The 288358-nt window shown below is 41.6% G+C and overlaps 1 protein-coding gene and 1 long non-coding RNA gene across 3 annotated transcripts; one reads left to right on the forward strand and one right to left on the reverse strand.

The window, feature by feature from the left end:
- Nucleotides 1-24625: 24625 nt before the first annotated feature.
- Nucleotides 24626-141123, reverse strand: LOC140739613 (uncharacterized). The gene is made up of 3 exons (XR_012101690.1): nucleotides 140972-141123; nucleotides 26610-26671; nucleotides 24626-24921 (listed from the first exon to the last, which is right to left on the reverse strand). It is a non-coding gene; the product is annotated as an uncharacterized lncRNA (long non-coding RNA).
- A 1159-nt stretch (nucleotides 141124-142282) lies between these two features.
- On the forward strand, nucleotides 142283-158220 carry LOC140739462 (uncharacterized). Of its 2 annotated transcripts, none has more exons than XM_073067782.1 (4): nucleotides 142283-142790; nucleotides 152944-153157; nucleotides 155748-155796; nucleotides 157583-158220. In XM_073067782.1, exons 1-4 carry the CDS (start codon nucleotides 142447-142449, stop codon nucleotides 158074-158076), a joined length of 1101 nt encoding a protein of 366 aa, XP_072923883.1. In that variant the 5' UTR covers nucleotides 142283-142446; the 3' UTR covers nucleotides 158077-158220. The 2 variants fall into 2 exon arrangements, with proteins under 2 accessions (XP_072923883.1, XP_072923885.1); XM_073067784.1 differs by having other exon boundaries at nucleotides 142283-142670.
- Nucleotides 158221-288358: the final 130138 nt, after the last annotated feature.

The raw sequence follows: 288358 nt of genomic DNA on the forward strand, positions 1-288358 counted from the left end.
AACCGTAACAAGAACATCAACCCCCCCACACAAAACAAATTACACAAACCATAACAAGAACATCAACCCCCCCACACAAAACAAATCACACAAACCGTAACCAGAACATCAACCCCCCCACAAAGCAAATCACACAAACCGTAACCAGAATATCAACCCCCCCACACTAAACAAATCACACAAACCATAACAAGAACATCAACCCCCCCACACAAAACAAATTACACAAACCATAACAAGAACATCAACCCCCCCACACAAAACAAATCACACAAACCATAACAAGAACATCAACCCCCCCACACAAAACAAATTACACAAACCATAACAAGAACATCAACCCCCCCACACAAAACAAATTACACAAACCGTAACAACAAAGCATGAGTGAAAACACAGAACATTAAACACAAAATCAAAGGAGTCCATATTCAGTTCAGCTCCTGGTTCATTATCTGCAGGTTGCCCCAACTCAAAATCACCCAGCATAACAACCGATAAAGGATTGACCAGAACAATCCACAAGCTGCAGACCCAGAACTTCGGTAGCATCCTCCGACAACATTGAGGAAGAGGGAGACCACTCGAATGAGGGGATGTTCCCTCGAGAGCTGTGAGTGAGCTGGAGAGAGACTGTCACTCGCAGCCACCTTCCTCCAGCAGCAGTGAGTGATGGCACTGAACACTCGCTTACCTTCTGCACTTGCATCGATGTTTCAATCTTCGACACTTTAATCAGTGAGGTCGGAAAGAAATAGAGTCAATCATGGGCTTGCACCTCACCTCTAAGCTTCTTGCCCTCAAGGCCACTCGCCTTCCTGAACCTTCCGAGAGACAGCCAAGCACCAGGTTGCTCAATTTGCTTGAAAACATACCATGGAACTGCAGATCACAGGCTCCAAGGATACCAGAACCACATTTGAAAGAAACAGCACGTAGCTCCTCCAACACTTTAGCTCTCAGCTTGAATGGTACAACAATTTTCAATCCCCACATAAGGCAACCCCCATCAAGGGCAAATTCAATCTGGCACTGGTAAAAATGAGGGAAGAGGGATTTCTGTTGCATATTCCAACCATTTTGAGTTGCCATGGAGACCTGAGATAGTGTGGGGTCTTTGTTGCTTTCCTTTTGGATCATCTCTGCCATAATAGTGTGATATTCAATTTGCATTAGAGAGAATACGTCAAGAGGAGTGTCCTCTTTTGTAAATTTGTCAGGTATTTCCTTTTCCAGGGGATAATCCATCTGCATTTCCACGAATGCTGTTGCCCTCTTGACTTGGATCTTGTAATTGTATCTTCCAAGAAATGGAACCCATCTCTGCATTCATGTTGCTGCTGGCAGTGGAACACCCTTCCGTGGATTGAAAATGGACACTAGTGGCTGATGATTAGTAATGAGGGAAAACTCTCTCCCGTGGTTGAAAAGTTTTACACCCCAAACCAGACTGGAGGCCCCTCTGTCAAACTGTGCATAACTTTTCTCTGCAGCGGTAAGGGAACAAGATGCAAAGGCTGTGGGACATTCACTTCCATCACTCATAACATGTAACATGACTGGACCCCTACCATAAGGTGAGGCGTCACAGGCAAGCTTCACTGAACGAAGTGGATCATAATGTGTGGGTACAGTGTCTGATGTCACCATTTCCTTGTCTTTTGGAAAGCCACCTCACACTGCTTTGTTCATTGTCATTTCATCCCGATATGTAGTAATGAGTTTAAGGGGTGAAGCACAGTAACCAGGTTTGGCAGGAGACTGATATAGTAATTAATAAATCCTAAAAAGGACAACAACTATGACTCATCAATTGGCCTTGGGGCATCCACCACTGCTTTAATCTCTTTCAGCACACTTGTGTAATTCTTGTGCGTCAACACTGTGACCATGGTAAGTGATGCTTGGTTTAAAGAATTCACTTTTGTTGTGTGCTCTGAGCCCATAATCTTCAAATGTTTTGGCACTGCCTTGAGATTTTAGAGATGTTCCTTGTCATCCGCACTGGTAACCATGATGTCATCCAGGTAATACTGAGGTCCTGAGGAGCCTTGCAGCACCTGGTCTATAGTTTTCTGCCAGAGTGTAGGTGCAGATGCTACTCCAATAAAGCCCTTTGTGAGTATTTATGGTGAGAAACACTGTGGACTCTTCTTCCACCTCCATCTGTAGGTAGGCCTCTGTTAAGTACATTTTGTTGAAGTGTATCCCTCAAGGAAGGTTTGCAAAGATATCCTCTATCGTGGGCAGAGGGTATTGATTTACTTACAGTACTGGGTTGATGGTGAACTTAAAATCAGATTTATGATTTATATGTACAATGTCTGAAATACATCTGACGGAAATGTTTGTTTGATGATGAACTTTAATTAAAAAAAATTACCAAAAAAATCACCACAGATTCTGACCGACTACAGGACTACAGCATTGCTCAAGGGCTTCACTCAAACTTGAAAAGAATTCCTTTAGCCTTGATGAATTATGTAACCACAATGAATGAAACAATATATTTACAACACCACGTTACCTATTGCTCGCAGCTTCAGTGCACCATTTCATCAGGGTGGACTGATTTTTATAACAGCCGGTTTTCTGTTTATAGTTGTTCTGCGTACCCTCAAAATACTGTATATTTGTGTTGGAGAAGTAGCTTGGAAAAAAGCACTGGCCTGGAAATTAGTTGGTATAAATCAAAGAAAACACAAATAACCAAGCTGCACAGTTGAAAATTAGCTAGGATATTTGCTGTTTATAATAAATAGCAGAGGTATTACAGTACAAGATGTGACCACTTGGCCTATCGGGACCACATTGGCTCTCAGCAGAGTAACTCAATCAATCCCATTTCCCGATAACCCAACAATTTATTCTCGCTCACAGCAGATGATCAGAAGTGAACTGTGTTTGGGAGGTAATAAAAACTTGAAGGTCTCATTATGGCAGAAAAAAGCAGTTTGAAAGTTAGAAACTTTATACTAAATTTAAGCATGACATCATACTGTTTAATCATAAAGTACTGATAAAGAATGTTACATAATTTCCACAGTAACAGTGAGATAAGACAATATTTTCTGATTCTTTCCAACTTAACATTTTGTTTTGCACTTTCCGTTGAAACTTGTGGACCAAAGAAAACTTCCACTTCACTACAAATATTACCAACTTCCTGTTATACAAAAACCCATATTTTCCATTTTTATAAATAAACATATCTGCCTTACAGAGAGAAAAAGACCAATCTCAAATTTCAAAGCAAGTTTATTATCAAAGTACATATATGTCACCTTACACAACCCTGAAATTCATTTTCTTGCAGCCATACTCGATAAATCCACAACGGAGTACAGGCGTCCCCCCGCCTTTACAAAGGTAGAGCGTTCCTATGAAACCTTCCTTAAGCTGAAATGGCGTAAAGCAAAGAACCATTAATTTATATGGGAAAAATTTTCATAAAAGCGAAAATCCTCTTTGTAATGCGTAAACAGGTTACTAATGTAGGTCTTTTGCAAAAGTGAGTGGCGTAAACATTCATAAAGCAGGGTACACCTGTTATAACCATAATAGAATCAATGAAAGACTGCACCAACTTGGGCATTCAACCAGCATGCAAAAGACAAGAAATTGTAAATACAAAATGAAAGAAACATTAACGATAAATAAAAAAGCCATCGAGAACTTGAGATGAAGAGTCCTTGAAAGTGAGTCCATAGGTTGTGGGAACATTTCAATGATGAAGTGAAGTTGGGTGAAGTTATCCCCTTTAGTTCAAGAGCCTGATGATTGAGGGCTTCCTGAACCTGGTGGAGCAAGTCCTGAGGCTCCTCTCCCTTCTTCCTGATGGTAGCAGTGAGAGGAGCGCATGTCTTGGGTGGTGGGGTTCCTGATGGCGGATGCTGCTCTCCTGTTACAGCACTCTGTGGAGTTGTGCTCAATGGTGGAAAAGGTTTTACCCGTGATAAACTGGTTGTATCCACTTCTTTCTGTAGGATTTTGCATTCAAGGGCATTGGTGTTTCCATACCAGGCAGTGATGCAGCCAGCCAATATACTCTCCACCACATACCTGTAGAAGTTTGCCAGCATCTTAGATGTCGCGCCAAATCTTTGCAAACTCCTAAGGAAGTAGAGCTGCTGTCATGCCATCTTTGTAATTTCACTTAAGTGCTGAGCCTAGGTAAAGGTAACTGAAAGTAGGAACAAAGAACAAAGTTTTAATGTGTTTTCATATTTCGAGGTAGCTATGGTACTTGTCAATGCAGTTAATTTCTGTATTCAGACCACAGAGTCCTGACTAACTCAACTTTAAGACAACTTCACTAAGGAAGTTTTTAGAAACAGTCACCAAAACATTTCTAACAGGCTTCCACACACAAAAGGAGATTTTTAAATGAGATTTTAAGAACAACCCTTACACCTTTTCCACTTGGTAATCTCTTCCTATGAGAAAGCACAACAATATTAGAAATTCCTCACAAAAGCCCAGGCCCTTGTGGTTCACACAAATAAATCAGCCTGCTAGGGTGTCTTGGGCAGACTTTGCAGGCTCCTTGTGCAAACACTTAAATGATTACATTCAGATTGGGAAGAAGTGTCACGGCTAGTATCTCAGGGATGGGAAGATGAGGAGTAAATTTCACACTGGGAGCTGTTGTTACAAATAGTAGTCTTATAACTTGCTTGCTTCAGAAGTGAGGTCAAGTATTCACATAGCATTTAATTGTCAGACTGTTAATTTTTCCGATTAGATAGGTATTAATAAACTTCATAGGTTAGATCACCTGACGCTTCATTCACTCTTTGTTCATCTTGTACCTTTGGTTACAGCATCTGTGGTCCTGCCAAACACTCTCATCTGGAAATTTGGCAAGCTGACCTGTTGTTGGACTCACATTGGTTCACCGGGACGGTTACATAATGACGAAGATCGTCTGGTCTGTGATGATGCAATCCCTTTTGTTTCATAGATTGGTGGTTGGTAAATTCGTTGTTTTTCATACCCATTTTGAGAAAGGATGCAGCTGAGAAGTGCTTCTGCATTCCCCATTCTACCTGGATGGAAGGAGCTTGATTTTTGTCTTTCAAAAATATTGAAAATAGTAGGACAGACATCTAGTTTCATTTATTCCAATTACTTCTGCTGTACTGATGATATCTTGTGTAAACAATTATATAGGTTCACAATATTTACAGATTTGATCTCCCTATCTCCTCCCCCATATTGGGAGCTCAGACTGAACTCGAGTCCCTGGAAATGACAGAACCTTATTCATTCTTCCAAGGCTCAGCAATCATGTTACACTAAAAAGCCTAGTGGAGCTGGATTAATGAATGGTAGATGCCTGCTGTGCACAGGGTGGAAGATTTTAATTCCCAACAGTATGGTGAGGGACTGCCTTGGCCCATGAGCAAGGGACGGGAAGGTGGCCAACTGGCAAAGCCCCCTACTGATCTAGCCACTTACTGACTGGGAGCAGGGTACTGCCATTCAGTGAGTTCAATATGCAGCCCATTTAAGCGGCATGTGTTGCAGTTATAAAGAGCTCCAACAACCTTTATTTTTAGGCCCAGCCAGACACTATCCATCGCCACCCCCACTTTGCTAATTTTACTTCCCATCTCCTTGCTGGCTCTACTTGTGGGGATAGTGAAGGAATGCAAAGCAGATGATAATGGCAGTAACAATTCAAATTACTTCAGGGAGCACTGACTGTGGAAGTTTCAATATAGTTGTGAGCTGACTTTTCAAAAGTATACTCTAACTTTGGCTTCCGTAATCACTGTGTTGATGAACTATGAGAATGATGAGAATTCTCAGCACTTTTGCTAAGTTAGATACCACCAGAAAGAGAGTTTTCATTCATTTGAATAAAAAAAACTATAAGGGACAAATTTTTATTTGATTTACACTTAATGGTTTTATTTTATTTAAATGTTTAAATGCGTTAGTGCTTAAGAATTTTACAAACTCTACTGCCACCTTTATTGAGAGCTGCTGCCTCACATTCCACATACCTGGTTTCGATTCTGACCTCAGGTGCTCTCTGTGGGAGATAGCGCATTCTATCTGTGACTGTCGGGTTTCTTCTGGATATAGTAGTTATACCTAATAATCAGAGAACGTGCTGGTAGATTACAAACAAGAGAAACTCTGCAGATGCTGGAAATCCAAAGCAACACACATAAAATGCTGGAGGAACTCAGCAGGCCTATAGAAATGAGAACAGCCGACGTTTCGGCTGAGACCCTTCAGCAGGACCCAGGGTCTTGATCTGAAATGTCGACTGTACTCTCTTCCATGGATGCTGCCTGGCCTGCTGAGTTCCTCCAGCATTTTGTGTGTGCTGCTGGTAGATTAATTGGCTTTTGTCCATTGTCCCTTAGTGTAGTAAGTAGAAAAAGAACCAAAAGGGCAGTTTGTGGGTATATGAGGAAGAACAACCTACAGAGACACAGGGGATTAAGTCTAGAGCAGGGGTTCCCAACCTGGGTTCCATGGACCCTTTGCTTAATGGTAAAGGTCCATGGCATAATAAAGTGGGGAATGCGTGGTCTAGAGGAAATTGGATTGATGCTGCAAGGAACTGAAATGGACAATGAGTCAAAGAGCCTCCCTTTCTCACTTATTAATTCAAAAGTTTTAATAATGTGGAAAATTAACATTTCTGAATGTCAAGGGTATTTAGGATACTCTCACTGTTTTTGACTGCTTTGCTGATTGGCTCAATCAGGGTCATGGCTTAGACAGCTGTCAAATATTTCTCAGCAGTTCTCACTCCTTAGTCCCCTGAAAGCATTGCACGTGCCATTGCACAATTGAGGATGGAGCTGACATGGAACCACAAGGTGATAAATGTAGATCTACTGTACACACGTAACTGCAGGACTTTTGTTGGAATATGGAATAAAGGAGAGCTGGCACTGAATTAGCAGAGACAACTAGCTTTCTATTGAAATACTAGATATCTCTTATAAAAGAAGGGCCATAGTTGAACACAGGGACAGACCCCCACCCCTGCCCACAGTGTCTGTGCTGTACATGATGCTGAATTAAACTAAATCTTTGGAGTGTGTACATTATGTATATCCCACCATTTCCCGCATATTCATGTATCTATTTAACAGCCTTTAAATATTGGCTTCCACCGCTACTCGTGGTAGCCCATCCCAGGCAATTACCACTCTCAGTTTAAAAACATCCCTGCACATCTCCTTTAAACTTTACCACCAACACCTTAAAAGCATGACCTCTAGTACTAGACATTTCTAGCCCTGGATAAACATTCTGACTGACCACTCTATCTACGCCTCTCATAATTTTATAAACTCCAAGCAGGACTCCCCTCAGCCTCTGATGTTCCAGAGAAAGTTGTTATGTTTTGTACCTTCAAAACATTAAATTAATTCAAAGGAAAGGGGCAAGAATCCAGGAATGTGGGTGTAACTTTAGTTTAAAGCTAGGATGCACATATGACATGGTGGAACAATTGAAGTATTTTTACATATAGCTCATAATTAATTATTTAAGTAAACAATGCTTAATCAAACTATATATATAAAATTACTCCAATATCATTGAAATATTAAATACAGAATAAAAATAAGCCAAATTTGTCTAATCCCTATTTATAGCACATCAACCTCTAATCCAGGCAGCATCCTGGTAAACCTCTTATGCATCCTCTGCCAAGTGTAGCCTTGCCAGTTTTACATAACTGCAACATGACTTCCTGACTCATTGCGCCAACCAATGAAGACAAGTATGCTGCATATCTTCTTTACTACCCTATCGATTTGTAATATCTATTCTGATTGTTATACCCCATTACACTTCCTTAGATCTAACCTGGCCAATATCTTTTGTATCAACAAACTAAGCTGTTGTGTATGTGATGTTTGAGCAAGTGTGTGTGTGTGTGTGTGTGTGTGTGTGTGTGTGTGTGTGTGTGTGTGTGTGTGTGTGTGTGTGTGTGTGTGTGTGTGTGTGTGTGTGTGTGTGTGTGTGTGTGTGTGTGTGTGATAAAGCATTCTTGTTTGTTTAAATAATTCATTACAAATTATGTGTATGAATACAGGAGTTACATATGCATTACGCTATCACATGATACATGCGCGCCTTGCTTAAAGTAAACATGAAGTTGGAGTCACATTTCGAGTTTCTGTGTCTTCCTTTGAATTAGTTTAATGCTTTGAAGCTGCAAGACATAAGTCAATAAAGTTCCACTAGTTGGTGCAGATAGACATTGTCCTAAAGAATAAGATTTATATACCAAGTAGTAAATAACAGCATTGGAAATGAGTTCCTCCAGTATCAAGATTTTCATTATCTGCAGAATAATTTGTGCTACCAAGTTGAACTTAAAATAGGCAGCGCGGTAGCATAGTGGTCAGCACGATGCTTTACAGTACGGGTGACTCGGGTTCAATTCCCACCAATGCCTGTGAGAAGCTTGAACGTTCTTCCCATAACCACGTGGGTTTCCTCCGGATGCTCCAGTTTCCTCCCACAGTCCAAAAATGTACCAGTTGCTAGGTCGTTGTAAATTGTTCCATGATCAGGCTAGGGTTAAATCGGGAGGATTGTTGGGCGGTGTCACTCAAAGGGCCAGAAGGGCCTATTCCGCGCTGTATCTCAATAGGTAAGCATTCTGCTCTCCTGAATTCTTCCCTCTTCACACACTATAATTCCATGTCATAATATCTGGTTCCTAATTATTTGTCTGTTTCTGTCAGGCTCATTCTTTACCACTTTATATCACCTATTTACCACTTCAAGTGAAAGCTGTAAGTTAAAACAAACTTTTGAAATAAAGTGTGCAATTCACTTCAACAGTAAATTCAGAAATTTTTCAGATTAATAGATGGCGTAATTAGCTGTCTCTACATTGCACTCAACAAGCATGGATTAATTGGTCATAGTCATCTTCAATTATTGTCAAAGGCAATCCTTTTTCTTTCTCATTATCTCTAACAGCATAGTTATCTGCACTTATGTAAATATGAAACTGGAGGTAAATAAGATTACAGATAAACATTGGCTGTCTGCTGCAACATTTACATAGCATTAGAAACCATACATAAATCCCAGCACTGAAACAAAGCAGTACGGCTAGAGGGCAGCAAAGACTAATGTTATATAGTACGTAGGGCACTAGGCAGTTGAGCAGCAGCTAAATTAAAGGCAGAAGTTGGACGTTGGAAGGATATGATACCTTACCACTCTTGATATCTTACTACTATTGTAGCTTCTAAATTTCAGCCAATCTGGAACACCGGAGATGTAGAGATAAAAAGGGAACTGATGTCAGTGGTAGGCATTAATAATCCAAAGTCAATAATAATTTGCTTTCATTTATATTTCCAATTGTCATTCAGCCATGGTTGATGGAAATGCATATGATAGGACAGGATCACAATTGCCTACAATTTATTCTATGGCTGAACATTTTAGTGGCCATTATCAAGTCCCACAAATGCATTGTCACCACTCAAAAGTGTCTACTGAACTACCCTTAAGTACGGCACATTGGGCAGAAAAACAAGTTCTGACTTCAGAGAATTGGAATATACAAGTTAATTGATTTGTTGAAATTATTGAGAAGATGGCAAGTCATTTTGCTCAAATTATTTTGCTGCAATTATTTTCTATCTCGATTCGATCAAAAGTTTGAAATGCTGGAGCTGATAGATTACAGCGGTTCAAAAAATTAGTTTATTAAAGCATTTTGCCATATATTGAGATCATAACCACTATTGCAGGATTTTTTCCAAATGAAAGTCAATGTTGCAAGCTGATGCTAATGTACAGGAAGCCTAGCCGTACTGCAATACCAATGACTTGTATAATTATTTGCTCTCCAGTACTGAGCAGCAGCTGCAAAATGTACTATGTATAAAATGCATCAAACCATGGTTTTTTCAGCAGCATTTCTCAGAATTGTACCTTCTTGGAGATGCTTCTTGTCATCCTCACTGGTAACAATAATGTCATCCAAGTAACAGTGAGTGTCCGGGCAGCTTTGTGGCTTTCTGCCACAGTGCAGGTACAGATGCTACTCCAAAATAAGCTTATTACTGTATAGCGATAAAGCCCTCTGTGAGTGCTTTTGGTGAGAAACACTCTGGACTCTAATCACATCCCCATTTGTAGGTAAGGCCTCAGCTAAGTCCATGTTACTTCAGAAAGGTATGTAAAAATATCCTCTATCCTAGGCAGAGGGTATTGATCTACTTTCAATACAGTGTTAAATCACCACAGATCCTGACAGACCCATTCTTCTTGGCTGCTGGGACCACCGGCATCGTCCATGGGCTCCACTAAACCTCGGAAAGAACTCCTTCAGCCTCCGTACAATCCAGCTCACTCTTTACTTTATCACAGATGGTCTAACGAACTGGATGGGCTTTGTAAAACTTGAGTGTGGCATTTTCATTTAACATTATTTTACCCTTGATATGTTTGAGTTTTCCAATGCCATCCTTGAATACTGCTGTGGCATCATCCAGCACTGAATTGACTTTATTACTACATCCTTCATATACATGAGGAGTAAAAATCTTTACGTTACGTCTCCATCTAAATGTGCAATTAATAGTAATTTATAATAAATAGTATGTACAGGAGGACAGACAATATAGCATAGAAATACAATTGTATTAGTATGAACTAATCCGTCTGATGGCCTGGTTGAAGAAGCTGTTCCGGAGCCTTTTGGCTCCTTCTTATTTCGCTTCGGTTGATCCTTTTGCAGGGATGTTGCATGCAAATTGTGGATGGATCTCCAATAAAACTCAGCTAATCACAGCCCACAATTCTGGCCCTCCTGGTTTTACCACATAAAAGCCCAATGTGGCTTGTTGGTTGTTGTATTTCACTATTTTGAATGTCATTCCCCCAGGGGTTATCTTTTCTCCAGTATAAGGTTTTAGTTGGATATCTTAACACAAGAAATTCTGCAGACACTGGAAATCCAAAGCAACATATTGAGATTATCTGTTATATCCAGTGCTCCCGACACAACTTCCTCTACATTTGCAAGACCTGTTGTAAATTGCGGGACTGCTTTGTCAAAACAGCTCCACTACATCTCCCAGAAGTGGAACTACCCAGTGACCCAACATTTTGATTCCATTCCCATTCACACTCCATCGTGCTGGTCCATAGTCTCATCTTGTGTCACAACGAGGTCACCCTCAGTGTGGAGGAGCAACACCTTATATTCCGTTTGGGTGCCCTCCAACTTGAATATCGATTTCTCCTCTTCTTCTATTCCCCATTCTAGCCTCTTACCTCTTCGCATCTGCCCATCATCTCCCCCTGAGTCCCCTCTTCTTATCCTTTCCCCTATGGTCCATTCTTGTCTCCTATCAGATTCCTTTATTTCCAGCCCTTTGCCTTTCACACCCACCTGGCTTCACCTATCACCTTCTAGCTATCCTTTCCTGCACCTTTTTTTCTGGCATCTTCCCTTCTTCCTTTCCAGTCCTGAAGAAGTGTCTTAGCCTTAAACATTGCCTGTTTGTTCATTCCATAGATGCTGCCTGACTTGCTGAGTTCCTCCAGCATTTCCTGTATTTTAGTTGGATATCTGTAGGCTTCAGTTTAGTATCTTCGAAATGCATTTCAGATTCATTTTGTGGAATGATTAAAAGAGCCAAGCCAGTGTCCAATTCTATTTTAATTAATTTGCTCTTCACTTCTGGTCTATTGTCTATTGTTAGTTTTCATATTGTAAATATCAAGGTGATCATCATTACCAGGTTTTTCATTAACAGCATGCAGATTTTAAACTTTTTCTCTTCCCTGAGCAGACTATTTATTTTTGACTGCCTAACGTGCTCTTTTTCTGTATTCTACTTTGTTACATTTTCTGCAAGTTTCACCTTTAAATCTGCATTGGTCTGGTGTATGTGAGCCCCTAGCACAACAGTAACACAATTTGTTTCGCCAGGCAGTTTTCTCTTTAGATGTTACAATTTTGTTCACGTTCACTTTCATTCCTGACTGGAACTCAATTGCATCTGTTTGCTGTTTCACTGATACAGCAATTTCAACTGCTCTTTTAAATGTAAGTTGTGCTTCAATTAGGATCTGTTTCTGAATGCTTTCCTGTAAGATTCACAATCTCCCAATGCATCATTCAGCCCATCACTGAACTCACGATGCTTGGACAATTTCTTCAATTCAGTGAAGTAAACTGAAGTGGACTCCTCTTCATTTTGATTCTGCTTATGAAACCTGAAGTGTTCTGCAATTAACAATGGCTTCAGTTCTTTCACGATATCAGCACAACTCAATTTGGTTGGCTTGGTTGGAGCAGTCAAACTTCTAAACAAACAGTTTGCTTATAAACCCAATGCACTCACCAAAACTGGCACTGCTTTTCACTTCTATTTCATTTGCTTCAAAATACTGTTCAATTCGCTCAGAATACAATATCCAGTTACCTCTTGTGTAATTGAATGTATTTATCTTTCCAATGTAGTCAGCTATTTCTGCTATTTTTAAAAATTATGATTATTATTACCCAGTACTCACTGTTTATAAACCCATAAATTTGTCCGTTTTCTGCCTTTTTAAAAAAAACTCCAATATCTTCTTCTCTTGCAATGAAAGCATAGTGCACTTTTTTAAAAATTCAAATATCTCGCTATAATTCAACAGGTAGGTAGTCATCTTGGGTTTGTCTTAAAGCTGACTCATCGCCACTTATGTATTGTAACTCCAAAGCACAAAACTAAGTGGAAAAGATATTAAGTAGGTAGAATGGGAGAACAGAAGTTGCTCTTTGTAACGAGCTAGTGATAACTGCCTTTTTAACCCAACGGAGAAAACCAAGAGAAGGGCAATTATATTTTTTAACAACAAAATGTCAAGTTTGATGCACCAGCAGAAAAAGTGAATTAATAAAGGGATTTGGAAGTACAGGGTAGCCAAAAGGACAGTAAGATGAAAGGAGACATGTTCATCTCCAACGGGAGAAAAGGTAGAGCAAAACATATTAAAATAGGAAGAAAATTAATTGTATGAGAAGATCCTTATAAACTGCCACACAGCCAAAGTTTGCACATCTGAATCCTTTCAAAATGTCTAGAAAAAATAGTTAAGCATAATCACAGCAAATATTAGAAAAGTAATGAGAAGGAAAAGTAATATAAAACAAGTGGATGTGATAGATATAATTCAATAGATCCATTTGTTCTATTTTTAAAACAGCTCCTGGTGACAATATATTTTACTTAAAATGCGCTCCCAAGCTCTACTGGTGTGTGTTCAATTTTACTTTTTACTGGTGAATCATTTGTATGATTTCCCTATGCCTTGCACCTACATAGCACATAGCTTTAAAAGACAAATTCATTAAGGTAGGTCCCTTAATCACTTTTTAATTGGAAACTGGGCTGTTATGTCAGAAGCTGTAATTTGTACTCTCTGCATGCAGGCTATAGTTTCTTAAACTCCACTCTCTCCTTAAATGTACCATGAAATTCACAGCGACAGACTCCGAGAAGACTTAAAGACTTATGCATGTGAGAAGAACACATGTTGCTGCTCAAAATTAGTTTTTAAAGGTTTAGGTAGGCTTAAAGAGAACAAAGATTTAATTTAGATTCCTACAGAAATTATCCTTTTCTCTCACACTGTGCCATTTAAGTAAGTACGGCCCAGTCCATTTTAATAATTAATATCATTTGCAAGATGGACAGCCTTACATAATCAGAGCTGAGCTACTTGATAAACATAAAAGCAAACTACAACCTCAAGAAAAAAAATTGACATTCTGAATAAAACTGACTCTTTAAGAGCCATTAGGAGCTGACAGTTATTTAAATCACAAATCCTCCTGATTTCCCAGAAGCACGAGTTTACATTTCACCAATAGTTTGACTCTTCTGTTGGAATGAAGGATGTCCTTTAGTTTGGAGCAAGCTCCGCTTAATCGACAAGACAGAAAACACATCATGCTATGCTGCTGTATTGTGGATTATAAATTTATAGAATTATATTTTTGTATCTATCGACGACTCCATTCATAACTTTTATTGAGTGTCATCACAAAAGTAAGAAGCAGATATGGGGTGGTGGATGGATAGAGGTGGGAAGATGAAGAGTACAAAGTGGTTGAGTAGCAAGTAGAAAAATCATTCATTTTGGGCAAGTGAAAGCTCTGTCTAATCTCAACAGAAGGGCCTCATTTAAATAAAATTGTTTGAATACTTCCACCTAACACTCAAGCAGTAACTTTCTGTGACTGACTGGTTGGCAAGTTGGGTAGAATAGTCATGGGAATGCAAACAGGGACATATGGGAATCAGGAAGGTTGAGAATTCCTTTAATGTTGAATTTAGTGGCTTTGTTCTTTCTTCTAGATCCAATCAGTGAAATTCTAGGGCTGAGAATTCCTCAAAAGTTAGAATGAATACCAAGGCAGGAGAAGCCAAAGACTCCTTGTAGACCTGATGGAAGGGAAAACAGTTGTTGTTGGGGCCAGACTACATTTTGCCTTCTTATTACAAAAAATGAAAAGAGTGATGAATTTTGAAAGTGTACCTGGGCCTCTTCTCAATGGTCAGCCTCTTTAACGTTACTTATGTTACTGAGCAATAAAAGAAATACTGATCGGAAGTTAAACTATAGTTTGTGAACCCTGTAGAATTTCCTCTACTTCTGCTCAAAAATGACTTAAAATGTGATCAAATCTTCACGTAAGTCCTAAAACTAGATAAAGAGAACCAATCAAATAAATAACACAAAAACATTATACTTGTTCATTTATTTATTGAGAAAATAATCCAATATTACATGTATTTGTTGGAAAAAGTATGTAAACCTCTGGTATAATGCCTTCCATAAAAGCTATTTGGAATCTGGTGTTCCAATCAATGAGATGAGGTTGGAGGTGTGGGTTGTAGAGGTACCCTGTCCTATAAAAAAGACACACAAAGTCAGGTTACTGACAGAGCCTAGTCTTCTCAAGAAAGATCTGTTTATGTGCACCTTGCCTTGGTCAAAACAACTTTCAGAGGACCTTAGAAGAATTGGAGAGACACATGAAGCTGAAAAAGGCTACAAAAACATTTCTAAAGAACTGAGTGTTCATCAGCCCACAGTAAGAGAAATTGTCTACAAAAGGAGGAAACTCAGTACTGTTGCTACTCTCCCTAGGAGTGGGCATCCTGCAAAAGTCACACCAAGAGCACAATGTGCAATGCTGAAGGAGGTGAAAAGGAACTCAAGGGTAACAGCAAAAGACCTGCAGAGATCACTAGAACTTGCTAAATTCTCTGTTCATGTGTCCACTACAAGAAAAACACTGAACAAGAATGGTGTTCATGGAAGGACATCACGGAAGAAATCACTGCTCTCCAAAAAAAAAAACATTGCTGTACGTCTCAAGTTTGCAAAAGACCACCTGGATGTTCTACAATGTTCTGTGGACAGATGAGACAAAAATTGAATTTTATGGAAGAAATACATATTGCTATGTTTGGAGGGAAAAGGGTACTGCAGACCAACACCAAAATCTCATCCTAACTGTGAAGCATGGTGGAAGGAGCATCATGGTTTGGGGTTGCTTTGCTGCCTCAGGGCCTGGACAGCTTGCAATCGTTGAGGGAACAATGAATCCAAAATTGTATCAAGACATTTTACAGGAGAGTGTCAGGGTAGCAGACCATTACTTGATGCTTAACATAAATTGGATAACGCAACAAGACAATGATCTGAAAGATAAGAATAAATCAACAATGGAATGCTTTAAAAAGAAGAAAATTTGTGTTTTGGAATGGCCAAGTCAAAGTCCTTACCTTAATCCTACAGAAATGTTGTGGAAGGACCAGAAGCAAGCAGTTCCTGCAAGAAAGCCCACCAACATCCCAGAGCTGACGCAGTTTTGTAAAGAGGAATGGCCTAAAATTCCTCCAAGTCGATGTGCAGGACTGATCAACAGTTACTGGAAATGCTTAGTTGAAGTTATTGTTGTATGGGGGGTGGGGGGGGGGGGTGGTCACACCAGTTACTGAAAACAAAGGTTCACATACTTTTTCCAACAAATACATGTAATATTAGATCATTTTTCTCAATAAATAAATGATCTAGTATAATGTTTTTTGTGTTATTTTTAAAATTGCGTTCTCTTTATCTAGTTTTAGTACTACATGAAGATCTGATCAAAATTTAGATGATATTTAAGCAGAAAAAGAGAAAATTCTACAGGGTTCACAAACTTTCTAGCACCACTGTATATCATAATGCCTATCATGCCATGACTTTGTAATGTTATGAAAAGGACATAAAAGGTATTAAGTTAATTTAAGTCTTCATTTTAATCCCAAGCTCCTGGAAGCATGCAAGAGAGCAAGCTTGGAATCAGGCATGAAAGCTCTTATAATTGTACATCCACTCATTGTCAAGGCTTGCAGAAGAGTAACAACTAATTAGGTAAAGTACTGGAATTATGTCAAGCAAAAAAATCAATAGCTCTTTTAGAAAGACAGGAAGTATTGACTGAAATACACACAGAATCAAAAAGTACATGTATAAAGTGGACGTATGTATACAGCATTTTGCAAATTCTAATTTTATTTCACTGCTACAGCAATTCAAAGGAGGTAACAGAGTAAAAGTCGCTCCAACTGGTCACAAGCCGGTACCTGGAGGGAAGAGAAGGGTAGAAGTCCGGATAAATTAGTCATGAAATAGTTGCACAGTAAATAGTGTCCTAGGTTTCATAAGGAACAGAAACAATGTATACTTTGTCAATTAAATTCCGTCTGATACTATCGTTGAGTGTCGGTCGGTGATGTTCCCGTTGGACTTCGAGGTGAGTAGTCCCAGGTTCGAATCCGCTGGCGCCTTTCCTGCTTTCCATTCATCGAGCTAGCAGCTCAGCCTCGTAAACAGACAAGTGCTAAAGAAATGGCAGAGTTGCTGCCCGATGTGCCACAAAGCGCAGAGAGAAACAACAAATATCATTGAGTAATCATTATCAGGTAAGCATGAACTTTCCTTAAAACAAGCTACCTCAGTCTACCTCAGTTTTCAGGTAAATTGCAATTGAAAAAAAATGGGAACTAAAGTACAAAATATCCATTTCTCCTTCAAGAACTTGAGTTTTATAGAGTTGTTAAAATAGTAAAATGTGTTGTAAAGATGAAGATCCACACAAAAGCCTTAGAGAATCTCACAAGACTATAAGACATAGGAGCAGAATTAGACCATTCAGCCCATCGATTCTCTTCCACCGTTCCATCACGGCTGATCCTGTATCTGACTCAACCCCTCACCTGCCTTCTCGCCATATCCTTTGATGCCCTGACTGATCAGGAAATGATCAACTTCCACCTTAAATATACACACGGACTTGGCCTCCACTGCAGTCTGTGGCAGAGAATTCCAAGGATATACTACACTCTGGCTAAAAAGATTCCTCCTTATCTCTGTTCTAAAAGTTCACCCCACAATTCTGAGGCTGTGCCCTCTAGTTCGGAATACCCCCACCACAGGAAACATCCTCTCCACATCCACCCTATCTAGTCCTTTCAACATTTGGTAGGTTTCAATGAGATCCCCCCACACTCTTCTAAATTCCAGTAAGTACAGGCCCAAAGCTGCCAAACACTCTTTATATGTTAACCCCTTCATTCCTGGAATCATCCTTGTGAATCTCCTCTGTACTCTCTCTAATGTCTACACATCCTTTCTGAGATATGGGGCTCAAAACTGTTGACAGTCCTCCAAGTGCAGCCTGACTAGTGTCTTATAAAGGCTCAGTATTATCTCCTCACTTTTATATTCTATCCCCCTTGAAATAAATGCCAACATCGCATTTTCCTTCTCTACCACAGACTCAACCTGTAAACTAAACATTCTGGGAGTCTTCCACAAGGAGTCCTAAATCCCTCTGCACCTCTGATCTTTGAAACTTCTCCCCATTTATATAATAGTCCGCACTATTGTTCCTTTTACCGAAAAGCAATATCATACATTTCCCAACAGTGTGTTTCATCTGCCACCTTTTTGCCCATTCTTCCAATTTGTCTAAGCCCTGCTGGAATCTCATTGCTCCCTCAGCACTACCAACCCCTCTGCCTTGGTATCATCCACAAAACCATCAATTCCATTATCCAAATCATTGGCAAACAACATGAAAAGTAGAGGTCCCAATACTGACCCCCGTGGAACACCACTAGTCACCAGCAGCCAACCAGAAAAGATCCCCTTTAATCCCACACGCTGCCTCCTGCCTGTCAGCCATTCTTCTATACATGCCAGTATCTTTCCTGTAAAACCACTGGATTTTATCTTGTTAAGTTGCTTCATGTGTGGCACCTTATCAAATGCCTTCTGAAAATCCAAGTGAATGACATCCACTGCCTCTCCTTTGTCCACCTGCTTGTTACTTCAGCAAAGAACTCTAACAGATTTGTCCGGCAAGATTTACCATCATAGAAACCATGCTGACTTTGATTTATTTTATCATTAGTCTCCAAGTAACTCAAAACCCCATCCTTAATAATAGACTCCGACACTTTCCCAACCACTAAGCTTAGGCTAACTGGCCTACAATTTCCTTTCTTCTGCCTTCCTTCCTTCTTATGAGTGGAGTGACATTTGTAATCTTCCAGTCCTCTGGGACCATACCAGAATCAAGTGATTCTTGAAAGACCAAGACTAAAACATCCGTTATCTCTTTGGGATGTGGTCCATCTGGCCCAGGGTGACTTATCCACCTTAAGACACTTTGAGTCTGCCTAGCACTTTTTCCTTTGTAATAGCAATGGCAGTCACTCCTGCTCTCTGACACTCACGGACCTCTGGCACACTGCTATGCTAGTGTCTTCCACAGTGAAGACAGATGCAAAGTACCCATTAAGTTCATCTGCCATTTCTTTGACCCCATTACTACCTCACCAGCATCATTTTTCAGTGGTCCAATATCAACTCTCACCTCACTTTTATTCTTTATATAACTGAAGAAACTTTTGGTATCCTGCTTTATATTATTGGCTAGTTTGCCCTCATAATACATTTTTTTCCCTTCTTATGACTATTTTAGTTGCCTTTTGTTGATTTTAAAAGCTCCCCAATCATCCAACTTCCCATTCACTTTTACTACCTTATATGCCCATTTATGCAGTACTTAACTTCCTTTGTCAGCCACGGTTGCCTACTCCTGCCATTTAAGAACTTCTTTCTCTGTCGGCATATCTATCTTGCACCCTGTGAACTATTCCCAGAAACTTCAGCCATCTCCATTCTGCCATCATCACCATGAGTATCTCTCTCCAATCCATCTAGGCAAGCTCCCCTCTCATCCCTCTGTAATTCCCTTTATTCTATTGTGAGATTGATACATGTGAGTTATGCTTCTCCCTCTCAAATTGGAGCATGAATTCAATTATAGTATGATCATTGGCTCCTAAGGGTTCCTTTACGTTGTTGTTGTTCATTTGTTTAGTCGAGTCCGACTCTTCATGACCTCATGGACCATGGGAAGATACGTGGCAAGATAGGGAGTAGATTGCCAGGCCTTTCTTACTGCGGCTGCCCAGGTTAGGACCCAGCTGGGTTTGAACTCAGGACCATCTGTTTTGAAGTCCAGTGCTGATGCCACTATACCACCAGCCGGCTGCTTCTTTACGTTAAGCTCCCTAATAAGATCTGGGTTATTACACAACACCCAGTCTAAGACAGCCTTTCCCCGAGTAGGCTGAAGCAGAATCTGCTCTAAACGGCCATCTCATAGGCACTCAACAAGTTCCCTCTCTTGCGATCCAACACCAACCTGACTTTCCCAATCCCCTTGTATATTAAATTCCCCCATTACAGTTGTGTCATTACCCTTATAAGATGACTTTTGCTCCCTTTGCAATCTCAACCCCACACCTTGGCTACTATTTGGAGGCTTGTGTATGATTCCCATAATATTTTTTTTACCCTTGCAGTTTCTTATCTCCACCAGAAAGATTCAATATTCTCTGATCCGATGTCACCACTTTCTAAAGGTGTAATTCCATTGCCTATGCCTTCCTGCCCATCCTTTAGATACAGTGTATATCTTTTGATGTTAAGCTCCTAACTACGGCCTTCTTTCATCCATGACTCAGTGATGCCCACAATGTCATACCAACCAATTGCGCCACGAGTTTGTCTGCCTTATTTTGAATGCTTCACATGTTTAAATACAGCACCTTCAGTCCTGCATTTTCTGCCCTTTTGAATTTTGCCTCATACACTACTTCAGCTGATACCCAGTAAGGAAAAAACACAACAATCAAAACTGTATTTACAGATGCTACAAACTTGAAGAAGGGCCTTGGCCCAAAACAGCGGCTGTTTATTCATTTCCATTGATGTTGCCGGGCCTGCTGAGTTCCTCCAGCTGGGAACCAGGTACAGAGGAGATGTCAGGGGTGAGTTTTTTACTCAGAGAGTGGTGAGTGCGTGAAATGGGCTGCCGGCAACGGTGGTGGAGGCGGATACGATAGAGTCTGTTAAGAGACTTTTGGATAGGTACATGGAGCTTAGAAAGATAGATGGCTATGGGTAACCCTAGCAATTTCTAAGGTAGGGATGTGTTCGGCACAACTTTGTGGGCTGAAAGGCCTGTATTGTGCTGTAGGCTTTCTATGTTTCTATGTTTATGTGTGTGCTTTGGATTTCCAGCATCTGCATATTTTCTCATGTTTATGAATCCAGTTATGCTACTTCCATGTTAGACAACATCATTAATTTTCCAATATTTTGCATGTGGCTAGAAAATGTGCTTTGGTAATAACGTGGAGAATTGATGTTTCCTAATTTGAATGCTTTTCAACTCAAACTTCCAAGTACATACACAACACACGTGAATGAATTTGATGATTGAACTGACATCCTTTTCGAGTCAAAAATACTTTGGTAGGTAAAATTATTCAGATACAAAGGGTCTATATCTTAATGAAAAAAGATGATACCTTGCCTCAAGGCTCCAAAATCTTGTGTTCAGACTTCAATAAGTGATAGATTTTTAAAAATTGCCTTTGGTTCAATCATTCATCATGATATCCTTTGATATAGAGACAAATTTTGACTGTAAAGCAGTCAAAGGCTTTAAAACTGTCCTGTGAATCTTTGTGATCATTAGTGTCTACAAGTTTTCATCATATTGGCCCTAGGGATGAGAAAAGGTTTGAAATGCTCGTCATTATTGGGCGAGTATGAACTTACTTTAAAACCAGTTTTCTTTTCCAACACTTTCAAGCCCAATTTTCTGATGCACTTTAATTGGGGAAAAAAAAGCCAGCACTAAAAAGTGAAAAATATATCTAACTCATTTCAAAACTCGAGCTTTAAAAAGAGTTGTTAATCAGGTATCTAACTATTTACTGCGTGTTACGCCGCTGGCATTTCAGGCGACATTGAAGGTCCCCCATCTCTGGCAGTGTTCAGGGCTTCCTTCGTTATGTCAGCATCTCGGCTTTCACTGCTGTCAGTCATGCAAGTCTCAAGTAGAGACTCAGGAATACCATCACACTTAGGTGTGGAAGGGTACTTTTTTTGCTGTCTCCATAACAGTTTTACTTTACCAGTCAGAGTTGTTAGCCTGGAGCCGAACCCCCAAACCAGAAGGACTGGTGGACCACTCTTAGCCTGACCTCAAGCCTTTTTCCTGTTTCGCAAGAACCGAAACATAAAGCCCTGATTCCAGCTAACATAGCTCTCAAGGTTCAAGCCTCCAAACCCTATGGCATGGAGATATGGTCCTCTTGCAGGTTATCAGGTATAATGGTTTAAAAAGGCAAAGATCCTGTCCTTAGAGGACCTCATACACATAAGTGAATTTATATTTCTCACAAGAAGGATGTTTCTGCATTGGATATCATGTTTGAGTTTCCCATTATTCTATATAGCACCAGCATTACCTAATAGACTTGTCATACATTACAAAATAAAGCTCTTTTTCTCTTATTAGGGAGAGAGAGCCTGTGGGATGTCGAATTACTGGTGAACGAGTAGTCTTTGGGGTACTGCAAGTCTGTACCTTTATTGATCCTTTTCTCCTCAAACTTCTGACATCCATTTGCAATCTAAGCATAGATGTAAGAGGAGCCATGGTGTTTCCTGCAGTGTGAGTCAGCAGGCTTTAGGCAATACTTTATCTGCCTGGAATGCTTTGCGGTACCTTGCTGTGTAGCATAGAATGGACCTCCCAATGTTTGTTGCATCCTTCAAATCCGAGCAATTACGCAGTCTCAGCTCTTGACAACAACTGTCTACCAGGAGATGTGAGAGCAGCAAAAGGAAGAGATGAGAAAAATGAGGAGATAACGATTTTGGGAGTCCCTTCAGCTATCAAGGACACACTGACAGCATATTGCTATGAAGAGAAAAAGTTTCAAACGGTAAGGGAGCTGTGCTCCCAATCCCCAAGACCCAAGACCATCTGGGTATTATCTGGGAAGTGGCAGAAAGTATAAACCTCTACCCAAGTTAAAGGCAAGGACCAACTCAAACAAGAGAATAGAAATTACTCCCTTTTAACATTCAAGGGCATTAACTTTACCAATTTTTCCATCATTACCTTGCTGGTGCAGTGTAAGGAGGGGAGAGCTTGGAGCTGGTTATGTTGACAGATCACTGGAATATCCAAATGAATATTATGGTGTCAAGAAAAGTCACATGTCACAGAAATTGCCCAACAAGTGTATGCTAACCTATTCACCCAACAACATTAATTCCATCTGCCAACATTAGGTCCATGTTCTTCTTTAACTTGTCTGTTCCATTGCTGTTGAAATGCCCCTTAAATATTGTGATCACATCTAATTTCACCACCTCCATATCAACCAGTTTGATGTAAGGTACTTCCCCCTCATATCCTCTTTATAACTCCTTCCTCTATTAAACTTAAGCCTTCTTATTTTTGATATCAAAGTACAAAGTAAATTCTTCTTTCCCACAGACAGCCATGAAGCCAACAAGAAACATGGAACACACTCAAAGAAAAAAAAATCAACACCCCCCACACACAAAACAAATGACACAAACGGCAACAAAAAGTAAGAGCAAAATATAAAACACAGAATCAAAAGGCATATTTCAGTTCAGCTCAGTGTTCGTTATCTGTAGGCCGTCCTGATTCAAAATCGCACAAATTAGCAGCAAAAAAAGGAGGAATCAGAAACTAGAACAGGTCATAAATGTGAATTAGAGTCCGGAATCCACAAACCGCGTCGATTAAACCTTGCTCTGACAGCATCGAGAGAGAGAGAGATCATTCGAATACAAGGACCTTCCCTCGGGAGCAGCAAGCAGAGAGAGAGATGGGGAGAGGGGGAGACTGCCACTCTGGGAGGCTGGTAGACAGCGCAGAACTCTGCACCTGCCTTGATGGTTTCAATCTTCCTTGGTGCTTTAATCGGCAAGACTGGCAAAAGATGGAGTTGATCATGGGCTTGCTGGAAAAATGAACCAAGAACTCATCATCATTAACATTTTCCCTATGTTTACTGTTTATTTTAATCCTTTTCCCATAATCTCTTTGCCTGTCTTCTGCATGCCTTTGCCTATCCTGTATTTCCAGCAGTGCTCTCTCTTAGTGGTCCTGGTGGAGAAGACTGCAGATGAACCCGGAACATGGCTTTGAACTAGATGCCTTTCCCACTTCTATTTTTCTTATCTTGCACTTTGTACTTTTAAGCTTCCATGTATTGCAAATGTTTATCCCAAAATGTAATGTTCATTGATTAGGAGAAAACTTTTGATTTCCTGTTTAAAAAAAAGAAGATACTGAAGAGTAATTTTGATTGTTTGCTGTTTCGTAATCAATGAGTTATGAACCTAGGAGCATGCCAGTGCTGCCATTATTTAACAAGTATTTGATTTTCATTTTGGTATGTTTTCAGAGACTTGAAACAGCATTCTCAATGGCTTCCTTGACATTAAAACAAATATGAAAAGCCTGCAAGAACTGGCTGAATTTTATTTTTAATGGCAATCAATTTCAAATCAATACAGGTTATGCACCTCTTATCTGAAATGCTTCGGGCCAGAACTGATTCAGATTTCAGATTTTTTTAGATTTTGTAATATTTGCATCTATATAATGAGATAACTTGGGGAAAGGACCGAAGTCCATTTACATTACATACACAGCTGATACATGTACCCTGGCGGTAATTTTATAACATTTAAAATAATTTAATAATTTAGCATATAATATGTAATATTTAACATCAATAAAAATAAAATTTATTTTAATATTTAACAAATTAATATTTTAATAGATTTGTGTATGAAACAATAATGTATACGTTGAACCATCAGAAATGTAAGCTATCACTGCCTTGGCTGCCCAGGTGGACAGTCAGCGGCTGTTTGGCATCACATCATTCCCGACTCTGAATTGACATGCTACCGGTTAGCGGTCTTTTTCTTACACTTATTCATCACACATATGTACCGATGCAGCCCTTCAGAGTGTTAGATTCTCATCAGTGACAATTTTGGCAAACTCATCAATCAATTTCTCGACTGCTTCGTGATCAGCAGATGCTTTATCACCACAAATCTTAAAAAATTAAATGCTGTGCCTTTTTAAAAAATTCTGCAACCAGCCTACTGAATATTCACAATTACCTTCAATTTTCAGTTCACCGTGATAGATCTTGGCTTGTTTCATGATCAGCAATGTCCTCTCGACGCTGCCAAATCCACTCTTTCAATTCAGCCTCGGGATCTTTCTTTTTCACTTTATCCACTGTTCTTTTCTGTTTTTCATTAACTTCTGTTCATTACTTATGTGAGATCACTTCTCAGAATTGTCTGCGGCGCACATTTCCTGGGAAGCTTCCCAGCGTCTTGTGGAATTTTCTATTTGTGACCTCATGTCGGGTTTCAGAGGTTTTCAGATGTTGGGATTTCCAGTAAGGGATGCTCAACCTGTACAAGTGAAATTGGCCATTAAAACAGTCACCTAATCCGCAAAACTAGTTTCATGCCAGGACACAAGTTGATAACTTTTCTTCCTTGATATGACCTATGAACATTACATAGGATTTACACCCAAAATAGACCAAAAGTAGACCCAATTAGTCCTAAATTAATGGATTACCTGAACTTCTGTTGTTACATTTCCAATGTACATCACCCAAACTATCAGCATTGCCCTCTATTTCTTCTTTCCACATACACTTTTCCACCTGCCCCTTAAAAGTATCCGTGTCATTGATTTCATCTACATCACAAATTCTAGCGATACTCTCCGTAAAGAGTTTCTTCCTTAATTTCTTATTGTATTTACTAGTGACTACAAGCAACCACTACATCACAGAAATTTGCCTTTACTGAATTCACCAATTACTGCCCAAAATGAGATATGTAATAAAAATCATTCTCATGGAATTTGTATGAAAGAAAATCAAGTTTCATTTCAATGCACATTTCTTGACACGTTTGCAGATGACACAGCTTTACTCTTATTTCCCCCCCCCCACCCTATTATCTTGGGGGACACCTATATTTTATAATTACAACTATTAATTTAGGACTTATTCACCACTATAAATATTTTCTCTGATTTATCACAACAGTTGTTTATAATTTTAAAGGCTTCACTTAGATCACTGCTCAGCTTTACATTTTCTACAAAAATTAACCCTGTTCTATGTTTGCAGACTTTTATATTCCCAGTTACCTTGTATTCACTCTATTGTATTCCGAACAGCACTATCCTGGTCGATCTTTCATCTCCAGGTCAGAAGTTTGAGGCATCAAATCTCACTTCTGAAATCTTGCACATAAACCATTTGCTCCCACAGTGTGGCACTGAGAAGATGTGACTTTAAACTGAGCACAATGTTCCTCTTTTACGAACGTAGAAATGACAAATGTATAAACAAAACAGAGAATTATCCTACTGTCCTGGCCAATATTTATAATTTCTCTGTTTCCCTGATTAATTTCTTTCTTTTTCTGATGAAGATCTTTCTTAAACAATTAATGCCATCTTCCTCAAGCATATTTTTTCTGATAATGTTCCTCCTTTCTAACAATATTATCTAAACTGTTTCTTCATTCCTTCTTTCCTGTGCAGGTACAAACCTTGATTTCCAGATGCATGGATTAACAAACTATTTCCATTGTTGTAGGCTAATTGAATAAGACTAAAATTAGTACACCAAAATTGGTCACTACTGCAGGTAATTTAGGTAACTAAGTTTAGTCAACATTATAAGGCCAATGTGTGTTGGCTCAAATTGAGAGTGTGTAAACATGGTGAGTAGCTTGTAAATGTAATCGAGGACAAAAGGCAGGCACTTAATGGGAATATTTTAGCTTTAAGTCTCCAGTTTAAAGATTTAATTTAATCAAGGACCAAAGATTATTTCATGTTACAATTCAGGTGGTAGAATAAATGAGTTCTCATGTACTCACTTAAGTGGAACTGGCTCTGGTAACTAGTACTGATTTCTATGGGGCACTGACAATGGACTGAACACTTCATCTGCCTTATTCAGCATGTCAAAGGTTATGTGTTAAGCACATGGTAAACAAGAGGAGACTGCTGGTGACTGAACAGCTGAAGAGCCCCCTTACTGGTGAGAACCAGATAATCCAATCGCACTCACCCTTCCATTTCCTTCAGAACACAGGCCTTGGTGCTGGATGAAGAATCCTCTTCATTGGACCTCTTTGATAAAGGAATTAAGAAGACATAGACAATCAGTGTCAGGGCTTTTCACAGCATTTCAGCCCTATCCTTTAATTAGATAAAGAGATCCGACCGCACGTATTAGATGCCTCTTAATGGTCCCATTATTAAGACCTGGGCGGAAGGTCCTGACCTGGTGATTATCACCTGCTACTGTTATTTAATTACATCCTGCTGGCAGTGAAGGCCTTGTTGAACTTACATTTCAGATCTTTGATTTAGCTGAAACAGATGGTTCAGAGACAGGAACGGACAAAAACCCCTCCATCTTCATGACAACACACCTGAACACCACTGGGTTTCTATGAGTAATGTCTGCACTTTAATAATCCACTGCTAATTGCTGTTACATTTTTCTTAATTCCCTGTTCACTTAGTTCTGTATTTACTAGATAAAGCATTATTCTGCCTGTTGGTAGGCACGGTAGTCAGAATGTATAAACATATGGATTAGAATAAGAAGTAGGCCACTCAGCCCCTCAAAAGTACTCTGCTATTTCACAAGTGCATGGCCAAAACAATTGTAACCTTGCCTCTGCACTCCTGCCTAGCTGATTACTCAATGAGAGTTGTTCAAAAATATTCAAAGTCTCTGCTTCCACTGCCTTTTAACCTCTGTGATAATGGGGTAATCAGCCAGATGTCAGCTATTCAGTCCAGATGAATGGGTTTCAACCCAAATCATTGACTGCCCACTACCTTCCATAGATACTGACTTACCCACTGAGTTCCTTGAGTTTAATGTTGACTTTCCCTGAAAATCTTGAATTTTTTGAACTACCTTACTATAATGTCTTTAATATCTTATTTTCTCATTAACACCTGTTTAAGTAACAGGCCTATAATTACTGGTTTCCATCTTACTTCTTTTATTTGAAAAAGCTGACGGAGGGTCCTGACGAAGGGTCTCGGCCCGAAACATCGACTGTACTTCTTCCTATAGGTGCTGCCTGGCCTACTGTGTTCCACCAGCATTTTGTGTGTGTTGCTTGAACTTCCAGCATCTGCAGATTTCCTCGTGTTTGCATTAATGAAACCTTTCCCAAATCTAACAAATATTAGAAAATTAAAACCAATATGAAAATTACTTCTCTGGCTCCTTCCTTTAAAACCTAATGACAAGGTTGATCAATACCTACAGCATGCAACCGCTCAGTTTTCTTTTCCTCCTGCCCTTCTATTGATTGATTTCAAAGGTTCATTTTATTATCGAAGTATGTATGCAACTCTGAGATTTGTCTTCTCCAGACAGCCATGAGATACAGAAACCCGTAGTAGTTGATAGAAAGACATCAATCACCCTCCTGTATGAAAAGAAAAAGAAACAAAAACTCACAAACCCCCAAGCCCCTCAACTCTCCCTCCCTCACTCTCCCTCTCCTTCCTAACAAGAACACCAAACCTCAGACTCCCAATCTGCCAATCTGAATGGGCAAGAACATGAAAAAAATACAGAACTGAAAGAGGCCAATATGAGTCACAGTTAGTATGAACTCCAGTCCAATCCATAGATCCCAGAATTTTGATAATATCTCAGGGCTTCGGGACCCAGTGGCCCTTCCAAGAACAGCGACTCGAAACTGAGAGAAGCTATTTTGCTATTTGTATCTTCTGTAGTGAATACTGATATTAAATACCTGCTTAATTCATCCACAGTATCCACATTTTCATTACTAATTCCCTAAGTTCACTTGTTATAGGTCAGTATTTGACAGTACGTTATTTTTTAAGTATCTTTGTAAAATCTGACATTTTTTCTCTGAGCTTGTTTTATTTCATACTTGAATTTTACCTTCTTTTAGTCATTAATTGTTATGTTTGATATTTTCTGAACTGTTACCTCTTTGTACAATTATAAGACTTACCTTTAAGATTTATACCAGCTTAAACTTTTTAGTTCAGCCTGCCTGCTGAGTCCTCTGCCATATCTTATTGAAAAGTATCTACTGCAGATTACCGGTAATTGACAGATGCAACAGTTTTGCACAGGACATCATCAAGCACTCTACCAGTCACTATTGTTCTATAATGTGTTACAATATCTGAGTATGTATTACCTCTATGAAAGTCTGCTCAACATACAGCCCCATCATGAAGTCAGTGTACAAGAAAGATTGCATAATAGGTAAATGGTAAGTGAATGAGAGAGAGAATAGGGGGTGGGGGGAGAGAAAGGGGGAGGGAAGGGGAGAGGGAGAGGGAGGGAGAAAGAGAGAGAGAGAGAGAGAGAGAGAGAGAGAGAGAGAGGGAGAGAGAGAGGAAAGAGAGGAGAGAGAGAGAGAGAGGGAGAAAGAGAGGGAGAGGGCTATGTAGCCAGTTTACTCTCCGTAAGTCTAGGATGGCAAGCAGAAATAGCTTTTTATTCCCCACAAACTCCTTCTGTGTGCTAATAGCAAAATAAAAGTAACTGAGTCACCTGTATGCTTCAGTTTGAATGCATAGATCTAGTAGTACTTCTACTTCCTGTAGAAGTAGTAGAGGCCAGTTCAGTTGAGTCATTTAAGGTAAAATTGGATAGGTATATGGACAGGAAAGGAGTGGAGGGTTATGGGCTGAGTGCGGGTAGGTGGGACTAGGTGAGATTAAGAGTTCGGCACGGACTAGGAGGGCCGGAATGGCCTGTTTCCGTGCTGTGATTGTTATATGGTTATATGGTTAAAATAGCACAAGAGGCTTTCTGCAGCATTTCCCTTTCAATTGACAGCAAATTCACAATTTTGCTATTCTAAATTGAAGGAGTAGATTGCAAAATTTTAAGAATTGAACATAAAGCTAAAATGCCATTTTCCCCACACAGAAATTATTTGATGCTTAATTCCTAGAGAAGCAACAGATGGAATTTGAAAAACATGCTGAAGAGTGGAACCGGGATTAGTTGTGAGTAGATCTATTGTTTGTGCTGATTGTCGTCTAACTGTAAGTGAGCAGGAACCTAAAAATACTGACAGCTGTGCTGAGGTGAGCACATGTACCACAAAGAACAGTTGTCCTTGCCGCCTTCTTTTGTGTCAGAGCAGCAATAGACTTTCATTATAAGCCATAATGCTCCTTCTCAATAATTGGAACTCAGATGCTGCCTAGAAATATGGAAAATATTATTTTGTTCTCTTGTTGAAGAAATAGCTGACCATTGAAAATACTTGAGCATACAATCAAGAGGCAGAGTCAGGTTTAATATCACCGGTATATGTCATGAAGTCTGGTGTTTTGCGGCAGCAGTACATTATAATACACTAAAAAACTGTTAATTACAATAAGAAATATATATTAAAAATAAATTAAATAAGTAGTGCAACAAGTGAGCAAGAATAGTGACGTAGTGTTCATGGGTTGGTTCATTGTCCATTAAGATATCAGATGGCAGAGGGAAAGAAGCTGTTCCTAAAATGTTGAGGGTGTGTCTTCAGGCTCCTGTACCTCCTACCTGATGGTAACTATGAGCAGAGGGCATGTCCCAGGTAGTGGGGGCTCTTAATGATTGAAGCTGCCTTTTTGAGGCATCGCTTTTTGAAGATGTCCTCGATGCTGAGGAGGCTAGCGCCCATGATGGAGCTGGCTGAGTTTACACCTTCTGCAGCTATTTCTGATCCTGTTCAGTGGCTTGTCCGTACCAGTCAGTGATGCAACAAGTTAGAATGCTCTATATCTCTATAAATATGCTGGAGCATTTGGTAACATGCCAAATCTCCTCAAACTCCTAATGAAATATAATTGCTGTTGTGCCTTCTTTGCAATTGCATCAAGGTGGATCTTCAGAGGTGTTGACACCCAGGAACTTGAAACTGCTCACATTTTCCACTGCTGATCCCTCAATGAGGACTAGTGTATGTTCCCTTGATTTCACCTTCCTGAAGTCCACAATCAATCCCTTAGTCTTACCAAGATTGATTGCAAAGTTGTTGTTGTGACACTCAACTCAACCAGCTGATCTATCTCACTCCTGTATGTCTCTTCGTTACCATCTGAGATTCTGCAAACAACAGATGTGTTGTCAGCCAGTTTATAGGTGTTTGAGCTGTGCCTAGCCACACGGTCATAGGTGTAGAGAGAACAGAGTGGCAGGCTATGCATGCATCCTTGAGGTGTGCCAGTGTTGATTGTCAGCAAGAAGATGTTATTTCCGATCAGCCAGGAGACCAGTTTCTCAAATAGAGACATTTTTTCTGGCTTCCTAAGCAAGAATGACTTGTCAACCACAGAAATCAGACTTACAATGTACTTTTGACCAATGTGTTCCATCATCAATAGATACTCTATAAGCAGTAAAATCTATCACAATGCTTTATGGGGTGTTATCGAACAAAAGTGGCATTGAGCTATAAGGAAATAATGAGTATTATCTTACCAGAAATGACCAACAATCAGTGCCAAATTACTAGTAACAAATGATGTGCTGGAAGAACTCAGTGGGTCATTCAGCATCCGTGAGAGAAAAAAATTGTCGACAGTCTGTGTTATGTTTTGTAACTTCAAAACATTAAACTAATTCAAAGCTAGACATGGCAGTCGGAAAATGCATGACTAACTTTGGGCTTACTTTAAGAGAGGCATGCACGTATCATGTGATAGCGTAATGACATATACAATTTATGCACTTACACATAAAACCCATAAAGAATTATTGAAACAAACAAGAATGCTTAATCAACAACATTTACAAAATTACTCGAACATTACTGAAATATTAACTACAAAACACACCTCCCTGCTTAGCTATAAACTCCAACTGAATAGAGAATGCATCTCAACTATATACACAGTATATTATATAATACAACTACTATATTGACATCCACAGCTTAGTAAATTTTAAATTGTCCCACTCAGGCCAAAAGATTTAACTGCTGTGGAGGCTTCGTTAGTCTTGTAGGGTAGTGTCTTTCTGCTTGGTTGGTGAGACTTGTGACTGTGAAACAATCTGGGCCCTCCTCTGTGGTTGTGGTAGGAGTTCACTCTGAAACTGCAGGAAGTGGTTCTGACAGATCCGTATATCTTTCTTCTTCCTTTTTCTTCTTCTATTTTGTGGATCTTGATCGTGGGAAAGTCCACTTTGTTCACTGAGTATTCTCTTATTCATCCATCTATTGCTTTCTCCACGATCTTTTCTCTCTTCTTGTTTCCTCATCCACAACAACATCTGACGACTCCTCTCTTTTCATATCTCCATTGACTTCTTTCTTTTAGGCCTTCCATTCATCCAGCTGGTCTTTAGTCTCTGCATCTACTTTTACAAGCAGCTTTTTGTCTCCCCCTTGAAGTTCATACAATAACCAGAATAGATTCTGGTTCTTTATACTCATAAAAGCTGAATTCTTGCAATACTCCATGAAGCTCCTTGAACTCTCTTCCAGCTTAAAACCAAACCACATTTCGCAAGTAACTGCCTGAATAGCACATCAGAAGTTTTTTCAGGTTTGTTGCGACAAAAACTGTTCTGGTCGGACCACTGCTTTTGTCACTTTCTCAATTCCTCTGAGCAGCATGATTCTTCCTTGAATTGATATACTTTCCAACCGGAGGCACAGAGGTTGGCAATAATACCTGTTTTTCCCTTGAACTGCTTCAGTTTTCCTTTAATAATGTTGTAGCCCCATCCAGTATCTTTCTTAATTTGCTTTCAGATGATGCTATTACAGGGGATGTGGCATGTAAATGGTGGATGGATCTCCAATCAAGTTGTATTCATCTCAGCTAATCACATCCCTAAAATGCTGGTCCTCCTGTTTTGATCACATACAAGTTCAACATGACTTGTTAGTTGTTGTACTTCACTGTTACGAATGTCATTCCCATGGGAGTTATCTTTTCTCCAGTATAAGTTCCTAGGTGGCTATCCGCAGGTTTCAGTTCAGTATCTTATTTTGTGGAATAACTGAAACAGCCGAGCTTGTGTCTAATTCCATTTTAATTAATTTCCCATTCACTTCTGGTGTAAACCATTTACTTGTCTATTGTTAGCTTTCACATTGTAAATCTTAAGGCTACACAGTCCTGTGTCACTCTCATCATTATCAGATTTTTCATTAATAACATGCAGGTTAGTGTTCTTTTTGAAACTGCACCTTGACTTTTTATCTTTTTCTCTTCTCTGTGCAGTCCATTTATTTTTGTCTGCCTGACATACTCTTTATATGTGTCCTACTTTGCTGTATTTTCTGTAAGTTTTGCCTCTAAACCTGCATTGGTCTGGTATATGTCACTTCCTGCCACAAAGGTAACACATTTTGTTCAGCCAGGCAGGTTTCTGTTGGGACATTGCAGTTTGGTTCATGCCCACTTTTATTCTTGCCTGCAACTCAGTTGTGTCTCTGCTGTTTCCATTTATACAACAATTTCAATTGCTCTTTTAAATATAAGCTGTGCTTCAGTAGGAACCATTTTTGAATGCTTTCTGGTAAGATTTCTCAAACTAAACAATCTCTCAGTGTATCATTAAGCCCATTACTGAACTGACAATGCTAAAACAATCTCTTCAATTCAGCCACATACACTGAAGAGGTCTTCCTTTCCTTTTGGTTATGCTCATGAAACCTAAAGCATTCTGCAATCAATAATGACTTTGGTTCTAAATATTCCTGCATTACTTATACAATAGCAGCAAAGGTAGTTTCTGCTGATTTGGTTAGAGCAGTTAAACTTCAAAGCAACCTAAACCTTTAAACCCAACGCACTCTGCAAAATCGGTAGTTGTTCAGTAATGGTTATTTTGCTGGCTTAAAAATACTGTTCAATTAGCTCAGTATAGATGAACCAATTATCTCTTGTGGAATCAACTATGCCAATCATTTCAATGTAGCCAGAAAGTTCTGTTCTTTTTAAAATAATTATTATCTTCTTATGAACTCGTGAATCTTCCTTTTTCTGATTTTTCATAATACTTACTGCGCTGCTCCATTTTAAAAAAACTCAACCATTCCTCACTGCGCTTCAGCAGGTTATTTGCTGTCTCTGGTTTATTTTAAACATACATTGTAGTCACAGTTATGTTTTGTAACATCAAAACATTAAACCAATTCAAAGAAAGACACAGGAGTCTGAAAATGCAAGTCTAACTTCATGTTAACTTTAAGCAAGGCAGGCATTTATCATGTGGTTGCATGATGATGTATGCAGTTCACATATTTATACATATAACTCAATGAATTTAAACAAAAATGCTTAATCAACAACATATTTACAAGCTTACTCAAATATTACAGAAATATTAAATACACAACAATTTACAACTAATTTCTTTTCTCCCACAGCTGCTGCATGACCCACTGATTTCCTTCAGCAGATTGTTTGCTTCTCCAGTTCCAAAATGTTTTGTGTCTCCAAATTGCCAGCAATTCTTTTTCTTTGGCAGTCCCTTGGAATTACATGCTTCTGCTAGTTATGTGGCTTATAAAGTATCCAATGTCCCAATGAGAAACTGCAGACTTTTCCATATATAGGGCTGCTTGGGAGTTAATGTATTACTGTCTGCTTTCTGCTGTTTATCAGGCCTTCAGAGTGTTCCTCATTCATCGATGTTCCCAATGCCATCCCTAATTCGCTACTTTGAGAAGTCATGGGACAGGGATTCTCAAGATTAAGAAGACTGATTTTTTATTTTCAAGAAGGCTTTGAGTACTGCACATCCTTCAAATTTCTCCTCTGTCTACTAGTAATCTCTTCTCCTAACAGAGTCTGGAATAGAATCTGCCATCAGACATAGACACAATGTGGACTGCCCAATGGAGATGACTGAGTGTCATTGTTCCAACACTTATTCTTAATCTTTATCCCCAGCAATTACCCATGTAAATGTCAGCAAATTCAGAATGTCCACACATGCATATATGTGCTTGATAATAAACTCTAACTGGTGAATCAATTGCTTGATTCCACTACTGGACTGCACGTATTGTCCACCAGCACTATATACTTCACTGTGATTTCTGATTCAATACCTCCAAACCCATTCAGATTAATGGGGATCTTACAGCTGCTAGGAAGTAAGGTAAGAGTAAATTATTTTGTAGTTATTTGTATTTTTAGCAATTCTTCGATACTTTAAAAACGTTTTAATAGTTTGCAATCTTTGAAGGTTTCTAAATCCAGGGACAACTTTAACAAACGGTAAAGAGGACTTGGTTTAGCTGAGTATCAAGCTCAAGTTCAAGTTTATTGCTGTTATAGGCATTTATATACAGGAGAAAAGGCCATAAAAATAACTTTTTTGCAGCAACAGTACATTGCAAGACAAGGTCAAATGTAAATGAACAAAATTAACATAAATTTCCTGCAAGTTACATGTGTAAAAAAACACAAAATAACAGACACCACTAGCGTAAGATACAGAGGGAGAAGGAAAATACAGTCTGAGGTGGTTAATATTTTCCAGGTTGCTCGGGTATCTGATAATAGTGGGGATGAAGGTGTTGTTCAACCATGAGGTATGAGTTTTAGGCTCCTGTACCTCTTACCTGATGGCAGATCAGGAACAGGGCAGGGTATGGATGGTGCGAGCCCTTGATGATGGATAACAGTGGGGTGGAAGCGAGTGTTGAATCATGAGATGTGGGTTTTAAGCTCCTGTACCTCTTAGCTGATGGATCATCAAGAACAGGGCAGGGTGCAGATGGTGTAGGTCCATGATGATGGGATGACACCTTCATCTCATGCTTTTTTAGCAGGTTCATGGGCAGATTTTGGCCAGATGTTATTTATCTTTCCATATTTAGATGTCTTCCAAATATCTATGGTCATGGTCACTCAGCTGGCAACCACCATGTGTATTTCCACCTCATCACAGACCTTCCTTTTCATTCCTTCTACCTTGCCTCCATTTCTCTGTAATTGAAAACTTGCCTTACCTCTAGCATATATTTTAGCTTTGATGGAAGGTCATTGGGATGAAACTTCAACTCTGTTTCTCTTTAACAACTTACTGCCAGACCTGTTGAGAGTTTCCAGCATTTTTTGATTTACTTATTCTTCAAAAGGTTGCCTGTTGAGACGAAATTTTCTATCCCATCCAAACCACAATTTTCACACAATCACTTTTAGTGATTGGTTCATACCTTCTTGATCAGCATGAGAATAAATGGAAAATAAGGGGGGAAATTTTGATGCTTCCATCTTTAAAATATTTTATGCTATACAAACTTCCACATGTGTTTTAATTTTTGAATACTTACCAACTATGGAGATTATTACATTGGTAAGAATGAGAAGCCAAACCACTGTGAAAAACAGACTGACAGAGCTGTCTTCCAGTGAGTGTAATACTGCAGAATCCTAAAACATACTATTAGTATTATGATAGTAAGTACTACAGTAACTACACTCTGTAAAAGTTCATCAAATTAATAGCTTTAGCCTGTTTTAATTGGTGAATGAATAGATGACCTAATGTATCTCCTTGTTAACAGAATACTCTTGAATGTAATTAATGACAGTTGGATTTTCTTGATTGAGGATTTGCTCTTCTAGCATAGAGTGCAATCATTGGTATACAAAATACAAGGAGATTTACTGCTTAATCTTATTCAGTTTCTCTGTAATATCCTGATAAGTCAGAATTGGAATTGGAATTAGAATCAGAATCAGGTATCAGTGCCATTAACACCACGTGAAATTTGTTCTTTTGTGGCAGTGGAACAATGCCAAGACATAAAATTACAAAATAAATAAGTGCAGAAGATATGGGACAATGAAGCAGTGTTCATGGGTTCTTGGACTGTTTCAGAAACCTGATGTAGTTTGTGGAATAAACCTCAAAACGTGCAATTTTACCATCTATGCTTGCAGGTGAAACCCTCCTTTCACCAACATCTCTGCTTCCTCAGCTAAAGAAATTTGTTATGACTCTATGTACCCTTACTAGTTTTTATCGATGCACTATAGGAAGCATTCTATATGGATGTATCATGGTTTAGTATCACAACTGCTCTCCTTATGACCTCAAGAATCTGCAGAGAGATGTGGACACAGCTCATCACAGAAACCAGTTTCTGCTCCATGACTCTGTCTATACTTCAAATTGGCTGAGTAAAACAGCTAGAATAGTCAAAGACCACACTCATCCTGAACATCCCCCCTTTCCTCTCCAGACAAAAAAGACAAAAGCCTGAAAGCATGTACTACCAAACTCGAGGACAGCATCTACCCCGCTGTTGTAAGACTATTAAATAGTTCCCTAGTATGTTTAGTTGGAGGCTTGATCTCACAATTTACCTCATTATGATTTTGCACCTTATTGTCTACCTGGACTCCACTTTCTCTGCAGAGATTGTGATTGTTTTTACTTTCTTCTACCGTAATACACTGTAATCTGATCTGTATCAACAGTAGGCAAGACAAGCTTTTAATTATATCTCAGAATATGTGACAATAATAAATCTGTTCCAATTCCAATTCCTGCAAAGACTCCTCCTGCCTCTATCTGTATTTCCTCTGAAGATAAGCAGGTAAAAATTGATTCTGGAATCACTATGTAATCAAAGAGGACTTGTTTGTTCCTTTACAAAGTCTCTGAGGAGAATCTTGAGCTTTGCTTACTCTTACTAATACGTGACCTTCATTGTGGCACTGTAAAGAGTACAGTTGGAACCCATGTAAAAGCACATATTGTTCAGACTGACCCTGCAGGCCATTAGCTGATAGTTGAGCAATAATTAATATTTGGAAACATATTAGGATTTGCAATATTTACTGATTATAAAATGCCTCTTGATTGCACAATGAAAGTTGGGAAAAATACCTAGAATATTAAGACCACAGAAATACTAAATTAGAATCATAAATTAATACTGTGCAGAAGACACCACAATTTCACTTACAAGGCTTCTGTTAGCTTTTTGAAACAGCTCTGAATTTAATTTCATTCCCTCATTTTATCCCCATTAACCCAGCAAACTTTTGTCCTTCAAGAACTCAACCAATGGTCTTTTGAAAAATGTTAAATTGATTTCCATCATGTTTCTGGTAAGATTATTTTTTTTCAATCCTCACGTTACTTGTGTTTTTTCTGTCAATTACTACCAACCTATGTTCTCTGGTTACTGATCTTTAACACTTTAAGATTCTAACACAATAGAATTATCCTTTAACCTTTATTCCTCTGAGAAAACAATCCCAGTTTCCTAAAACTCTCCATTTCATTCTTGCTGTATTTCTAGTAAAGATTCTGTGCTGGCTCGCTAAGCCCTTGATATCGTACCCAAAATGTGTGGGCAGAATTGGCCACAATACACCAGCTGAAACCTGACTACTGCTTTATAAATACTTAACACATCAAACATATCCATGTCATCTTCAAATGCTTGTTTGCATGCACCTGCCAGCCTCTCTGTTTCAGCAGCTCTTGCAGTCACTTAAATACCCACAGACCCTGAGTGGAAGCAAGTCATCATTGATCCCCTGGGATCACCTAAGGTGATAGTAGTCATAATATGTATTAATGTGTCGTGGTCTAACACTACTCAGTGTACTTTCCTCCAATCTGAAATATAACCACCCACAAAGCCAGTTTCATATTCATTCCCATTCCAATCCAATTTCTCCTTAATTCCAGGTTTTAATTTTGTCAGTACGTGTAATTTGGCATTTCATTAATACAGTGGATTCCAGTTAATTGGTCTGTTGGTTAATAGAGAGAATAGTCAGGACTCTCTTCATTTATTTGGGATACTATGCTGCAAAATTAGGGCAGGAGACTAATGCCAAACAGTTTCTAACTAGTGTCAGTCACACACACTTATGTAGTTGTTAGACAGAAAACCATGCTTGAGAGTGAACAGATTTTAAATAGCATCAGTTTTATGTGTTTTTGCTCAAAAAGCAGTGACTTTTGCCACTGATAGTTGGTGAGAAACAAATAGTAAGACAATTCTGAATTGTTTTGCTCACTGCAGTTTCAAGTATTCAGGTTTGGAGATGCCTGAAACGGCCATGGGTAAAAATGAAACAAAATCACCATTTCAACAAGTAAGGAGGTATGAAGAATTTGAAGGTATCTACAATCATCTTGAATGTTAAAATTAAAATGAAGATTTGAGGGATGTATGAAGGCAGTCCATTACTTGCACCAGGTGACTGCGCTGATTATGTTCATTTACAGTCAATCAAAAGAACACAACAGCATACATTGGATTAATTCCTCTGTTAATAATAATTAGGAACTAGTACACAGTTTTATAGTACCATAGTAGTATTGATACTGTTCTAACTTGTTCTATTTTTTCATTGAAATACATAATTATACATAATTTGTATTACTCAGTTATACAGTAGTTTGGCTTATTTATACCATTTTAACTATTTCCATGAAACTTTGACTAAATTGGGGCAGCTGCTTACTTGGACCAAAATGTACTGGTGCCCAAGGGGTCCCAACTAACTAGAATCTACTGTAACAACAACTTGGTATTTTTTCAAATACCCTTTGAAAGTCCAAACACACAAAATCAGTTGTACTAACTTCACCCACTTTCTATGTTGTTCTGTCAAATAACTCAATCAGCCAAACATAATTTGGCTTTATTAAATCTGTGCTGCCTTTAATTTACTAAAACACATTTTTCTTAATGTCAATTAATTTTGTTCTAGACTGCAGGACCACATTTGAACTCATGTGTGATGTACGTTTTGGAGCAGCTGAAGAAGTCGTCAGTATAACTCACTTGCTTCTACACTTAATTTCATAGAGTTAGAATCAAGTTATGTATTTGCAACCCCTTGGTGAGAATCAGCATGCTAATTTCATTATTTTAATTGCTTAATTAGAATAATACTAAATAAGGTTTGGAAGTTTGACTGAATGTCAACAGATTTCAATCACAGAAGAAAGCTAGTAGATTTGGCATAAATAACTACAAACTCTAACCAACCTTCAAGAGAAATGAGACAAAAGTGATGGTCAGTCTTTCTTCGTCTTTCTCTTCATCTGCATTGAGCCTTCAATGCATTGTGCATTCAGCTCCTAAATCGTCAAATGTGATTTTGCACTCTCTCATTGAATAGTAAAGTTGAAATTGATTCACACATATTGTCATATCCACTGAACTTAATTTGTCAAAAATAAAACAGAATTAATACTAAATCCAAGGTCACGTAAAAAATAATGATGGATGCACACCAGAAACTTGAGGGTTACAGCGTGATGTGAACCTCTGGCAGCAAACCTACTGCAGGTTCCAACTGATTTGATAATTAAAATTCAATTGCCTGTTTCTTCACCATCAATGCTGGCATGATTAATTTGGTTCTTCATCCTCCAGTTTAAAAATGGATAAAAAGAATTTTCAACCTTTCAGTACTCTGGCCATTTACAATGGATTTTTGGATGACAGTGGCCTTCAGCAATTATTTCCTCCCTTATTTCCCTCAACAATGTAGAACACACTTGGATAGGAGCTTTTTAATTTGGTGATTTTCACGCATTTTAAGGAGCTCCATTAACTTTCATCTTGTCTGATTTCTCTACTGCTGCCTTTTAGGTTCTTCTGAATTCACGATGACTTGCTTCCATGACAGTTTTGTGGATCTTCGGTCAACTGATGGGACCAATATAGGAACTGCACTCTTCCACATGTGAAGCAGGAAGTCATTGCTTGTGAGGTGGTGTACTCCTTCTGCCTCACTGGGCTCCTCATTTTTCACAAAACCATCCTCAATGCGCTTGGAGTAGTGATGGTTTGAGATCTCCAAGACTTAATGAGTATATTGCATTATTTTTCAAGCAGGCTTTGAACAAATGGTTAAATCTTTTACTCCATCTGCCTGGAATCTCGACCTATGACAGAACTCAAGAACAGAGTGCCTGTTTTGGGATGCTAGCGACATACCTGCCAGTAGACTCAGTGAGTGCAATTAGGGCCTCAAGGCTGGGATGCCAAATTGGAAGAGGACATTGATGCTAGTTTTAAATTTTTTAAAGTTTTATTGGAGCCTCAAGTGTCTGCTGTTGGTAGTCCAGATCTCAGAAGCAGAGATCTGGTAAACCAAGAAGTTTATTCATTATCAAATATCCCTTAGCCTAATCAACCAAAGGGTGTACTGGAAGATTGAAGATAATGGTGAATCTAGGTCTGCCTTCACCAAGCTGTGATATGTAAAGTGGTTCCCATTTTCCAGGGACTTGCCATGAAGTTGACAGGCTACACTATGCAGAGGCACTGATTGGAAGAGGGATGGGTCTGGTGGATGTTGAGTAAAGGGCATTTCAGAGAAGGAGTCAATACCGGCTTGGAGTTCACTGAGTGTGTCATTAAAATATCCTCTGCAAACTGCGGCTTCACTACTGAAGTTCAGATAACTTTGAGTCTGTGATTGACTCAGGTTGGATAGTTTCCCATTAGTACAAAGATCAGTCCCAATCCCAAAGTGATGTCCAACATTCTGCAAAAAAAGTTTGAGGAGTTTCTACAGAAGCAACAATTTTGTAAGTGTTAATACTTCTGCTTCTTCATTTTATACTCTCCCTACCTATTCTTTGGTTATCTCCTCCTTTTGATTGTTTTATCTTTGATCATATGTCTGATTCTTCACTTTTTTTCCCTTTTCATTGCTGTCTATTAACCATTGGTATTTTACCTATATTGCCATGGGAGGGTTGATTCCATTTACCTAGCTTCAATTGCTCTGCCACCCCTCTACTCTCCACATAATGCAATCTGTTTTTGTTTCACATTTCCTGCAAGCTTCTCCTCTTCCTAACTTTTATATAATAAAGGTCAACTCAAAAATTAATGAAAAGAAAAAGGGTGTGATTATTAGGGAGGGCAACCAAGTTCAGTTCCTGGACATGTGGCTTAGCTACTAAGCCCCGCGGAACCATTTCTACTGATAGGAAAAGGGGCAAAGCTGAGTTTCTGGCACTTTAAAACAGTTTGTTTGGGCAGATGGGGCTCATCAGCTGTGGTTGGCATCTCATCTAGGACAAGGAAGGCTCTGTTCTCAAACCTCTGCTGCCTTGCGGGTATACCTGCTCATGGAGAAGGCTTCAGGAGTTAACCCCAAGGAAAAATCCAGAGCTGGATTCCCTGAGGCATCATCGCTGACTGGAGACTCCTGCAATGTTGCTGGTGCCAAACTAAAGTAGTCTCTGCCATTTCTTTGGGTTCATCAGGTACGTGGAGAGGGGGAGCTTGCTACATGAATAACAGCTTGCTCTCCATATCGTATTGGCCAGAGTTGCATATCTAGACAGCTGGGACGCAACATCCGTGGTCAACCCTGACCAATGGAGGCCTCACTCACTTGAGGATAACTATTATAATTAAAACAAGGCAGCAATACTATTACTCATTCCTCAAAATTAAGCTTTCAGTTGAATATTTCTTACATTCTTATTAAGTATGAGATCTTTTGTAGCAAGCTCTGCTAACAATAGGCTAGTCACAATTCAATCAGAGTATGATATTGTAGCAATCAGCTGTCCATTACATCGCAGTTTCAGTTTTATAATAACAGTTTCTCCTTTTGAATCATTTTATGGAGATTTTTAATACCATGTCTTTATTTGCTCCTTTCATTTTTATCTAAAACCTTGGTGTTGTTTTCCAAACAGTATAAAAAGGAGTTTTCTAACATTATATAAATATAATTTATGTTAGCTAGTTTATGTAGCAAGTTTATCAGCACTGTCTGTAATCTCCCACTTATTCACATTTTATACTGAATGGATATTAAATACAAATCCTTAAATGAGTATACCATTTTGAATTGATTTCCAGTGTCTCTTTGTAAGTTCACTTAAATATCCACAACTCTGGCCTCTATGGGCAATTATATTTTCAACATAATGAAATTCTGATGACTCCTACTGCTTTCTCTGTAGTTAAACAGTTGGTGTTTTCCAATTTTATCTTGAACCTCAGATCAGAGTTTAATTGTTCCCAGAGGGTTGGAACTGTGCTTCAGAGCTTATTAAATGTGGACAGGATGGAAAAGAAGGCTGAGTTATATCATTTCAAACAAGATCAAAGCATCGCTTACCATTGACTAGTTCTCCATTATCAGCCCTGACCTGACTACATAGAGTTAGGAAAATGGTACATTATAGACTAGCTTCTAACCTCCAGAAATGTTATTCAAAGGTACGGAATAAAAAGAAGCTAAAAACTGTTCTGGTCACAAGGAGGAACGGAGGAAATTTACAAGAATGGTTTCTATTGCTGTACAGAATGATAACAGAAATAAATGCAATGGACAATCTTACCATTTATGGATTAGAAACATGCAAGAAATTAACTGTCTATTTAGTATAGCTTATCTTAACTAATTCCTTTCCTCAATTTAATTTTCATTCACTGGCATGACATTGACAACTAACTCCAGTTAGTATCTGAACCCAGATCAACTTCAATGTGTTTATTTCATGAACCAGATTTCAACTATTTGAACACCGAGCAGCTGAGGCAACGAAGACTGTTCAGTACATAAGTAAGACACTTCACTTTTTCAAGCATTTGATATTAAAAGAATTCTCTTTCTGAAGCTATCTATGCAATTCTATTGGAGCACTTAGAACTCAGAAAGGAGGACTGAGTATTTATCAATAAAGGGGACACAGAAAATGAGATAATTGGCAAGGGTCAACAAAATAGATTTAAGGGCTTCTAGAGGTATGTAACCTCCAGGAGGACCATAACCTTGTTATGTTTTGAGGGTTGTGTGTCTCAATGACCCAGAGAGCTATGTTGGCTGGAGTCAGGGCTCTTGGTACTTGAATGACATACAGTGGTGAAAACCGAGAGGAAGCTACTGACATGATGAAGGAAGCCCTGAACACTGCCAGAGATGGAGGACCCTCATTGCTGCCCTAAATGCCGGTGGCATAACAGGCAGTAGAGATAGAGATAGATATGTAAAAAGGAAAACAGAAGGAAAGTAGTTTTATTAAAACTATAGCACAGAGAGGCTGGTGTAACTGGTAGCTGTTAAATTTCAAAGATCGAATGATCCAATGAAAGCGGAAGCCACAGAGTTAGTGGATTTCTTTTAATTTCAAAAACACACTTCATTCATAATAATAAAAAAACATACAAAGGAAAGAACAATGTAAAACCTTTTACAACCCAGGGTCATTACAATCAGTCATGAAAAACAAGCATATCACGATGCCAGTCACATTCCCCTGGGGTGATATGCCCATTTCATTGTTCATTGTTCCCGCAGCTTCTCCACCCAACTCAGCTCTTCAAAGTATAGTTACAGAAGGAGTCTATGCTACGATCTTTTCCCACAGAGCTCTAGCACTGGCTGCGGCATGTTGAGCACCTCTACACAACCTAGAAGTTAGCATATTGGAAAATTCTATTGATCTGCAGATTGCAAGGTATTAACTGTGAGTCCACTATTTAGCAAGGATGGAGAGAAAAAGTAGGGAACTACTGACCTGTTGGCTAAACATTTGTAGTATGGAAATTGCTGAAATCTATAATGAGTGTAATAATAGAGCATTCAGAATACAATTCAGAATAAGCAGATTTTGGTAAAGCTGTAGAGATGCCAGGCAAGATAGTTGAATGCTCCTCTTGCGGGCTGTGGGAAGGCAGTGAGGCCTCCAGTGTACCCTGACGACTACATCTGAAAGAAGTGCATCCAGCTGCAGCTTCTAACACTCCGCATTGAGGAGCTGGAGCTGGAACTGGATGAACTCCAGATCGTTTGTGAGATTGAGAGGGTGATAGAGACGTAGTTACACCCAAGGTGCAGGACACAGGAAACTGGGTGACAGTCAGAAGGATGAAAGGAGTTAAACAGCCAGCCCCCTCAACAACAGGTATACCACTTTGGATACTGTTGGGCTGGAGGACTTAGCAGAGGAAAGTCACAGCGCCAGCAGTCTCTGGCACTGAACTTGGCTCTGTGGCTCAGAAAGGAAGAAGGAAAAAGAAAGAGGCAACATGTGATGATCCAGGATTCGTTAATTAGGGGATCAGAAAGGAGATTCTATGGATAAGAATGAGATTCTTGGGTGGTATGTTGCCTCCGAGGATCCGGGACATCTCGGATCAAGTCCTCAGTATTCTTGTGAGAGGCTGAGCAGCCAGTGGCCATTGTCCATATAGGTACCGATGACGTAGGCAGGAAGAGGGACGAGGTTCTGCAAAGTGAGTTCAGGGGGTTAGGTCCCAAGTTAAAGGACAGGACCTCCAGGGTTGTAACCTCAGGAAAGCACAGGCCAGAAATAGGAAAATTGTACAGTTTAACACGTGGGTAAGGAGTTGGTTTAGGAGGGAGAGTATAAGATTTTTGCGTCAGTGGGCTCTCTTCTAGGGAAGGAGGGAACCGTACAGAAGAGACAGTTTGCACCTAAACTAAAGGAAGATTATATCCTAGCGGCAAGACTTGCTAGTACTGCACGGGGTAGGAGGTGGGTGGGGGTGGGGTTGTGTTGTAACCTATAATTGCAGGGGGCTGGGCACCAGAGTACCAGAACAGACAGTGGATTGGCTGTGGAGACAGATGTTGTTAAAACCTCAGACAATGTCTGGAATCAAAGAGTTGAGCATGGTGAGACTAGTGTTCTGAATTGTGTGTATTTCAATGCAAGAAGTATCGAAGGAAAAGCAGATGAACTCAGGGCATGGATCAATACCTGGAATAATGATATTGTAACCATTAGTGAGACTTGGTTTCAGGAGGGGCAGCACTGGGAGCTCAATAACCCAGAGTTCCGTTGTTTTAGACATGATAGAGCTGGTGGGATTAAAGGGGAAAGTGTGGTTTTACTAGTCAGGGAAAATGTCATGGCAGTGCTTAGTCAGAACAGACAAGAAAACTCGTCTAGTGAGGTTTCATAGGTGGAGCAAAGGAATAAGAAAGGTATGAACAGGTTAATGGGATTATATTAAACCCAAGGATTTAGAGGAACAAATTTGTGGAGAGATCGAAGACTGTTGCAAGAAACATAAGTGATTTTGAACTTTCCACATATTGACTGGGGCTCCCGTACTTTAAGGGGGCTGGATGGGAAAGAGTTCATCAAATGTGCTCAGGAAAGTTTCCTTAATTAGTATGTAGAAGTGCCAACAAGGAGGTGTGCGGTACTTTATCTGCTATGAGACAGAGGTTTGTGTAGGGAACACTTTGCACCTAGTGATCATAATGCAATTAGCTTTAAGGTAATAATGGAAGAGGATAGGTCTGGTCCTCAGGTTGAGATTCTAAATTGAAGAAAACTAGTTTTGATGGTATCAGAAAGCATCTGGCAAGTGTGGATTGGGATAGGTTGTTTTCTGGCAAAGGTGTAGTTGGTAAGTGGGGGGTTATCAAAAGTGAAATTTTGAGTGTACGAAGCTTGTATTGGCCTACTGGAATAAAAGGCAGGTTTAGGGAACCTTGCTTTTCAAGAGATCTTGAGACCCTGGTTATGAGCAAAAAAGGAAGTGCAGAGCAGATACAGGCAGGTAGGAACAAAGGAAGTACTTGAGGAGTTTTAGAACTGCAAGAGAACTCTTAAAAAATAAGGAGGGCTAAAAACAGCCTTGAGGTTGTTCTGGCAGACAAGGTGAAGGAGAATCCTAAGGGCTTCTACAGATATAATGAGCAAAGGATTACAAGGGACAAAATTGGTCCTCTGGAAGATCAGAATGGTAATCGTTGCAGGGAGCCAAAAGAGATGGGGGAGATATTAAATGGATCTTTTGCATCTGTATTTACTTGGGAGACAGACACAGAGTCTATAGCAGTGAGGTAATACACAGCGAAGTCATGGACCCTATACAGATTACAGAAGAGGAGGCGTTTGCTGTCTTGAGGCAAATTAGGATGGATAAATCCCCAGGATCTGACAACATGTTCCCTTGGACCCTGTGGGAGGCAAATGCAAAAAATGCTGGGGCTCTAGCAGAGATATTTAAATCTTCCTTAGCGTCGGGGAGGTCCAAAGAATTGGAGGATATCTTGTTCTGCAGTTTAAGAAGGTCTCTAAGAATAAACCAGGAAATTATAGATCAGTGAGCCTGACATCAGTAGTGGGAAAGTTATTGAAGGTATTCTAAGGGACCGGATATACAAGTATTTGGATAGACATGGACTGATTATAGATTGTCAACATGGATTTCTGAGTGGTAGGTCATGTCTAACCAATCTTATAAAGTTTTTCAAGGAAGTTACCAAGAAAAGTTGATGAAGGCAAGGCAGTGGATGCTGTCTACATGGACCTTAGCAAGGCATTTGACAAGGTCCCACATGGGCAGTTGATGAAGAAGGTTCAGTCACTTCGCATTCAAGATGAAGTAGACATTGGCTTTGCAGGAGAGGCCAGAGAGTGGTAGTAGATGGTTGTCTCTCTGACTGGTGACCTGTGACTAGTGGAGTACTGCAGGGATCAGTGCTGTGTCCATTGTTGTTTGTCATCGGTGCTGGGTCCATGACATCAACGACCTGAATGATAACGTGTTTAACTGGATCAACAAATTTGCGGATGACACCAAGAATAGGGGTGTAGTGGACAGTGAGGAAGACTATCAAAGCTTACAGTAGGATATGGACCAGATGGAAAAATAGGCCAGAAAGCTTGTTTCTGTGCTGTAGTTTTCTATTACTCTTCTATGACACACTTCTTTAAGGATATGACAAGTCAAATAAACAAGCAGGAAGCAGTGTAGGGGAAGGTCTTAAATTTTCACAAGAAGTTTCACTAAGTTCCCACATGAGTAGTTGGTCAATACAGTAACAGCAGTCAAGGTGATATTATACTATATGACCCCTCAGGCATGGGTCAGCAGCAGCAACGATGAGCATCTTCAATTCCCTGGACATCAACATTTTAGAGGCTCTATCCTGGGCCCAACATATTGATGCAATCACGAAGGCACTTCAGCGGCTATACTTTGTTAGGAGCTTGGTATGTCAACAATGATTCTAACCAATTTCTACGAATGGACGATGGAGAGCATTGCGACTGGTTGCATCACCTTCTGGTATGGAGGTTCCAATGCACAGGATCAAAAAAAACTGCGAAGGGTTGTAGATGCAACCAGCTCCATCATGGGCAAATGTCTCCCCAGCAGTGATGACATCTTCAAAAGGAGGTGGCATCCTTCATTAAGGACCTTCACCTTCCAGGCCATGTCCTCTTCTCAATATTAGCATCAGGGAGAAGGTATAAGAGCTTGAGGAAACATAATCAACCTTTTAGTATTTTAGCTCCTTCTCCTCCGCCATCATATTTCTGAATGGCTCATGAACCCATAAACACTACCTCACTATTTTGCTCTCTAAGGTACTGGATAGATAAGTATTTGGATAGAAATGGACTGATTAGAGACAGTCAGCGTGGATTTCTTAGTAGTAGATCATATCTAACCAATCTTATAGAGTTTTTTGAGGAAGTTATCAGGAAAAGTTGATGAAGGCAAGGCAGTGGATGTTGTCTGCATGGACTTTAGCAAGGCATTTGACAATGTCCCACATGGGTAGTTGGTGAAGAAGGTTCATTCGCTATAACACTATTTCACTATTCAATATAACAGTGTTATATTTTGTAACTTCAAAATGGTTAAATTAATTCAAAGGAAAAGACAAGAGTCTGAAATGTGAGTCTAACTTAGCTTTTCACTTTAAGTGAGGCACGCACGTATCACATGGTAGCATGATGACATATGCAATTCACGTATTTTTACATATAAACAATCAATTAGATGAACAACAAAGAATGCTTAATCAAACAATATATTCATAAGATTAAATATTACAGAAATATTAAATACACAGCACTCCTCCCCACTTACAAATAAACTCCATCTCAATATAGAATGAGTCTCAACCTTACACACAGTATACTATATAATACAACTACTATAGAGACACTTTTAGATAGCCCCATTCAAGTCTAAATATTTAACTGTTGTGGAGAATTTCTTACTCTTGTGGGATAACATCTTTCCTGACAAGGGAGGTCACTCTGATTGGCAGGTGCGATTTTTGGCTGTGAAAAGATCTCAGGTTCTTTGGCCTTCTCTGTGGTGGTTGTAGGAGCTGATTCTGGGACTGCAGGAAGTGGTTCTGACAGTAGTAGCTACCTTTCTTCTCTAACAATGGACTCCGCTCTCCACGACTGATGAATGTGTTTTCACCAGATGATATCAGATGCAATCTCCACTGTGGTCCTGTTCTGTCCGTCTTCCTTCCCAGTGCCCACTTTTGATCACCTCTGTAGTCCCTCATCAGAACTGCTTGTCCAGGAGTGAAACATTGAGCCTCCTTGTTTGAGGAGCCCTCAGGCTATCTCAGCTGTTTGTCCTGCTTACTGCCTCTGAGATTGGGTTTGAGCAGATCTAAGCGTAAACAGCAAGGACCACCAAGGAACAGCATAATTGGTGAGTTGTTGGTTGTGGAGTGTGCTGCATTGTGAAATGCAAGCAAGAAATTGGTGAGCTTCTGATTCAGAGTCTGTGTAGTGCGTTCTGCTGTCATTCCTCACAACGTGTTCTTTCGACCCTGGTCAAACCTTTCCACCAAGCTATTTTTAGCTGGGTGGTGTGGTGCAGCTGTATTATGTCTTATTCCATTCATTCTTAGGAATTACTGAAACTGTTCTGCCACAAACTATGGTCCATTGTCACTGACTGGAACACCAGTCCTTGCTAAGAGGCTTCTCAAACCTTCAGCAGTGTGTGAAGCTGTAATGGAGGCTCCTGGGAGCATTTCTGGCCACTTCAATGCTACATCCGCTACTACCAACAGATTTATGCCCACAAATGGTCTGGCAAAATCCACATGAATCCTTTGCCAGGGGAATGCAGACCTTTCCCAGGGACAGAGAGCCACAGCTCTTGGCAAATCCTGGATCTGTTGGCATCCTGAACAGTGCATGGCAAGCTGCCCGATCTGCTGATCTGAGACAAAGCTTCAAGCCAAGGCTTTCATTTTGACCACATCTTCATGACCGGCATGTAGCTCCTCCACCACCTCAGTTCTTAGCTTGGATGGTACAACTCTCAATCCGCACATAAGGCAACCTGTGTCAAGAGCAAGTGCGTCTCAGCCCTGGTAAAAATGGGGAAACTGGAGTTTCTGGTGTACATTTCAGCCATTTTGGGTGGCCATGTAGACCTGAGACAGTGTGGGGTCTTTTCTGGTTTCCCTTTGAACCATTCCTGCCCTAATAGGGAGACTTTCGATTTGCATTAGGGAGAATACGTCAAGAGGAATGTCTTTTCTTGTAAATTTTTCAGGTATTTCTTTTCCAAGGGTAAACGGGACAATCCATCAGCATTTCCTCTTGAATTCAATCTTGTAATTGTGTCCTCCAAGAAAGAGGACTGAGGGTAAAAAAGAGGTCTGTGGGTAAGAAAGAGGTCTGTGCATTCATGCTGATGCTGTTAGTGGAACATCCTTTAGCGGATTGAAAATCAGCACTAATGAGTAATGAGGGTAAACTCTCTTCCATACAAGTACTGCTTACAATGTGTTACACCCCAAACCCGGCTCAGGGCCTCTGTCAATCTGTGCATAATTTTTCTCTACAGTGGTAAGGAAACATGATGCAAAGACTATAGGGCGTTCACTTTCATCACTCATACCATGAGATGCTTGAACCTATGCCATAAGGTGAGGCAACACAAACAAGCTTTACTGAACAGTGTGGATCATTATGTGTGAGGCAACGTCTGATGTCACCCTTTCCTTTACCTTTTTGAAAGCCACCTCACACTGCTTTGTCCACTGCCATTTCCTCCTGATCTAGAAGCATAGAAAACCTACAGCACAAAACAGGCCCTTCGGCCCACAATGCTGTGCCGAACATTTATCTGTAGTAATGAATTCAAGGGGTCAAGCTCAGTAGCCAAATTTAATAGGAACCTGTAATAGTGGTTGACAAATCCTAAAAAGGATTGCAACTTTGACACATTCTTGTGGCATCCACCACTGCTTGAATTTTCTCAGCATACTTGTGTAATCTTCCTGCGTCAAGCTCTGAACCTATAATCTACTCATCTTTTAACAGGTTTTGGAGCTGTTCTTTGTCATCCTTAATGGTTACAATGATGTCATCTAGGAAACACGGAGTGCCTGGACAGCTTTGCAACACCTGGTCTGTAGCTTTCTGCCAGAGTGCAGATGCATACGCTACTCCAAAAATAAGCCTTTTATAGCGATAAAGCCGATTGTGAGTGTTTCGAACTCTTCTTCCTCTGCCTCAGCTAAGTCCACTTTGCTGAAGTGTTTCCCTTCAGAAAGGTTTTCAAAGATATCTTCTACCCTGGGCAGAGGGCATTGATCTACTTTCAGAACTGTGGTGACGTTAAAATCACCACAGATCTTGACAGACCCATTTTTCTTGACTACTGACACCACTTGTGTTGCCCATGGGCTCCACTCAACCTTGGAATGAATTCTTTCAGCCTCTATGAAATCTAGCTCACTGGAGACTTTTTTGCCAGATGGTATAATGAACTGGATGAGCTTTTAAAGCCATGGTGTCACATTCTGATTTAACTCTATTTTCCCCTTGATATGCTTGAGGTTTCCGATGCTGTCCTTGAACGCTGCTGTGGCATCATTCAGTTCCTTCCTTAATGTGCTTTCAGTTGACTTCACATCAGGATGTGGCATGCAAATAGTGGATGGATCTCCAATTAAGTAGTAGTTGTCTCAGCCAATCACACCCTGCAATGCTGGTCCTCCTTTTTTTTTACCACATACAAGCTTAATGTGGCTTGTTGATTATTGTAATTCATTGACACAAACATCATTCCCACAGGAGTTATCTTTTCTCCAGTACGAGTTCTTCACTGGCTATCTACACACTTCAGTTCAGTATCTTTAAAATGCCATTCAAACTCATTTTGTGCAATGACTGAAACAAATGAACCAGTGTCTAATACTGAGTGTACATCATTTGTATTCACTTGCCTGAATATTGCCACACAATATATTGCAGTTTGGTAGATTAAACAGCCACTATCGTGTAGGCGAGTAGTAGAATCTGTGGAAAGTTATTGGCAATGTGCAGAGAATAAAATGAGGTAAATTATGATTATTGTTAGTGTGAAAGGCCGGATTCTGTGTTAAATCGCTCTAAGACTCAATGACTATCTGTAGTTTAGGACCTTCATGCAAGAGGGGCACAATGCATGCAGATTAGGCAACTTGACCGTTAGGGACAAATTAGGCCAATAGTCCAGTTACTGTACTGCATAGGTCTATGACTCTGTCTCTCCATGACTCTAACCAGAGTGTCTGATTTAAGGATTGGCATGATTTTGCAAGACAGTGTTTACTTATGTGCTTTATTCCAGGTAAAACCTATTTTGGCTTTTGTGACAAAGAATGTAGCATTAGAACACAATCCAACCTCCAAGCTACGGTGCTAGCAATTGGCTTTGAGCTGTGAGTCATGTGGGAATTAAGAAGATTAAAGTCATCATTTCAGAGGCATTTTATTAGATTCCAGACTTAGAAACATAGAAACATAGAACATAGAAAACCTACAGAATAATACAGGTCCTTTGGCCCACAAACCTGTGCCGAACATGTCCTGACCTTAGAAATTACCTAGGGTTACCTATAGCCCTCTATTTTTCTAAGCTCCATGTATCCATCCAGGAGTCTCTTAAAAGACCCTATGTTCTCGCCTCCACCACCGTTGCCAGCAGCCCATTCCATGGTTTCACCACTCTCTGCGTAAAAAACTTACCCCTGACATCTCCTCTGTATCTGCTTCCAAGAACCTTAAAACTGTGCTCTCTCATGCTAGCCATATTAGCCCTGGGAAAAAGCCTCTGACTATCCACACGATCAATGCCTCTCATTATCTTGTACACCTCTGTCAGGTCACCTCTCATTCACCGTCGCTCCAACAAGAAAAGGAGAAAAATCCATTCTCATAAGGCATGCTCCCCAAACCATGCAACATCCTTGTGAATCTTCTCTGCACCCTTTCTGTGGTTTCCACATCCTTCCTGTAGCGAGGTGACCAGAACTGAGCACAGTACTCCAAGTGGGGTCTGACCAGGGTCCCATATAGCTGCAACATTATCTCTCAACTCTTAAACTCAATCCCTCGATTGATGAAGGCCAATGCACCGTATGCCTTCTTAACTACAGAGTCAACCTGTGCAACAGCTTTGAGTGTCCTATGGACTCAGACCCCAAGATCCCCCTGCCAAAAGTCTTATCATTAGTACTATATTCTGCCATCATATTTGACCTACCAAAATGATCTTATCTGGGTTGAACTCCATCTGTCACTTCTCAGCCCAGTTTTGCATCCCGTTGTCCCGCTGTAACCTCTGACAGCCCTCCACACTATCTACAACACACCCAACCTTTGTGTCATCAGCAAATTTATTAACCCATCCCTCCACTTCCTCATTCAGGTGCTTTATAAAAATCATTAAGAGCAGGGATTCCAGAACAGATCCCTGAGGCACACCACTGGTCACCAACCTCCATGCAGAATATGAACCATCTACAACCACTCTTTGCCTTCTGTGGGCAAGCCAATTCTGGATCCACAAAGCAAAGTCCCCTTGGATCCCATGCCTTCTTACTTTCTCAATAAGCCTTGCATGGGGTACCTTATCAAATGCCTTGCTGAAATCCATATACACTACATCTACTGCTCTTCCTTCATCAATGTGTTTAGTCACATCCTCAAAAAATTCAATCAGGCTCGTAAGGCATGACCTGCCTTTCACAAAGCCATGCTGACTATTCCTAATCATATTATACCTCTCCAAATGTTCATAAATCCTGCCTCTCAGGATCTTCTCCATCAACTTACCAACCACTGAAGTAATGTAAGTTATTGTTTAGTTAGGAGACATTTTTGAATGCTTTCTTGTAAGATTCTGCAAACTAAATGACCTCTCAGTCCATCTGACAATATTCAGACAATCTTTTCAATTCAGTTAAATACATTGAGATGTACTCCCTTTCCTTTTGATTCCACTTATCACATCCAAAGCATTCTGCAATCAACAAAAGCTTCAGTTCTAAATGTTCCTGCATTACTATAACAGTATCTTTTTTTTTCATTGTTTTCCATAAGTTATAGATGCAGAATTAGGCCATTTGGCCCATCAAATCTGCTCCGCATTTCATCATAGCCGATCCTGTCTCCCCCTCTGCCTCAGTCTCCTTCCTTCTCCCTCTTTTCTTTCATGCCTGACTAATCAAGAATTTACTAATCTTTGCCTTAAGTATACCTAATGACTTGGCCTCCACATTTGCCTGTGGCAGTGAATTCACAGATTCACCACTCTCTGGCTAACAAAATTCCTCCTCATCTTTGTTCCCTCTTTTCTGAGGCTGTGTCTTCTGACCTAACACTCCCCCAACATAGGAAACATCCTCTCCACATTAGTTCTATTGAGAAGTACAAACAAGCTGGATGAGCTCAGCAGGTCGGGCAGCATCCATCGAAACGAGCAGTCAACGTTTCGGGCCGAGACCCTTCATCAGGACTGAAGAAGGAGGGGGCAGGGGCCCTATAAAGAAGGTGGGGGGAGGGTGGAAGGTGCCAGGTGAAAAACCCATCAGAGGAAAGATCAACGGGTGGGGGAGGGGAAGCAGGGAGAGGATAGGCAGGAGAGGTGAAGAAGGAATGTAAGGGGAAAGCACTATGGGTAGTGAAGAAGGCAGAATCATGAGAGAGGTGATAGGCAGCTAGAAGAGGAGACAGAGTGAAGGTGGGATGGTGGAAGGGAGAGGGAGGGAATTACTGGAAGTTGGAGAATTCGATGATCATACCAAGGGGCTGGAGACTACCCAGACGGTATATGAGGTGTTGCTCCTACAACCTGAGTTTGGCATCATCATGGCAGTAGAGGAGGCCATATATGGACATATCCGGATGGGAATGTGAAGCAGAGTTGAAGTGGGTGGCAACCGGGAGATCCTGTCTGTTGTGGAGGACGGAACGGAGGTTCTCAACGAAGCGGTCCCCCAATCTGCGTTGGGTCTCGCCGATGCAATAGATGACCCCAACAGACTCACAAGTGAAGTGTTGCCTCACCTGGAAGGACTGTTTGAGGCCCTGAATGGTGGTAAGAGAGGAGATGTAGGGACAAGTGTAGCACTTACGCTTGCAGGGATAAGTACCAGGTGGGAGATCTGTGGGGAGGGACGTGTGGACCAGGCAGTCGCGGAGGGAACGATCCCTGCGAAAAGCGGAGAGGGGTAGAGAGGGAAAGATGTGCTTAGTGGTGGGGTCTTGTTGAAGGTGGCGGAAGTTGCGGAGGATAATATGCTGGATCCGGAGGCTGGTGGGGTGGTAGTTGAGGACAAGGGGAACTCGGTCCATGTTGTGGTGATGGGAGGATGGGGTGAGGGCCGAAGTGCGGGAAATGGAGGAAATGCGGGTGAGGGCATCACTGATGACGGCAGAAGGGAAACCATGATTCTTAAAGAAAGAAGACATTTGGGATGTCCTGGAACGGAAAGCCTCATCACGGGAGCAGATGCAGTGGAGACAGAGGAACTGGGAATAGGGAACAGCATTTTTACATTTGGCAGGGTGGGAAGATGTATAATCAAGGTAGTTATGGGGAGTCGGTGGGTTTATAGAAGATGTCAGTGGACAGTCTATCTCCAGGGATGGAGACTGAGAGATCGAGAAAGGGGAGAGAAGTGTCCGAGATGGAGCAAGTGAATTTGAGGGCTGGGTGAAAGTTAGAGGCAAAGTCAATGAAATTGACGAGCTCAACATGGGTGCAGGAAGCAGCACCAATGTAGTTGTCAATGTAGCGAAGGAAAAGTTGGGGAGCAGTACCAGTATAGATTTGGAGCACAGACTGTTCCACATAACCCACCAAGAGGCAGGCGTAGCTGGGGCCCATGTGAGTGCCCATAGCTACACCATTGGTCTGAAGAAAGCGGGAAGAGCCGAAAGAGAAGTTATTAAATGTGAGTACCAGTTCCGTTGAGGCCTTTCAATATTTGATGTTTCAGTGAAGTCACCCCTATTTCTTCTGAATTCCAGTGAGTAGAGGCCCAGAGCCATCAAGTGCACCTCAGATGACCAGCCTTTCAAACCCAGAATCATTTCTGTATACTTTATTTGAACCCTCTCCAATGTCAGCACATCCTTTCTTAGATAAGGGGCCCAAAGCTGCTCACAATACTCCAAGAAAAGCCTCATCAGTGCTTTATAAATCCTCATCATTGCATCCTTGCTTTTATATTCTAGTCCTCTTGAAATGAATGCCAACGTTACATTTGATTTCCTCACCACCAAATGAACCTGTAAATTAACCTTTATGGAATCCTGCATAACGACTCTCAAGTCCTTTTCCACCTCAATTTTTAAAATTTTCTTTCCATGTAGAAAATCACCCAGAGTTTTATTTATTCTACCAAAATCCATGACCAGACACTTCCCAACACTCTGCCAATTCTTTGCCCACTCTCTTAATCTGTCTAAGTCCTTCTGTAGCTGATGCACCATCAATAACTCACGCTGAGACTTAGGAAGTGAGATATCGGCTTTTATTGACTGGAAGAATAAACAGCACTACATCCTGGGGAAAATGAGGGAGAGCAGCAGCCCACAGTCGCCTTTATACAGGGGTCTGTGGGAGGAGCCACAGGAGCAGTCAGCAGGGTTTGTGGGAGGAGCCACAGGAGCAGTCAGACAGGTATATCTAGTTCACCACAGTAGCCTCTCTGCTTCCTCAAAACTATCTGCCCCTCCACCTTTCTTCATATCATCTGCAAACTTGGCCACAATGCCATCAATTCCATCATCCAATTCATTGACATACTGTATAATGTAAAAAGACATGGTCCCAACACAGACTCCTGTGGAACACCATTAGTCACCGGCAGCCAACTAGAAAAGGCTCCCTTTATTCCCTCTCTTTGCTTCCTGCCAATCAATCAATGCTCTATCCATGTTAGCATCTTTCCTGTAATACCATGGGCTTTTAACTTGTTAAGCAGCTTCATGTGTGGCACCTTTGCAAAGGCTTTGTTATTTCTTCAAAGTATTCCAACAGATATGTCAAGCAAGATTTTCCCTTAAGGAAACGATGACTATGGCCTATTTTATCATGTGCCTCCAAGTAACCCAAAAGCACATTCTTAACAATCGACTCCAACATCTTCCCAACCACTGAGGTCAGACTAACTGGTCTGTAATTTCCTTTCTTCTGCCTCTCTCCCTTCTTGAAGATGGAGTGAAATTTGTAATTTTCTAGTTCTCCAGAACCATGCCAGAATCTGTTGATCCTTGAAAGGTCATTACTAATACCTCCACAATCTCTTCAGCCACCTCTTTCAGAACTCTGGGGTATCTACCACTTGGTCCGGGTGACTTATCTATCTTTATACCTTTCAGCTTCTGAAGAACCTTCTCCCTGGTGATGGTATCCTCACTCACTTCTGCCCCCTGACACTCTTCAACCTTTGACATATTGCTAGTGTCTTCCACAGTGAAGACCGATGCAAAATACTTATTCAGTTCTTTTGACATTTCCTTGTCCCCCAATACTAGCTCTACAGCATTATTTTCCATATGTTCAATATCTACTCATGCCTCTCTTTTTCACTTCATATACCTGAATAAACTTTTGATATCCTCTTTAATATTATTGGCTAGCTTACATTTGTATTCCATCTTTTCCTTCTTTATGACTTTTTTAGTTGCCTTTTGTTGGTTTTTAAAAGTTTTCCAATCCTCTAACTTCCCACTAATTTTTGGCTTTTATGTTGGCTTTGACTTCTCATGCCAGCCATGGTTTGTCATCCTGCCTTTAGAATACTTCTTCTTCTTCTTTGGGATGTATATAGCCTGTGCCTTATGAATTGCTTCCAGAAATCCCTGACATTACTACTCTTCTATCATCTCTGTTAGTGTTCTTTTCCAACCAATTTGACCAGCTCCTCTTTCATGTGTTTGCAATTCCTTTTAGTCCACTGTAACATAGAAACATAGAAACCCTACAGCACAATAAAGGCTCTTCGGCCCACAATGCTGTGCCGAACATGTCCCTTCCTTAGAAATTACTGGGCTTACCTGTAACCCTCTATTTTTCTAAGCTCCATGTACATATCCAAAAGTCTCTTAAAAGACCCTATCGTATCCACCCCCACCACTGTTGCTGGCAGCCCTGGAAAAAAGCCTCTGACTATCCACACGATCAGTGCCTCTCATCATCTTATACACCTCTATCAGGTCACTTCCATCGCTCCAAGGAGAAAAGGCCAACTTTACTCAAACTATTCTCATAAAGCATGCTCCCCAATCCAGGCAACATCCTTGTAAATCTTCTCTGCACCCTTTCTATGGCTGCCACATCTTTTCTGTAGTGAGGCGACCAGAACTCAGCACAGTACTTCATGTAGGGTCTGACCAGGGTCCTATATAGCTGCAACATTACCTCTCGGCTCCTAAATTCAATTCCACGATTGATGAAGGCCAAGCTGCTTTGAGTGTCCTATGGACTCGGACATCAAGATCCCTCTGATCCTCCACACTACCATTAAAACTATATTCTGCTATCATATTTGACCCACCAAAATGAGCCACTTCACACTTATCTGAGTTGAACTCCATCTGCCACTTCTCAGCCCCATTTTGCATCTTATCAATATCCCACTGTAACCTCCCATCCCCCTGCCAAATTAGTTTATACCCTCTCGAACAGTTTTAGCAAACCTGCCCGCAGGGATATTTGTCTCCCTTGGGCTCAGGTGTAACCTATCCTTTTTGTACAAGCCGTGCCTTCCCCAGGAGAGATCCCAGTGATCCATAAATCTGAAATCTTGCCTCCAGCACCAGTTCTTCAGCCATGCATTCATCTGCCAATTCATTCTATTCTTGGCCTCGCTAGCGTGTGGCACAGGCAGCAGTCCAGAAGTTCCTACCCAGGAGGTCCTATTTTTCGTCTTTCTATCTAGCTCCCTAAAATCTCTCTTCAGGATCTCCTCAACCTTTCCTACTTATGATATTGGTGCCAATATGTACCAAGAATTCTGGCCGCACACCCTCTCCCTTTAGAATGCCGTGGACCCGTTCTGAGACGTCCCTGACCCTGGCACCAGGGATGTAACATACTATCTGGGTGCCTCTATCACGCCCACACAATCTCGCCTCTATTCCTTTGACTATGGAATCTCCCATCAGCACTGCAGTCTTCTTCACCTCTGTTCTCTTCTGAGCCACAGCACCAGACTTGGTGATAGAGACCTGATTGCAGCAGATTGCTGCCTCCCAACTGTATCCAATGTGGTATAATTACTATTGAGGGGAACGGGCACGGACTCCATTTCCAATCTGCACTGACTCTCCATTTCCCTTCCTTCTCCTGACAGTCATCCAGTCGCCTGCTCCTGCAACCTAGGGGTGAGTACCTCCATGTAGCTCCTATCCATCACCTACTCAGTCTCCTGTACGAGCTGCAGCTAAAGTTCCTTAACACGTTCCCTGAGGAGCTTCGGCTTGATACACCTGCTGCAGATGTGGTTATCCAGGAGGCTGGATGTCTCCCAGAATTCCCACATCTCACACACACAGAACAAAACACTGTCCCCGGAGCCGTTCTCACTGCACTAATTGTGTTTTACAGACGAAGAATGAAGAATAAAGAAAACGATGAAGGAACTTATCAGATACTTACCTCCCCTAAGCCCGATGAGCCAAAGCCACTCCAACACTGGCCAACTAACACAATGGCTGCTCTATTTTCCCCTGCCTTACTTTTATTCACTCTTCCTAATGAATCCCATTCACTGATTGGGCATAGTTGAATTCCGATAAACTGTCACAAATCACTGCCTTTTTCATCTTCAGCTGCGAACCTTAATGAAAACATATCTTCTTCTTGTGTTCCCGCTCAGTGATTGGGCGCAGTCCAACTCCCATAAACTTCCACGAGCACTGCCATTTTAATCTTCAACCACGAACCGAAGTGAAAACATCTTCTTGTGCTCCCATTTGCTGATTTGGTTGGAGCAGTCAAACTTCAAAGCAAAGTGTATGTCTTTAAACCCAATGCACTCAGCAAAATTGGTGCATTTTACTCACTGACTATTTAATTTTTTTGAAAATACTGTTCAATTAGCTCAGTACACTTGAGCCTGTTGAACAATTGAACACATCAATCTTTTCAATGTAGCCAAACATTTCTGATTTTTTTTTATGATGAGCCCTGAATTCTTCAGTTTTCTAATTTTTAAAAAAATTTGACTGTCTTTGCACGTGCTGGGCGGTCTTTTTTTTAACTTGCCATTCCTCACTGCAATTTTTTTTAACTTGAACATCTCAATGCACTTCAACAAATCAGTAGCCATCTTGGGTTTGTTTTAAAAATACTTCACCACCTGAGTTATGTTTTGGAACTTCAAAACATTAAACTAATTCAAAAGGAAAGACCCGGAGTCTGAAATGTGAGTCTAACTTCGTTTTTTACTTTAAGCAAGGCATGTACCTGTCACATGGATGTGTCATGATGAATGCAATTCATGTATCTTTACATAGATATATCCAAATGAATTATATAAACAACAAGGAATGCTTAATCAAACAATATATTTACAAGATTACTCGAATATTAAATACACATTTATTTTGCATATTTCTTAGAATAACTTATAATACGTTTTTATGTACTGCGCTGAGCTGCTGCCACAAAACATATTTCATGACATATGTTAGTGATAATAAACTTGATTCTGATGGGGTTAGAATTGTTTAAGACAGAAAGCAAAGAATGGAAATACATAGATCCTTCTTGAGCTGGCTAGCTATGATTGGTGTTTTTTTTCTGATCAGCTATTCACGATCAAAATAGAAATGAGCAAACTCTGGGAATCAAGTGTCATATTTCCAGGCTTGCTGTTAACGTAAAACTAGGTGTGATTGTGAGAAAGGCAAATTATGTAAGGATGCTGAAAGGGGATATCAACGAGCTGGCTGAGTGGGCAAGAATTGTATCCCATGAGGGATACAATTGTCCCATTCCAGGAAGGATGTAGAGGCTTTGGAGAGGGTGCAGAAGGAGTTTACCAGGATGCTGCCTGGTTTAGAGGACACGTACTTTAAGGTGAGGTTGGGCAAACTTGCATTGTTTTCTCTGGAGCAATGGAGACTGAGGGGTGACCTGATAGAAGTTTATAAAATTATGAAAGGCTTAGGTAGACAGCCGGTGTCTTTTATCCCAGGTTTGAAATGTCTAATACCAGAGGGCATGCATCAAAAGTGAGAGGGATTAAGTTCAAAGGAGATGTACAGACAATTTATTTTACACAGTAAGTGGTGGGTGCTTGGAATGTGCTGCCAGGGGCAGTAGTGGGGGACAATATGATAAAGGCATTAAAATGCCCTTAGATGAACAGAGAATGGATTAATTTAAAATAGTAATCAATAGATATCTGGACATGAGGGGCGTCAAGGGATATGGAGGCAAATCAAGAAAATGGATTTGAGGTAGATGAACTATCATGCTGAAAAATGCTGAGATGGCCAAAAGGCTCACTCCTGCGAATTGTGTTTTCTAATGATTCCCATTGTTCTGCAGTTCTCTATACTTCTCAGTCTAATTTAATAAAGCATATCAAAATCATTCCTTAATATACTGGCCCAATAAGTATTAATAACTTATATTGATAATTTTGTTTTGGAAGTCTTGAACAGAATAGAGTTTAATAATTTTGAATATTCAGTTTCCCTCAGATGCAGTACTACTTCATCACTCTTCTCATCATGACCATACCCTCTCAAATGCAGATTGTGCCACTGGAACTATGGCATGATTGGGTCAGAACGTTCTCACCCATCTCTTTTGAGATCCTCCATTTAAGTAAAGTTTGGTTGAGATCCCAGGAACTAGCCAGACTAACAGCTGCTGATGTTCAGTTAACTATCAATACCACTGAGACATTAAACCACCAGGAACTAGTTATAAAAATCAGCATGTTAACAACATCTGTTCAACAAGCTTGATATCTCATTCCTTACAGATGGAACCATTGTCAGTGGTAGCCCCTTATTAGAGAGGTTTGCACTGTATGAATTCCACACAGTGACCTCTCTCCCATATTTTACTGTACACCCCTTTCCTTATTTAACTTGGTCTCAGCTGTTGGAAACTAAGGTGTTTCTTCCAAATGCAGCACCAGTAATTTGTGCGCAGGCAAATCATTAGACCAGCCAGCCAACCTCAGGGGGCCGTGAACGCTGAGTGGATCACTGATGCTGATAAATTTAGTCGTGAAATGACGACAAATTAGCTCACGGAGTGTGCTACAAGATTCAGCCATCCAAGCATCTTGTTAACCTACCAGACAGCTGGCTACTTGACAAATAATTGTACAACCAGTTAATGGTTATTCCAAAGAGATGCTCCCCACCCCCACCAACACCACCCCTCCACATCCCCAGAGATGTCGGAAGAATCACTCTGATTTAGACTGGCAGCTTCCATTCTCATTGGATTTCTCTTGGTTATACAGCAATCCCGAGAAACGGAAAGGTCATTTCTTAACTAAACTGCTACTAACAGATTAAGCTGTTGCTTTCAGGACTGAAATCAAAGGTTTAACATCTGGTGGTTGAAATTCATATTTCTCTATGTAATTCTCTCCACTGAAATTCAGCGGTAAGTGACATAGCATTGCAGTAATTAACTGCTTGACTGCTTAAAGGAGAGGAAGTTCTATTAGTGCCATTGATGATGTTTATGTACATTCCATCTGTTCTACTTCTATACCAATTCCCATAAGTGCAAAATTTTGGGCAATTATCAGAATGAAATAATTTATATTACAGACAAAATACTACATTGTCGCTATTTTACATTTGGCATCACTAGAATGATATAACCATCTAGGGTCGATTGTGAATGTAGAAGCTTTCCATAACATTCAAGATTAGAGACATGGAGTCAATGACATACAACACCAAGTTCACAACAACCACCCATTTACTCTAGTTCTGCATCATTCTGATTCTTATAAAGTTCTCTCTATATTATCACCAACTGGAACCAGTTATTGTCCTCGTCTCTATAACAATATGCCTTTCATCAAGTCTGAGAGGTTTAACAGAATTGCATTGTTTTCTTGGATGTGTTGAAAACTCAAGGGTGACCCAACGGAAATATACTGTATAAAATTTTTCAAAGTATGCAGAGGACAGATAGTCAGAGTCTATCTCCCAAAGTGGAAATGTCAACTTCTAGAGAACAAAGGTTTAAGGTAAGAGAGTTAGTTTAAAGGATAAGTTTGTTTTTATATAGTGAATATAGGTACTTAGAATGCACTGCCAATGAAATGGTGAAAGCAGATATCCTGCTAAAATGATATTCAGACAGACACACGAGGAAGCAGGGAATTGAGGGTTATAGACCTCATGTGCAGCTCAAATTGGCATTGTGGTTGGCACAGACATCATGGGTCGCAGCAGCAACTCCTGTGATGAACTGTTCTATGTTTTAATTTCCAGACCCCCCAACCCAAGACCCCAGATTCTACCACAAGGGGAAATTTATAATGGTCAATTAATCAACACACGTCTTTGCATTGTGGGTTGAAGCCAGAGCACCCTATGCAGCGGATGGGTAGCTGGAGTTGTGGTTCAATAGCTCTACTAGCCTAATTAACAAATTCCTTTCAACACTGCACCAAGATGGTGGAATTTTTTTTGAAGATCTAAACGTATAAAGAAACGCTCAAGTTATCATGGTGGCAGCACAACAGGTCTATTTCTATTTGGTAATAGTATAGAGATGAAGTCAAAGAGATTTTTTTTTGCTGTGGTATAACTTAGTGTCAGCAACAAACAAAGCAAACCTGGTAGGCCATTCTATCCATTCCACCTATCATGGGTTTGGTGTTCAGCTACTGAGGAAGCATCTCATTGAACAATTGTAGGGGCTTAGCCTCCTTTATTATACCCAGAAGCCCATCTGAGTGAAGTGCAACTAGGACATTGATCTTAAATGTACCTTGGTTTGATAGGAGTCTCAGCCTTCTCATTTTGAAATTTACCTTCTTATTGTACGATATCACACTCTGTATACCTGTGCTAGGTCCTCTCTCATGATGTCACAAAGTAATAAGAATAGTCACTTTCGACTACTCATTGTTAGGCATCATAATATTGGAAAGAGAGGTAGATTAATTCTGAAGATTTCACTCATACGCTTTCGCTTTTCACTTCTGAGGATTGTGGGTAAAGAGAATTATCCTTTTAAATGTAATTCTTCTTACAGTAATGACATGAAAACAATCACATAAGTCACTCTCTTAAACTGTGATTCTCTTTTACAGTTCCTCAAAATTCTATAGGAGAATCAAAGCAGGCAGATTACAGCACGCTTGTGACAGCTGGGGAAGTGTGCAGTATCCCAGTGGGCTTTGCTGTCTGTCTTCGCCACGTTAGCACCACAGCTGCGGATCCTGTAGTCTCAGAAAAGGTGTGGGTGAGATTCGATAATTAATGTGCAGCCTTGGTCGTCAGCACAGATTGTTGCTGGCCTTCTGAATCACCGCATCTTGTTTTCACTGAAACAGCGACGACACGTTGCAAAGCCAAACTTTCAGGGATAGAGGGGAGATTTTACTTGGGGGGGGAAACATCAGTTCACATTGTTAGAATCCCTCAGGGCCCTTAAAATTATACGAATAAGGTAAAATATGTTCTGTTCATAAAACTGCACTCATTACCCAAGCTCACTCTGAAGGTTCAGAGGTTGCAACAAAGGGAAGATTAATCTCATTGCACCCTCTTTCAAACATGTTCTGCATATAAATTACTGGAAGAAAAAATGTAATTATCATTATAATGTTATGATTCTTACTTCCTCTAATTATTTTTTCCAGGCTGTCTGTAGTATGAGGTGATCCTCCCATGCAGTCATCTTCCTAACCCACAACAATATAGGGCAGACTGCAGTCAGATGGTTGGGCACTGTCACTTCCCTCACAAGGTTTAGTTAAGTACACCCTGGTTAAGACTGGTGCACAGACCAGTGGAACGTGACTGGGAACAAGAACCATTCTTGGTATTTTCATTGTTTTCTCTACACTAAAAATCAGAACTCTATTTTCTAACACTAAAACAGATTCATTCCAATGATTAATTTCTTCATTTGATTCTTCCTATGAAGTAGTTAGATTTTCAAATTCAAATGTTACCATTCTTACTGTTAACACCTTTCTTTTTTTTGGCAGGAGATAAGGAAGACTTGCTTCCACTCTCTTTCTGTGGGTTCTGAGGTGCTTCATGAGGCTGAAACCAGATAGGTAAATTCTGACAGAGATGGGGCAGGGGGTGCTTGAGAGAGCAGATAGGCAATTAATGTGGGAAATGGTGTACTCTTCCTACCAATTTTTCCTTGGATTCCGTATCTGTTTGACAAAGAGAAGTAAGGCTCTCTGTGCCAGTCCACATGTATCTTCTCCAATTTGATGTGACTTTGTGGGGAAGTTATGTTTTATCAAGCAGGCTTCCAGAAAATTCTTGACACATTTCCAGTCCTCTTTATAAATCTTCTACTCAGAATACAGTGTCTGTTTTTGGAGTCAGCAATCAATTACACAAATTATGTGGCTTGTCCATTGGAGCTAACAGTGTAATTAGAGCATCAGCGTTGAAAATGTTGTTCAGGAAGAAGAAACCTGAAGTTAGTTCGCTTTTCCTGCTGTGCATGGAAAACTTTGAACAGGTAACATCAATATACTCTCCTAACACATTGAGTAACTTGCTGCAAGAAGTTGTGTGTCTGCAGTGTAGAGGATGGCAGGGATTACTGGTGCCAGCAGATCATTAAATTGGTATCAAAGTTAAGATCTTCATGCTCTCTTTCCTTCAAATGGTCAAAAGCAGTTCCAGCACACTAACAGTGATAATGAATTTCATCATAGATACCTGCCTTCACAAGAATGTGTCTCCTGAATATAGAATGTAGTCATGTTTTCCAGGATCTATTTGTGAATGTTCATTGTTGGAGGCATGAGGGGAAAAAAATCAGCAGTATTGTGCAACAGAGCCAAGTTGGCAGAGGACCTTTCTTTTGCAAATGTTTAGTGATAACATTGATATAATGTTAAAACCTCATTCCCCATCGTTAAGGCACTTATTCCTTTCCTTTACAGAGCTTGTATGTTGTTCACATTGTATAGGCTCAGTTAAATTCGTAAAATAACAACTACTTTTTAAAATTTCAGGAGAAATCAGCAAATTGTTGATTTAATGGAATGAGACAACAAATTGAGGTAATACAAAAGGACCTACGGAGTAAGCACAAACAGTTGGCTTGCAGGCACAATAATTAATTAGGAAAAGTCATGGAATGTTATCCTTTATTACAAGGCATATAGCGTATAAAAGCAGAGAAATAATAGTTAAATATACAAAGCATTGGTGAGGTTGTTCCTGCCATACAGTATACGTTCTTAACTCCATATTTAAGGAAGGACTTGCCCTGGAGGACATACAGGAGTGAGATATACCAGCTAGTTGAGTGGTGTCATAGCAGCAACCTGGCACTCAATGTTAGTAAGACCAAAGAGCTGACTGTGGACTTCAGAAAGGGTAGAATGAGGGAACACAAACCAATTCTCACAGAGGGATCAGAAGTGGAGAGAGTGAACAATTTCAGATTCCTGGGTATCAATATCTCTGAGGATCTAACCTGGTCGCAACATATTGATGCAGTTATAAAGAAGGCAAGACAGCAACTGTATTTCATTAGGAGTTTGAGGAGATTTGGTTTGTCACCTAAAACATTCAAAAACTTCTACAGAAGTACCGAGGATAACATTCTGACTGGCTGCATCTCCAGCTGGTATGGTGGTGGGGGTGGGTTGGGGGGGGGGTTTGCTACTGCACAGGATCGAAGTAAGTTGCAGAGAGTTGTAAAATTGGTCAGCTCCATCATGAGTGCCATCCTCTGCAGTATCCAAGACATCTTCAAGGAGCAATGCCTCAGGAAGGCAACGCCCATCATTAAGGACCCCCACCACCCAGGACATGCCCTTTTCTCATTGTTAACATGATGAAGGAGGTACAGAAGCCTGAAGGCACACACTCAGCAATTCAGGGATAGGTTCATCCCCTTTGCCAACCAAATTCTAAATGGACATTGAACCCATGAACATTACCTCATGACTTTGTATTTCTGTATTTTTGTACTACTTATTTTAACTTTAACTATTTAATAGACAAATATATACTTACTGTAATTCAGGTTTTTTCTATTTCTTTATCATGGATTTCATTGTACTGCTGCAGTTAACAAATTTCACAACATATACCGATGATATTAAACCTGATTCTGAGGCAGTGCAAGGTTGATTTCTGGGACATAGAGCTTGATAAATGAAGAGAACTTGAGCAGGCTGTCCTATATTGATTAGTGGTCAGATTTGCTGCTGATTGTAAGTCCGAAGTTGTCACAGGCTCGTGAGAGGCAGTCCATTTCTCACTGCATCTTCTGCTCTGTGCTGGCGTTGAGGGCGCGATCATCAGCGAATAAGAGGTCTCTGACGACAGTCTCCTTTACCTTTGTAACAGCCTGTAGACGCCGGAGGTTGAATAGCCCACCGCCAGTCCTGTATCTGACACGTATACCATCCTGACAATCGCGGAAGGCGTCATTCAGCATAGCAGAAAAGACCATGCTAAAGAGTGTAGGGGCGAGAATTTTGGACTTACAGTCAGCACCAAAAAGACCGAAGTTATGTACCAGCCCGTACACGGAAAGCCCTACCAGGAACCACACAACACAGTAAAGGGGCAGAAGCTACTGGCAGTCAACAGCTTTACTTATCTGGGCAGTACTCTATCACGAGCGGTGAACATAGATGCAGAGATCAGCAACAGAATTGCCAAAGCCAGTGCTGCCTTTGGGAGACTCCGTGAGAATGTATGGGAGCGGAGAGGACTCAGCCTTACCACCAAGCTGAAGGTCTACCGAGCAGTGGTTCTCACCACCCTCCTCTATGCCAGCGAGACCTGGACTGTCTACAGCAGACACGCTAAACAGCTCAACCACTTCCACTTGAGCTGCCTCCACAGACTTCTCCATGTACGATGGCAGGACAAAGTCCCAGACATGGAGGTCCTGGAGCGGGCTAGCACCCACAGCGTCTACACCCTCCTACAGAAAGCCCAAGCCAGATGGGCTGGCCATGTCGTCAGGGTGTCTGACAGTCGACTACCAAACAGCTGCTGTATGGAGAGCTGAGCCAGGGCAAGCGCTCAGTTGGAGGGCAGAAGAAACGTTTCAAAGACTACCTCAAAGTGTCCCTCAAATACCTCAACATCAATCCCAGTAGCTGGGAATCGCTTGCTCTGGACCGCCCAACCTGGTGGAGCAGGACCACTAAAGGAGCGTGTGCAGCAGAAATCAGATGCACCGCAGAGGCTCAGAGGAAACGCACCACGCGCAAGGCTCGAGCTACCTCCACTTCCACTGCAGCACCTACCCTCATGTGTCCCACATGTGGGCAAGCTTTCAGGGCCCAGTCACCTCCGGACCCACAGGCACAAACCCTCCACCTGACAGAAGTCGTGGTCGTCTTCGACTCCAAAGGACGAACAACAGCAACATGTTCAGAAGAATGAAAGATGATGTCATTGAAACATAATATTCTGAGGGGATTGACAGGGTGTTGCTGAAAGGTTCTTTCCACTAGTGAGGTCATCTAGGACTTGGGGAGGGGCACAAATGCAGAATATGCCATATCCACTTAGGATGGAGATGAGGATGAATTCATTCTCTCAGACAGTTATCACACTTTGGAGTTCTCTACCCACCAAGGATGTAGAGGTAGAGTTGTTAAATATATTCAAGGTGCATATTTGAACCAGTAGAGTATTAAGCGGCCTGGGGAAAGGGATTGAAAGTAATGCTGAAACAAGGATTTAACCAGCAATGAACTAAATGACAGAACAGACTCAGGAGCCTGAGTCGCCATTTCTGCCCATGTTCTGCACATTTGCAAGAATTTTAAATGGGACAAATCCATTCTCAAGCACTGACCTGCATTCTTTACACTTTATTTTCCATTTGGCTCAGAAGAGCCTGGGTCCACGCTCCGTTTCCCCTCATGTACTCTAAAGCCCACATCTTCTAACCCATATCTTCATGATTCTGCTGAATGAAGTTTTGTTGACATTCTGGCTTCTCAAGTTGAAAGTAAAAGCCAGCAGCCACCAAAACTAAAAAATGTTCCAGAGAATGGATATCTAAATCACAGACAGCTTTGACTGTCACCAGTAAAGCTCGTTACAGCTTTGAGCCTGGTTTTTTTGGGCACAATAAATTCATGTGTCTACGTGAAAGTCTAAAAAGATGACTCAGCTGGCATCTTGGGTATCGGTATCACTATTGCCCCAGTAAGCAGACAAAGAGGATGTTAGGGGAAAGAGGCAGTTTTGGCAACAGAATGCCTTACCCAATATACTGATTTACATGGGACAACACACACAAAGTGCTTGAAGAACTCAGCAGCTCAGACTGCATCTATTGAAAGGAACAAACAGTCGACGTTTTGAACTGAGACCCTTCATCCCAACTGGGAAAAAAAGATGAGAAGTGATTTTTCCAGTCCTGATAAAGGGTCTTGGCCTAAAATGTAGACTGTTTATTCATTTCCATAGATACTGCCTGGCCTGCTGAGTTCCTCCAGCACATTGTGTGTGTAGCCTCAGGTTTCCAGCTTCTGCATATTTTCTCATGCTTGTAATACTAATGTGTTTGCTTACATTTAAAGTACATTTATTATCAAAGTATGTATACTGTATACGACCATGAGAAACATCTTCTTGCAGGTAGACACAAAACTAACAAACTCCATAGAAGCTGTTTAAAGAAAAACACCACACGACAAGACCATCAAACGTGCAAAGATAGAACAAATCACGCAAACAACAAAAAGTGAACAAATGACACACAGAACATTAAACATTAAACCACGGATTCCCAGAAAGTGAGTCCACAGCCACGAGCTGCCAAGGGGAGATAAGCCAGTCCAGGAGATGATGGGCATGGCCACTGAGTCACTCAGTTCGGCACTGAGGGCATAGCCACAGATCTGAACACTGGCTCACTTCTCACTCTCATCCTCGTCAGTTTTAATCTTGTTCAACACTTCAATCAGTGCGCAGTAGTGGGGCCGACCATGGGTTCACGGTCCACTATTAGGAATCAACACAGCCAACCCCAGGGATGGCTGTAGTTGCACTCTGCACCTAATCAGAGATCACAGAAGCACCAGTTGTTCAGCCGGCCAAAAAATACATTTTAAAAGGGAAATTACAGGCTGCAATCAATCGCAATTCAAAGGGAGATGAAGAAGAAGAAGAAGAGGTATATCCAGAAGAAGGAGAGTATCCAGTACTTTTGTAAGCTGTCTCCAAGATGTGGTTCTTGGTTGTACTTCAGCATTTAATATTAGCATCCACTAACTCCATATTATTTCCCATCATGCACCTTATGTACAGCCTAGATTCACTATGGGCATACAATCACACACACACACACACACGTGTATATACATACATACACACACACACATATATATACACTATCTTATGTATTAGTATTTATTGTGTGTTTTTTTAATTATTATTGTGTTATTTATATTTGTGGGTTCTTTTTGTGCCCTATCAGATCCGGAGTAACAATTATTTTCTTGTCTTTACAATTATGCATAGAGAATAACATTAAACATTCTGGAATCTTGAAAATAAAACTGTCACTTTTAAGAATATCCTGCAAGTACGCCAAGCATTCAACACTATCTGCTGCACTTAGTGAGTTTCAACAACTTCTGTTCTATTCAGCAGAAATGAAGGACACCACCCTGAAGGACAATACATCTCCTTGCATTCAATATTCCATCTGGTACTCAAAAAAACAAAACTCTCATCGAAATGAGCAATATACTCAATCCTCTGGTTTTGTCAACTGCAATTAACTCAATCACTCAAAGTTATCAAAGTTCACAGTTCGAAGTTCAAAGTAAATTTATTAACTGTATGTATAAGTCATTTTATGCCACCTTGAGCTTCATTTTCATGCAGACATTCACATTGGAGCAAATACAATAGAATCAATGAAAAACTACACAGAAAGACTGACGGGCAACCAGTGTGCAAGTACAAAAGAACCAATAATAATAATAAACACAGGCACAACAAGTGACAAACATCATTAGCACCTCTTCTTTCTTATCAGTTTGCACAGATTCAGCATGAATCAAAAACTTATATAGAAGCACAGTGGAGAACATCCTGACTGGTTGCATCATGACCTGGTATGGAAACACTAATGCCCCAAAACAGAAGGTAAGGATAAAATCTAAAAATGATCACACATAAATAACACACTGAAGTGCATTAATATTCAAAATTGTAAGGTATGGAACAGGTTAACCAGCAACACTTCAAATACGATACGGCAGGGAGTTCAGAAGCCTAATGGCCTGGGGGAGTATAAATCTGGAATAAGATTTATTCTTTGTTATAAGATATAACACATAAATCTGGAAATACTCATCATGTGAAGCTTCATCTGTGGACAGAGTAACATAGTCAATGTGCCTTACTGTAAAGCAACCCTGGTCCAGTTATAGAGTCAGAACGCTACAAATTATGTTACGACCGGTCCGTTATAAATAGGACAATTCATATTTCCTGTCCGGATATAATATGCTGTGCCTCCCTGAACAAGAATACACAGCAGCCCCTCCACGTCCTAAGAAGTTTGAGGCAAGCAAGTCTCTTCAGCTGCACATCCCCAACTCCATCTGGTATGGGGGCAGTCGAGCATCGGACCAGAAGTCCCTACAAAGGACTGTGAGAACAGCTGAGAGCCATCCATGCAGCCTCCTCTTTGACTTTCTACCGTCAGGCGGGAGACTACAAGTCATAAAAGCAAAACCAGTCAGGATGAGAAACAGTTTCTTCCCCCAGGCCATTAGGCTTCTGAACTCCCTGCCGTATCGTATTTGAAGTGTTGCTGGTTAACCTGTTCCATACCTTACAATTTTGAATATTAATGCACTTCAGTGTGTTATTTATGTGTGATCATTTTTAGATTTTATCCTTACCTTCTGTTTTGGGGCATTAGTGTTTCCATACCAGGTCATGATGCAACCAGTCAGGATGTTCTCCACTGTGCTTCTATATAAGTTTTTGATTCATGCTGAATCTGTGCAAACTGATAAGAAAGAAGAGGTGCTACTGTGGCTTCTTTGGAATGGCACTTATGTGCTGGTTTAAGGACAGATCCTCTGATAGGATAACACCAAAGAAATCAAAGTTACTGACCCTCTCTCTCCATCTCCAAACCCCCCCAACCAGGACTGGCTCATAGACTGCGATTTCTTCCTCCTACAGTCAATAACGAGCCCTTTGATTTTGCTGACGTTGAGTGGGAGGTTGTTGTCGTCACTCCACTCAAACAGATTTTCTATCTCCCTCCTATATGCCAATTCATCACCACGTTTGGTTTAGCCAACAACAGTGGTGTTGCCAGCAAATTTACAATAAGTATGGCGTTGCCGGAGCATTTTGCCTCTCAGTCATAAGTCCAACATGAGTGGAGCAGGGGGCAAAGTACACAGCCTTGTGGTGCTCCTGTGCTGATGGTGGTCAATATTATCAAAGCTTGAGATTGGCATTATCAAAGGTGTACTCCCAGCAATGGCAATCATAATTTCAAATGCTCCTACACCAAATTCACCGACTGCATTCAGCAGTCGCCTGTATTCAATGTTGCTCCTTTCAAAGCCATAGCGAATCACATGCACCTACTTCCAATGGACTGATCTATATGATAAGGGTTGCACACACAAGATGTGCAAAGTAACAGTGACTACATTCGACTGCCATTCAACGAAATAATTCAATTCTGTGGATGTTGTAAATCCAAAATAAAAGCAGAAAATGCTGGAAATACTCATCATGTGAAGCTTCATCTGTGGACAGAGTAACATAGTCAACACCTCAGGTCATAAACATTGCCTGACCTGTTAAATATTTTAGCATTTATTATGAAAAATTATACAACTTCTGTTGACAGCATTCAATTATTTAAGCGCAAGAGGTACGGCAGATGCTGGAAATCTAGAGCAATGCACACAATGTGCTGGAGGAGCTCAGCAGGTCAGGCAGCATCTATGGATGGGAATAAATAGTCAATGTTTTGGACTGAGACCCTTCATCAGGACTTTTGAAATATTTTTTAAGTTTATTGACTGGCTCCATAAAAGTTAACTCAAAGTAACTTCTATGTATCTCATTGTAGAAGTCATATTAACTTTTCGGGCCAACCATGTCCCTGGCTCAATGTTAACCAGTTCAAAAGTCGACACTTCTTTATTATTACAAGGTTGGCGATCAATATAATTGTTCTCAGTTGTTTCTGTGGATGTAGCTCAACGTGAGCATGCAAGTTTGCAGAAACAATGCTTATACTTATAAAATGCCTTTGCATCCCAAAGTATGATGAAATACCAAAGTGTGTAATTAACTGTTGTAATATAGTGAAGCATGATGGCTACTTTGCGCACAAGATCCCACACACATTAGAGGAACCATTTCAGCACAGTTAATGATGTTTACAGACATTTTTAATCTCTCCCTCTCCCAGTGTAGAGTGCCCTCCTGCTTCAAATTATCCACCATTGTCCCTGTACCGAAAAAGACCAAAGTAACATGCCTGAATGACTGGCGTCCTGTTGCACTCACCTCAGTAATAAGCAAATGCTTTGAGAGGCTGGTCAAGGATTGCATCTGCAGCATGCTACCACCCAAACTTGATCCCCTACAATTCGCCTACCGACACAACTGATCGACAGACGACGCAATAGCCACAGCTCTACACACCGTCCTTACACATCTGGAGAAGAAGCATGCTTATGTGAGAATGCTGTTCTTGGACTACAGTTCAGCATTCAACACCATAATTCAATTCAGGCTTGACAAGAAGCTCAGAGACGTCGGTTTTGACCCTGCCTTGTGCAGCTGGATCCTGGACTTCCTGTCAGATCACCAGCAAGTTGTTAGAGTGGGCTCCCTCATCTCCAACCCTCTGACTCTCAATACAGGAGCCCCTCAGGGCTGTGTACTGAGTCCCCTCCTTTACTCCTTGTATACCCACCCCAGATGTATCACAACCGCAGCTCCAATCTGCTAATTAAATTTGTCGACGATACTACATTGATTGGCCTTATCTCAAACAATAACGAGGTAGCCTACAGGGAAGAAGTCATCACCCTGACACAGTGGTGTCAAGAAAACAACCTCTCCCTCAATGTTGCAAAAACAAAGGAGCTGGTTGTGGATTACAGGAGGAATGGAGATGGGCTAACCCCTATTGACATCGATGAATCTCGGATTGAGAGGGTAAACAGCTTTGAGTTCCTGGGTGTCCACATCACCGAGGACCTCACATGGTCTGTGCACACCAGCTGTGTGGTGAAAAATGCACAACAGGGCCTCTTTCACCTCAGAAGGTCGAGGAAATTTGGTATGGGCCCCAAAATCCTAAAAACTTTCTCCAGGGGCACAACTGAGAGCATCCTGAATGGCTGCATTACTGCCTGGTATGGGAACTGTACCTCGCTTAATCACAGGACTCTGCAGAGGGTGGTGCGGACAGCCAGGCACATCTGTAGTTGTGAACTCCCCACTACTCAGGACATTTACAAGGACAGGGGTATAAAAAAGGCCCGGAGGATCACTGAGGACCCAAGCCATCCCAACCACAATCTATTCCAGCTGCTACCATCCAGGAAGCGGTACCGCAGCATAAAAGCCAGGACCAACAGGCTCCTGGACAGCTTCTTCCACCGGGCCATCAGACTGATGGACTCCTGCTGATTTGAGTGTACTCTATATCACATTGACTGACCTACTTATTCCAAATTATTATAAATTACTATGATTGCACATTTAGATGGAATCATAACGTAAAGATCCTCATCTATGTGAGGGATATAAGAAATAAAGTCAGTTCAATTCAATTCAATGTAGATGTGAACATACTCATCAAATCCCAGAATGCAAATCCTCACGCAGTATGTTTATAATTCTGAGAGTCTGAGCATGTGTAATCAAACAAAGTTTTCATCTGCAGTTTTGGGCCTTCTGCAATGCAAAAGGTCCTACAGCATCGTTACAAATGCAAACCATGTGAGTAGTTAGTCTATCACTTACGTAATTTTCTTTAACAAAGCATTGGCATTTTGCAACAATATAGTGGATCAATGAATGCAAGAATAATGGGTTACATTTACAATTAAACTTGTGATTTAACAAGAATTAGGTATGTATTGATAACATTGTGTCAGCCAATGTGTCATGGCTACTGGGACTGGCGCCACGGCAAGTAGTCTATTGTATATTAAACGCAGTTAATTTATTGAGAAAGTAGAAGTCTGTGTAAAGCACTGAAAGTTCAGAATTCATGACAGAAGCTACAAAAACTTCAGCTGATAGCAGCAGTTGCAAATACAGAGGGTGCAGAAATCTTACATCCAAGTTGTGTGTCTAAAATCATTCTCGATCAGTTTCAGCAGTGTGGTCATCGGGCATGATTGGGTGTTCACCAATCCCTCCATTCTAGTTGAAGGTAGCAGTGTGGATTAAAAAATAATGCATCCAAATGAGGAAGAGAATATAATAGATCCAGAGTTTATATTTTACACAGGAGGAGAAAATAAAGAGCCTGTTTATCATTAAATCTAGATTGCACATGTTGAATGTCGCTGGCAAGAATTGTGTGCAGGTTTATTTTGGGGACACCCTGCTCATGGTAGATTACACCTAACATTGATACTGAGAAACAGAAAACGGAAGACATAAATAAAAGATACAATAAATAAATTGGTAAGAATCCAAGCAGGCTTTGATGGTGTCAATCTTTGACCTACAGGGTTATTGCAGTACATTTGTTACTGATCATCAAGTAATGCAATGTAAAACATGTAACACAAACATTAAGGTAACAAACAGATGTTAACAAAGCTGTCAGACTTAACAATGAATAATGATGTCTTCACACAAATAAATTCCATCTCATTGTGAGAGACTACATTAGAAGGATTATGTCAATTGACTGCCAACCTTAAGCAAGCACTTTGAAGCAGGAACGTCTTCAAAACACCCATCAAATCTAAGTGTTGATTGTTCAGTGATGACCAAGAAAGTGGAGTCTGCCCCGAAGCTCCACAGGTGTAGGGATGGACTGTGAGGCCTAGCTTCAGGGACAAAAATGCATTTGTGGCTTTTTCAAATACTTTGCATAGTTTTCAATGAAAAAATGAGTGAACATCCCTTTGCACCAAGAGGATCATTTTGATGGTTCAGGAGTGTCCAGAGATTTATCCACTAATACCTTTAAAAAATCAGGCAATCAAGATAAAACCAAGGCAAAAGTATTGGTAGCAAGCAACAACACTGTGCCACAAGATGTTGGCATTCAGACTTGTATCCATAATCCCACACAAGTTTTTCTTAGACTTCATATTGGAAAGTGGCAGATACTGATTACTTCACAGGACAGTGGAGAAGATCAGTGTAAGGTATTCATAAAGTCAGTTTTGAATCATATTTTATTGGCGATTGCAATACAGGCAGAGCTTATATAAATACTCTGCAGACTAAAAAGTGGGTGATAAAAATACAAAGTTATTAAATATATAAATTGGACCATATTTTCATAAACTTATTTGGGCATTGTCATTCCAGAATGAGGAGAATGAAAGAACGTCAATTCCAATTTAGGACATCAATGTTAATGCAATGTTGCTGCACTAGTGAAGCATGTAGGGTAACCCAGTGACCTCACATCCTGCCATTGCATATTGCTGAAGCTTTTTAAAGCAGTTTGAACGACTGAGCAGTGACTCATTGTTTTCACACGTTATCACCATTTCAAGGTTGTAAAATACTATTAGCAAATGATGAAGAATTACTTACAATTTTTATAAAACACTTTGCCAATGATATCATTCTGACAGCTCCCTCACATTAAAAAATTATGACTGTTTAAGGAAAAGGGCTTGTAAGAATCAGAATAATCTGCATTGTGTGGTACATGAAACAACAGCAATTCAGTTTTATGCTCTGAGTAATTTAGCATGAATGGTGTTTGCAATGAAATTAACATTGAAGGAAGCCTAGTCAAAATAAGCCAAATTGTTATTGCTATAGTTTCAACCTTTAACAGTGAATGCCTAAATAAACCAGTAGAGCTACTGGTCTGCAGAAAGAAACTGAGTATTGACAGGCGCTAACATTTTGTGCTAGTTCTTGTGTTAAGGCATTTCCTCATTGTCAAGGATTATTAAGACAGAATTTGTAATTTTTGATGAAATATTATTGATCTGTATTTCTCACTCTGCAGTTGCTGCTTCGCCATTTTCTGTTTTAAAATCTATCATGCAAAAACACGGAAAGGAGTATAAACACAAGAGATTCTGCAGCTGCTGGAAATCCAATGTAACACACACAAAATGATGGACAAACTCAAAACTTTCCCATTTCTCGCAAGAGGCTGTGAGGAACTAGGAAAGCATTTACCACTCTGGAGATGATATTGTCTTTCCAAGCACGTTTCTAGCAACAAACCTGTTCCACGGGAATGAATGGGTCAGGTATCTGCTTTCATGGAAGCTCAATTCCATGTTTTGTGTATCTGTCAGGACTCTGACGGACCACCTTATAGATACGTCATCTTCCAAGCCTAGACAGAGTAATAGAATCCACTCACAAAGTGCTGGAATCAGCATATTTGACAATCAATAATAGAAATAATATGCTAAATTTCCTTTTGATTTTCAAATCAAGTCAAGTCAAGTCACTTTTATTGTCATTTCGACCATAACTGCTGGTACAGTACATAGTAAAAATGAGACAACGTTTTTTCAGGACCATGGTGTTACATGACACAGTACAAAAACTAGACTGAACTACGTAAAGAACAACACAGAAAAAATTACACTAGACTACAGACCTACCCAGGACTGCATAAAGTGCACAAAACAGTGCATGCATTACAATAAATAATAAACAAGACAATAGGGCAGTAAGGTGTCAGTCCAGGTTTCGGGTATTGAGGAGTCTGATAGCTTGGGGGAAGAAACTGTTACATAGTCTGGTCGTAGGAGCCCGAATGCTTTGGTGCCTTTTCCCAGATGACAGGAGGGAGAAGAGTTTGTATGAGGGGCACGCGGGGTCCTTCATAATGCTGTTTGCTTTGCAGATGCAGCATGTAGTGTAAATGTCTGTAATGGCGGGAAGAGAGACCCCAATGATCTTTTCAGCTGACCTCACTATCCGCTGCAGGGTTTTGAAATCCGAGATGGTGCAATTTCCGAACCAGGCAGTGATGCAGCTGCTCAGGATACTCTCAATACAACCCCTGTAGAATGTGATGAGGATGAGGGGTGGGAGATGGACTTTCCTCAGCCTTCGCAGAAAGTAGAGACACTGCTGGGCTTTCTTTGCTATGGAGCTGGTGTTGAGGGACCAGGTGAGATTCTCCGCCAGGTGAACACCAAGAAATTTGGTACTGTTAATGATCTCTACCAAGGAGCCCATATTTATTAGCATTTTGACTAAATTAAGTTCTGAATTCGAATACATTTTAGCTAGGGTATGAGTTAATGTTCAGCTGTAAAACACAATAGAACGTCAACAATAAATTCTTGACTCATTCAGGTATTTGCTTACAAATAAAGATTTTAAATTCAGAGATATTAACTTAAAAACTAAGACACAGTTGTCAGTGTACTATCTTTCTTTCTCAAAATAATAGATCAATGTAGCAGCATTAACGAAAGAACCCCAACATCGCTAATTGTAGTACCCATAGGGAAGTACCAAAGTTGGTCATAACTTTGTTATGTCATGACCTGAAGCACGTGTGAGAAGTGATGATTCATTTCAGACTCACGCCCTTCATCATGCTCGCAAGAAAATAGGAAATACGCTGAGGTTGATGAAAGTGGTTCCCATCACTACAGAAACAATCAATATTAATGAGTTAAACGAATGTGCATATTCCTTTTTGTTGACAATACAAATCTAGGTTGAAACAATTATAATTCTATGGTTCCTTCCAGGATTGATGCTAAGAAGTTGTTTTCCCTAGCCTGAGACTCTCAATTCAAGGAAAGAGATATCAGGGTCATCCATTTAGGACAGAAATAAGAAGAGATTTTGTCACATACTTCATTGAAATTCAGAGAACTGTGAATGATCAGTCTTTGAATATATATATGGCCTTTAGTAGATTTTGGATCCCATGGCACAGAAGATTCTTGGCTTACTTTTTTTTATTCTTGCATTGTCCTTGTGTCACTTCATTCTCTTTGCATATAAAAATTAATTAATTTTCATTTTAAATATTTTTGGAACTGTGATGATGGGCAAATAAAATTACAAGGTTGGGCAGGGAAAGGCAGGTAATAATTTTTTGAATTGGTCAACTCTTCTATGTATAACATTGGAAGATCATCAAACAAACAAATTAACATTTATTTTGTGTTTCCATGCTTCTAATACATGTTTGCAGCCAATTAATTATTTTCAAAGTGTTTTGTAAACAGTGCAGCTAATTTGCAGCATGTAAGTTAAATAATGAAAAGATATAGATTTAAGGTTATTGCCAAAAGAACCAAAGACAACAGGAAGATGTTTTTAAATGCAGGATGGTATGATCTGGAGTGTAGTGGTTGAAAATTAATGAAGGCAAAATCAAAGGTAACTTTTAAAAAGGAATGATATATTCTTTTAAAAAGTAACATTTATTCAATTAAAAGGAAAGAGAAGTGGAATGAAAATAATCAGATAGCTCCTTGAAAGGACATACACAGAAATGATGGCCCAAATGATCTCCAAGACATCTACTCCATCTGTCTCCCTGGCAACTAAGGCAAACCAGATTGCTTGCAACTTTGGCGTCAAATAAGTCCTCAATATGAGCTCTCATCACATGTTGTATCATCATTAAGTTCCACTATGTCTATCTACTTAACACTGTTAAACTCAGTCCTCACTACTGAAAACTCATTCATATTACTTCTAGACTTGGTGACTGAAATGCACACCCTGGCCTGAGTCCACCTTTCGGTCCTCCTTAAACTGTTCATCCAAAACTTTGTTGCCGTCCTTCTACTCCTACTCCTTCCCGTTCCCAAACCATCACCGTACATATTGACTTACATAGGTTTCCAGTTAAAGCAAGAATTTAACAATTCTCACCCTTCTATTCAAATTCAGCCACCCTAACTCTGTAATCTTATCCAGTCCTACAACTCTTCAAGAGTTCTTCACTCCTCCAGTTCTTGCCTCGTGATCATTCATGATTTTTATCACTGAACCACTGGCAACCATATCTTCAACTGGCAAAAAGGTCTTAATCTTCATCATTCCTTTCCATAAACCATCTCTCTCTCTCTCTCTCTAGAGAAATACACACACAATTTTACTGGAGGAACTCAGCAAATCAGGCAGTATCTATGGATGGGAATAAACAGTCGATGCTTTGGGCCAAGCCCCCTCATTAGGTTAGGAAAGGAAGGGGGAAGAGCCTAGAATAAGAAGGTGAGGGGAAGAGATACAAACCAGAAGATGATTGGTGAAACCAGCTGAGGGGGAAGGTAGGTAGGTGGGGAGGGGAGGAAATGAGAAGCTGGGAGGTAATAGGTGGAAGAGGTAAAGGGTTGAAGATGAAAAGGTACCATCTCTCCACCTCTCTTTCCTCTTTTAAGATGCATTTTACCATCTAATTACCAAACTTTTGGTCATGAATCATAACATCTCTTTCTGCAGTTCAGTGTTAAATTTAATTTGTTACTTCTTGGCAAACCACACTATGTTAAAGGTACTAATATAAATATGACATCAGCTTGTTGCTGAGTAATAACATTCTATGATTTTAAAGCTACATACACAGTGGTGGATAGAAGAATGAAAAGGCATTTTGTAGTTTATTCTTGTAAATAATTTATTATGAATAAAGCTTACTTTGATATAAAAATTTATTGAATCTAATTTATGATGGAATATTTGACAAACAGAAGCTGGAAAGGACACAAGGAGAAATACCCTGCTCTTCTTCAAATAGCACAGGATTCTTTACATTCTGCCCGTGGAGCGCATAAATGCGACCAAGAAGAAAGCGCACTAGTGTTTCAACTTTCTTAGAAGTTTCAGGAAAATTGGCATGTTGTTGAAGACTTTGACAAACAAACAGATTCTGATTGGTTGTATCAGAGGATAGATTGGAAGCTGCAATGCACAGGATCGCAACAAGCTATGGAGAGCAGAATGCTCAGCCAGTTCCTTCATTAACATAGCTCTCCCTACCATCGAGGACATCTACAGGAGGTGATTTCTCAGGAAGGTAGCATACATCATCACCATCTGTGCCATGCCCTCCTCTTGATGCTGCCATCAGGCAGGAAGTACAAGAACATAAGACTCATCTCAAGCTTCGACAGAAGCTTCTTACCCACTGCCATTAGGTTCTAGAACCAACCTCAGAAACCCAACACTACCTCAGACTAAATATTTCTCTTTCTCAATGTGCACTAGTGTTGTTATGTTTAATTTTCCATTAACTTATGTACCTGGAGGTACCTAATAAAGTGGTCACTGAGAGTATGTTGATGGCCTTCTGCTGCTGTAGCCCATCCGTTGTGTACTGAATGTTTAAGCGATATTTGAGTAATTTTCTATATATAATGGTTGATTAAGCATTCCTGTTTATTTAAATAATTCCTTACGAGTTACATGTATAAATATGAGAACTGCATACATTGTCATGCTACTATGTAATACATGTGCACCTCACTTGAAGTAAACTTGAAGTTAGACCCGCATTCCCGACTCCCATGTCTTCCTTTAAATTAGTTTGATGGTTTGGTTACAAAACATATCACTGGTGAAGAGGCATTTTTAAAATTAACTCCAGATAGCTAGCAACCTGTTGAAGCACAGCAGGATGTTCAAACTAAAAAAAAAAACAGCAGCCCAGCATGTGCAGAGACTGTTGGGTTAAAAAATAAAAGCAGTCCAGCATGTGTTCTTCGGAAGGGAAGACAGAACCGATTTTTTTAAAAGAAAGTAAGAAAATGTTAGAATTCATGGATTCATAAAGAGTGAGTACTGGGTGATAATAAAAAAAGAACAGAAATGGCTGGCTACATCAGAAAGATTGACTCGTTTGATTCCGCAAAAGATAACTGGCTCATGTACACTGAGTTAATTGAACAATATTTTGAAGCAAATGAACTAGCCAATGAGAAACGAGTAGCAATTTTGCTGAGTGCATTGTGTTTAAAGGCATACAATTTGCTTTGAATTTTAACTGCTCCAATCAAACCAGCAGAAATGATCTTTGCTGATATTGTCTAAGCAATGCAGGAATATTTAGAACCAAAGCCATTGTTGAATGTAGAATGCTTTAGGCTTCATAAGCACAATCAAAAAGAAGCAGAGTTCATTTCAGCATATGTGGCTGAATTGAAGAGATTGTCTGAGCATTGTCACTTCAGTCATGGGCTTAATGATACACCAAGAGATCATTTAGCTTATGGAATCTTAAAAGAAAGTTTTCAAAAATGATTCCTAACTGAATTGCTGTTTCAAAGGAAACTGCAGACAGAGATGCAATTGAGTTGCAGTCAGGAATGAAAGTGAGTGTGAACAAAATTGCAACATCTAAACAGAAACCGGCCTGGCAAAACAAATTATGGTATCATTGTGGCAGGGGCTCACATACACCAAATCAAGGCAGCTTTAGAGGGAATACTTGTAGAAAATGTAACAAGTAGGACACATACAGAAACATGTCAGGCAGACAAAAATAAATAGAATGCGCATGGAAGAGAAAAAGATCAGAAGTCAAGGCTGCAGTTTCCAAAAGAGCACTAACCTACATGCTGTGATGAAAAACCTGATAAGGGTGTGAGTGACACAGGATTGGCTAGCCTTTTTACAATTTGAAAACTAACTGGTGACAAGAAATATGGCTTACACCAGAAGTGAAAGTCAAATTAATTAAAATGAAATTAGACACTGGTTCAACTGCTTCAGTCATTCCACAGAATTAGTTTGAATGGCATATCAAAGATACTGAACTGAAGCCTGCAAATATCCAGCTAAGGAATTATACTGGAGAAAGGATAACTCCTGTGGGAATGGTATTTGTGACAGTGACATACCACAACCAAAAGCCACATTGATCTTGTAAGTGGTAAAAACATGAGGACCAGCATTGTGGGTATATGATTGGCTGAGACAATGACAACTTGAATAGAGATCCATCCAGCACTTATATGCCATAAACCCTGGAATGCAGTCAACTGAAAGTGAATTAGGAAAGGTACTGGATGATGCCACAATTGTCTCCATGTCAAATTGCATGAACTATTGCCCAAAAGAGGACAAACAGACATTGGTGCCAACCTCTGTGCCTCTGATTGGGAAGCATATTAGACCAAGGAAGGGTCATGCTGCTCAGAGGAATCATGAAAGTGATGAAAGTGGTGGTCCGACTACAACACTTTTTGTAGGCAACATATCTGAGAGAGTTTCTGATATGTTAAACAGGCTTGATTTTATTCAGGAAGAGAGTTCAAGAAACTTCAGGAATGTGGTAAGCATTAGGATTTTGTGAGTATAAAAAACAAGAATTTTCTCTGCATGCATTAAGGTTTTGCATGAATGTCAAGCAGGAGACAAAAATCTGCTTGTAAAAGTAGATGCAAAGACCAAATGAATGGAAGACCAAACAGAAAGGAGTCAATTCAGATACAAAAACAAAGGATTTGTCTGAAGATGTAGTGGATGAGGAAACCAAGAGGAGAGAGAAGATCATAAAGGGAGCTATAGAAGGATTAATAAGGGAATACTCCAGAGAACTGAATGGAACTTCCCAAGATCAACGTGCTCAAGCCAGAAGAAGAAAGGTGTCAGGACCACTTCCAGCAGCCTCAGAGTTAACTCCTACAACCACCATTGTTACACAGCCACAAGTCTCACCTGCCAAGAAGTGTGATTCCCCCTTGTCAGGAAAGACATTATCCCACAAGGGTAAGAACTCCTCCACAGCAATTAAATCTTTATGCCAGAATGGGACAATTTAATATTTACTGTGCTGTGGATGTAGCAGTATCACATAATATACTGTGTCTTCAGCAAATAACACAACTGGCTGGACTGAAACGTTGACCTGAGAAATGTTAATGGCATCAAGTTGGTGCCAATGAACAATGTGACTATCAGTGATGTCATGCAGACAATTCACAAATCTACTTCTTTTCCTTCTTCTTTCAAACATGATTCTACTGCTAAGCTGTGTGCAAATGGAACCTGTGATTGTGTGTTGTTGGGCTGATTGAGCGATCTGGTTTGCTGCCTCCGAGGGATTTCAGTGAGTTTGGGAATAGAGTGTGCAGCCTGGAGGCCTGGAGTCAGGGTGCGGGCCTATGATTGACTACATTACCTCCCTCCGATTGAGGCGTCGAGGAAGGCTGAAGTTGATGAAGATGAGAGCGGAGCATTGGCAGGTGTTTGGTGCTGGTTGCCTGAGTTTGGCTGGTCTTCCTCTCCCTCTCGCTAGCTGCTGTCAGAGGAAAGTGCAGGAGTGTTGGATCCACATTGCAAAGATTGATCTGCGAGGCTCATTTTGGGGGACTTTGCCGATCATGTTATATGTGTTACTGGATTCTGGTTGCTCTTTTTTTGCTGTTTTTGAGCAGTTCGATTGGGATGATCAGTGAGGACTGAGGTGCTTCAGTGAAGACTAGCTCTGCGGCCTACGGTCAGTTAGTGGTGCTGAACTAAACTGAATACTCCTGTACGCCTGGTTTGATGTTCAAAATTGTATGCGTTGTTCGCTCGCTTGTTACCGTTTGTGCAATTTGGGGTTTTTTCCCGCGCATTTTGTTTAATTTTTTTCTAGCAACGAGTTCCACAGTGTTTCTTTGTTTCATGGCTGCCTGCAGGAAGACAAATCTCAGAGATGTATTCTATATACATACTTTGATAATAAATGTACTTTGAACTTTGAAAGTTTTTTCAAAATTATGAATTATGGACGCAATTTAGAACCGTATCTCTTAGTAGAAATTCGTTAACTTGTTTTCTTCTATACTCTTCCTTGCAAAACATTCCACAGATCCTGACAAGTGTTTGGTATATCATGGTCTAGCATCAATCTTCCACCTGTCAGCCCACACCCTATGTGTCACCAAACTGTTAGACAATGGAGAAAGTAATACTCAGTACTGACTCTCACCTTGCATTGTCCATGCATAATTGCAATTTCACAACAGGAATCAAAATTCAAAGTAAACCTATTATAATATATGGTGAGTGAAATTATCTACTCTAGTTCAAGATCCTGATGGTATCTGGTCCTGAGCCCATTGGTATGGGACATAAGGGCTGGGAATCTCCTTCCTCATGGCAGTAGCGAGAAGAGAGCATGACCTGGATGGCTCAATGGTGGGAAGGACTTTACCTATGATAGACTTCGAGCAAGGGTCACCAGTGCTGATGTGATGGTTAAGGAGATGTTGTTGACAATTTGGACTGACTGGGGTCTGCAAGTGAGGAAATTAAGGATCCATTTGCACAAGGAAGTATTGAGCCTAGGTCTTGGAGTTTGTTGATTATTTTCAAGGGGGTGATAGTGTTGAATGCAGAGCTGTAGTCAATGAAGAACATTCTGATGTATACATCTTCACTGTCCAAATGTTCCAAGTTTGACTGAGGAGCAATAAAATGGCATCTGCTGTTGACCAGTTATGGCGGTGGGCAAATTGGAATTGATCCTAGTGGCGCCTCAGGCAGGAGTTGATATGTTTCATCACCAACCTCTCAAAGCACTTCATCACAGTGGATGTAAGCACAAATGGATAATAGTCATTAAGGCAGGCTACTACATTCTTTTTGAGCACTAGTATAATGGAAGCCTGCTTGAAGCAAGTGGGTACCTTAGATTGCCAAAGATATCAATAAACTCTCTAGCCAGTTGATTGGCACAGGACTTCAGTCCTCGACCAGGTACAGTGTCTGGGCCAGATGCTTTTCATGGGTTCACCCTCCCGAAGGATGCTTCACATTGCCCTTCGAGACTGAAATCACAGAGTTGTCAGTAGTGTTGATCAAAGTGCAGCATAAACGGCATTAAGCTCATCTGAGAGTGAAATCTTGCTTGGTTTTACTCCATAGGAGCTGATAGCATTCTTTGGCAATCAGGAAGAGAATTCCTCCAAGGCAGAGATATGAAGGTAAACATGATTCCTCATTCCCTGTTCACTTCGAAACCATTAAAGTTCGAAGTTCAAAGTAAATCTATTATTAAAATACATATATGTCAACATATACAACCCTGGGATCCATCTTCTTGTGAGGCATTTGCAATAAACATAAGAAACATAATAGAATCAATGAAAGACTGGCCCCAACAGGGCGGAAAACAAACAATGTGCAAAGAACAATAAATTGTGCAAATGCAAAAAGAATAAATAAGCTATAAATATTGAGAACACAAGATCAGGAGTCCTCAAAAGTGGGTTATGGGAACAGTTCAGTTACTAGGTGCATGAAGTTCAGTGAATTTATCCCCTCTGGTTCAAGAGCCTGATAGTTGAGGGGTAATAACTGTTCCTGAACCTGGTGGTGTGAGTCCTGAGACCTCTATACTTTTTTCCTGATGGCAGCAGCAAGAAGAGATCTGACCCTCTCCACCACAGCATTCCCAATGAGAACTGGCTCATGGACCTGCAGTTTCCTCCTCCTGAAGTTAAGAACCAGCTGCCTGGTCTTGCTGACATTGAGCAAGAGGAGTTGTTGAGGCACCACTCAGTCAGATTTTCAATCTCCCTCCTATATGCTGATCTGTCACCACCTGATTCAGGCAACAATAGTGTTGTCATCAGCAAATTTAAACATGGCATTGGAGCTGTGCTTAGCCCCAAGTATAAAGTGAGTAGAGCAGAGGGCGAAGCGCACAGCATTATAGTGCATCTGTACTGATGGAGATCATGGAGGAGATGTAGCTGCCAATCCCAACTGACTAGGGTCTGCAAGTGAGGAAATCAACGACCCCGTTGCATAATGACATATTGAGGCCAAGACCTTGAAGCTTATCGTTTAGCTTTGAGGGGATGATAGCACTGAATGCCGATCTGTAGTCGATGAAGAACAGTCCGATGTTCGAAGGTTGAATGAAGAGCCAATGAAATGGCCCCTGCTGTGGACCCGTTGCACCGGCAGGCAAATTGGAGTGGATCAAGGTTGCTCCTCAGGCAGGAGTTGATAAGTTTTATCACCAACCTCTCAACACAGTGGATGCAAATGCTACTGGATGACAGTCATTGAGGCAGGTTGCAACAGTCTTCTTAGGCACTGGTATAAGTAAAGAGTGCTTGAAGCAGATGGGTACCTGAGACTGCAGAAGTGGGAGTTCAATGATCTCAGTGGACACTCCAGCCAGTTGATCAATACTAGTCTTCAGTACTCTGCCAGGTACCCCATCTGGGCTGGAGGATTTCCTGAAGGAGGCTGTCACATCAGCCTCAGAGACAGAAATCAAAGGTTCATTAGAAGTTGTAGGAGTTCATCAACATACTTCCATGTTTTGATGGTCAAAGCGACCATAGGTGGCATTGACCTCATCTGGGAATGAAGCCTTGTTGTCACCTATGTTGCTTGGTTTCATTTTGTAGGAAGTGATAACATTCAAGCCCTGCCATAGCTGTGGAGCATCCTACAGCGATTCAAGTTTGGTCTGGAATTGCCATTTCACACGTGAGATGCTTTCCAGAGATCGTACCTGGATGCCTTGTATTTTACCTGGTCACAGGACCTGAATGCCAGTGATTCCCCTTCAGCAGCTTGCAGATCTCATGGCTCACTCAGCTTGGGGAAGACTGAATGATATTGTAGGGATGCACTTGTCCATGACGTTTTCCATTAAATCCATAATGTCAGAAAATCATGCAAGGAACCTTTGTGGAAGGAATGGATCAACATTTGCATTTAGACTAGAAAATATAAATTCTTACCAAAATAATGTCGGTGCAAAGCATTGTTAAGGAACTGGTTCAGTAAAACGGTGTGTTGCTTTGGGAAGAAATATTATATAGGCTTTATACTAGGAGCAGTTTTCTCTCCCTTGATTTAAGTCTGCTTAATTTATGTTATGGGTTAACTAATTTCATGATTGCCGACACATTATTTCCTTATTTACAACAGCAACAGCACTGGCTCATACTGATTGCTGACATCAGTATCGGTGCAAGCGCTAATTTCCCAGTCAAAATATTTGCTGCAAATTGGTGTTTGGAAATGAGCATCAGTAAGATTTTTCTGGACCAGATGACAGCAATTATGCACAACTTCAACCCAGAATAGGAGGAATACAAGATCACTATTGCCAATATATGTCAGTTAAGACAATGGAACAATCCAATTCACAGCAGGTGTAACTATGACAGGACAGACAAAAGAACACAAGTTTAGATTTTTCTTTCAGAGGCCTAAGTTTGAGTTCTTTGCTTAAGCAGATGCTTTATGGGTTTTAGATGCCAGGATACTGTGGTAACATGACTTGCACAAGGCATGGGCCAACAACTATGATTCATCATCCATTTAATCTAGTTCTCAGCTGCACTGGTGTGGAGAGGCACTGAACTGTGATAGAAGTGAAAATTTGTAATAATATCTGTACATTTGTCTGTTATTAGTCAATTGTCCACATTTAAGAATTTGCCAGATGATAGTGAGATCTGGATAGGTGGGGCCTGGAATGGTCAAAAAATGTAAGAGCTTCGTTCAATTATCGATTTCTTGTAAATGAGAACACAATAGACCAACCAGTGAAATTCCCGAGCTTGTACATACACGTGCATGCACAGCGTATTCAACACATCAGTTTAACAAAGGCTGTAGAACAAGGTTGCATCTTCAGTCTGCTGCTTTACTCTCCATAGACTCATTACTACGTGACCAGATTCCACTCTAACTTCATCTACAAAGTTTGCAGATCATACCACCATAGTGGGCCATATCTCAAATAACAATGAGCCAGAGTACAGGAAGGAGCTTCTTACATGGTGTCAAGGCAATAACCTTTCCCTCAATGCCAGCAAAACAAAGAACTGGTCATTGACTTCAGGAAGGGAGTAGTGCATATGCTCCTAACTACATCACGTGTTGAGGTTGAGTGCTTCATGTTAATAGGAATGAACATCACCAATTGCATATCCTGGTCCAACCATGGCCAAGAAAGCTCATCTGTGCTTTTACTTCCTCAGGAGGCAAAAGAAATTTGGCATGTCCCCATCAACTTTTACCACTTTTTAATCGGGATGCATCATGGCTTGGTATGGCATCTGCTCTGCATGTAACCACAAGAAACCGCAGAGAGTTGTGGACACATCTCATAACATCACAGAAACCAGTCTCCCTTCCATGGACTCTGTCTATACTTTTCAGTGCCTCAGTAAAGCAGACAGTGTAATCAAAGACCCTACCTACCCTGGACTTTCTCACTTAACCCCAGTTCCATCAGGCAGGAGATAAAAGCCTGAAAACATGTACCACCAAGTTCAAGGACACTTTATATCCTCTATTACAAAACTATTAATGAGTTCCCTAATACAATAAGGTCAAGGTATATTTATTATCAAAGTATGTGTACATTACACTGCCTTGAAATTCGTCTCCTTACAGGCAGCCAGAAAGCAAGAAACCCAAAATAACCTATAAAAAATGACAGCCAAATACCCAATGTGCAGAAAGAGGAAAACAAACATGTCATGAAAATAATAGGGGTAAGCAAGTAGCATCTCGAACGAACTTGACACAATAGCAGTCGGAGTAGGCTAACAGCCTCAACTTCAGTTGGCACATAGCAGAGTAAATGTCACGGAGCCCGTAGACACTGAGCCCAGACCAGCCAGAGCAGGCCTCACAGTCTACCTGATATGTCATGCAGCTTGTGTTTATCTGCACTGTACTTTCCGTAGCTGTTACACTGAATTCTGCATTGTTATTGTTTTATTTTGTTCTACCTTAGGGCACGGTGTAACGATCGGACCTGTATGAAAATCTTCAAGACAAGCTTTTCACTGTTTCTCGATACATGTGACAATAATAAACCAACTCCAATTCCAATTCCAAACAGGGAAATTCCTAAAACAGGACTGTACTTCATTTTTCTTCTGAGCATTAATTTCAATCCCTGCCCAGCCAAGATTAAAGAATTATGGATTGCTTAACTTCCTAAATTCAATCTCAATCCCAGAATCAGAAATTTCATCAGTGTCTGAGCACCTCCAAATTTATTTAGTACCTCTTTTTTGAAAGCAATTATTGTGATGCACTTCATGGCAGTCATGTTCCCACACCACACCCTCCTCCCACAACCCCACTTATTTGAAAAACAATCCTAAAATGAACACCCTGGCTAACACATAGTCAACCATTATCCATTAGATATACGTACTTAATGGTCATTATCATACTTCGGTTTCTGAGAATTATTTAGCAGTAAAATTGACTGCCTCATTTTTCCACTGCTACAGTCACGACACATCGATAATATTTCATTGGCTGCCAAATGCTTTATCGGAAATTCCTGAGTTTATGAAGGACCCTGCATAAAGAGTTTTTTACTATAACAAATTAAGTTGAAGATTTCCCATGTGGAGCAAGAATTTCCAGCTCATTTTTCATAAAGTCTGTTGAAAAGAAAAAAAAAGTCATAAGAGCTGCATTCTGCTCATGCAAGTACTAAACCTCAAGTCTCTCAACCATCAGGCAGAAAAATAAGAACATAAGAAATAGGAGCAGGAGTGGCCATCCAGCCCATCGAGCCTGTCCCGCCATTCAATAAGATCATGGATGATTTGTCCGTAAACTCATCTCCCTCTACCTGCCTTTTCTCCATAACCCTTAATTCCCTTACTATGTAAAAACCTATCTAACTGTTACTTAAATATATTTAGTGAAGAAGCCTGAACTGCTTCCCTGGGCAGAGAATTTCACAGATTCATCACTCTCTGGGAAAAACAGTTTCTCCTCATCTCCATCCTAAATCTTCTCCCTTGAATCTTGAGGCAATGTCCCCTAGTTCCAGTCTCACCTACCAATGGAAACAACTTTCCTACTTCCATCTTATCTATCCCTTTCAAAATTTTGTATGTTTCTATAAAATTCCCTCTCATTCTTCTGAACTCCAGAGAGTTTAGTCCCAGGCGACTCAATCTCTCCTCATAGGTTAACCCCTTCATCCCTGGAATCAACCTGGTGAACCTCCTCTGCACTGCCTCCAAAGCCAGTATATGATAAACATAGTGATAAAGCAGAAATGATACATCATTTGAATCATTACAGATTCTCCAGAATCACTTGTGGAAAGCTCATTTACAAGAAAATAATTAAAGGACACAAAAAAAGTTCATCACACCAAGTCAAAATCAAAGTCAAGTTTATTGTCATATCATACTGTATGTGGGACGAAAAACTTACTTTGCAACAGTATCACAAGCACATAGCATCATTAATAGCAGCACTGACAAGAAAAAAACCATAAACTCAACATGAATTATACACAATTTTTACAAAAAACACAATTAGAATGAAAAACAGCTAAAGTTTATTTCAATGCAAAGTGACTAGAGCAGTCAAAATGCTGCTAAATTGTAGTGATGATCAGGGTTTTGCTGGTTGGTTCAAGAACTGAATAGTTTAAGGAAGTAGCTGTACTTGAACATGGTGATGTGGGACTTCAGGCTTCTCTACCCCCTGCCAAAAGTAGCTGCAAAAAAATGGCATGACCCAAATGGTGGAGATCTTTTATGATAGACAGATATTCTCTTCTCGAGGTGGTGCTTTCAGTAGATACTATCAATTGTGGAGAGGGATCATTTCTAGCTGCTCAACACATCCATGCTTAGGTAATTCATTCTTTGAGGCACTCTTCTGTTTTTGTGGATGTCTGTGAAGAAAAAGAATTTCAGGATGTATATTGTATACATTTCTCTGACATTAAATGGAACTATTGAACTACATGGTTTGAGTCAACATGCCCCCCCCCCCCCCTCAGAGATGCATTCAATACCAGAAGCTGTGTAAAAGTGGTGGAGAGTATGATTATAGCAATTGTGGAGAAAACATGGGGCTAAATTGAACAACTGTGGAGGAGATCATAGCGCTGTTTATGTAGGGTGCTTGGGTGAAAATGGGCATATCACAGGCTCTGCAAAAAGTACAGAAGATAGTGTCAATGAGATCTATTCATATCCAGCATACAGGTACAGTGTGTAAAGTGCATCATTGTATAACAAAGGATTCTCTTTTTGTTGATAAACTAAAGTTTATCACTTTTATATATGTCCATTGCCAGCTGAACACACTGCACTTCCACAGCTTTCTTTCAAACAGAACATCCTGCATCAGCAGAGCTATGTTCTCCTCTACAGTTGCAGATAGAGCTTGCACTGTACAATTTACCATAAGCAAGATGGAAAAAAAATATTAAAAGCTGCTGAAAAACATCTAGAGATAAAAGACTTAACTCTCATAGTTATTAATGATGTCTTACAAGTAGGAGTAAATAATGCTCAGACTTCAAAGGAGGGTTGCTAATGGTTTCTCTAATCTTACAATGGAATGCTGGAAGCCTGGAAGCTAATGGCCGAGAGTTTAAGAAATTTATTGAAGATTTACCAAATAAACCTGATGTCATATGTGTACAGGAAACCTGGTTGAATTCCTCTCTAAGTTTTAAAATACAAGTTTATGTTGATGAGACGTGATCAGAAAATAGGCAATGGAGGAGCAGTGGCTACCTTTGTCAAAATGGGCTAGCACACAGAGTTTTGGAGACTGAGGTTGTTTATGAGTCAATTGTAGTTGAAATTTGGGGAAAGAATAGAAAAGTACAGATAATATATGTTTAGAACCCTTGTGAAAGGTTAACACCTGATATATTGGAAAGTGTGGGAAGAATTGGGAAAAGTAAGGTTATAGGGTGTGGGGGATTTTAATACTCATATGTTTTTGACACAGGGATTGCTGCTTAAACTGGAAAAGATGGGAATAGGTAATAGAATGCTTCCAGTTTAAGATGCTGCTACCAAAACCATGTGACAACTTGCTGATAGTTCGAAAGCAAAGAAATTCAACTGAAAATATGACCAATAAAACTGTTTTTTGAAGTAAATTGTGGCCAACTATCACCGCAAACAATGAAGAGGCAAGTGAAAGTGAAGTGTATTCGAGAAATGAACTGTGTTGCTGTGCTGCAGAATCGACACAGATGGAGCTGGAGCCATACTGGTGAGGGGAGGTTGAGGCAGAGAAGATTCGATGCCTGTCAACTAACCCAGATATGAGGTTGTATCGCTCTAGGCACCAATCTGACTGGGAGAGGTCGAGATTGGCTTCTTCGGTAATGAAATCTAGGCCCAAAGTGAATCGCTGAGTGGCATTTTCTGGTCCTGGAGCAATTCACCACGATGGAGCCTGGGTCCTAATGCGAGGTACAATCTGCTGTTTAGACAATTTAAACGCTGGCCCCGACAGACTGGAAAGGCAGGGTGTTGAGTCGGGCCAATTTCACTCCTTCTCTTGTGATGCACACCATTCTCTTCGTGATGCTGAGGCTGTGAGACTGTTCCTGGCAGCCGTGCTTCATGTCTGTGAACTTTGCAGCAATTCACCCCACTAATAACTGAGGCTTTGGGCGTACTCTTGTCTGCTCCGGGGATTTGGTTCTGAAGGCTCAATTTGGTTCGGAATGCTGTTGTTGTTGCTCACTTCTATTGTTTGCATGATTTCCGGTTTTTTCCCTCTTTCTCTGTGCATTGAGAGTTGGTCTTTATTTTTTTTAAATTGGGTTCTTCGAGGTTTCTTGCTTTGAGGCTGCCTGTAAGCAGAAAGATCTCAAGGTTGTATAATTTATACAGTCTTTGATAATAAATGTACTTTGAATCTTGAATTGGTTTCAAAATTTTTTATGCAATAGAAAAATACAAGTTAAGAAGGAGCAACATTCTCTAAGGAGTATGAGATAGAGAATGGGACCACAGCAATTGTGCATAGCCCACTCCTTTTTAAAATAAATGTACTTTGAATCTTGAATTGGTTTCAAAATTTTTTATGCAATAGAAAAATACAAGTTAGGAAGGAGCAACATTCTCTAAGGAGGATGAGAGAGAATGGGACCACAGCAATTGTACATCCTTTTTAATACTATGATTAATTATATTCTCCTAAATGTTGGTTCAGACATTTCCTAATCATTATACGCGGATGATGGCACAGTGTGGAAGAGAGGATGGAATATAAATTATATATTTAGGAAAATGCAGGCAGCTGTTAATGAAGTAAAGGAATAGGGACGTTGCTGGGGGATTAAAGTTTCTGTTGCAAAGACTCAAGTTATTTGTTTTTCAAAAAGGAACTTCACACTCACAATTGATCTCAAGTTATATGGTAAATCTCTTAAACAAGATTCAGTGGCAAAGTGTCTAGGTATGTGGATGGACACAAGACTAACATGGAAGATGCATGTAAATAAAATTCCAGAGAAGTGTTTAAAAAAAGGCCCTTAGTGTGCCCAGGTGCTAAGTGGGTGTGATTGAAATGTAAGTAGGAGATCACTTAAGCAAATACACTTTACTTTAATCAGATCTGTCTTTGATTATGAATATGGTGTCTATGGGTCAGCCTCACCAGCAGTCTTAAGCCCCTAGATAAAGTTCAAGCATTGATATTATGTTATGGTGCTATTGAATCACCCCCCAATTTTGGCATTACTGGTTGGTATGGGTGAAGTACCTTTCCCTCACTCAGGTTACAATTAGCATTGGGTTAATGCAAGATGACATAAAGTTGGTCATCCAATACTGGCAACATCAGTAGAGTGTCGGTAACACTACTCGTAAGGTCTTCAGTTTCAGGTGGATGGGAAATGAATGGGCACAGAATCTTGGGTTGTTTAATATGGATTATGCTCCCAGTGTACCCTTTCATCTCCCCTGTTAGTTTTTCCCCCCTTTGCCTATGGTTGATTTTGGCCTTCAGGAATAGGTGGAGATGAGGAGTGATCATTTATCCGGGGCACAGGAAGTTCACCAATGTGTACAAGGCAGATATTATGGATTCTTGCATATCTACACAAATCTACGTATTTACACAGACATTTTTAACAAGCAATCACTTACAATTAAGGATATAAATGTAATTGTGCCATTGCATAAAGGGAAGATGAAAGCCATAATCAGAAAGTCTATTCAATCAGCGTGGCAACAAAGTTGGGATAAGGAAAAAAAGGACAGCATTTATATCAAATTCAGAGGATAGCAAAACTCAGCTCGTAGACAAGTGTAAAAGGAGAAAAGATTTGAATAATTCACTGTTCAGAATTAATATGCATGATACTGGCATCTGTGAGGAGTGTACTTGTCAAAAAACACAGCAGCATATATTGTATGCATGCAGTTCCCATGAGGTACAAAAGAAACATCTAATTGCCAAAATAATGTATCTATTGGGTATATATGCCAATTCATCATCTTTGATCTAGCCAACAATAGTGGTGTCATCAAACTTAAATATGGTATTGGAGCAGTTCTTAACATCAGCCATATGTATAAAGCGGGTAGAGCGGGTGGTCAAGCACAAACTTGTGGTTCAGCTGAGCTGATGGTGATTGTTTCAACGGTTTCAAAGGTGCATCTAATGTCAGAGAAATATATACAATATATATCCTGAAATTCTTTTTCTTTGCAAACATCCAAAAAAACAGAGGAGTGCCCCAAAGAATGAATGACAGTTAAATTTTAGAACCCCAAAGCCCCCCCAGCTCCCCTCCCTCCCGCGCATAAGCAGCAGCAAAGCAATGATCCCCCCACCAGCAAAAATACACATCGGTGCCCCCCCCCAACGAGCACTCAAGCCTGCAGCAAAGCATCAATAAAGACACAAACTTGCTGTACCCCAAAGACTACTCATTCACCCGGTAATTCGGCACACCACAGGCTCTCTCTCCCAGTAAGGGAGAAAGAGGTATCCGCATTTCACAGCAAGAGGGGAGACACAACAAACAACTCACTGATTTACGATGTTAAATTCTCTTGTGTCATTTTTTCCGAGCTCTGTGCCCAAAGAACTCGGGTCCCTGGGCACACAGCCAGCAGCCGGCTCGTTGCTTTCGAACATCCATCTCCCACGACACACCAATTTCCTGTGGAGGCACCAACCTCAAGTCCGCCTCCTCGATTGTGGAGGAAATGGTGCCAAACCATACTGTCTGCAGTCTACAAGTGAGGAAATTGAGGCCACAGTTGCACAAAGAGGCACCAAGGCCAAGGACTTGGAGCTCATTGATTTGTTTCAATGGGATGATAGTGTTGAATACTGAGCTGTTATTAATGAAGAGCATCCTGACATATGCATCCTCACTATGCAGATGTTCCAGAACTGAGTGGAGAGCCAATGAAATGGCATCTGCTGTTGTTCTGTTGTGATGGTGGACAAATTGGAGTGGACCCAAGTCACTCCTCCTGCAGGAGCTGACATTTTTCATGAACAATCTCTCAGGTAACTTCATCACAATAGATGATGAAGTGCTACTGGTTGATGGCAAGGTAAGTGTTGTGTATTTAATATTTCAATAATATTAGAGTAATATTGTAACTATGGTTTGATTAAGCATTCTTTGTTGTTAACATAATTCATTATGGGTTGCATGTAAAAGTACGTAATTGGCATACGTCATTATGCCATCACGTTTTATGTCCATGCCTCACTTAAAGGAAAGAATGAAGAGTACACATTAATCCCAGTTTCCCCATGTTTTTCTTTTAATTAGTTTTAAGTTTGGAGTTACAAAACATTAAGAGTAATGACAAGTAAGTTTTAAATGAACCAGAGATGACTACCTACCTGTAGAAGCACAGTGAGATGCTCAGGTTTTTAAAATAAAACACAGCATGTGTTTCTTTGGGGAGGGGCAGAAACAGTCAAGTTTATAAAATGGCTGAAGGTGGACAAAATTCACAAGTTCTTTAACTGAGAATCCCGGTAATAATAATCATTAAAAGAAAGGCAGAAATGGCTGGCTACATCAGAAAAGATAACTGACATCATTCAATGCCACAAAAGATAACTGCATATTGTATACAGAGTGAATTGAGCAGTATTTGAATTAAATGAAATAGCTAATGAAAAGGGAGTGCAGTTTTGCTGAGTGTATTGTGTAGAAAGATATAAAACTTGCTTATAAATTTGACTGCTCCAATCAAACTAGCTGAAATGAGCTTTACTTTTGTGGAAAAAGAGCTTTGACCAGCAGCCAAGCCGGACATCAGAAGTTTTGAAAGAAGGGGACTTCAATCAGGTCCACTGCCCAAGTACGAAAGGCAGCAGCGGGCTGCTACAGCGACAAAGAGCTTTGACCAGTGACCAATCGGCAATTGGGATTGATTATTAAGAACAAATTAAAGGCAAGCAGGGGGAAGAGAGTGGCCATCAACAGAGGACAGAGTCAGAGTGGTGATCTTGAGGCTTCAGTCAGAGAAAGCAAAGGAAAGAAAAACCTAAGGTTAAGTTTTGTCTCCTCCCCTTCTTTATATCTGCTTAGCTAGGACAGTAGAGATGGCAGGCAGGATAGTGAAATGATCCTCGTGCAGGAAGGGAGACCTCCAGTGTCTCCTGACAACCACAACTGCGAGCAGTGCATCCAGCTGCAGCTTCTAAGGATCTATGTTAAGGAGTTGGAGCCGGGATTGGATGAACTCCGAATCACTCGGGAGGCTGAGGGGATGATAGATAGGCTATATAGAGAAGCAGTTTCACCCAAGGTGCAGACAGAGAAAAATGGGTGCCAGTCAAGAAGGGGAGAGAGGTCAAGGAGCCAGAGCAGAGTACCTCTGTGGCCATCCACCTGAATAACAGGTACATTAACCTGGATACTGTGGGATGCGGGATGGGGGGAGGGGGGAAATGACCTAACAAGGTGGATGAGTCTCTGGCACTAAGTCTACTTCTGTGACTCAGAAGGGAAGGGTGATAAAAAGCCATGCTGTGGTGATCGGCAATTTGTTAGTTAGGGGAACAAACAGGAGGTTTTATGATGGTACGTTGCTCCCTGGTTCCAGATATCTCAGATCGAGTCCTTAGCATTCTCAAGTGGGAGGGTGAACATTCAGAAGTTGTGGTTCATGTAATGGAGTCTATTATTAAGGCTGAAGTCTCAGGGTACTTGGAGGCACATGATAAAATATGCAGCAGTTAGCATGTTTTCTTCAAGGGAAAATCGTGCCTGACAAATCTGTTGGAATTCTTTGAAGAAATAATAAGTAGGATAGACAAAAGAGTTGCTGTTATGTACTTGGATTTTCAGAAGGCCTTTGACAAGGTGCCACTCACAAGGCTATTTAAGAAGCTATGAGCCCATGGTATTACAAGAAAGATTCTAGCATGAATGAAGCAGTGGCTGATTGGCAGAGAGAGGGAATAAAGGGAGACTTTTCTGATTGGCTGCCGGTGATTAATGGTGTTCCTCAGGGGTTCGTGTTGGAACCAATCAAATGTCAATGATTTGGATTATGTAATTGCTAGCTTGGTTGCAAAGTTTGCAGATGATATGAAGATAGGTGGAGGGCAGTTAGTTTTGAGGAAGTAGAAAGGCTACAGAAAGAATTAGACAGATTAGGAGAATAGGCAAAGAGATGGCAAATGGAATATAGTGTCAAGAAGCCTATGGTCATGCACTTTGGTAGAAGAAACACCTTCCAGTCAAGCTGGTCCCTGCATACAATGCTCCTTCAGTGGATATCTTCCAGATAGATCTTGAAACCAGATATTTCACTTCTTGTCGTTTACATTTGTTTTTCATCTTGGATGTGATTCTGGAACTGATGGAGCTTATGATTTGATTTACTGTTTGGAGATTGTTGGGGTGTTCCAGCACTCTGCAAGTGCAGAGGGCGCATGGCATCTGCCTGTTGTTTGATCACTCTGCTACTGGACAGGTTAGAGTCTGGAGAGTGTTGCCCAGGTTTTCTGTGTTTTGGATGTGGACTTGGACAATAGACCTTTTATTTCAGTCTTATAATTTTTTAATATTCTATTTTTTGGCCAATATTTCTTTTTTTGTGCAGGGAGGGGGATTTGGGGGTCACTGTGCCTGTTCCATTTTGTCCATTTCTTGTGCGGGAGGAAGGATTTGGGCGGATGTGCCTTTCAATTTTGTTCATTTTTTTGTGGGAGGAGGGCTTTGGGGATTGAAGTGCCTGTTCTGCTTTTGTTCCTTTTTTTGTGGGGGAGGGATTTGGGGGTTGGTGTGCCTGGTCCACCTTTATTCATTCTTTTTGTGTGGGGACGGGGGATTTGGGGGGAATTGATGATCGTGCTGCCTTTTTTTTTTCATTCTTGGTTTCATGGATACCCAGAGATGAAGAATTTCAGAGCTGTATACTTTGATAATAGAAGAACCTTTGAACCGGTGAAATGAACAGGTTGACTATTTTCTAAATGGAGAGAAAATACAAAAAACTGAGGTGCAAAGGGACTTGGGAGTCCTTTTGCAGGATTCCCTAAGGGTTAGTTTGCAGGTTGAGTCTGTGGTGAGGAAGGTAAATGCAATGTCAGCATTCATTTCTTTTTGTAATTTATTTTTTTTATTGAAGTTCATCATCAAACAAACATTTCCATAAGATGTATTTCAGACATTATGCATATATATCATATAATCATATATATCACAAAATCTCCACAAAGTATTTATCTGGGGTATACTCTTATAGAAAAGAGTGGAAAGAAAAAACAAGCAAAAGGAAAGAACTATGTACAAGTAGGGAGTGATCTTTTTTTTTTACAACAGATTCATTTATTTGTGAGAATAAAATCAGGCCTATGAGGCATTATGTAGTTAAACCATTTTTCTCAGTATGAATCAAATTGTTCCAGCTTATGATTAACAGATGCTGTTATCTTCTCCATTTTGTAATTGTCCATTGTAATTTCCATCCATGTATTTAAAGCTGGGCTCTCCTGTGATAACCATTTCCTAGTAAGAGTCTTTTTACCAGCCACCAACAGTATATTCATTAAATATTCATCTCTTTTCAACCATTCTTGAGGTATATATCCAAAATATATGGTCTTACTCTCCAAGGGTATTTCACATTTAAAGATGTCTTGTAGGGCATTGTGTATCCCCCTCCAATAGTTTTTGATAACAGGGCAGTCCCAAAAAATATGATAATGATTTGCATTTTGATTTCCACAATTTCTCCAGCAAACAGGGAGGTTACTATCATAATGGGATTTCTGAGAAGGTGTAATAAAATATCTTATCAAGTTTTGCCATCTAAACTCACTCCATTTCTGTGAATTGGTACACTCCCATTGATATCTCCATATTGTTGTCCATTCTTCCTCAGATATAATTATCCCTCCTTCCTTCTCCCATTTTGTTTTAATGTATGAAGTCGAATGTGTTTTAAGATTTGACAATCCCTTATACATGCTTGAAATGACTCTACTACCTTTATCTGAATTATATGCTTTTCTAAAGAGCTCTATCAAGCACGTATTTGCCCTGGTTACATTTTTAAGCATCTTTTTAACATATTGTCGCATCTGTAAATACCGATAAAAATCTTGTTTTTCTAATAAGTGTTTCTCTTTAAGCATTTCAAAACTGAACAGTCTTCCTTCTTTCATTATGTTGCAAAGAACTGTTATTCCTTTAGTTGTCCAGTCCTTAAATCTAGCATCCAATTTATTTGGTGTAAAATCAGAGTCATATGCACACCATTTAAGAATTGCAATATCTCCCTCTAGATTATATTCTTTTATAATAGTTGTCCATATTTTAAGAGTCAATTTCACCCATGGGTTATCAATAGTATTTATGTACCTTTGCAGGTTGTTATCAGCCAAAATTGCTTGTATGGGGATGGGAAGTATCCGCTCCTCAATGTTTTTCCATTGAGCGTCATATGATGGGTTGCACCAACATATCACAGCTCTCAACTGTGCTACAAAATAATAATCTCTAAGAGAAGGCAAGGCCCATCCCCCCCTTTTCCTTTGCTAATTGCAAAGTTTTGAGACAAACTCTAGGCCTTTTACCCTGTCAAATATACCTTGATAGCATCTTGTTCCATTCATTGAATTGATTTTGATTAATTTCTATTGGTAGGGTCTGAAAGAGTTATAACAGTCTGGGCAGTATATTCATTTTAATAGACTCAATCCTTGAACTGAGACTGAAAAAAGGAATCAGGCTCCATCTTGCCACATTTTCCTTAATTTTTTTATATAAAGGCTGATAATTACATTCTGATAATTTTGCCAAATCTTTTGGCATAATGATGCCCAAATATTTGAAAGACTCTGTGTGCCATGCCCAGGGGTATCGACTTTCAATTTCTCTTGGTGGGCTATAGTAATATGAAAGTAATTGGGTTTTATCTATGTTGATCTTGTATCCTGATAATTGACCATATTGTTCAAAGGATTGCATCAATTTAGGTAAGGAGTATGTTGGTTGCCCTAGATAGATCAAAATGTCATCCACATAACAAGCCAATTTATGTTCTGTCCCTTTAATAGTAATTCCCCTGAAATCTTCATTTTGTCTGATGTATTGAGCTAATGGTTCCAGATATAACGCGAAGAGTAGTGGTGACCATGCACAACTCGGTCTCGTGCCCCTTTCTAGGGTAAGACTACTTGATAAATATCCATTGGTTTTAATCCTAGCAGTAGGATTGTCATATAGTGTCTGTATAGTTTTAATAATTGTGTCTTGGAAACCAAATCTATGTAAAACTCTGTAAAGAAAATTCCAATTAACCGAATCAAGTGCTTTTTCAGCATCCAACGCTTATCACTATTGCTTTGATTTTATTTTTTTGTATATGATCCATAATATGAAGTGTCCTTCGTATATTGTCTTGAGTCTGGCGTTGTTGTATAAAACCTATCTGATCATTACGTATCAGTATGGGTAGAAACTCCTCTAATCGTTTGGCCATGATGGAGGTAAATAACCTATAATCTACATTAAGAACGGATATTGGTCTAAATGACCTGCATTCCATTTTATCCTTGCCTTCTTTTGGTATAGCTGAGATTATCGCTTCCTTCCAACTGGGTGGCATTTGTGCCTTTTTTAGAACCCAGTTCAGTGTGGGGAGTAAAACTGGAATTAACTCATTTTTAAATTCTTTGTACCACTCTGCCATATACCCATCTGATCCTGGTGACTTGCTTAATTTAAACCTACTAATTGCAGCTTTTAATTCAACTTCAGTTAGGTCAGCAGTCATTTTTCTATTTTGTTCTTCACTTAAAGTGACTAACTCTAGAAAATTCAAGAAGGTATCAATTTGGGTTATGCTTCCCCCTGGAACTTTGGAATATAGCGTTTTGTAAAACACTTCAAAAGCTTCTTGAATTTCACTTGGCTTATTTTTTATCATTTTTGTTCTTGGGTCCCTAATTCTATGAATTGTATTTTCTGCTATCTTTTTTTTCAGTTTCCACGCCAGTATTTTCATAGATTTCGATCCACTTTCAATAATGTCTCTGTTTCAGAAACATTAAGTTTTTCCTGATTTATTGCGTAGCCAAAGTATTTATTTCATTCCTAATTCTTTTAATTTCCCCTAATGTATCCTGTGCCAAATTGAATTTGTGTTTTTTCTCTAGTTCCTTCAGCCTATTTTGTAATTCCTCTAATGTTTTATTCCTTTTTTTTCTTATATATCGCTATAATTTTCCCTCTTAAGACCGCCTTCAGAGTTTCCCATAAAATGGGAGGTGAAACCTCTCCATTATCATTAAATTCCAAGTAGAGACCAATTTCTTTTTTAATTTGTTCCTTAAAGTACGGATCATTGAGTAGACTTGAATTTAGTTTCCAAATAGTATTCTTTGGTTGTAGGTCAAAATCAACAGATAAATATATAGGTGCATGGTCACTTACATCTATTGTCCCAATTCCACAGGTGTTTATTTTGTCTTCGTCTTTTCCAAATGTTATGAAATAGTCTATTCTTGTATATACAGAATGTGGAGCAGAATAATGAGTGTAATCCCTTCTGTCAGGGAAACGGTCCCTCCATATATCAATTAAACTAACATCCTCAAAAAGTGTATTAACTTTCTTATGTAAAGATTTTGTTTCATAGGTTTTTCTATTGGAAGATTCTAAGTTTGGTTGTAATTGTAAATTTAAGTCTCCCCAACATATCTGGAGACCTTTTGTTTCCATTGCCATAATATCAGTAATTTTCTGAAAGAAACCAATATCACTTCCCAGGGGTGCATATATATTCCATAGAGTAACTGAATTGCCATCTATATTCCCCTTATCAGAATATATCTGCCTTCTTTATCTCCCATTTCGAATATTTTTTCAAAATTTAGCTTACTTGAGATAAGAATAGCAACTCCTCTCCTATGTCCTGATTTATATGAGGAGAAAAACAGATTAGTGAAGCTCATTCTCTAGTTTTTTATGCTCATTATCACTTAAATGAGTTTCCTGTAAATATACTACATGGGCTTGTTCTTTTTTCATTTTGGATAAAATTCTCTTACGTTTGATTGGATTTAATAGCTCATTTACATTAAAAGAAATGAATTTTACATTGTCCTTAGCCATCTGTATTTATCAGTCAATGTATCATTGAAATTAGAATAAAACTTAATCAATCTACTCCCTGAACAAATCAGAACCAAGAAACTCAAATAATAACAAAAATGGCAACGAACGTGTGATTCCAAGGCTGAGGTCTCTATTAAATGACCCTACATTGAACTAGAGGAAATGTCTAGCTGTGGGGGATAACCCCTCCTACTTGTGAGTTGAGGGCCCCCATTGCAGTATTCATAAGTCAGTGAACAAATCCATTACACAGAAAAGATTTCCCTGTGTACTCCTCCTATATATACATATATATACACACACACACACACACACACACATATATATATATACACACATACACATATTTATATACACACACACACATTACACTCATACACATATATGCCCCCACACACACACACACACACACATATATATATATATATTCTCATTTTGGTGGGGAAAAAGGAGTAAGTGAGCGAATAAAGAATAACAACTAAGTAATATAAAATCCACATTATAATAAGTATTTCTCGAGATAGGGAGATAGGTATATCACCGTGTACTTTTGCTTCTGTTTAGCTTCTCAACATTTTTAAAGTTAGCCAAACCTTATGGCTCTTCTGAAGGGGGTGAGGACTGTCTTTGGGAAACTCCCGGTCGCTTCCTGATATGTTTCTCTTGGCTTCCTCCCGTCTCCTGCCTTCTCGTTTCTCGCACTATTTCCCAAGCGGAGCGGGATAATTCCTCAGCCAGGCTTTCTTTCGTTTTGGTCATGCTGACGGGCAACCCTCTGGTCTTCATATCTGTAGTCGCCTCTTCCACTGTCTGTTACAACTGCGTCCCGTTGTCATAAAACACTTGAAGTTTAGCAGGGTATGGAGTTTGAAATCTAATCTTATTTTGCTTTAATACTCGCTTTACTTCAGAGTATTCTTTGCATTTCTGGAGGACTGCGGGGGGTAATCTTGGTCGAAATATAGTAACTTATCCTCTAAAAACACTCCCTTTTTACCCCAGGCCCTTCATAGAATCTCTGCCTTGGTGCTGTACTGAAGGAATTTAATTATTATTGAGTGTGGCTTTCTATCCTGGGTAGGTTTTGGGACGAGTGCGCGTTGGGCTCTTTCATAGGACTTCCAGCTTCATAGCCGGGGGAAGATCCAGCGCATTCCACAGTAATTTTCCGACAAACTCCGTCATAGACGAGCCCTCCGCTCCTTCGGGAACGTTGTAGATTCTGATATTTTTCCGCCGTGATCTTCCCTCCAGGTCAAGCAGTTTACCTTCTTGGTGATGTATTATTTTTATTGTCTTGCTCAGTATCCGTTCCATGTTTTGAACGCGATCTTCCACCTTCTCAATGCGAGTCTCTGCCACTGCTATTTTTTGATTAACGCTGGCGATCTCTGCCTTAATATCATGGAGCTGCTGCTCTATTTCTTTCCGGAACTCCCTTAACTCTTTCAGGATTTCGAAGACATTTTCCGCTTCGCCTGAATGAGGCCCAGCAGCCGCCTCGCTAGCACGCGGTCGGGTCGGAGAGCCACTCACTGCACTCCTCTCAGCCGCAGGCTCTGCAGTGTCGCTTTTTTAATTTCCATTTCTTCCCCCCATTCTTGCCCCTCTTTTCAGTTCAAATATTTTTTGAAAAATATTATATCTGACGGGTTAATGGGGCTTAATACGCATTTTTCCGGAGGAGCTAGTGACTTAATCTGCCATTCTCGACAATGACATCACGGGAAACCGTCAGCATTCATTTCAAGGACCAGAATATAAAAGTAAGGATGTAATGTTAAGGCTTTATAAAGCATTGATGAGGCCTTACTTGGAGTATTGTTTGCAGTTTTGGGCCCATTATCTTAGAAATGATGTGCTGAAACTGGAGAGAGTTCAAAGGACTTTTCCATAGAACCATAGAACACCACAGCACAGTACAGGCCCTTCAGCACTCCATGTTGTGCCGACCCATATAATCCTTTAAAAAAAAGTACTAAACCCACACTACTCCATAACCCTCCATTTTTCTTTCATCCATGTGCCTGTCCAAGAGGCTCTTAAATACTCCTAATGTTTTAGTCTCCATCACCATCCCTGGCAAGTCATTGCAGGCACTCACACCCTCTGTGTAAAAAAACTTACCCTTGATGTCTCCCCTAAACTTCCCTCCCTTAATTTTGTACATATGCCCTCTGGTGTTTGCTATTGGTGCCCTGGGAAACAGGTACTGACTATCCACCCTATCTATGCCTCTCATAATCTTGTAGACCTCTATCAAGTCCCCTCTCATTCTTCTATGCTCCAAAGAGAAAAGTCCCAGCTCTGCTAACCTTGCTTCGTATGACTTGTTCTCCAAACCAGGCAACATCCTGGTAAATCTCCTCTGCACCCTCTCCATAGCTCCCACATCCTTCCTATAATGAGGTGACCAGAATTGAACACAATTCTCGAAGTACAGTCTCACCAGAGATTTGTAGAGTTGCAACATGACCTCTCTACTCTTGAACTCAATCCCCCTGTTAATGAAGCCTAGCATCCCATAGGCCTTCTTAACTACCCTATCAACCTGTGCAGTGACTTTGAGGGATGTATGGATTTGAACCCCAAGGTCCCTTTGTTCATCCACACTCTTAAGTAACTGACCATTAATCCTGTACTCAGTCTTCTGGTTTGTCCTTCCAAAATGCATCACTTCACACTTGTCCAGATTGAACTCCATCTGCCATTTTTCTGCCCAACTCTACAGCCTGTCTATATCCTCTTGTAACCTTCGACAACCTACAGCTCTATCCACAACTCCTCCAATCTTTGTGTCATCTGCAAACTTACTCACTCACCCATCCTTCCGCCTCTACACCCAGGTCATTTATAAAAATCACAAATAGCAGGGGTCCCAGGACAGATCTCTGCAGCACTCCACTCGTCACCAACCTCCAGGCAGAATACTTCCTTTCCACAACTACCCTCTGCTTTCTTCCTTTAAGCCAATTTTTTATCCAAACAGCCAAGGTTCCTCTTATCCCATGCCTCATGACTTTCTGGATGAGTCTCTCATGAGGGACCTTGCTAAAGTCCATGTAGACCACATCCACTGCCCTACCCTCATCAATTTCTTTTTTTACCTCTTCAAAAAACTCAATCAGGCTCGTGAGGCACGATCTTCCCTTCACAAAGCCGTGTTGACTATCCATGACTGTACTTCTCCAAATGCTCATAGATCCTATCCTTAAGAATCCTTTCCAGTAGTTTTCAGACCACCGACATAAGACTCACCGGTCTATAGTTCCCAGGTTTCTCCCTAAAACCTTTTTTAAACAAGGGAACTACATTTGCCATTCTCCAGTCCTCCAGCACTTCCCCTGCAGACAAAGAGGATTCAAAGATCATAGCTAATGCTCCTGCGATCTCTTCTCTCAATTCCCACAACAACCTGGGGTGTATCATATCCAGCCCTGGGGATTTATCAATCTTAATGTTTTTAAGAAGATCCAGCACTTCTTCTTCCTTAATCTCCACATTGCCCAGCACACAGGCCCGCTCTACTTCAACCTCATCCTGATCAAGATCCTTTCACTTGTGAATACTGAAGCAAAGTATTCATTTAGGACCTCCCCAACCTCCTCCGCTTCCAGGCACATGTTGCCCTCTTTATCCTTTAGCGGTCCCACCTTCATTCTCATCATCTTCCTATTCTTCACATACGCATAGAATGCCTTGGGGTTCTCCTTAATCCTACATGCCAAGGCCTTCTTATGCCCTCTTTGAGCTCTCCTAAGTCCTTTCTTTAGCTCTTTCCTGGCTACCCTATATTTTTCATAAGCCCCTCCTACTTCCTGCTTCTTATATCTAACATATGCTTCCTTTTCCCTCTTGACGAGTTGCCTCACATGTTTCGTCAGCCACGGTTCCCTTTTCCTATCATTTTTTCCTTGCCTCAGTGGGACAAACCTATCCTGAACCCAGCTCAAGTGGTCCCTAAACTTCACCCACATTACTTCTGTGCTTTCCCCTTTGAAAATCTGTTTCCAATTTACTCTTGCTAGTTCCTGCCTCATCCCTTCAAAGTTAGCCCTTCTCCAGTTAAGCACTTTACCATTTTGTCTGATTTTATCCCTTTCCATAGCTATGCTGAAGCTAAGGGAGTTGTGGTCACTCTCACCAAAATGTCCCCCCACCAAGAGGTCTGTCACCTGACCAGGTTCATTACCCAGAACTAGATCCAGTATAGCCTCTCCTCTCGTCGGCCGATCCACATACTGTGTCAGGAATCCTTCTTGAACACACCTAACAAATTCAGCCCCATCTATCCCCCTTGCACTCAGGAGGTGCCAGTCAATATGAGGGAAGTTGAAATCACCCATAACTACTACCCTGTCTTTCCTGCATCATTCTAAAATCTGCCTGCTTATCTGTTCCTCAGTGTTCCGAGGGCTAGTTGGGGGCCTATAGACTGCTCCCAGCACAGTGATTGATCCCTTCCTATTTCTGACTTCCACCCAGACTGACTCTGTGGACACTCCTTCTGCAGCGTCCTCCCTTTCTATCGCCATGATACTATCCCTGACCAGCAATGTCACTCCCCCCCCTTTTCTACCTCCCATCCTATTCCTTTTAAAACACCTGAACCCCGGGACCTGCATCATCCAATCCTGCCCTTGCTCCAACCAAGCTTCAGTAACGGCCACAACATCGTAGTTCCATGTACTAATCCATGCTCTAAGTTCATCCTCCTTGTTCCTAATACTCCTAGCATTGAAATAGACACATTTCAACCCCTTTAACTGGCTACAATTATGTTCTGTCCCCTGCCTGTCCTTCCTCATCAACTCAGAACTCTTAGCATCATGCCCTTGTCCTTCTACCTTAATCCCTGCAGAATCACATTATGATTCCCACCTCCCTGCCAAACTAGTTTAAACCCTCACCAACAGCTCTATCAAACCTCCCCACCAGGATATTGGTCCCTCTGGGATTCAAGTGCAACCCGTCCTTTTTGGACAGGTCACACCCACCCCAAAAGAGGTCCCAATGATCCAGAAATCTGAATCCCTGCCCCCTGCTCCAATCCCTCAGCCACACATTTATCCTCCACCTCATTCTATTCCTATTCTCACTGTCACGTGGCACAGGCAGTAATCCCGAGATTACTACCTTTGAGGTCCTGCTTTTCAACTTTCTTCCTAATTCCCTGTAATCTTCTTTCAGGACCTCTTCCCTTTTCCTATCTATGTCATTGGTACCAATATGTACCACGACCTCTGGCTGTTCTCCCTCCCACCGCAGGATATCTTGGACGCGATCAGAAACATCCCGGACTCTGGCACCTGGGAGGCAAACTACCATCCGAGTTTCTTTCCTGCATCCACAGAATTGCCTGTCTGAACCCCTGACTATAGAGTCCCCTATCACTACTGCTTTCCTCTTCCTTTCGCTACCCTTTTGAGCCACAGGGCCAGACTCTGTGCCAGAGGCACGACCACTGTCGCTTCCCCCAGGTAGGCTGTCCCCTCCAACAGTACTCAAACAGGAGTACTTATTGTCAAGGGGTACAGCCACAGGGGTACTCTCTAGTACCTGACTCTTCCCCTTCCCTCTCCTGACTGTGACCCATTTCTCTGTCCCCCATGGCCCCAGTGGGACCACCTGTCTGTAACTCCTCTCTATCACCTCCTCACTCTCCCTGACCAGACGAAGGTCATCGAGCTGCAGCTCCAGTTCCCTAACACGGTCCCTTAGGAGATGCATCTCGATGCACTGGGTGCAGATGTGGCCGTCCGGGACGCCGGGAGACTCCAGGACCTCCCACATCTGACACCGACCGCAGAAAACTGGCCTCATACACATACTCTCTCCTTTTGCAATCAACAACTGCCTCACCTCGACCCGTTACTGCTGAAGCCCGTGGAGCCAAAGCCCTTTCACTCTGCTGCCTCTCACTCCACTGCCTGCTCCCAACGCTGCCCACTGGATATGGCTGCCTTCTTTTTAAACTGTTCGTGCTCAACAGGTGGACGTCACGCGCCTGCACATTCTGGCCTCTCTCTTCCCCCAAGAACTCAAAAAGTCTTTTTGCTGGAAATCCTTAGGTTCTCTCCCGCTGCCTTCTTGTTCCGAATCAAAAACTTCTGCAGACCCCTTGCGCTTTTTAAACTGTTCTCACTCAACGGGTGGACGTCATGCGCCTGTGCAGTCTGGCTTCTCTCTTCCCCCGAGAACTCAAAATGTCTTCCCACTGGAAATCCTTAGGTGCTCTCCCGCTGCCTTCTTGTTCCGAATCTTGTTTCCGAAAATTATTCCAGGATTGAATGGCTTGACATATGAAGAGCATTTGACAGCACAGGGCCTATAATCACTAGAGTTCAAAAGAATGAGGGGTGACCTTATTGAAACCTATTGACCAATGAAAGACATTGATAGGGTGGATATGGAGAGGATGTTTCCAATGGTGGGAGAATCCAAGAACAGAGGACACAGCCTCGGAAAGAGGGCATCCTTTTTAGAATGGAGATAAGGAGGAATCTCTTTAGCCAGAGACTGATGAATCTGAGAAATTCTTTGCCACAGGCAGCTGTGGATGCCAAGTCTTAATGTATCTTTAAGGATAGAGTTTTGATTGGTCAGGGCATGAAGGGATATGGATGGAAGGCAGGAGATTGGGGCTGAGAGGAAAATTGAATCAGTCATGATTCAATTGCCCTAATTCAACTCCTATATCTTACATTCTTATCAATATTGTGAATATGATGTGGAATATTACTATTGTTGATAGCAGAATACTCCAAGTTAATAAGTGGAACCAAAAGGGAGGGGAGTCCATTTCAGCTTACATGGTTGAATTCAAGATGTTGACTGAGCAATGTCAGTTCAATGGTGGGCTTAATGATGCACTGAAAGATTATTAAGTTTACAGAATCTCAAGAAAGCGTGCAAAAATGGCTCCCAATTGAAGCACAGTTCATATTTAAAAGAGCAATTGAAATAGCTGTATCAATGGAAACAGCAGAGACACAAATGAGTTGTACTTGGGAATGAAAGTGAGTATGAATAACATTGCAAGGTCTATGCAGAAACTGACCTGGTTCAGCAAATTTATTTACCATTGTGGCAGGGTCTGACATACACCAGATCAAACAGGATTAAAGGCAAAACCTGCAGAAAATGCAACAAAGACTATGCTGGGCAGACAAAAATAAATAGACTGCACAGGGAAGCAATAAATATTAAAAAAGTTAAACTGCAGTTTAAAAAAAAGCACTAATATGCATGCTGTTGATGAAATTCTGACAACGATAAGAATGACACTGAAGGGTCTCAGCCCGAAACATCGACTATACTCTTTTCCATAGATACTGCTTGGCTCCAGCATTTTGTGTGTGTAGCCTTGAGATTTACAATGTGAAAACTAACAAAAGTCAAGCACTATGGTTTGCCCCAGAAGTGAATGGCATATTAATTAAAATGGAATTGTACACTGGCTTGGCTATTGCAGCCATTCCACAAAATGATTCTGAGCTGCATTTCAAAAATATACTGAACTGAAGCCTGGTAGTATCCAATGAAGAACTTATACTGGAAAAAAGATCATCCCTTTGGGAATGACATTTGTAACAGTGAATTACCAACAAGCCACATAGAGCTTGCTTGAGGTAAAAACAGGAGGAACAGTTTGTGGAGCCGTGATTGGTTCAGACAACTAAAACTTGATTGGAGATCTATCCACCAATTGCATGCCATATCCCCTGCAACAGTTAAAAAAAGCAGTGTTCAATAATGGCATTGGAAAACACAAACATATCAAGGGCAAAATTGTGTTAAATGAAAAAGCCAAATAAAAATTCTAAAAACCCTGTCTGCTTCCTTATACAATCCATGATAAAGTAGCCAGTGAGCTAGATCGCATGGAGGCTGAAGGAATTCTTTTCAAGGTTGTGGAGCCCATGGGCAATGCCAGTGGTCCCAGTCGCCAAGATGAATGGGTGTCAGGATCTGTGGTGATTTTAAAGTCATTATCAACCCAATATTGAAAGTAAATTAGCACCCTCTGCTCAGAATAAAGGTTATCTTTGCAAAACTTTCTGGAGGGAAACACTTCAGCAAAGTGGACTTAACTGAGGCCTACTTACAGATGGAAATGGAAGAGTCCAGTGTGTTTTTCACCATAAACACTCACAAGGGGCTTTATCACTATAACAGGCTTATTTCTGGAGTGGCACCTACACCTACACCTGCACTCTGGTATAAAGCTATGGACCAGGTGCTAAAAGGCTACCCAGGAACTCAGTGTTACCTGGATGACATCATTGTTAATAGTAAGGATGACAAAGAACATCTCCAAAATCTCAAGACAGTGTTAAAAAATTGTTAGATTGTGGGCGCAAAGCACGATATAAAAATGTGAATTCTTTAAACCAAGCATCACTTGACACAAAAGTGTGCTGAGAAAATTCAAGTGGCTGCCTCAAGGCCAAAGAGCTTGTCACTGTTGTGATCTCCTTTAGGATTTGACAATTACTATAACAGGTTCATCCAAACCTGGTTACTGTGCTCCACCCCTTGAACTCATTATTACAGAGTGGGCAGAAATGGCAATAGACAAAGCAGTGTGAGGTGGTTTTCCAAAAGACAAAGAAAATGATGAGATCAAACACTGTATTCACACATTCTGATCCACATCATCCAGTGAAGCTTGCCTGTGATGTGGGTGAAATCATTTCACATGTTATGAGTGATGGAAGTGAATGCCCCATAGCCTTTGCATCACGTTCTTTACCGCTGCAGAGAAAAGTTACTCACAGATTGCCAGAGAGGGCTTGAGTTTGTTTTGGGGTGTAAAACGTTTCAACAGTACTTGTATGGGAGAGAGTTTACCCTCATTACTGATAATCAACCTCTAGTGTCCACTTTCAATCCACAGAAGTGTGTTCTACTCACAGCAGAACACAAAGGCAGAGATGGGCTCTGCTTCTTGGAGGACAATTGCAAGAACAAATTCAAAAGAATGACTAACGATGGGAATGATGGGCATTTGAATTTGGAAAAGGAAACACTTGAGAAATTTACAAAAGAGGACCCTCCTCTTGATGTAGTCTCTCTAATGCAAATCAAAAGTCTCCCTATTACGGCAGAGATGATCCAAAGGGAAACCAGAAAATACTCCACACTGCTTCAGGTCTGTAGGATTACGCAATTAGTAGAAATGTAAATAATTCACAACCTCTGACATTGAGTTGGGGTTTTGCTTGGAGTTCAATAAAATGCGTTATGGGTTTTATTAAACATAAAATGGCTAACTTTGTTTTATTTGCGAAAACCTACGCTGGTGACCCGGACACTCTAGTACAATTCCAGAGTTACTGAACGTGTCAGCCAGTCATTTGAAACTGCCAGAGCCTCGGGAGCAAAAAGCTGAGGCCCAGTTCGTTCTGCGAGGAATCACCGCTGACAACACCAAATTCTGCGAAGTCATAGTGTCGCTCAGCAATTCCATGGTGAGTCTGCTTGAACACCCGCCTGAATACAATAAATACTAATCGCTGAAAACTCACCTTTTGCAGACTTTTGGACTATCGGAGTTTGAGTGCAGCAAGCAGTTGCTCTCCTTATCCAGTCTTGCTGATACTAGGCATTTGGAGCTAATGGGCCACATGCTGTCTCTCCTGGGAAATCACCACCCTTGTTTTATTTTTTAAAGAACTCTTCATGCCCAGTCAAGTTCCTATAGCCCTCGCTAATGCACCCGTGATGGACTAGGTAGCTTGCTAAAATGGCTGATAGTCTACAGCAGCCAGGCAGCAGTGCATCATTCCTCCTTTCTCTACCTCAATAAGCCCAGACACAAGGCCCTCAGAAAAAAACCTTGCAGCTTCGACAGTGCTAGCACATTGAGTCATCAGAGGGGTGTGATCAGCATGGCTTCCAGGTGCCAGTGGATGTCTACTGTTCATTACGGACACCCTTTCAATGCGATGCTTCTTATGTGACACAGGTCCTCAAGTGAGTGTGCTGACCGCATTGCATATTGATGAGAGGGCAAAGAACGTTAAAACCTCCCTTGAGTCCACCAATGGCACAATCCAGACCTATGGGACTCGATGGATGATGCTATGCTTCAGTGGGTGACATTACACATGGGATTTCATCCTAGCTAAAGTGGCTAGACCAGTGCTTGGCCAAATTTCCTGTGTGCCCAAGGAACTGCTGGTTTAGTGATGTCAAGAACTTTGAGTTGTTAACATCCCCCAGTAAGTCCCCCAAAATGACTCTGTCAAGCACATACGCTACTCCATCTGAGTTTACTTGATTGCTGGGCAAATTTCCAGACCTCACTAAGTCCACATTCTCCACTACAGTCACAGAATATGGGGTTGAGCACCACATTCCCACAACTGGCCTACAAGTCCATGCCCATACACATAGACTGGACCTAGAAAAGCTGGCAATTGCGAAGGCTGAGTTTACCAACATGGAAAAACTTGGCATTGTACGCTGGTCAAATAGCCCCCCAGCTTCACACCTCCATATGGTCCCACAGTCCAGTGGTTGTTGCTGCCCATGTGGTGATTACCGATGCCTTAACAAGGCCACCACCCCTGAACATTACCTGGTCGCATACATCTAAGATTATTCAGCACATTTGGCCAGAAAGTTCATCCCCCCCCCCCCCAAAGTTGATTGAGTTAGGGGCTACTATCAGGTGTCAGTGTGCTCAGAGGACATTCCCAAAGAGCTGTGACAACCTTGTTCGGCCTTTGTGTTTCTGTACATGGAATTTGGACTGAAAAATGCAGCAGAGACTTTCCAGTGGCTGATGGACTCTGTATTAAAATACATAGATTTTCTTTTTGTTTGCCCTGGTGGCATACTTTGAGTGCTTAAGCCAACACGAGTTGATTATTAACCCTGCTAAATGCCAGTTTGGGTAGTCAACTACTGATTTTCTTGGCCATCGCATCTCTGTAGAAGATGCAAAGCCCTCCCATCAAAAGTAGATTGCCACCACCCCACACTACAAAAAAATTATAGGAGTTTTTAGATATGGTAAATTTCTAACACCACTTCATTCTGTGAGCTGCTGAATTAATACTCCCCCTGTATAATGCAATTAAAGGCAATACCCCTAATCAAGTGCTTGACTGATCAGCAGACATTTGATGATACCAAACGAGCTCTTCCTAATGTAATCCTACTGGCACAGCTGCTCCCCAATGCATCCATAGCCATTACTACTGATGCATCATACTGTGGGTGCTATGCTTGAACTTCCGGTTGAAGGTGTGTGGCAGCTGCTCACCTTCTTCAGCATGTTTGACCATGAGCTTCTCCATCTCTATCTGGCTGTCTGTCATTTTCTTCTAGAGGATCACCATTTCACAACATTTGTTGACCATAAACCCCTCGTGCATGCAGTGGCCAAAATATCAGGCCCTTGGTCTGCACGGCAGCAACGCCACCTGGCCTACGTACCTGAGCTCGCAACGGACATACAAAATATCAAGGGGAAAAATAATGCAATGGCCAGCCATAGAGGCCATACACATAGGGGCTGACTATACTGGCATGGCAGCCAACCAAGTTATTGACCCAGAGGTCCAGGCTTACTGAACAATAGTCACGGGCCTGTGGTTAGCTGACATTACGTTTGGGGAAGCTGGGGTTTCTCTCCTGTGCCATGTCTCAACCGGTCGCTGTTTCCTATAATGCCTGCAAACTGGAGAGAGACTGCTTTTGACTCCAAACATGGTCTTTCACATCTGGGCCAGGTGGCCTCACCGAAACTGGTTGCTCCAAAGTTTGGCCTCAGAAAGGATTGCATGATTGGACTGCAGTTTGTGTGGAGTGCCAGCGGGCAAAAGTTAACCATCATGTTCAGGCACCACTGGCACAGTTTGAGTTCCCTAAGCAATAGTTTAAACATGTCAATGTGAACCTTGTGGGTCCTCTTCCCTCCTCCTGTGGTTTCACGCACCTCCTTACCATGATGGACCGTACCACCAGGTGGTCAGAGGTTGTCCCTTTAGCATCAACAATGGCCGCAGATGTAGCTTGGTTGTTCATCAGCAGCTGGGTTGCTCGGTTTGGCACCTCATCTGATATTTCCTCTGACCATGGTCCCCAATTCATTTCAGACCTCTGGGGTCCGATGGCCCAGAACCTCGGCGTCAGGCGATATCACACCATGGCATACCACCCGCAATCCAATGGGCTTTGAAAGTGGTTTCACCCTCCTCAGTAAATTCAATTCCTACCTCCCATCATGGTGTACAGCACTATTGGGTTCCTGTTGACATACATTCCACCTCATTTGTTTTCGTCCTCCATGACGCACAAGAACAACCCTTAGGTCCCCTTACGAAGGTTCGTTCCGCACTTCAGAATGGGGGGGAATAGACTTTTATCATACAAACCCCATTTCCAGAAAAGTTGGGATATTTTCCAAAATGCAATAAAAACAAAAATCTGTGATAAAGTTCACGTGAATTAACATATTACAGATTATGTTTTTATTGCATTTTGGAAAACATCCCAACTTTTCTGGAAATGGGATTTGTAGATAAGAGGGGGAACCTTAACATATTTCAGTAGATCCCCTTAAACCAGCGCATCAATATTTAGTGTATTCCACTGCCATGTTCCTAGCGTCACACCATGACCATGAGAGTGGCAATGCACCTCTGGGCAAACTAGAAGCATCTGCGGTTCCTCCTCCCATGGAACAAAGGACCTGAGCCATGTGGCTCGTCCAGGCTCCAGACGGGCTCACAGTTTTAGTGAATTATGAGGGGGATGCCTGCGTAGGGTAACATAATTGTGAGAAAAGTACATAATTCACAATCTCCAATATTGAGTTGGGGTTTTGCTTTAAGAGGCTGGTCCAATGTGATGGTGTTGTTACATAAGGATTTTTAGTGTACTTTTGTGTTTAAGTTTTGGAGTTCAATAAAATTTTTCGGGTTTCATTAAACACAAACAGCTTAACTTATTGGCAAAAATCTACAGGTTTACATGGCCACCCAAAATGGCTGGAATGTGCAGCAAAAATTCTAGTTCCCCCATTTTTACCAGTGCCAGAATGAACTTACCCTTGAAGGGGGTTGCTTTACGTGGGGATTGAGAGTTGTTGTACCATCCAAGCTGAGAGCTAAAGCGTTGGAGGAATTACATGCCGGTCATCAAGGCGTGGTCAAAATGAAAGCCTTGGCTCGAAGCTTTGGTGACCTGGAATAGATCAGCTTGCCATGCACTGTGTGGGATATCAACAAGTTGAGAAGACACAAAAGCAGTGCCTCGCCATCCCTGGGAATGGCCTGCGTTGCCCTGGAAGAGGATTCATATGGATTTTGTTGGACCATTCATGGGCACGAGTTTCATGGTAATAGTGGATGCAGCTACAAAGTGGCCAGAAGTGCTCCCAATAGTCTCCAGTATAGCCGCGCACACTGATGTGTTGCAAAGCCTCTTCTCAAGGACAGGTGATCCAGAGCACTTAATAACAATGGGCCACAGTTTCAGTCATGCCTGAAAATGAATGGAATAAGACAAACTACATTCTCACCGTACCACCCAGCTACAAATAACTTGGTGGAAAGGTTTGTCTATAGTCTGAAGAATGCATACAAGCAATGTCAGCTGAACACACTACACTGACAATTTCTTTTTTGCAATATTGCAATGCAGCACAGTCCACAACCAACAACACACCAGCTATGTATTTTGTTCCTGGATTGTCCCTTGCACTTAGATCTCTTCAAATCCAATCATAGGAGTATGCAGGAGAAACAGCTGAGACAGTTCTCAATTGAGGACTCAAAGAAGAAGGTTTGATATTCAGCTCTTGGACAAGCAGTCCTAGCAAGGGTCTGCAGATATGATCAAGAATGGATACTTTGAAAGTTTAAGGACAGAACTGGACCATTCTCCTACACATTGCATAATCTCCTGATGACATCAGATGCATCGATCATTTGAGGAGAGTAGAATCAACTGTTGGAGAAGAACAGTGTCCAAAGCTGTCAGAAACATTTCTTGTAATACCAGAGTCAACTCCTGCTAACACATTGGAGCAGTCCATAGAAACTGAGATTGTTTCACAGCTACAGGACTCTCCGACCAAACAGAGTGATACCCACCTCCCCAGTCAGGAAAGACATTATCTAACAAGAGGAAAAAGTCCTCCACAGCAATTAAATCTTCAGGCATGAGTATATCAAAAGGAAGTATCTTATAGAGTAGATGAGGAGGCAGAAGTGAAAAGATAAATCATCTTCAAAGGCATTGCCTTGGGCTGGAGAAGTGTCTGAATGCTGTATGCCATGTCGGACCGAGCCCTGGAAGTCAGGTCAGAATGTGGTGTATTGATTATGTTTCATGATGGTCAAGCAAAACTATGCTTAGCATAGCTGCCAAATGTGCCCACACGGGAGCTGAAGTGGCAAATATGAAAGCAGTGTATGCTAAGCATGAAACTGAAATGTTAATTGATAAAGTTTGTGTAAATATAGAGAAAGCATGTACAGACATGGAGAAAACTCATGTAGAAGCTACATTGAACACGTTCAAGGAGGAGCACGAAGCTGAGACTGCCTTAGCAGAAACAAAGAGGTATGAAGCAGCAGCTGACTTAGACAGTAGGGGTTGTCTCTCTAGGAATGTGACTGAAAAATCGACCATTGCTACCTCTAAAATGTCATGGTTGCTCAACCGAGGATGAAATCAAAGCAGTGGACAAAGATAGGAACCAGTTTCCTATTATGCTCTACACCACATTTACCCAGTCCTCCTCCTGATCTTGCATCCTCTGCTTTGGATTCAAACCCAAAGAAAGATGGATCCTCATTTAAGGTAGAAATTGAGGATCCAACGTTTATCAACTTGGAAACACATGGGTGGTCACCACTCAGTAAGAAAACACCAGGGCTGAACAGTGCACCAAGTGCATCAGTGACTCACCTTTCAACAGAAACTACCACAGAACCAACTGCACAGCCCTCACCCACCGCAACAGGCTGGCTGATTGATATATCACCATTAGACAATAGCTTGAGTGAGATTCTGATTCTGACCAGAGAAACCCTGAGGCAGAGTCAGTCCGAATGTGGACAAGACAGTCATCTGGATAGCGACGGAGAATCTGGGAGGATAGCAAGGAGAAATGGAGAAGCAGTAACAATTTATTGCAGAACGTGCGTGGACACATGGTGCAGCAAGCACCAGTGGTCTCCAGAAAACTGAGACAAGAACCTATTGACACTTCAGAAGAATTAGACCCAGATATAGCTGTAAATTCAGGGACAGGAACTTGGGCTACTGGTTCCAGCATACCTGCAAAAGAGCATGGATGGGAGCCAGCTGAGCACCCACCAGATGTATTTACCCGTACATTCGAAAGACATGTTCTGGAACATCAGAAATTACTGGAAGCAGAGTCAATAGGAGGTAAGGTGTGCTTACCCCTGCCAACTCTCATTGACTGTGACCATTTTCCCAACAACAGGGCTGAAATCCCAACACCTGAAGCTGCACACAGTCATTCACATATTAAGGACATAGCTGACAAGATCCCCCCACTAGACTCTTCTGCTGAGACACCATCTGTGCACATAAGGTATGTGAACAGCACAATGCACCTTATGCACAATGACTGGACCTGGCTTGGGTCATAGTGGGTGAAGTCTGCCTCAATGGTGCTCATCGGCCCACTGTGAGTGCATTTAAGATTCATATCCTGAAGAATGGACACCCAAGTCATTTCAGACCATATGAGAGTCGTATATATATGAAAGGGAAGATTATAGTAGCCAAATACAGCCTCTGCAGTGATTGGCACATTTGTAAGCAACCTTCCAGTGTGGGGCTATTGAATTGGTTAAAGCCTTCTTGTTGTCAAAGACAGGTGTATGCAGAGGATGTGCAGTGCAGCACAAGGCTGGAACCTCTCCCAATCCAAAGTTACCTCAGTGAATTCTGTGCCTTTCTGGATTCTGAGGGGTTACAGCGAGTGGGAGGACGTATTAAGAGAGCAGAACTCGCTTCACCCAATCATCATTCTGGATGAGCACTGTGTCACTGGTCTGCTCATCAGATATGACCAGGTACATCATCAATGACAACAATTTGAAGCAAGAAGGGTTAAAGACTGTGCAGTAAGACTGTTTCAAGACTAGTCTCTGAGACTGTCCATTCTTTTGCCAAAGAGGTAATGAAATGATAATTTGACTTCTAGTTTCAGTAATTAAGCACGACATTGTTGATATCAGAGAGAGAATGTACTGTTTCTAGAGATGCTGTTCATTTTGTATGCAGTCCTTTAGTACAAAACTATTTCATAAGTTTTTGGGGTTTTTTTTACATTACTTCCTGCGCAGGCTAATTTGGATTTTGACTTGAAGTGCACAGGCTAGAAAGGTATCCATCTCCATTCATTCTTTATTTGCCCTTGAAACAGGAATATCTGTGAGTCTTAAGTTTTCTTAGTATTGGTAAACATTTAGTAGAAGTATTTTGAAGGAAGTATTATGTTTATTTCTCATTGCTATTAATTTACCATTGTACCACGAGTTTGCTCTCGTCCAGGGCACAGCTATAGAATGTTGCATGTGTGTATTATCTTGTTTAATGTTCATCATCAGAACAATCGATAATATTAGTTTATTCAGGCATGCAACGATTCTGTATTGAATCTAATACTCGTTTTACTTTAACTTTTTGCAGTTTCACAAAGTTTTCTCATTAAAAGTCCTGAAGAAAGATTCTGGCTTGGGTGATTTTTGAGAAGGTGTTTAACTCCCTGCCTAGTTTTGTATCAAATGCACTGTGAGGACAGGAGAATAATTCTATCCCACGACAGATGAGAACAAATTGTATGTACAATTTATAAAGATTTAGAGGTCGGTTAGTATTTCCTCAGAATGTAACAAATTATTTCATATTATCCAAAACTGCTGATTTCAATTAATAATACCATCTATAATTTAAATCAAAGATCATTAAACTTAATATTTGCAATATATTCAAATTCTCTGAATGTAAATTTTTCGATATTTCTAATAGCAATTCTATCTGCTTCAGTCATCCAGGGACTGCAGTTGCTTATTGCCCGAGAAACAAATTGTCTTCACCTTTCCAGTGATGATCCTCACCTTGTGAGCACCACAGGAGAGTCACAGGAGCAAACTTCCATCCTCCATGCTGTGGCAGTGAGTGCTGGCAAAGTAACCTGCTATGCTGCAGAGATGCCAACAACAATTAGTTGTGGTACTAATCTCACAATCTGCAGAGCATGCTGTGCAGCTTGACGGGCCAGAGTGTGAGAAGCACATAAATATCACATGACTCTAAATTATCAATGTCACAGCTTTGTGTGCTCAACATAGAGAAATACTCACAGGGATTGGAAGAACAACAACACTGCAAGGCATTTCATCCTGAATGGACAGACATTGCATATTGAGGATTTAGAACTATACACACTCCCTATTGAACCATACAAATAGACACATAAATCTTTGTATTTGCCACAATGTATTTGAATATACAATGTAATTGGCACACAATGCACTCATGAGAAATTATAACTCATGGAAATGTTACCGATAATTTAAATATCTTTTACAAATAGATAACTTTTATCACAAACACAATCCAATGTTTGAAGAAAAGTTGAGATACATGCAACTCAAATTAGGCTGCATGGATATACACTATAGAGCAGTACAGCTCAGTACAGGCCCTTTGGACCACAATGTTGGGCTGACCTTTTAACTTACTCCAAGATCAATCTAATGCTTTCTTCCCACATAGCTGTCTATTTTTCTTTCATCCTTGTGCCTAAGAGTCTCTTAAATGACCCTAACATATCAGCTTCTAGCACCACCCTTGGCAGTGCGTTCCACACACCCACCAAAAGAACCTACCTCTGACATCCCTTCTGTACTTCCTTCCAAACACCTTGAAAATTATGCCCACTCATATTAGCCATTTCTGTCCTGGGAAAAAGGCACTGGCTCTCCACTTTATCTATATCTCTTATTATCATCTTATGTACCTCCAAGTCACCTCGCTTTCCTTCACTACAAAGAAAAAAAGCCCTAGCTTGCTTAACCTTTCCTCATAGGACATTCTCTCTAATCCTGACAGCATCCTGGTAAATCTCCTCTGCACCCTCTCTAAAGCTTCCACATCCTTCCTATAATGAGGCGACCAAATGAACACAATATTCCGAATATGATCTAAGTAGAGTTTTATTCCCCCAACTAATGAAGGCCAAAAACACCATGATATGCACAGGAATTCAAAATCTGCCAGTCGAAAGAGGGTTATGACTGGGTTTTGCACATGCCCTTGCACTAAAGCTAGTCCTTAGTCATCTGAAAACGATGAGTCTACGAACCAGTCTTACCTGCATATCAGATCGGATGAGGGTAATTTAGTAAACCAGTTGGTCTTTTTACCCACTGCCAATTCATCATTGAGATCGCTCTCCTATCTAATCAAGGTGGGATTTGATGTTGATCTCAGAATTGCTGGTCCAGTATTATACCCTATCAATGCCAATGTTGTGACTTTGAGGACACATTTTTCCAAGTGCCAGTCACAACACACATTGTGTAACCCATACACAATTGTTTGTTCAGCAAACTGAGAGTAAATTGGTATCCCTTGGGATAATGCAATTACACTGTTCGTTATGAATTGCTAAGAATAGTTGGATGCAGGATTGTTCTTGAAACCCTTAAAAGTGGGACGTCAGTCTGGGCCACAAAGCTATTAGGAAATGGTTTCCCAACTGGAAATAATGTGGAAAAATGTTGATAGGAAAGCAAAATGAACTTTCAACCCATAAGCAAATTCAACTTAATAAAAATATGCTACTCTACAAATATAGCGGAGTAGGGGTTACCAATTGTGTAACTATGCAATTTCTGTTAATTCAGGAGGAGCATAGTTAAATGCATCACTCTAAATGTTGCAAAGCATTTGGCACAAATGTGGTGTCATATATCTTGTTTGTGAAGCTTCCTTGCTGTAATGACTTGCCACTATCCTTCAATTTCAGGACAGTTATACAATGATTCTTCTGCTTCTCAGCCAGGATTGGAGCAATAGTTTAGCTCCTTTACAAAACCCTGACTAATTAAGTTGTGTTGTGTCTCTGCGTCTGCAATCAAAAAGCACATAATTATTCATCGGATCCAATTTCATGTCCCTTCAATACATCTTACTCATAACAGAACCATAATTAGCAGATCATGGGCATATGGGATAGAAGAGTGTCGAAGCCACAAACCCTCACTTGAAATTATACACCATCTGTCTGCAATATAGCGCAAAATGTAATTGCTAATCCATCTCTGAACTAATGTTCTCATTATCCCACCACGAGACAGTGCAATCATCACAACAAGTGTAAAATTTGTACTAAAATGTTAGCTGGAGTTGTAATGGACTAGAAAATCTGTCTACTGTGAAAGGCAATTCACACTCTTGAGTTAAACACTTACTTTTGTTCAGTTTCTGTTCTATAGACTCTGTCCTCGTATGATTTTCTGTTCAATAACTTGAGCTATTAACTCCAAAATTGCTTATAATTATGGTTAGGGTTAAGGTAAAGGTCCTGGCTGAAATTGAGATTAGTGTCAGATATGGGAGTGCAAACACCATGGTAAGTAAGTACTAGCTGCTTAATAATGTGTCCCTATAGGCAGCTTTATCTTTCATGTTCTTGGTGATTTCTCAATTCACATCCTTGTACCTCATCATGGTTTCAGAATATAATGATCGCTGCTATCTCGAAATGGAATGCAAAGCAGCATTATGGCTACAGACACACAGAAATGAACCACATTTTGATTTTGATTACTCTCCAAAACAATAATCAACATAATTTTGACCACAGTAAATAATGCCAGTTGAGCCAGGCAGGTTCATCATTACCAGCCCTTTCACCACCAAAAAGCCCAACATCTGTACAATACCCAATATAACAAAAGCTGTAGAAATAAAGCAATGGAAAGCCTGTAGGGTATCACAACATTTAGTAACTCATTCACTATTTGTTCAGATATATGGAGCTATTTTGGAGGAAAAATGATTCACCAATTAGTATTCCAGAAAACCAATTCATTTTCTTTTTGTTTTACGGATTGTGACTGATAGCAGTAAAACTACAGCAATCACTTAAATCTTCTCATGATATGCATTGAGGATTCAAATCAGTTCAGTCTCAAGGTCACTCTGAATGTTGGAGCACAATAAGTGTGGCACACACTTCTACAGCCTACCCGCCATGCTGTGCTTGGTTAGCTTTGTGGATCCTATGAGTTGAAGCTTCATTTGATCCTGGATGTTGTTTATGTAACTCTTCCTTGTTTGCCCTCTTTTCCTCCATTGTATCCTGCATTTTTATGCTTGCAAAGGGAGCTGGCTGTCTCATCTGTCCAAACCATTACTACTTCCTATAATCACATAATTCTAACTATTTGTAATTTCTAAATCTTTCAAAAATGTCCCTAGATTTTCTTTACTAAGTTATCATTTGACACCTCTCACATATTTTACCCATTAAATGATTTGCCAAGGTTAACTTTCCTCATTCAGACACTGGGTCTTTGTCATAAAACATTAATTCTATTTTTTTTCCCCACAGATTCAGTCTGCTAGGTTGAATGTTTCCAACACTTCCTGTTTTATTTCAGGTTTTTAAACACCCACAGTTTTATTTTCATTAACACGGGCAATCACTATCCTGTCAGGTTGAAGTCAGTCTTCCCTAAAGTTACAAAGGTAGTGTTGGCTTTATACTATTTTCCTTTTGAGATTACATTTAACTACGATTGCTACTGCGAGAAGCGCATCCAGCTGCAGCTTTTAACACTTCGCATTAAGGAGTTGGAGCAGGAACTGGATGAAATCCGGATCATTTGGGAGGCTGAGGGGGATATAGATAGGGCATAGAAAGGTAGTTACTTCCAAGGTGCAGGACAGGAGACTGGGTGACAGTCAGGAAGGTGAAAGGGGTTAAATAGCCAGTGCAGAATACCCCTGTGGCCATCCCACTCAACAAGAGGTATATCAAGCAACACACACAAAATGCTGGTGGAATGCAGCAGGCCAGGCAGCATCTATAGGAAGAAGCACTGTCGCTGTTTCGGGCCGAGACCCTTCGTCAGAACTAACTGAAAGGAAAGATAGTAAGAGATTTGAAAGTGGGAGGGGGGAGGGGGAAATCTGAAATGTTAGGAGAAGACCAGAGGGGGTGGGATGAAGCTAAGAGCTGGAAAGGTGATTGGCAAAAGGGATACAGAGCTGGAGAAGGGAAAGGATCATGGGACAGGAGGCCTAGGGAGAAAGAAAGGGGAGGGGAGCACCAGAAGGAAATGGAGAACAGGCAGAGTGATGGGCAGAGAGAGAAAAAAAGGGGGGAGGGGGGAAAAGATAAATAAATCAGGGATGGGGTAAGAAGGGGAGGAGGGGCATTAACGGAAGTTGGAGAAATCAATGTTCATGCCATCAGGTTGGAGGCTACCCAGCCGGTATATAAGGTATTGTTCCTCCAACGTGAGTGTGGCTTCATCTTGACAGTAGAGGAGGCCATGGATAGACATATCAGAATGGGAATGGGACGTGGAATTAAAATGTGTGGCCACTGGGAGATCCTGCTTTCTCTGGCAGACAGAGCGTAGGTGTTCAGCGAAACGATCTCCCGGTCTACGTCAGGCCTCACCAATGTATAAAAGGCCACACTGGGAGCACCGGACGCAGTATACCACACCAGCCGACTCACAGGTGAAGTGTCGCCTCACCTGGAAGGACTGCCTGGGGTCCTGAATGGTGGTGAGGGAGGAAGTGTAAGGGCAGGTGTAGCACTTGTTCCGCTTGCAAGGCTAAGTGCCAGAAGGGAGATCGGTGGGAAGGGATGGGGATGGGGGAACAAATGGACAAGGGAGTCATGTAGGGAGCGATCCCTGTGGAAAGCAGAAAGGGGGGAGGAGAAGATGTGCTTGGTGGTGGGATCCCGTTGGAGGTGGCAGAAATTGCAGAGAATTATATGTTGGACCTGGAGGCTGGTGGGGTGGTAGGTGAGGACAAGGGGAACCCTATCCTGAGTGGGGTGGTGGGCTGATGGGGTGAGGGCAGATGTGCAGGAAATGGGAGAGATGCGTTTGAGAGCAGAGTTGACGGTGGAGGAAGGGAAGCCCCTTTGTTTAAAAAAGGAAGACATCTCCTTCCTTCTGGAATGAAAAGCCTCATCCTGAGAGCAGATGCGGCGGAGACGGAGGAATTGTGAGAAGGGGATAGCATTTTTGCAAGAGACAGGGTGGGAAGAGGAATAGTCCAGGTAGCTGTGAGAGTCTGTAGGCTTATAGTAGATATCAGTAGATAAGCTGTCTCCAGAGATGGAGACAGAAAGATCAAGAATCTTTCTCTCTTTTTTTTCTTTCTTTAAATAAGGGTTAAGGGCGGGGAGGGTTAAGGGGAGGGGGGAGGGTTAATATTATTTTTCTCACTATTTTATCATCACATTTATTCTTTGTAATTTTCTAAAATTTAATAAATAAATAAATATATTTTTTTTAAAAGAAAGGGGAGGGAGGTGTTGGAAATGGACCAGGTAAGTTTGAGGGCAGGGTGAAAGTTGGAGGCAAAGTTAATGAAGTCAACGAGCTCAGCATGCGTGCAGGAGGCAGCGCCAATGCAGTCATTGATGTAGCGAAGGAAAAGAGGGGGACGGATACCTGTATCGCCTTGGAACATGGAATGTTCCACAAATGTTCCAGGCATAGCTGGGACCCATACGGGTGCCCATGGCTACACCTTTGGTTTGGAGGAAGTGGGAGCAGCCAAAAGAGAAATTATTGAGAGTAAGAACTAATTCCACTAGACGGAGGAGAGTGGTGGTAGAGGGGAACTGGTTAGGTCTGGAATCCAAAAAGAAGCGGAGAGCTTTGAGACCATCTCGGTGGGGGATGGAGGTATATAGGGACTGGACGTCCATGGTGAAAAAAAGGCGGTGAGGGCCAGGAAACTTAAAATCATTGAAAAAATTCAAAGCGTGAGAAGTGTCATGAACATAGGTGGGAAGGGATTGAACAAGGGGGATAAAACAGTATCAAGGTATGCAGAAATGAGTTCGGTGGGGCAGGAGCATGCTGACACAATCGGTCTACCTGGACAGGCAGGTTTGTAGATCTTGGATAGCAGGTAGAAACAGAAAGTTTCTGCATTGGCGCTGCCTCCTGCATGCATGCTGAGCTTGTTGACTTTAATAACTTTGTCTCCAACTTTCACCCTGCCCTCAAATTTACTTGGTCCATTTCTGACACCTCCCTCCCCTTTCTTGATCTTTCTGTCTCCATCTCTGGAGACAGCTTATCTACTGATATCTACTATAAGCCTACTGACTCTCACAGCTACCTGAGCTATTCCTCTTCCCACCCTGTCTCTTGCAAAAATGCCATCCCCTTTTCGCAATTCCTCCATCTCTGCTGCATCTGCTTTCAGGATGAGGTTTTTCATTCCAGGATGAAGTAGATGTCTTCTTTTTTAAACGAAGGGGCTTCCCTTCCTCCACCATCAACTCTGCTCTTAAACGCATTTCTCCCATTTCCCGCACATCTGCTCTCACCCCATCCGCCTGCTACCCCACTTGGGATAGGGTTCCCCTTGTCCTCACCTACCACCCCACCAACCTCCAGGTCCAATGTATAATTCTCCGCAACTTCCGCCACCTCCAACGGGATCGCACTACCAAGCACATTTTTCCCTCCCCCTCTTTCTGCTTTCCACAGGGATCGCTCCCTACACGACTCCCTTGTCCATTCGTTTCGCCCCCCCCCCATCCATTCCCACCGATCTCCCTCCCGGCACTTATCCTTGTAAACGGAACAAGTGCTACACCTGCCCTTACACTTCCTCCCTCACCACCAATCAGGGCCCCAGGCAGTCCTTCCAGGTGAGGCGACACTTCACCTGTGAGTCGGCTGGTGTGGTATACTGCATCCGGTGCTCCCGGTGCGGCCTTTTATATATTGGTGAGACCCGACGCAGACTGGGAGATCATTTTGCTGAACACCTACGTTCTGTCTGCCAGAGAAAGCAGGATCTCCCAGTGGCCACACATTTTAATTCCACGTCCCATTCCCATTCTGATATGTCTATCCATGGCCTCCTCTACTGTCAAGATGAAGCCACACTCACGTTGGAGGAACAATACCTTATATACCGGCTGGGTAGCCTCCAACCTGATGGCATGAACATTGATTTCTCCAACTTCCGTTAATGCCCCTCCTCCCCTTCTTACCCCATCCCTGATTTATTTATCTTTTCCCCCCTCCACCCTTTTTTTCTCTCTCTGCCCATCACTCTGCCTGTTCTCCATTTCCTTCTGGTGCTCCCCTCCCCTTTCTTTCTCCCTAGGCCTCCCGTCCCATGATCCTTTCCCTGCTCCAGCTCTGTATCCCTTTTGCCAATCACCTTTCCAGCTCTTAGCTTCACCTCACCCCCTCTGGTCTTCTCGTATCGTTTCGCAATTCTCCCTCCTCCTCTGAGTTTCAAATCTCTTACCATCTTTTCCTTCAGTTAGTCCTGACGAAGGGTCTCGGCCCGAAATGTCGACAGTGCTTCTTTCTATAGATGCTGCCTGGCCTGCTGCGTTCCACCAGCATTTTGTGTGTGTTGCTTGAATTTCCAGCATCTGCAGATTTCCTTGTGTTTGCCTTTTAAACAGGTATATCACTGTGGATAGTGTTGTGGATGACCTAGCAGAGCAAAGTCACAGTGGTCAAGTCTCTGACACTGCATCTGGCTCTGTAACTCAGAAGGGAAAGAGGCAAGTTGTGGCGATGGAGATTCATTAGTTAGGGGAACAGAAAGGAGATTCTGCTGATGAGAACGAGGTTCCCAGTTAGTGCAGTATGTCACTTCCTGGTTGCCAGAGTCCAGGACATCTCAGATCGAGTCCTCAATGTTCTTAAGTAGGACGGTAAGCAGCCAGAGGTTGTGGTCCATGTAGGTACCAATGCCTTGGGAAGGAAGAGTGACAAGGTTCTGCAAAGTTAGTTCAGGGAGTACGATGCTAAGTTAAAGCACAGGACCTCCAGGGTTGAGATCTCATGATCACTACTCGTGCCACGTGCTATTGAGGACAGAAATAGGAAGAGAGTACAATTTAACTTGCCTAAGGAGTTGGTGTAGGAGGGAGGGCATCAAATTTTAATATCACTTGGCTCTTTTCCAGGGAAGGTGGGTCCTATACAGAAGAGATGGTTTGCACCTAAACTGGAGGAGGACTAGTATCACAGCGGGAAGGTTTGCTGGTACTGCATGGAATTGGGGGGGGGGGGGGAGGGGAGGTTAACCTAAAGTTGCAGGGGGATGGGATCCATAGCCAGAACAGACAGTGGAGAGGTTATGGAGACAGATGCTATTAAGACCTCAAAGTCAGGAATCAAAAGGTTGAGTATGGCACAACTGATGTTCTGCACTGTGTATATTTCAATGCAAGAAGTATTGTAAGAAAGACAGGTCAGCTCAGGCCATGGATCAACACATGGAATTATGATACTGCAGCCTTTAGTGAGACTTGGTTGCAGGAGGGGGCAGGACTGGCATCTCAACATTCTGTGGTTCCGTTGTTTTAGACACGACAGAGTGGGAGGGATTAAAAGGAGGAGGGGTGGTGATACTAGCTGTGGAAAGAGTCACGGCAGTGCTCAGTCAGGACAGACTAGAGAACTCGTCGGGTGAGGCTTTGGGGTGGAACTGAGGAATAAGGAAGGTGTGACCACATTAATGGGGCTATATTATAGACCCACCATACAGTCCACAGGATTTAAAGGAACTAATTTGTAGAGAGATCACTGACTGTTGCAAGAAACACAAGGTTGATGTTGTAGGTGATTTTAACATGCCACATATTGACTGGGACTCCCATACTGTGAAAAGGCTAAATGGGATAGAGTTTGTCAGATGTGTTCAGGAAAGTTTCCTTAATCAGTACATAGCAATCCCAACGGGAGTGTCTGTAGTACTTGATCTCCTATTACGGAATGAGACAGGGCAGGTGACAGAAGTTTGTGTAGGAGAACACTTTGCATCTAGTGATCATAGTGTCATTATAATGCAGGTAAATATGGAAAAATATAGGTCTGGTCCACAGGTTGAGATTCTAAATTGGAGAAAGACCAGTTTTGGTGGGATCAGAAAGGAGCTAGCAAGTGTGGATTGGGACAAGGTGTTTTCTAGCAAAGGTGTACTTGGCAAGTAGCAGGCCTTCAAAAGTGAAATTTTGAGAGTACAAAGCTTCTATGAGCCAATCAGAATAAAAGGTAAAGATAACAGGTTTAGAGAACATTGGTTTTCAAGAAATATTGAGGCCCTGGTTAAGAAAAAAAGGGAGCTGCATACAAGGTATAGACAGGTAGGAACAAATGAGGTACTTGAGGAATATAAGAAATGCAAGAAAAAACTTAAGAAATAAACCAGGAGGGGTAAAAAAAAAGGCATGAGGTTTCACTAGCGGGCAAAGTGAAGGAGAATCCTAAGGGATTCTTCAGATATGTTAAGATTAAAAGAATTGAAAGGATCAAAATTGGTCCTCTGGAAGATCAGAATGGTAATCTATGCATGGAGCCAAAAGAGATGTGGAGATCTTAAATGGATTTTTTGCATCTGTATTTACTCAGGAGATGGACACTGAATCTATAAAAGTGAGGCAGATTCTTCTTACTGCCTGTTACACCACTGCATTTAGGGCAGCAGTGAAGGTCCTCCATCTCTGGTAGTGTTCAGAGCTATTCAGAGCTTCCTTCATCATATCAGTAGCTTCCCTTGAGGCAAATTAGAGTGGATGAATCTACAGGGTCTGACAGGATGTTCCCTCAGAACCTGTGGGAGGCCAAGTGCAGAAATTGCAGAGGCCCTAGCAAAGGTATTTAAATCATTCTTAGCCACAGATGAGGTACCAGAGGATTGGAGGATAGCTAATGTTATTCCACTGTTTAAGAACGGCTCTAAATTTAAACCAGGAAGTTCTAGGCTGGTGAGCCAGGCATCAGTGGAAAAATTATTGGAAGGTGTTCTAAGGGATGGATATATGAGTACTTGGATAGACACGGACTGATAAGGGAGAGCAGCATGGCTTTGTGCGTGGTAGGTTGTGTCTAACCAATCTTATAGTTTTTTTTGAGGAAGTTACCAGAAAAGTTGATGAAAGCAAGGCAGTGGATGTTGTCGGAATGGACTTTAGCCAGGCAATTGAAAAGTCCTGCTGGGAAGTTGTTAAAGTTTCAGTCCCTTCAAGATAAGGTAGTAAATTGGATTAGACATCCACTCTGCGAGAGACGCCAGAGTGGTAGCAGATGGTTGCCTTTTTGACTGGAGGCCTTTGACTAGTGAAGTGCTGCAGGGATCAGTGCTGGGTCCATTGTTGCTTGTAATCAACATCAATGATCTGGATGATAATGTGATTAACTAGATCAGCAAATATGCAGATGACACCAAGATTGGTGGTTTAGTGTACAGTGAGGATAATGATCAGAGTTTGCAGTAACAGCTGAACCAACTGGAGAATAATAAAGGGCTGAGAAATGGCAGATGGAATTTAATGCAGGCAAGTGTGAAGTGTTGCATTTTGGTAGGACCAACCAGGGTAGGTCTTACACAGTAGGACACTGAGGAGTGCGGCAGAACAAAGGGATTTAGGAATACAGGTTCATAATTCATTGAAAGCGGCAGCGTAGGTAAATAGGGTTGTAAAGAAAGCTTTTGGCACCTTGGCTTTCATAGATCAAAGTATTGAGTACAGCCAATGGGGTGTTATTTTGAAATTGTACAAGATGTTGGTGAGGTCTAATTTGGAGTATTGTGTGCAGTTTTAGTCACCAACCTACAGGAAAGATGTAAATAAGGTTGAAATAGTACAGAGAAAATTTACAAGGATGTTGCCAGGAGCGCAGGATCTGAGTTACAAGGAAATATTGAATAGGTTTGGACTTTATGCCTTGAAATGTAGAAGACTGAGGGGAGATTTGATAAAGGTATACAAAATTATGAAGGGTATTGATAGGATAAATGCAAGCAGGCTTTTTCCACTGAGGTTGGGTGGGACGATAACTAAAGGTCATGGGTTAAGTGTGAAAGGTGAAATGTTTAAGGAGAACATGAGGGAAACCTCTTTACTCAGAGGGCTGTGAGAGTGTGGAATGAGCTGCCAGTGCAAGTGATGCATGAGAGCTTGATTTCAACATTTAAGAGAAGTTTGGATAGATGTATAGATGGCAGGCATATGGAGGGCAGGTGGATGGGAGTAGGCAATTTAAATGGTTCAGCACAAACTACCTGGGCCAGAAGGCCTGTTTTTGTGCTGTACTTTTCTATGACTCTACTTGGCAGATGTTCTTGCCCCATTTGGCTGTTAACTAAAGCATAAATTACAAAATCTTCACTCACTTCACATTGGCTAAGGGGCACAATTTCACAACAAAAAAATCTTGAATACACTCAAAAAATTTAGTCTGCCTTTAAAGTAATCTGATCATCTTAATACTTCTTGAAAGTAAATTCCAGCAATATAACCTGCTCAGCTAATTGCTACAAGAATATCTTACACCAACTCACATCTACCTACTCCAAATTCTTTATTCTAAGCACATGTTTCCATTTCTTTTATGTGTCGCACACAGAAATGATTTCATCTGTAATTTCTAATGCTACTCCTTCCTCTCCACCTTTCATTCCTGTAGAGTGTAGACTTACTATATTTTGATCCTGGCCCTGAGCATTTTCCAATAATGTTTCACGATGTAACAACCTCCAAATTTACTTTGTTCTTTCTATTCTATGTGTACATTCCAAATGTTAAGTGAAAACAACAATAGAATAAATCAGACTCCATGAACTTAAAGCTGCAGCTTCACTATGATTATTAACAACTAATAATTGCATCACATGGGGGCTATTTTCTGTATTTATAAAATGTTATTGCTGAATACATTAAAATAATAATGATACGGGTTATAGCTGAAATAATTGATTTTACACCTTCTCATTCTCAGACTAAAAAAGTCACACAAGGTTGCTTGTGCTAAATGTGCAATGTCCTAGGAACTGAATGGTGCAGTGCACTTTCAAAATTCATTTCCACTGAAGAATTTAATTCAGGCAATCAATAACAAAATTCTACCTAAACAGTGTACATGTTGCCGAACAGTACATGGTGCAGTCACTCAGGCTAACGTGTGTGCGAGAGCTGCTTACTAAATTATTCACTGCAGCCTCCTCATTGATTGCCCTATGGTTATCTTAATGTAGATTTTTAAAAATTTTCATACATATCAATGCATACATAATTTACATGGAAACTTATGTGTGATGATTAATGGGTTGGACTTCCACTAAGTATAATACACATGTATTTTTATGTGAGACAAATGTTGAGTCTTTAATGCTTATTGCATCTTAGTGTGAAGTCTATTCTCTTCCATTAACTTAACATTTAATTCAGTAAACTTTGGTGGCTCAGTGAAGGAAATTTAACCATGTTGTTTTCAATTCTTTGTTATAAAGCTACATATACTAAAAACAGATTGTAGTGTCTTAACAATTACAGAATTATACACGCACAAAGAATTACAGATCAGATCAAATGTGAATTCACTAAACCAGTACTTATTTAATGTGATCTGAAAACTTGTAATTGGCAGGTGATAGGGAAAAGAAAATTAAATTTGTACCACACAGAAAACATTAGCTGACCTGAGTTGGCAAATTTGCTTAAATTTATTTTAATTGGAATACTGTAATGGGGCAACATGTTCTTTAATAAACTTGAAGAAAGAAAGTAATGTTGTGAAACATTGCCTGAAGCATTCATATTCACAAGGCTCCCTTACTGCTTTGATGAACACTCAGTTATGATTTTGGTATCCAGGACTGGTTTCCTAATTTAAAACTGAACTTATCTGATTCATGGTTATATTGAACCCTATCCCACAATCCACCTGAAGACAAGAAAGCAGATTCTAACCAGATTGTGAAAATTGCCTACTATACTTATTAACAGAAAAAAAACTGATTAATTTTGGTCACGATTTATCCTTTCCATCTCTGGTTTGGGATTAAACCGCAAACATGTTCCTTTTTGCAATTATACATTGCATCACTGAGAAGGCATTGTGCATGCCTTTTTAATTTTCTTCAGGTAAAGATAAGGATCTGAGATATAAACAAGTTGTTACATGCTCATGCAGTCAAAGCACAGGAGTAAGAGCTGGAGGGCAGAAGGGGCCTCAAAACAACTAACACTTTGAATATATCCCAAACTCCTTGTTCCATCAGTAAGGCTAAACTAATCTACTCAGTTCATGCACAATGCATCCAAGGGAAGGGGTGAAGAGCTGGAAGGAGTGCATAAGGGAGAAAACAGTAGTTTCAGGTGTCCTTGATATCACCTTCAGACACCATGAAGCCCTACTGCTTCAGATCATACTGCATACTACATCATACCTTTTGATGAACATTGCTCACCATTGTCCCTAAGATAATGAACCAATAAGCTGTCGTGTTGTAAGTCACTAGACGAAACTTAAGAATGGATATGATATAGATTATATTATAGGTACTGGATTTAAATATCTATCACCAGCTAAAGATTTGTAATACTGCCATAGACTAAGTCAGCCAAGACCAAAAGACCATGCTGTCAGGATTTCAACCCTAGTTGCAATCAAATAGGAGAAAAATCCATTCATTAGTGCTATGGCCCAGATATTATGATCCCGTTCTTTCCCTGTCTAATAACCAATTCTTAATCTACATCAATATATTACTCCCAATTCCTGTTGACCAACCTCCGATTTGGGATTGTAATCCAAAGTTTTCAAAATTCACTACAACCAGCAGTCCCCTTTGTCAGTTCTATGTGTCACAGTGTCAATGAACACCTATTGATTAAACAAACATGATTTCACTTTTATAAATCAATGCTGCCCCTCCTCAGTCCTTTTGCTCTTTTCAAGATGTTTTGTTCCTAACATTCTTCATCATTGACTCGCGTTTTCCATACTGCTTATGTTAAGTGCATCAAGCAGTAATTTCCTGCTTTCTTTATCCCTCCAACATCTCATTAAATTCTGTCATATTACGGTCACTCTTCCCAAAGGCCCTTTTCCAACAAAAATGTCAATTAATCCTGTTATTGTGATTTAAACATATTGACCTAGAAAACTTTAGAGTGCCATCAACTTGTTCTCAGCTTTATTAGCTGCAGTTGCAATCTGACCTGTCCATACAATGGTTAGTTAATTAGGGTTACAGACAGGAGATTCTGTGGCTGTGAAAGAGGTGCCACGATGGTGTGTTGCCCCCTGGGTCCTGGGGTTGATGACATCTTAACATGGCTGCAGAACATTCTCAAGGAGGAGAGTGAGTAGTTAAAGGTCGTGGTGCGCATTTGAACAATGTCACAGGAAGGAGATGGAGGTCCTGCGTAGTGAGTAGAAGCAGTTAAGAAAGAGGCTAAAAAGCAGGACGTCGAAGGTAGTAAGCTCTGAATATAACCCTGGTGCTGCATGCTACTCGGGGCAAGAATAGAAAAATAGAACAAATTAATAAGTAGCTGAGGAACTAGTGCAGGAAGGCAGCTTTTCAGATTCTTGGATCACTTGAACCACTCCTGGGGCAGGAATGACCTGTACAAGAGAGACAAGGTACAACTTACTGGAGGGCGACCAATATCCTGGCAGGGTGGTTCACCAGTATTATTCGGAAGGGTTTAAGCTCATTTGGCAGGGGAATGGGAACCAGAGCACCACATGAGAAAGTGGAAGGATTGGAAGGAAGGTAGATGTCATGACCAGTAAGGACAGGCAGGAGCAATGTAATAGACACAGTAGGATTAAAATGTGTGTATTTTCGTTATAGGAGTATTATGGGCAAGGGTAATGTAATTAGAGCATGGACCTCTGATGGTGTGGCAATAACACTTGATTCAGAGAGGGACAGAAATGGCTGCTTAACGTTCTGAAAAAGATGCCAGGATGGTGTGTTTCAAGTCTTACAAAAGATGGGGGGGGGGGGGGGGAGAGAGAATGTTGCACTATTACTCAGGAACAATATCACAGCTGCACTCAGAGAGAACATAATGGAGGACTCATCCAGTCTATATGGATAGAATCAAAAATAAGAAATGTCCAATCACTCTGAGTGGATGATAGTGCAGGCTCCTGGTAGGGGCCAAGACACTGAGGAATGGGTATGCAAGGCAGATTAGGGAAAGGAGTTAAAACAGCAGAGTGTTTGTAGTGGGTGACCTAAAATAGACAAACCTCCTTAACACAGGGGGTTTAGATGGGGCAGAATTTGTTAGATGCATCCAGGAGGGTTTCTGAAATCAATACATTGATAGCCCAACAAGACAAGGGGCCCCTAAATCTGGAATTGGGTAATGAGCCTGGCCAGGTGACAACCTTTTATTAGAAAAACAGTTTGGGAGCAGTGACAACAACTCAAATTGTAAGATAGTTATAGATAAGCATTAGCTTTGACCTTTTGGGAGAGCATTAATTTGGAGCTGAGCAAATAATGAGAGCATTAGGCAGGAAATAAGGAGAGTTGATTGGGAACTTTGGATGTCAAGAGAGGTAGTGAATTTAGTCAAGATGATAAAGGAAATGTATGCAAAATTTGGGAAGCTAAAATCAAACAGAGTCCTTAAGGGTTATAAAGAAGCTATTAAAAGAACTCAAGAGAATTAGGAAAACTGGTAAGGACCATGAAAAGTCCATGGTAAATTGGATTACAGAAAATCCCAAAGCATTCTGATTGTACATTAAGAGCAAGAGCATAAATAGGAAGTAGATAGAACCACTCAAGGATAAAGGAAGGAACATGCTTAGAAATGGAGGATGTGGATGAGGTCCTAAAAAAGTACTTTGCATCACTATTTACTAGGGAGAAGAATGTGGAGGATAGTGAGATCAATCTGCAGTGTGCTAATTTGCTGTGATATTTCTACGTCTTTTAAAATAACATTAATGTGAACAAGTCCCCAGGGCCTGATAGGATACATCCTAGGTTACTGAGAGAGGCAGGAGATGAGAACTAGGGCCTTGACCAGTATCATCATGTTCTTACAAACCACAGGTAAGCTTCTGGAGGACTGGCGAGTAGCTAAAAGTTGTTTCTTTATTCAAGAAGGGAAATAATTATAATCCTGGAAACTACGAACCAGCAAGTCTCATGTCAGTGGCAGGGAAGTTATTACAGAGAATTTGTTAGGGATAGGACTTATGAGCAATTTGAAAAGCAGAGCCAAAGTAGGGACAGCAAGCATAGCTTTGTGAGGGGCAGGTCATGTCTTGACAAAGGTGATTGATGAACGTAAAGCTGTGGATGTTGGCAAAATGCAAGGCTTTTGACAAAATCCCTCATAGGAGGCTCATCCAGAAGATTAAGATGCATGAGGTTCATGAGTGAATTAGCCATTTGGATTCAGAAATGGCTTGCTCATCAAAGACAGGGAAAGGGTCTATGGGACTTACTCTAGCTGGAGTGCTATGACTAGTTCTGTTCTGTAGGTAATTTTTCTAAGACCTCTGCTGTTCGTGATAAATATACGGTAAATGACTTGGATGAAACTGTAAAAGGGCGAGTTAGTATGTTAATAGATGATACAAAGATTGGTGATGGTGTTGCTAGTGTTGAGGATTGTTACAGGATAGGTGGAATATGGATCAGTTGTAGATATTTGGCAGAGGTACGGAAGGAGTTTAATCCTGGACAAACATGAAGTGTTGCACTTTGGGAGATACATGTGAAGAGACAGTGTTGATGTGCAGAATGATCTTCAGGGCCAAGTCTATAGTTCCCTGAAAATGGCTACACAGGTTGACCAAATGGTAATGATGGCACATGGCATGCTTGCCTTTATTAATCAAGGAACTGAGTTCAATAATTCAGAAATTATGTTGCAACTTTATAAAACTCTCCTTTGGCACATCTGGAGCATTGCGTTTATTTCTGGTCATCCCATTATAGGAAGGATGTTGAGGCTTTGGAGAGGGTTCACAAAAGGTTTACCAGGATGCTGCCCAGTTTAGAAGGCATTGAATTGATTTGACTTTATTACTTACATCCTTCATGTACATGAGGAGTAAAAATCTTTTAAGTTACATCTCCATTTAAATGTGCAATGTACTATTTATAGTAATTTATAATAAATAGTATGTACAACAGGATAGTCAATATAACATAGAAATACACTGTACTATAAGGAGAAGTTGGGCCAACATGGGTTGTCCTCTATGGAACTGGAGAGGCTGAGAGGCGATCTGTGAGAGGTAAGATTATGAGAGGTATAGACAGAACCGACAGCCAGCATCATTTTCCAGGTTTGAAATGTGTAATACCAAAAGGCATTTATTTAAGGTGAGGGGGTTGATTTCAAAGGAGATGTGCAGAGCAAGTTTTCTTTTTACAGAGTGTGGTGAATGCCTGGAATGTGCTGCTAGGGGTGGTGGGTAGATACAAATACTACAGAAGCTGTCAAAGATCCGTATTACCCTTCTTACAGGCAACTCTGATTACTTGTTTTAAGCCTAGGTGAACATTGCAGCTACAGTTTAGTGGCCTATAAATAAATAATAATTTATTCCAGATACTAATTCTATATGATTGCCAAACGAGGTTAACATTCCCATCTGTACTGATCACTTCTCTTACTTTCAGCACTGCTGCATCTCCTTTTCAGACAGACATACTTTATTGATCCCAAGGGAAATTGGGTTTCATTACAGTCATACCAACCAAGGATAGTGTAGAAATATAGCAATATAAAACCATAAATAATAATAAGTAAATTATTCCAAGTGGAAATAAGTCCAGGACCAGCCTATTGGCTTAGGGTGTCTGACACTCCGAGGGAGGAGTTGTAAAGTTTGTTGGCCACAGGCAGGAATGACTTCCTATGACGCTCAGTGTTACATCTCGGTGGAATGGGTCTCTGGCTGAACGTACTCCTGTGCCTAACCAGTACATTATGGAGTAGATGGGAGACATTGTCCAAGATGGCATGCAACTTGGACAGCATCCTCTTTTCAGACACCACCGTCAGAGAGTCCAGTTCCACCCCCACAACATCACTGGCCTTACGAATGAGTTTGTTGATTCTGTTAGTGTCTGCTACCCTCAGGCTGTTGCCCCAGCACACAACAGCAAACATGATAGCACTGGCCACCACAGACTTGTAGAACATCCTCTGCATCGACCGGCAGATGTTAAAGGACCTCAGTCTCCTCAGAAAGTAGAGACGGCTCCGACCCTTCTTGTAGACAGCCTCAGTGTTCTTTGACCAGTCCAGTTTATTGTCAATTCGTATCCCCAGGTATTGGTAATCCTCCACCATGTCCACACCGACCCCTTGGATGGAAACAGGGGTCACCGGTGCCTTAGCCCTCCTCAGGTCCACCACCAGCTCCTTAGTCTTTTTCACATTAAACTGCAGATGATTCTGTTCACACCATGTGACAAAGTTTCCCACCGTAACCCTGTACTCAGCCTCATCTCCCTTGCTGATGCATCCAACTATGGCAGAGTCATCAGAAAACTTCTGAAGATGGCAAGACTCTGTGCAGTAGTTGAAGTCTGAGGTGTAGATGGTGAAGAGAAAGGGAGACAGGACAGTCCCCTGTGGAGCCCCAGTGCTGCTGACCACTCTGTCTGACACACAGTGTTGCAAGCACACGTACTGTGGTCTGCCAGTCAGGTAATCAATAATCCATGGCACCAGGGAAGCATCCACCTGCATCACTGTCAGTTTCTCACCCAGCAGAGCAGGGCGGATGGTGTTGAACACACTGGAGAAGTCAAAAAAACATGACCCTCACAGTGTTCGCCGGCTTGTCCAGGTGGGCGTATACATGGTTCAGCAGGTAGACGATGGCATCCTCAACCCTTAGTTGGGGCTGATAGGCGAACTGGAGGGGGTCTAAGTGTGGCCTAACCATAGGCCAGAGCTGCTCTAGAACAAGTCTCTCCAGGGTCTTCATGATGTGGGAGGTCAATGCCACCGGTCTGTAGTCATTGGAGCCACTGGAGCACGGCGTCTTCGGTACAGGGACGAGGCAGGACGTCTTCCACAGCACAGGAACCCTCTGGAGACCCAGGCTCAGGTAGAAGACATGGTGAAGTACTTCACATAGCTGGGGGGCACAGGCTTTGAGCACCCTGGGGCTGACACCATCTGGGCCTGCAGCCTTTTGCTCATCCTTGCGCATCAAGCATCACAAACACCTAGCTTGCAGGTTTCTTCACTCTGAAAGCATAGGTTCATTATGACAATAACTCATACCTATTTACTTCAATCTGTGCAATTAATTCATTTATCTTGCTCCTAACATTATTTATTTAAATAAGTTTGATTTCACCTGTGCTTTGCTTTACCTTTTCCCCAATTTCCATTTGCAGTTTTGATTCTCTCCTTTCAGATTACGACCCTCCTTCCAAACTAGTTTAAACACACTCCAAACACTGGAAAAACAAATGAACTTACAGCTCACTTTGAGCATAGGAATTGCAGTACATTGATCAGCCGCCACAGAGTTGTACAAACTGTAGTCTGTAATGTCATGGACTAGCGTATTCTTCATCCCTTTCCATTAAACCTGTTAATGAACCCCAAAATATGTATTGTGCAAAAGTAAACTCCAGAAGTATACCTGACAGCCCAGTAGATGAGATAGCAAGATTGTGATGCTTCAATACAAATCCATTTGAAAAATAGTCAGTGAATTTAGCATTCTGTAGAGAGTTTACTATTTCCCACAATGATTGGGTCAAAGATCCATTGTACAGAAAAATTAAATGGATTAAGAAACTAACAAGACTTAAAGACTCCATGAACATCTTTACCTTTTACAAAAACAGAGCCTAGTTCTTGGGTGTAAATGCTAAGACAGGGACATCTGCAACCACTTTCAGTCAATTGAACTAAGTAAGCAATTCTTCTCAATCTCAAAGGAGTTCCAGTATCAGTGATGGCAGTGATTGCTCTTCAGTCATTTCTATTCATACCAGGGACATCGAAGAACAGCTGAGCATACTTACTTTTTTAAGCAAAGGCTATGGACGAACAAAACTTCTCAACTTCAGTATTAAAGAATCACTTGCACACTGTTTTGCCCTTAGCTACGCCATACCAATACAATTGATTCCGTACGGACACTTACTCAGCAAATTGAAAAGTCTGCCAAGCATATCCTGTTCACAAATTCAAACTACCCAATTATTGTCTGTCTGCCATCTCTTAATCATTAACAAAGTCCAAGAGTGCTATCAAGCAACACTTGATCTGAAATAATCCATTCCCAGAGGTAAAAGAAGAATGGCTGTTTTTATGTTCCAGAAAAAAAATTAGCTCTCGTAAAACTGTGAAAGACCTGCTACTGGTTGAAAACGTGCATGACAAAATGGTTAGAGATAAATTATCGCAGAACCAGAACATTACTGATAGAATATCTCAGAACAACATGTCATTACCCCATTTATTTAAAACAGATGTTTATAATAAAACAAAACTCTGCATTTTTCTCGGTTCTCCTCTTCATTCCATTTTATTTGTGTTATAAAGTTTAAGTTGTATTTTCAATATTTCCTTTGCACTTGAACTTCCGATACAAAGAAACCTTTCTCTTACCCAGTGCCTCACAATCAAAATTCACTTCCAGCTGAAAGAAGTACCGTAGGTCTTATCCCAACATGAGTTCTTTTAACAGAGGATTGCCATTGCACACCAGCTGCACAGCCTCTTCACAGAATGAAGTCTTGGTTCGTTGGTGAGAAGGTCCAAGATAATTGGCAGCCAGGCTTTTCTATTTAAACTCAGTACACATAAATACCAGTAATTACTAAACTTAAACATACTCCATTAACTCGAAATGAATATCTACCAACTAACCTCAACTCTGTTTTAGTCTGGAGCTTGATAGTACTAAGGCCTGTAATCATGCTATATCTCCAAATTTAAAAGAAGTGTGTTACACATAAGATGTACGATGGTAATATACATAGTGGTTGTGCGGGGCTTAAGTCACATTATAAGTCTCAGACGCTTATAATGTTTATCCTAGTTTTCAAACCTCAGATTTTGTTTTCTTTTTCCTGTAAACTTGCCCCAGTCTATGCTCTTGGCAACAAACTATCAAATTTTTGGCAAAATTAGCTTCCGTGTTGAAATAAAAGGCTTGTAATGAAATATTATTCACTGTTTGCACCCTAAGATCTTTATTGGAATCTGGGCAGAAAGTATTAGATTCTTTTTCAATAGACTCCCGCCTGAAATTAATTTCTGCAGCCCCAAGCATGTTTTTTTTTAAAAATTGGGCATAGAACTTGCACTATACCTTCCATTATTTTAATTGACATTAAACAGGCAGCTGGACATCAAAACATCACGTCTCGGATGTTCTTAGCCAGTCTCTGCGAACGAGGATATAGAGTTAACATTTCAGTTCGACCTTGATTATCGAAAGTGCGCATCGCAACTCTTTTGATAGGGCGTTTAGGAAAGTAAGCGGTTAGGGCGGCATTGTAGCAGGCCAAATTGCTTATTTCGATGTTTCATATCCATCGAGGTGGGTCATAATTCTTTAATGAAAGTACTTGCTATTTTTGTTCCAGGGAGCAATGATCCCACGCCTATCAGTCACTGTGAAGACACGAACAATATTGAGCCATTAGAAACCATTCTTTTTTTCTGTTATTATGGATTTTTGGTACTAAACACGATGGAGTTCCACACAAATGAAATAACCGAATACACAACCAGTCCGCATCTCATCCGTCGAATGAGGAGGAAAACGGCCGAGCGCGCTTGCGCGAAACCAAGGACCAGCTCCGGGGAGACGGCACGCGCAGCAGCGGCGCGTGAAGTCACGCATGACGTCAGCTGGGGTGGGGGGAGGGAACGGGGAATGAATGCGCGCGACGCGGCTGGGTGACGTGTGACGTCACAAGCAGCGAGGAGCCGCGCGGCGCAGGCGTGAAGGCAGCAGGCCGAAGCTAACGTGGCGGGCCCAGTAGGCCATGTTTCGTTGAAAGGTCTCCGTTAGTAGACGGCCGGCGCCCGTGCCCGTGTTAATTACATCCCCGCTCTGTCTTCCTCCGATTCCCATGTCTTCCATCGAGCGGGACTGGTTCCCGACGCACCTGCGAGTGACGGTTATCGGCGCGAGGAACCTGAAGGCAAAGGGCAGGAGAGGCCTGAACAACTGCTACACGGTGATCCGCCTGGGCCCGGAGAAGTACATGACCTCGGTGCAGGGAGGCACGCTGAACCCCGAGTGGAAGGAGGAGTGCACCTTACAGCTGCCCCTCGTCCTTGACAACTCCGACAGGTGGACACTACACCTGACCGTCAAACACAATAACCCGCGGCTACCTGTCGATAGCTTTCTGGGTCACATCAGCGTGCCCATCGCTGAGCTTTACCAGAACAAGAGCAGGAGGAAGAACGAGTAAGCCCCGCTCTTGAATGAAAATTCCCGCATTTTCTCCAGCTCCATTGTCACCCGTGTCTCCAATTCCTTCATTTCCCCTAACCTTCTGTAGATGGTTATAACTCGCCGACATAGATTTTGAGAGTGAACTAACCGGGGAGGGGGGCTCGTAGGAGTAGTTTTTGCAACTGGGTTATGGTTGGGGTGATACACCCGTCGCCTAAAAATGTAGACCTCAGTGATATGCAGACGTGTTATGTAACTGCCTACTGTATGTAAAAAAAACTTAAATTGTTTTGCTTATTCAGTGGTTCTATTTTTATAATATGCATAACAATGCAAAAGGCATGAGAAACCAGAACTAATAGGCTATTCTGCCTATTGAATGCGTTATTCAAAAACATTTAATCATAACCACTTTGTACCTCTTTATTCTTACAGATTGAATATTTGTCAACCTCTACTATGAATTTATTCAGTAATTCATGATTTGGGATCCTCAGGGAAAAGAGTCCTCTTCACCTGTCAGAAATTAACAGCTCTTTATTCTGAAATGATATGCCCTAATTCTAGATAACCTCACTTGGGGAAACAATTCTAAGCCTCCACACTTTCAAGCCTGTCAGTATATTTATTTCAAAGAAGATCACTTTTGATACTCCCATGAGTGCAAGTATATAATTTCTTAGTTCTGGATGGACCAAAGTGGTTTGACGTGCAGAGGATGCTGTGGTCAGTTGCATATGGCTAGAGTCAGTGATCAGAATATGGTTTGTCGTGCAGCCAGAGCCAGGGACAAGAATGTGGTTTTTAAAGGTTAGCTTTATTTGGCACATGTACATCAGGACATCTAGTGAAATGTGTTCTCTAACCAGTTCATCTTTAGAATGTGTAAGGATACTGGAGCATCTGGAGGAAATCTTGCATTGACAGGGAGAACATACTCCTTACAGACAGCAGTGGAATTGAACCTAGGTCATTGGCGCTATAATAGCGTTGCGCTAATCACTGCACTGCCATGCCGCCCACATAATGTTTAACGTGCAGTAAAGCCAGGGAAAAGAACATAGATTAATTGTGGCCGGATTCAGTGATCAAACTGGTTACAGGCATGAATTCCTGGGATCAGAATGTGGCTAGTGTGTGGACAGATTCTGGGTTTGCTGTGGTTAAGTGTGGAAGCTGAACTGTGTGTCCAGAACAAGGGCTGTTCGGTGTGAGGCCAGATCCTTGACTGAAGCCTGGTATGAACTCGGGCACGAGTGTGGGCAAGAAAGGAATGAGTAGCCAGGAGGGAGATGATGGGCAAATGCTTCAGTGTGCACAAGTAGTAGTGTGCTGGGCAGCATCTACACATGTCCACCAAAGCATGTGCAGTAATTTAAATGCTGTCGAGCTTGGTCTCCTGTTTCCTTTGTCACTGCATCAAGATCGTGCTCTGTAAATGCCTTGTAAATTCTGGTGTACAACAGTTACTTTACTTTTTTAAAAAAATCACATACAGGAAACGAACTCCTGAATTGGAAGTTTCCAATCTGAATGTCAGGACCCTCGTGAATAATTCTAATAAGAATAGACATGAATGTCACTCTTATCATCATAATGCAGGAATAGTGTATATTGACATTGGCATACTGAGTGAGGCATAATGAGGAGATGGCCAGTACATAGTGCGTATCCCTCTTCTATGTATGTGGGGAGGGGGGGGGGGGGGGGGGGGAAGATGCACAGAATTGAAAAACAGTGTCATCTACAACGGACATGATTTTCACTTCCAATTCCAAGAAAAATGACGGAGCAACATAGCCTGTTTCAAATTCACCAAACCCTTTGACCCTTTCAAATGGGATGGATTGGGGGACCCTCTTCAATGTCTGCAGCCTTCAGAAATTCAGCATTATCTTATGCTGTTCCTTGGTAGCACGCAATCTTTGTTATTAACCATGGGGTCCATAACAAACATTCACAGTAAAACAAACCTGCTGTACAATTTTTCACAAACACATTGCGCATCTCATTTCTGATCCATATAGTTATTTGAAAGTCTTTATTGTGCCTGCCCAAATATTTTCTCTGGCATTTTGCTCTGTATATTCATTACCCTCTGTATGAATAAGTTGCCCCTCAGGTTCATTTTAAATAGTTTTAAGGGGAGGGTCCAGTAGTTTTCAGTTTCTCCCAGAGAAATAGACTGTGCATTCACCATATTTATGCCCGTTCTTATACACCTATCTAAGATCACCTTCCTATACGACAAGGAATGAAGCCCTAGTCTGCCTACAACTCAAACTCTTGAGTCCTGTCAACATTCTCATATATTTTCTTCGCACATTTTTCAGCTTAATTACACCTTTCTTAAAAGAGTGACCAAACTGTACACAATTCTCCAAGTGCGATCTCATCAACATTTTGCACTACTGCAACTTAACATCCCCACTCTTACACTCAGTGCTCTGACTGATGAAGGGCAGCATGCCAAAAACTATTATTACCTCAAATCTGATCAAGATCTTGCCCCCAATACCTGCTTGAACAACTGGATCCTTGATTTCCTCATTTCAAGTCAGGTCACTTTTATTTGTCATTTTGACCATAACTGCTGGTACAGTACACAGTAAAAACGAGACAACATTTTTCAGGACCATGGTGCTATGTAAAACAATACAAAAACTACACTGAATTACGTAAAAACAACACAGAAAAAAAAAAACTACACTAGACTACAGGCCTACCCAGGGCTGCATGAAGTGCACAAAACAGTGCAAGCATTAGAATAAGTAATAATACAATAGGCACAGTAGAGAGCAGTAAGTTGGTGTCAATCCAGGCTCTGGGTATTGAGGAGTCTGATGGCTCGGGGGAAGAAACTTACATAGTCTGGCCGTGGGAGCCCAAATGCTTTGGTGCCTTTTCCCAGATGGCAGGAGGGAGAAGAGTTGGTATGAGGAGTGCATGGAGCCCTTCATAATGCTGTTTGCTTTGCAGATGCAGCGTGTAGTGTAAATGTCTGTAATGGCAGGAAGAGAGACCCTGATGATCTTTTCAGCTGACCTCACTTATCTGCTGCAGGGTTTTGTGATCCGAGATGGTGCAATTTCTGAACCAGGCAGTAATGCAGCTGCTCAGGATGCTCTCAATACATCCTCTGTAGAATGTGATGAGGATGGGGGGTGGGAGATGGACTTTCCTCAGCCTTTGCAGAAAGTAGAGACGCTGCTGGGCTTTCTTTGCTATGGAGCTGGTGTTGAGGGACCAGGTGAGATTCTCCACCAGGTGAACACCAAGAAATTTGGTGCTCCTAATGATCTCTATCAAGGAGCCGTCGATGTTCAGCGGAGAGCGGTCGCTCTGTGCCCTCCTGAAGTCAACAACCATCTCTTTTGTTCACATTCAGAGACAGTTTGTTGGCTGTGTGCCAGTCTGTTAGCTGCTGCACCTCCTCTCTGTATGCTGACTCCAGTCAGTTTGGATTGGTGACAACATCTCCACAGCATAGGTACAGCAGAAGATACTGTGCTTAGCCTCCTGATCTACTCTATTTACACTTGTGACTGAGTGGTGCCACAACAACAACCTCTCACTCAATGTTCGCAAGACTGAGAAGCTGATTATTGTCTTGGAGGAGGAAGTCGGAGGTTCATGAGCCAGTCCTCATTGGAGGATCAAAGGTGGAGAGGGTCAGCAGCTTTAAATTCCTCAATGTTATCATTTCAGAGAACCTGTCCTGGGCTCAGCACATAAGTGCAATTACAGTGAAGGCACTTCAGCACCTTCATAAGAAATTTGTGAAAATTCAGCATGTCATCTGAAAATTTGACATGATTCTTTATATGTGTGGTAGAGAGTATACTGACTGGTTGCTTCGTGGCCTGTAATGGAAACATCAATGCCCTTGAATGCAAAAGCCTCCCAAAAGAAGTAGATACAGCCCAGTCCATCACAGGTAAAGCTCCCCCCTCCCCACTATTGAGCACATCTACAAAGAGCGCTATTGCAGGAAAGCAGCATCCATCATCAATAATCCTCACCACCCAGACCATGCTCTCTTCTCACTACAGCCATCAGGAAGGATGTACAAGGGCCTCAACTCCTGCACCATCAGGTTCAGCAACAGTTATTTTGCTTCAGCCATCAGGCTCTTGAACCAGAGGGAACACTTCACTCACTCCATCCCTGAACTGATTCCACAACCTATGGACTTTCAAGGATTCTAAACAATCATGTTTCAGATATTTATTATTATTTTGTTTTCTTTTTGTACTTGCGCAGTTTGTTGTCTTTTGCACATTGGTTGATTGTCCATTTTTGTGTGTTTTTTCATTGATTCTATCGTGTTTCTTTGTATTTACTGTGAATGCCCACAAGAAAATGAATCTCAGGTGACATATATGTACTTTGCTGATAAATTAACTTTGAACCTACTTTACCACCCCTATGCCCCAACTGACGAAGGGCAGCATGCCAAACAGCTACTGTAATCTTATCTGTAATGACACTTTCAGCTGGCTGTGAAGCTGTACTCCTAGTTCCTCTGTTTTACACCACTTCCCAGGGCACTAAGATTTACTCTTAAGTCCTATGCTAGTTGGACTTTCAAAAATGCAACACCTTTCATTCATCTGGATTGAACTGTATTTGCCAGTTCGCGGCTTACTTAGCACAGTGGTCCCCAACCACCAGACCGCAAAGCATGTGCCACGAAGAAACGATATGATTTAGCTGCATCTTTCCTCATTCCCTGTCACGCCCACTGTTGAACTTGAATGCGCGGGAGGTCATTACGCATGGGAAGTCATTACCCACGCGAGGTAATCAGTTGTCTAAACACAGTGATAACCTAGCGCCAAGGATCACTGGTTGGCATCAGGTAACTGGCCGGCGAGAAGTACCGTTGCTACTGGTCTGGAGCACGGACAGATGGGCGCCACCTAAACCTGTTTAGCACACCAAATGTTCGTGGGGAACCCGGTGCTAAAATATTTGCTGATGACCTAATTCAGGCTCAGGGTTTCGTAAGTAGCAGAGCAGCTACTTTGCTGTGATCTACTGAAAATCATCCCTCGAGCCAAACTTTTGTCAGCCGATAGGGGGGGTGGGCATGTGCCCTGTCGCACTCCGCTTGGTCGGTCGGTCGCTCTCTCCGGACTGCAACCACCGCAGCCCCGGCACAGGGACCTCTGGCCCTTACCTTGTCCTCTCACTGGTGTGTTGCAATAATTTTATATGTTAATACGAGGAAAATATGCGCTGTGTGTTTAATATCCAAACGTTACTTAAAATGTTATGCTATTGACTCATAAGTGAGTTATAATTGACTTATCACTATATTCATGTGAGGAAAATATGTGCTGTGTGTTTAATATTAAATTCATTAGATAAACCCTTTCAGAAATTAAATTGAGTGTATTAACCATTTATAAGTGATTTATAGTTGACTTATCACCTATATTCCAGTCAATATTAACACCCACGCCGCCCCCCGCCGGTCCGCAAGAATATTGTCAATATTAAACCAGTCCACGGTGCAAAAAAGTTTGGTGACCCCTGAATTAGCAAGATCCCCCTGTAATTTTTGGTAATTCTGACCTTAATAATTGTAACTTCTGTTAACTAATTTTTAGGTCCCCACTGCCAGTTTGGAACCCACAGCTTGAAAAGAAAGGTTCAAACACAAGCTTTTGCTGTCTCCTGGTTTATCCCAACATAAAGAGAAGTCCTTATTTGTTGGATTATATGGGTGGATACTCCTGAAACACGTGCACAGGCATGAGCCACTTGTTCCCAAAATTTTATTCCCACCTTGCTTGTCACAGTAGACTGGGAAGCTTCTTTTGTTTCTAGAAGACTCCAGAATCTTAGAACGCATTGTTTGTAGCTGTCATTTCAATTTCAGATTTTAATGAAATGGACTGCTACAATATATTTTCACAGCTTGACAATTTAAAAATATTGATCATTCTTACAGACTAAACTGTAGAACTTAACGATATTCTCACTTAATACCTATGTGTGCACAGTTGCCAATAAAAGTCATTGAAATTTGATCTGGATTCAAAGTAATTTAATATCTTGTATTTCTGTTGTTAATATAAAATTTTATCAGTTCTGGTTAACTTAATATTTTGTAGTAAAGACGTGGATTTCCTGCTTATTTAATAGGGCAAAGCTATGATCTATTGTAATTCATAAATCATCAGCCAGGGCGAATATTGGTCTCAATAACATAACATTTTTTATCAATTTATAGTTTCTTGGTAAGGTTACCAATTGGAAGCCCAGTATATTTGTCAGGGCATTGAGTAGTAAGGAGCTGATTTTTTATTAAATATAATTAAGTTTATACAGTATTGTTTCAGATTTTTATTTAGTAAGGTAGGTGTTAAATTCAGCAAATTAGGACCTTTATATCACTCACATTTTTTGATGGAGTCTGATAATTAATTTTATAGTGGCAACTTTTTCATTTAATAGGGTACAAACCAGATTTTTTGACTGATCAGGATTACTGCTATCTGACTGAAGCTATGGAGAATGCCCTTGATGATTTATTGAGTAATACATTATTTGTAATGAACTGATTGTTTATGTAGAAATATAATTGCTTAATTGGATTTGTATAATTAATGATGAGTAGAGAGCAAAAGTCGCCATATCTCAGTATATAAATTGCTTAATCCACTGTACAAACCCAATCATGTATTTTAATATATAATTATATATGTACTGCTTTCTACTAATAATGCTTCATACAAGGCTGGGATGTATTAAGAGTTAACTTCAATATTTAGTTGCAAAGAAACAATCATCCAAAGTTACAGTTGATATCTTTTCACTTTGTATGTAATAACTCAGCCAATTTTGATCAGATTCGTCATAAATTATATTAACCTAATTATGCAATTATTCTTCTACATAAACAATCAGTTCATTACAAGCAACATTACTTAATAAACCATCAAAGGCATTCTCCACCGCTTCAGTCATATCTAAAATCATAAATTACTTCTCTTTATAAGTCTTGATTGAATATGCTGTATTTTAACAAATATTTTTATTTCTAATTTACCTAACTTATGGCATTTCAAACTATCTAATTAATTGACTCAATTTGAAACTATCTGTTTTGGACTCCATTTGTTCCTTTATGGAAGCTTGTTTTGATTCATACCACACTCTTTCAGCTGTTGAATCTAGGTTACATATGGTATTGATATGTTCCAATATGTTAATATTAATTTTTTACTAAACCCAGTGTAGTTTGATGTTGTGTGAGTAGAACACAAGAGGAAATGTTCTGAATTGGTTTATTCCTTGCACACTATTATAGTCATGACTTATTCATTCACACAGTCTTTTGGAAAAAAAAGCAGAATGATCTCATAATTGTGAAATTCCAGAAGGCTATTTCTTTATAGAGCTAATTCACTTGTTAAAAGACTGGTGGAAACAATGTCAATCAGTACCTTCAAAGGAATTTGATGGGCAGGTAAGAGAGAATATTATTTAAGGTTATGGAGAAAGAATGGACTTGACAGAATTGCTCTACTGGGAATTGTACACTTAGCTGAATGATCTCTTGTGACATAGCAATTCTAGCTCATTCTTTGTCAATACATCTGTCTCAGAAGAAAAATGAGTGCTGGTTTAAAGTCTGTTCCAAAAAGTGCCACTTTTTATAGTATAGCCCATGTCAGCTGTGAATCTGTGCTCAAGTACCTGGAACTAAGTTTGACCCCTCGTCTTTTCTGATTGAAAGGCAAGAGGGTACCCACTATTCTGGGAAAAACACCTTGAATAAATGCAATAATAATTTTACACAAAATATTTGTTAAGCTTCAGTGTACAATTTTGAAAGCTGTCTCTGAACAAAGGTGATTAAAGACAGTATACAGAGACAAGACTTCTTAAATTTGTGGGAAGATGCCAGGGATAGATAGAAGTAAGAACTTGTACTGGGAAAAGTTCTACTGTACATTTAATGGAGGTCTTTAAAGCTATGAAGCTTTGTGTATTGATTTGCTATTCTCTCCTACTATGCCTATCCATCTGTTACTCACAATGCTTGCTAAAGTTAGTACTTATCGTGACATTTTCATAAAAGGCATTTTATTATCACAGTGCCATGGTAGTGTGGCAGTTAGTATAACACTTACAGCTCGGGGAACTGGAGTTCGAAGTTCACTTCCAGTGTCATTTGTAAGGAGTCTATATATCCTCACATTGCAATTTGTGGGTTTTCTCTGGGCGCTCCTGTTTCCTCCCACAATCCAAAGGCATACCAGTTAGTGGACATTGTAAATTGTCCTGTGACTAGACTGGGATTAAATTTGTGGTTGCTGGGCAGCGAGGCTGGAAGTGCCTATTCCATGCTGTATTTCAATTAATCAATTAATTAAAACAATATCAAGGGAGGGACTGGAGTCACCCCATCCTAATCTCCCCCCCCCCAAAAAAAGTCATTTGAATATCACTTCATCCATTGTTCAATATTTTTTGGTCATTTTTCAGGACTTTTATCCGGTTAGGTCTTTAGAAAAATTAAAAATTGTCTGTTCCACCCCCCCCCCCCCCAAACAGATTTTTAAAATTAGCCGTTTTCTCAGATAAAAAGCTACAAGAGCTACATTTCAGGGAAAAAAATCTGTCTCTTCTCCCAGCCCTATTCAAAGCAACACATACAAAAGCTGGATGAACTCAGCAGGCTGGGCAGCATCTGTTGAAATGAGCAGGACAAAGGGTCTCAGCCGGAAACGTTGACTGCTCATTTCAACGGATGCTGCCCGACCTGCTGAGTTCATCCAGCTTTTGTACGTGTTGATTTGACCACAGCATCTGCAGTGTACTTTGTGTTTCCTATTCAAAGCATGGAGTTCCTGGCAGAGTAAAGTCTGATGATAAATGGTTTTTAATGAGAGTCTGTTACTTAGATATTGAATTTTCCCCCTTTTTTTGCGTGTGACACTTGGAGCAAATTGGACGGTGCCATTAGGGTTAGTTGTAATACTACCTTAAATTTTTATATTGACAGATTGTGGTTGCCCACTAAGCAAGCAGTTGTCATGTCACATACTGCATTGGAATTAGCCCAGAGTCCGCCAGTGCAAAAGAGGGAAATTGAAACCGTGTTGGGCGGGAATGGGTCGTACTGCGGTTAGGAGGTGAGGTCTGAGCATCAGAATAGAGAAAACAAGAATGAAGATGAAAGGAAAAATACCAGCGTAGTCTCCTGAAGGAGATTTTTGCCCTGCATAGCCCATTTCCCCCACCCAACCACCACCACATGTACTAGAATGCAGGTGACCAGAAGAAAAGGTAAATGAAATCACAATTAAGGCCACACTTAAAAGCATAAAGCATTATACAGGTGCTGTGATCTGTGTTCAATGCTATCAGCTATAACATTTTAAATTAAAATAACATTGGGGAGAGGGAGATTTTTAAACCAGAAGCAGTGCGTTTTGAAGAAAAATAATTCAATCTAGTTGCCAGGTTTCTGCATGATTTGCTCCTTATTTTATTGTGAATATTAAAATGGTCTCATGATATCAGAATGCATACAAAATATGGTGCAAGGGAGAAGTGACAGAAGTATTAGCAAGAATTCATCATGGGAAGTATCCAATTCAATGTTCCAGTGGACAAGACCTCTTCATACAACCAAAAAAAAAATACATTTGCACCTAATCTTTTTAAATCCAGTTTCTAGGCAAAGGTGTCATATTTGTACTTGTGTATTTATTTATGCATCTAATTTCTCAACTGTTGGAAATAGCATACAGCTGTACATTTGCTTAAGCATAAACTTGAAATAAATCATCTGTAAATTTTGCGGAAGCTCAGTACCAAACCAGCACAAGGATTTAAAAAATAATATGTTTAATGTTATTTTCTTTACATGTGAGTCAATAAAATGTTAAAGTCATATTTTTAAGTGAAAAACATTTGGGGGTGGAGGGACTTGTCATCTGGAGATTGTAAAACATTTTGTTGGCAAGTTTCTGAGTAAACAGTAAATGATAAACAGCAGAGTTTTTCTTGAGAATAGCATTTGCTATGATGTTAAGGACTGCATCTGGCATGGGATTTTCATATAGAATTGATATTTATGTGGAAATTGTGCTTGCTCTGTTTAAAAAAATAAAGTCATTGTTTGTTTACATGTTTCTTACAGATGGTATGATCTTCAGTCAAAGCCAAACAAAGTGGCAAAAGATAGAGGCCAGCTCCAGCTTGCTTTTCAGTTCCTACGTGACAACATGACAGCAAGTGCATATGAGCTGTCCACAGCTAGACCTCAGTCTGTGTTCAATAAGTTTAAGGATAAAGTTGCTTCCTTAAAGTATGGAATGTCTCATGAGATTTTACCAAATGAAGGGCCCAGCACTGTGAGTAAATAACTTGTAATTCTTTTCTTTCCCCTGCATTGCATCTTCAAGTTGTGCAGAATAGAGTTGGTATTTTGGTGTAATTGGCTTTGAGAAGAAGAATAACACTATATAGAATATTAAGTATTGGATTTAACAAATTGGGAGTACGGTAAAACTTGGGTAGTCTATCGTATTGTTCCTAAGACCCCCCCCCCCCCAAGTAGGTCAGTGACTGGCTCAGCAGGTGTTATTTCCTGCACTCCCTTGAAAGTCAATGGTACCCTGGCTTTGATACTGCCATGAAGTTCATTGGGAAGCCAGTTCTCATGCTCCTTTGAAACTCACCAAGACCACAGCTCATGAATTTTTGAAACTTACTAGAACGTAGTTCCTTCTCGCCCTTGAAACTCAGTCAGACCCAGGGTTAGTATGAGAATGAGGTTTATTAATGTCAACAAATGTTGTGAACTTTGTTGGTTTGCAGAAGCAGTACTGTCCACTACCAAAAATTGTTCTAGGCTACAATAAGAAATATATAAATAATAAAATGTGCAAAAAGATAACAAAATAGTGGGGTAGTGTTGATAGGATTATAGACCATTCTATGAACCCTTGAACACAAGGGGAAAAGAAGCTGCTCCTAAAACATTGAGAGTGCGTCATTAGGTTCCTGTGCTACCTTCTGATAGCAATAATGAGAAATGGGCATGTCTTGTATGGTGAAGGTCCTTAGTGATGGATCCTGTGCTCTTTAGAAACTCAGTAGAGCCCCCATTCTCACATTCGCTTGAAATTCATCAGGGCTCCGGTTCCCACATTCTCTGTAATATCAGATTGGCTGGAAAATTATTGTATTATTATGTAACATCTTAAAAGCCAGTAAATTTCTCCTGTTAATAAGAGTTACATTGAATGTCCACATAATCTACCCATCCAGCATCAGCAAAGTTCCAACCATGCAGAACTGATAGATTATCTGGACCATTGATGTCAATCCTGTTAATGAATAATCAACACTTTTTAGTTATTACCCAATAGTGTAACAAAAATTCTAGGTAATTTTATCTGGATTTTTACTGTAATGCACAATGTGAAGCTATGAAAATATCCTGTTATTATTTTCTGCTTTTTGATTTTATTAATTTTCACTAAAATTTTATTTGTAAGGGCAAAAGTCGTGCTGCTCCCTTCTATGGAGCTAATGCTGGTCCCTGCCAAAATATTCTTTTAACCTTGATAGTTCAAGCAAGATTTTTTTCTCTTCCGAACTGGATGTGGGAATTAAGGGAGGAGCATATCCAGGTGTACCCATTTTTTGGAATTGAATATTGCTTATGTATTCTTCTGGGCAGAAAATATGAATTGTGCTTCTTCCTGCCATGAGGGGAATACATCAGTATTTTCACTTTTAGCAGGGGGAGTCTATAGTATATGATTAGTTGGCAAAACTCCCAAGGCATAAAATGCCACTATAGGTGTTTTTGAATCCACAGTCATCAGTTCAGGATGAATGAGAGATATCGAAAATGGCATTGCTCATAGTAAACACTAATAAATTAGTGTTCCTTTATGAGTTCCTGTCCAACTTAAAGCTTAATTCTAGAAATTGTTCCTTTTTGAAGTGTTGAAGTTGAAACAGGTGGTGCTGCAGTGCCTCTGGGGCCCTGAGAAAGTTGGATACTGTGGGAGTAGAGATGTTGGTCCAGTTTGTGTGGGATTGCTGTTGAATTGGATGTCTAAAAAAGTACCAATATATTAAAAATCTTCACTGTTAAGGGAAAATTGCTATTATCACTTGGTGTAAGAGATCTCAGGTTGGGTGCAAACACCCTGCAATAGTTTGAACTTTAGACTGTTTCTAATTTGAGTCCTGCTGAATGAACTTAGCAAACTGGTATGTCTACAATACTTTGAAATGAACTTCATCAGTCACTCGTTGAAGTGTGTGTCTGCTTTCAATTCAATTCAAGTTTAATTGCTATTCAACCATACAGCCAATGAGAAAGCATTGTCATGGGGTCAAGATGCCAAAATACAATCCCAGCAGTCACACGCAAGAACACATTCACAGAGTAAGAATCCTGACTTGCCCTCCCACCCCCACAACAGTACGGCTTGATGCGCAATCCTTGCACATCCAAGTCAACAAACCTGCAGAGTATTAATAACATTATTACGTATAGTATAGGGTCTATGATTATTTCTGATTGGTATTCTGGTTAGATGACAAGGGGAACACTATTATTTTCCATTTACATAGCCCAATTTTTTAATATGGAATGCTGGATAGCCATCAAGAAAGTGTACCCTAATCATATTTACTCCTTCTAAGAGGGCAAACCTAAAAATGAATTATGGGTTTTCTAAACCTGCATCCCATCTATAAAGTGCTAATCCTACTTACCCTCTGGGGATGAGGGCAAACCAGAGCATTATTCTTCAAAACCCTTTTTTAGACTCAGTTGAGATGCAAAATTTAATGCAATGAGGGAGATAATGCAGTTAGCATAATAGAAAGTCACATTGAAACATACAAGATGTTAAAGTATCCTTTGCCTGTTTGGCAGATCCTAAAACTTTTAAACTAATTTTGTGCTTTATTGAATAGAGCTTGAAACATCACAGAAATGGGAGAATGTCGAAATCACATAGTTATGGTAAGAAACCTGAGAAATTTACAGTTCCCTCCAAGCTTCTTACTTCAGCTGAGTCAAGTGGTGTCTACCAGGATGGGTTGTTTATCAGGTGGTTCATTCCTTCCATCATTTACAAACAAGAGAAACTCTGCAAATGCTGGAAATCAGAGCAACATACCCAAAATGCTGGAGGAACAGCAGGCCAGGAAAAGTGTACGTTTGAAAGTTGGGAGTGGAGAGAGAAACACCCGGCAATAAGTGAAACTTTGAGGGGGAGGGATAAAGCAAAGAGCTAGGAAGTTGATTGGTGAAAGAGACTGAAGGCCATGGAAGAAAGAAAAAAAGGAGGGGAGGAGCACCAGAAGGAGGTGATGGGCAGGCAAGGAGATAACATGAGAGAGGGACGGGGGATGGGAAATGGTGAAGGTGGGGGGTGGGAGTGTAAGCATTACTGGAAGTTTGAGAAATCTATGTTCATGCCATCAAGTTGCAGGCTACCCGGACGGAATATAAGGTGTTGTTCCTCCAACCTAAGTGTGGCCCTATCCCATCCGTCCTCCAGAACAAATGGCATCTCCCAGTGGCTACATGTTTTAATTCCACTTCCCATTCCCATTCTGTTATTTCCTTCCATGGTCTCCTCCACTGTCAGGATAAGGACTCTGCTGCTTCTCCACCCTGCTTTTCTTTCTTCTGTAGCCTTCTGCCTTTTTCATCAATCAACTTCCTAGCTCTTTGCTTCATCCCTCCCTCTCTAAGTTTCACTCATCACCTGGTGCTTCTCTGTCCCCTACACCTACCTTTCAAATCTACTCCTCAGCTTATTTTCTCCAGTCTTGCCAAAGGGTTTCAGCCCAAAACCTCGACTGTATTTTTATCCATAGATGCTGCCTGGCCTGCTGAGTTCCCCTAGCATTTTGTGTGTGTTGCTTCATCATTTACATTGGGTTTCCAATGCACAAACTGATGATTCTCATTACCATGCTGAATTCTTCTTCTCCACTTTAAGCATATATGGGCCACAAATTCCCAAGAATCAGTGAGGATGTTTCATTTCTCCAGAGAGCATTTGAGCCCATCCTTGAATCTTTTTTTCTGTTTGCCTTGTTATTCCTTTCATGCTGAACTTTGAATTACAGTGACTATTTCAGGAATCAGGTGTGCAGACACTGTGGCCTGCCCAAAGGAGTTGATTGAGTATAATTAGGGAAGTTGGCCTGGGAGAAGATGCTGGCATTCTACAAATTCAGATCTATAAGCACCTATCTCTGTTTCCATTTCCATCTCTTTCAATGCCTTTATTACCCAGATCTAAATAGCAGGAGTTCATCCTGAATAAATGAGGATGAAATACCCCAATAGCCATTCTAACGAGAAGTGAAATTGGACTGCCCACCAGAAACCTTTCCCTAAGGTACCCCTGTTTTATCTAGAAAGTAGTGATTGACATTGCCGCTGCCCGGAGAACAAGTTTGTCCTCTATAGAAAACAAAACACAAAGATCAGCTATCCTAATCTCTAGTTAATATCACTGGAGGACTGGGAATATATTTGTAATACTTCTAGCCAGCTGCTTAAGAAGCTAAATGGCATGGGATGTGTATGGTTAAAATAAACAAATCATTCCTCATAAGAAAATGATAAATTGGAATGCCTTATGCTGTTTTGAACTTAGTAAAGTTGTAATTAGTAAACAGAGAAGTTCAGATTTTGGTTTGGGAAGGAACTGTTAACATTTGTAAATAATAGTTTTATAAAGCTCCAGAAAAAGAGCTACTTCATTTCATATATTTTTTTCATTACACAGTTGCTCACATGGACTCCAGAGATGAAATAAATGCAACATTTAATTCAGCAGAAGCAAACAATCAAACTGAGCCTGAGGTTCATCCTTATCCTTTTCACAGTTTCCATAAAAACTCTGGAGATGATGTGCACACTAAGGTGAAGTTGAGGAAAGAAAACTCCTCCTTTGTAGAAGATAAATCTGAGCCATCTGCTATGAACCTGGAGGAAACAACAGCTGTGAAGCTGGAAACTAAAGACACTGACCATAACAAAACATTAGAAACTGCTGTTGCACCTGAGCTACCCAAAATAGAAACAAACCCAGGCAATATTTTAACATCTTATAACCATCCAGTAGAGTTCTTAAAACCCTCTAGGTTTGATGATAAGTTGATCTTAACATCTTTCATGTTAGCTGGTGAAGGTCAGGATAGTGCAATTGAGAGATTGAGAATAAAGCCACCAACCTGTTGTGCCCAGTGCTTTCGGAATGCTGAGTTAAGAAGCAGGTAATAGCTTTAGATTGTCCATATGCACTCAAAACACCACAGTCTGTTGAAATTACCAAAAAAAGGGTAATAAATCATGGCAGATTGTGACAGAACACCCAGATGATCCTGTCTTTACATGTGTTAAATAAAGTGAAACCATGCACCAGTTCTATCTTTTTTCTTGTCTTTTCATTAATATGCAACCATATTAACAGCAGAGGCTTGGAGCAAGAAACAGATTTTTAAAGAGGTGTGTCTTGGGTCTTGTTCAATTTCACCTAGAGCACTTTTGCATACTGTTAGTTGATACCTGATTGGATAATTAGCTGATTGACACCAGTCCATAATAACTGTCAATGCAGAATGGCCTTTGTTGGAGTTGGTCAGTATTAGAGGTAAAGATATGACCTGTTCAAAAGGAAAGAAGGACCAATGACCTTGCTAGAGCTAGTGGGGCGGATTTAAGTTAGGTTGGCGAAGGGGGGGGGGGGGGTGGTGGTGAGAACCAGAGTGTTAGGTCAGATGATAGAACAGTGAGTGTAAAGGTAAATTCAGTGGACAGAGAGACTGAGGGAGTCAATCACCTGGATGGGTTAAATGCAGTCACTTTGATGAGTTATAAAATGTTTAATGCTAATATTAAAAAAGGTGATGAACTTAGAGAAATTCCATGTTGGATCTGTATGTGGAATTATGATGTGGCCAGTACAGATTTGTCTATCACAAGGGCAATATTGGCTGCGTTACGTTCCAGGGTTAATCTGCCCCAAAATGGAAAGGGGGAGGTGGGAAAAAAAGGCTGGGATTTGGTTTTGCTAATCATGGAAAGTATCACAACTGTAGAAAGGGAGGGCATCGGGAAAGCGTGAGTAGAAATCAGAAACAGGAAGAGTAGTCACGTTATTGGAAGCACTCTATAGGCCTTCCTAATAACCACTGATGAGCAGATAAGTAGGCATATTTTTGGAAGGTGCAGACAATGAGAGGAATTGTCATGAGTGACTAACTTCCTCAATATTGATTGGTACATCAGTACAGAAGTTTTAGAGGAAGTTTATTAGGTGTGTCCTGACACTATATGTAACTGGAGGTGAGGCCTTACTGGATCTGGCATTAGGCAATTGTGATTGCTGTCTCCAAAACACTTGCCCACAAAGAGGTCTGTCACCTAGCCAAATTGGTCAGATGACTAACTTCTCCATGGGTAAGCATTTCAGAAATAGTGATCGCAACTACCTGACTATATCCCTGATCAAGATAGCTGCAGATGGTATAGGAAAGTATTGGAGGAGGACTAATTACTATGGTATTAGGCAGGAGATTGGGAGGGTAATGGGAACAGATGTTCTTGGAAATGCACGACAGATATGTTGGAGGTTTAGGGATCGCCTACATGGGATCCTGGATAAATTTGTCCCATTGTGGGTGAGGAAATGGAAGGTGGGGGAAGAGGCTCAGTAAGTTTTCGGATTACATGAATGTTGGAAATTTTGTGCATCGTGTAGGTGGTTTAGATAGAATGTGGAGTTGGGTCAAGAAGTGGTAGGTGGAATTTAATCTCAAAATGTGTGAAGTGATGTATTTTGGAAGATTGAACTTGGAGGTGGAGTACAAAGTCATTAGCACCATTTCTAGCAGTTTGGAGGAACAGAGAGATCTTGGGTTTGAAATCCAAAGATCCCTCAAATGTGGTTAAGAAGTCATGTGGTGTATTAAGGTTATTCATTTAACCTGGATATTGAGTTCAAGAACCACAAGGTTGTATTTGCAGCACAAGAGAAATCTGGTTAGACCACACTTACAGTATTGTGTTCATCTCTGGTTGCTTAATTATAGTGTAACTATTGGTTCGGCTAGCAGCTTAATACAGTGGATGATAGCTCCCGGCCCGGCCAAACTTAAGAAATCTTGCTTGGGTGGAGCTGCGCAATGTGTCCCCTATTACAAATCAGTACCACAAAATAACAAACACTATGCAATATGTGATTAATAGATTGAGCTTCATAATTCTTAATTTCACTATATGGTTAGTAAAGAAACAAAAAAAGAAAAGGGCCCATTCTCATGAAACAGTCTAATACGCATCATTGGAGCTCACTGATAAGGCCATTCATCCTCCATCGACCTCCTCTGATTGTTGCTGACCTCAGACCTTTGCTCCAAATCCACTCCGTCCAGCAGTCTACCAAATCTCTCCATTCGTGTTTTCTCTCCTCATCTCTCCCTGACAAAAGACCGCAAATTCCCGGCTCCCAGACACACAAGAAAGAACAACATCCTGCTCATTGGTTAACACGCCCCATTATCTCTAGTCATTACCCAAACATTGCTGCTACAGAGAAACCATTACCTTAGCAGTGGAACATTACAGCATGTTACACTCTCCCCCACCAAATTTTGTCATGTCCTCATGACATTGAGATAATTTGCCAACCCTTCCTGCAAAACACCAAGTCCAATCCAGGTGTACAAGGCAGTGACATAGCTCCCCAAAATGGTAGGGGTCACACTCTGCTGCTCTGGTGCTACGTAGGCCAGCCTATCCAGTGGTCTCCTAATTCTCAGACCTCCGCACTCCCTTACATAATTTCAGGTTCAGACACTACTGGGGATACTTATGGTTTACCTGGCAAGGCCTCCCTTGGCCTATCACTTGGGCCCACCTGCAACTCAGACCCCTCTGTCCCATGGCCAAGCCACACTTACTCCCCCGCACAGTCCCACTGCAACCCAGGTTGACCACAGATAGGCCCCCACCCAACTTCACCTGACTCAGCGGGAGAAGGGCCGGGAGTTTCTTCCTCAATCAATGGGGAGTTAGCGAAAGGTGGTATATACCACACATCCAGGTCCTCATCCTTCAAATCGGTATCCCTCTCCGGGGTGGAGGCTGGCCTAAGCTCGCCTGCTGTGGGCTCTGCAGTCGCCCTGTGTTTCTGCAGAGTGTTTTTATTAGGTGTAGGTGCCAAGTTGGGCTCCGGGTCTACCTGCACCTCTTCTCCCAGGGGCAGCAGGTGGTTCTGATGGAGAATCTTGACAGGGCCATTCCCCTCCTCTGGTTTCACCTGGAAAACTGTTAGGTTTGACATCTGACTCTCCACCACATAGGGTGTAGCTGTCCAGTGGTCAGCCAACTTGTGTTTCCAGGTGGCCCCAAATTCCTTATGAGGACTCTGTCTCCTGGGGGGAGTTGGGAGAACCTCACCTTTCCTTGATTCTGCTTGACAACCGCGACCCCAGTTAATTCATAGGCCTTTTCAGCTCTCTTCTCATATCAGACACATACTTAAGATAAGTCTTCGGGGGTAAGTCACCTTCGTCAGTCCCAAAACAAAGGTCAATGGGCAACCTTGCCTCGCACCCAAATATCAAATAATATGGTGAGCACCCAGTAGCTTCATTTCATGTACAGTTGTAACTGTGAACCAGATGCCCAATATGTTGACTACACTTGCTCTTCTTGCTGATCTCCAGGGTTTTGAACATGTCTAGCAAGGTCTGGTTAAACCTCTCTGGCTGGGGATCACTCTGTGGGTGATAGGGCGTAGTTCTCGACTTCTCAACTCCAAGCATGCTCAGTAACTCATGGATGAGTCTGCTCTCAAAATCCTGTCCCTGCTCACTACGTATTCACCTGGGAAGGCCATCCATAATAGATGAAATACTTCTCCCATAACACTTTTGCCACCGTAGATGCCCTCTGGTCTTTGGTAGGTAAAGCCTGAGCATATCTGTTATAGTGGTTCGTGATGACTAAAACATGCTGACATCGGGTTCTATTGACCCATACACATCAGGTCCAGAGGCCCGCACTCTGCAAGTGGGACAAGGGAGCTGCCCACGTAGGCAGTGTCTTCCGCCGTATGCGTGGAATGTATGACTTGCAGTATTCTTCGACATCCAATTTCATCTGGGGCCAGTAAAACCAGTCTCTGAGAAATCCATAGGTCTTTTCCACCCCCAAATGTCCCCAGAATCATCGTGAAGTGACTTCAACACAATCCTCTGATACTTATCAGGCAGAATCAGTTGGCAACCCCAAGGTCAGTCTGGGGGTGACATGACCCAGTATAAGATCTGGTTCTTCAACTCCAACCAAGGCCATTCTTGCAGTAATGGAGACACTGACACATGTTTCATCTTCTCTGCCTGAGCCATGTCTCCCTTTTTGACCGTTGCCCAAATGGTACTAATGCCCAGATCATCTTGTTGAGCAGCTGGCACTTCCCCAGAACGTAATTCCAGCAGCTGACTTGTCTTCAGAGCAATCAGGTTACAATAAACTTGGGGAATTGCATCATCAGAAGCCCCCAATTGATCCACCACTCGATCCTGCCCCTCCTTTCCCCCTGCCTTCATGGTGATGGCAAACTGACACATGGCCTTCACCCCTGGGGCAGGAACACTCTCCTACTCCTCGTCCCTGACCAGTCCCCTCATGCACCCTTTGGGACAAAGCATCAGTATCAATGTTCCCGGCCGGTACTTCAGTCTGAAATCATAGGCAGACAATACCACCAACCACCAATGGCCTGTGGCATCCGCTTTTGCCAAGGTCAGGATATAAGTTAGGGGGTTGTTGTCCATCCTCACCTCAAACTTGTTCCCATAGAGGTAGTCACTCAGCTTATCCACCACCACCCATTTCAATGCCAGAAATTCCAACTTGTGCGTGGGATAGTTTTTCTCGGAGGACGACAGATCTCCGGCTAATAAATGCAACAGGCCTCAACCCAGTGCCCTGATCCTGATACAGGACGCCCCCAAACCCTCTCGGCTGCCATCTGTGTGCAGTACTGGATCCGGCAGTCCTGATACCGGCAATCAGGACTGCAAAAGCCAGCACTGGCGCCTGAGTCAGCAGCTCCTTCAGCGACCGAAAGGCCTCCTCACATTTTACATCCCACCTCCGTCCAAAGGGCTCCAACGGGCTAAGATACTCTCACCCTCCTGTCCTTTCTTCCCCAAGGGAGGGCAACCTCACAGAAGCTGATTTAACGGATGACTCACTTTCGCGTAGCCTTTCATGAACCTCCGATAGTAACCACAGAACCCGAGGAACGAGCGCAGAGTGCTCACAGTATGGGATCTTGGCCAAGTGGTAACCACCTCTATCTTAGCTGGATTTGTAGCTACTCCATCCCATAAGAATATGTGCCCAACATAGTTAACAGATGTTTGGCAGAACTGGCACGTGTCCAGGGAAAGTTTTAACCCTGCAGCTTTCAGGCAGCCCAGCTCCTTCAGTCGCCTCGCTCCATGTTCCTCCAAGGTGGATCCAAATACTATGAGGTCATCCAGATATACCAATACCTCAAGCAAGTTCATATCCCCCACCGTCCTCTCCATGACTCGCTGGAAGGTTGCAGGAACTCCTGAGATGCCCTGGGACATCCTTTCGAACTGGAAAAATCCCAGAGGACATATAAATGCCATTTTCTCTTTGTCAACCTCATTCTTGGGGATCTAGTAATATCCACTCCTCAAGTCCAGCACACTGAACCACTTTGCACCACTCAGGCAGGCCAGCGTGTCTTCAATCCTCGGGACAGTATACTGGTCAGGGATGGTGCGCCTGTTCAGAGTCCTATAGTCCACACACATCCATACCTTCCCATTCTTCTTTCGGGCCACTACTATTGGGGATGCATAGGGGCTTCGGGACTCGGTGACGATCCCAGCTTCCTTCAACTTACACAAATGCTGCCGAACATCCTCCACCTCTGCAGGGGCCAGTTGCCGCTACCTTTCTCTGTACAGGGTATTCTTGGTCACCCGGATAGTGTGATGCGTGCTCTTGGAACAACCCACATCAAACTCGTCAGTAGAAAAGACACCTTCCAGCTTCAACATCTTCTCTACCAACCTCCTCTTCCAACCCACAGGAACCGGGGTGTCCCTGAAGTTGAATGACTCAGCAGTCAACTCTCCCCCTTTTTCCAATAGTTTCTCCCCGGCTTGTCTCACAGGGGCACTAGATATTACCGTCACTGGGAACAAATGCACCAGGGGCATCCCCCATCTGAAGGTGACCTCCCTCTTCATGGTGTTCCTGACAATCACTGCCATCCTGTTTCCCTGTACAAACGAGGGCTTCTGCTATTTGGGCCTCACCAGTACCCCAGCAGGGTCTGTATTGTGCTATAGGTTTTCTATGTTTCTAAATGGTTTGTAAAGAAACAAAAAAAAGGGCCCATTCTCATGAAACAGTCTAAGACGCATCATTGGAGCTCACTGATAATGCCGTTCATCCTCCATCGACCTCCTCTGATTGTCGCTGACCTCAGACTTTCGCTCTAAATCCGCTCCGTCCAGTGGTCTACCAACTCTCTCCATTCGCTTCTTCTCTCCTCATCTCTCCCTGGCAAAAGACCGCAAATTCCTGGCTCCCAGACACACAAGAAAGAACAACATCCTGCTCATTGGTTAACATGCCCCACTATCTCTAGTCATAACCCAAACATTGCTGCTACAGAGAAACCATTCCCTCAGCAGTGGAACATTACAGAGAAGCCATTACATTAGCAGTGAAACCTTATGGCGTGTTACACTAGGAAGAATGTGAAAGCTTTTGAGAGGATGCAGAGGAGATTTACCAGGTTTCTACCTGGATTCGAAAACATTTCTTATGGGGTATGTTGACTAAGCTAGGGCTTCTCTCTTTGGATCAATAGAGGATGAGAGGTGTATAAGATTATGAGAGGCATAGATAGAGTGGTTAGTAGCATCTTTTTCCAAGGGTGAGGAGTGGAGGAAATCTAGAGGACAGATACGAGGAAGTTTTTCTTACACAGTGTGGTGGATGCCTGGAACCCCGTTGTATCATCTCTATCACTGGAATGGTGGTAGAGGCTGATAAAACAAGGACATTTGAGAGAATTAGGCACATGGGTGTTAGAAAAATGGAAGGTTATGGAAGGGATCATGCAATACATTTACAGTTTGCCAATAGAATATCATGGGCTGAAGGGCCCATACTGCATTTGCAGTGCTATGTTGAAAATTTGAATCAAATACTAAATACAATGCAACCCTACTAAAACACACAATCGAAGCTCTGAAATCAATCCAAACTTGGCACTGTTTAGACTCTGATCTAAGTTAATTTGGAATTGCTAGATTTTCTTAAAGGGGATCCTCAGAACCATCTGCTGTCTTAGAATGTGAAAAATATTATTTGCTTACTCACAAAATCTTCTGCCAAATGCTCTAAACTGCATGCTGTTGAATCTTTGGAGAAAGCCAACTCTCAGCTTTGCATATTTTTGCAATTAGGAGGGAGTGAAATTGCTGCTTCTTGCAATGCATTCTGGTAAACATTGCATCAATGTCACTCATCAAAAATGTATTTTTTTTCTGTGAACCACCAGTCTGAAAAATCAGACAATGCTGGCATCCCACCCGTGATATTCTACAGGGAAGACCAGCAACTGGCTCTGAAGGTTCAAAATTGAATTTCGAAGGAAGTACAAAAGCATTTTTGGGTATAAACTCATGTTAGGAATATGAATAATAATCCTCTCGCCTAACCATCTTACCTCAGAACCAGTGTCCTAATTACCCCGGTACTTTTCCATATACTTGCCACTTAACTAGGCCACTAATGTGAAAGTAGATTTGTAAAAGACAGGGCTTAGGTGTAAAGGAGGATTGATGGCACACAGCCAATCAGACTCATGTAACTGTCTCAGTATAAGGCAATGTTCAGCATGGAGTTTTTCTGTAATGAGTGGGAATCCTCCCAACAAATGACAGGTTTCTGCAAGCCAAGCTGTTTACCCAATCATTAGCAACGTACTGGAGTAATGGGTAATTGTATAACAGTTTGTCACTGAGGATTAATTCTGTTCCAATTGACCATTACAAGGCCTTCAAGACAATACTTAGCAAGCGGCTCTAGCCTCCCTCAAAAGATGAACATGAGTGGATGAGTTTTTAATAAGCTAAAAATTAAGCAGTGATTAATAGTCTTTCTCAAAGTTAAAAGTAAATTTATTATCCTATCACTAATGTTAACATACTTCTCTAAGATTAATTTTCTTATAGGAAAGAATACAAGAGAATTTAATGAAAAACTGTACATAAACAGATAAAGTCTGACACACAACCAACTAGCAAAATAAGACAAATGGCAATAAAAATAATACCAAGAGCATGAGTTGTAAAAAAATCCTTGAGTCTGTAGGTTGTAGAATCGGTTCAGAGTAGTGGTTCAGGAGCCTGATGGTTGCGGAGCATTAACTGTTCCTGGACCTAGTGGCGTGAGACCCAAGGCTTCAGGGATTCATACTGGAACCTCTGCTACATACAGTATATCTACATGCATATAAATGGCCTGGATGAAAACAGATGCCGGGTTAGTAAGCTTGCAGCTGACACAAATATTGCTGGTGTTTTACACAGTGTAGAAGTTGGCCAAAGATACAGTGAGATATACAGTAGATCGGTTGCAGACATGGGCAGAGAATGGTGAATGTAGCTTCACTTGGCCAAATGTGAAGTATTGCACTTTGGAGGACCAGATGTAAAGGGGAAAGTGCACAGTTAATGATAGGACCCTTACCAACGTTAATGTGCAGAGGTCCCTGAGTGCGGCTGCGTGAGATGATAGGATGGTAAAGGAGGTGTGTGATATGCTTCCCTTTACTAATTGATACACTAAGTTCAAGAGTCAGGAAGTTATGGTGCAGCTTTATAGACCCGGTTAGGGCATATCTGGAGTATTGTATTCAACTCTGGTCACTATAGGAAGGATGTGGTGGCTCTGGAGAGGGTTCAGAAGAGTTTTACCAAGATGCTTCTTGGTTTAAAGGACATGTGCTGTAGGGTGAGCTTGAACAAACCTGCATTGTTTTCTCTGGAGTGTTCCAGGTTGAGGTGGGAGAGCCGATAGAAATGTATAAACTTATAAACGGCATTGACAACTGGTTTCTTTTTCACAGGACAAACAGTCTAATACTAGAGAGCATGGATTTATGGTGGGGGGGGGGGGGGGTGGGATAAGTTATCTTGCACAGAACAGTGGGTGCCTGGAATGTGCTGCCTGGGATGGTGGTGGAGGTTGATACAATAGGGGTGTTTTGGAGGCCTTTGATGCAGGCACATGATTATGCAGAGAATGGAGCATGTGCAGACAGAAGAGATTCGGTGTCATTAGCTTACTTAGCTCAGCACAATGCCATGGGCTGAAGGGTCTGTTACTGTGCTGTATTAATCCATGTATTAATCAAGCTCTTCTTTATCTGACAGCTCAACATATTATGCTGAGAACCAGTAAATGGGTTTTATTAATAAAATGTTTTTAAAAAATGAATTTAGCTTTCCCACTCCGAGAGTAAATCAAATAAATATACAGAATACTTGTGCAACAAATATGCTATAATTGGTAAATTGGAGAATTACTGGCCCATGTATTGAAGTGTAATGAAAAACTTGCTTAGCATGTCACTCACACAGATCATTCCATTAAAACAGTGCATTGAGGTAGTACACGGGAAACCAACAACAGAATGCAGAATGAAGTGTAACAGATATAGAGAAAGGGCAGTGCTGACTGACAAGAAGGGACAAGGCCATAATGAGGATTGTGAGGTCATTTTTTTTCAAACTAGGTGACCATTTAGCAGTTTCATATTAACAGGATAGGAGCTATCCTTCAGTTTGGTGGTCGGTAGAACATAGAAATCTACAGCACATTACAGGCCCTTCGCCCACAATGTTGTGCTAACCATGTAACCTACTCTAGAAACTGCCTAGAATTTCCCTACCACATGGCCCTCTATTTTTTTTAACCTCCATGTACCTACCAAAGAGTCTCTTAAAAGACCCTATTGTATCCACCTCTACCACTGTCGCTGGTAATGCATTCCACGCATCCACCTCTCTGTGTAATTAACTAACCTCTCACATTCCTCTCGTATCTACTTCCAAGCACCTTAAAACTATGCCCCCTTGTGTTAGCCATCTGGGAAGAAGATTCTGGGTATTCACAAGATCAATGCCTCTCATCATTTTAGATACCTCTATCAGGTATCCTCTCTTCCTCCATCACTCCAAGGAGAAAAGACCGAGCTCACTCAACCTATTCTCATAAGGCATGCTCCCCAATCCAGGCAACATCCTTGTAAATCTCCTCTGCACTCTCTCTATAGTATCCACATCCTTCCTGTAGTGAGGTGACCAGAACTGTGCACAATACTGCAAGTGGGGTTTAACTAAGGTCTTATAAAGCTTTAGTATTACCTCATGGCTCTTGAACTCAATCCCACGGTTGATCCCACAGTGGACACAGACCCCAAGATCTCTGATCCTCCACACTGCCAAGAGTCTTACCATTAGTAATATATTCTGTCTTCAAATTTGATCTACCGAATTGAACCACTTCATACTTATCTGAGTTGAACTCCACCTGCCACTTCTCAGCCCATTTTTGCATCCTATCGATGTCCTGCTGACAACCCTCCAGACTATCCAGAATACCCCCAACTTTTGTGTCATCAGCAAGCTTACTAATGCATACTTTTACTTCCTCATCCAGGTCATAAAAATCATAAAGAGGAGGTTGTCCCAGAGCCATCCCCCATGCAGAATACAAACCATCTACACCATCCCCCATGCAGAATACCAACCATCTACACCATCCCCCATGCAGAATACGAACCATCTACACCATCCCCCATGCAGAATACGAACCATCTACACCATCCTCCATGCAGAATACGAACCACCTACACCATCCCCCATGCAGAATACGAACCATCTACACCATCCCCCATGCAGAATACGAACCATCTACACCATCCCCCGTGCAGAATACGAACCATCTACACCATCCCCCATGCAGAATACGAACCATCTACACCATCCCCCATGCAGAATACGAACCATCTACACCATCCCCCATGCAGAATACGAACCATCTACACCATCCCCCATGCAGAATACGAACCATCTACACCATCCCCCATGCAGAATACGAACCATCTACACCATCCCCCATGCAGAATACGAACCATCTACACCATCCCCCATGCAGAATACGAACCATCTACACCATCCCCCATGCAGAATACGAACCATCTACACCATCCCCCATGCAGAATACGAACCATCTACACCATCCCCCATGCAGAATACGAACCATCTACACCATCCCCCATACAGAATACGAACCACCTACACCATCCCCCATGCAGAATACGAACCATCTACACCATCCCCCATGCAGAATACAAACCATCTACACCATCCCCCATGCAGAATACCAACCATCTACACCATCCCCCATGCAGAATACCAACCATCTACACCATCCCCCATGCAGAATACGAACCATCTACACCATCCCCCATACAGAATACGAACCACCTACACCATCCCCCATGCAGAATACGAACCATCTACACCATCCTCCGTACAGAATACGAACCATCTACACCATCCCCCATGCAGAATACGAACCATCTACACCATCCCCCATGCAGAATACGAACCATCTACACCATCCTCCGTACAGAATACGAACCATCTACACCATCCCCCATACAGAATACGAACCACCTACACCATCCCCCATGCAGAATACGAACCATCTACACCATCCTCCGTACAGAATACGAACCATCTACACCATCCCCCATGCAGAATACGAACCATCTACACCATCCTCCATGCAGAATACGAACCATCTACACCATCCCCCATGCAGAATACGAACCATCTACACCATCCTCCATGCAGAATACGAACCATCTACACCATCCCCCATGCAGAATACGAACCATCTACACCATCCTCCGTACAGAATACGAACCATCTACACCATCCCCCATGCAGAATACGAACCATCTACACCATCCCCCATGCAGAATACGAACCATCTACACCATCCTCCGTACAGAATACGAACCATCTACACCATCCCCCATGCAGAATACGAACCATCTACACCATCCCCCATGCAGAATACGAACCATCTACACCATCCTCCATGCAGAATACGAACCATCTACACCATCCCCCATGCAGAATACGAACCATCTACACCATCCTCCATGCAGAATACGAACCATCTACACCATCCCCCATGCAGAATACGAACCATCTACACCATCCTCCGTACAGAATACGAACCATCTACACCATCCCCCATGCAGAATACGAACCATCTACACCATCCCCCATGCAGAATACGAACCATCTACACCATCCTCCGTACAGAATACGAACCATCTACACCATCCCCCATGCAGAATACGAACCATCTACACCATCCCCCATGCAGAATACGAACCATCTACACCATCCTCCGTACAGAATACGAACCATCTACACCATCCTCCGTACAGAATACGAACCATCTACACCATCCTCCGTACAGAATACGAACCATCTACACCATCCCCCATGCAGAATACCAACCATCTACACCATCCCCCATGCAGAATACGAACCATCTACACCATCCCCCATGCAGAATACGAACCATCTACACCATCCCCCATGCAGAATACGAACCATCTACACCATCCCCCATGCAGAATACAAATCATCTACACCATCCCCCATGCAGAATACGAACCATCTACACCATCCTCCGTGCAGAATACGAACCATCTACACCATCCCCCATGCAGAATACGAACCATCTACACCATCCCCCGTACAGAATACGAACCATCTACACCATCCTCCATGCAGAATACGAACCATCTACACCATCCCCCATGCAGAATACGAACCATCTACACCATCCCCCATGCAGAATACGAACCATCTACACCATCCCCCATGCAGAATACGAACCATCTACACCATCCCCCATGCAGAATACGAACCATCTACACCATCCTCCATGCAGAATACGAACCATCTACACCATCCCCCATGCAGAATACCAACCATCTACACCATCCCCCATGCAGAATACCAACCATCTACACCATCCCCCATGCAGAATACGAACCATCTACACCATCCCCCATGCAGAATACCAACCATCTACACCATCCCCCATGCAGAATACGAACCATCTACACCATCCTCCGTGCAGAATACGAACCATCTACACCATCCCCCATGCAGAATACGAACCATCTACACCATCCTCCGTGCAGAATACGAACCATCTACACCATCCCCCGTACAGAATACGAACCATCTACACCATCCTCCATGCAGAATACGAACCATCTACACCATCCCCCATGCAGAATACGAACCATCTACACCATCCCCCATGCAGAATACGAACCATCTACACCATCCTCCATGCAGAATACGAACCATCTACACCATCCCCCATGCAGAATACGAACCATCTACACCATCCCCCATGCAGAATACGAACCATCTACACCATCCCCCATGCAGAATACGAACCATCTACACCATCCTCCATGCAGAATACGAACCATCTACACCATCCCCCATGCAGAATACCAACCATCTACACCATCCCCCATGCAGAATACGAACCATCTACACCATCCCCCATGCAGAATACGAACCATCTACACCATCCCCCATGCAGAATACGAACCATCTACACCATCCCCCATGCAGAATACCAACCATCTACACCATCCCCCATGCAGAATACCAACCATCTACACCATCCCCCATACAGAATACAAACCATCTACACCATCCCCCATGCAGAATACGAACCATCTACACCATCCCCCATGCAGAATACAAACCATCTACACCATCCCCCATGCAGAATACGAACCATCTACACCATCCCCCATGCAGAATACGAACCATCTACACCATCCTCCATGCAGAATACGAACTATCTACACCATCCCCCATGCAGAATACGAACTATCTACACCATCCCCCATGCAGAATACCAACCATCTACACCATCCCCCATGCAGAACACAAACCATCTACACCATCCCCCATGCAGAATACGAACCATCTACACCATCCCCCATGCAGAATACGAACCATCTACACCATCCTCCATGCAGAATACGAACCATCTACACCATCCCCCATGCAGAATACGAACCATCTACACCATCCCCCATGCAGAATACGAACCATCTACACCATCCTCCGTACAGAATACGAACCATCTACACCATCCCCCATGCAGAATACGAACCATCTACACCATCCCCCATGCAGAATACCAACCATCTACACCATCCCCCATGCAGAATACGAACCATCTACACCATCCTCCATGCAGAATACGAACCATCTACACCATCCCCCATGCAGAATACAAACCATCTACACCATCCCCCATGCAGAATATGAACCATCTACACCATCCCCCATGCAGAATATGAACCATCTACACCATCCTCCGTACAGAATACGAACCATCTACACCATCCTCCGTACAGAATACGAACCATCTACACCATCCTCCGTACAGAATACGAACCATCTACACCATCCCCCATGCAGAATACGAACCATCTACACCATCCTCCGTACAGAATACGAACCATCTACACCATCCTCCGTACAGAATACGAACCATCTACACCATCCTCCGTACAGAATACGAACCATCTACACCATCCCCCATGCAGAATACGAACCATCTACACCATCCTCCATGCAGAATACGAACCATCTACACCATCCTCCGTACAGAATACGAACCATCTACACCATCCTCCGTACAGAATACGAACCATCTACACCATCCCCCATGCAGAATACGAACCATCTACACCATCCCCCATGCAGAATACGAACCATCTACACCATCCCCCATACAGAATACGAACCATCTACACCATCCCCCATGCAGAATATGAACCATCTACACCATCCCCCGTACAGAATACGAACCATCTACACCATCCCCCATGCAGAATATGAACCATCTACACCATCCCCCGTACAGAATATGAACCATCTACACCATCCCCCATGCAGAATATGAACCATCTACACCATCCTCCATGCAGAATACGAACCATCTACACCATCCCCCATGCAGAATACGAACCATCTACACCATCCCCCATGCAGAATACGAACCATCTACACCATCCTCCGTACAGAATACGAACCATCTACACCATCCCCCATGCAGAATACGAACCATCTACACCATCCCCCATGCAGAATACCAACCATCTACACCATCCCCCATGCAGAATACGAACCATCTACACCATCCTCCATGCAGAATACGAACCATCTACACCATCCCCCATGCAGAATACAAACCATCTACACCATCCCCCATGCAGAATATGAACCATCTACACCATCCCCCATGCAGAATATGAACCATCTACACCATCCTCCGTACAGAATACGAACCATCTACACCATCCTCCGTACAGAATACGAACCATCTACACCATCCTCCGTACAGAATACGAACCATCTACACCATCCCCCATGCAGAATACGAACCATCTACACCATCCTCCGTACAGAATACGAACCATCTACACCATCCTCCGTACAGAATACGAACCATCTACACCATCCTCCGTACAGAATACGAACCATCTACACCATCCCCCATGCAGAATACGAACCATCTACACCATCCTCCATGCAGAATACGAACCATCTACACCATCCTCCGTACAGAATACGAACCATCTACACCATCCTCCGTACAGAATACGAACCATCTACACCATCCCCCATGCAGAATACGAACCATCTACACCATCCCCCATGCAGAATACGAACCATCTACACCATCCCCCATACAGAATACGAACCATCTACACCATCCCCCATGCAGAATACGAACCATCTACACCATCCTCCATGCAGAATACGAACCATCTACACCATCCCCCATACAGAATACGAACCATCTACACCATCCCCCATGCAGAATACGAACCATCTACACCATCCCCCATACAGAATACGAACCATCTACACCATCCCCCATGCAGAATACGAACCATCTACACCATCCCCCATGCAGAATACGAACCATCTACACCATCCTCCGTGCAGAATACGAACCATCTACACCATCCCCCATGCAGAATACAAACCATCTACACCATCCCCCATGCAGAATACGAACCATCTACACCATCCCCCATGCAGAATACAAACCATCTACACCATCCCCCATGCAGAATACGAACCATCTACACCATCCCCCATGCAGAATACGAACCATCTACACCATCCTCCATGCAGAATACGAACCATCTACACCATCCTCCATGCAGAATACCAACCATCTACACCATCCTCCATGCAGAATACGAACCATCTACACCATCCTCCGTGCAGAATACGAACCATCTACACCATCCCCCATACAGAATACGAACCATCTACACCATCCCCCATGCAGAATACAAACCATCTACACCATCCCCCATGCAGAATACGAACCATCTACACCATCCTCCGTACAGAATACAAACCATCTACACCATCCTCCATGCAGAATACGAACCATCTACACCATCCCCCATGCAGAATACGAACCATCTACACCATCCTCCATGCAGAATACGAACCATCTACACCATCCCCCATGCAGAATACAAACCATCTACACCATCCCCCATGCAGAATACGAACCATCTACACCATCCTCCATGCAGAATACGAACCATCTACACCATCCCCCATGCAGAATACGAACCATCTACACCATCCTCCAAGCAGAATACGAACCATCTACACCATCCCCCATGCAGAATACGAACCATCTACACCATCCCCCATGCAGAATACGAACCATCTACACCATCCCCCATGCAGAATACGAACCATCTACACCATCCTCCGTACAGAATACAAACCATCTACACCATCCTCCGTACAGAATACAAACCATCTACACCATCCCCCATGCAGAATACGAACCATCTACACCATCCCCCATGCAGAATACGAACCATCTACACCATCCTCCGTACAGAATACAAACCATCTACACCATCCTCCGTACAGAATACGAACCATCTACACCATCCTCCAAGCAGAATACGAACCATCTACACCATCCTCCGTACAGAATACAAACCATCTACACCATCCTCCGTACAGAATACAAACCATCTACACCATCCCCCATGCAGAATACGAACCATCTACAACCACCCTTTGCCTTCTGTGAGCAAGCAAATTCTGGATCCACAAAGCAAGATCTCCTTGGATCCCATGCCTCATTACTTTCTAAATGAGCCTTGCATGGGGAACCTTATCAAATGCCTTGCTGAAATCCATATACACTACATCTACTGCTCCAACTTCATCAATGTGTTTTGTTACATCCTCAAAGAATTTAATTTGGCTCGTGAGGCACAACCTGACCTTGACATAGCCATGCTGACCATTGCTAATCAGATTATGTCTCTCCAAATGCTCATAAATCCTGCGTCTCGGGATCTTATTCAACAGCTTGCCCACTGCTGAAGTAAGACTATATAATTTCCTGGGTTATCTCGATTCCCTTTCTTGAACAAGGGACAACATTTGCAACCTTCCAATTCTCTGGTACTTCTCCTGTCCCTACTGATGATGCAAAGATCATTGCCAGAGGCTCAACAGTCTGCTCCCTCACTTCCCACAGCAGCCTGGGGTATATCTCGTCTGGTTCTGGTGACCTATCTAACCTAAAACCTTTCAACAGTTCCATCACCTCTTCTTTCTTAATGTCTATACACTCAAGCGTTGCAGTCTGCTGTAAGTCATCCCCACAACTGCCAAGGTCCTATTCACTGGTGAATACTGAAGCAAAGTATTCATTAAGAACCTCTGCTACCTCCTTGGGCTCCATGCATATTTCCACTATCGCACTAGATTGGTCCTTTTCTCACACAGCTCATCCTCTTGCTCTTCACACACTTGTAGAATGTCTTGTCTTGGGATTTTCCTTAATCCTCCTCGCCAAGGCCTTCTCATGGCCCCTTCTAGCTCTCCTAATTTCATTCTTAAGCTCCTTCCTGGCACCTTTGTAATTTTCTAGAGCTCTAACAGTACCTAGCTTCTTGAACCTTTTGTAAGCTTTTCTTTTCTTCTTAACTTGATTTTCTACATCCTTTGTACACCATGGTTCTTTAGGATTCATTAACCCTACATTCCTTTGGAACCTTAATGGAACATACCTATGCAGAACTCCATGCAAATGTTCCCTGAACATTTGCCACATTTCTGCTGTGCATTTCCCTGAGAACATCTGCTCCCAATTTATGCTTCCAAGTTCCTGTCTAATAGCATCATATTTCCCCCTACCTCAATTAAATGTTTTCACAAGTTGGCTGCTTCTGTCCTTCTCCAATGCTATGGTAAAGGAGATAGAGCTGTGAACACTACATCCAAAATGCTCTCCCACTGAGAGACCTGACACCTGACCAGGTTCATTTCCCAGTACCAGATAAAGTACAGCCACTCTTCTAGTTGGCTTATCTACATATTGCATCAGGATACCTTCCTGAACACACCTAACAAACTCCACTCCATCCAATCCCTTTGCTCTAAGGAGATGCCAGTCAATATTAGGAAAGTTAAAATCACTCATCACAACAACCCTATTATTATTGCGCCATTCCGGAATATGCCTCTCTATATGCTCCTCAATGTCTCTGTTACAGGGCTATGATGGGAAACTTTGTCACATGGTGTGAGCAGAATCATCTGCAGCTTAATGTGAAAAAGACTAAGGAGCTGATGGTGGACCTGAGGAGGGCTAAGGCACCAGTGACCACTGTTTCCATCCAAGGGGTCAGTGTGGACATGATGGAGGATTACAAATACCTGGGGATACGAACTGACAATAATCTGGACTGGTCAAAGAACATTGAGGCTGTCTACAAGAAAGGTCAGAGCCGTCTCTACTTCCTGAGGAGACTGAGGTCCTTTAACATCTGCTAGACGATGCTGAGGATGTTCTATGAGTCTGTGGTGGTCAGTGCTATCATGTTTGCTGTTGTGTGCTGGGGCAGCAGGCTGAGGGTAGCAGACACCAACAGAATCAACAAACTCATTCGTAAAGCCAGTGATGTTGTGGGGGTGGAACTGGACTCTCTGACGGTGGTGTCTGAAAAGAGGATGCTGTCCAAGTTGCATGCCATCTTGGACAATGTCTCCCATCCACTCCATAATGTACTGGTTAGGCACAGGAGTACGTTCAGCCAGAGACTCATTCCACCGAGATGCAACACTGAGCATCATAGGAAGTCATTCCTGCCTGTGGCCATCAAACTTTACAACTCCTCCCTCGGAGTGTCAGACACCCTGAGCCAATAGGCTGGTCCTGGACTTATTTCCACTTGGAATAATTTACTTATCATTATTTAATTATTTATGGTTTTATATTGCTATATTTCTACACTATTCTTGGTTGGTGCGACTGTAACGAAACCCAATTTCCCTCGGGATCAATAAAGTATGTCTGTCTGTACTATTGGGATTGTTTATAAAAACACCCAGTGGCGTTATTACCCACTTCCTGTTCCTGACTTCCACCACAATAACTCAGTAGACAATCCCTCTATGACTTGCTCCTTTTCTGCAGCCATGACTACTATCCCTGATCAGTAGTGTCACTCCCCCACCTCTTTTTTTCCCTCTCTGTCCTTTTTGAAACATCTAAAGCCTGGCACATTCAGCAGCCATTCCCGCCCCTGAGACATCCAAGTCTCTGTTATGGCCACAACATCACAGTTCCATGTATTGATCCACACTCCAAGTTCATCTGCCTTGTTTATGATACTCCTTGCTTTAAAATAGTCACATCTCAAACCATCTGGCTCAGTGCATCTTTGCTCTATCATCTGCTTATCCTTCCTCACAAGCTCCTTACAAGCTGTCTCTACTTGTGCACAAACCACCCCATCCTGTGCCTCTTCACTTCAATTCCCACCCCCCTGCAAATCTAGTTTAAACCCTCCCCAATAGCATTAGCAAACCTCCCTCCCAAGATATTGGTTCCCCGGTAGTTCAGGTGCAACCTGTCCCACTTGTACAGGTCACTACTTCCCCTGAAAAGGTTCCGATAATGCAAGAACTTGAAACCTTGCCTCCTGCACCACCTCCTCAGCCACTCGTTCATCTGTGCTATCTTCCTGTTCTGACCTTCCCTAGCTCGTGGCACCAGGAGTAATCCGGAGATTCCCACCTTGGAGGTCGCGCTCTTCATCCTCTCACCTAACTCCCTAAACTTACTGTGCAAGACCTCTACCCCTATTATTGCACTGTACTGCTGCCACACAAAAAAACAAATTTCACATGAGTGATGATATATCTGGTTATGATATTTTGTGGATTGAAAGTGGGAAGGGGGCAGGAAGAGGGGAATTATGGTTGGGAAAAGGGGGAGGAAACAGGAAGTACCTGAGAAACGTACTGTAAGGTACCCCATAGTAATTCAATTAGTCTTTTGGCCAAAGGACACTACTTGGAAATTCAAAAGTGCACAAAATACATCAAGGGTAAAGTTTTTCTGATGCATATGGAGACATGTTGGTATATCCAGGGCTGAATCCGGGCAGTCAGAGAGAGAAAGGAATTGGAGTGACTACAAATAACCAGTATTGTTGAAGTGTACAGTCAATAGAGGATGGGGAATTACTAAATCAGGATCACTAGTCAAGGGAGAGTGCCAATGTCTAATGACAATTATTAGTCAGAGGAGCACACTGGAACAAATACTGATTCTGACAGCAATGTTGATACGGTTCAGGAAAGTTTGGGGGGAAAGGGGTATTTTCAACATTTTCTTATCTATTTGAAATTGGCCTTAATACCAGATCATTAATTACTACTTTGTTAAGGCACAAAACTATCAACCCCTACAACGAGAAAACGTGCAGATGTTGGAAATCCAAGCAACACACACAAAATGCTGGAGGAATTCAGCAGGCCAGGCAGCATCTATGGAAAAGAGTAAACAGTTGACATTTCAGGCCGAGAACCTACATCAGGACTTGTCAACCTCTTTAGCCTGCACCTCTTATTGGAACTCAATTCCTCCTTCCCCCACCAATGCCTGTAACCTATCAACCTCCTCCCCGCAACAGAAAAATCTACGCTAAGGGTGATGTAATTTTCACTCAGAGTCTGTGCATTCTGACTCTGGTTGGTGATCAAGAGCGAGAACTCAGTTTCCTTTTGATCTCCTCAACTTATGCTATGCACATACACAGCTGAAATTCTGGGCATGAAGACAACTGATTACGTTTCTCACTATTTTCAAAAAGTTCAGTGATCAATCAGAAATTGATCTGCACATCAATAATACTGCACATAGGGAATGACATTACAGGACAAAGAAACCTGATTAGAACTGAAAATTTAACCTTTATGTATGACATCCAAATTATGAGAAAACTCCATGGGGAAGTGTTAACTCAATATGTTGCTGATCTCAGTCTTATGGTTAAGCAACCTTCAATTCTCGGTATCTGACTGTATCCACTTCAAACAGAGATATTACCATCATGCTATTTGTATTTTAGTCATTGTAGACTTTCATATGGAAATGTTGATTTTGACATTGATTATTATCACCTCCGATGTGGCCTATTGCATCTGGTGCTCAGGATGTGGGATTAGAATCAAATTTATTATCAATAGCCTATGACATGAAATTTGTTTTTATTATATTCAATTATTTATTTTAGCTTGGCTGCTTTATACACATACAAGATCTTGACACATGCTCAAGAGTTTCAAAACTAAACTATCAAGAAATCCATACAAGCTAATTCATTAAAGTGAGATGCACGTGCTGCCTCCAAAGGAATGTATCCAATCTGCCGAGTGTCCAGAGCACTTTTCACTTAGATTGGCAGAAAAAATGGAACTTGTCCTCAGAGAGAGATCAAAAGTGGAGAGAGTGAGCAACTTCACGTTCCTGGGTGCCAATATCTCTGAGGACCCAGCACATCGATGCAGTCGTAAAGAAAGCAAGACAGTGGCTATGCCTCATTAGGACTTTGAGCAGATTTGGGAGGCCACCAAAATCACTGGCAAATTTCTACAGATGTACTGTGGAGAGCATTCTAACTGGCTGCATCATCGTCTGATATAGGGTGGGGGGGGGGTGCTACTGCACAGGGTCAAAGTAAGCTGCAGAGAGTTGTAAAATTAGTCAGCTCCATCATGACTAGCCTCCATAGTATCCAGGACATCTTGAAGGAACAGTGCCTGAAAAAGGCGGCATCCATCCTTAAGGACACCCATCTCCGAGGACATGCCCTCTTCTCATTGCTACCATTAGGAAGAAGGTACAGAAGCCTGAAGGCACACACTAAATGACATAGGATTGAGTATTGAACCCATAATCATGACTTCACTACTTTTTTTTGCACTACTGATTTAATTTTACTATTTAATGTAGACCATAAGACATAGGAGCAGAATTAGGACATCTGGCCCATCGAATCTGCTCCGCCATTCAATCATGGCTGATCTTTTTTTTCTCCTCCTCATCCCCAGGTCCTGGCCTTCTCCCCATAACCTTTGATGTTATATTCAATCAAGAACCTATCAATCTCTGCCTTAACTACACTCAACGACCTGGCCTCCACAACTACAAGTGGCAACAAGTTCCACAAATTCACTACCCTTTGGCTAAAGAAATTTCTCCGCATCTCTGTTTTGTCTTTATCCTGTTCACATCCGTTCACGTCCACAGAATGTCCTGTCTGTTCCCCTCACTATTGAGTCCCCTATCACTACCTCTCCCTTCTTTACTCTCTTTCCCTTCTGCACCACAGACCCATGCTCAGTGCCTATAACCCGGTTGCCGTGGCATTCTCCCAGGAGATCATCCCCCACAAAAGTACCCAAAGCAGTATACTTGTTTTTGAGGGGAATGGCCACAGGTGTGCTCTGTTCTAACTGCCTATTTCCATTTCTCCTGACAGTCACACAGCTACTCGCCTCCTGCAACTTCAGGGTGACTACCTCCCTGTAACGTTAATCAATTATATCCTCGCTCTCCCGTACAAGCTGAAGGTCATCCAGTTGCTTCTCCAAATCCCTAACACGGTCTTCAAGGAACTGCGACCAGATGCACTTCATGCAGATGTAGTTCCCCAGGAGACTCTGGGTTTCCCAGTTCTCCAACATCCAGCACGAAGAAGATACACCACAGCCATTTAAATGGTACGGTAAGAGAGGGGAAAAAAAAGAAACCTTAACAGACGCTTTACACAGAGCTGACGCCTCTTCCGAGCCGAACCCTCTTGAGCCAAAGCCCATCGCTTCCACTCTCGCCACTGGCCTACTCCCAACAATGGCTGCTCTGCTTATTCCTTCTGTACTTTTATTTAGTTCGGAGAGTTCCGTTGACACTGTTGATAGGCCCCATACAATGGACAAACGCCCGCAAAGCTCCCTTTTTATACTTAGTGTAATTCCATTTTTAAAAATTTTTTTTCCAAACATTTTGGTGTGAGTCTCAGGGTGTGCTGGATCTTGGCTGCCGCAAAGTTAACACATTTTGCGACATATACCTGTGATATTAAACCTTACATCTGATTCCAATTTGCCAATTGTGCACAGAAATACCGCTGGAGCTGAATCAGTTAACAATCATTCAGCATACCAACACAGAGCAATGGCAAGCATTCTGCTGCTTGTCCAACTAAGCTCATGACATCTGTTAGGCTAGATACATGTGGCTTATCTGGAGCCAAGTGGGAAGAATTACAATCCTCAATGGCAGATCTACTCCTCCAGTTCCCATAATGAGCCAGATTGGCTAATCAATGATCAGCTATGCCTTCGAATGCTGGCAACCCTGCCTGCCTGGTGGATTGTATTATCACAGAGACTCTTTACTTGTCGCATGTCAACTTGGAAACTTCTTTGACCACCCCCTCCCAATAGATTTTCTTACCTTCCCTGTCTCCAAAGCAGGGTAGACACTTTGATTACTAGACAACAAAAGTGAGAGACTCTACTTTTAGATGTTAGAAACCAGGTACTTCTCAAAAAGTTACAATGCAACATTATTTTTTTTCTTGACGTAGTGGTGTCCAATGTTTCATCTAGTCCAGGACGGTCTTTATATTAGCAATGAAAGGAAAATAATAAGTAATAAAAGCATAGTGCTGGAGATACTCAGCAGCATAGGTTGTGTTTCTGGTGAGTGGAATGAAGTTAATGTTTCAAGTTGATCAGCTATCATCAGTGAAATCCAAGAACCTGTACACCACTTTTTGCATACTCTTTGACATTGCTGGGCTGCAGTTTGCATTTCCTGCCTCTGGAAACAGTGACATCCTATTCTGATGTGAAAAGTGACCATGTACACATGCAATCTTCAGCAGCATTCTACACTGGAAGACCCAATATTGATAATTGAATTGATGATATTCCAGTAGCCGTTGAGTTTTACCTCAATATGCTTGCCCCGGAAATAAGACACAAATCCCAGAGTGCTGTTATGTAGCTGCTTGGGTGAACCTTGATAGTGACCGTTATGTCCTTTTCCAGATCTTAGCAAATGTACAATCCAAGAGGACCTGGGTGATCAACTCATCCATACTGCAGCCATTTTTGGGAGCTGTGTGTGTGTGGGAGTAAGACTCTGACTGTGCAAGAAGGGTCTGCTGGGACAGATTCCTCTCACTGCCAGCTAAACAAAGCCTTGATGCTTGTTTGTGTCTCAACCAAAACTCTGGGTCTTTAGCAGAGATGTTGCCTCCCTATGTTGTAAAATGTTGTTGGGTATGTGCAAATAGATTGTGAGTCAGCAAATAATTCTGATTTATTGTGCGTGACTCAAAAAGCAGTGTTTCAACAACTATAAAGAAGGCTCATAAAGCATAATGTCAACGATTATAAAAGTAGCGTGCCTTCTTCATTGCAAAAATGGATTTCCGAGCAAAGCAACACACAGAAAATGCTGGAGGAACTCAGCAGGCCAGGCAGCATCTGTGGAAAAGAGTACAGTTGACTGCAGTCAACCATAGATGCTGCCTGGCCTATGGAGTTTCTCCAGCATTTTGTGTGTATTACTTAGATTTCCTGCATCTGCAGATTTTCTCTTGTATATGGTTCAGAGCAAAGCTTGGGGTTTAATAGAATTCTGAGATTGCAAACTGGTTTGACTTAATTGGTAAAATAATTAAATCAGTGGCAAAGGATTGGGGTTTATGATTGGATTGCAAGAAAATAACTAACTTCTCAAGTATTTATCAATAAAAATTGTGTCACTTATTAGCTTGAAGAAGAAGTAGAGATGTTGATCTGGGTGTTGTCAGCAGTGCAGACATTATGTTGAAGATCATGTTGCCAAGGTTTAGCATGTACAATATACAAAGCAAATTGGTTCCAAGAATCATAACTCAGAAAAATAAGCTGGGCCAGATCCTCCTTGCCCTGCTATTGACAGATTGTACAAGTAGATAAAACTTAATGTCCTTGGGCAAATTGAGAAATCACTCATGTAACTATTAAAGAGCTGGGATGCCAAAACACCAGCATTTGTGTTTTTGTCTGAATTTGTCATAATAGTACAAGGTTCCCACAGATACTTAGATCATGTGGAACAACTGATAGCGTCTTGCATTCTGGTTCTTCCAAAGCAGCATTCAACAAACGATAGGGTCATATCAAGACTAACTTACTACAATACAGAAGGGAGTGCTTCAGCCAGTTGGGCCAATACCAGCTTTCAGCAGATCAGTCCCATCAGTATTATTTCCTCATTTTTATTTTCCTGTAAACAACCAACTTATCCTTACTCTCATACCTATTAATTTCTCTGTATCTGTTGTCACCTAGCTACACTGAGGGATAATTTACAGTAGCCAATTAAACTTCTGCTGGTGAGATGTTGATAAAATCAACACCAGTGATTAGTTTTTTCTCAAAGCCATCTTTGATGCATTGGGTAAGATTCAGCACCTGGCCTGTGCACAACGTGGCTGGCTGGAAGCCAGTTTATTTGGAGATGAGTTGCTTTTTCTGGAATAGGTGTAAGTCATTTCAGGGTAAAGTTTCAGATATTATAAAGCAAAGGAGCTGGCTATAAGTTCTTTGGATCTGAGGGGTTGTTGTTAAAATAGTAGAGTTATAGAAAACTTATGCCATAGAAGGAGACTATTCTGCTCATTGTGTTTATCCTTGTAAATGAAAAACTATCCAGCCAATTCCAATCCAAATCCTTAGGTTTGTTCATATGTATATCAAAGACTTATTTAACTGTGATGAGTGTCTTTGCCTCCACCAGCATCTACATCAATGAGCTCCAGATTAATGGTGCTCCTGCATGGAAAGATTTTTCTTCATCTCCCCTCTAGTGCCAATTACTTTCTGCTCTTTGATTTTTCCCCCAGAGATCCTTGTATTTATTCTACCTAGGCCATTCATAATTTTGTACACCATCGTTCTGAAGAAAACAATCCTAATTTAGAGAACTATCCCTCATAGCTAAAATTCTTCAGTCCAAATAAAAGCCTCATCAATCTTTGTTGTATCCTGGCCAGTGCCATCAAGTCTTTCCTGTATTGTGGTGGCCTTGTCCAGGACTCTAGTTGAGTTGCACATATCAACTTCCTACTTTTATACTCCATATTTTGTATTCCTTTTTAATCACCTAATCTACCTTCCTGTATTTTCAATGTCCTCCTTAGCTGCAATGTCAGAAACATCCCTCCTCAACTTTTTGTCCATTTGGTATCTACCTTTCATTAGCCATCTTCTTGCGCCCTTCCAGCCCTCCAGCCGCACTGTCCAGCAACCCCCAATTTAACCCTAGCCTAATCACAGGGCAAAAATCCACACATTCCTCGGGGAGGACACACAGACTCCTTATAGATGATGTTGAAAATGAACTCCCAACTCTGTCAAGTAGCTGTTCCAAGACCACTTTTATTAAATCACTTCCCAGCCTAGTAAAATTGCCCTTTTCTGAGTTTAGACCCTTTGCTTCTACTTCACTTCTGCCCTTTTCCCTTACTATGCTAAACCTGACTGAATTATGATCCTTACCACAAAAATGCCAGAGACACTCTTACAACTGCCCAGCTTCATTCACTAATGTGAACACAGTGTTACACAACCAACTCCACAAGCACAACTTGATGGCCAGTTACGCATGGTTAAAAAAGTAATTTAGCAATTCTTATCTGGATTCGGAATTGCAACAACATGTACAATTTTCCACATTATCAGTAAAAACATTCAGGTCTTGCACAGGTGTTGATCAGCAATCAGCCCCATGTTACTGATTCAAACGTCTTTATCCATTCTCTGTGTAATACATTACACTATAGCATATGCAACTATAAAAAGTATTCACAGCTGAATAAACATTTAGCACTTCTATTTGCCTGTAAACTACAAAAACCTAAAACATACCTGCTGCTTTCCAGCATGTACTGTCTATGTTTAACACAACCATCTGTAAGAGTTCCCTATTTTTCCTCACCTGCATGGACTCACCTTGAGGAAGGAATGATAGAAGCAGTTTCTCCATAGAGATATTTCTAATGCTACAATAAAAATAGAATTAGGTTATTTGGTCCAATAAGTCTGCTCCACTATTTGCTCACGGCTGATTTATTTTCCTTCTCAACCGCATTCTTCTACAGTGAGAAAGTTTAGGACCAGAGAGCTAGTAAGACACACTTACTAATCAAGAACCTATTAACCTCCACTTTAACTATACCCAATGACTTAGCCTCCAATGCTTCCCTGGCAATGAATTCCACGGATTCACCACCATCTGGTTAAAGAAATTCTTCCTTATGTCTGTTCTAAAGGGACTTCCTTTTATTCTGAGTTTGTGCCCTCTGGTCCCAGATTTTCCCACTATTGGAAACATCCTCTCCATGACCACTCTATCCAGACCTTTCAATATTAAGTCGGTTTCAATAAAATCTCTCTCAGTCTTCTAAATTCCAGTGAATACAGGCAAAGAGTTATCAAATGCTCCCTACATGTCAAACCTTTCATTCCCCTCCATTTAAGGTGGGAAAATTCTACTGGCCTAGCTGCTCACTTTGCTGAGGTCTCCAATTCTCTGATCCTCCCTCCAAGACCCTTGTGCTGATAACAAGACCCAGATTCCAAGATGAGAGAACTGTGCCTCCAATTAGTAAAACAGCATCCACATCTATAAACCAACATTTTGGACTGCTCTATCAATATCCCTGGGTATGTTCTGTCTTTAGAGAGTTTGAGGAAAATGTGGAACATATCACTGGATTGGACTAGTCCTTTAACTCCAGAACATTATTCTAGATCTGTGAAATCTCTTTAATTCCAGTCAAATAAAGTTATGGAAAACTTCTAGTTGATCATGACCTATTGCCTCTGTCGAGTTAAAAATGAGTATATTTCCTTAGTTAATGTTGCATAAGAGATATAGTTTGAATATGGTTTGCTTTCTCTGAAGCATTTTAGGCTGGAGGGAGACGATATGGAAGTTATAAAATTACAAGATGTATGGAACCAAAAGAAATGGGGGAGATTTTAAATGGGTTTTTTGCATCTGTATTTACTAAGGAAATTGGCAAGGAGTCTATGGAAATAAGGCAAACAAGTAGTGAGGTCATGGAACCTATACAGATTAAACAGGGGGAGGTGCTTGCTGTCTTGAGGCAAATCAGAGTAGATAAATCCCCAGGACCTGACAGAATATTCCCTTGGACCTTGTAGGAGACTAGTGTTGAAATTGCAGGGGCCCTGGTAGATATATTTAAAATGTTGGTATCCACGGGTGAGGTGCCGGAGGTTTGGAGGATAGCTCATGTTGTTCCGTTGTTTAAAAAAGGCTCTAAAAGTAATCCAGGAAACTATAGGCCGGTAAATTTGATGTCAGTAGTAGGTAAATTATTGGAAGGAGTACTAAGAGATAGGATCTACAAGTATTTGGATAGACAGGGACTTATTAAGGAGAGTCAAGATGGCTTTGTGCGTGGTAGGTCATGTTTAACCAATTTATTAGAGTTTTTCAAGGAGGTTACCAGGAAAGTGGATGAAGGGAAGGCAATGGATGTTGTCTACATGGACTTCAGTAAGGCCTTTGACAAGGTCCTGCATGGGAGGTTAGTTAGGAAGATTCAGTCACAAGGTATACATGGTGAGGTAGTAAATTGGATTAGACATTGGCTCAATGGGAGAAGCCAGAGAGTGGTAGTGGAGGATTGCTTCTCTGAGTGGAGGCCTGTGACTAGTGGTGTGCCATAGAGATCAGTGCTGGGTCCATTGTTATTTGTCATCTATATCAATGATCTGGATGATAATGTGGTAAATTGGATCAGCAAATTTGCTGATGATACAAAGATTGGAGGTGTAGTGGACAGTGAGGAAGGTTTTCAAAGCTTGCAGAGGGATTTGGACCAGCTGGAAAAATGGGCTGAAAAATGGCAGATGGAGTTTAATGCAGATTAGTGTGAGGTATTGCACTTTGGAAAGACAAGCCAAGGTAGAAGATACAAGGTAAATGGTAGGGCACTGAGGAGTGCAGTAGAACAGAGGGATCTGGGAGTACAGATACATAATTCCCTAAAAGTGGCATCACAGGTAGATAGGGTCGTAAAGAGAGCTTTTGGCACATTGGCCTTTATAAATCAAAGTATTGGAATGTTGGAATGTTATGGTGAGGTTGTATAAGACATTGGTGAGGCCGAATTTGGAGTATTGTGCGCAGTTTTGGTCACCTAATTACAGGAAGGATATTAATAAGGTTGAAAGAGTGCAGAGAAGGTTTACAAGGATGTTGCCGGGACTTGAGAAACTGAGTTACAGAGAAAGGTTGAATAGGTTAGGACTTTATTCCCTGGAGCGTAGAAGAATGAGGGGAGATTTGATAGAGGTGTATAAAATTACGATGGCTATAGATAGAGTGAATGCAAGCAGGCTTTTTCCACTGAGGCCAGGGGAAAAAAAGAGGTCATGGGTTAAGGGTGAAAAGGGAAAAGTTTAAAGGGAACATTACAGGGAGTTTCTTCACACAGAGAGTGGTGGGAGTGTGGAATGAGCTGCCAGTTGAAGTGGTGAATGCAGGCTCACTTTTAGCATTTAAGAAAAACTTGGACAGGTACATGGATGAGAGGGGTATGGAGGGATATGGTCTAGGTGCAGGTCAGTGGGACTAGGCAGAAAAATGGTTAGGTACAGCCAAGAAGGGCCAAAAGGCCTGTTTCTGAGCTGTAATGTTCTATGTATAGATATGGTAGACAGAATCTTTTCACCAGGATAGAAATATTGAATACTACAGGACAGCGGTTAAAGATGAGTGGGGAAAAAGTAAGTGAATAAGGGAGGTAAAGAGTGGGAATAAAGGGGGGCTTTACTGGTTGGCTGCCAGTGACCAGTGTTGTTTTGCAGCTGCCTGTGTTGGGACTGCTTCTTTTCACATTGTACGTCAGTGATTTGGATGATGGAATTGCTGGCTTTGTGGCCGAGTATGCAGATGATACAAAGACAGGTGGAGAAGTGAGTCATGTTGAGGAAGCAGGGAGTCTGTAGAGTCTTACTTCAATGGTTGGTAAGTTGATGGAGAAGATCCTGAAAGGCAGGATTTATGAACATTTGGAGAAGCATAATATGATTAGGAGTAGTCAGCATGGCTTTGTCAAGGGCAGGTCATGCCATATGAGCTTGATTGAATTTTTTGAGGATGTGACTAAACACATTGATGAAAGAAGAGCAGTAGATGTAGTGTATATGGATTTCAGCAAGGCATTTGATAAGGTACCCCATGCAAGGCTTATTGAGAAAGTAAGGAAGCATGGGATGCAAGGGGACATTACTTTGTGGATCCAGAACTGGCTTGCCCACAGAAGGCAAAGAGTGGTTGTAGATGGGTCATATTCTGCATGGAGGTTGGTCACCAGTGGAGTGCCTCAGGGATCTGTTCTGGGACCCTTACTCTTGGTGATTTTTATAAATGACCTGGATGAAGAAGTGGATGGATGTGTTAGTAAGTTTGCTGATGACACAAAGGTTGGGGTGTTGTGGATAGTGTAGAGGGCTGTCAGAGGTTACAGCGGGACATTGATAGGATGCAAAACTGGGCTGAGAAGTGGCAGATGGAGTTCAACCCAGATAAGTGTGAAGTGGTTCATTTTGGTAGGTCAAATATGATGACAGAATATAGTATTAATGGTAAGACTCTTGGCAGTGTGGAGGATCAGAGGGATCTGGGGGTCCGAGTCCGTAGGACACTCAAAGCAGCTGCGCAGGTTGACTCTGTGGTTAAGAAGGCATTATGGTGTATTGGCCTTCATCAATCGTGGAATTGAATTTAGGAGCCGAGAGGTAATGTTGCAGCTATATAGGACCCTGGTCAGACCCCACTTGCAGTACTGTGCTTAGTTCCGGTCGGCTCATTACAGGAAGGATGTGGAAACCATAGAAAGGGTGCAGAGGAGATTTACAAGGATGTTGCCTGGATTGGGGAGCATGCCTTATGAAAACAGGTTGAGTGAACTCGGCCTTTTCTACTTGGAGTGAAGGAGGATGAGAGGTGATCTGATAGAGGTGTATAAGATGATGAGAGGCATTGATCATGTGGATAGTCAGAGGCTTTTTCCCAGGGATGAAATGGTTCCCACAAGAGGACACAGCTTTAAGGTGCTGGGGAGTAGGTACAGAGGAGATGTCAGGGGTAAGCTTTTTACGCAGAGAGTGGTGAGTGCGTGGAATGGGCTGCTGGCAACGGTGGTGGAGGAAGATAGATAGATAGATAGATACTTTATTCATCCCCATGGGGAAATTCAACTTTTTTTCCAATGTCCCATACACTTGTTGTAGCAAAACTAATTACATACAATACTTAACTCAGTAAAAAAAATATGATATGCATCTAAATCACTATCTCAAAAAGCATTAATAATAGCTTTTAAAAAGTTCTTAAGTCCTGGCGGTAGAATTGTAAAGCCTAATGGCATTGGGGAGTATTGACCTCTTCATCCTGTCTGAGGAGCATTGCATCGATAGTAACCTGTCGCTGAAACTGCTTCTCTGTCTCTGGATGGTGCTATGTAGAGGATGTTCAGAGTTATCCATAATTGACCATATTTGATACAATAGGGTCTTTTAAGAGACTTTTGGATAGGCACATGGAGCTTAGAAAAATAGAGGGCTATGGGTAACCCTAGTAATTTCTAAGGTAGGGACATGTTTGGCACAACTTTGTGGGCTGAAGGGCCTGTATTATGCTGTAGGTTTTCTATGTTTCTATTAGAAGCATGGTCTAAGAAGTGGCAGATGGAAAATAGTGCAGGGAAGTGTATGGTCATGCACTTTGGTAGAAGAAATGAACCATAGACTAAGCAGGGAGAAGGTGCAAAAACTAATGGCTCAAAGGAACTTAAGAGTCCTTGTGTAGGATTCCCTAAAGGTTAACCTGCAAGTTGAGATGGTGGTAAGGAAGGCAAATGCAATGTTAGCATTCATTTTGAGGGGATTATAATATAAAAGCAAGGATGTAATGCTGAGGTTTAATAAATGATTGGTCAGGCCACACTTGGAGTATTGTGAGCAGTCTTTAGCTCCATATCTAATAAAGGATGTGCTGGCATTGGAGGGAACCAGAGGATGTTCAAAAGAAACTCAACTTATTGTTAATGCACAGACAGGAGAAGTCCTGAAAGAGTAAATTCCAGGAATGAAAGAGTTAACTATGAGGAGCATTTGATGGCTCTGGGCCTGTACTCTCGGAGTTTAGAAGAATGGTGGGGGCGGAGATCTCAGTGAAGCCTATTAAATATTGAAAGGCCTAGAGAGTGGACATGGAGAGGATGTTTCCTAAAGTAGGGGAGTCTAGGGCCAGGGAACACAGCCTCAGGATATGAGGATGTCTCTTTAGAATAGAGATGAAGAGAAATTTGTTTAGGTGGAAGGTAGTGGATCTGTGGAATTCATTGCCTCAGATGACTATCGAGGCCAAGTTATTGGGTATACTTAAAGCGGAGGTTGTTAGGTTCTTGATTAGAAGGGGAATCAAAGGCTATGGGAAGAAGGCAAGAGAAGGGGATTGAGAAGTCTAATAACCAGACATGATGGAATAACAGAGCAGATTTGATAGACCGATTGGCCTAATTCAGCTGCTGGTAGAGTGGTTCAATCTTATATGTAGAGTAGGATTATTTTGCACAGAGAATGGTGCATGGAACTTGCTGTGGAGAGTAATAGTGGAAGCAGCTACGATAGTGGCAATAAAGAGACTTTGAAAGGAATTAAGCAATGCAGATAATGTGCTGGCAGAAGGGATTGGTTTAATTTGGTATCATTCCTAGCAGAGTGTTGGCGCATGGCCAGGTGGTGAAGGCATTGGTCTAGTGATCTGAAGGTCGCTATTTCGAGCCTCAGCTAAGGCAACATGTTGTGTCCTTGAGCAAGGCACTTAACCACACATTGCTCTGCGACGACACCAGTGCCAAGCTGTATCGGCCCTTGGCCTTCCTTTGGACAACATCAGTGGCGTGGAGAGGGGAGACTTGCAGCTGCTGGTCTCCCATACAACCCTGCACAAATCCATGGTCTCTTGAGACTAACGGATACCTATTATTCTCAGCACAGACATCATGGGCCAAAGAGTCTGCTCCTGCGCTTATTGTTCTATGATAAATTGAATTTGTTAATGACCAACCTTGCAAATTCTTAAAGGAGATAATAATACACAGGAAATAATTCACTTTACCTCATCCTTACCAATATGTCTGATACGCAGACTGGCTATGATAATATTTGTAGGCGTCTTGGACAGTAATTCTATTCACAATTGGACAAAAAAATACATGCTCTTAAAATACCTTTGAGAACAAAGCACTTTACAGCCACTGAAGTGCTTAAAATTATGGTATAGTCACTATTTCCATGTAGGAATTATGGCTGCATTTTCAGCACAGCAAACAGGATTGACCAGTGTTCCTTGCTGATTTAGGTATGAGTATTGGTCAGGTCACGAGGGTTAACTCCTTCACAATAGTGTCACAGGAACTTTTATATCGAGCTGGGAAAACAAATTGATTGGTTCTGAAGGTCTGAAGAGGTGGTACCTCTTACACTGCTGCACTCTGCACTTCCGTGTTGGAGTGCCAGCTTAGGCTTTTTAACTGTCTCGAATCTGGAAGTTTACAGCTTAAGGGTTAAACCAAGACACAGCACAGGTTGCGAGGCACTAAATGGAGACAGACAAATCTGGCAATAATGGTGCACTGAGGATCACTGGCAGACACACAGCCTGTAGTTCATCAGCTGGTACATCCTTCCCGTCATCATCCACCTAAGAAAGCTACACTGATTCAATGAACTGTTGAGACCATGTCAAGAGTAAGAACATACACATATTAATAAAGGTACTAGGTTAGTGAAAGACTACACACTTTTAAGAAGCAGAAGTAGCTATGGATAGACAGACTAGAGTTCCTTACCCCAATGAAAAAGAGCAAATTATCTTGTTGTATCACATTTAATCTATGGATGGTGATGGACAACAACTGAAAGTGGAGGATCCTTGAATATCCATGTTCCTCAAACTTGGCTGATCCATTGCAAGAATACAGAAGTGGTACTGAAGAACTTTGCAATGATTTTTGACAAAATGTACCAAGACGAAAATACCATTTGATTTTTATTTAGGTTCCCATGTGTTCATTCGGATGATTTATCAGTGTTCAGTCTATGTAACATTAAGTATTACTGGACACACTGAAGACTTCAGGTGTTATCCCAGAGGTAGGGCAGAACATACATGAAGCAGAACTACCTAATCAAGTCGTTCCACTACAGCCATGACAATGATATCCATGAAAGATGGCTTAGGTCTGACCTATCTACAAATATAGAAACCTAACTAATAATGACTAATAAATACTCTGTTAGGCTTCTCCTGATCTCAAAGATGATGGAAGGAATCACCAATAATATCTTCAAAACATTTTCTATCAAAAAAATTGATGGTTCAAAATTGTGTGCACCAATTCTTGGTTCCAAGAGCTACTTTATTACAAGCTGTTCATGATTCGATGATGATAAACTCAAGCCCCACTCTGTGGACCTTTACCCCACCATCTGCATGGATACTTCTGTAAGAAGTTACTACATCTTCAGATGCCTTGGATAGAATTTCCACCAGCATTCCCAACATACATAGTAGGTAGAAGATTGTTGTGTATAAATCAGAGAAATAACCCTATTTCCCTACAGTTTCCATTGGGTTGGCTAAGATTTTATTATTTAAAAATCCCAAGGAACATCCTGGTGAACAGAAAATCTTGCTTAAAACTGTGCCTGTTTCCATTGATGTATATGCATATGTTGAAGGCGAATAAAAACACAACAAACATGATACATTTGTATCACATACAGACTTTTTAAAACTGGAACTCAAATCTTCCTTAAGTAAAAAGTGAACCTTATTTTGTATTATGTTACAAATAGATTTTAAGGGCGTTAACTGGAAAAGGGTGTAGTAAAAGACAAATGTTTGGTCACTTGTGAATTCACAGATTTAATTCTGTAGCTTTAGAATGGATCCTGTTTGTCGATTGGTATCTTTTCTGTATCAATGGATAGAATTGATTTTTTATTGACTTCCAATTAATCAGAGAAAAATTAAATATTAACTAATCCTTGAGAAGTTGAACCAATCAAAGAGGCTAAATTAAAAGAATGTGGGCATTTCACTGAGTTATTATTTTTATCCTACATGTAATTTTGAGGTGTGATGTTTAAGATATGACACCCATGAGAGGTGTGATGTTACGGATGCATATTAGGCACACGACTTTTAATTATATTGGTAAACTTAAAGTTATGCACATTTTAACAGGAAACAGGAGACATACATGATAAAGTGGCCTCCATTAGCAAAAATGAGTAAGAAGGAATTCAGTGTAAATATTTGGGTGACTGTCAAGGACACTTGACTACAATTCAAAACAAGTTATTATAAATCTGCTTCCTGGATGAGGCTGCAAATGAAGTATTTAGATTAAGCAATTTGGTTAACTGGAAATATATGCAGAAGAAAAGGGCATTGCAGAAAATTACCATATCTCAAGCTTCCTGAGATTAAAAGGAATATGTTCTCTTCATAACTGATGCAGTAATCATAAACACCTTTTGTAATGGGCATAATGGATATAGGTTAAAGCTAAGCGCACAAAGTAATGAGCAAACATTACATATGAATGCAAGGTCTAGTATCTCATAATTTGGTTAGACACTTTTCTGCTTCCTGATTTAATATTTGAATTCAGCAGTTTCAGATTACAAATCTTGCTGCCAGTTTTTCAGACTGCAAACAGTTTATACCTGCCTTTTACTCTATATTTAATTATTCCATTGCCACTCCTTTCTGCCTTAAGCTATCAAATGTTATTTACGCTCTCCTACGATTTTATTGTTTCCTCCATTCTTTGCGTTTGCTTAAAAGGTCTTAAAGTTCTAACATTATTCCATTCTGAAGGAAAATCATCACCATAAAAATGCAATTGCATTTCCCTCAATGAAAATATCATCTGATATGATGAGTATTTTCAATCTGTATTTCATATGATCAGAAATTGCAGTATTTTTCTTTGTGCTATGTAGAATTTGGTAGTTGCAAACTGATTTTGAACTGCCAATTTCACATGAAGGAAGGCAACCAGCTTAGATGAATAGTGTTGGTTACTTTTTCAGCTTAGCTGGGGAACTGGGAGTGCTGCTCGTGGTAGAGCATTGCCTTAGATGATAAAATGAGTTGGACAGGATCCACAGAACAGCAGATTGTACATTGTAAAAGCAGGCTTAATGGGCTGAATGCCTTTTCTTGAAGTGTGTTTTGGTATGTGCTTATGCTCTTGGCCTTATTCTGCTTCTTCTCCCTTTGGCTCTAGTTCTCATCTCCCACAGCTGAAAAAGTTTGGAAGTTATGAATTTGGTGTTATGCTTAACTTTAAAACAATCTGTTCAATTAATCTCAGTTATGTAAAGCTTTAATTTTTTTCTTTATACCCTATATGTAAACAAGGTTTCCATGCACAGCCTTCGTTGAAGTGATTTTCAGTATTTTAATATTACAGAAACATTGAAATAGAAAGAAATTTCATCTTCTTATGACTGGGTCACAGTAACTCCACCTCTGCTACAATTAAGTTACAATATTTTTAAACTGGTTCTCATGGGAAATAGCCATGGAGAGCATCAATTAATTAGGCAGTACGTGCCTCAAACAGTTAATCCATTTGCTTTCAATGTGGCTTGTTGAAGAATCCCACATTATAGAAAGAAAGAAACAGAGTTATAACTGAAAAAGCCAGATACTATAATCCAAATTTTTTTTTAAAAAATGTTGAAAAACAGAACATACAACAGTACAGCAGAGAAATAGACCCCTTGGCTCACTGTGCCAAGCTAAGCAAATTAGTAATCAACTACCCAACTAAAACTAATCTCTTTCACATACAGAATGTGCATATCCTTCCATTTCCTACACACTCAAGAGCCTATCAAAAAGAATAATGAATTTTTCTATTATATTTGCTTCCACCACTACATTCTCGGTACTCACTACTCTCTTCACAAAACACTGTTCTGTACATCTTCTTTAAACTTATCTCCTCTCAGTTTAAATGCATGCCTTCTGATACACAGACATTACAAATCTGGGAAAAAGATACTGGCAGCCTACTTTATCTTATAAAACTCTATTAGATCTTCCTTCAGCCTCCACCACTCCAGAGAAAACAACCCAAGTTTCTCCAACATCTCCGTATAACACATGCCTTCTAAACCAGATAGTATCCTGGAAAACCTCTTCTGCACCTTCTCCAAAGCCTCAACATTCTTCTTGTAGTGGGGCGGACAGAACTGAATACAATACTCCAGCCTTAATACAAGGCTTAGTACAGCCTTACTAGTTTTATAAAGTTGCAACATAACTTTCTGACTCTTAAACTTAATTCTTTGACTAATAAAGGCAAGCATGCCATATGCCTTCTTTGTCACAATATCAACCTGTGATGCCATTTTCAGGGAGCTATGGATTGGAATCTCAAGATCATTCTGCATATCAACACAGCTAAGGGTCTTGCCATCTCTCATTTGATGTAGGGGCACTGTCCTCTTACATTTGATATCCCAAAGCCCATCTCTTCACATTTGGTTCAACTCCACCTGCCATTTCTCTACCCATATATGCAACTGATCAATGTCCCACCATATGCTTTGTTAGTCTTTTACACTATCCATATCACCACCAATTTTTGTATCTTCTGCAAACTTACCAACACACCCATTTATGTTTCCATCCAGGTCATATATCTATAATATAGAAGAGGTCCCAATACAGATTCCTGTGGAACACCACTAATTGCAGAGCTCCATCCAGAACAAATCCAATCCACCACCACCCTCTGTCTTCTATGAGCAAGTCAATTCAAAATCTGAACAGCTAATTCACCATGGATCCCACGAATCTTAATCTCTGATTGAGCATCCCATGAGGAACCTTGTCAAATGCCTTACTAAAATCCATATAAACAACTTTGATAGCTCTACCTTCACCAATCAGCTTTGTCACCTCCTTGATAATCTCTATCAAGTTAATTAAACACATCTTGCCCTGCACAAAACCATGCTGGCTGTCCCTGATTAGGTCCTGGTTTTCCAATTTCTCTTAAATCCTATCCCAAGAATCCTCTCCTATAACTTCCCTACAACTGAGATGAGACTCATCAGTCTATAGATTCTACAATTATCCCTATCTCCCTTCTTGAATAAAGGAAAAACATCAGGTACTTGCCAGTCCTCTGAAAGCTTGCCTGTGGCTAGATAACACATGAAGATATTGGTCAAGGCTACAGCAATCCCATTTCATGCTTCTCTCAATAACCTGGGGTATGTCCCATCAGGCTCTGGAGACTGATCCACCAAAATGTCCTTCAAGAGACGGAAGACCACCTCCTTCTCTACTTCAAAATTCCCTAGCAAATTAGCATGCACCACACCGATCACGCTATTCTCTGCGTCCTTCTCCGTGGTAAGCACTAATGCAAAATACTCACACAGGACCTCACCCACATCCTCTATCTCCAAGCACACATTCCCTTTTTTTTTTATCCTTGAGTGATTCTACCTGCTCCCTAGTTATCCTCTAGCTCTTTATGTTTATGTAGAAAGCCTTGGGATTCTTTTAATTCTACTTGCCCAGGACTTTTCATGGCCCTCCAGGTTTTCCTCATTCTCTTCTTGAGCTCTCTTCTGGCTATTCAAAAATCCTCAGAAGTTCTGTTTCATTTTCGCTTTCTAAACTTTACATACATTTCCTTTTTCTTCTTGACTAAATTCACCACCTTCTTTCATCCCAGATTCTCTAACCTTGCCATCCTTGTCCTTCCTTCTTACTCAAACGCACCTGTCCTGAACTTTGTGCAGCTGGTCTTTAAACACCCTCCACATGTCAGATGTCGACTTGTCCAAACACGGCTATTCCTAATTAACTTTCCCAAGTTCCTACAGAAGATTTTTGTAATTTGCACTGCTCAAATTTAATACTCTCCCTCGAGATCCATACTTATCCTATCTACAGTTATCTTACAACTTCAGCTGTAATCACTGTTTTGTTTTCCCCAATGAGAGATCAGTCATCTGGCCAAGCTCATTACCGAATGCTAGGTCCATTATGACACCTTCTCTTGTTGGACTACCCACATAATTGGTTTAATAAACCCTCCTGGATGCACATACAAATTCTGCCCCAAGTAAACCTCTTGTACTATGGAGGTCCCAATCTGTATTAGGGAAGTTGAACTCACCCACTAAACAACCTCGTTGTTTTTACGCCTTTTCCCTAATCTGCCTGCATATCTGGCCTGAAAACTATTGGGGATCTGTGATATAATCCCATCAGGGTGATTGTCCTTTTTTCCTTTTTGATTTTTACCTGTATATACTCAATGGACAAGCCTTCCATCATATCCCCTCTGAGTGCAGCTGTGATATTGTCCCTGACTGAGAACACATTAGGCCCTTTTACCACTTCCTCTATCTTTTATATAACATTTAAACTCTGGAACATTAAGCATCTTTCCTGTCCCACTATCTATCAAGTGCCTATTATGCCACAACGTTACAGTTCCACGTACTGATCATGCTCTAATTTCATCATTCTTACACATAATATGCCTAACATTAAAACACATACACTTCAAAAATGCCCATCCCATTGTGTCTATTACCTTGCTTCTCTTTGTTCTTACTGGTCATGACATCCGCCTTCCCCTTAGCCCCTCCACTTTCTGATCAGGTGCTCTGGTTCCCATCCCCTGGCCAAACTAGTTTAAACCCTCCCAGTAGCACCAGCGAACATCCCAGCCAGGATATTGGTTCCCTTCCAGTTAAGGTTCAACTTGTTCCTCTTGTACAGGTCACCAATGCCCCACTGGAAGTTCCAATGAACCAATGACCTATAAACCTGCCCCCTTACCAGTTCCTCAGTCACTCATTCATCTGTTCTATCTTTCTATTCCTGTCCTGACAAACAAGTGGCAGGAGAAGTCATCCAGAGATTACTACCTTCAACTTCCTGCTTTTCAGTCTCCTTCCTAACTCCATATGCTCACCTCGGAGGACCTCAAACTGCTTCCTACTTCTACCATTGATGCTAATGTGTATCATGCAATACCTCTGGCTACTCGCTCACTCCTCTTGACAACGTTCTGCATGGATGCGAGATGCACCCGGGAGGGAACACACCGTCCTGGCATCCTATCGAGTCTCCTAGCGTTATTTCTCAGCCTGAATTTACCCTTGCCTGCTGAGCCTCAGAGCCGGCCACAGTGCAGACAACAATTCTGAATAGGAAAATCTATCAAAAACATCATCCAAACAGCAAGAGTTGCTGATTTTTGGTGATAATTAACACAGAAAGAAACTGGCCAACTGATTCAGTAACAATTCTCGCGTGGGTGTAGACCTGAAACACTTTGAGTGCCATTGTGTTTGGAGCATGCTCAAAGTGAAAGTTCAGCTGTTTTAATTAATACATGAACATCTGATGGAGTCTTACACTCTTTGAGTGTATTGAGGTACTTACAATTAGTGAGACATAGAAGTCTGTAGGAGACATCTGCCAGCAATTTATGAAATAATGCCCATTACAGAGAGGAAAACAAGTTACATATTCTCTACCTTGCTTCATTTGAAACTGAGCTACAATTCTTTACTAGCAGAGAATGACTCCCATGAGTTATATCAATTAGTTTATGAGTGGCCCTGTACGATTTATATTATGAATTGAATCAGTAATCAGTACAGGCCCTCCAGTTCAATTGCTTCAATTTCACTTTATTTCAATACTGAACCCTGACTTGTCCTGAGTTTGATTTCAGCTCATTTATTTTGAATTGAATTAATTCCAATCAGATAGGTGGAGCTATTTGCATACAATAAACAGAATAATAGCAAGAATCTTGGCTTGTTTAATATAGGAATATTGATAATAAAGGAAGAGAAAGTATTGAATTTTCTTTTTATTAAGTTTTTTTGAAGGAAGCTGCAAGTACAGCGAAAATAAAAGCCAAAAGAATTATGAATGGCTCTTCAAAACAAAAGTTAGTGCAAAAACTTGACTGATTTAAGGATTTGTTAAATCACAGTTATAAATTTAACATTCCCCCCTTTATGACTGCCCCAAATAAATTGTTTTGAAAATGTGTAATCAAAAATCATGGAAACATACTTCCAAAAGGCATTTGATCAAATTCCCTTGCAAGATACTGTTGGACAAATATAAACTCTGAGAAATGAAGGCAAATTATTGGCCTGATTAGGAAATTTACTGAAGAGGTGGAGTCAGATTAGTGGTAATTGGCCATTAGTTAAATTGACAGGATGTGACCAATAGTGTTCTGCAAGGAGATGCATTTGAGTTACTTACAGTCACCTGATGATTATTTGGAGAAACTAATTTCATATTTATTGATTGCACAAAGATAGATGGCAGTGTATGCTATCTAGATAGAAGTAATAAATTACAGCGATATTAATAGACTGTGAAATAGCAGAATGTCACAATCAGATTTTAGTACAAACAAGTATACCTAAAAGAATAATTCAGAATATTCTTAAATAATGAACAGCAAGAAAGACGTAGACCCAAAGGGGCCTAAGGTTCATGTACGTGAGTCATTAAATATCATGTGCAGGCATAGAAAGTAATCAACAAGAATGCAGACTTTTGAATGGATGACCAGAACAGAATGAATTAGACATTTGGCTGTGGTTATACAAAGCCCTGTTTCAGTTGCACATGCACAATGAACAGTTCCGGACATGAGATGTGAGAAAGAACCTGTTTCCTGTGGAGAGAATCCAAGGTGAATTTATCAAAATATTATCTGGTCTTTGAAGGTTAAGTTGACAAAATGGAGTTATTCTCTGAAATTACAATGTAAGGAATGATTTTCTTGAAATTTTCAAGATAGCAAAAGAAGCTACTAGGGTTCTAGAATTCTGGATCTCACAAACTTGTTCTAAAAATTAAAAGCCTCCATTGAAGAGTGAAATTAGGAAATATTTCTATACAGAAAATGTGGGACTAATTTTGAACTCTGTTCTGCAAATGATGATAAATGCTAGGTCAAATGTTCATTTTAAATTTGATACTGAGTTATTAACTAAAAACTGAGAGGAATACAGAGTGAGTGTTTACATCATGATCTCATTGAAAAGTAGAATAAACTCGAGGGGTAAATAATTACCTTCCCTTCCTACCTTCCTGGTGAATGCAGATGAATCTCTACTTGTGGGAAAGACTGAAATGTCAAAGATGACGGGGGTAATTCTCAAGTGTGAAGCAAATTCAAGAAAGGGGATGAAGCTTTTGCAAACAGAATGACAACCATCAAATCAATATACTTCATTGAGTAGATTCTCTTATATAGGTAAAATCCAATAGAAGTTCATTCTCTGTCCATAGTGAATGGATAGATTTCAGACAAATTCCAGTATACCGCTTTCTACATGAACATAGCTGCCCTGTGTACCTCTTGATTAAACTTACAACAAGATAAAGTGTTCAGCAGAAAATGGCAGTGGCTGAAAAGCAGCTGAGACTGTATCTGCATTCCCTATCACAACAGCTGCGGTGAATGGCATTTGTCCAAACTATTAGCTCGCCTCTGCTGGATTTATCTGCGTGTACCTCACACACAAGCCGTGAAGATGGTCCTACAAATATTGCAGGTACAAGGTGGCCAGAAAGGAATGGGTCATTTGGAGTTAGGTGCAAGCTGAGAGAAAAATTAATTTCCTCAGTACATACAAATTAAAATAGTGGGGATCACCAACACCCATGAGCTTAGATAGTGACTGTGGGAGTCAGAAATAGTAATCATCTTCTCACCAGCTCTGCATTTCAGCCAAAATTATTATGCCAATCAAATTAAATTAAATTTATGTAATCTTAAGACATTGATATTTTTTACATTGTTTTGGGATCATTTTCAAATAATTCCAATAAAAAGAATCGCTGATTTAACGTAGGTTTGAGGACAAGAACCTGCACGTATGCTTGAAAATACTTACTTGTCATGCACAGAATTTCATGTTACTGGAGATGCACTCTCGAGAAGAGTGGAGAGTGAATGTGTATCTTGCATACAATGGAGAATGGAGAGAAGCAACTTGTCTTTTAGAACGTGGTATCTAACCCCGGACCTATTCTAGTCATCGAGGTGTTGATGTTGCTGGGCCAACTGTAATAGTGACACCGCTCCATCCCAAATCCCGCCTCCCATCAATGGTGAGACTTGCCTTGAGTCTCACTGATTATTATTTTGGGACTCCTTGATGACACATCTGGTCAAATGAGGTATTCATTTCTAGAACATTCCCTTTCACCTCATCTCTGGAATTCGGCTCTTTCCTTTCTTTGCCTTGGCAATGCTATGATGAGATGTGGAGCGAAATGGTCCTCATGGAAACAAGTGGATTGTCAGTAGGCACTTTACTTTTGAATTTGTTTACTGCTGAAGGTGCTTCCCAAAACATTTTGATGGCTGGAAGCAGAATAATGGGAAGGTAATTTGGTAAATTGACTGCATCCTGGTCAGAACTTTCCTGGGCGATTTTACACATTGTCAGGTAGATGCTAGTTTTGGAACTGTACCAGAACAGTTTGTCTTCAGTTGCAGCTGGCTTCATAACACTAGGACTTAGTTCCACGACAGAGATTATGTCAATATTGTAAACTTTTGCCATCTCTTGTACACGCTGTCTGTTGTTGATTGAACTAAATTGGCTGAAGGCAATTGGCAGGACAGCACAGTGGTGCAAGGGACAGTGCCACTGCCTCACAGATCCTGGGAACAGAGTTCAATCCAGACTGCTGGTATTAACTATGTAGGGTTTGCACATTCTCCCTGTAACAGCGTGAGTATGACCCAGGTGCCCCTGTTTCCTTCCACATCGACAAATATGCTGGTTGAATGGCCACTGTAAATTATCCTTAGTGTTGGTGGGTGGGGGAATCATTGTCAAACTTGTGAGCAAATAAGTTATTATGAAGTAAGGTATGAGATAGAGGGGATTGCTCTAAGAGTTAACGTAGACTTGATGGGCCAAATACCCTACTTCTAGATTGTCAGAATTATTAAACGAGGACTTTCTTTGACAGTGGGAACTTCGGTGAGATGCAGAGGAGGATTAATTCCTACATCATTAAGGAGGTAGATGTTCTTGTAGCTTTCTTTTACCATTGTAGATTCCTGGCACCTGTACTGGTGTATTAGAGAGCGAAGAAAAGGCATTTTGTCTGTTTGCATAAATCATTTGTAACAGAATACTTTAATTAATGACAAAAATAGACTTAGGTCTTTGGCATTGCTAACATGGATGCGCAGTGACTAAGAGTTGGAATTAAATACATTGTAATTAAAGAAGAGGCAAAACTAAAAAGGATTGTGGTAAGAGGGGAGTGAGTGTCAGGGCTTAGAGGGGGGAGAGGGCAGAAGAATAGCCCTCTTAAAATAAATTATATTAGGGGAGCAGTGAGGAATGGATCTCAGAAACAAAAAGAGCAGAGATAAGAAATAAAAAGAGTTTTTAAAAAATCACTGGTTGCTCAGGTTTATATTTGGAGAAAAAATGACCTCAATAAGAAAAGATAGTGGTGGGGAGATTGATCCAGATAAACTAGAAAAATTAAATTAGCAAAAGTTAAATGCTAAAGGTTGATTTAATAACATTGTGAGGGACAAATTAATCAAGATGAATTAGTAGACACCTAGTTTGTGATTGTCTAGAAGAAAATTATTACAATATCATAGGTTATATAAACAATAATAGAATGACACATGTCAGACAAACTTGGACCCTTGAACTTAAACAGTCAGTTATGTAGACACTGAAGACTTACTGGCTATTAATACCCACATGTAATAAATGTTAGACAAATGTGTGTAATACCTTTTAAACATTTAAGTTGTGGAGTTAAATCATGCCTGTGAAGTAACTAGGGTATTTTTTTTTTCATCTTCACCTCCCAGTGCACCACATTTCTTTGTTTTAGTCCATGGATGCGAATACTCTTCACAAGGTAAGATCTTTGATAAGATCTACAGAAGGAGCTGAAACATGTCTGAAATTGGGTGGACTGACAGCCAGCCCTAGAAGTGAATAGAAGGAGGTAGAATCCCTGGAAGTGACCAAAATGGTATCTGGAAAATTTAGGCACAGGAAATGTCAGACAAACTGGCTCATTTTAATAAAGGCGTGATATTGCAGAATCCACCGTACTTTCAATCTCTGGCTCAAGTCTTCATGGGAGAAAATTAGTAAAAGGAATAAAGACCATTTGTAAGAACTTCTCCAACAATAGAAAAGAAAAACAGATAGCAAAACAAAATATAGATGTCCTAGTGATAAAAGTAGGAGAAATTAAAATGGGAAATGAAAGTAACAGCTTCACCATTAAACAAATGTATTTGTTTTCAATGAAAAAAAGACAATAAATATTGTGAGACTAGAAGGAAACAAAGAGATAAATGATAGTGAGTGTAATACCCTGGTAATTGATATTAGTAGTTTTCTGTGTCCCATGCTGGAAAGTGTGTTTTGGCTTTGGCTAACATAAGAAGCTATGTTGTCCAACTTGGGAATGTGTGTCAGCCCTTCAGTATTGTGGGATGTGAGAGAAGGTTCTAGAGAGCTGGGTGGGTGGGAAGAGTTTTCTGAAGGACAGTAGTCTGGTTTGGGGTCTTTTGGCGGGAGCCGCAGAGCGGGACACAAGGGAAGACACTGCAGAATGCCATTGGAAAGAGAATCCCTGTTGCAAGAAGTGCTTTGAGCAAATGAATGGTTCCAAGGAGGAAGGGCCAATACTCCTGAAAGAGAGCCAGTTTGATTGAGATGGTCCTCAAGGTGAGTTTGGAATGTGGCGAGTGTTTTTCACACAGATCGTGGGTCCAGTGTGTGAGTAAAGAGGTACATACCTGACTACTCCAGTATGAGCTCCAATGTTAGGTGCACATTGGACTGGTTTAACCGTAATGGACCCTTTTTATTTTTTTCTTCTTTTCCTGTAAACGTTTGCTAAAGTTGAAAATTTGGTGAATATACTTCTTTTATAATTGTATGCTGGTGTACTGTCTGTCATTTCTGGGCTACCGATCAATTTACTTTCAATTTACACAGCATTCACTCAAATCGAGATTCTTTTAATGGGAACATCACGACATTCCTGTTTGGTTGAACCCCTATCATTACCAACTCTGGACGTGTATTGTTTCTGAAAGGTGACCCTGCCCCACTGAGTCACCTGGCTGTTAGCAGAGTTAGCTAAAGAGCCAAGTCTATAAACGAGCTTCAGTGAGAGGGTTACACTTGTGGGGTGCTCGTCATGGGAATGCCGAGTGAATGCTGTTTAAGAATAGATGAAACGGTTTATTTGTGCGTTTAAGCCAGTGTTTAAATTAGCGTTAATGAAAAGTGAGGTGTGTCGTAATAAAGGTGCTTCATTGTGGATGCTGTGGGGATTTAGGTTTGGTGCAATTTGTAAAGGATATCCATAAGTAATGCTTGTGTCCAAATTCCCAACAAACTGCTACTTAGAGTGCTGAGTTCTGTAAAAAGGTTGGGAAAAGTTATGCTGATTGAACAGTGTTTTGACCAATCAGCTGGTAAGGATGTCGCGTTAGTCCAGGCTACCAGTGACATTGCCTGATAAGCTAGAGGTGGGGATGTGGGCACTCTAAATCTCTAGAGAAGGGGGCAATGTAGCTGATGGTGAAGACTTTAAAGGCAAGTTGTTCTCATTTCTGTAAAGCAAAAGAAAGGAGTTGTCTGATGTGAAAGGTGGGTCCTTCAGTGATTGATTTAAATTCTGATCTGGTTTCAGCTATTACATCACTGTTTGATAAATGCCAAAGTGTACCCTGCAGAGAGCCAAAGTTAGCGTTGGCTGAGAATGTTTTTCTGGAGTTAAGCCCATACTCAATGAGGAAGAAGAATACGAGGCTTGGGCTGAGCAGACCTCAGTTACTGGATGAAGGGCAGAGCTCAGATATTATGAAAAAACAGAGACGGGTAGAGAGTTTAAAGGGTCCGTAGCTGATATAGTGAGGTTCGTAAAGGCAGAAAATCCATTAGTCATGTCAGCTAATTTCTTGCAATCTCTGTAAGATGATTTTGGTATTGCTGAAAGTGTAGCCAATCTTATGATGATGTTTGGGTACATATTCCAAGAGAAAGGAGAGAAGCTGTTTGCCTACCTTTTCAGGTTGGAGAAGCTGCTGCACTGTTTATGCCACAGAGGGGGCATTCAACTGTCTGAGAGAAATTACTTGAGGATGAAGAAAGTTGTGAAGGGTGACGTGATTGCTCTAGATATTCGAATGACCCATAAGATGCGCCCTCCTCCATCTTTTACTGAGTTACTCAGAGAAGTTAGAGAGGAGGAAAGCATGATTGAAAAGCAGAACATTTCCACAAGCCTCTGCTGCTAAAGTGGCCCTGATGCCACAGAGATAGAGCTTTTGAGGAATGTGAAAAACCTACGAGCTGAGCCGACTCAATGGAGGTCTGCTAATGTTTCAGCTAAATGTGACACGTCCATTGTGAAACCTGACCCTCCTGTTGGACCTATGATGCAGAGGAATGCAGCTGAATAGGAACTCGTGACTGGAGAGGCAACCGATATTTACTGTTACAACTGGGGAGAAGATGTGAGGGACTGGGAGGGAGAGGAAAATCTTCGAAAAGTAAGTCAACAGTTAATCAAACAGAGAAGGAAAGGGGCAAAACTACGAGGGACCCAGTAAAGGAACGGATTGGCTTCTCGGTGAAGATCCGTTCCAATCAGTGTATCAAGGGAAATACTAACGTGCAAAACAGTTTTCCTGAAGGTTTAGTGGGACCAAGCTCTGATGTATCCATACGGATTGAAGCTGTTTATGCTAGAGCCACATCTGACACAGGTTCTCAAGTTACTTTGCTTTACAGATCCTTTTACAACCAGTAATTGACGCATTTACCATTGACGCCGCTCAGAGCCCTAGAGATTCGGGGGCTTAGTACTGATGAGTACTCATATGATGGTTACTTGTCATTGAAACTGGAGTTTTCAGAAGCAGGTGTTGGAGTAACTGACACTATTGACACACCAGTGTTGGTTTTCCTGGATCTGGTTGAAAAGCATACAAGGAGAGAAATGGAGAGAACTTTTTGTCCATTCACCCTGTGCGCAAAGTTGCTTTTGAGTTGGTGCAAGTTCCTCCTAAGCAGGATGATGAGCAGAAATGAGGAACTGTGTGGTACGCCCGGTCTAAACCTGTCCTGGTACATCCTGGAGGAGCAGCAAGAGTGACGGGAACCCGCAAATTTGCCGGAATGCCCAACACCTCGGCCATCCAGGTGGATGCTCATCATGATCAGGTAGAAGAGTCACGCTTACCTGCAGGAGACCAGAACTGCAGAAACCTTTGGCTGTCCATGCAAAGAGGATGACATTGTGATTGTCGGGAACACCTCAGGAAGAGATGTTACCCCACATGTGGAATACCAATTGCCCATCTTTTTCTTGTGACAGTAGTGTCTAGTTCTCCAGAGAAAATGGAAGAGAAACAATCTTCTGTATAGAGGAAGCTGACTTTGAAGTTATTCAACTTTGGTGACTCACCAAAACCCAAAAAATAGAAAAGGATATTAACTGAGAAGATGTTGGAACGTGAAGGTGTCTTTTCCACAGACAAGGTCGATGCTGGTTGCTCTGAGAGTACTTGTCATACTATTATAGTGACAGAGGACGCACCTTTCTGAGAGAGGCCTCGCCGGTCAGCACCAGCGGAGATTGAAGATGTTTAGCAGCACCTACTTAAACTGAAGGAAGCTAAATTCAATCATGGGGCAGGGAGACCTAACCCACGAGAAGGGGTGAGTGATAGACAGGGTGATGGTTCATTTGAGATGGTCAAGTAGACAGGAAAGGTGCAAATAGTGCCTGAGGTTGAAGAAGCAGACGATGAGATAGGAAGGTCTCAGAGAGTCAGGAAACCCCAGACAGGCTGGCATACTTTGCACTGGGGAAACAGAGCATGCATCCATCCCAACAGTGAGATATGTTACTGCCACACACAGATGGATTGGGGCTCCTGAAATCACAAAATTCATTTGAATACTGTGTCATTAAAAATCGTTAGTTCCAAAGTCATGAGGACATGACTATTTTTGGTGGGGGGAGCGGGTAGTGCCTTGGTTAAAATTTCCACTGCTACGCTGTGAGGTAGCTTACGTTAGTAATTTTCTGTAAAAGCATTGCGCCATGCTGGAAAGTGTGTTTTGTCTTCAACTAACATAAGAAGCTATGCTGTCCAACTTAGAAATGTGAGTCACCCCTTCAGGATTGTGGGACATGAGAGAAGATTCTAGAGAGTTGGAGGGGTGGGGAAGAGTTTTCTGGAGGGCAGTAGTCTGGTTTGGGGTCTTTTGGTGGGAGCTGCAGAGCAGGGCAGAAGGGAAGATGCCGTAGAATGCCGTTGGAAGGAGAGTCCCCGTCGCTTTGTGCAGATGAATGGCTCCAAGGAGGAAGGGCCAATACTCCGGAGAGAGAGCCAGTTAATTTGAGACGGTCTTCGAGGGGAGTTTGGAATGTGGCGAATGCTTTTCAAGTCAAGTTACTTTTATTGTCATTTCGACCATAACTGCTGGTACAGTACACAGTAAAAACGAAACGTTTTTCAGGATCGCAGACCGTGGGTCCAATGTGTGAGTTAAGAGATACAATCCTGACTACTCCGGTATGAGCTCCAATGTAATGTGTACATTGCAAACAAGAGAAAATCTGCAGATCCTGGAAATCCAGGCAATGCACACAAAATGCTGGGGAAACTCAGCAGGCCAGGTAGCATCCATGGAAAAAAAATTACAGTCAACGTTTTGGGCCAAGATCCTTCAGCAGGACCGGGGATAAAACTCATCCTTTTTTCTCCAGTCCTTTCGAAGGGTCTTGGCCCAAAACATAGACTGCACTATTTTTCCACAGATGCTGCCTGGCCTGCTGAGTTCCTCCAGCATTTTGTGTGCGTTTTGTGCAGATTGGACTGGTTTAATAGGCCCTTTTTCTTTTTTTTTCTTTTTCTGTAACTGTTAAAATTGAAACTTTGGTAAATATACTTCCTTTATAGTTTTATCCTGGTGTAGAATTTGTCATTTCTAGGCTACCGATCACTGTGTATGGGCTGTACTTACACAGCATTCGCTCAAATCGAGATTCCTTTAATCAGAACATCATGACGTTCCTGTTTGGCCGAACCCCAAATCATACCAAACCTTTACATGTATTGTTTATGAAAAGTGACCACCTCACTGCTGAGTCAGGTGGCTGTTAGCAGAGTTAGCTAACAAGCCACGTCTCTATACGAGTAACAAGGCTATAAGCTTCATTTATCAGAATCAGAATCAGGTTTAATACACCTGCATATGTGATGAAATTTATTAACTTTCCAGCAGTAGTACAATGCAATACATGATAAATATAGAAACAAACTGAACTACAGTAAGTTTGTAAATGTATATTAAATTGTTAAATTAAAATAGGTAGTGCAAAAACAGAAACTTAATTTGGTGCGGCCTCCTCTACATCGGCGAGACCCGACACAGATTGGGGGACCGCTTCGTCGAGCACCTCCGCTCCGTCTGCCACAACAGACAGGATCTCCCGGTTGCCACCCGCTTCAGCTCTGCTTCACATTCCCATTTGGATATGTCCATATATGGCCTCCTCTACTGTCATGATAAGGCCAAACTCAGGTTGGAGGAACAGCACCTCATATACTGTCTGGGTAGTCTCCAGCCCCTTGGCATGAACAACGAATTCTCCAACTTCTGGTAATTCCCTCCCTCTCCCTCTCCCTTCCCCCATCCCACTTTCACTCTGCTTCCTCTTCCAGCTGCCTATCACCTCTCTCATGGTTCTGCCTTTTCTACTACCCATAGTGCTTTCCCCTTACATTCCTTCTTTACCTCTCCTCCCCCACCCCTTGATCTTTCCTCTGATTGGTTTTTCACCTGGCACCTTCCCCCCTCCCCCACCTTCTTTATAGGGCCCCTGCCCCCTCCTTCTTCAGTCCTGACGAAGGGTCTCGGCCCAAAACGTTGACTGCTCATTTCAACAGATGCTGCCCGACCTGCTGAGTTCATCCAGCGTGTTTGTACGTGTTGATTTGACCGCAGCAACTGCAGTGTACTTTGTGTTAACTTAATAAATGTAGTGAGGTAATGTCCATAAGTTCAATGGCCATTTAGAAATTGGATGGCAGAGGGGAAGAAGCTGTACCTGAATCACCGAGTGTGAGCCTTCGGGCTTCTGTGCCTCCTTCCGGACGGTAACAATGAGAAGAGGGCATATCTCGGGTGTTGGGGTCCTTAATGATGGACGCCGCCTTTCTGAGGCACCGCTCCTCGAAGATATCTTTAATACTATGAGACTACTACCCATGATGGAGCTGGCTAATTTTACCACTCTCTGCAGTTTACTTAGATCTCTATGATAAAATGCAGGAGAAATAAACAAAACTAAACTGGATAACCCCACCCCCCCACCCCAGATCTAACATACCTCATCTTAGGGGTCCTTAAAACAGTGTCAGCAAACAATGTGAATGCATTAGTGATGATCCTTCAAATTCCTTTAATTCCTGTATATTCCCAGTCAATCTGATGGCAACAAGTGTAATATCACTTACTTATGCACATATGGAGGACAAGGTCCAAGGCATTGACTGTTCACAAAAGCATTCTGAAGGAAAGGACTTACGCTCAGCATCTACAAGGTCAAAGGCCACCACCATTCCTTGGCAAAGGCAGGCAGTGTCGATGAAAATCACCACGGTCTTCTATGTGCCAGCATGGCTGCTGATCATGTGAGTCAATTGAGAGAACCGGTATTTGAAGATCGAGAGCACGGACCTTGCAGAAAACAGAAAAATGTTATAATTACTGATTTCTCAGCTGCCATGCTGAGAATCAATTCAGTGTCTCTGGATCTTCAGTCTGAATCTCTAGATGACTAGACCTGTAACTTAATCACTGAGGCAAGCGTAACAACCCTGATGTTGGATAGCGCAGTCTTTCCCATGTGACTGTTGAGCATTGACTAGCCATCCAGTCTCTCAAAAATCTCCCACAACAACACTCTCTCGAGCAGGGATAGTTGGACAGTGATTGAGTGAGAACATTTATTGATTTTCACTCCAGGAAAGCCAATTGCTGTACTCCCATGACTGGAGTAACAGTAATTAGCAAAATCAGCACAGAGAGAGATAAATGATCTCAGACATCCCTGGCTTGCGGTATTAACCAAGTAAATGCCAATTAACTGCAAATAGCAGTGTGGGGCAATGTTCAAATAATAGCCAAAATGGCTTTTCAATGATTGGGCCATTGAATATCTGATGCAGTTGAGCATCCCTGTTTCTTCATTATATGTTTGATCATTATATGTATTTCATAGGACCGTAACATACTGATTTTTTAAAAAATCATATACATTTAAGCCTCAGGAAATTTCCATCCAACAGGCCTAAATAGAAATAGCATCAAGAAGACCCTGAGAGCTCAAAGGGTAACAGAAATTTTTCTCAAGCCACCAGCCTCCAGTTTTAGAATTCAGAATTCTCTTTGTATTCCCTTGATGTACTTATGTTTTGAAATGATCTGTATGGATCCATATATTTTTTCCCTGCGTCTTAGTACATGTGACAATAATAAATCAATTACCAATAATTGGTCAGGATTTGGAAGCCTGATCTATCTGCAGCTACATAATGGGTGTGCTAGGTATGTAATATCCAGTAATCCCGTACTTCACGAACGTTATTAGAGAAAATATCTGGTCTGTGAAGAAATAACATTAAGCAGGAATAAGCTTATCACTTCAAGGTATTAACTTATGTTGTCTTTGCCGTTGGAAGCATTTGGAGGGTGAAGCTTGTGCATAAATATGTTTGCTGGATGGGTTTAGCCTATTTGCATAGCAAAGACACTTTTCAAAGCTGTTGTTAGATTCTCTGCCTATGTTACTGTGATCTGCCTCCCCCAGTTTACAGCAGCTGGTTTGCTGGAAGCAGTCCTGTCAAACAGATGTAATGTATTTTTGCACTGGACCATGCTGTTCTCATTTAAAAAGTGTGAACTTATAATTATCAGAATTATGCTTTTAATTATGTGGCAATTAGTCTCCAGCAATGAGCTGAGTGGGAGCATATAGAGTTATTTATTTCCTTAATAAATTCCAAACAAATATCTCTGAAATAGATTTTTAACCCTAGAAGCCGCTGATTTCAGCAATGAAACAAGTTGTGGCAATATAGAAGATTGCAAATATTTTACAACAAACAAAATAGTTTTGGAGTCATTATAATAAAATATTATCCGGTTTAAGCAAATCTTGCACATAAGACCAGTTTAAGATTTGTGTATAAAAAGCCTTGAGGATTTCCACTGAAATAAGGAAACAGTGAGCCCATCCGGTTTAAAGGAGTCTTTTGGGGAAGGCCTTCAGCCAAGCTTAGTTTAGTGAGCATCTTAATTTTCTCAGCTACACCAGCACATTGTCACTGCAGTAAACAGGGAACAGATTGAGGACTGGTTAAATAAGAGTGATCAGAGAGTATGAATAAATGTGTTTATTTTTAATTGGGAGGTGTGCATTAATGGGGCATCATAGGGCCCCAGATGTTTACAATTGATGATTTGAATGGGGGCAAAATATATCTATGTTTGTGATGCGTCTGTGGTCTGTGAGGATGAGCCAGGCTTCAGAGGATAAAGGAAGGTCAAATGAACGGGTGAGGGTATTGTAGAAGGAAAATAACGTGAGAAAAGTTAGATGTGAACCAGTTTGGCTGATGAAGTAGAAACTCTGAGTACTTTTCCAGGTATTCAGAGGTACTTACACATAGACCATTGTAAATTAACATCCAGGTATAATGAGTATTTAGGAAGGCAAATTACTTTATTGCAAGAGGAAGTGTAGAGATGCCTTACTGAACTTTGATAGGTGTCTGGTCTCCCTATCAAAGGAGTAATAAACATGTGGTGAAAGTGACACAACAAAGGTTCACCCCGTTCACCAAAGTACGGGGTAGTGGTTAATAGTGTGAAGGGAGGATATCGCCTCATGTCATTTCTGGAGGTAAGAAAAATGAGAAGTGACCTTACTGAAACACAGAGACTCCCTTTAGGCCCAGCCAAGGTAGATACATAAATGATGTTTTCCCAGTTGGAGAATGTAGAGATGATTAGCCATTCAGAACTGAGATGAGAGGAAATTTCTTCACCAATTAATTCTCTAGCCTAGTAAACCATAGAGGCTCTATTGCTGAGTACATCTAAGAGAGATGTTAATACTCAGATAGTAATGGAATCAGGGGATAGGTGTTAGGACAGAAAAATAGCACAAACGTTTATTATTGATCTTACTGAATGGTGAAGTATGTATGGGGACCTGTCTCATCTATTTCTGCTTCTCTTCATGAAGCTTTATAGTTTTATATTCTAACTGCCTGCTGTGACTGATTTTGAAAGACAAAGTAACCTGAGGACGTATTTACCCATCAGCTCTTGTTGACCCTCTTTACACACGTCAGAAGTGTAACTTGCACAGATTTCAGATGTACTGGGTTAAAATGTCCATCAAAATTCTTATAACATTTTTGAAGAAGACCTTGTCAATGACCTCTAATAGAAATAAATTAATCATTCTGTGTGTGATTCCAGACTACCACTTATAATAGTGTCTTCCTCTTTTCACAACTGGTAGCATTACTCTGTTCTGTGTCCTCCCCCAGATCATAGTTGATGTCATTTGTTCACAGAAATATCTCCATCTATTTCATATACAGAATAAATAGCTATGACCTTTCATCCCCCGTATATTTTCAATGTGCACTATGATGCACCATCAACAACTCTCAGAGACGTGAGTCAAGGTAGGCTTTTATTGGCTGGAAGAAAGCACCGTCAGCAGCAAGAGACCATCACACAACATCCTGGGGACTGAGGGAGGAGCAGTGCCTCCAATCACTTTTATACAGGGGTCTGTGGGAGGAGCCACAGGAGCTGTCAGCAGGGGGGGCGTGTCCAGACAGATATATGTAGTTCACCACACACTATCTGTCAGTATTCTGTTTTCTTTACCCTCGTATTTGGTTACTACTCTTGTATCTGCAACATCACAAGCTTTTCACCTATGTGTACCGATATATTACTCTATATTTTTATGCAGGATATAGCTTCTTACCAAGCATCCTTTATTGGTGAATAAATCTCAACTAACAGCAATCGCTAATGTAGCAATGTATCAGAAGGCATTGGTACAATGGTACCATCATCTGGTACAATTGCTTTTGGCATTACACTCAGAATAAGAATGTTCTTTTTTTTATTAGATGTCCTACAGCATATTATGAGCACAATCCTCAATGTGAAAGCCAGCAGGTGTCTTCCCTGCTGGTCAAGAGTAGATTGGTCGTGTCAGTTGTTATTTCTTTCCCATATGCTTTATCTTTTTTCTATTTTTCATGGCCTGAGACAGATGAAATTCTTCAAGTGGAAGGATCCCTCATGTGGATGTCCCTTGCTGAATGGTTTCTTCCTGTGTGTGTTATCGGGGCATACAGTCTACCAGCATTTTCATAGTTAATAATTGTTGTCCTCTCAGTTTTGGTCTTAAGATACAGCTGGACATGATTGAAAAGTTCCCCAATTAATTTTCGTTTGGAGGAATATTGTTTCGTTTGGCTGTATATATGTACAGTCAGGTGACAATAGAACTTGAAATAGTAACCAGTAATCCCTGGAAGGCTGTGGTCACTACTGAGAGAATATGGAGGAAAGGATTGAGGTACAACATAGCCTACCTTCACTCCGCTGCTGACAGCAGAAGAGCCTGTCTCTGAACCATTACTTAGGAGAGTGATGTTCTTATAATTATGCAGGAGTCTCATGATAATGGTGGACTTGTGCTGAGCAGCCAAGCCTAAACAGTAATTACTGACGAGTTTATTAGTGAACAGAATCAAGTGAAAGCCACTTACAATTGTTGGTGTTGCTTTAAATACTTTTCTTGTATTAGCCTGACCACAAGATTATTTCTTCCTAACGTTGCGATAAAACTACACTGTGACTCCAGTGGGATTCCTTCAGAATGACAAGGATTGTCAAAGAGAAATTGAGCAAGAAACTTCACTGTGGTGTTGTAGTGACAGTGGTCCAATAGTTCCTATCATCAGATCTAGCCCTGTTCTTCAAGAAGCTGACCATTGCAACATTCTTCAGATAGTAGGAATTGCTTCATGGTTCTAGATCTGAACTGTGAGGTTGTGGAGGCTGTTGTGGTAAGCCTCACCTCCAGCTTTAAAGATCTCCACTGGAAAGCTATCTAGACCAGAGGCCTTGTTGTTTTTCATCCCTTTGATGGAATGATAAAACAGCAAAGAGGTCAAGTTTGGACTGATCATTTCTTTCGGATTCTGTGGGATGAATTCTATAGTGCTGTCACTTTCTGTTGGATTTTGATGGGCTTATTCCTGGGTGGGATTTGTACTCTCCAAGGATTGTGAAGGGCAAGAAATGACTTTGACAGTATTAAAGGGGCTCTTCATTCCATGTAATGCCTGCCTGCAAACTGTTGGATTTTCCTGGACTCTTCAGTCTTCTGGTTGTCATTGATGTCTTAGATAGTAATTTCTGCAAGTGCCAAACCTTTTTTTATTGTGCATTAAGAACATTTGTTAAGATTTGAGTTCTTTTGCCAATCAAAGTGCTTCCCTCTTTTCCTGAAGTAAGTTTTTGAACTGGATTTTTGAATAAGAAGCCCAAGGATACATGTGGATGACAGGTGTCAGGGTCTTCCAATCATCCTTACTGTTGGTGTCTTCATTAACATAGCGGAGGACAGAAAATTCTTTGACTATGCTTTGCTACAATCTCTTGTGTTTCATAGGATCTTAGAGAAGCAACTTGTAATTTCCTTCAGAGTTCTTTGCTAGAACACATTGTTTCAGAGCCCTCCTGAGGAGCATTGTGAAACACATAAGCCAGTGATTAGTCCAGATGTCACACACACACCCCAGCTCTTTCTCTGTGGTGCTCACTTCACATTATCTACATTTATGCAGGTGAACCTATTGCACACCACCAATATGAATCCGATGGCAGACATGTACCAAGACACTCAGATTTCAATCGTCTATTGCAGCTATCGTCTGCCATCACGGTTTTCTTCATCCTCTTGTTTAGCCATCGATGTCTTGGTTTCCCCTTTGACTTTAATAACAAGAGTGTGAAGTGCTGAACTCCAGTTGGCATCAGACTCATGTTCTTTGGGTCAAAGCAAGCCTCTCTTCTCTTTTCATAGAAAAATATATCATTGAAAGTATCAGAGTTGGAAAGAGACAAGTAACATACCCACCACACCAGGAAATTACCTTCTGCAACAAAGGAACGTCAAACACTTCCTGTTGTTATAAACTGGTATTATCATTGTCGGACATCCCACTGGCAGCATCCTATGGATGAATCTTGAGATGAATTTGAACTTTAAGCATGCAATTTATTGGAGAATACCGTATGATTCTACAGTCCCTGGCATTGTCTATTCCCTCTGAACCTGGGTGCCTGGAAGTGTAATGGTATTGGGTTTACTGTCTGCAAAGTTCTGAACTCAAGTGAAGATCTAAATCTGTATCTGATATAGATGGCTATGGGTATCTCACTAAAGGGAGGTGCTACTGGAGCTACTTATTCTTCAAAGGGTAGATCACTTCACCGTTTATCCTCCACAGCAGATTTAGCTGCCAGAAGCCATTACTTGAGCTGTGGGTGCCCCCCCGCACTACCTAAGAGGATCTATTTCAAGTTAACAAAGTCGTTTAAACACAGTTCATTTATTTTTAGTGATGCACATTTAAATTTAGATAAAATTCTTAAAAACATTTAAAACTCATAGAGTTTTGCTATCTTATTAAAGATTTCCAAATCAGAAACAATTTCTAAAGCATATTGGATTTCCAAAACACAAGTACAATTCCTATGAGCTAAGGACATGTAGCAATGAGTTACAAATGAACAAGTCATCCGTCAGAGAAGTTGAAGACAGAGCAATGGTTTCTAGCTCACCCTGTCTTTCTGTCATTTGGCTCATCATCCCTTAACCATTTGCTTACAAGCCTGACTACTCTCTTATATTTATACTGTTTTTTGCCACTTGGTAACTTCACACATGTATAATATATTTTCCGATAACTTTTCACACAGATGGTCTAAACACTTCTGGCGATAGAAATTCTAAACACCCAAAATCTATGCTGTGAAGGCTGACTCTCTGAGTACACAAAATCTCCTAACTATTGATAGATCAACCATTTGATGTGCTAAGTGATAGTGTCCGTCTGGTCTGCTGTAAGCTTCCTTGAACCAAATAACTTAGCCAGTGTTGTTTAGTTTGATACAGGCCAATTAACATAACCTCATTGTCCTATAATGCATCTCTTGAGCAGTCTGTCCGGTACTGTAGGCCAGCAGTCTGTACTCTGTAGATAGTGCTGTTTGTTTGCAAAGCCATCCTTTTAACTTCAGATTGACTATGACTTGCAATTTATATTAAGCACTGAAGACTGGCTCCAGTTTACATCAAGAATCTGAACAAACAATATTAGTTGGAAGTTTAACTTACTCAAAAACATATCTTTGATCTCCAGAAGCGTCCGCTGTTAGAAAATTGCACTTGGCGAAAAGGTCTCTCAATCCTGGACAGTGAATATCCATTACAGAAATAAGCCCAAAGTAAGCCTTTCCTGATTTATCCAACCTTACATGAGTGAAAGTGGACATTCGACCTCCCCTGTCTTACATTATCTGGTCTAATTATACTAAATTATTTAAAATATAGTAAATTATTTAAAATAAACACACACACACATATATACAACATTGTATCCAATAAGATAAAATGTACTTTTCTTGTTCCTCTTAGCCAGTGCCTTGGGGTTAAGAGTGACTTGGGAAACTAATTATAGAACATGTACTGCTGATTTTTAGCTCACCATGACTGATATGGAGTTTAATTAGTTCTGTTGAATTTACCACACCAATCCTGTTCTTTAACTCTTAATTTACACTAACCCACAATCTTAATTTCATTTTTGCCTTCTTCTGCACCCAGTCAAGATCTTTGAAATATTTGTAAATCTGTAAACACCTTTAAGAATTCTTACCAATTATCTTAGAAATCATGTGAAATGGGAGTATGTTACTGTGAAATGTTATAATGAAATTTAAGTCACAGAAATATGTTTTAAATACACGTACAAAGAGACCTTTGCTGCAGAAGTCGAAGAGTTTTACAGTGTGTTGGGGTGTGGGGGATGACATGTGAGGAGGGTCAAGGTCGTTCCCTCATTTTTCTGAACTTGACTTTAGCAGGGATTTTTTTCTGGATTCTCTGCCAAAAGTACTCAGAAAATTAACCCCAACATACCAGATAGGTTTCAGTTCATCTTTCATTTTTCAATTAAGATTCTTTTTTTGTTTAAACGCAAAATTGCATTTAATTTCAAACCGTGAACTGATCTTTTGCCGTTGGTTAGTGTGTTAACTATGAGTGCCGTGACTTCTGTAACTTCATTAATTGGCAGTTCTTGAGAGGAGCATTGCAGCTCCCAGGCTTATGGTGTGAAAGCTGGATTTAGATCTTGAGAACAGATTGACTGTGAAAATACAGTCCGTTCAGAACCACAGAAATCATGCTGAAGCATAAACATGATCTTCAAAATAAAAAAAATGAGTCACCAGCTTTAAAGAACAGCTAAGACTTGATTAGATAACAATGATTTCAGTAATGTGGTTCTGACATGAACTTCTATACAATAATGAATGTCTCCCAGGAGGTAAAAATACAATTAAAGTATCAGATGATTCTGAAAGAGGTAAATAACAAACCCAACAGTCAAAAACCAGGAAATGACCATTAAAAAACATGGAAGAATTTAATACTTACTGTTGATGTTCAGTGTTATTGACTATGTCACTGTCAACATTCTAGGGATCGATGGAGACTCAAGAGAGTAAAGATGCAGAAATCTAGATTTTAAGAAATAACTGGTGGAGGAACTCAACGAGTCAAGCAAATTCTGCTTCTAAAAAGATACTGGACTGCCCTGATTGGCTGGTTCATGGTCAGAGGTTTCATATGAGAATAAGCTGCCACCTAGCCCGCACAAGGTAGAAGTCAATTTGCCAGACCACAACAGCACCACCCTTGTCAGCAGGTTTGCTGATGAGGGTGGGACTTCTGCAGAGTAAGCAGAGACCTGTACACTTGGAGGAGGTGAGGTTGGGGTTGGGTAAGGATGGTGGAGAAGTCAAGATGGTTGATGTCACATCAACAATCGGAAATGAAAAGTTTGAGGATGGTAAAAGCCCAGAATGGAGTGCCCAAGAGGAAAAGGAAGAGGAGAACCCTTGTAATCAATTTTGAGCAGAAATAACTGGAAGAGGCAGATACAGAATGTGGCTGCAAGAACAGATCAGAGCTCAGATAATATAGAACATATGATACACCTTCTGACATTTCAAAGCTTTTCTGTCATCTACAAGGCACATGGCAGCAGTGTGATGAAATACTCCACAATTCCCCAGATGAGTACAGTTCCAATAACACTCAAGAAGATTGATGCCATCCAGAACAAAATACTCCAGTAATGATAGCCTTAGGGAAAGGTGAGTCTGTGAAGACACTGTTCAAGACAGAAATTCAGTTAGGATGAGCTGTCTGTGGAGGACTTGGGATTTAGATTCTTCTGAGGTGGGTATAACTGTACCTCCTTCTCCAAGGACCCTGTCTCTGCCTTGGATGATCAATTGTGAGAAGAATGGAGAAGTCAAGATGTTTGATATTATGTCAGCAGTTGGAAACATAATGTTTGAAGAGGGTAAGAGGCCAGAAGAGAGAGTCCAAGAGGATGAGGAGTGTTGGAAACAGAAGAATCTTCAGAATCAATTTTGGGGAGAAATAACTGGACCTGTCAGATAAAGAATGTGGCTGCGAGAATCGGTCAGAGCCTAGGTAATATGGAACATGTGACTTACGTCCTCATATCTCAAAGCCTTTCTGTCATCTACAAGGCACATGACAGGAGTGTGATGGAATACTCTCCAACAGCATTGAGAAAAGTGAGTCTGTGTAGACAGAGGCCTGATTTCGATGAAGACCCTTTTGAAGGACTTGGCACTTAGATTTTTCTGAAGTGGGTACAGTATATCTGTACCTCAGGCTCACGTGACTCTGACCCTGCTTTGGATGGTCAATTGTCACCATGGTGTCATCTCCAGTAACCACATGATATGAGTATCTCTGCAGCTAAAGGACAAGCTCCCTTGTCAGTTAGACTTTCAAAGGAGTTTGCACAACCTGTAATAAGGTCTAAAGGTGTATAGTCAAGTGTCCCAATGTCAGCACTTTAAGTCATCACAATGCAAAAAATGCAGTGCGATGTCATTGTGAATATCTGTGCACATTATAAAACAAGCACAAATTTCAAATTGTTGGCTAAGATCTTTATTCAAATAACCCTTTTTGGCAAGTTTTACATGGTAGCTCTCTTGCCAAAATTAAATCTCCATCAGTCTAGCTGTTGATCATGTCAGTTTCCCTCATTCCTTAGTTCTGTTGTACTTCTATGCTCATTCAGAACTCAAATCCCTATACCTCTGGTTATTTCTCTCTTGGCTCCAGTGTACCTAAGACGCTTTCTACACTATCATTTCTCACACATATTTTCCCCTGTTCCGGTTGCTTCACCATGATTCTGACAGACCTGCTGAGCAGCTCCAGTATTTTCTGTTTTAACTTCAGGCATTCTGTATCTGCAATAATGCACTTGCTGATATCTGTTTCATGTCCCTTGCATCCTCTCCCCATGGTTCTGACTCTTTTCACAGTACGCCAAGAGAACTAAACTTTTCATTCACTTATCTTTCACATTCCTTTGATTCCTCTGATCTCCGTCTATAGTTGAATTTCCTTCTTAGACCTGACACCAAAATAGCAACATGTAATGGATGCTGAGGGCAGTGTTCGAATCCCAAATGAGTACAGTACTTTGTATCTGTCTAGACCAGGGCAGAGGATGCTTTCAGAGTAATCGTGAAGAAGGAGATCATTAGGCATTAGAAAAGTTGTTAAGTCACCAGGGCTGGATGTGATGTAAATTAGAGTTTTGAGAATGGAATAAAGGGAAATCACGTCACCTGCAATCTTCCAATGGTCTTCAGATATGGGGTGTTTCAAGAGGAATGAAGAGTGATGCATGTTACTCCCTTGTTCTAAAGAGAGGGGAGTAAGGATAAGGCTATGACTACAGGCAAGTCAGTTTAGCCTCAGTGGTTGTAAAGTTTTCAAAACCACCGATCTTGGATAGGAAATTGATTAACTAAAGCAAGCCTGCATGACTTATGAACAGTAAATCACGTTAAAGGGATCTTTTGATGAGGATAATGCAAATTAATGTAGTGTGTATGGATTCATAGAAATCTTTTGACAACGTGTTGCATAACAGACTTATCAGAAAAATGGAAGCATGTGGTACAAATGAACAATAATAGTGTGGATACAAAGTTAGCTGAGTGACAATTGAAGGTCATAGTGAATGAGTGTATTGGGAACTGTAGGAAGGTGAATAGTGGCATTCCCTGGGAATCGTCGTAGATTCATTACGTTTTGCAATCCTTATTAGTGCTAGACGAGGGGTTGCAAGTTATAATCTATAAATTTTCAGGTGACAGTAATAGCGAAATGAAGATTTTTTTTAGACAGTGTTATTGGAATTCTGGAATACATTGCTTGTAGATGTGTTGGAAGCTGGTTCCACTGTGGTCTTTAAGAAAAAAATTGGACAAATAAAGGATAAGGAAACAATTGCAAAGCTATGGAGAAGGGCTGATGGGAGGAATTAAAGAGTTACTCTAGAGTACAGCAGACATGATGGGCTGAATTACCTGATCGTGTGCTGCAACCACTCTGTGTTTTGTCTCAGATCTTTCTGTACTTCTGGTATTTTTCACGTCTCACACATCTTGCAATCATCTTCCTTGCTTATGCAAGTTGCAATCCCTTTGCCGAAGATCTCTCTCCCAATCCACCATACTTCTGACCCTGACATGCCTCAATCTCTCGGCTACCTCCATGTGTCATTGTTATTGCTCATTATGGAAAGATCAACCTTTCTGTCTATCAACACTGCGGTGCACCTTTGAGTAGAAGTTAAGTTAGAAATGGAATACTTTACTGCTCTCTCTCAAATGTTAAATATTTATACATGCCCTGACACTCTCAACATAGTATTCCCGATGAAACTGAAATCTTTATTTATATATACAAATGTTCAGTAGCAGGTGTAATAAAACCATAAGTCAAATTCTACCTGAAATCCATAAAACTCTTCAATTATTTTATAGCTATAAGCACTTGGAAGTATAACTGAGTATAGAAAATTAAACCCTATGGTTAGCATTCAGTCAGAGCACTCAGGTAAAATTCTGAAAAAGCAAATGTGATTTATTTTGTTTTTAAAGAGAAGTTTAGGAATGTTTTGCATTAGTACAGATGTTTCTGTCCTATGTTCATCAGAGGAAATCTCAGAAACTCTTTTCGCCAGCTTTGACTAATGATAGTAGCTACTCCCTTTGAGATTGTTTGAGCAACTTCACTTGACTTCACAAAAGTCAAGTTTTGAAAAATGATATAGCCAAAGAGCAGGCTTCAGTGGTAAGTAACAAACCGTGAAGTGGCCTCTTGGAATCTGATCCAGAGGAAGGTGAGCAGACAGCCAAGAATTTAGTCAGTTAAACTTTAGGATGTGGTGACAGTTAAACTTTGTAAGAGCACTGCATACAGAAAAAATTCCACTGTGATTATCAAGCAATGATATCCAAAGATCTAAACTGATGTCCTGAGTAATTCTGGAACAATGTACAGCATGTGCCCTGCTCTAACATGCAATTAACTTTTAAGAACTGCACCCTGTTGTATATCCAGCATCAATAAGGACTGCAAGGTACACTCTGATGAGAAAAGTTTGCCTCTCCAACAGCTACGCGGTGCATTCTGGAGGTTAAAAATCTCCACACACTCGTATTCTGGGATCATTTTGTACATCAATGCTTTTCCTGGTGAAATCTGAGTTCAATAAATCCAAGGCTGTTAGCACAGAGGAATGAATGTTTTCCAACTTTATTTCACGTAATTCTCAGGTCATCCAAGTAAAATATAAACAAGGCAAGAACAAGCTTGCATTTTATGAAGCACTGAGTATTTTCTAGGGGTTTGTAAATGACTTTGTGGTATAATTACTTGTTTTGTACAAGTGTGTGTATCATAGTTACGTACAACAAACACAGCATGGTAATAATAATAATAAATGGTTGTCTCTCAGGGTCCGAGGAAGACTACCTTGTGCAGGGTGGCTGTGTTGTTTTTTACGAGGCCGAGTTGCGATCTTGACATCAACCCGGCATGGATGGAGAGCGCACTCAAGGGCAGTCTGTCACTGGATCGAACTCGGGAACCTCCATTCTCAAGCCCGGTGCTGATCTCACTGAGCCACCAGCCGACCTTTTGCACAATGTAACCAGTGCGTGAAAGATATTAAAGTGGAAAAGCCTTGCACAGATGATCCCACTCTCTCGGCCTCAGAAGTCAGGATCCAGTGGCACAAAGCATCGTTACGTCTGGCAACTTCCTCGGCTACATTGGATGGCCACGTCTTCTTAAGCGCTCTGCCATGCCCTACGCACTCCACAATGCGCTGCTGCAACGCCTTCTCAGCCGTCGAACCCCCGGGGTTTCCTCCGCCTGATCCACCGAAGCAGACTTCGCATGCTGCGATGAGCAAATTCCTATCTCACCAAGGGTTTCAGACCCATTGGCTACCCTCACCTGGTTTAGCCGGCCTGTCGAAGCCGTTGCCCAGGGTGTGGCTGCTGTCGCATGCAAACAGCTACGAGGAGCCACAGGTGAGAGCTGGGCGTTGGTGGGGACCAATAGATGATGAGCCACTCCTAGGAGTGCAACAAGCCCCCCATCTAGAGGTGATACCCCTCCCATGCACCCTACAGCATGATAAATGACCAGGCAATCTGCTAGTTACTACCAAACTGTTTGCCACACCACAGTGTCAGTGAAAGATCAACGTGTGAATGTATTCCACAATTTCACTGTGGCAGATACCTGCAGAAGTTTGCAGTCTCTTTCCCTTTGGTACTGGTTAGAGCAGTAGCAAAGTTCCCCTGTTCACCTATTAATGTTACAGAAGTATTTCCCATTCACCTCAGAACGTTGAATGTCTCATCTGTAAATAACTGCTTCCAGTAATAAGGTACTTCTTCAATACAACATTGAAATCTAACCTAGAGACACCAGGGGGGTCAGTAGGTCATTTCTCATTGCCAACTAACTTCCAATCTGCACTGCAGGTATGGTATATAGGGTATGTAGTCAAATCAAGCTAGTTCAAGTTTGCTGTCATATGCAGAAATACGATGAGGTACAGGTACAACGAAAAACATGATTACAGCAGCATCAAAGGTTCAGACAACATAGAGAATATAAGTTATACATACATTATACAAGACAATGCAGAATGTAAAGATGTTTGTTAAATAAGGAAGACAGAGACAAGTCCTGTAAGAAGGTCCCGGGGTTCGAGTGATTGTATAGCACTTCTTCCCGTATTCCTGCAAGTGGAAGAAGTGCTACAACTGCCAATTCACCTCCTCCCTCGCCTCCATTCAGGGGCCCATTGCAGGTGAGGCAACACTTCAGTTGCAAATTTGTTGGGGTCATCTACTGTGTCTGGTGCTCTTGACGTAGACATTGTTGGGAACTGATGAATATGGGGGAGCTGCTTTGTCAAGGACCTTCGCTCCATCCGCAACTAGCAGGAATTCTCAGTGGCCAGCCATCTTAATTCCAATCCCCACTCCTAGTCCAGCATGTTTGTTCATGGCTCCTCAACTGCCACAATGAGGTCGCTCTCAGGTTGGAGGAGCAACACCTCACATTCCAACTGGGTGGCCTCCAACCTAATGACATGAACACCATGTCATCTAATTTATGGCAAATTTTCCCCTTCTCCCTTCCCTCTTCTTCCATTCCCCACTCTAACCCCCTCTTACCTCTTCTCCTCACCTGCCTATCACCTCCTCCTTCCCTTTCTCCCATGGTCCACTCTCCTCTTCGGTCAGATTCCTACTTCTCTTGTCCTTTACCTTTTTTACCTACCCCATCTCAGTTTCTCACTACATCAAAGTTTCTCACTTCATCCCCCCATCCTCCACTCACCTGGCTTCACCTATCAAATTTAGCTTGTACTCTTTCCCCTCCCTCCACCTTCTTCCCCCTTGAAAGGGTCCTGACGAAGGGTCATGACCTGAAACATCTGTTTATTCCCATCCATAGATGCTGCCTGACCTGCCGAATTCCTACAGCATTTTGTATATGTTATTCCTTCCTAAACCTCTTTCTTACACTCTTCCTAAAAGATCACAATTCAAAACCTGTGTTATTTATCACTTTATCTAATACCTCCATTTAAGTTTTGGCATTTTGGCCTTTGATCAACAACGGTCATGCCATGTGCATGGGTCATTTTCAAGAACTGGGAATTAAGATGGTGGAGGGATACAAAGTGTTTAAAGCCCTTAGATTCACAGTGGGTAGAAAGTGGAATGTGTTGCACTTTATGTCATAAAGGAAGAACAAAGATTTCAGAGACATACACAAAGCCAGGAAACAGTCACATTCTGTAAGTTTTATGTTTTTAGACTCTGTGTTTTCGCCCATTCTTTCTTGTGGTTTGTGCAATTTGTTTAGTTTTGCACCTGGGGGTGGGGTTGATGTTTTTCCTTGAACAGCTTTCATGGTTTTCTTTGTTCCATGGCTGTCTGGAGAAGACAAATTTGAGACTTGTACACTGCATACATACTTTGATAATAAATGTACCTTGAACCTTGAACAATTTTGCCAAGATGGAAACAAAATAATTCACTTACAATGGAATTTAGCTACAGGGAGAAATGTACTTAATTATAAATTGCAGTCTTTAATGGAAGAAAGTTTATATGTTGACAGTTCTCAACCTAGGCTTGTACTTGTGATTGGCATGTTATTATGGGACAATTATTGCCACTGAATTCAATGTTCTATGACACAAAAGGAAATGTACAACAGTAATCATTAGATGACGACAGGCTTGACTCTGCTAAGTATTTGGGCAGTTGGCCAGAACTTATGTTAAGGATTGTGTGGGAACTTTGATCTCTTTGATCTGGTGTTCCTTGCCAATAGTTTCCCGTAACCAACAAGACCAAAATATCATCTCAAGCACAAGAGATTCTGCAGGTTTTGGAAATCCAGAGCAACACACACAAGATGCTGGAGGAACATCTCTGGAGAGGAATAAACAATCGCCATTTCAGGCCGAGACATTTCATCGGGACTGGAACAGAGCAGGGAAGAAGCTAGAATAAAAAGGTGGGGGAGGGGGAGGAGTTCAAGCTGACAGGTGGTAAGTGAAACCAGATGAAGGGTAAGGTGGGTGGGTGTGGGGGAGGGCATGAAGTGAGTAGCTGGGAGATGATGGAAAGGGAGAAAGGCATATTATCTCATTATTTCTCATGCCATCTTGTTATGTGCAAATTTGTTCCCAAATTTTCTACAACACAATGGTAACTAGACTTTATTGGCTGCATAATGCTTTAGGCCATATGGAGTTCATAAAAGTGTTGTATGAATACAAGTTCTCTATAATGAAAGCCAAACATAGAAAGAATTAGTCATAAAAACATAGAAAAGAATACTACCGGCCAGTTATCATTGTAAATAGTTATATGCTTTATTACTATGATTAAAATCTGTTGAAAGAGCAAGATAAGCAGATTCACTGAGAGGTGACTGCATTGAACACTGAGAATACTACCCAATGAGCAAGTGTAAACAAATGGCCCAATCACTCTCACAGTCTGTGCCTAACTGGACTTCATTTCAGATCGGGAAAGGAAGGGAGGGAGTTGGGGTGATGATCAAAGTCTGCCAGTTCAGCCACATCTTGCCATTTTACAAATAAATAAGGTAACAGCCAGTTGTAGACTGCAGCTGTTTCATTTATCAGCATACATTAGGTCACAAAACTCCTGAACAGTTTACTTTGCTTTCTGCATCACTGTTTAATGTACTAGTGACTGGGAAGCAATCTTTTTCATTCAAAATGTTTTGAAATAATTTCTTACACCTCCCTACTTTCATTGCACACCCATTTTCAAGCCGGTTAAACCATTTCCACCCTCATCATCCCCATGCACAAGGTTCATATCATCACCTGCAGTCTGCCTTTGGAAAACATTGCTGACAGGTTAGGTGCATGAAGATCTCTCTCTCTCTCTCACTCCCCCTCTCCCTTTCCCTCTCTCTCTCTCTCTCTCTCTCTGTCAGAGTTTTGGTTTCATTGACACAGTTTGTGGATTGGACTCTGTAGTTCATGTTATGATGTCTTTCTGGTTACTCACTTTTTAAAATTGCTATTTTGTGCAATCTTGATCGTGGCAGAGTGGCTCTGCAGCCCGCAGACAATGAATGACATAGCACTAAACAGACCTGAACTGAACTAAACTTTAGGAACATTCCCGTGCTGTTTCAATTACCTTGTGGGGTTGATGCTTTATATTCTGTGCTTTATGCTCATTTTTTGCCGTATGGGCGAGTTGTTCTCTTTCTGCACGCGCGGCGGGTGTTTGGTGTTTTCTTTGAGCGGGTTCCATGGTGTTGTTTTTGCTTCGTGGCTGTCTACAGGAAGACAAATCTCAGGGTTGAATACTGCATATGTACTCTGATAATAAACGTACTTTGAATCTTTGAAAAATCCTTCACCTTCATCTCTTGAAGTAAGGGAAAGTTAATAGATTTGTTTACAGATTCCCTCTATCTTAATCAAGCATAGTGACTGAACCTATGTACGTTAGTTGTGACCTGACTATGATTGTACAGGTGCATATTCTTAACGTACAGAAAAAACTATTTATTTGTCCGCTTGTTTACTTAAGAGCATACAGCACGGTAAAAGGCCCCTCTTGCCCAACGAGCCTAGCCGCCCAATTACACCCCTGTGACAATTTAACCTATTGACCCATATGTCTTTGGAATGTGGGAGGAAACCGGAGCCCCCAGAGGAAGCCCACACAGTCACAGGGAGAACATACAAACTCCTTACAGGCAGTGGTGGGAATTGAACCCGGGTCGCTGGCTGTAAAGCATTGTTCAGTAGATCGTGGCTGATCCTAGCCTTAGCTCACCACACAGATGAGTAAACTTCACAGAGCAGCAAGCCAAACACAGGCCCGTCCCTCATCTCCAACCCTTGACACCCTGACCTTTTCAATCTGGCCTGGTGCTTAAGTCAGCAAACCTCGGTTCCTCACTCTTAGACCTGGGTGCGGGCCCCACCGCCTCTGGCCACCTCGCCTCGGTCCCTCGTGGTTCAGATTCTGCTTTTGTGAATCACCAAGGTCCCTCTCCATTTCAGACCTCATAGTCATAGAGATGTATAGAGCGACACAGCAAAGAAACAGACCCTATGCCCACCGCATCCAGCACCCATTTCATCTTACTAATTCTATTCCAATCTATTCGGGGGATGTGGGAGAATGTGCAAGCATCCAGAAGAAACCTATCTAATCACAAAGAGCACACAAACCGCACTCTGGCACGCTGACAGTGCCAGAAGAACTGAACCTGGGTCTTTGCAGTTGTAAGGAAATGGCTTTTGCCAGCAGCTGCACAATGCTGATTTTATGTATTGTGTTTTGTTTTATTTCTTGTACTGAAATAGACAATTTCAGATATTCTCAAATTATACTTCGTATGCTTATCTATATTTATCTACCTATATCTCTTTGTGGTCTCCTTCATAACTTATTTTCCTGTTCATCTTTGCATTCTTTGGTGCCTGCATCCAAACCCCTTATATAAATGCTGATAAGCCAGGGCAACAGGACTGATCCTGTGTCATATCAGTTGTTACACTAAACAACCAGAAAAATACCCATTTCTGCCTACAGCCTTTTTCCCGTTAAGCAATCACTCCATTACCTCTTACACTTTAAGCTTTCATTCCCTGTAATAAACTTTAATAGGTCCTTGTCCAGCCTTCGGGGAAGTTTAAGTTTGCTACATCTACTGGGCCATCTTCATCTACAGCTTTTACATAGAATTAAAATAAATTGGTCAAACAGGAAGTCCCCTTTCACAAACTGCATTGATTTTGCCAGATTACCTCAATTTTTTTTTTCTACGTGCCCTACATTAATCTCTTAGATAATAGCTTATAAAGTTTTCCTCTTGTTAAGCTAACTGGGACGAGTCAGGTTACAGAGAGGAGGTGCAGCGGCTAACGGACTGGTGCAGAGCCAACAACCTGTCTCTTAATGTCAACAAAACAAAAGAGATGGATGTTGACTTCAGGAGGGCACGGAGCGACCACTCCCAGCTGAACATCGACGGCTCCTCGGTAGAGATCGTAAACAGCACCAAATTTCTTGGTGTTCACCTGACGGAGAATCTCACCTGGTCCCTCAACACCAGCTCCATAGCAAAGAAAGTCCAGCAGCGTCTCTACTTTCTGCGAAGGCTGAGGAAAGTCCATCTCCCACCCCCCATCCTCATCACATTCTACAGGGGTTGTATTGAGAGCATCCTGAGCAGCTGCATCACTGCCTGGTTCAGAAATTGCACCATCTCGGATCGCAAGACCCTGCAGTGGATAGTGAGGTCAGCTGAGAAGATCATCAGGGTCTCTCTTCTCACCATCACGGACATTTACACTACTCGCTGCATCCACAAAGGAAACAGCATTATGAAGGACCCCATGCACCCGTCATACAATCTCTTCTCCCTCCTGCTGTCTGGGAAAAGGCTCTGAAGCATTTGGGCTCTCACGACCAGACTATATAACAGTTTCTTCCCCCAAGCTATCAGACTCCTCAATACCCGAAGCCTGGACTGACACCTTGCCCTACTGTCCTGTTTATTATTTATTGTAATGCCTGCACTGTTTTTGTGCACTTTATGCAGTCCAGTGTAGGTCTGTAGTCTAGTATAGCTTTCTCTGTGGTTTTTTTTATTACGTAGTTCAGTCTAGTTTTTTGTACTGTGTCATGTAACACCATGGTCCTGAAAAATGTTGTCTCATTTTTACTAGATAGATAGATAGATAGATAGATAGATAGATAGATACTTTATTCATCCCCATGGGGAAATTCAACTTTTTTTCCAATGTCCCATACACTTGTTGTAGCAACTAATTACATACAATACTTAACTCAGTAAAAAAATATGATATGCATCTAAATCACTATCTCAAAAAGCATTAATAATAGCTTTTAAAAAGTTGTTAAGTCCTGGCGGTTGAATTGTAAAGCCTAATGGCATTGGGGAGTATTGACCTCTTCATCCTGTCTGAGGAGCATTGCATCGATAGTAACCTGTCGCTGAAACTGCTTCTCTGTCTCTGGATGGTGCTATGTAGAGGATGTTCAGAGTTTTCCAGCGCATACTGGTACTATGCGCTGTACCAGTAGTTATGGTCGAAATGACAATAAAAGTTGACTTGACTTGACTTGATTTTGTGCACTATCATTCTTTGTGAGCTTCCATATTTTGTTTGAATCCCTTCAGTGCAACCGTTCACACTGATTCATCCTGACATTGGTGAGTGACATCACTCTTTATCATTATTACTGTGGTACATTAATCCTTCTCCTCCCCTTTGGAGCTCTTAGTAAAGCTGAGGGACAGTCATGGTTAGCCACCCTGCTTAATTTCTGTTTCGAGAAGGTCTATTTCCACAGCTGGTTCATTCCAGTGTACTTAAGGTTACATCATGGCCACCTTTTAATCCTCAATAATATGGTGGCCTGCTAGCCGGTGGTGTAGTGTCATCCACACTGGACTTCGAGGCAAGTGGTCCCACGTTTGAATCCAGCCAGCTCCTTGCACGCTTTCCATCCGTGCTGGATTGAGCATCGAGCTAGCAATGCAGCCTCGTAAAAAAAACAGACAGAAAAAAGAGACAAAAGATGCACCACATGGTGCAGAGAGGAAAATAAGTAAGTATGATGGCTTTGGTGCCATTTGATCATAGGCATAGGATTGTTTTCCTTTTATATGCTAATGTGTTACATCTGTCCTTGACTCCGTACAGTGGACTGTTTGCACACTTCCTTTTGCTCACCAATAAGTAAACAGAAGTCATTTATTTGGACCCTGCCAAACTCTATATTTTAGCCCAAACTTCATTATATCCTCTTTTCTCATGTTGACTGCCAGTTTTAATCAGATAAGTTAACTGTGGTGAACTACATATACCTGTCTGGACATGCCCCCTGATGACTGCTCCTGTGGCTCCTCCCACAGACCCCTGTATAAAGGTGATGGAGGTCTGAGCCCGGCCTCTCAGTCTCCAGGATGTAGTATGGTGGTCACTCACTGCTTGTTCCTTCTTCCAGTCAATAAAAGCCGATACCTCGCATTTACGTCTCAGAGTGAGTTATTGATGGTGCATCATTAACCAAACATGCAAGTCTGTTTTATTGAAAATCAGCAAACTGGAGCTGCACAAAATCCACATTGTAAGCTGGAAATGCTAGAGACACTCTCAGTACTTTAGCTAGGATCAGCAGAGAGGGGAAAGAAGTTCAGGTCAATGAATCTTCTTTAGAAATCCTGATAATTGATAATTATTCACTCAGTTATCTTCACAGTTACGTGTGCTTGCTCTCTGTTTCACTGTAGTTATCCTTCCATATATTGTGAACTGTCTCACCTTGTTTGAGTCATTTCAGATAACCTGCTGAGCATTTCCAACATTTTTATTTTTAACACCATTGTACTGTTTGATGGTGGCAAGCCTAAAGTACTATGCTATGATTAGTCATAATAGTGTAAGGTTGTGATTTTAAACATGACAGAATCCTTGTTAGTCCATTTTCTTTTTTATTGCTACTAAGCATTATGAATTCAAGCAACCTTTGTCATTGCTCACGAATGACAAAATTAAATGGATATAGTGGTATTGTGGCAATGTTTCTAGATCTGTGATCCAGAAAGCTGAACATCATAGTAACTGAAGAATTTAAACCTTGTAAACTAAATACAAAATTTGGAGTAAAGATATACAATGGATATTGAAGGCTATGAAGTTAAAAGATTGCTATAAAAGTCTATTGGCTCAGTATTGTTCTTCAGGGAAGCAAATCCAACATTTAAACGTACTGTGGCTCTGTGTGACTCCAGGCCCAGAATATTGCGGTTGTTTCTAAATTACATGCTGAAATCATCCGTCAGCTTCAACAAGCATTCCCCACAAGACCCACATCCCATATGTGAACAAACATGTTCTTAAAGGAGAACTAGAGGGAATTAAACATGGTAAAGTTTGAGACAGTGGAAAATGTGTAGGTGACACGTCATTAATTTGGAAAATTTGAATCAATTATGGTGTGGATTGTGATTGAGCGATTTATTTCAGTAACCCACAGTCTGAAGTAATTGGTGTAATTAGACAATGGCAAACTGTTCATCCATCAAGAAACTCTTGGGAAATCAATCAGGTATAACATGCACAGAAAATGTACTTTAATTCTGAAAGTAATGTTTTACAATTTGATGTAAAATTGTATTGTGGTGCATTTAAACCCTGCTATTATCCCTAAACAAAAGTAAAATTAAAAGTTAGATTTTCCAGATGCTTCTCATTCTTAAACATTCATAATAGCTTCATTTTTGACATTCAATAGCTTACCAAGCATGTCGTAAGGCAAATCATGAACAGGTCTCCACCTCAATTCCGTAATTACCAGTTCCCCTGGATTATCTTTGACTAAAGTTGCTTCTTAACTGGCAAGTTAGTACATATCTGCACAGTTCATCCTAAAGTAAGCATTTCAGCTTTCATTTCTAAGAATCTTGAATTAATCTCTAAAACTCATGCTAGTTCTTTTCAGGATGACTTGATTTTCCTGTGAGGCAACTCTAAATAGGTGTACTCACAGTTACTAAATGCAGTCGTGTCAATTCATGTAAACGCTCCTTTCATTATTAATTCCTTTCAAAATTCATGAGAAGCAAAGATCGGGAAACTTTCAAAACCCAACAGGAAACAATAAGGAGAGAAAAGATGCTAAAGGACCTGCTGCTTTCCTGGCAAAGATAAAACCATAAAACACAGGAGCAGAATTAGGCCATTCAGCCCATCAAGTCTGCTCTGCCATTCCATCATGGCCGATTCCGGATCCCACTCAGCCCAGACACCTGCCTTCTCGCCATATGCTTTGATATCCTGATAAATCAGGAAACAATCAACTTCTGCCTTAAGTATGCCCATGGACTTGGCCTCCACCGCAGTCTGTAGCAGGGCATCCACAAATTTACTACTCTCTGACTAAAAATATTCCTACTTACCTCTGTTCTAAAAGGTCGCCCCTCAATTTTGAGGCTGTACCTCCTAGTTCTGGATACCCCCACCAAAGGAAACATCCTCTCCACATCCACCTCTCCATATCCTTTCAACATTCGGTAAGTTATACTGACATCCCCCCACGTTCTTCTAAATTCCAGGAAGTACAGGCCCAAGGCTGCCAAACGCTCCTCATATGTTAACCCCTTCATTCCTAGAATCATCCTTGTGAACCTCCCATGGACTCCCTCCAATGACACCACATCCTTTCTGAGATATGGGGCTCAAAACTATTGACTCTACTCCAAGTGTGGCCTGACCAGTGTTTTATAAAGCCTCAGCATTATCTCCTTGCTTTTATATTCTATTCCCCTTGAAGTAAATGCCAACATTACATTTGCCTTCTTTGCCACAGAGTCAAGCTGTAAATTAACCTTCTGGGAGTCTTACACGAGGACTCCTAAGTCCCTCTGCACCTCTGATGTTTGAACCTTCTCCCCGTGTAGGTAATAGTGCACACAATTGTTCCTTTTACCAAAATGATTATCATAGATTTCTCAAACTGAATACCATCTGCCGCTTTTTTGCCCATTCTTCAAATTCATCTAAGTCTTGCTGCAATCGCGTTTCTTACTCCGCACTACCTACCTATCCGTATCATCTGCAAACTTTGCCACAAAGCTATCAATTGCATTATCTAAATTACTGACAAAGAATGTGAAAAGCAATGGTCCCTATACCGACCCCTGAGGAACACCTCTAGTCACCAGCAGCGAACCAGAAAAGGCCCCTTTCATTCCCATTCACTTCCTCCTGCCTGTCAGCCATTCCGCTATCCATGCCAGTAACCTTCCTGTAATGCCATAGGATTTTATCTTGTTAAGCAGCCTCATGTGTGGCACCTTATCAAACACCTTCTGAAAATCCAAGTAAATGACATCCACTGCCTCTCCTTTGTCCACCCTGCTTGTTACTTCCTCAAAGAACTCTAACAAATTTGTCAGGAAAGATTTCCCTTTACAGAAACCATGCTGACTTTGACTTATTTTATCATTAGTCTCCAAGTACCTTGAAACCTCATCCTTAATCATAGACTCCAACACTTTCCCAGCCACTGAGGTTAGGCTAACTGGCCTATAATTGACTTTCTTTTGCCTTTCTCCATTCTTGAAGACTGGAATGACATTTGCAAGTTTCCAGTCCTCCGGGACCACGCCAGAATCAAATGATTCTAGGAAGATCATAGCCAATGCATCGGTTATCTCTTTAGCAACCTCTCTCAGAACTCTGGGATGTAGTCCATATGGCCCAGGTGACTTATGCAATTTAAGACTCTTGAGTTTGCCTAGCATTTTTTACTTTGTGATAGCAATGGCACTCACTCCTGCACCCTGACACTCACGGACCTCTGGCATACTGCCAATGTCTTCCACAGTGAAGGCAGATGCAAAGTACCCAGTTAAGTTCATCTGTTATTTCTTTGCCCCCCCCCCCATTACTACCTCACTAGCATCACTTTCCAGTGGTCCAATATCAATTCTCACCTCCTTTTTACTTTATATATGACTGATAAAACTTCTGATATCCTGCTTTATATTATTGGCGTGTCTGCCCTCACATTTCATCTTTTCCCTTCTTTTAGCTTTTTAATTGCCTTTTGTTGGATTTTAAAAGCTTCCCGATCATCCAACTTCCCACTCAATTTTGCTACCATATATGCTCTTTCCTTGGCTTTCATACAGTCCTTAACTTCCCTTGTCAGCCACTGTTGCCTACCCCTGCCATTCGCAAACTTCTTCCTCTATGGGACATATTTATTATGCGCCTTGTGAAATATTCCCAGAAACTTCAGCCATCTCTGCTCTTCCATCATCCAATCCACCTGGGCAAGCTCCTCTCTCATGCCGCCTAAATTCCCTTTATTCCATTGTAATACCGATACATGTGAGTTATGCTTCTCCCTCTCAAATTGCAGTATGAATTCAGTCACGTTATGATCACTGACTCCTAAGGGTTCCTTTAAGTTAAGCTCCCAGATAAGATCTGGGTTATTACACAATACCCAGTCTAAGGTAACCTTTCCCCAAGTAGGCTCAAGCACACAGCTGCTCTAAAAAAAACACCTATTAGTCATTCAACAAATTCCCTCTCTTGCACTCTGACCCCAACCTGATTTTCCCAATCCCTTTGCATATTGAAGTCCTCCATTACAATTGTATCATTACCCTTACTACATGCCTTTTCCAGCTCCCTTTGCAATCTTAACTTCACATCCTGGCCACTCTTTGGAGGCCTATATATCATTTCTACAAAGGTTTTTTTTACCCTTGCAATTTCTTAACCACCCACAAAGGTTCAACGTTCTCTGACCCTGTGTCTCCTCTTTCTGAAGAAGTAATTCCACCTCTAACCAACAGAGCCACACCAGCGCCCATGCCTTCCTGCCTGTCCTTTTGATGCAAAGTATATCCTTTGATGTTAAGCTCAAAACTCTGGCCTTCTTTCAGCCACAACACAGTGATGCCCTATATGACAAATAAACTCTTCTCAGGCTTCTATCTGGGTACAGGTATCAGTTACACTGATGTTTCAATGACAAACTCTGCCAGCTTCATTAGGGATGATGCCTGGGCATGTCTAGTCCAATGGTATTTATACCCCTGTATTCTGTCCCTCCTGACTGGTCAGTCCTCATCCATTCAGGTTTCCACTCTCCCACTTTGTTTATAGTTGAATTCCAGTTCTTACTTAGAGTGAGAACTTCACCTTTGTTAGAATTCTTTTCCTCTAGTTTTATTTCAATGGCTTCCTTTACCAGGCGGTCCCAAAAGCCTTTGCAATTTTGCACAGTTATTTTGTGCCGTCAAAGTCAATCCTACAGCTATTGTGAATGCAATGTTCTGCTACCGTCAATTTCTCCAGGTAACCCAAACGGATACACCTCCTGTGCTCCTTGACACTGTGTGTCCCATCGAGCTAATATACGCTGCTCTGCAGACTCAGAGAATCCTGTAAACACCAGTCAACCTGAGTTCCAGGTCACCTTTCACCAGTATAAGCTGGGATTTGAGCCTCCTTACGGGTTTGTGGATAGCATTAATCCGGTATTTCTTCAGGATCCTAGTGATCCTTCCAGAAATCATGGAAATATAAGGAAGACATGCAGTAGCGATGGTTCCTCCTCGTTATTAGGTTTACTGGTTTTTCCGTCAGCCCTTTGAAGGGCCATATTGATTTCTTTCACCTTGTATCCATTCTGTGAGAACGCTGTGCGTAATCATCTTATTTCCTCCAGGAGACTCTCAGGGTCCAAAATAGTTTTTGCATGGTCAATCTAAGTAGAAAGAACCGCTCTATGTTGGGAGGTGTGATGGTGGCTGTTACCGTTGAGGTATAAGTCCGTATGAGTGGGTTTCGAATAGTCACAATGTCCGAGGCTACCATCTGGTTTCTATCATATTAGAATGTCCAGGAGCAGGAGGCAACAATTCTTCTCCATCTCCATGGTAAATTGAATGTTTGGATGTACACTGCTCAGATGGTCATGGAACTGTTGGACTGCCTGGAGTCCATGAGGACACACTACGAAGGTGTCATTGACGTATCTGAAGAAGCGTTTAGTGCATAAGGGTGACGAACTCAGAGCCCTCCAACTTACTACCTCACTGAACCTTTAATGATCATGTAGTCGCTGTTTGTTGGGGACTGTGAGCATCACATCACAAATTTGACCGACTTTGTTAAAACGATAACCAAAGTCCAGTTGACCCTGGAGGACATTATGGCCAGTTTTGATGTGGTGTCCCTGTTCACGAAAGTTCCCATTAAGGACAGTTTGGTCCTCCTGCGGTCAAGGTTTGATAAGGTCCTCATTGACCTTTTCTGAACACCCTTTCAACGTATTTTCTCTATAAGGGGAACTACTATGATCAAACAGAGTGGCCGTGGGTTCGCCTTTGTCACTGGCTATTGCTAATTTCTACATGGAGGACTTTGAGGAGAAGGCTCTGAGTTCATCACCTTTACGCCCCAAATGCTTCTTCAGATACGTCGATGACACCTTCTTGGCGTGACCTCATGGACTCCAGGCACTCCAACAGTTCCGCAACAATCTGAGCAGTGTACATCCAAACATTCCATTTACAATGGAGATGGAGAAGAATTGTTACCTCCCATTCTTGGACATTCTAATATGATGGAAACCAGATGGTAGCCTCAGACATTGTGTCTATCGGAAACTCACTAAAACGGACTTGTACCTCAATAACAGCCATCATCATGCCTCCCAATGTAGAGCGGTTCCTTCTATTTTGATTAACTGTGCAAAAACTATTTTGGACCCAGAGACTCTCTCCAAAGAAATAAGATGATTACGCACAACATTCCTACAGAATGGATACACGGTGAAGGAAATGAATTGAGCCCTTAAAAGGGGCCAATGGATAAACCAGGAAATGTTACAAGGAGGAATAACCCCTTGCTACCACCTTTTTTCCTTATATTTCCACGGTTTCTGGAAGGATCACCAGGATCCTGAAGACTGAATCAATAGCTTGCACAAGCCCATAAGGAAGGTCAAATCACAGTTTATGTGGGTCAAAGATGACCTGGGACTCAGGTTGGCTGGCGTTTACAGGATTCCCTGTGAATGCGGAGACTTTATGTACAGTGGAAACCCGCATCAAGGAGCACAGGAGGTGTATCCATTTGGGTTACCCGGAGAAATCGCCGGTAGCAGAACATGGCATTCGCAATGGCCATTGGATTGACTTTGACAGCACAAGTCTACTGGGACCGCCTGGTAAAGGAACCCATTGAAATAAAACTAGAGGAAAAGAAATTTAACAAAGACGAAGGTCTCACTCCAAATAATAACTGGAATTCGATTGTAAACAAGATAGGAGAGAGGAAACCTGATTGGATGAGGATGAACCAATCAGGAGGAATGGACTACAGGGATTATAAATACCATTGGAGTAGACATGCCCCGGCATCATCTCTGATGAAGATGGCAGAGGTTGTCATCGAAAGATCAATTATAATCGATACCTGTACCCAGCTGGAAGCCCAAGAAGAATGAATTCATAGAAAAGATTAAATTTGAAGGAAAGCTAGCCAATGATATAAGTGAGGATATCAAAAGATTTTTCAAATATATAAGGAGTAAAATAGAGACAAGTGTGGGCTTGGGACTGTTGGAAAATGACGCTGGAAAGATAGTAATGGGGAACAAATAAATGGCGGACAAAATGAATAAGTACTTTGCATCAGTCTTCACTGTGGAAGACACCAGCAACATGTTAGAAATTCGAGAGTCAGGAGGCAGAAGTGAGCGTAGTCACTATTACTTAGGAGAAAATGCCTGAGAAGCTATAAGGTCTGAAGGTATTTAAGTCACCTCGACCAGATGGACTACACCCCATCTGTGTGAAAGAGGTAACTAAAGAGATTGCGGAGGCATTAATAATGATCTTCCAAGAACCTCTAGATGGTTGTGGAGGACTAGAAAATTGCAAATGTCACTCCCCTTAGACAGGTAATTACAGGCTAATCAGCCTGACTTCAATGGTTGAGAAGATGTTGAATTCTATTACTAAAGATGTGGTTTGGGGGTTATTTGGAGGCTCACGATAGAATAGGCCAAAGATGGCCTGTTTTTCTTAAGGGAATATCTTTGTTGGAATTCTTGGAGGAAGTAACAGGCAAGTTAGACAAAGGCGAGTCAGAGGATGGTGTTTACATGGATTTTTAAAAGGTGTTTGACAAGGTGCCACATTTGAGGCTGCTAAATAAGTTAAGAGCCCATTGTATTACAGGAATGTGGATAGAAGATTGGTTGGTTGGCGGAAGGCAAAGTGTGGGAATTTTCTGATTGTCTGCCATTGACTAGCGGTGTTCTGCAGGGGTCAGTGTTGGGTCTGTTAATAATCTGATTATATGCTCATGATCTAGATAGCAGATTTAATGGTTTTGTGGCAAGTTTGTGGATGATGCAAAGTAAAGTGGAGTGTTGAGGAAGGTGGGATTCTGCAGAAGGACTTGGGCAGACTAAGAGAATGGGCAAAGAAGTGGCAGATTGAACATAGTGTAGGTAAATGTACGGTCATGCACTTTGGAAGAAAGCATTAAGGCGTACATTATTTTCCAAAGGGGATACAAGTTCAGACTTGAAAAGGGACTTGTGAGTCCTGATGCAGAATTCCCTAAAGATAAACCATAAGGAAATCAAATGCAATGTTAGCATTCATTTCAAGAAGACTAGAACATGAAAACAAGGCTGTAGTGTTGGGGCTTTATAAGGTGCTGGTCAGAACATATTTGTATTATTGTAAACGGGTTTCAGCCCCATGTCTTAAGAAAGGATGTGCTGGCATTGGAGAGGATCCGGAGGAGGTTTAGAAGAATAACCTTGGGAATGAAAGGTTTAAGATATGATAAGCGTTTGATGGCTCTGGGCCTGAACTCACTGGAACTTAGAAGAAGGATGGGGTATCTCATTGAAAACTAGTGAATATTGAAAGGGCTGGGTAGAGTGGAGGAGGAGAAGGTGTTTTCAGTCATGGTAGAGTATAGGCCAGAGGGCACAGCCTCAGGATAGTAGGATGTCCTTTTACAACAGAGAAGGAATTTCTTTAGCCGGCAGGTGGTGAATCTGTGGAATTCATTGCTGCAGATGGCTTTGAGGGCCATGTAATTGAAAATTTTTAAAGCAGTGGTTGATAGGGGGCTAATAAGAGGATCAAAGAGGAGAAGGCGAGATAATGTAGTTGAGAAGGAATATAAATCACTCATGATTGAATGGCAGGGTATTGATGGACAGAATGGCCTAATTCTACTCCTATGTCTTCTAATTCTCAATTAGCAAATAATGTACAGTATGGCCAGGCCATGTGCAGATCATCACTGACCAGAGCTACGATAATAGTAATTCCTAAAGAGGTCAAATCCAAGGACCATGTACTCCTTGAAGCCAATTCTTCCTAAATCCAGCCAATAAACATTACGATTTAACCCTTCATTAACCTCATGATCCTAATTTGCATGCCTCATAAAATATATTGTTCTTAAGAGATTTAACGAAGATTTTCTGTGAAATAATCTAACCATTTTAAACTTGTGATTCACATCTGCAAAAACAAGGGCCTGGATGGGATATGCTCCATTTCATACATATATTTTGAAGCAGAAAATAGACTTTAGAAACGATATGAACTACATTAAGCAGAAGTTCCAGCTCAAAGATGTTAATTGCTGCATGTTTGTGATGTTTAAATGTATTGAACAATGTTTTCTTTGACCAGAAGGACAACGGTGGTGAGAATCACTGAGAACCTGTTTAGCTTCATTGCAGAATATCCACGTCCTATCCCTTGGCCCTGCTTCTTGACCTCTCAGTACATTGTTGCCAGACACCATAAATCTTTAATTGGTTCCAGTTGGCCTGTACTGTCAGTAGCAGGTTTGCAGTTTCCATCCTTCTAATGGTCTCACACTGAGAAGGGCACAGCCTGCTAATTGAGAGCTAAACTGAAAGGGAGGTGAAATGATGAGAAGTGAAAACACCCACTTACCAGTTCCTGCTTCCAAAACATGCTTACATCATGGAGCTTTTCATCTACAATCCATTCAAGTCAAGGTCATAATGCCATTCAAAATCATTCCCAGCCAACCAATCCCTTTCAGGTGAAAGGAGATAAATTTGGTTAAGACATATAGATCTAGATCATCCTGATTCAATAAGACCATAAGACACAAGAGTAAAATTAGGTCATTTGGCCCATCGAGTCTGCTGTGCCATTCCATCATGGCCTATTTATAATCCCTCGCATCCCACTTACCTGCCTCTTCTCTGTAACCTTAGACATGCTGACGAATCAAGAACCTATCAAACCCTGCTTTAAATATACACAATGAATTGGCCTCCACAGACTGACAACCCTCTGGCTAAAGAAATTCCTCCTCGTCTCTGTTCTAAATGGATGTCTCTCTATTCTGAGGCTGTGCTCTCTGGTCTTAGACTCATTCACTTTAGGAAGCATCCTCCCCACATTCACAAGATCTAGATTATTCAAAATTTGAAAGGTTTCGATGAGGTCGCCTCTCATTCTTCTAAATTCCAGCGATTACAGGCCCAAGCCATCAGACACTCCTCATGTGTTAATTCTTTCATTCCCGGAATTATTCTTGTGAGCCTCTCCCTGAACCTTGGCCAATGCTGGTTACATACTTTTGTAGATATGTGGTCCAAATATGCTCACATTTCTCCAGGTATGGTCTGACCAAAGCCCCAGAATGACGTCCTTGCTCTTATACTGTATTCCAGTCCTCTCAAAATAAATTCCGACATTGCATTGACCTTCCTTGCCACTGACAGGCTTTAGGGAATCTGGCACCCTTTGCACCTCTTAATTCTTGAATTTTCTCCGCCATTTAGAAAATAATCTACACCTTTATTCCTTCTGCCAAAGTGCATGACCATATACTTCCCTACATGACATTTTCCTTCTTCCTCTACACGGCCAACTCCTCCACGTATCTTCGTGACATCCACAGAGCCATCAATTCCATCATGCAGATCATTAACATACAATGTGAAATTAAGTGGTCCTAATCCCGCCCTCCTCAGAAAAACAATAGTCACCAGCAGCCAACTAGAAAGGGCCACCTTTATTTCCACTTTTCACCTCCTGCCAGTCAGCCGTGCTAGTATATTTCTTGTAAGACCATTGGCTCTTGTTAAGCAGCCTTGTGTACAACACCTTGTCAAAGGCCCTCTGAAAATCCAAGAATGCAAAATCTACTGACTCTCCTTTGTCTAGTTTGCCTGTTAATTCCTCAAATAATTCCCAACAGAGTTGTCAGGCAAGAATTCCCCTTAAGGAAACCATGCTGACTTTGGCCTGTTTAATCATATGTCAAGTACCCTGTAATGTCATCCTTAATAATAGATTCCAACATCTTTCCAACCACTAAAGCCTGGCTAACTGGCCTGTAATTTAAAAAATAGAATGGCATTTGCAATTGTCTAGTCCTCCAGATCCATTCCAGAATCTAGTAATTCTTGAAAGATCATTACCAATGCCTCCACAATCTCTTCAACTACTTCTCTCAGAACCCTGGGGTGTACTCCATCAGGTCCAGCTGACTTATCTACCTTCAGGCCTTTCAGCTTCCCAAGCACCTTCTACTTAATAGTAGCAACTACATTCATTTCTGTCCCCTAACACTTTCAAAGTTCTGGCAAATTGCTAGTGCCTTCCACAGTGTAAATACTTACAAGCAAAATACTTACTATGTTTGTCTGCCATTTCTTTGTCCCCCATTACTACTTCTCCAGTGTCATTTTCCAGCAGTCCAATATCCACTCTTGCTTCTCTTTTACTCTATATTAGATAAAACTTTTGGTATCCTCTTTTATATTATTGGCTAGATTACCTAAATATTTCATCTTTTCTCTCTTTATGGCTTTTTAGTTGCCTTCTGTCGGTGACCAATTCCCTAACTTTCCGCTAATTTTTGCTAATATTATATGTCCTCTCTTTTCCTTTTGTGCTGTTTTGACTTCCCTTGTCAGCCATGGTTGCCTCAACCTCCCTTTAGGATACTTCATCATCTTTGGAATGTATCAATCCTGTGCCTTTTGAATTGCCCTCAGAAACTCCAACCATTCTGTCGTCATCCTTGCTAGCATCCCCATCACTCAATTTTGACCAGCCGCTCTCTCCTGCCTCTGTAATTCCCTTTACTCCACTGTAACACTGATACTTCTGACTTTACCTTCTCCCTCTCAAACTGTATCACTATGACCATTGCCTCTTAAGAGTCTTTTTCCTTGAGCTTTCTAATCAAATCTGATCACACAGCATCCAATCCAGAATTGCTTTTCACCTAGTGGGCTCATCACAAGCTGCTCTAAAAAGCCATCTCTTAGGCTTTCTACAAATCGCCTCTCTTGGGATCCTGCGCCAACATGATTTTCCTGCATACGGAAGTCGCCCTAGAGCAGCAGAGGCTGAGGGGAGACCGCGCTATAAGATTTTAAGAGGCGATGATAGAGTAGACAGCCATCATGTTCCTCTCAAGGTTGAAATGTCTAATACCAGAGGGCTTGCACTTAAGGTGAGAGGGGGTACATTCTACAGAGATGTATGGAGAAAGATTTACACAGAGAGTGATGGATAATTAGGAGACTCTTACATGGGCACATGAGTAGCAAAGAATGGAGAACTAAGGACTCTTGTGTAGACAGAAAGAACTAGATTAGTTTGTCATGTAATTACTATCTTAATTAGTTTGGCACAACAGTTTGCTTGCTAGACATCTTCAGTGGAATGCACTGCCCTGAGGGATGTATCTGGAAGGTACAAGCTACCTTTACTTTCATGGCTTCAAATACCTGTGCACAATCCCACCAGCTCAAGCTGAGTATCAGTACAAATGGCACAGCAGGGAATGTTAATGGCTTGCTAAAGGTGATATCCTCCAGTCTACATCAGTGTCTGGGCAGACTGAAAACACAGCCAAAAGCTCACAACAACAAGAAGATGAGGACAACCTTGCAGGAATGTTCCTCTAAAACACAGGAGCTAGATCATCCCATTCAGTGACGGGAGGAGGCTGTGTTATTAGGCTACATCATCCCAGTGCCCAAGAGGGTGACAGTAACCTGCATTAATGACCACCATCCAATGGTACTGACCTCAACAATAATGAACTGCTTTGAGCAGATGTTTATTGATCAAAATAAATCCCAAATCTTTCTGCTACACTGGGCCCTTTCCAGATAGTTTATCACTCAAATTAGACCACTGACAGTGCCATAGCCTCTGACCTCCACTCTGTCCTGTCCCACCTGAAAAATTATGCCTCATATGCCAGGATGCTGTTTATCAACTTCAGCTCAGTATTTAATATGATCATTCCTCAGAAGCTGCTGAGTGAATTGTCATTGGGTCTCAACAGCTCTGTCTGTAACTAGGTCTTGTTGGCAGCATCTATAGGTCCATCACACTGAGCTTGAAGCATTCCTTCCCCTTCCCCACCCACAGCTTCTCCTGTTCACGCTGCTGATGCGTGACTGTACTGCTAGATCCAGCTCAAACCAAATCATCAAGGTCATTGATGATACAACAGTGGTTGGCCTCATCAACACTGACAATGAGATGGCATACAGAGGGGAGGGAACTTGAACTTGATATTAAGAGCTCTGTAATCTCTTTTGCCATCTCAGCACCTCTCAGCACTTCATCTCCATCCAACACCAAAACTCAGTAAATGAACAGCTGTGACCTTTCTTTCAGCCCAGCTGCACTACTTGTAAAACACACCTGGAGAATAAACTTTGGTTTACCACTTAAATCAGCTTCCAAGGGATGACACATTGTTGAAAGCATTCTGAGCTTGGCACATAATTGACTGTTCCAAGAAGAATTCACCCAATTATTATCAATGATGTTGAAAGTTTTAACTATTTGGACTGTTGACCTAGTTTGATTATCACCATTGTAGCCATTACTGCTAAGAGTATTGGACATCTTGGTTCAAGGGGGATATTAGAGGAAAGTTTTTTACTCAGAGAGTGGTTGGTGCGTGAGTCAATGGTGGAGGCAGATTACACTAGTGAAATTTACGAGACTACTAGACAGGTATCTGGAGGTATTTAAGGTGGGGGGGGGGTTATATGGGAGGCAGGATTTAAGGGTCAGCACAACATTGTGGGCCGAAGGGCCTGTACTGTGCTGTACTATTCTATGTTCTATCTTGATGTATTTGGCAAAATGGAATTCAGAGCTGTTGAAGGGTTAACATTCCACAGGACTTATCCACTCTTTATACTTAACGTAAAGACCTACAATTTAGTCACTTGGAGTCAGGATTTTCAGTGAAGCCATTGACTAAATATACAAGAACTTAATGGTAAAGTTACCAGGGAAATTGTGATACATTTCATTCTGTTTGCACAATCAAGCATGCTTAATCTATTTTCAGACACTCTTGGTCAATGAATCACATTGGACCAACATTATCTTGACTCCTGTGATTTTCAGGTTCATGCAGGAGAAAAGCTCTGAGTACAGAAGGTATTGGGATTGATACAGCATTTTACAACACTGCATCCCTTACTACTGCAGTTTTCTTTGACTCCTCACTGCTGCCTTATTTCCATCAATTATTTCTTCTGTCATCTGAACTTGCACTGGAATAAGACAACACAAACACAGATAAAGAGTGAGATTAGAATAGAAATGTCCTAGCTATGCAGTACTTTTATATCATTAGAATCTAACGGTAATGAGCTAGCTTTCTCTGCCCACTTCAAATTGCCATTACTTTCATCATTGTAACATATAAATACTTTGAGCCAAACACAAAGGCTCACAACTGCTTTCATACACAAGAGAAAACTGCAGATGCTGGAAATACAAGCAACACACACAAAATGCTGGAGGAACTCAGCAGGCCAGGCAGCATCTATGGAAAAGAGTACCGTCAATTTTCGGGCGGAGAACTTCAGCAGGACTGGAGATAAGAAGATGAGGAGTAGAGTTAAAAGGTGGGGGAGGGGAAAGAGAAACACAAAGTGATAGGTGAAACTGGGAGGGGGAGGGGTGAAGTAAAGATCTGCAAAGCTGATTGGTGAAAGAGAGACAGGGCTGGAGAATGGGGAATCTGATAGGAGAGGATAGAAGGCCATGAAGGAAGAAAAGAGGGAGGAGAAGCATCAGGCAATGGGCAGGCAAGGAGATAAGGTGAGAAAGGGAAAAGGGGATGGGGAATGGTGAAGGAGTGGGGCGTTACCAGAAGTTCCAGGAATCGATGTTCAGGTTGGAAGCTACCCAGATGGAATATAAGGTATTGGTCCTCCAACCTGAGTGTGCCCTCATCACGACATTAAAGGAGGCCATGGATAGACATATTGGAATAGGAACAGGAAGTGGAATTAAAATAGGTGGCCACTTTTCTGGCAGGCAGTGTAGGTGCTCGGCAAAGCGATCTCCCAATCTATGTCGGGTCTCACTGGTAGTGATAGTGGTGGGGACCCATTGGAGATGGCGGAAGTTGCTGAGCATTATGTGCTGGACCTGGAGTCTGGGGGGTGGTAGGTGAGAACAAGAGGGCCCTATCCCTGGTGGAATGTTGAGTGGATGGGGTGAGGGCAGACATGCGTGAAATGGAAGAGATGCAGCGTGGATGGTGGAGGAGGGGAAGTCCCTTTGTTTAAAGTGGGAGGACATCTTGTTCATTCTGGAATGAAAAGCTTCATCCTGAGAGCAGATGCCGGAGAGATGGAGGAATTGAAAGAAGGGGATGAGAAGAGGTGTAGTTCAGGTAGCTGTGAGGGTCTATGGGTTTACAATAGATATCAGAGACTTCCAGAGATCAAGAAAGGGGAGAGAGGTATCAGAAATAGACCAGGTAAATTTGGGGGCAGGGTGGAAGTTGGAGGCAAAGTGGATGAAATCAACGAGTTCCATGTGGGTTCGGGAAGTAGCAGCAGAGGACAGCCAGCAGTGGAGGCTTGGAACATAGACTGCTCCACGTAGCTGACCAAAAGGCAGAACAGCTGGGACCCATGAGAGTACCCATGGCCACATTTTTTGTTTGAAGGAGATGGGAGGGGCCAAAGGAGTACGTATTAAGAGCGAGGACAAGTTCCATAAGATAATGGGGCCAGGGAACTTGAAATCATTGAAAAGATCCAGAGCGTGTGAACTGTCATGAATGTAGGTAGGAAGGGACTGAACCGGGGAGATAAAACAGAGTTGAGGTATGCAAATATGAGTTCAGTGGGGCGGGAACAAGCTGAACCAGTGGGTCTGCCTGGACAAGTGGGTTTGTGGATCTTGGGTGGGTGGTGTGGGGTGCAGCTGCTTTCTTAAACCTCAGCAGTGTCCTACTGAGCTCGAATCCTGTGAACGTGCTCTGGGCATGGTTCCATCTGGTGAAATCTGTGCTTTCAATGGCACAAGCAATTGGAAAACTACTGTAAAGATTGTCCACAATTTGCCTACCACCACATCATGTCTATGACAGCCACCATAGCCCTCCACTCATCTCAGGAGCAGCTGGAGAACATCTTCTTTTGCAATTGGATCCTTAATATCCTGATCAATAGAATGCAACTAATAAGGATAGGCAGCAGCCCCTCCACCATGATTATTCTCAACATTGTTGCACTGATCCACAATGCTGTATCACCTACTCCCAATACACTCAGGACTCTGTGGCCAGATTGTGCTCTAACTCCATTTACAAGTTTGCAGATGATACTGCTGTGGTGGGCCATATCTCAAATATTGATAAGTCAGAGTACTGGAAGGAAACGACATGATGTCAATACAACAGATATTCCCTCAATATCAGAATAAAAACAAAATAGCTGGTCATTGAATTCAGGAAGAGCGGAGGTGCATGTGTTCCTGTTTACATCAAAGGTATTGACATCAAGAGGGTTGAGAGCTTTAAGTACCTAGAACTGAACATCATCCATAGTCCGTCTTGGTCCAACCACGTTGATGGCACAGTCGAGAAGCTCAGCAATGCTTCCTCACAAGGCTAAAAAAAATTGGCGTGTCCCTTTTGATTCTCACCATTTCCTATTGATGTTCCCTCTAAACTGCACGGATTTATAGTGTCAGTGTCTCAAGTTACAACACTGTTACAAATTGTAACAATAAACACAGAATGGAATTCAGTAACTCATTGCCAATAAACCACCAGCCAGCTGAACGCCGACGCTGTCTACAAAATAAAAACATTTAAAGTGTTGCACGGTTTTAAATTTGTGTTTTTTTAAAAGAAATTCCTGCTCAGAGCAAAGGTTGGTCCATGCAGCTGTAAAAATATTGGAACATTGGATGCAATTTAGAAACCATCCGACTCAGATGTGTCACATCTTGGTATGGCAACTGCTCTGTCCATGACCACAAGAAAATTCAGAGTTGTGAACACAGTTCAGCACATCTCAGGAACCAGTCTCTGCACCATGGGGCCCGTCCAAACTTCCTGCTTCCTCAGCAAAGCAACCAGCATAATCAAAGACCCAACTCACGCCCAACATCCTCGCTTCTCTACTCTTCCATCAGACAAAAGATAAAAAGGTCTGAAAGCACGTACCAGTAGGCTCAAGTACAGCTTCTACCCTACTGTTATCAGACTCTTGAACAGTTCCCTAATATGATAAGATAGATTAACTTTATAACCTAGCTCATTGTAACCTTGCACTTATTGTCTACCTGCACTACTCTTTCTCTGTACGTGTAAAACCTTATTCTGCACTCTGTTATTGTTCCGCCTTGTACAACCTCAATGCACTGTTGGAAGGATCTGATCAGTATGCTGAACAAGTTTTTGTTGTACCTCCGCACGTCTGGCAATAATAAACCAGTTTACCATGTTTGATGACCAATTCATTGTATACACAAAATCAAGTGGGAACGATGGTAGTGTGATGTAAAAACAGTACAGGCAGTATCCTGAAATCCGTTGGAGCAGCAGCCTATAAAATTGCCTTCTGAAGTTGGTTGACCCTGTAAAATGCCTGAACACTTCTAAATGAGTGTCTTTAGTCCCAGAAGTAGTTACATCATCTTCTCCTTTTGGGACAACATAGGGGAAATCACAAAGATGAGAAAATCTGCAGATACTGGAAATCCAAGCAACACACACAAAATACTGAAGGAACTCAACAGGCCAGGCAGCATCTATGAAAAAGAGTAAATGTTGATAGTTTTGCTCTGAAGTCCAATTTTGCAATGAGGAAGAATTATTTGCTGACTCACATTCTATTTGGACATTTTGGGACTGGAAAAAAAAAGTTACAGCAAGAAGGTGGGGCAGGGAGAAAGAAGTACAAGGTGGTAGGTGATAGGTGAACCCAGGAGAGGGGGAGGGGGGGAAGTAAAGAGATAAAGGGCTGGAGAGGGGGGAGTCTGACAGGAGAGGGTAGAAGACCATGGAAGAAAGGGAAGGGGGAGTAGCACTAGAGGAAGGTGATGGGCAGGTAAGGAGATGAGGTGAGAAAGGGAAATGGGAATGAGAATGGTGAAGGGGGGGCAATTATCAGAAGTTCGAGAAATCAGGGTTCATGCCATCAGATTCGAGGCTACCAGTCAGAAGATAATTTGTTGCTCCTCCAACCTGAGTGTAGCCTCATCTCGACAGTAGAGGAGGCCATGGACTGACATGACAGAATGGGAATGGGGAGTAGAGTTGAAATGAGTGGCCACCAGGAGATCCTGGTTTTTCTGGCAGGCAGAACATTGGTGCTTGATGAAGCAGTCTCCCAATCTACGTCGGATCTCACTGATACACAGGACGCCACGCCAGGAGCAATGGATATTGCAGATGACCCCAACAGGCTCACAGGTGAAGTGTCGCCTCACCTGAAAGGACTGTTTCGGGCCTGAATGGTAGTGAGGGAGGAGCTGTAGGGGCAGTTATGGCACTTGTTCCACTTGTAAGGATAAGCACCAGGAGGGAGATCAGTGGAGAGGGATGAATAGACAAAGGAGTCGAGTACCAGCGATCCCTGCAGTAAGTGGGAGGTAGGGAAGGATGTTCCTGTGGTGGGATCCCATTGGAGATGGTGGAAGTAATGGAGAATTATGTGCTGGATACACATAATCCAGGGGTGGTACTGGGGTGGTAGGTGAGGACAGAAAAAACCCTATCCCTGGTGGCGTGGCAGGAGGATAGGGTGAGGGCAAATGTGCACAAAACGGAAGAGATGCCAGTGAGGGCAGCATTGATGGTGGAGGAAGGAATGCCCCTTTCTTTGAAGGAGGACATCTCATTAGTTCTGCAATGAAAAGCCTCATCCTGAGGGCAGATGCGGTGAAGACAGAGGAACTGAATGAAGACATGCTATTTTTGCAAGTGACAGGTTGGGAAGAGGTATAGTCCAGGTAGCTGTGAGAAACAATGTGTTTGTAAAAGATTAAAGTAGATAATCTGTCTCCAGAGATAGAGACAGAGAGATGAGGTTGGTGTCAGAAATGGAGCAGGTAAATTTGAGGGCATGGTGGAAGTTGGAGGCAAAATTGATGAAGTTGATACGGGTACAGGAAGCAGCCCCAGCGCAGTTGTCGATGTAGCATAGGAAAAGTTGGTGAGCGATGCTGGTGTAGGTTTGGAACATAGCCAACAAAAAGGCAAGCATAGCTGGGACCCATGTGAGTGCCCATGGCCACACCATGCTTTGGAAGAGGTGTAACGAGCCAAGGAGAAATTATTGAGAGTGAGGACCAGTTCCGTTAGACAGAGGAGAGTGTGGTGGAGGGAACAGGTTTGGGTCTGTTATCTAGAAAGAAGCAGAGAGCTTTAAGGCCCTCCTGATGGTGAATGGATGTGTACAGGGACTGGACGTTCATGGGGAAATCAGATCAATTTGTTTAAAGAGTACGCTGTTGCAAGACAACTAAGGTAACGTAGAATGAAATTTTATTCTTCAATCACTGCTTATCAATTGATCTCCTTATCACACGCTCTCACCAACTATGACCCTGCCCTCTACTAGTTATCACTCATATATCCCTAGAACACTCAGCCCTTAATCCCTAAAGTCTAAAACCTTCCAATTGGCAGCTAAATCCCAAATTAATTGCCTCAAACCCAAGAATTCAGACTCATGATGAATCCCCAATCTCCACATTCCCATCTTCATCCCCCCCTCAAAAGCACAATTCAATCCTAGGCCTTTGGATCTTGTGTGCAACTACAGTTTTGTAGGCATGTCACTGCTATAACCATCTATTAGGATGCACTGGAAATTTTTAGACATATTGTTGCCTGCCCCTTTCAATCTGAATAAATATCTGTAAGCCAACAGTATCGCAGAATCCTGGCTTGTCCAGAATCAAAGATTATATTTTGTTCTTGATAAAAAGACAGCTTCTTTTTTAAAATCTTGATGTTAATCAGACATTTTATTTTCTCTCATTTTCTGTCAGTTATCAGAACAAACTATATTAAGGATTAAGATTAGAAATCAGATGCTAAACTGAAGTTACATCAACATTTTGCAACAATAATACTCAATTATTGAAGTATGAGACCAAGAAGGTGAGGGGAAAAGCCAGCTTGTGTGTACGATGATTCAGTTTGATCGATGATTTAAGAGGAGCAGATAACTCCATTGTGAAGTGGCTTGTTGGCTGATAACTCCAGAAGCTGTTTCCGTTGGAAGGAAGGAAGATTGGCCCACAGTGCTGATAAGAATGAGTTCATGTAAGTGCTATTAATGTTTATTAATGACAAACATAGACAGGCTTTCCAAGAGTGATAATTTGTCATCTGCTTAAAGGAATTGGTCTAAAAGTAATCTGCATAAGAACATAAGGCATAGAAGCAGAATTAAGCCATTCAGCCCATTGAATCTGCTCTGCCTTTCAATCATGGCTAATTTATTTTTTCTCACAACCCAATTTTCCTGCCTTCTGTTTTAATATTCGATCCCCTTATTAATCAAGAAACTATCAACTTCTGCTTTAACTATACCCATTGATTAGGCCGCCACTGCCATCCGTGGCAATAATTTCCACAGATTCACCACCCTCTGGCTAAAGATATTCCTCCTTGTCTTCTTTCAAAAGAGATGTCCTTCTAATTTGAGGCTGTGCCCATTAATCCTTGACTCTCCCACAGTTGGAAAGATATCCTCCAGGTCCACACTATCTAGTCCTATCTGCGGATTCTTGCAATACAGGTTCTCTTGCTTCCACTATCTCTTCAGCTAGCTCTTTTAGAATCCAGGGGTGTAGACCATCTGGTCGAGGTGGTTTATCTACCTTCAAGCTTTTTGGCTTCCCAAGGGCCTTCTCCTTAGTAATATTGACTACACTCACTTCCGTGCCTGGACACTCTCGTATTTCTGGCATGCTGCTGCTGTCTTCCACAGTCACTTCCACGTTCCCACAATCTTAACAATTTGTTACTGAAGACTCTGGCCAGTGTCCATTAATGGTCTGCAGTTGTAGACCTACAATGATGCACTGAATTGTATGAGCTACATATCTGTGTTAAATAATTCCATCCATGAATGATATGCACTCATTTGCTATAAATAGCTTTGCGTATGTTTTGAATGTATCTATCCAGCATTAAGTTTAAATTATGTCTGGGGAAAAAAATAGGTGGTTGGTGTTTTCTCCCTTAATGGTTTGGAAAAAAATAATCACTTAGCATCAGGAATATAACCTAACCAAGGATGTGTGTATTAACAGATGATCTGGTCATTACCACATTGCTGTTTGTGCAAATGTGCAAATTATCAGCCACACTTCCTACATCACAAAGTTTCCCCTTGGCTGTTACACACTTTTGGATATCCTCTGTGAATGAAAGTTGCTATAATAAAATCCCATTATTTATTTCTTTCTAAATTAAAAATATCTTCATTTTACTGGTGATTACAGGCTGAAAAACCCACCTCTCATCGACACACACTGCTTCCTCAAGGGAAATTGAAAGGACTTGTCATGTTATTCAGCAGCAGTGCACTTACCTTCAAAGAATCCTGAATCGGACATCTATCATACTACTTCATTCCTAAAAAGCCTTTAAAGTAAAATTGACTAGCCTTCAGAACAGACATTGGACCTTCTTGCGATGAGATGGTTATACTGTTTTACCAAAAATTAAAACTTATTTGTCAAAATTACAAATTCTTGTTTTGTTACAACAATGAAAGCAAGCACTACTGATGATAAAATAGTAGAATTTGAGACTGAGCAGAAAGCAGAGAAGTTCAGTAGCTGCAAACATGAAGAAATCTGCAGATGCTGGAAATTCAAGCAACACACACAAAATGCTGGTGGAATACAGCAGGCCAGGCAGCATCTATAGGTGTTGACGTTTCAGGCCGAGACCCTTTGTCAGGACTAACTGAAAGAAAAGATAGTCAGAGATTTGAAAGTAGGAGGGGTAGGGGGAAATCCAAAATGGTAAGAGAGGACAGGACAGGGTGGGGTGAAGCTAAGAGCTGGAAAGATGATTGGCAAAAGGGATACAGAGCTGGAGAAGGGAAAGGATCATGGGACATGAGGCCTAAGGAGAAAGAAAGGGGGAGGGGAGCACCAGAGGGAAATGGAGAACAGGCAATGAGTGATTGCGAGAGGGACAGAGAGAGAAAAAAAGGGGGATAAATAAATAAATAAGGGATGGAGTAAGAAGGGGAGGAGGGGCGTTAACAGAAGTTAGAGAAATCAATGTTCATGCCATCAGGTTGGAGGCTACCCAGCCGGTATATGAAGTGTTGTTCCTCCAACCTGAGTGTGGCTTCATCTTAACAGTAGAGGAGGCCATGGATAGACATATCAGAATGGGAATGGGACGTGGAATGAAAACGTGTGGCCACTGGGAGATCCTGCTTTCTCTGGCGGACAGAGCGTAGATGTTCAGCGAAACGGTCTCCCAGTCTGTGTCGGGTCTCACCAATATATAAAAGGCCGCACCAAGAGAACCAGACACAGTATACCACACCAACCGACTCACAGGTGAAGTGTCGCCTCACCTGGAAGGACTGTCAGGGGCCCTGAATGGTGGTGCAGGAGGAAGTGTAAGGGCAGGTGTAGCACTTGTTCCGTTTACAAGGATAAGTGCCAGGAGGGAGATCGGTGGGAAGGGATGGGGGGGAACAAGTGGACAAGGGAGTCGCGTAGGGAGTGATCCCTGCGGAAAGCAGAAAGAGTGGGGAGAGAAAGATGTGTTTGATAATGGGATCCCGTTGGAGGTGGCGGAAGTTACGGAGAATTATATGTTGGACCCGGAGGCTGGTGGTCTGGTGAGGACAAGGGAAACTCTATCCCGAGTGGGGTGGCGGGTGGATGGGGTGAGGGCAGATGTGCGGGAAATGGGAGAGATGCGTTTGAGAGCAGAGTTGATGGTGGAGGAAGGGAAGCCCCTTTGTTTAAAAAAGGAAGACATCTCCTTCGTCCTGGAATGAAAAGCCTCATCCTGAGAGCAGATGCGGCGGAGACGGAGGAATTGCGAGAAGGGGATAGCATTTTTGCAAGAGACAGGGTGGGAAGAGGAATAGTCCAGGTAGCTGTGAGAGTCTGTAGGCTTATAGTAGATATCAGTAGATAAGCTGTCTCCAGAGATGGAGAGAGAAAGATCAAGAAAGGGGAGGCAGGTGTTGGAAATGGACCAGGTAAATTTGAGGGCAGGGTGAAAGTTGGAGGCAAAGTTAATGAAGTTAACGAGCTCAGAATGCGTGCAGGAGGAAGCACCAATGCAGTCGTCGATGTAGTGAAGGAAAAGAGAGGAATGGATACCTGTATAGACTTGGAACATGGACTGTTCCACAAAGCCAACAAAAAGGCAGGCATAACTGGGACCCATACGTGTGCCCATGGCTACACCTTTGGTTTGGAGGAAGTGAGAGGAGCCAAAGGAGAAATTATTGAGAGTAAGGACTAATTCCGCTAGACGGAGGAGAGGAGTGGTAGAGGGGAACTGGTTAGGTCTGGAATCCAAAAAGAAGCGGAGAGCTTTGAGACCTTCCTGGTGGGGAATGGAGGTATCTAGGGACTGGACAACCATGATGAAAATAAGGTGGTGGGGGCCAGGGAACTTAAAATCATTTAACAAAATCAAAGCATGAGAAGGTTCACGAACATACAGTGGCATGCAAAAGTTTGGGCACCCCTGGTCAAAATTTCTGTTACTGTGAATAGTTAACCGTGTAGAAGATGAACTGATCTCCAAAAGTCATAAAGTTAAAGATGAAACATTCTTTTCAACATCTTAAGCAAGATTAATGTATTATTTTTGTTTTGTACAATTTTAGAGTGAAAAAAAAGGAAAGGAGCATCATGCAAAAGTTTGGGCACCCCAAGAGATTTGAGCTCTCAGATAACTTTTAACAAGGTCTCAGACCTTAATTAGCTTGTTAGGGCTATGGCTTGTTCACAGTCATCATTAGGAAAGGCCAGTTGATGCAAATTTCAAAGCTTTATAAATACCCTGACTCCTCAAACCTTGTCCTCCTCTAAGCAGTTAGCTAGCACTCTGAAAATTAAAATAAATGATGCCCACAAAGCAGGAGAAGGCTATAAGAAGATAGCAAAGCATTTTCAGGTAGCCGTTTCCTCAGTTCATACTATAATTAAGAAATGGCAGTTAACAGGAACGGTAGAGTTCAAGTTGAGGTCTGGAATACCAAGAAAACTTTCCGAGAGAACTGCTCATAGGATTGCGAGAAAGGCAAATCAAAACCCCCATTTGACTGCAAAAGACCTTCAGGAAGATTTAGCAGACTCTGGAGTGGTGGTGCACTATTCTACCGTGCAGCAACACCTGCACAAATATGACCTTCACAGAAGAGTCATCAGAAGAAAACCTTTCCTGTGTCTTCATCAGAAAATTCAGCATCAGAAGCTTGCAAAGGAACATCTAAACAACCCTGATGCACTTTGGAAACAAATCCTGTGGACTGATGAAGTTAAAATAGAACTTTGTGGCCGCAATGAGCAAAGGTATGTTTGGAGAAAAAACTGTGCAGAATTTCATGAAAAGAACACCTCTCCAACTGTTAAGCACGGGGGTAGTTCGATCATGCTTTGGGCTTGTGTTGCAGCCAGTGGCACGGGGAACATTTCACTGGTAGAGGTGTTACGAATGAGGAACAACTCTGATGGGCAGAAGGGTGCAAAGTCGCCCCCCTTTTGGAGAAATCGCAAATCGCTACTATTTCAAGGCTGCTACCAAGGAAATGAAAGGGACAAAAGGAAATCTGCCAAAGGCAGTTGTTATTGATAACAGCTCATACAAATTAATAAGAGAGAGGCACAGCTAAGGTGGAATGTCTCCAGCTAACAAAAGAGAACGGAACCATTGATTACTGCTATTGTCTTTTGGAGAAGGTTTGTGTACTTGGTACTGTTCTATTCATTGAAACCCCTCAGGGGGCAACCAGAGTGGGCTGGTTTGATGGGTTGCATCATCCCAACCTGATTGACACCTGAGACCCCATGAGTGGGGATAAAAGTAGGGTCTGGGGCAACACCCCCTCAGACGCACCAGGAGAAATGCTACGAGACCGGTGGGGGCTTGTGTGTGTGTCCACCCTTGCCTGGGTGACGAGTCAACCACGGAAGAACGGTTTAGCTAAAGGATGGAGGGGTCATACGTGAATGGCCACAACAACAACACATCGACGGATCAAGATCATAAAGGAAAGTTGGCAAGTCAATAGCTGTTACTGTTCTCTCTCTCTCTCTCTCTCTCTCTCTCTCTCTCCAACAGTTGAAACACCGCAACCAACAACTACCGCAGCCTGCATGAACGGAACTGAACTTTATATTTCCATCTGACAATTCATTATCCCCTAGACAACGATAGAGCTTATTTCTTATTGATTATTATTATACCCGCACTTTTAGGTTTAGTATTGATGACGTATATTATCTGTATATTTACATTGATATTATTTTTGTGTATTTTTACTAATAAATACTGTTGAAAATAGTATCACCAGACTCCAACGGACACCTCTATCTTTGCTGGTAAGACACCCAGTTACGGGGTTCGTAACAGAGGAAAGAATGAATTCAATTAAATACCAGCAAATTCTGGAAGCAAACATCTTACCATCTGTAAAAAAGCTGAAGATGAAAAGAGGATGGCTTCTACAACAGGATAATGATCCTAAACACACCTCAATCCACAATGGTCTACCTCAAGAGGCGCAAGCTGAAGGTTTTGCCATGGCCCTCACAGTCCCCCGACCTAAACATCATCGAAAATCTGTGGATAGACCTCAAAAGAGCAGTGCATGTAAGACGGCCCAAGAATCTCACAGAACTAGAAGCCTTTTGCAAGGAAGAATGGGTGAAATTCCCCCAAACAAGAATTGAAAGACTCTTAGCTGGCTATAGAAAGAGTTTACAAGCTTTGATACTTGCCAAAGGGGATGTTACTAAGTACTGACCATGCAGAGTGCCCAAACTTTTGCTTTGGGCCCTTTTTTTTGTTACTTTGAAACTGTAAAAGATGGAAATTAAAAAACAATCATACTTAAAATATTAAAGAAATGTGTCATCTTTAACTTTATGCCTTTTGGAAATCAGGTCATCTTTTACTCGTTTAGCTATTCACAGTAACACAAATTCTGACCAGGGGTGCCTAAACTTTTCCATGCCACTGCAGGTGGGAAGGGATTGAACAAGGGGGGGATAAGACAGTGTCAAGGTATGCAGAAGTGGGGCAGGAGCAAGCTGAGACAATAGGTCTACCTGGACAGGCAGGTTTGTGGATCTTGGGTAGGAGGTAGAAACGGGAAGTGTGGGGGTGTGGGAACTATGAGGTTGGTGGCAGTGGATGGGAGGTTGGTGATGGTGTGGGAGACAGTGGCCTGGTGCTCCTTAGTGGAGTCATGATTGAGGGGTAAATAAGAGGAGGTATCAGTGAGTTGTCGCTGTGCCTTGGCAAGGTAGAACATTCAGTAGTTGTAATCATTAGCTTTAGTTTAAACGAGTAAGTGAATATAAATACTTCAAGAGTGAAGCGTCAGCTCTCAGCATTGTCCTCTGAGGAAACTGCCCACTAAGCTTTAATGGTCTCAGAGCTGTGATCTTCCCCTTTCTGGTGTTGGCTTCTGTCAGCCGTTAGTCAAAGCAATCCCTGGTATATAACAGTGTCAATATTATCAAGTTTTCTCAGGAAATAATCACATCGAGGAAGTCTAAAGGGCTGAAAAATATGCAATGCAAAACATAATTTGTAAGTAAAATCTTAAAAAGCAAGATATAGGGCTCCACAGTCCACTAAGTCCACCACCAAAAGGCTGCCAGGCCAGACAATATCCCAGGATGAGAACTCGGGGAATGTGTACACCAGCTCACTGACACTTTCACAGACATCTTCGATGCTTCATTCAAGCTGCTGTCCCCACATCCTTCAAATCAGCCACCACTATCCTTCTACCAAGGAACTCTGAAGCTTCAGAACTAATGACCACCACCCTGTAATGGTGGTGCCAATCATCATGAAGTGCTTCATGATGGCAGGTAACGGCACATACAAAAACTTCATTCCTGCCACACTAGACCCTCACCAATATGCTTAACGGCAGTACTGCTCCACAATAGATGCCATAGCATCTGTCATGAAGCTGGCCCTGACACACCTAGAAAACAAGGACACATATCAGAAAGCTGTTTCTCGATTTCCGTTTGGCATTCAACACTATTCTCTCACAGACTTCGGTGAACAAATTCCTACTCCTCGGTCTAAATATGCCACTGTGTAACAGGGTGTTGGGCTTCCTAACCCACAGACCTCAGATGGTCAGGATGTACAACTACTCCTCCATCCTCACCATCCTCAAAATGGGTGCCCCAACCAGGTTATCAACTTCACCGATTACACGACAGAGGTGGGGCCATCACCAACAATGCTGAGATGGTCTACAGAGAGACAATAGACAATAGACAGTAGGTGCAGGAGTAGGCCATTCAGCCCTTCTAGCCAGCACCACCATTCACTGTGATCATGGCTGATAATACACAATCAGTACCCTATTCCTGCCCTCTCCCTTTTTGCCTTGACCCCGCTATCTATAAGAGCTCTATCTAACTCTCTCTTGAATGCATCCAGAGACTTGGCCTCCACTGCTTTCTGGGGCAGAGCATTCCACATATCCACCACTCTCTGGGTGAAAAAGTTTTTCCGCATCTGTGTTCTAAATGGCCTACCCCTTATTCTTAAACTGTGGCCTCTAGTTCTGGACTCACCCATCAGCGGGAACATGCTTCCTGCCTCCAGTGTGTCCAATCCCTTAATGATCTTATATGTTTCAATCAGATCTCCTCTCATCCTTCTAAATTCCAGTGTATACAAGCCCAGTTGCTCCAATCTTTCAACATATGACAGTCCCGCCATTTCGGGAATTAACCTTGTGAACCTACGCTGCACTCCCTCAATGGCAAGAATGTCCTTCCTCAAATTTGGAGACCAAAACTGCACACAATACTCCAGGTGGGGTCTCACCAGGGCCCTGTACAGCTGCAGAAGGACCTCTTTACTCCTATACTCAATTCCTCTTGTTATAAAAGCCAGCATGCCATTAGCTTTCTTCACTGCCTGCTGTACCTGCATGCTTGCTTTCATTGACTGATGTACAAGAACACCTAGATCTCGTTGTACCTAGAGGAGGTGGAAAAGAGGTGTCGAGCCAGACAAATAACTTCTTCCTCAATGTCAACAAGAGAAAAAGAGGTGGCTATCGATTTCAAGAAAGCCCTCACCACTAACTGCCTTCCCCGCATCGGCAGCACAGCAGTTGAAACTGCAAGCAGGGCACGTATCACACAACCTCCCTCGGTTCCAGAACACCCCTTCCACAGTCGAGAAAGTTCACCAGTACCCCTACTTCCTGAGGAAGCTGAAGAGAGCTGGAATCTGTGGAGGGCTGTCAGAGTTTACAGCGGGACCTTGATAGGATGCAAAACTGGGTTGAGAGTGGCAGATGGAGTTCAACCCAGATAAGTGTGAAGTGGTTCATTTTGGTAGGTCAAATGTGATAGCAGAATATAGTATTAATGGTAAGACTCTTGGCAGTGCGGATGATCAGAGGGATCTTGGGGTCCGAGTCTGTAGGACGCTCAAAGCAACTGTGCGGGTTGACTCTGTGGTTAAGAAGGCGTGCGGTGTATTGGCCTTCGTCAATCATGGAATTGAATTAAGGAGCCGAGAGGTAATGTTGCAGCTATATAGGACCCTGGTCAGACCCCACTTGCAGTACTGTGCTCAGTTCTGGTTGCCTCACTACAGGAAGGATGTGGAAACTATAGAAAGGGTGCAGAGGAGATTTACAAGGATGTTGCCTGGATTGGGGAGCATGCCTTATGAGAATTGGTTGAGTGAACTCGGCCTTTTCTCCTTGGAGTAATGGAGGATGAGGGGTGACCTGATAGAGGTGTATAAGATGATGAGAAGCATTAATCATGTGGATAGTCAGAGGCTTTTTCCCAGGGCTGAAATGGTTCCCACAAGAGGACACAGCTTTAAGGTGCTGGGGAGTAGGTACAGAGGAGATGTCAGGGGTAAGTTTTTTACTCAGAGACTGGTGAGTGCGTGGAATGGGCTGCCGGCAACGGTGGTGGAGGCGGATACGATAGGGTCTTTTAAGAGACTTTTAGATAGGTACATGGAGCTTAGAAAAACAGAGGGCTATAGGTAAGCTAATAATTTCTAAGGTAGGGACGTGTTCGGCACAACTTTGTGGGCCGAAGGGGCTGTATTGTGCCTATCTGCATGACTACACTCACATCCTTCTACAGATGCACATTGGAGAGCATCCTAAAACACTGCATCACCGAGAGGGACAGAAACTGCACTGTGATGGACAGGAGGGATCTAGAGCGGGTAGTTCAAACTACCCAATGCATCACTGGCACCAGGCTACCTGCCATCAGAAAGGTGCCTGAAAAAGACCAGCAACATCACAAAGGAACCCACACGCCCTGCTTACGGACTGTCCACTCCCATCAAGGAAGAGGTTACACAGCACCCACTCCAGGACCACTAGGCTCAAAAACAGTCACTTCCCGCAAGCCAACATGCTGACCAACACTTCCACCCTTTTACCTATCCCACCATTCCCTCTGCCACCTCTACATCTACGTCACCACTCCTCTCCACAGCCCCTCAACACCCTTCTATCCCCCAGGCTGTACCTCGTTACACTTACACTCCACAGCTCAGAACTACTCTGTGCCACTGTCCTGCTGTGCTTTCATTCACACTGCTGCTACCAAGAAAAGTTCCTCTTGCACACGGTCACTTTGTCACTTCATCATTTACCATGAACGATGAGTCAGCATGCAGAGAGGCTGGTGAGCATGCAGAGAGGCTGGTGAGCATGCAGAGAGCATGCAGAGAGCATGCAGAGAGCATGCAGAGAGCATGCAGCGGCTGGTGCAGAGCCAACAAACTGTCTCTGAATGTGAATGTACTGCGTATGCTAATCAAAATGGCTTCTTTGTTTGTTAAAAGTAAAACTGCTTCTTTGTTACGCTAACTGGTGAGGGAGTGCTTTTCTTGCAGAGCATTCTCGAAGCTTCTCAAAGCTTGTTTGGGTTAAAGTTGCTGATAAGGGGGATTGTATTCATTTGTTAACCAATTGGGTTGGATGTTATTTTCTCTTGTGGTCTGGGAGCTGGGATTGCGCGGTCTTTTTGGGAGTCGGGAAGAAGACGGCGAGGAAGGCGGACGGGTGCGGCACTGCTGGTCGATCACCGAGGGTGGTCCCAGGTGCGCGGGTCGTGGAGGTTGGAGAACAGCGAAGGGTGGTCAGAGGATTTGATGACTGAGCTCCAGCGATGTGCGCTAATTGACTGAACTCTGGTAAGCTTTGGCGCCTTTTCTTTATTTTCTTTCCCTTCATATATATTGTATTGTTATTAATCACTTAGTGCTAGTAAGATTTATAAAGTGTATTCTGTAAACGTACCTGGTGTGTGCTTGATATTGTGTGTGCGAGTTTGTATTAGAGTGTATTTCACAGCATCCATGGATACGGGAGGCGCGGTTTGGCGGGTGGACTAATTTTCCCCTAGACATACACAACCGGTTGCATACGCATTACATGAACAAAACAAGAGATGGTTGTTGACTTCAGGAGAGCACGGAATGACCACTCTCTGCTGAACATTGACAGGTCCTCCGTTGAGATCATTAAGAACATCAGATTTCTTGGTGTTCACCTGGTGGAGAATCTCACCTGGTCCCTCAACACCAGCTCCATAGCCAAGAAAGCCCAGCAGTGTCTCTACTTTCTGCAAAGGCTCAGTAAAGTCCATCTCCTACCCCCTATCCTCTCCACATTCTACAGAGGATGTATCAAGAGCATAAATCCTAAGCAGCTGCATTACTGCCTAGTTCAGCAATTGTACCGTCTCGGATCGCAAGACTCTGCAGCGGATAGTGAGATCAGCTGATGAGATCATCAGGGTCTCTCTTCCCACCATTACAGACATTTACACCACACACTGCTCCCGCAAAGCTAACAGCATTGTGAAGGACCCCACGCACCCCTCACACAAACTCTTCTCCCTCCTGCCATCTGGCAAAAGGATTCGGGCTCTCACGACCAGACTGTGCAACAGTTTCTTCCCCCAAGCCATCAGACTCCTCAATACCCAGAGTCTAGACTGACATCTACATCATTTATTATTATATTGAAATTTGTCCTCTACTGTACCTATTGTCTTGTTTATTAATGATTTATTTATTAATAAATGATTGTACTGCCCTGCACTGTTTTGTGCACTTTATGTAGTCCTGTGTAGGTCTGTAGTCTAGTGTAGTTTTTGTGTTGTTTTTCGTAGTCTAGTGTAGCCTTGAGTTGTCTCACATAGTCTAGTGTAGTTTTGTGTTGTTTCACGTAGCACCAGGGTCCTGGAGGAACGTTGTTTCATTTTTACTGTGTACTGTACCAGCAGTTCATGGTCGAAATGGCAATAAAAAGCGACCTGACTTGACTTCTCTCAGAGCCACCTTATGCTCAGGTACACCTGCACTTAGCGACACCTTATGAACATACAACCAGTCTATGAATATAAGTTAATCTTATATACAGTTTATACACAGCCACATTCCAACAGTTACTTCAGTGTTTGATAGGATTGTTTTTATATTTGTACCTGTCGTGCTTTTCATGGCCTTTGTGCTGTTTATGTTTTCTTATGCTGCATCAAATCCAGAATAACAATATTTTTGTTCTCCTTTACACTTGTATACCGAAGAATGACAATAAACTACCTTGAACTTTGAACCTTAACAGCAATAGAGTGATTCCTGAGCGAATGTGATAGATATTTAGTAGATCAAATCATGCTTTTGCCTTTCATCATTATTATAATCACCAACAATTCTTTCAGTTAATGGAACAATGGAGAAACATGATTAATGGCAGATCAGGTGGTAATACCTCTTACTCTGCCTCCGTGGAGAGTAAAGTGGCTTTCCGATCAGGCATGATCCTACCAAATGGCAGACCAAGCTCAAGAAGGCATTTAGTCAATTCCTGCTCCCATTTCTTGGATGTTCTCTCATGCAGACTCCCAGAATTTTCCAACTTATTTGAGAAACAAAGTAAGTATTTTTTTTATAAAATACTTGAAATAATACAGAAAATTTGATAAATTAAGTTGCAGAATAGAATCCACATATGGAGAAAATGAAGGCAATCACCCTCGAAAGCTTTCATTGTATCCCCCTTGTGGGCTATTACCCCATATAATCAGTGGACAGTAAGGTCAGGATCTCTGGCACTGAGTCCGTCTCTTTTGCTCCGAAAGGAAGCGGGAGAAGAGGAGTGCAGTACTGATAAGGGATTCCATAGTTAAAGAAGACAGCAGAATCTGCAGGCGTGAAAGAGTCACCTGAATGGTATGTTGTCTCCCAGGTGCCAGAGTCAGAGATGTCTCGGATCGGATCCACAGCACTCTAAGGGGGGAGGGTGAACAGCCGGAAGTCGTGGTACATGTTGGTCCCAATGGCACAGGGAGGAGGTCCTGAACAGAGAATATAGGAAGTGAAGTAGAAAGCTGAAAAGCAGAACCTTCTGAGCAGTAATCTCTGGATTCCTGCCGATGCCAAGTGACAGTGAGCGTGAGAAGAGGATGACATGGCTGAAGAGTTGGTGCAGGGGGCAGGGGGCAGGGTTTCAGATTTCTGGGGAGGGTATGATGTGTACAAACAGGACAGGTTACGGCTGAACCCGAGGCAGACCAAAATCCCTGTGGGCAAGTTTGCTATGGGGGGGGGGGGGGGGTGTTAAACTAATCTGGAAAGGTGGACGGGAACCAGATTGTTATGGCTGAAGATAGGGCGGTTGAAATACAACTAGGGGCGTGTGTCGTAAGATTGTGAGGAAGGCCAGGCAGATGATAGGAAATATTTGCAGTCTGTGGGATGAGTTAAAGTGTAATACGGGGCCAGGATCGAAAAGGGTGATGAATACAGGACTGAAGGTGTTATATTTGAATGTATGCAGTATACAGAATAAAGACGATGATCTTGTTGTACAGTTAGAGATTGGCAGATATGATGTATGATGTAGACATTGCTGAGTCGTGGCTGAAAGAGGATCATAGTTGGGAGTTTAACATGCAAGGGGACACCTTGTTTCATACTGATAGGCAGGTAGGCAGAGAGTTTTGGGTTGCTGGTGTTAAAAAATGAACTCAAATCCTCAGAAAGAGGTGTCATAGGATCAGAAGATGTAGGATCTTTGTAGGTACAGTTAAACTGCAAGGGTAAAAAGACCCTGATGGGAGTTATATATAGGCCTCTGAAGAGTAGCCAGGCTGAAGGAAATAAAATACAATGGGAGATAGAAAAGGCATGTAAAAGGGCAATGTTGTGATAGTCATGGGGAATTTCAATATGCAGGTAAATTGGGAAAATCAGATTGGTGCTGAATCCCAAAAGAGAGAATTTGTGGAATGCCTACGGGATGGCTTTTTAGAGCAGCTGTAGCTGAGCCCACAAAGAAGACAAAATTTCTAGATTGGGTGTTATGTAATGATCTAGTTTGAAAAGGGGGCTTAAAGGAAAGGAACCTATAGGAGACAGTGGTCTAATATTATAGAATTCACCCTGCAATTTGAGAAGGAGAAACTAGAATCAGGGAATTACAAAGGAATGAGAGAGGAGCTGGTCAAACTTGACTGGTATTGGATACTAGCAGGGATGACAGCCGAACAGCAGTGGGCTGGAGGTTCTGGGAGGAATTCGGAAGGTGCAGGAAAATACATCTTGAAGATGAAGAAGTTTTCTAAATGGAGGATTAAGCAAACATACCTGACAAGGGAAGTCAAAGACAGCATAAAAGCAAAAGAGAGAGCATATATTACAGCAAAAACTAGTGGGATGTTAGAGGTTTAGGAAACTTTTAAAAACCAACAGAAGGCAACTAAAAGGCCACAAAGAGAGAAGAGATGAAATATGAAGGTAAGCTACCCAATAATATAACACAGGATACAAAAAGTTTTTTGCAGATATGCAAAGAGTAAAAGAGAGACAAGAGTGGACATCAGACCATTGGACAATGATGCTGGAGAGGTAGTAATGGGTAACAAAAGAAAATGGCACAATATCCTAATAAGTATTTTGCATAATTTTGCACAATTTTTCACTAGTAGCAGAATTCCAAAAATACAAGAGAGTCAGGGAGGTAGAAGTGAATGTTGTTACTACTACTAAGGAGAAGGAGCTTGGGAAACTGAAAAGTGTGAAAGTAGATAAGCCACCTGAACCAGAACCCCAGAGTTCTGAAATTGCTAGCTGAAGAGATTGTGTAGGCATTTGTAATGATCTTTCAAGAATCACAAGATTCTCGAATTGTTCTGAAGGACTGGAAAATCACAAGTACCACTCCACTCTTTAAGAAGGGAGGGGGGCAGAAGATAGGAAGTTAAAAGTTAAGTCTGACTTTAGTGGTTGGAAAGATGTTGGAGTCGATTATCAAAGATGGGGTTTCAGGGTACTTGGACGCACATGACAAAATAAGCCAAAGTTGGCATGGTTTCCTTAAGGGATAATCTTGCCTGACAAATCCGTTGAAATGTTTTTAGGAACTAACACAGACAATTGAGACTAAGGAAAATTTGTGGATATTGTTTTTTTTAATTTTCATAAGGTCTTTCAAAAGGTGCCACACATGAGGCTATTTAGCGAGAAAAGAGCTTCAATATTACAGGACGGACACCAGCATGGATAGCAGATTGGCTAACCAGCAGGAAGCAAAGTGTGAGAATAAATGAGGGGCCTATTATGGTTGACTCCCAGTGACTAGTGTCATGCCCCAGTGGTTGGTGTTGGGACCGCTTCTTTTCATATGTCAATGATTTGAGTGAAGGAATTGATGGCTTTGTGGGCCAAATTTGCAGATGATGTAAATCTAGGTGGAGGGGCAAATAGCATCGAGAAAGCAGGGAGCTTACAGAAGGTCTGACAGATTTAGAGAATGGGCAAAGAAGTGGCAGTTGGAATATAAGGTAGGGAAGTGCATGTCAATGCACTTTTGTAGAAGGAATGTAGACATGGACTATTTTCTGAAGGGGAGAAAATTCAAAAATTAGAGGTGAAAAGGGACTTGGAACTCCTCATGCAGGATTCTCTAAAGGTTAACTTGCAGTATGAGTCAGTAGTAAGGAAGGTGAATGCAATGTTAGCATTCATTTCAAGAGGACTAGAATACAAAAACAAGGATGTAATGCTGAGGCTTTATAAGGCATTGGTCAGACTATATTTGGAGTAGTGTTAGCAATTTTGGTGCCCTTATCTAAGAAAATATATGCTGGTATTGGAGAGAGTCCAGAGGAGGGTGACAAGAATTATCCCATGAATGAAAGGGTTAAAATATGAGGAGTGTTTGATGGCTCTGGGCTTGTACTCTCTGGAGTTCAGAAGAATGAGAGGTGATCTCACCAAAACCTATCTAATATTGAAAGCCCTTGATAGAGTGGATGTGAAGAAGATGCTTCCTATGGTGGGGGAGTGTAGGATTAGATGGTGCAGCCTCAGAATAGAGGGACATCCATTTAGAACAGAGATGGGGAGAAGCTTCTTTAGACAGAAGATGGTGAAACGGTGGAATTCATTGCCACAGATGGCTATGCAGGCCAAGTCACTTGGTATGTTTAAGGAAAAGGGTGATAGTTTCTTGGTTAATGGGGAGAGGGCAGAGGAATGGGGTTGAGAAGAATAACAAATCAGCCATGATGGAATGGTGGAGAAGACTCAATGGGCCAAATAGCCTAATTCTGTTCCTATGTCTTATGGTCATTCAAAAATTATCACACTTGGGCAGTAATTTCTAAGAAGCTGTTACTTTTTAGGTTAACATTTAACAGTATTTTCCCAGTTACATTATACCTACTTTGAAGCTCTTTGTGTGTGTAAATTCCCTATTTACGTAATTCTTTACTCTGTGCAAAGAAATTGAAGATCTTTTTCAGAAGGCCTAGTTTGACAGTGGCATCTTCCCTTGCACATGCAAAATTGAGAATTCTCCCCTATCACCCAGTAATTTCTCAGTAGAGAAATGAGTGTCTTACTTGTGCGCACCTATCAGATCTGACTATTATAGTTTGTATGTTTTGTTAAATATCTCAATTGAAATATAAATGCCATTTATGGAATGCCTTAAGGCAACATTTTTGTTTAACAGAAATATCTCTCATGGCAACTTTTAAGCCAAATCAACACACACTGTATCAGAGGTGGATGGAGGACTTAATGCCTGTGCATGCAATTCTAAAGTGGCAAAGAAGCTGTTATAACATGTCATGAAAATGGGTTCCCACATACTAACTGAATAACTCACCTTGTCTAAACAAAAGCATTTCATCATGCAAAAAAGCAGGAGCCTCATTATGTTCACATGGTGCATGGTGCAAGATTGTGTTACATTGCACCCTGTTAACTTATCTTGGGTGCCACGTAAAACATGGGCTGGATTCCTGAACCTACTGCATCATGACCATGAGTTAGGGAACCATGATAGGAGGTAAGGAAAAAGTTATCATTACCTCTGCCACGTTTGAGGGATAAAAACATTTTAACAGATCGCTTCAGCATATTTGGCTCCAAATTAACGCTATTTCATACCAAAGTATATTCAGTCGTGTGCAAGCCATCAGTGCTAGTGATCGCAGGACTAATTTAACTAAATATGCATGTTCATGTTTCTCTTTATTTAGCAACAGGATATAGAAAGGCCGAAGTTTATTGTCCCATTCCTAAAAGCCCTTAAGGAAGTGGCGTGAAGCTGCTTCATTAAGCCATTGCAATCAATGTGTTGAAAGATCTCCCAGAGTTCCCGTAGTTGTGTTGTGAGCTCCAGCAGATACCTCCAACGTTACAAGAGGACAGTATATACTTCCAAGTCAGCTTGATGTTTGACCTGGAGTGGGACTTCCAAATGCTGGAGTTCTAGCCTTATGCTGCCCCCTTGGTGGTGGAGGTCACAGGTTAGGAAGATGCCATGAAGCTTTGGAAAATAACTGTAGTGTGTTTTATAGATGGTAGGTGCCTCACTCTCGGACCTTGTTGGAAATGCAATTATGCAGGAAAATGGAGAGCATTCATCATACTCCTGACTTGTGCCCTGTGAATAATAGAAAGGATCACACTACCATCAGGAAGGAGGTACCGTAGTCAAAGAAATGTTAGGGTGGGAACCAGCTTCTTCCCCCAGGCTGTACAATTACTGAGTTCCTAGCCACCACCCAGGTCTCATCATGCATGAAATACACTGTTTACTTTTTAACTTGTGTCATCAAAGCATCTTAATATTTGCTAAATTACTTGTGGTAATATTACTTTATGTGTTACAGCATGTGTGGGTTATATGTACTGTGCTGTCTATCTTGGTCCAGAGGAACATTGTTTCCTTTGGTGATATACATATGTACAGTTGCATGATGATAAACTGAATTTAAACTTAACTTCTACTCTTCATAGTGTTACGTTCCCCAGTAACCGGGTAATTTTCCAGCAAAGATAGATGGGTCCACCGAAGCCTGATGCTACTATTTTCAAACGTTTTTAATTATAAAGGGGCACAAACGTATGGTTAATACAAAACATTCAGATCATATACGTCGTCACAACTCAATCTAAAGCACAGGTATAGTAATAATCAATCAGAAATAAGCTCTATCGTTGTCTAGGGGTAATGTAGATATATATCGTTTGCTGGATATCTAAAAGTCTTTTAGATCACTGCAGTTCCACCAGCTGCCGTCGGTTGTGGTGTAGTGTTGGTGCACTTTTGTTAGAAAGAGGGAGAGAGAATGAAACATTTACCCGACAGGTTTTCCAACCGGTAGGAGGTAGTCGGAAGTCTCGTTGGGGAATGGACTCTCATCTGTGGCTTCCCCTGTAGCTAGGCCGTTCTTCCGTGGTGAGGTCGCCAATCCCAGGCAAGGAAAGGACGCACACGAACCCCACCACCGGCTGTCGCTCTCAAAACGCGGTCGCAGGAATTCTCGCATATCTTCTGGTGCGTCTGGCGCCCCGCCTCGGCAGCCCACCTTTTATCTGGACTGGCAGGGTTGTAGATGTCCATCAGGGTAGGGGGGCGAGGCAATCCTTCCCCCATCACCCATCTCACATTGCCCTGAGATTTTGCACGTAGGCCAGTTCCTTATCCCACAAAGGTGTCTCCCAAGATAATGGCTATGTCCGAGGTTTTTGTGTTGTTGAGCGACCAGCCCACTTTGCCCGAGGGCTTTACACGTGGTCTTCATGAGACAATAGTCAAAGAGTCGCTTTATTCTGCTTCCCGGGGGAACGTGGTCTTCAGCACGTCTCCCTCTCTCTCTTGGGTCATTTGACCCCCCCTTGACTAGGGCTCTTGCGAATCTCACAAAGGAGGGGGCTGGGGTCATAACAATTGTTTCAAGGTGAATAACATGACAGTTGCTTACGTATTCATTTGATCCATTTATTATCTCTTCTAATCTTTTGTTTCAGTGGTTACAATGGTTAGAGTTGTGCATGTCCATGTGTCACTGGTAAACTTGGAAGTGCAACTTTCCATCTCATCAAACATGGTGAATGGTCAAAACAGAATCTTCTGGGCACCCCAGGAAACATAATCCCAATTTTATACTTGTCCATTATTTCTATACTCAGTCTCCTGCTGCCTAGCCAATCCCTCAGCCAATTTCATCATACTCTATGAAGTGCCTTGTTGAAATCCATAAAAATAACATCCACAGAAATGACAAGCACCAACAGTCCCTCGTTCTGAGGCACTCCCATACCTCTTTAAAGCTGGTTCATCAAACCTGACCTACTCTTCACAAATCTCTACTTGTCTCTAATCAGCTGAAAAGAATCATTTCTAGATGTTCCACTGTACTGTATTTAATTACAGTAATTACCTGACAACAGATAATAGACAATGCAATTGATAAATTGATGATTTTTATTGCTCTCATCTACTTTAAATAGCAAATGACAAGAATAATCTTCCATTCTGAAGGAACAGACCCAAACGAAGCGAACTTGGTGGGGGGTTCATTTATAGATTTTTCTTAACATTTTCTTAATGTCCAAGAATTGAAATAATCTCTTCCTTGATATTTGCCTCTCCTTAATAACACTTTTTTCTTTATCTTCATTACTTCGCTTGTACCATTTTGATAAATGCTTATCTATCCCTGATTTATTATTATTAGTTTTCCAAGGAAATCTGTGATGTCATTCTTTCCTTAAACAGTAAATACTTCCAGAATGAATCAGGTTTAACATCATAGGCATATGTTGTGAAATTTGTTAACTTAGCAGTAGCAATACAATAAAATATATGACAATATAGAAAAAAATAAGTAAATGCATCAATTACGGTAAGCATACACCATATATGTATATTAAATAGTTAAATTTAAACTAGTACAAAAACAGAAATTATTTTAAAAAGTGAGGTAGTGTTCGTGGGTTCAATATTCATTTAGGAATTGCATGGCAGAGGAAAGAAACTGTACCTGAATCGTTAAGTGTGTGCCTTCAAGCTTCTGTACCTCCTTCCTGATGGAAACAACAAGAAGAGGGCATTCCCTGGGTGATGGGGGTCCTTAATAATGGACACCACTTTTCTGAGGCACCGCTCCTTGAAGATATCTTGGATACTACGGAGTCTAGTACCCATGATGGAGCTGTCTAATTTTACAACTCTCTGCAGCTTCTTTCAATCCTGTACAGTGGCCCCCTCTTCCCATACTAGACAGTGATGCAACCTGTCAGAATGCTCTCCACAGTACATCTGTAGAAATTTTCCAGTGTTTTGGGTGACAAATCCAATCTCATCAAACCCCTAATAAAATATAACAACTGTCTTGCCTTCTTTATAGCTGCATTGATATGTTGGGACCAGATTTAGATCCTCAGAGAGCTTGACGCCCAGGAACTTGAAATTGCTCACTCTCTACACTTCCGATCCCTCTGTGAGGATTGGTTCATGATCCCTCATCCTGCCCATTCTGAAGTCTGCAGTCAGCTCTTTGATCTTACTGATTTCGAGTGCCAGATTGTTGCTGCGACACCACTCCACCAGCTGGTATATCTCGCTCCTGTACGCCCTCTCATTTCCATCTAAGATTCTGCCAACAATGGCTGTATCATCAACATATTTATAGATGATATTTGAGCTGTGCCTAACCACGCAGTCATGGGTATTGAGAGAGTAGAGCAGTGGGCTAAGTAGGCATCCTTGAGGTGCACCAATGATGATCGTAAGCATTGTGATGGAGATATTATTACCAATCCGCACAGAGAACCAACTCATGTCCAGAAGAATCACCTTTCCAGGTGCTGTTGTACAATGTCACACAGCCCCTGGCTCCACACTATTAGATCTTTATGGACCTCACATCAACTCAATCCCACGCATAGACTTCAGAATTTTCTCTTCTCTGAAACTTTTGCATGTTTTTATTTTTTTCTCCTTATGACCCAAGCAATCATTCCTCTTCAGATGACCTGTCTTCAGAGTCTATCTGTGTTAGTGCCGGCACCTCACTGCCTTCCTTCAGTGGAATGAGATGTGTACCTCATACTTTCCTCCCTTCTCAGCTAATGGAACAGCAGCTCCAAATTTCTTGTTTTCCATTATCATCTTTATTTTATTTGTTGGCTCACTTCCTATTGAGTAACATCTCATGGTGATCCCCATAAAAGACACATTTCTTTGCTGGTATATTTTGGTAGGGCCAGTGGACCACACTGAATGGCTCCAGAATCTTGTCCTCACACAAAGATGGGAGTTTCTATAACTGACCCGGTTTGATCAAGTGATGCCCATGATTATTGGTAGATGGCTTTGGCCCAGAACTTGGATAAATAACTTGTTTTTTATGCAACCCCATAATCTTTCTCCCAAAGTGCACCTGCTGCATGGATGCTCAACTACATTTTACTCTGCCTTAACAGAAAGTGTTTCAGCTTTCCCTGTGCACTATAATTGCTGAAGTTCCTTAAGGCTGTCACAGCTGGAGGAGGTAACGTGGATATGTTCCCACTACCTATTAAATGACCCCAAAGGTATGTGACTCAAATAGCCTCTGGCAGCCAGGTCCAACTCCTAGCCTTCACATGTGGCTTGGCTACTAAGCCTGGCAGAACTGACAGGAGGTGGGGCAGAGGCAATTATTGATGCCTTAAAACCAGCCGCTCCGGGCATGGGATTCGTCAGCTATGGTTGGCACTCATCTTGGAGAAGGAAGACTCTGATTTCAAAGCCCCACTGCCTTGCAGCTATATCCACTCATGAGGATAGCTTTTGGAGTAAACCCCAAGGAAAAATCCAGTGCTTGAGTCCCTAAGGCAGTCCTGTGTCGAGTTCAACGCTGACTGGCAACTACAACGACACCAGAGGTGCGAAACTGTATCGGTCTCACCGTTCCTTTGGATTCATCAGCTGCGTAGAGAGGGGGAGCCCGCTACACGGGCAACAGCTTGCGCTCCTTATTGTACTGCCCTGGCTTGCATATCGGCCTTAACAGCTAGGATGCAACATCCACTGTCGATCCCGAGCAATGTTGGGCCAGTCAGTCGTTAAATATGATTCTACATATTTGATTTTGTTACAGAGATTATCGGTTTAATTTCCTCTTCAGAAGATGTACACATTACCTTGGCAAATTTTTTTCTGCAGTACTATTTATTGCTATATTTTTTCAATACAGGACATTAGACCAAAGCACCGACTGTGGTCCAGGACGCAAGTGAACATTGAAAATCCATTAGTTCTCTCAACCAAGATCACCATAACTGAATTAGTTGTTATTCAAATCGTTCTTATTTTGGGACAAAATTGTTGCACACTTAAGGTGGATGAAATTTCAAAGTAATTTATTATTTCTAGGCTCTTTTGACCTTACTTGCAAGTTTTGCTTCTTACTAGTATAGGCATTGACTGAAAGTACCTTAAATTTCTCACCAGTTTAGTAATATCAGTAACAGCAGGTTTAATCTCTTTGTAATAATTGTATTAACTGATTTCTTATCAGTGCAACATGCTAGATTCTACTGGCTTAATCTTACCTCTGCAGACAGAATACTCCCAATTTGATCTGCAAAAAAAATGATTCACCACCTCCCCCCACCCCCCCCGTCAGAACAATGGTATTTATAGATGAGTTGCCTCTGCCCTCGAGCGTAATTTTACCAAGCTCCAAACTCTTTGCATGTGCAACCATCTCTAAGGATTTTAGTTGTGTGCCACCATGAGATCAGTGCTGCTGCAATGTAAATCAACTATAGATTTCAAAGCATCTCTCTCCTGGGGTTCCAACATTTCCATGGCAACGCATTTTGCACATACCACATTAGCAGCCATCCAAGTGGCAGTGCCATCTTTGTCAACGGCATATTCGTTCAAAGGGAAAATTGCTTTCAAGTGTGTCTGCTTATGATCAAGAGAACAATTTTCTTTGTAGTTGCTGGTTGGAACAAATCTGTTATGATTTATTCGACAATAAATGCATCACAATCATATGTTTGTGTCAAATAATCAAGCACCTTTTTTTGTTTCACCTGTAATTTTCCATCATGATTAATAAAAAACATTGAATGAAGATATATTTTTAATAATCTTTTTAGATAGAAACTTTTGTTTCTGTAGAAAAGGAACAGTATAGCACTTTAAGTAGCTAACAATAATAACTTTCATTAATATAATGATTTTATTGTAAACAAAAGCATATTGTACAAGGATTGTTATATTTGATCAACACTGAGTAACACAACAATATAATATATTAACAGACGACTATAAGCTTAATAGAGCACATGGTCTATAAAAAAGAGAGGTGGAGTGGCAGAGAGGGTTGTAATAGGAATTCCAGAGTTATAGCTGTGTCAACTGAATCATAGTTGCTAAATCATTGGTGATTCAGTTCAGGGAGGATGACAATACGAGAACTAGAGGAGCACAGATGGGTGGGACAAGAACAGGAAGAGATTCGAAAACAAAGATGAAGCTATTCTTCCTACGCCAGCTTAGGAAATTTAACATCTCAGTGCATATCCTGATAAATTTCACTCAGCCATTGTTGAGCGTGTTCTGACCACCTCTAACACCGTTTGGTTTCCTGCCGCCTCCTCCCTCTCCAAGTCCAGGTTGCAGTGAGTGGCCCAGTTACCGTAGAAAGTCATTACCTGGCCAGATGTATCAAGGACGCCAATCAGTGTCCAAGTCTGGAGTACTGGTAGCTGAGCAAACATCAGGTTTCAGTAGGAGAGGACAGGGTCTGATTGGAAAGACCCCGCTGGGTGAGGGGCTTGTACATTAGAGGAGTGAAAGTAAGTGATAGGAGAGGCCGTTACCTCCCTGGAACGATGTGCACAGATTTGTTTGCCTGGAGAATTGGTTTGTTTAATGGGCATCCATCACAGAAATCAGGTCAGGTGGAAACACTAATTTGGTTTTCTGACGATTCACCACAGAAATGGGCTCAACTTTGCTTAATTCCATGGAACGAATGTAACTGTTAGCTGCCTGAACTCCTTGTCCTTTGTCCTGCAACAGGTAGCATTGTGCTACATGCCGTACCATTGGGGATCTGAGCAACAAACAGGGAATTCATCTGGTGATGAGCTTGTGTACTTAGCCACACAAAGAAAACCTGTATTTAAGGCAATTTAAGAAATGTAAAACATGGCTTCTTCATTTAGGAAAAGAAAAAAATATAGCAACAGTGCATGAATTTTCCACTGAGTGAACATCCACCTGAATTCACCACAGGATGCCCATCTCACACTTCCACACCTTCTCTGTCTGACTCCCAACATGTTTCACCTGCCATAAATTAGCAGCGATTGATTGGAAGTTACACTGAAATGTGAGCAAGAGAAACTAAGTTTGTAAACAAGGAAGATTTGCAGAAAACTAATCGTGAGGACAGAGTCCCAGAAGTATGCAGAACCAAACAACACCAATAACTTGCTCTCATCATGTTGTGGGCAGGACATTTGATCTTGGTGTTATCAGTGCTTCAAAGACACTCCCTGGCTGGGGGTGTTGATGGATATCTGCCTAACGTATCAGAGTTGTTCCTTTAAATATTGAATGGGTTTTTAAACTAGCAGCATGCTTTCATTATCCGATTGCAAAGGGTACACATGCTTTACCAACGGTTTTTCGATTAAAATACAACGTAATGTCCATTTTCTGGAAACGTCTGGGCAGTTGTAATTCAGGCATTGCTTCACCGATCGGCCTGGGGTTTATTTCAGGTAAGTAAATACATAGTGGATTTAGGAGAGAATTTTAAAGTTTCTGCCGCTCTTACCCTATAGCCACTTTATAGTAATCTGAAGTCACCACCAGGCTGAGTATGTAGAAATGTAAGGCCCTTTGGATTTCAGTACAATAGAAACAATTTAGAAAGTGTTTGATTCATTAAGATTCTATACTTGTATCCATTTTATCTTTAATAGGAAAGTATAATTAGGCTTGTAAATAAAGCAATTCCCACACTGACAACTCTCCAAACATTTCAGAAAATCACTGGATGACTGAAGAGTTCTTAATTGGTGTATTCTAGTTAAACTAGCTCCCTATTGGATACAAGGGATGAATGAGATTATCCTGTGTTACTCAAATCTTAAAAGCCAGATGCAATTAACTTAGAAAGATATCTCCTTTTTTTTCATCCTGTGAAGGACTGAAGGGATGGGAAATGGAAAGAAGCAGTAGGTCGGAGACAAAGCTGCAACTCTGTACCCTGCGCTCTCTTCCAGCACTAAAGGAAAGCAAAAATTGAGACCATGTTTCTTCTGATTCACCTTGAAAAGCTGCAGATTATACTGACACTAGGGAATAGGAGTTTACTGTCCTATGCACAACCAAATAACATGTTTCTGAAGGATTCAAAGTAATTATAGTGGTGAAATATATGTGTATGGAAAGGTACTCCAGCAGCACTTCTCTCGTTACCTTGTGTGATTTATCATGCTCATAAATCAAAGTGGATGTGACAGAACACACATGCCAATGATAAATACACTTGTTTCATTGAGAAAAATGTGGTTACCCTGAGAAGATTTTGTACTTAGTATCACTACTTTTATTTTCATAAATTTGGGAAAGTAGGAAATGGGTTTAGGGTAAGTCTGGAGGATTGTTGAAAAAGATTCTAGTAAGCTTATTTGGGACCAATGCCTCAGAGGCTGGGAGGACATAATTCCCATTACCTCAAAAGACTTGTCCATCACCTCCTGCACTCACATTCCATTTGAGGAGAAACAGGTGCTTGAATAAGGCTCTGAGCTCTTCTTCAAAGGTTTTTACTCCAAACTTTCATAAAATTCCTAAACTGTTAATTGATCTCCTCGGGCCAATGGTTACTTCTAAATATTACATGTTGGTAGCCGGGTTACACCTCTTAAAGCCTTCTTTTTATTTATACTTAGTATCTGCTGGTTCTTACTGACAGTCATATCTGTCCAGTAATGAAACAGAGATACACCAATAAGGGAGTTTAGAGATTTAATTCCAAGCAAGAATTGTTTCTATTTTGTCTTTAATTTCAGTAGGTTTTATTCAGGATGGAGTTTGACAGAATTTTGTGCTGTTGTTTATATGAATCATGTTTACTTATTGAGTCAACAGAAGAAATTGTCTACTCTGACATCAGTAAAAGCTCTTATGTGTCTGAAGAAGCGTGTTAGGAACTAGTCATACAATAACAATGTATTTATGGCATATGCAAAACAAGTACATTGGATCTGCAAAAGCACAGGAAATTTGCACATGCTATTTTTCCTAAAGGTAAATCTCCATATCAGTTGGCAGAATGATCTCCCAGTTAAAAAGACATGTTACCTGAACAGTAAGTTACACAATATGATAAAGGTACAGACCATTCAACAAACTACATAATTTATTTAATAAGCTCAAATTCTCATCCATAAAAAGAGTCCCTAGAGAAGTCTGGTCAATTCAGTGCAAACAGCTACAGTGAGACTGAAAAGAAAGAGAGGATATCGGTGACCTAGAACTCAGATTAGACTCAGCTGCTTTGGTTTTACAGCAAGAGCACAAACCTATTTATTAAAAAAGCAATAAGGGGCGTATCGGTAAGTGTCACAGTCATTAAAGGTAGCGCATGTTCCAATATTTCTGCAAGATGGTGTTAGTCTTATAAACATTGTGCAGAGGACTTGTCCGTTGGTTGGAAAAGTAAGATACAACAACCAAAGAGAGAGAACAGTTAAATGTCAGTTAGCATGGAATCTAGGAAGGAAAATTGGTTATCGTCAGGTGGAATAAGCTGGGAAAATCATGGATCAAATCAAGAGCATAGACTCAGGAGAGGAGGTGCAGGACCTGCAGTAAGGTTGTACTTGATGAAAGGGAGTAAGAGAGTGGAAGGATAAGACTGTTACCTCTGAAAATGGAAGCTGTTTTATCAGAGGTCGATGGGGAAAAGCACAAAAACTAGTAGAGCCACCGCATCATATTTCCAGCAACAGTCTGGAACATAGAACAGTACACCACAGGACAGGCCATTCGGCCCACAGTATCTGTGCTAAACCAGCTAAAAAGCAAATCAAAAACACACAAACACTAATCCTTCCTACCTACACCATGTCTATATCCCTCCATCTTCCTTACATCCATGTGCCTCTAATGTACTTGCCTCTACCACCATACCAGGCAGCGTGTTCCAGGCATTAATAACTCTCTAAGTAAAAAACTTACCCCTTGAACTCACCCACTTTCACCTTCAATGCTTGCTCTCTGGTGTTAGGCATTTCCACCCTGGGAAATAGAAATTCTCTGCCCAGTCTGTCTACGCCTTTCATAAACTTGTAAACTTCTATCAGATCTCCCCTCAGCCTCTGGCTTTCCATAGGAAACAACACAAGTCTGTCAACCTCTTGTGATAGGACATGCCCTCTAAACCGGGCAGCATCCTGTAAACCTCCTCTGCACCCTCTCCAAAACCTCAACATCCTTCCAATAGTGGGACAACCAGAACCGTGTACAATATTCAAGATGTGGCCTAACCAGAGTTTTATACTTTGTTCTCCCCCTGACATCATAGGATTCTTCCAAATATTCCAGTTTTCTCCCAAGCTCCCAAAGGTTGATTGGCCACTGTAAATTGCTTCTAGTGTCTAGCAGAATGGTAGAATCTGGCACCAGTCAGTGAGAATGTGGGGAGAATCAAATGGGATTAGTGTGAGATTGGTATAAATGGGTGCCAGCAGGTGGAAGAGTCTGTTGACTTTGAGACTCTTGGATGACAAAGGATTAGAAGGCAGGCCTCTATGGGCCTCCAGGATTGTTTGGGAGGGACAAATAATAGCATACACAGAGAAGTCTGGAGGGTTTAGTATGTCAATGTTTTAACACTCTCAGTTTTTTATAAGAAGACCATATGGCCATAAGACATAGGAGCAGAATTAGGCCATTGAGCCCTAGGGATCTACTCCACCGTTTCATCACGGCTGATTCATTTCCCTCTTAGCCACAATATCCTACCTTCTTCCCTTCATGCCCTGACCAATCAAGAATCTATCAACCTCTGCCTAAAATATACCCAATGACTTAGTCTCTACAGCCACCTGTGGCAACGAATTCCACAGATTCACCACTCTCTGGCTAAAGAAATTCCTCCTCATCTCTGTTCTAAAAGGACCTGCCTCTATTCTGAGGCTGGGTCCTATGGTCTTAAACTCAGTCACTATAGAAAACATCCTCTCCATATCCATTCTGTCAAGGCCTTTCAACATTTGATTGGTTTCAATGAGGTCACCCCTCATTCTTCTGAATTCAAGTGAGTACAGGCCCAGACCATCAAACACTACTCATATGAAAACACAAAATGCTGGCAGAACTCAGCAGGCCAGACAGCATCTATGGGAGGAGGTAGTGACGACGTTTCGGGCCGAAACCCTTCATCAGGAGAAACCCTTCCTGATGAAGGGTTTCGGCCCGAAAAGTCGTCACTACCTCCTCCCATAGATGCTGTCTGGCCTGCTGAGTTCTGCCAGCATTTTGTGTTTTTATTTATTTCCAGCATCTGCAGATTCACTCGTGTTGACTACTCATATGATAAGCCTTTCAATCTCAGAATCAGTTTTGTGAACCTCCTTTGAACCCTTTCCAATGTCATCACATCAGGGACCCAAAACTGCTCATAACACTCCAAGTTTGGCCTCACGAATGCTTTATAAAGCCTTAACATTACATCCTTGCTTTTATTTAAGATGGGGAAATCAATTAAGTTATCTACAGTAAGCCTTATTCTGGAGGGAATCTGATTTTTTTTTGTTTCTCCTGCCTCAGGTGCTTGGTCCAACCAAACTCTACCCTGGGCAATAGTTATTCCTCGGTTCTTGTTGATTCTCTAGATTGTAAGTGGTAGGTGAGCTGAGTGAGAAAGGTGGGAAGTTATTAAGATCCCTTAAGGCACACCTCTATGAAGTTCCCAGACACCAAAACAATCCTTCCAGCTAAAGAAGCAATTCACTTGCATTTCTTCCAATTTTGTGAGATTCAGTAGGAAGGTCTGGAATCAAATTGGCAATAATTATTATTTTATTTCACTCCGAGGGGGGGAAATGTTTCAATTGCAGGATAACAAAGGAAGAAACTGTGTTGTGCAATTAATTTCAAGGCATTTTCATTTCGTCATTCAGGTAGCCTGATCAAAGTGGTGGAACTTTCCTGGTGCCTGTTCAAGCTCGTTTCCCAATCAACACTTCCCAGAAAGATTATTGACCCTTTCGTCTTAATGCTGTTTTCAAAACTTTGGTTTGCGCAACAAGGATGCTATACAGATCAGATAAAAAACTATTTAAATGGAAGTTATTACCATTATTGTGCATTAAATGCTATGAGAAGCTTCGGGGTAATACACAATACATAAATTCAAGTACATTTATTATCAAAGAGATTTGTTTACTCACAGGCAGCCACAAAGCAACAAAGAACCAAATTAAAGGGGGAAAAAAATAAAGGACCAACATCCAACGTGCAAGAGAAAGAAAAAAAACACAAATCATGCGAACAACAACATTCCAAACCAAAGCTGAGTCCTCGGATCTGAACCCCGGAGTAGGCCCAAAGCCTCGCTTATCAGTTCATCATATTAGTGGGCACAGAGCACAGCAGCCGGGGCAGTCTTCACAACCTCAGTGCCGTGGAGAGAGGAGTGACCATCGCAGAGAACGAGCGAAATTGGCTCTCGCCTCAGATCCCGATATCCTACTTTTCAGTCTCTCTGGGCCGGCATTTGAACTCCCCAAACGACAGAACAGCAAAACGCTTCAGCGCCCTGGGGAAAAGAGTGAAGATCGGAGAGAGGGAGTGAAATCAGCTCTTGCCTCCGATCTGGGCTGGAGTTTAAACTGTCTGAATATAGGGATTATGAAGGAACTACTAGAGCTGGAATACTTCATATTATTATATTGTGATTGTTGTGTGCTTAACTCTCAGGACACAGCCAGAAAAAAATGATCAGAAATCATTTGTTCAATTGCCATTAAAATGACGCACTGAACTTTTTTTTTAATTTGTCTACTTTCTCTGTAATGTAACACTATATTCTGCACTATTTCCTACCTCTGTAATTATGGGTGGCTTCATCTATCTGGATGACAGGAAAAACAAAACCTTTTTACTGTTTCTATGTAAATATGACAACAAATCAATGTCACCAATATTAAATTGCAAGAACTGCTGCTTCTCCTGTCATTCAGTTTCTTTTGTTACTGCTACACCCTTGTTGGCATGGAACACTGTCATCTCTTTTGTTAATTCATTTCTTGCGACTTGGTGGCTGCTGGCAAAACCAGAGAAATATGGAGAATTCGTTAACCCACACTAACCCCACTTCTTTGCTTACAGAGTCTCAATGTCTGTGCCACCTGTGTCTACATCAATCCCAATTATCCACATCAGGTCCATGGTCTTCCATAGCTTGGCAATTCAAGTACTTGTCTAGATGTTTCTTAAATGTTGTTTGGATATCTGCATCTACAATCTTTACAGCACATTCCAGATTCCAATCACCCTCTGTGGAAAACAGATCTCCTCCAAACCTATAACTCTCATCTTAAACTTATGCCATCTTGGTCTATTATTGTTGCATGTACCATGATAAAGTGAAAAGCTTTTGTTAGTCCTGGCTTGTCCATGTGGAAGATTTTTACTATCTGCTCCTTCCTCTACCCTCTCATAATTTTATCTAACTCTATCAGAGACCCCTCCAGCAAACCCCTCCCATTCAGCCTCTCCGTGTAAGTGAAATGGTCAAATCTAGACAACATCCTGATGCATTGTGTCACCTACTCTCCAAATGTCACTACCTATTTCTCTCCTCCCTGCACTGCAAACATCATCATGACCTCTTTCCCTTCCTACCACACTTTCAGCTATTGTCTTGCTTCAATTTCTTGCCCAGATGTCATTCACTACTCTGGTATTATTTACCTTGCTGTTAAATATTCCTCCATTCCTTCCGCATTCCTTTTTGGTAATCAGAGAGAGGCCAAAGTCCCTCTCATTCCAGACAGTTTAGCCCCATTCCTTTCTCACCCAATCCATTTGCCTCCTGGAGGCCTTGTATACTGTCAGTAAAATAATTGTTTCTGAATCTGAAAGCTGTCTGTTTGCACTTCTATCAATTTATATTTGTCCCTCTCATTCTGATTAGTGTTAGAAATTAGAATTTCTGTCTCACAGGTATAAGCAATTATATTGGCCTTTACAAGTTGCTATCAAAACACAGCCAAGATAATTAGGTGATATTAAGATGTGATTAATTAATATTTTTCAACAATCACAATAGCATTAAGTCTGAGGAGAGTTAGCTAGAAATGCCTTCTTTTTCTGGCAAGTCCACATCAGACAGGTGGAGATCAGTTGCACAGATTACAGGAAAGGAATGGTTCCTGTTAGAATGGAAAGATAGGAGTACTGTGGATGTCTAGAGAGGTGATGAAAAAGGGGAAGTATGAAAAGCTTCAGAAGTTCGGATCAGACGGAGTGCATGAGGGTTATAAAGAGACCAGAAAGGAACTCAAGAAGGGAATGAGGAAAGCCAGGAGGAGCATGAAAATTCCTTGGCAAGTAGGATTCAGGTGGATCCCAAGGCATTCTATACATATATCAAGAGCAGAGGATAACTAGGGAGAGAGTAGGACCACTCAAGGGTAAAGAGGGGACCATTTGCTTGGATGCGGAGAATGTGAGTGAGGTACTTAATGAGTATTTTACTTCCGTATTTACCAAGGACAAGGGGAGGGCCAGGAGTTCAGTACTGAGTGGCTAAATATGTTAGGGCATTTTGAGATCAAGGAGGAGGAAGTTTTGGGCCTCCTATTGAGTATAAAGGTGGATAAATCCCCAGGGTCTGGTGGAATTTACCCCAGGTTTGCTGGGCCCTTGACCAGTATCTTCGTGTCCTCTCTCAGCACAGGTGAGGTCCCAGAGGACTGACGAGGGGCTAATGTTGTACTCAATTTAAGAAGGGAACAAGGGAAATTTCTGGAAACTATAGACCGGTGAGTCTCACATCAGCTGTAGAGAAATTGTTGGAGAAAATTCTTAGGGATAGGATATATGAGTATTTGAATTGAAATGAATTGGCTTTTTCTTACATCCATCACATACATGAGGAGTAAAAATCTTCAAGTTACGTCTCGGTCTAAATGTAATGTGCAATTTATTGTCATTTGGAAACCCATGGCCTAATTAGGGTGAGCCAGCATGGCTTTGTGCGGGGCAAGTCATGTCTTACTAACCTGATTGAGTTTTTTGATAAGGTGACAACAGAGGTTGGTGAGGGTAGGGCAGTGGATGGTGTCTACATGGATTTTAGTTAGGTGTTTGATGAAGTCCCTCATGAGAGGCTACTCCAGAAGGTTGGGATGCATGGGATCCACAGCAAATTGGCTGTTTGGATTCAGAACTGGTTTATGACAGAGGACAGTGGTCAAGCTGGAGGTCTGGCAGTTGGTGGTGTTCCACAGGGACCTCTGCTGTTTGTGATGTATATAAATGACCTGGATGAAAATGTAGATGGATTGCAGATATGGGCAGAGGATTGGCAGGTGGAGTTTAACCCAGATAAATGTGAGGTGTTACACCATCATAGAGCAAATGCAAGGGGTGGTTAAGCTTTCTTAACCACTGTATCGACCTGTGTAGCCACTTTCAAGGAGCATTGAGTTTGGATCCCAAGATCTCTCTGCTCAGCAACACTGTTAAGGGTCTTGCTGAGCAGAGAGATTTTGGGATCCAAGCTCAATGCTCCTTGAAAGTGGCTACACAGGTCAATAAGGTGGTTAAGAAGGCTTGTGGAACGCTTGCTTTTATTAATCGAGGCACAGAGTTCAAAAATCAAGAGGTTATGTTGCAACTTTATAGATTCTGATTTGGCCACATCTGGGGTATTGCATACCTACGGTCACCCCACTATAGGAAGAATGTTGAGGCTTTGGAGAGGGTGCAGAAGAGATTTACCAGGTGCTGACTGGTTTAGAGGGTATATGCTATCCTGAGAGGCTGGATAAACTTGGGTTGTTTTCTCTGGAACAGCAGAGGCTGAGGGGAGGTCTGATAGAGATTTATAAGATCATGAGACATAGATAGAGTGGACAGAGGGTATCTGTTGCCCGGGGTAGAAATGTCTAGTACCAGAGGGCATGCATTGAAGGTGAGAGGGGACACATTCAAAGGGGATGTGAGGGGTAAGGTTTTTTTTCAGAGAGGAGTGGAATGTGCTGCCTGGTGTGGTGGTAGAGGCTGTTAAGAGATGTTTAGATGGGCAAATGGATCTGAGGAAGGTGGAGCGATACAGACGTTGTGTAAGTTGGATTCGCTTTTTGAATTTTTTAAAATTTACTTTTCAGCTGGTTTTGTTGCAATGAACGAATGAAGCGAACCCAAGTGCAGGACACAAGCACGAAGATTGAGTTAGGATGCTTACGCGGACATGAGCGTTGAACAGCAAACAGAAGGGATCTTGGCACGGAGCCTTGACACTGAGAAACAGAGTTTCATAGGTAAACCTTGAAACTGGAGCAAAACTTAAAACACACGGTCCTAAGCGGCTGGGAAACGTTAATCTGGCGACTAGTGGTTGTAACGGCAGGGTTCTTATGCTGCATGTCTTGATGGAAATGCCGTCATCAAAGAGAATTAGAGGCAAATGGGAAGTTAACGGTTGGAACCATGGCACAATCAAAGGAAATTAGGAGAAAGATAGGGAATTAACGATCGGGACCGTGACAGGTTTGGCACGATATTGTGGGCCGAAGGAGCTCTTCCTGTGCTGTACTCTTTTATGTTCTATGTTGTTCTAATATTAGTAGATAGATTGTACTGTGGCATTTCCAAATTTTTTGGGACATCTTGAGGACATCCCAAAATGGTGTCTTCAATTCCAATGTGAACTTTGTCAACCAGCTTGCAGACATCTATTTAATGTTCTCATTGCTGCATGCACCTCATAACATTGATGCCACCCTCTGTGTGATATAGACATAATGCCAATGTTGTTATTCTTTACTTCCACATAGCTATCCATATGCCCTCCCTTTACTTCACACAATGAGAAACAACATGAACACCTACACACAATAACTAATAAAGGGATCCTGAACTGCTTAGTGGCTACGTGTTGGGTTATTTCTTTAACTCATAGTGCAGTTCAAGATGTTTTGGTAAGTTTGTCATATTTGGCTGCAGACACCATGATCTACAGGTGTTCGTAGACACAAATGATTCATTTGGCTTCCCCTTGTTAATGAGCCCGTGCGGAGCAGGATTGTGGTTGGGGAAGAAAGGTGTACAGTAGTTTGTCTCATATTGAGTTGGGGGAGGGATCTGAAAGATGAAGATCTCTCTATCTAAATGTCTGTAGTTGCCGGTGAAGTCACATGAATAGATTGTTTACTTTGTTCCGGACGGATCGTTAGTGCCTCTGTATGAAAGCAACAAACAAAGCAGCCTAATTACTTTAATTTACATTTGTAGAAAACCTTATCTGTACAGATAATTAAAGCAGAATTAATATGTAATGATAGCATGTTATTGTTTAAAATAATTTTTCTCTTTATTTTGCTTATGTCTTGGCTCCAGATTCGTGTGTGTGTGTGTGTGTGTGTGTGTGTGTGTGTGTGTGTGTGTGTGTGTGTGTGTGTGTGTGTGTGTGTGTGTGTGTGTGTGTGTGTGTGTGTGTGTGTGTGTGTGTGTGTGTGTGTGTGTGTGTGTGTGTCAGTGTATGTGATGGCTTTGGGAAATGCTCTTTAAAACTACCAGCTTTCAAAATACATGTCTGAAATACTACAGCTAAGCACTCTGGGCACCTATTGCAGGGGATAGAATGAGTCCTGGCATCATCACTTGATCTCGTAGATAGCAGTAAAGTATATGAAGCAATTCCACTATGGAAAAATGGTCTGTAAGGGAGTAGAGGGGTTAAATTCAAATATCTGTCTTTTAAAATATTACATGAGCCATGTCATAGAACATGGAAATCTACAGCACATTATAGGTCCTTCAGCCCACAATGTTGTGCCAACCATGTAACCTACTCTAGAAACTGCCTAGAATTTCCCTACTGCATAGCTCTATATTTTTCTGAGCTCCATGTACCTATCTAAGACTCTCTTAAAAGATCCTATTGTATCTGCCTCCACCACTGTTGCTGGCAGTGCATTCCACGCACTCACCACTCTGTGTGAAAAACTTACCCCTGATGTCCCCTCTGTAGCTACTTCCAAGCACCTTAAAACTGTGCCCCTTTGTGTTAGCCATTTCAGCCCTGGGAAAATGCCTCCGGCTATCTGCACGATCAATGCCTCTCATCATCTTATACACCTCTATCAGGTCACCTCTCATCCTCTGTCGCTCCAAGGAGAAAAGGCCAAGTTTACTCAACCTACTCTCATAAGTCATGCTCTCAAATCCAGGCAGCATCGTTGTAAATCTCCTCTGCATTCTTTCTATAGTATCCACATCCTTCCTGTAATGAGGTGAACTGAACACAGTACTCCAAGTGGGAGTTCCACTTGGGAAAAATCAGCCACGAAGTAATGTTACAGCTGTATAAGACCTTGACAGATGATCTTATACAGCTGTAACATTACCTCATGGCTGATCTCAATTCCACAGTTGATGAAGGCCAATATACCATATGCCTTCTTAACAACACTGTCAACCTGCACAGCAGCTTTGAGTGTCCTATGGTCATGGACCTCAAGATCCCTCTGATCCTCCACACCGCCAAGAGGCGTACCATTAATACTATATTCTGTCTTCAAATTTGACATAACAAAATGAACCACTTCACAACTATCTGGGTTGAACACCATCTGCCACTTCTCAGCCCAGTCTGCATCCCATCAATGTCCCGCTGTAACCTCTGACAGCCCTCCACACTATCCACACCATCCCCAACCTTTGTGCCATCAGTAAACTTACTAACCCATCCCTCCACTTCCTCATCCAAGTCATTTATAAAAATCACAAAGAGAAGGGGTCCCAGAACAGATCCTTGAGGCACTCCACTGGTGACCAACCTCCATGCAGAATATGGCCCGTCTACAACCACTCTTTGCCTTCTGTGGGCAAGCCAGTTCTGGACCCACAAAGCAAGGGCTCCTTGGATCCCATGCCTCCTTACTTTCTCAATAAGCCTTGCATTTAGTCCACATACACTACATCCACTGCTCTACCTTCATCAATCTGTTTTGATACATCCTCAAATAATTCATCAAGTTCATAAGGCATGACCTGCTATTGACAAAGCCACGCTGACTATCCCTAATCAGATTATGTCTCTCCAAATACTCATAAATCCTGCCTCTCAGGATCTTCTCCAACAACTTGCCCACCACTGAAGTCAGACTCACTGGTTTATAATTTCCTGGGTTATCTCTACTCGCTTTCTTGAACAAGGGAACAACATTTGCAACCCTCCAATCTCCGATACTTCTCCCGTCCCTATTGATAATACAAAGATCATCGCCAGATGCTCAGCAATCTCCTCCCTCACTTCCCACAGTAGCCTCAGGTATATGTCATCTGGTCCTGGTGACTTAATGCTTTTCAAAAGCTCCAGCACATTCTCTTTCTTAATGTCTAAATATTCAAGCATTTCAGTCCGCTGTAAGTTATTCCCACAATTGCCAATGTCCTTTACTCTGGTGAATACTGAAGCAAAGTATTCATTAAATACCTCTGCTACCTCCTCTGGTTCCGTGCACACATTTCCACTATCACAAATGATTGGTCCTTTTCTCACATGGCTCATCCTCTTGCTCTTCATATACTTGCAGAATGTCTTATGGTTTTCCTTAATTCTGCTCTCCAAGGCCTTCTCATGGCCCCTTCTGGCTCTCTTAATTTCATTCTTAAGCTCCTTCTTAGCAGCCTTGTAATTTTCTAGAACTCTAACAGTACCTAGCTTCCTGAACCTTTTGTAAGCTATTCTTTTCTTCTTAGCTAGATTTTCTGCATCCTTTTTATACCATGGTTCTTTAACCCTACCATCCATTCCCTGTCTCAGTGGAACATGTCTATGAAGAACGCCATGCAAGTGTTCCCTGAACATTTGCCACATTTCTGCCATGCATTTCCCTGAGAACATTTGCTCCCAATTTATGTTCCCAAGTTCCTGAATAGTAGCATCATATTTCCCCCTACTGCAATTAAATGTTTTCACAAATTTGCTGTTTCTACCCCTCTCCAGCACTATGGTAAAGGAGATAGAGTTGTGATCACTACCTCCAAAATGCTCTCCCACTGAGAGATCTGACACCTGACCAGGTTCATTTCCAAATTCCAAATAAAGTACAATCTTTCCTCAAGGTGGCTTATCTATATATTGTGTCAAGACACCTTCCTGAACACACCTAACAAACTCCACCCCATCCGAACCCCTTCCTCTAAGGAGATGCCAGTCAATATTAGGAAAGTTAAAATCACCCATCACAACAACCCTGTTACTATTGCACTGTTCCAGAATCTGCCTCCCTATATGCTCCTCAATGTCTCTGTTACTATTGGGGGGGAGGTCTATAACAAACAGCCAGCAGAGTTATAGAGTTAAGGGTCTCGCCCCGAAACGTCGACAGCACTTCTCCCTATAGTTGCTGCCTGGCCTGCTGTGTTCCACCAGCATTTTGTGTGTGTTGTTGTTTGAATTTCCAGCAACTGCAGATTTCCTCGTGTTTGCAGTAGAGTTATTATTGCCTTTCTGTTTCTGATTTCCACCCACACTGACTCAATAGACAATCTCTCCATGACTTCCTCCTTTTCTGCAGCTGAGATACTATCCCTGATTAGCAATGCCATGCCCCCACCTCTTTTGTCTCCCTCCC

The sequence above is a fragment of the Hemitrygon akajei genome, chromosome 15, assembly GCF_048418815.1.
Source record: "Hemitrygon akajei chromosome 15, sHemAka1.3, whole genome shotgun sequence".
NCBI lineage: Eukaryota > Metazoa > Chordata > Chondrichthyes > Myliobatiformes > Dasyatidae > Hemitrygon > Hemitrygon akajei.

Bases quoted from the DNA above. Each gene is read 5' to 3' on its own strand.
- LOC140739462 (XM_073067782.1), top strand. From the start codon at position 142,447: ATGTCTTCCATCGAGCGGGACTGGTTCCCGACGCACCTGCGAGTGACG. The intron at 142,791-152,943 runs GTAAGCCCCGCT...TGTTTCTTACAG, and splicing joins AAGAGCAGGAGGAAGAACGA to ATGGTATGATCTTCAGTCAA. The intron at 153,158-155,747 runs GTGAGTAAATAA...TTTATTGAATAG, and splicing joins CAAATGAAGGGCCCAGCACT to AGCTTGAAACATCACAGAAA.